We start from the raw sequence: 288,358 nt of genomic DNA on the forward strand, positions 1-288,358 counted from the left end.
CAAATGTCATTTTCTCATACATTCATTTTTAAGGCTATGTACACCTTTGGAGGCAATTTTATATACATATATATATATATATATATATATATATATATATACAGGTCCTTCTAAAAAAATTAGCATATTGTGATAAAGTTCATTATTTTCTGTAATGTACTGATAAACATTAGACTTTCATATATTTTAGATTTATTACACACCAACTGAAGTAGTTCAAGCCTTTTATTGTTTTAATATTGATGATTTTGGCATACAGCTCATGAAAACCCCAAATTCCTATCTCAAAAAATTAGCATATCATGAAAAGGTTCTCTAAACGAGCTATTAACCTAATCATCTGAATCAACTAATTAACTCTAAACACCTGCAAAAGATTCCTGAGGCTTTTAAAAACTCCCAGCCTGGTTCATTACTCAAAACCGCAATCATGGGTAAGACTGCCGACCTGACTGCTGTCCAGAAGGCCATCATTGACACCCTCAAGCAAGAGGGTAAGACACAGAAAGAAATTTCTGAACGAATAGGCTGTTCCCAGAGTGCTGTATCAAGGCACCTCAGTGGGAAGTCTGTGGGAAGGACAAAGTGTGGCAGAAAACACTGCACAACGAGAAGAGGTGACCGGACCCTGAGGAAGATTGTGGAGAAGGACCGATTGCAGACCTTGGGGGACCTGCGGAAGCAGTGGACTGAGTCTGGAGTAGAAACATCCAGAGCCACCGTGTACAGGCGTGTGCAGGAAATGGGCTTCAGGTGCCGCATTCCCCAGGTCAAGCCACTTTTGAACCAGAAACAGCGGCAGAAGTGCCTGACCTACAGAGAAGCAGCACTGGACTGTTGCATGTCATTCGGAAATCAAGGTGCCAGAGTCTGGAGGAAGACTGGGGAGAGGGAAATGCCAAAATGCCTGAAGTCCAGTGTCAAGTACCCACAGTCGGTGATGGTCTGGGGTGCCATGTCAGCTGCTGGTGTTGGTCCACTGTGTTTTATCAAGGGCAGGATCAATGCAGCTAGCTATCAGGAGATTTTGGAGCACTTCATGCTTCCATCTGCTGAAAAGCTTTATGGAGATGAAGATTTCATTTTTCAGCACGACCTGGCACCTGCTCACAGTGCCAAAACCACTGGTAAATGGTTTACTGACCATGGTATTACTGGGCTCAATTGGCCTGCCAACTCTCCTGACCTGAACCCCATAGAGAATCTGTGGGATATTGGGAAGAGAAAGTTGAGAGACGCAAGACCCAACACTCTGGATGAGCTTAAGGCCGCTATCGAAGCATCCTGGGCCTCCATAACACCTCAGCAGTGCCACAGGCTGATTGCCTCCATGCCACGCCGCATTGAAGCAGTCATTTCTGCAAAAGGATTCCCGACCAAGTATTGAGTGCATAGCTGAACATAATTATTTGAAGGTTGACTTTTTTTGTATTAAAAACACTTTTCTTTTATTGGTCGGATGAAATATGCTAATTTTTTGAGATAGGAAATTTGGGTTTTCATGAGCTGTATGCCAAAATCATCAATATTAAAACAATAAAAGGCTTGAACTACTTCAGTTGGTGTGTAATGAATCTAAAATATATGAAAGTCTAATGTTTATCAGTACATTACAGAAAATAATGAACTTTATCACAATATGCTAATTTTTTGAGAAGGACCTGTATATATATATATATATTGCATTGTACTTATTTTGAGCTAAAAATCATATTTTCAATGGGTCTTTATAAAAAATATGGAATCCTTTTTTGTGTAGAGAGCTGAGATGCTCTAGTGGATTTTTTTGTCTTTTCCGTCATCTGAGAAGCAGACAGACTCCTTATCCCTGCTCTCTAAGCACTCATCAAAGCTGATTCCTTAGCTTACTGATTAAATACGTGATTATGACCTCTCAGTAGTTTTAGAGATAAGGGTTATTAGATGAAAGTGAAAGTACTAGTCACACAGCTAGAAAAACTGTTAACCATTTGTGACAGAACGGCTCAATATTTTTAATAAGGGCCACTGGAAAGTATGATTTTTTTGCCAAAAATAAGTAAAATGCAATCATAGACAAAAATTGCCACCAAAGGTGTACATAGCCTTTACTGGTATAACGTAGTAAAAGCAGAGTTCTTCTTTCTGCTACAGGCGTTTTGATTTGGCACTGTAGGTTTATCAGTTCATGGCTGTCGTCTGTGAACATTTTGCTACATTTGCTAGAATATTTTGTGTATTTCTTGTTTTTATTGATTTATAACTTTATTATTATTTGTAAACACCTAGGAGGTCTTTGGGTGATATATCTGCCACATGGGGATATTTTCCTTTTCTTCACCTGATGATCATGTCATTTATGACCTGATAGTTCAGAGAAATATAGTAAGTGGCATCTATTAAAGGGGTTGTTCCATTATGACAACATATTCCCCTTACCACAGTTGACTTTTGGAAAGTAGAAAAAAAAAATTGGCTCGGTCCCTAAGGGGTTAAAGGGTTATTCCCATCTGGGACATTTATGGAATGGTGATAGGATACATTTCTGGTAGGTGTGGGTTCCAACTGTGGGAACTTCTCCTATTTCAAGAACGGGGCCCTGGAGTGAATGGAGAGCAGAGGCTTGGATATTTTTGAATGTCCCATAGCGGTGCATGGAAAGGTGGCCGAATATGGGTTGTGTGCTGTCCGTTCACTCCAGTGCCCCATGGAATAAGAAAACACTATATACACTACTACACTTTTTTGCATTTTTGTGGCTTCTTTTTTCCAAAATGCAGAATGTTCATTGTATGTTGTATTGCTAAGGCTTGAACGGTCACGTGTTGGCCTGATAATATCACTGCAACCATGTACAAAAGCCTGAAAGGGAAAACCAGTCTAATCGTTGAGTAATGTTAATTATTGTTGGCTTTTCTTAAAGTTGCCTTTTTCTGTTGTAACCAGATAATCACCCCAAAGCCTCCTGCACACGACCGTATGCATTTTGCAGCCTGCAAATTGCAAATCTTCAAAATACGGATACTGTCCATGTTGCATTCACATTTTTAGCGGATCCATTGACTTCATTGGGTCTGTGGTCCGTATTTTGTGGACAAATACAGGACATGTTCTATCCTTTTTGCGGGACGGACATACAGATGCGGAAAGATCACCGGTTAGTGATGAGCGAATCTGGTTCTGCCTGCTTGTAATATATCTATGCATGCGCCGCTACTCACAGTAATGGCATATGCACGAGAATAATGCAGTCTACCATTAAAGGCAGCCATCTTTACACAGCCGCATCGGAGGCAATACATTTTAATGCATATACGGATATAGGGATAATAACGAATTTCAGTTTGTCCACAGCAGGATGAACTAGATTTGCCCATCATGAACACAGATCATCCATGTGCTTTCTGCATCCGTATGTCCATTCAGCGAAAAAGATAGAATATGTCCGCAAAATGTGCATCAAGGACCAATTGAAGTCAATGGGTCTGCAAAATAAAAATGCCTACGGCACACTGACCTCATCTGTATTTTGAGGATCTGCGGTTTGTGGACTGCAAAACGGACATGGTCGTGTCCATGAGGCCTTAAGCTGCTTCACAGATTTTGGCCACCCACTGTACAGGGAACTAGATAAAAGCTGCGCTGCAGTTCCCTGTACAGCAGGGAACACCATTTCATTCTGATCCGCGGAGGGTCATAGAGGACAGGCATCCACTAATCATAATGGTGATATTCCAAGGTTTTAAAGAGGTTTTCTCAGATTTTTATACTGATGACCTATCCCTCTGGATAGGACCAGGTCATCAGTATCTGACTGGTGAGGAGACACCCGGCGATCAGCTGTTTGAGAAGGCAGCGTGGCTCCTGTAAGTGCTGTGACCTACTCTCTGCTTTCCCTAGGCCAGTGAGACACGTTCATCAATCACGTGGCCTAAGAGCATCTCAGCACAATTTGAGGGAATAGGGCTGAGCTGCAATGCCAAGCACCGCCACTATACTATGTGCGGCGCTGTGCTTGGTGAGCTGTGAGAGCATTCACAGGAGAGCGGTTACCTTCTCAAAAGAGCTGATCGGAGCAGGTCCCGGGTGTCGAACCCCCACCAATCGATGACTTATCAAGAGGATAGGTCATCAGTAGAAAAAAAATCTCAGAAAACCCTTTAAAAAGATAGAAATATCCCTTCAAATGCAGTACTCTTACCTGGGGGTGAGGCCCACGTTTTTGCCAGCTCTGTGTTTTCCTTGTGATTGACAGTATCTCACATAATGCGAGCTCAGACCACATCTGGTGCGTACCTCCTCCTGGTCTGCTCCCTGACATGTCACGTCTGGTAGGAGTAATGCGTCTTACAGATTATTATAAAGAAGAAAAAGCCTTATGGCTAAAATTTGAAGGTTCATACTGCACACTGTAACAAATCTGTATAGTTACAATGCAGGGTTACAGAACTCAATAAAGAAAACGAAATATACAATTAGTCAAATGATAGTTTCACATTTTCCCACTCACTATAGAGATATTTTTCCTTTTGTGTTTTAGGGTAGCCGTGAAGATGCTTAGAGACTTAGAAGACATCTACTAAGCTATCATATTAAGATTTGTATTATATGATATATATTAAAATGGTGACCATAACTATAGAGGCGATTATATAGTCAAAACGTACCAGTCCATCACTGCGAATCTTTAGTTTAGCTCAAGAAAGAAGGGGGATGAGTAAAGGCTCAGTCCGGGAAACATGGCCCCAGTGTCGGCCACATCTCCCAGACCGACTGCAGCTCCCCTGACCCAAACTGGTTGTATCATAGGTATTTATGATACAGTTACTGATGGTACTGCGCTCACATAATGGTTTGAGTACACTGTAAGAGTCCAGCAGTCAGATAGGAACTGACAGTCAGTTCGGGTCAGGAGAGACGCGGTCATCCTGGAGATGCAGCCGACACATGGACCATGTACGATGATGTGAATCAGCCCTAACTCCTGAGGAAACAAGAGAAATCGATGCAGAGGGAGTACTGTGTACAGTTCTGGGCTCCTGTGAACAAGGCAGACATAGCAGAGCTGGAGAAGGTCCAGAGGAGGGCAACTAAAGTAATAACTGGAATGGGGCAACTACGGTACCCTGAAAGATGATCAAAATTAGGGTCATTTACTTTAGAAAAAAGACGACTGAGGGGAGATCTAATAACTATGTATAAATATATCATGGCTCAGTACAGAGATCTATCCCATCATCTATTTATTCCCAGGACGGTGACTGTGACGAGGGAACATCCTCTGCGTCTGGAGGAAAGAAGGTTTGTACACAAACATAGAAGAGGATTCTTTACGGTAAGAGCAGTGAGACTATGGAACTCTCTGCCTGAGGAGGTGGTGATGGTGAGTACAATAAAGGAATTCAAGAGGGGCCTGGATGTATTTCTGGAGCGTGATAATATTACAGGCTATAGCTACTAGAGAGGGGTTGTTGATCCAGGGAGTTAGGCCTATTGCACATGACCGTATGGCTTTTTCAGTGTTTTGCGGTCCGTTTTTCATGGATCCGTTGTTCCGTTTTTTGTTTCCGTTGTGTTTCCGTTTCTGTTCCATTTTTCCGTTCCGTTTTTCCGTATGGCATATACAGTATACAGTAATTACATAGATAAAATTGGGCTGGGCATAACATTTTCAATACATGGTTCAGGAAAAACCGGAACGGAAACGGAAGACATACGGATGCATTTCCGTATGTGCTCAGTTTTTTTTGCGGATCCATTGACTTGAATGGAGCCACGGACTGTGATTTGCGGGCAATAATAGGACATGTTCTATGTTAAAACGGAACGGAAAAACGGAAATACGGAAACGGAATGCATACGGAGTACATTCAGTTTTTTTTGCGGAACCATTGAAATGAATGGTTCCGTATACGGACCGTATACGGAACGCAAAAAACGGCCAGTAAACGGGGAAAAAAAACGGCCGTGTGCAATAGGCCTTATTCTGATTGCCTGATTGGAGTCGGGAAGGATTTTTTTATTCCCCTAAAGTGGGGGAAATTGGCTTCTACCTCACAGGTTTATTTTTTGCCTTCCTCTGGATCAACTTGCAGGATGACAGGCCGAACTGGATGGACAAATGTCTTTTTTCGGCCTTATATACTATGTTACTATGTTACTAGGTGACACTAGAAGCTGCTGGGCCTCAATGCAAAATCTGTAAGGCTACTTTCACACTAGCGTTCGTCGGTCCGCTCGTGAGCTCCGTTTGAAGGGGCTCACGAGCGGACCCGAACGCCTCCGTCCAGCCCTGATGCAGTCTGAATGGAGCGGATCCGCTCAGACTGCATCAGTCTGGCGGCGTTCAGCCTCCGCTCCGCTCGCCTCTGCACGGCCAGGCGGACAGCTGAACGCTGCTTGCAGCGTTCAGCTGTCCGCCTGGCCGTGCGGAGGCGAGCGGATCCGTTCAGACTTACAATGTAAGTCAATGGGAACGGATCCGCTTGAAGATGACACCATATGGCTCAATCTTCAAGCGGATCCGTCCCCCATTGACTTTACATTGAAGGTCTGAACGGATCCGCTCAGGCATCTTGCGCACTTAGAAATTTTTCTAAGTTATTAATGCAGACGGATCCGTACTGAACGGAGCCTCCGTGTGCATTAATATGATCGGATCCGTTCAGAACGGATCCGATCAAGCGCTAGTGTGAAAGTAGCCTAACTGGGCCTTCTACTTACCATAGTCCATGTAATGTACTGGTGCTTTCTCCTGTGATAAATAGAAGCTTTAATCCCCTTGAAGATTTCTTGTTTTCTATTCTGTATGAAGTCAGTAGGTGGCATCCAATTATCAAGCATGAATTTGTGGTGCACTATAGTTTTGTGCCGTAAAAAAAAATTTGCTTTAGCAAGTCTTTCTATATGAGCATTTCTCGAGAAATACTTCAGCTTGCTCTGTGTATTCCAATTAGAAGACTGCTCAACTGTGTGAAGCAGGAGCATAAAACTTTTTGTGTTAGGTCTGATAATTATATTCCCAATGAGCTAGCAGTGCCGGAACATATAAGGTCGCCATGATCTAGCTTGTTATAGTGCGATCCTGCAACTCTTATTAAAAAGAGTGCTGTATATAGTATATACCAAAGGCCTCATGCACACGGCTGTGTCGGTATTGCGGCCCGCGGGTCTGTGAACACAGGGCATGTGCTCACCGTATCACGGATGCAGACCCATTCACTTGATCTGGAGGTGCGGCGCGGAACGGAGGCACGGAACCCCACAGAAACACTACGGAGTACTTCCGTGGGGTTTCTCTTCACGCCTCCACAGCGCAAAAAATAGAACATGTTCTATTTTTTTGCAGTGCTTACGGATCACAGACCCATTCAAGTTGAATGGGTCTGGATCCGTCTGTGGATTCCGCACGGATGGTGCCTGTGCATTGGGGACATCAAATTGCGGACCAAAGAGGAATTGTTAACGGTTTTGCAGTGTTTCTTTTTTTCAGTTTTCCTAAGAATTCCCAAGACATTGGCGCAGATTTTGATGTGTAACATTTCATTTTCCAACAATTTTTGGGGGGGCTGGTCAGTCTTAGGCTACCTTCACATCTGCGGTGCCAGCAGGCAATCGGAGGATCGCCCGGACACAAACAGCAGCATGCAGCTGTTTGTGTCCGGTGGGTTCTCCGCTTGTCAGTCGGATGTGAACGGAATGTATTTATATGTAATTATACTGTAAATATACTTATATATAATGGGGCCGGCGGACATTCCGCTTGCATCCGGCAGCGCCGGATCCGGTTCATTCCGGCAGGCTGTTCTCTGAAGGAACAGCCTGCGGGGAATGAAGTACGTAGACGTGGACAAAATTGTTGGTACCCTTTGGTCAATGAAAGAAAAAGTCACAATGGTCACAGAAATAACTTTAATCTGACAAAAGTAATAATAAATTAAAATTCTATAAATGTTAACCAATGAAAGTCAGACATTGTTTTTCAACCATGCTTCAACAGAATTATGTAAAAAAATAAACTCATGAAACAGGCATGGACAAAAATGATGGTACCCCTAGAAAACACAGAACATAATGTGACCAAAGGGACATGTTAATTCAAGGTGTGTCCACTAATTAGCATCACAGGTGTCTACAACCTTGTAATCAGCCATTGGGCCTATATATATGGCTCCAGGTAATCACTGTGTTGTTTGGTGATATGGTGTGTACCACACTCGACATGGACCAGAGGAAGCAAAGGAAAGAGCTGTCTCAAGAGATCAGAAAGAAAATTATAGACAAGCATGTTAAAGGTAAAGGCTATAAGACCATCTCCAAGCAACTAGATGTTCCTGTGAGTACAGTTGCACATATTATTCATAAGTTTAAGATCCATGGGACTGTAGCCAACCTCCCTGGACGTGGCCGCAGGAGGAAAATTGATGACAAATCTAAGAGACGGATAATCCGAATGGTAACAAAAGAGCCTAGAAAGACTTCTAAAGAGATTCAAGGTGAACTTCATGCTCAAGGAACATCAGTGTCAGATCGCACCATCCGTCGTTGTTTGAGCCAAAGTGGACTACATGGGAGACGACCAAGGAGGACACCATTGTTGAAAACGAATCATAAAAAAGCAAGACTGGAATATGCCAAACTACATGTTGACAAGCCACAAAGCTTCTGGGAGAATGTCCTGTGGACAGATGAGACAAAAATCGAAGTTTTTGCCAAGGCACATCAGCTGTATGTTCACAGACGAAAAAATGAAGCATATCAAGAAAAGAACACTGTCCCTACTGTGAAACATGGAGGAGGCTCTGTTATGTTCTGGGGCTGCTTTGCTGCGTCTGGCACAGGGTGTCTTGAATCTGTGCAGGGTACAATGAAATCTCAAGACTATCAAGGAATTCTAGAGAGAAATGTACTAGCCAGTGTCAGAAAGCTTGGTCTCAGTCGCAGGTCATGGGTCTTGCAACAGGACAATGACCCAAAACACACCGCTAAAAACACCCAAGAATGGCTAAGAGGAAAAAATTGGACTATTCTAAAGTGGCCTTCTATGAGCCCTGACCTCAATCCTATTGAGCATCTTTGGAAGGAGCTGAAACATGCAGTCTGGAAAAGGCACCCTTCAAACCGGACACAACTGGAGCAGTTTGCTCATGAGGAGTGGGCCAAAATACCTGCTGAGAGGTGCAGATGTCTCATTGACAGTTACAGGAAGCGTTTGATTGCAGTGATTGCCTCAAAAGGTTGCGCAACAAAATATTAAGTTAGGGGTACCATCATTTTTGTCCATGCCTGTTTCATGAGTTTATTTTTTTACATAATTCTGTTGAAGCATGGTTGAAAAACAATGTCTGACTTTCATTGGTTAACATTTATAGAATTTTAATTTATTATTACTTTTGTCAGATTAAAGTTATTTCTGTGACCATTGTGACTTTTTCTTTCATTGACCAAAGGGTACCAACAATTTTGTCCACGTCTGTAGATGCAGTGGCGTAACTAAAGGCTCATGGGTCATGGTGCAAGAGTTCAACTTGGGCCACCTTTCCCTCAGATATTTGTGGCAAGTTAACCCCAAGCCTGTTTGGGCCTTAAAGGGAACCTGTCACCGGGATTTTGGGTATAGAGCTGAGGACATGGGTTGCTAGATGGCCGCTAGCACATCCGCAATACCCAGTCCCCATAGCTCTGTGTGCTTTTATTGTGTAAAAAAAACGATTTGATACATATGCAAATTAACCTGAGATGAGTCCTGTAAGTGAGATGTGTCCTGTATGTGACTCATCTCAGGTTAATTTGCATATGTATCAAATCGTTTTTTTTACACAATAAAAGCACACAGAGCTATGGGGACTGGGTATTGCGGATGTGCTAGCGGCCATCTAGCAACCCATGTCCTCAGCTCTATACCCAAAATCCCGGTGACAGGTTCCCTTTAATGACCAAGCCAAATTTTGGAAATCTGACATGTGTCATTTTAGCTTAGAATAATTTTGTAACAGTTTTGCACATCAAAGTAATTCTGACATTGTTTTCTCGTCACATATTGTACTTTACTTAGGTGGTAAGAGCAGTGGTGAGTGGCGGCGGCCGGCTTTCAGTCTGCGCATGCGCCGGGCCGCCATCTTTCTTGAGGGTAAGAGGGGGTGGGGGGTGAGGATCGGGACCCAGCTTAGGGCCAGAAGCGCTGGGGGCCCCAATCATTGCACCAGAGACTTTCTCCTTCCTCTCTTACATGAGAGGAGGGAGAAAGTTTAGTTTGGGCAGCTCCGCTGCCGGCATTTTCTGTGATTGCAGTGATAAAGTGTATCACGGCGATCACATGATCAGAGACCGCTTGTCACGGTCTCTGATCACTGCCCCAAGCCCTCAGCTACCTCTGGTAGCTGCAGGCACGGAGCTACAGGGCTTGATTTTATCGCTAACTTGGGCTGAAGTGTCGCCGTAAAAAGGCGGCGCTCCAGCCCAGGGCCCCTTAGTGACCGCTGTAGAAACACGTAATCGTGGTCACTAAGGGGTTAAAGGTAAGCACATAGCCTTTGTGCTGCCTGAGGCAAAAATTGAAACGGCACCCCCACCTGCCATGCCTAACCCCTTCCCACCAGGCGTAACTTGACCAGCATGCACTTTCTATAATACTGGTGTCTTCTTATGTTATGTGGCACAAGGGCCTTTGGGCCTCCTCAGTCGCTTGGGCCCGGTAGCCTTAATAAATCCCTGTAAGCTCCCTGTAATAGGTCCTCTTTAAAGGGAGTCTGTCAGCTGTTCTATAGGTGACAGGGGAAGCAGTAGAAACATACCTGGGGTGGTGGCCATTACTCATAGCATACAGGATGGGCTGGGGAAGTGTTCAGTGTCGGGGAAGTGGGGGAACTATGCATGAATGGAACACCTCTGTGGCATTTTCGATTGCAGTGCCAGGGGGATTAAAAGTTGGATTTCTTGATCATGCAGTTTGCATGACCATCACCCTAGTCATGCTTACAATGCTCACATCATCTCCTATATAATGTTTTCAGCCGTTTTGAAGGATTGTTTGAGACGTCCCCTATAAACAGTCCTAGAGTGCCCCATGGGGTGATGTGAGTGGCTACAATGTCACCTGTGGCCTCCTCTGTTATCTCTGAAGATCCATTATAAAAAGAACCCTCAGTAGCTAATGCAGGTTGTCACCAATAAGGCATAGTGATTGGATCGGGCATAGCATAACTACAAAGATGCTAAAATAATAATCATAACATAGGCCCACCGAGCCTTGCAGGTAGAGTACGGTAGAATTTGGGAATATGCTGGAACACTTTCAAACCTATCAGCATCCTGTACATGAATAAAAAATTCATATCATATTGATCCCCCGCCGCTTTAATTCTGCTGCTACATCAGATGTGGTCCCATACCGTTCTCTACCTCCTGCTGCAGTCATGACATCCCAACATAGGGATATTTGACCGCTGTAGCCAAGCACCCGTGTAGTGGCTTACCTAAAAACTAAGTATTATTGGCCTATGGTGCTTAAAGGGCTTCTGTCACCCCACTAAAGTAATATTTTTTTTTGGGCTAGTTACATTCCTTATAGCGCGATATATGAGAATATAATGTTGTCACTTACTTTTATTCGGCCGTTTCTTGAGAAAACGAAGTTTTATAATATGCAAATCCGGTCTCTACCAGCAAGTAGGGCGTCTACTTGCTGGTAGCCGCCGCAGAAAACCGCCCCCTCGTCGTGTTGATTGACAGGGCCAGCCGTGATCTCCTCCTCCAGCCGGCCCTGTCAGTATTTCAAAAATCGCGCGCCTCTGTCCATTCGGCGCAGGCGCTCTGATATGAGGAGGCTCGTCTCCTCAGAACTCCCTCAGTGCGCCTGCGCCGATGACATCACCGAAAGAGAAGACGTCATTGGCGCAGGTGCACTGAGGGAGTTCTGAGGAGACGAGCCTCCTCATCTCAGAGCGCCTGTGCCGAATGAACAGACGCCCTACTTGCTGGTAGAGACCGGATTTGCATATTATAAAACTTAGTTTTCTCAAGAAACGGCCGAATGAAAGTAAGTGACAACATTATATTCTCATATATCACACTATAAGGAATGTAACTAGCCCAAAAAAAAATAATGACTTTAGTGGGGTGACAGAAGCCCTTTAATATTAAATGGGTTCTGGTCTGACTTCTGGGGCCCCTAACCATCAGCTGTTAGAAGGGACCATGGTACTTGGACGAGTGCTGCAGCATAGGATCAAAGCATAGTATAGTGGCTGGACCATTGCAGAACAATACCGTTCACTAAAATGGGACTGAGCTGCAGAAAGGCCATGTGACCAATAGATTGGATGTCACAAGATGAAAAAGAGGTCTCAGCACTCAACTGGGAGACGTACCCCCACCGGATAGGTCAACCATATTTAAGTCGTTGGCAACCCCTCTTAATGAACACAGCTTTAGGCTACTTTCACACTTGCGGCAGAGTGATCCGTCGTCGGAACTGCCTGCCGGATCCTGATCAGTATTAAAAATGCCTGATCAGTCAGAAAAATGCATTGAAATGCCGGATCCGTCTTTCCGGTGTCATCCGGCAAAACGGATCCGGCATTAAATTTTTTCACCTTTTTTTTTCGGTCTGCGCAAGGACAGATCCGGCATTCCGGTACTTTGAATGCCGGATCCGGCACTAATACATTCCTATGAAAAAAATGCCGGATCAAGTCTTCAGTTTTTTTGCCGGAGATAAAACCGTGGCATGCTACGGCTTTATCTTTTGCCTGATCAGTCAAAATGACTGAACTGAAGACATCCTGATGCAAACTGAACAGATTACTCTCCATTCAGAATGCATGGGGATATGCCTGATCAGTTCTTTTCCGGCATTGAGCCCTTTTGACGGAATTCAGTGCCGGAAAAGAAAAACGCTAGTGTGAAAGTACCCTTGATCAGATTTATTGTTTTCTTCAAGACTTCAACCACTTCAGAACAAACCTATTATGGAACTTACAGATATTTTGATACAAATTTCGATACAAATTTGTCACATAAAGCCATTTTAAATTTCTGATCGTGTAGCTGTAGGAGAGCTAGTCTGTATGGGATGGGTAATATTTTTGAAAGGCATTATTTTTGTGTACCTTTAACTTTCTATTAATTAAATTCTACCGTTTTTTACATTTACACCAATACCAGATAAAAAGCATTTCTCACAGGAAAAGAATATATCTGCAATTGCCACATTCAGAGAGCAATAACATTTTTTTCTGTCAATGTAGCCCTATGAGGGTTTCTTTTTTTTTTTTTTGCATAACTAGTTATATTTTTCAATGGTACCAATCTGCGGTATGCATAAGTCAATGATTAGCTTTTAGTCATTTTTTGAGGAGTTAATGAATGAATAAGAATGAATCCATTAACTCCATTAACTAAAAATGAATCAGATTATTTTACAGCATGTACTGATCAGTACAAACAACATTTTGACTTTAATACATGTCATGAGTAGGGGTGAGCGAACTTCTGTCTTCAAGTTCGACGTACAAGGTTTGGGTTCGGTTTATCTAAGAATTCGGTTATGGATTCCGCTACCACGGACCATACGTTTTATGGTCCATGGTAGTGGAATCCATAACTGAATTCTTAGATAACCCGAACCCAAACCTTGTACGCCGAACTTCAAAAAAGAAGTTCGCTCAACACTAGTCATGAGCAAAAATTGGAGGGCAGCCATGCGTAGCTCATGAAGGAAGTCACGTGTTGTCAGCTGGCTTGGTGGGTATATAAGGTGTGCGATAGGCTGTCTGCACACATATCCCTCGTTGCTAAAGAGATGATTATGGGCTTTCAGGCAAAGGGTGGCAGTAATTCTGAAACTGTGCAGGTTGGGAACTGTTCATGTGCTGCTGTCAGCTCACTGCCAAAATGAACCAGGGGCTACCAGATGTGTGTCTAAAGCAACAGTTCAGCATATGGGTCTCCGAACCAGATGAATTGTCACTGCGCCTTTGCTAACGAAGAAGCATCAGCAGAAAAGGCTTCAATTTTTGCGGCAGTATCAGAATTGGACCTCTGCTGATTGCAAGAATTATCAGAGGACAAACACCCTGCAACCATTGCTGGAAGAACACAAGCTGGTGGTGGCAGCGTTATGGTCTGGGAAATATTTCTGTGGCATTTTCTGGGCCCACTCACTGTGGAAGGCACTCTCACCCACCCATAATAATGTGACTCGACTGTGTATTTATATATTTAATTAATTGTATGGAATATATTTTTGGTACACTATGAGCCGTGACTGTATGATTTTCGGATCACTTCAGTAACACACTGCAGTGTATCAGCAAATACAGATGGCAGTCACAGCCAATGAGATAATAAAGGGAACCCCTCCCTCTTTCCGTAATCACTGTGTTACAGATGACCCCCGCATGGAGGGTGCAGGCACAGCTCACAATACAACTTTAAATGTTTCCTTGTGGTTGATGTTTTTTGGGGTGGGCAAAGTTGGGGGGTACTGTAGCTATCAGTGTAATGGGGTCATTGTGGATCACAGCATGGAGTCACAGTGTGGTATATGTTCTTATTCTATGGTGTGTGCTATTTTGAGTCTTTGGTCAAAATACTATAAACACAACCTTGAATGAGAAAAAAAAAATACTATAAACACATCAACAAATGACAGTTTAGCGCTCCGCTTACACTATTGGTACTTTTGGCATCATTTTGGTCAAAATAGCGCAATATGCACTGCTTTTTTTTTGCCATTGAAAATACCTGAACCCGAAGGAGTTAAATGATTTGCCTGGGCTTTACTAACTCTTTCCTCAGGATAGGCCATCACTAGCTGAATGGCGTCTGACACCCTGCGCCCCTGCTGATCAGCTGTTTGGTGTAGCTCCATTGCTGGAGGTTGGTGCTGGAATTAAACAGCTGCATCAACCTTGAAGTGGCCAGTACTCATCACTGCCTCGCTCTTCCCATTGAAGTCAATAGAAGCAGTATTGCAGTGACAGCACAATCCACTACAAGGTTGACGGAGCAGCTGATCAGTGGGGGTCAGATCCTCGCTTATCAGCTAGTGATGGCCTATCCTGAGGAGAAGTCATCACTTAGTAAAGCACAGTCAACCTCATTAAAGGGCACCTGTACCTAGGAAACTGACTGACCTGTTACATGTGCGCTTGACAACTGAAGGCGTCTGTGTTGTCCTATGTTCATATGTGCCCGCATTGCTGAGGAAAATGAAGTTTTAATATATGGAATTGAGCATCTAGGAGCAATTGGCTCAGCTCTCTCTACAACTGCTGCACCCTCTGGACTTTGATTGACAGGGCCAGGTATGATAATGTTTATGTAACACCCAGCTAGGGGGCATTACCCCTCTATTTACCCCCCCCCCCCTTATCCTTAATGGTGCACATGGTATTATCTTGTGTATGTATCCCTAGGTCCTGCACAATGTATAAATGTATTTATGTTTTGGTAATAGTTTGACATGTAATGTGCCTGGTTCACCAGCAGATGGTGGCATTTCTGGCAGAGCTGTGTTAGAGAGAATGGAAACCTTCTTCCATTCTATTCCCCTCTCTAGAGAGGGAGGAGTTAGTGGAAGGTCAGTGTAGCCAGGCTCGGACTGGCCCACAGGGGTACAGGGGAATCCCCCGGTGGGCCCCTGAGCAAGGTGGGCCCCTAGTCTCCCACCCCCTGCACAAGTGGCACATAACACTGTAGAGTTACTGCACTACATACATATATTCAATGTACAGGACCTCCACCAGCCTATGTTCATATAAAAAGCTTGTTAGATTATTTATTATATTTGAATGAATCCGTATGGTGGGCCCCCAAAATAAATTTTACTGGTGGGCCCTAAGCACCCCAGTCCGACACTGAGTGTAGCCTTCCCCTCCAAGGGGAGAGGGTGGAGTCGACCCCCTGCAAGAGGGAGGTTGTGCAGGAGGGAGCTCGTCCCTTCTGGGAGAGCCCTGCCTAAGCCAGCAGAGTCTTGTCTGCTCTGCTGGGCCCCGAGGCCTAAGCTGAGTGCCTCCAAAGTCAGGAAGCAAGATTCCCTGAATAAAGACAGATAAAGATATACAGAAAGATAAACAAAGACTCAGACTACAGAAGGCTAAAGCTTCGTTCACATCACCGTTCAGCCTTTCCGTTCTCCTGCTCCGTTTAGGGGCAGGAGAATGGAAAGGACGGATAGGGCACATAACTGACGCCAAACTGAGTCAAACGGAGCCTGAGGACCCCATAGACTATAATGGGGTCCGTTATGTTTCCGCTCAGAAGATGATTTTTAAGCGGAGACAAAAGTTGTGCGCGCAGGACTTTTGTCTCCACTTAAAAATCATCTTCTGAGCGGAAACATAACGGACTCCATTATAGTCTGTGGGGTCCTAAGAGCTCCGTTTGACTCAGTTTGGCGTCAGTTATATGCTTATCCGTCCTTTCCGTTCTCCTGCCCCTAAACGGAGCAGGAGAACGGAAAGGCTGAGCGGTGAGGTGAACGAAGCCTAAGTTGCAGCCTAAAACAGAAAGCAGAAAGGAAAAAGTTTTTGTTACATTTAATCCTGCTAGCACAGCAGAGCTGAAAGAGTGACAGACGTAGCAGAGCTGAATGTGTATGCCTGCCAAAAAAGTTAAACCAAAATCTGCTGATGACCATGAGAAAGCTTGAAGATAGTTTCTGATGCCAGTTTATTCAAGTAAATGTACTGTTCAACATTATATATCAAGTCTGTACTCAATTGTTTCCATCATCCCCTTCATCAACTACCCTTTTTCTGCAGTGAACGACCACGCCTGGGGTTCCAGTATATCCAGTGTGGGGATTTGCTCTGGTAGACAGGATAAGCAGACGCAGTATAGAGGCAAAGAGTTTGTAACTCAAAAACATCAGTGTTTTATTCACACTTAGGCCTCATGCACACGACCGTTGTGTGCATCCGTGGCCGTTGTGCCGTTTTCCGTTTTTTTTCGCGGACCCATTGACTTTCAATGGGTCCGTGGAAAAATCGGAAAATGCACCGTTTTGCAGCCGAGGCCGTGATCCGTGTATCCTGTCCGTCAAAAAAATAAGACCTGTCCTATTTTTTTGACGGACAACGGTTCACGGACCCATTCAAGTCAATGGGTCCGTGAAAGAACACGGATGCACACAAGATTGGCATCCGTGTCCGTGATCCGTGGCCGTAGGTTGCTTTCATACAGACGGATCCGAAGATCCGTCTGCATAAAAGCTTTTTCTGATCTAAGTTTTCACTTCGTGAAAACTCATTTCCGACAGTATAGTCTAACACAGAAGCGTTCCCATGGTGATGGGGACGCTTCTAGTTAGAATACACTGCAAACTTTGTACAAGACTGCCCCCTGCTGCCTGGCAGCACCCGATCTCTTACAGGGGGATATGATAGCACAATTAACCCCTTCAGGTGCGGCACCTAAAGGGGTTAATTGTACTATCATATTCCCCTGTAAGAGATCAGGGCTGCCAGGCAGCAGGGGGCAGACCCCCCCCTCCCCAGTTTGAATATCGTTGGTGGCACAGTGTGCGCCCACCATCGCCCCCCCCTCCCTCCCTCTATTGTAATAAATCGTTGGTGGCACAGTGTGCCCCCACCATCGCCCCCCCTCCCTCCCTCTATTGTATTAAATCGTTGGTGGCACAGTGTGCCAACCACCATCGCCCCCCCCTCCCTCCCTCTATTGTATTAAATCGTTGGTTCACAGTGTGCCAACCACCATCGCCCCCCCCTCCCTCTATAGCAGTAACATTGGTGGCAGTGTGCGGTCTCCCATTCCCCCCCCCCCCCATCATTGGTGGCAGCGGAGTTCCGATCGGAGTCCTAGTTTAATCGCTGGGGCTCCGATCGGTAACCATGGCAACCAGGAAGCTACTGCAGCCCTGGTTGCCATGGTTACTTAGCAATAGTACAACAGTAGAAGATTCATACTTACCTGCTTGCTGCTGCGATGTCTGTGAACGGCCGGGAGCTCCTCCTACTGGTAAGTGACAGTTCTTTAGCAATGCGCCGCACAGACCTTTCACTTACCAGTAGGAGGAGCTCCCGGCCGGACACAGACATCGCAGCAGCAAGCAGGTAAGTATGAATCTTCTACTGTTGTACTATTGCTAAGTAACCATGGCAACCAGGGCTGCAGTAGCTTCCTGGTTGCCATGGTTACCGATCGGAGCCCCAGCGATTAAACTGGGACTCCGATCGGAACTCCGCTGCCACCAATGAGGGGGGGGGGGGAATGGGAGACCGCACACTGCCACCAATGTTACTGCTATAGAGGGAGGGGGGGCGATGGTGGTTGGCACACTGTGCCACCAACGATTTAATACAATAGAGGGAGGGGGGGGGCGATGGTGGGCGCACACTGTGCCACCAACGATTTATTACAATAGAGGGAGGGGGGGCGATGGTGGGCGCACACTGTGCCACCAACGATATTCAAACTGGGGAGGGGTGGCTGCCCCCTGCTGCCTGGCAGCCCTGATCTCTTACAGGGGAATATGATAGTACAATTAACCCCTTTAGGTGCCGCACCTGAAGGGGTTAATTGTGCTATCATATCCCCCTGTAAGAGATCAGGTGCTGCCAGGCAGCAGGGGGCAGTCTTGTACAAAGTTTGTAGTGTATTCTAACCTGAAGCGTCCCCATCACCATGGGAACGCCTCTGTGTTAGAATATACGGTCGGATCTGAGGTTCACGAAGTAGCTCATATCCGACAGTATATTCTAACATAGAGGCGTTCCCATGGTGATGGGGACGCTTCAAGTTAAAATATACCATCGTATTGGAGAAAACTCCAATCCGATGGTATAAAAGAACTCCAGACTTTACATTGAAAGTCAATGGGGACGGATCCGTTTGAAATGGCACCATATTGTGTCAACATCAAACGGATCCGTCCCCATTGACTTGCATTGTAATTCAGGACGGATCCGTTTGGCTCCGCACGGCCAGGCGGACACCAAAACGACTTTTTTTTCATGTCCGTGGATCCTCCAAAAATCAAGGAAGACCCACGGACGAAAAAACGGTCACGGATCACGGACCCACGGACCCCGTTTTTGCGGACCGTGAAAAAAAACTGTCGTGTGCATGAGGCCTTATGGCAACAAAACAGTACAACAGTCTATTTGCAGTTTTGGTGTTCGTTCACACCTAGACTGTTCATACAGCAAAAGAGTCACCTGTTATCCTAGGTGTTAGTTCACACCTGATCGGCATTGCTCAGGACAGAGCAGACCTCCCAAACTCAGGCCTCCAGCCTAGCACACGGCTCAGATCCCATTCCAGCGATTGCCAGAGCTCCTCTGTCAGAGAGAGAGGTAATTACCACCAGTTGATACTGCTGGCTGTTTTTTTTTAATATAGGCCAGTCAAGACACGGCCTGGAACGTTGGGAGTAGTCACCCACCCAGCACTTTGACTACTCCCAGTAAGAGCCGTCCCGGATCAGCTATTACAGCTATACTAAATAGCAAGGTGTCAAACAGAAACTGCTGCTGACACATGAAAACTGCCTCTTACTCCACCGAGGCCAGGAACACATACCTTCCGTCAAAGACGGTCCCTTGTGCCTTCCTACACCAGGTAGTTGCACCGTGACAAGTGCAACAGTCACAACACCACCAAGAGACATTAGGCCACCCTTACAGCACTCTGGCATTTCTATCCTGGATACCACCATACCTACTATATGGGGGGACCCTGTCCCTCGTTGCTGAAATGCAACTGGCGTCACGACAAACACATTTTTCGCTTCTTAAAGGGACCCCTGGCGCAAACGCCGCGCCTTATTGCATTTACACTACCTGGTCCTGTCAATCAAAGTGTAGCAGTGGCAGAAAGAGCAGAGCCTCTAGGTGTAACAGTAACACCCCAGTTGCTCCTAGAGGCTCATTTGCATACAGTAAAACTTCATTTTGATCAGCGATGCGGGCACATATGAACATGGGACCAACATAGATGCCTTCAGCTGCATAGTGCACATGTAGCAGGCCAGCCAGATTCACAGACAGATGCTGACAGATGCCCTTTAACAGGGTCCGTCGTTATTCTTTGTGATCTATTAGCAAACTGATCTGTCCTAGCTCCGTCATGTACTATGCTGCACACTGCACTGAGAAGGAGTCTACATCTCCAACATACAAAAAAAACTACATTACCCAGCATGCACAGCCGGCAGATAGTTCACAATAGTCTCCCTGTCCATATATTATTCAGTGTCCTTCCAGTGCTCTTATGTGTTATATATGGGCATTGTCATGAGGGCAGAGCTGTCACTTCTAGGACGACGGCACCATCAGATGTCACTCATACAGTATACCGGTGGTCTCCAACCTGTTGAAGCCCTGCTGATGTGGAAGTACAACTCCCAGCATAACTAATCACTGCTGATGTACAGGTTAGAGACTACTGCACTACATGATAAATCTCTTCTCTTCAGTGCCTATTCCTCATAAGATCATGATTTATTGTATATTTCGATTTTGTGATGCTTTTATAAAGTCTGTTGTCTTTCTTTCTAGAAGTGGAGCCCGTGTGATGTAGGACCGTAAAACAGAATCCTATGTAATGCGGCTGGAATTGTATTCGTAGTCAGCGGAGGATAAAAAACGAGCAGGCTTTCAGGAGACATTGTAAGCTGTTTTTAAAGCCCTGTTCAATAAAAAAGATGAAAAGGTGCTTGCCGATGAAAGTGGAAATAACTCAGAAGAGAACTGACGTCTCATTTATAACCGTTCTAACCACAATAAGCGAGTGGAAGCCTTGCATAGAGTACGAGCCTCGTGCCCTACATTTCTAACAGGCTACCAGGATGATGTGTTTTGGCAATGTGTGATTTATTTTTTTAACAACAATTAACCACTTAAGGACCACAGGTTTATACCCCCCTAGTGACCAGGCCCTACAAATCGGCACTTCACAACTTTAACGGTTTATTGCTCAGTCATGCAACTTGGCACCCAAATGAATTTTACCTCCTTTTCTTCTAACAAATACAGCTTTCTTTTGGTGGTATTTGATTGCTGTTGAGATTTTTAGTTTTTCCGATATTAACCAAAATAGGCTGCAATTTTCTAAAAAAAAGTGTATTTTTAACTTTTTCTGGTAAAATTGTTCAAATATAATTACATTTCTATACAAGTTTGTGTCAGAATTTATTGTGCTACATGTCTTTGATAAAAAAAAATCCAATAAGTGTATATTTATTGGTTTGCGCAAAAGTCATAGCGTTTACAAACTATGGTACAAAAATGTGAATTTCCGCATTTTGAAGCAGCTCTGACTTTCTGAGCACCTGTCATGTTTCTTGAGGTGCTAGAATGCCAGGATAGTATAAATACCCCCCAAATTACCACATTTTAGATAGAAGACACCCCAAAGTATTCGAGAGGGGGCATGGTGAGTTCATGTATGATTTAATTTTTTTTCACAAGTTAGCGGAAAATGACACTTTCTGAGGAAAAAAAAAATATATAAAGTTTCCATTTCTGCTAACTTCTGGCAAAAAAAATAAAAATCTCCCATGGACTCACTATGCCCCTCAGTGAATACCTTGGGGTGTCTACTTTCTGAAATGGGGTCATTTGTGGGGTGTGTTTACTGTTCTGGCATTTTGGGCGGGGATAAATTGTGAGCAACCCTGTAAAGCCTAAAGGTACTCGTTGGACTTTCGGCCCCTTTACACACCTAGGCTGCAAAAAAGTGTCACACATCTGGTATCGCCGTACTCAGAAGAATTAGGGCAATGTGTTTTGGGGTGTATTTTTACATATACCCATGCTGCGTGAGAGAAATATCTCTGTAAATTTACACCTTTGTATAATTTTTTTTAAAAAGTTGTCATTTACAGAGATATTTCTCACACACAGTATGGGTATATGTAAAAATACACTCCAAAACACATTCCCCAACTTCTCCTGAGTACGGCAATACCACATGTGTGACACTTTTTTGCAGCCTAGGTGCGCAAAGGGGCCCAAATTCCAATGAGTACCTTTAGGATTTCACAGGGCATTTTTACGCATTTGGATTCCAAACTACTTCTCACGCTTTAGGGCCCCTAAAATGCCAGGGCAGTATAAAAACCCCACAAGTGACCCCATTTTGGAAAGAAGACATCCCAAGGTATTCAGTGAGGGGCATGGTGAGTTCATAGAAGTTTTTTTGGGCACAAGTTAGCAGAAAATTATTTTTATTTTATTTTTTTCTTACAAAGTCTCATATTCCACTAACTTGTGACAAATAAAATAAAATTTTACATGAACTCGCGATGCCCCTCACGAAATACCTTGGGGTGTCTTCTTTCCAAAATGGGGTCACTTGTGGGGCATTTATACTGCCCTGGAATTTTAGGGGCTCTAAAGCGTGAGAAGAAGTCTGGAATCCAAATGTCTAAAAATGCCCTCCTAAAAGGAATTTGGCCCCTCTGCGCACCTAGGCTGCAAAAGAGTGTCACACATGTGGTATCGGCGTACTCAGGAGAAGTAGGGCAATGTGTTTTGGGGTGTCTTTTCAGACATACCCATCCTGTGTGTGAAAAATATCTCTGTAAATGACAACTTTTTCCATTGTTTTATACAAAGTTGTCAATTTACAGAGATATTTCTCTCACCCAGCATGGGTATATGTAAAAATACACCCCAAAACTCATTGCCCTACTTCTTCTGAATACGGCGATACCACATGTGTGACACTTTTTTGCAGCCAAGATGCACAAAGGGGCCCAAATTCCAATGAGTAACTTTAGGATTTCACATGGCATTTTTACGCATTTGGATTCCGTGAGGGGTATGGTGAGTTCATGTAAGATTTTATTTTTTGGCACAAGTTAGTGGAATATGAGACCTTGTAAGAAAAAAAAAAAAATTCCGCTAACTTGTGGCAAAAAGTAGCTAACTAACTGGCCGTGATAAGGGACCCTTAGGCCCCATTCACACGTCCGCAATTCTGTTCCACATTTTGCGGAACGGAATTGCGGACCCATTCATTTCTATGGGGACAGACTTTGTCCCGCTTGGATCCAGAATTGCGGATCTGCACTTCCGGGTCCGCACTTCCGTTCTGCATAAATATAGAACATGTCCTATTCTTGTCCGCAATTGCGGACAAGAAAAGGCATTTTCTATATAGTTCTGGCAATGTGCGGATCCGCAAAATGCAAAAAGCACATTGCCGGTGTCCGTGTTTTGTGGATCCGCAAAACACATACGGACGTCTGAATGGAGCCTTACAGGGGGGTGATCAATGACAGGGGGGTGATCAGTGAGTCTATATGGGGTGATTAGGGGTTAATAAGTGACAGGGGGGTGTAGTGTAGTGTGGTGATTGGTGCTACTTACAGAGCTGCCTGTGTCCTCTGGTGGTCGATCCAAGCAAAAGGGACCACCAGAGGACCAGGTAGCAGGTATATTAGACACTGTTAACAAAACAGTGTCTGATATACCTTTCTGATGCGATTATTTTAACATCTACAGCCTGCCAGCGAATGATCATCGCTGGCAGGCTGTAGTATAACTTCCGAGCAGCGCGCTGCGCATGCGCGTTCGCAGGAAATCTCGGGTCTCACGAGATGATGCCTTTTGGCGTTAGTGTGACGGCAAGCGGTTAAAAATACTTTAATAAAAATTTACTGGTCATAAATTCTACAGTTTGTCAAAGATATATATATATATATAGGTATATAACAGAAAGTAAAGCTTCTGAAATTGCATATATCGTCTGTCACCTTCACATTCAGTTGTCAATATCCGTTGTTTTGCTGCATTAGAGGAGCAGAACAAATAAAATAACGGAAGTTCCGGATCTAGCACATACAGGACATCCAGAAAGTCTTCAGATCCTTTCATTTTTTCACACTTTGTTATGTTGCAGCCTTGTACTAAAGTAAAATAAATCAGGTTTTCCCCATCAATACGCCTTCAAAAAATGAAAACTGATTTTTTTTTACTAAAAAGGAAAAACAAAAATTTTGCATGGAAGTATTCAGACCCTTTTCTATGACGCTTGAAATGTAGCTTTGTCTCTTGATCATCTTTGAGATGTTTCTCCACCTTGATTGGAGTCCACCTCTGGTAAATTCATTTGAGTGGACATGTTTTGGAAAGAGACACCCCTGTTAATATAAGGTCTTACAGCTGACAATGCTTATCAGAGAAAAAAACAAACCATAAGGCCCCTATCACACAGGCAAATTTTCCGCGCGGGTGCAATGCGTGAGGTGAACTCATTGCACCCGCACTGAATCCGGACCCATTCACTTCTATGGGGCTGTGCACATGAGTGGTGATTTTCACGCATCACTTGTGCGTTGCGTGAAAATCGCAGTAAGCTCTATATTGTGCGTTTTTCACGCAACGCAGACCCCATAGCAGTGAATGGGGCTGCGTGAAAATTGCAAGCAAGTGCGGATTCGGTGTGATTTTCAAGCACGGTTGCTAGGATGAAAGTCTATTCACTGTATTATTTTCCTTTATAACATGGTTATAAGGGAAAATAATAGCATTTTCTAATACAGAATGCTTAATAGAAGGTCAATTGAGTGTTAAAAAAATAAATAAAAATTAACTCACCTCCTCCAATTGATCGCATAGCTGCCGGACTCCTGTCCTTTCTTCAGGACCTGTCAAAGGACCTGTGGTGATGTCACTGTGCTCATCACATGATTCATGACATGATCCATCACCACAGGTCCTTTGACAGGTCCTGAAGAAAGAACAGGAGTCCGGCAGCTACGCAATCAATTGGAGGAGGTGAGTTAATTAAAAAAAAAAAAATTTTAACACTCAATTGACCTTCTATTAAGCATTCTGTAGTAAGAATGCTATAATTTCCCTTATAACCATGTTATAAGGGAAAATAATACAATTTACAGAATACTGAACCCAAACCCGAACTTCTGGGAAGAATTCCGGGTCCGTGTCTGGGTACCAAACATGCCGATTTTTCTCACTCGTGTGCAAAACGCATTAAATCGCACATGTTCCCGCAACGCCCGTGTGAAACCAGCCTAAGGCCTCATGCACACGGTCGTTGTGCAGCTGTTCTGTGCATTAGGGACCGCAATTTGTGGTCCCCAGTGCACGGGCAACTTCTGTGCGGCGTCCGGGACAGATCGAGACCCATTCAACTCAATTCATCGAGACCCATTCAACTGATCCGTCCTCACCTTTTTGTGGTGCGGAGACACGGACAGAAACACTACGGAAGCGCTCCATAGTGCTTCCATGCCTCCGTTCCGCACCGCAGCTCCGGATTGCAGACCCATTCAAGTGAATGGGTCTGCATCCGTGATGCGGGGAGCACACGGCCGGTGCCCGCATATTGCGGGCCGCAATATGGCCACGGCTGTGTGCATGAGGCCTAAGGAGGAAAGAACTGCCTTTAGAGCCCAGAGACATGATTGTATGGAGGCACAGATCTGGAGACGGGTACAAAAAATGTCTGCTGCACTGAAAGTTCCCAAGAACACAGTGACCTAACAAGTCTGGAACCACCAGGACTCTTTCTAGAGTCTAAGAAACTGGGGGAGACCTTGGTAAGAGGGGTGACCAAGAAGCCAATGGTCACTCTGCCTGTGCACTAAAGAACGTACGTGCAGACTGGAGAAACTTCCAGGTCAACAATCACTGGAGCGCTACACCCATCTGGGCTTTATGGCTGAGTGGTCAGAAAGAAGCCTTTCTCCAGTAAACATACGAAAGTTTAAAATAAAGCATATAAAGGACTCTCAGACTGTGAGAAACAAGATTCTCTGGTCCGATGAAACCAAGATTGAACTTTTGTGCCTAAATTCTCAAACCACCGGGACACAGGGCTGACACGTTGACCTAGGTATGTAGCTATGTGCCAGAGTGGATCTGTCTGTTCAGTTTGTAACGATAACTGTCATGATGGTGAACAGGAGGCCTGGCACAATCATCGCAGTGCCAGAGCAGAGGGGTATTTTAGAAAAAAAATAAGTGCTGGCTTCTGTAGGGGCCGCCCTATCTGGTAAGCATACCAGTTTGTAACCCATAATCCCATGAAAGGTCCTCTTTAAGGCTTGTCCTTCTTGGTGCTGCAATCTCAAATGTGCGGAGTACATACCTCCCAACCTTTGAAAATTCGCAAAGAGGGACAATATGTGTGACACCGTTCTTTTCATTTCCGGCCACGCCTCTAACTCCGCCCAAAGCATTATAACTGACAACTGCAGCAGCTGGGGATCGGTTAGGTGAGTAAGAGTACCTTTATTTTTTTACAGCATGTGGAGCCCCTGGGACTTTTTATTTTTTCTTGCGCTTTAATATGCCTTTAAATATTAGCATATATCAGGTAAATCATTGAATTATAGATGTTGTAAGGTCCAACTTGCACCAAATAATGACAGGAGCCCGGACTATAAGGAGGGGTCATGGGATTCTAGGCATACAGCTGGTTTTAATGTTTTGGTTGTTGGATGGAAAATTCTGAGAAAGGGTCAAGTAGGTGTCATCACTGGGCAAGCTAGGAAGGGTCGGTGACAGGCAGGGATTGGGTCAAAGGTGTTACCGGGTCTGGGCAGAATCTGCCCAGGACGGTAACTGTCTTCTTATTGGAGCATTGTGCTGTCCAATGGCTGCTGGGTCGGGATGCAATTCTTCTCCTGGCCCAGCAACATTGTTTTGATTGGCTTAGAAGTAAGAAACATGCGATGTGGTATATTATAAATTGGAGTGCATTTGGGGGGGATTTGCCTTACCTGAATGGAAATCTCCGGCGCACACCCGCCTCCCCTTTTCGGATTTAATTATTTGTCACTGCCTTTTTTGTTAAATTGCTGAGTGATAAGTGAATTTTCAGGTAGCTCGAGTTTATGGCTGAGCTTATATACCTGTCATCTATTATCTTTATGGTTATTATGGTTATTTATTCCCTTATATTGATTTTATATCAAATTTTTTATATCAAATTTTGAAGTTGGTGATATTTACAGTTAACTAGTAAAGGCCGTGGCCAAATATTCTCCACTTAAAATGGCGTCTGTGCTCTTTATTCATTCGAGTATAAGGTTTAACGTGTTGTGACTCAGGGCACTTTCACACTAACATTTTTCTTTTCCGGCATAGAGTTCCGTCACAGGGGCTCAATATCGTCACAGGGGCTCAATACCGGAAAAGAACTGATCAGGCATATCCCCATGCACTCTGAATGGAGAATCCATCGTTTTGACTGATCAGGCAAAAGATAAAACTGTAGCATGCTACGGTTTTATCTCCGGCGAAAAAAACTGAAGAGTTGCCTGAATGCCGGATCCGGCATTTTTCCCCTAATAGGAATGTATTAGTGCCAGATCCGGCATTCAGAATACCGGAATGCTGGATCCGTCCTTCTGGGCTGCGCATGCGCAGACGGGTTACAATGTGAAATGACAAGCGGAGAGACGGATCCGTTTTTGCAATGCATTTGTGAGACGGATCCGTATCCGGATCAGTCGCACAAATGCTTTCAGTCACATCAAAATCGGCGGATCCGGCGGGCAGTTCCGATGATGGAACTGCCCGCCGGATCACACTGCCGCAAGTGTGAAAGTAGCCTTATACTCCCAGGAAGGTCTGGTCTTATATACAGGTAGAAACCATACAGACACTATAGTAAGGAGCCATTTAGTACATTTATTATACATTCATTCCCCAGGTCAAAAAGAGGGACATTTAAGGATCAAAGAGGGACTGTCCCCAGGGGTGCGCCACCAATGAGGCCCCCCGCCTGAGGCGGCACCAGGTAGGGGCAAGACGAGGGCAGTAGAAGGGCCATGGGCAGTGAGCGCTTTCATTGTGGCAAAGGGGTTAGGTTAAGAAATTGGCGCTGTTTCATTTTTGGCCTCAGACAGCAGAAAGGCTAAGTGCACCCAAAAGAGAGACACTCGGGAGGCACCGGAGTGTATCTGGGCCTATAAGACACCCATTGCCCTGTCCATAAGTCCACCTATGGGGCACAGAAGCGCAGTGTGGTAAGTGTGCAGTCCCCAGTGACAGCCTGCAGTGCCCGTCACCCGCCAGGCTCCTCCCATGTAACCATCCACAAGCTGGGCGGAGGAGGAGGCAGACACGGGCAGGACCCAAACACTGGCTGGGTGTCCTGGGAAGACGGGGGCCGCCGACCGCAGCACCGGCCATCACCGGGCGGCGCAGGGATACTCGGTGCTGTGCGGGGCGGGGAGAGCTCCGGCCGCAGCAGCCAATGAGCGCCACGTCTCCGGCTGTGACATATGCAGCAGGCAGAGTAGCAGATAAAGATGGCAATGTCTCTGATCCAGGCATGCCGCAGCCTGGCGCTCTCCACCTGGCTCATCTCCTACTGCTTCGTGCATCTGCTCTGCATGGACTTCACGGTGGCGGAGAAGGAGGAGTGGTACACGGCCTTCGTCAACATCACCTACCAGGACCCGGCCAACGGCACCAACCGGACGGAGAAGAGCGAGTGCGGGAGGTACGGGGAGCACTCCCTCAAGCTGGACGCCTGGGGCTTGGCGGTGATGCCCTCCCCGCAGGACAGGCTGGCCTGTGACCCGGCCGCTAAGTTCCCGGTGCCAGCCCACGCCGGGAGATGGGTGGCCCTGATCCCTGTGGGCAACTGCACGTGTAGGGATAAGATCCGACATGCCGCCCTGCACAACGCCTCGGCCGTGCTCATCTACAACGTGGGATTCGGGAATGACACCATCACCATGTCCCATCCAGGTCAGTGCTGCCAGTCATCAACACTGCCCACATGGCACTGAGGGTGCTGCTGCCAGGGATGCCTTGTGTGCCAGGCTGCTCCATGTTATGTGTACTACAGGTGACTGCCCACTGCTTCTTCATGTGTACCAGGGGCACCATGTTATGTGTACTACAGGTGACTTAATGTGTGCCAGGGGGCACCATGTTACTGTGTGCTACAGGTGACTTAATGTGTGCCAGGGGGTACCATGTTATGCGTACTACAGGTGACTGCACTCTGCTTCTTCATGTGTACCAGGGGGCACCATGTTACTGTGTACGACAGGTGACTTCATGTGTACCAGGGGGCACCATGTTACTGTGTACTACAGGTGACTGCACACTGCTTCTTCATGTGTACCAGGGGCACCATGTTATGTGTACTACAGGTGACTTAATGTGTGCCAGGGGGCACCATGTTACTGTGTGCTACAGGTGACTTAATGTGTGCCAGGGGGTACCATGTTATGCGTACTACAGGTGACTGCACTCTGCTTCTTCATGTGTACCAGGGGGCACCATGTTACTGTGTACGACAGGTGACTTCATGTGTACCAGGGGGCACCATGTTACTGTGTACTACAGGTGACTGCACACTGCTTCTTCATGTGTACCAGGGGGCACCATGTTATGTGTACTACAGGTGACTTAATGTGTGCCAGGGGGCACTATGTTGTGTGTACTACAGGTGACTTAATGTGTGCCAGGGGGCACTATGTTGTATGTACTACAGGTGACTTAATGTGTGCCAGGGGGTACCATGTTATGCGTACTACAGGTGACTGCACTCTGCTTCTTCATGTGTACCAGGGGGCACCATGTTACTGTGTACTACAGGTGACTGCACACTGCTTCTTCATGTGTACCAGAGGGCACCATGTTACTGTGTACTACAGGTGACTGCACACTGCTTCTTCATGTGTACCAGGGGGCACCATGTTACTGTGTACTACAGGTGACTTAATGTGTACCAGGGGGCACCATGTTGTGTGTACTACAGGTGACTTAATGTGTGCCAGGGGGCACCATGTTACTTTGTACTACAGGTGACTGCCCACTGCTTCTTCATGTGTACCAGGGGGCACCATGTTATGCGTACTACAGGTGACTGCACACTGCTTCTTCATGTGTACCAGGGGGCACCATGTTACTGTGTACGACAGGTGACTTCATGTGTACCAGGGGGCACCATGTTACTGTGTACTACAGGTGACTGCACACTGCTTCTTCATGTGTACCAGGGGGTACCATGTTACTGTGTACGACAGGTGACTTCATGTGTACCAGGGGGCACCATGTTATGTGTACCACAGGTGACTGTACACTGCTTCTTCATGTGTACCAGGGGTCACCATGTTATGTGTACTACAGGTGACTTCATGTGTACCAGGGGGCACCATGTTATGTGTACGACAGGTGACTGTACACTGCTTCTTCATGTGTACCAGGGGTCACCATGTTATGTGTACTACAGGTGACTTAATGTGTGCCAGGGGGCACCATGTTACTTTGTACTACAGGTGACTGCCCACTGCTTCTTCATGTGTACCAGGGGGCACCATGTTATGCGTACTACAGGTGACTGCACACTGCTTCTTCATGTGTACCAGGGGGTACCATGTTACTGTGTACGACAGGTGACTTCATGTGTACCAGGGGGCACCATGTTACTGTGTACTACAGGTGACTGCACACTGCTTCTTCATGTGTACCAGGGGGTACCATGTTACTGTGTACGACAGGTGACTTCATGTGTACCAGGGGGCACCATGTTATGTGTACCACAGGTGACTGTACACTGCTTCTTCATGTGTACCAGGGGTCACCATGTTATGTGTACTACAGGTGACTTAATGTGTGCCAGGGGGCACCATGTTATGTGTACTACAGGTGACTGCACACGGCTTCTTCATGTGTACCAGGGGGCACCATGTTATGTGTACTACAGGTGACTTCATATGTACCTGGGGGCACCATGTTACTGTGTACTACAGGTGACTGCACTCTGCTTCTTCATGTGTTTCAGGGGGCATCATGTTACTGTGTACTACAGGTGACTGCACTCTGCTTCTTCATGTGTTTCAGGGGGCACCATGTTATGTGTACTACAGGTGACTGCACACTGCTTCTTCATGTGTTCCAGGGGGCACCATGTTACTGTGTACTACAGGTGACTGCACTCTGCTTCTTCATGTGTTCCAGGGGGCATCATTTTACTGTGTACTACAGGTGACTGCCCACTGCTTCTTCATGTGTACCAGGGGGCACCATGTTATTGTATACTACAGGTGACTGCACTTTGCTTCTTCATGTGTTCCAGGGGGCATCATTTTACTGTGTACTACAGGTGACTGCCCACTTCTTCTTCATGTGTACCAGGGGGAACCATGTTATTGTGTACTACAGGTGACTGCCCACTGCTTCTTCATGTGTACCAGGGGGCACCATGTTATTGTATACTACAGGTGACTGCACTTTGCTTCTTCATGTGTTCCAGGGGGCATCATTTTACTGTGTACTACAGGTGACTGCCCACTTCTTCTTCATGTGTACCAGGGGGAACCATGTTATTGTGTACTACAGGTGACTGCACACTGCTTCTTCATGTGTACCAGGGGGCACCATGTTATGTGTACTACAGGTGACTTCATGTGTACCAGGGGGCACCATGTTATGTGTACGACAGGTGACTGTACACTGCTTCTTCATGTGTACCAGGGGTCACCATGTTATGTGTACTACAGGTGACTTCATGTGTACCAGGGGGCACCATGTTATGTGTACGACAGGTGACTGTACACTGCTTCTTCATGTGTACCAGGGGTCACCATGTTATGTGTACTACAGGTGACTTAATGTGTGCCAGGGGGCACCATGTTACTTTGTACTACAGGTGACTGCCCACTGCTTCTTCATGTGTACCAGGGGGCACCATGTTATGCGTACTACAGGTGACTGCACACTGCTTCTTCATGTGTACCAGGGGGTACCATGTTACTGTGTACGACAGGTGACTTCATGTGTACCAGGGGGCACCATGTTACTGTGTACTACAGGTGACTGCACACTGCTTCTTCATGTGTACCAGGGGGTACCATGTTACTGTGTACGACAGGTGACTTCATGTGTACCAGGGGGCACCATGTTATGTGTACCACAGGTGACTGTACACTGCTTCTTCATGTGTACCAGGGGTCACCATGTTATGTGTACTACAGGTGACTTAATGTGTACCAGGGGGCACCATGTTATTGTGTACTACAGATGACTTCATATGTACCTGGGGGCACCATGTTACTGTGTACTACAGGTGACTTAATGTGTGCCAGGGGGCACCATGTTATGTGTACTACAGGTGACTGCACACGGCTTCTTCATGTGTACCAGGGGGCACCATGTTATGTGTACTACAGGTCACTTCATATGTACCTGGGGGCACCATGTTATGTGTACTACAGGTGACTTCATGTGTACCAGGGGGCACTATGTTACTGCGTACTACAGGTGACTGCACACTGCTTCTTCATGTGTTTCAGGGGGCACCATGTTATACTATAGGTGACTGCCCACTGCTTCTTCATGTGTACCAGGGGCATCATGTTATTGTATACTACAGGTGACTGCACACTGCTTCTTCATGTGTTCCAGGGGGCACCATGTTACTGTGTACTACAGGTGACTGCACTCTGCTTCTTCATGTGTTCCAGGGGACATCATTTTACTGTGTACTACAGGTGACTGCCCACTGCTTCTTCATGTGTACCAGGGGGCACCATGTTATTGTATACTACAGGTGACTGCACTTTGCTTCTTCATGTGTTCCAGGGGGCATCATTTTACTGTGTACTACAGGTGACTGCCCACTTCTTCTTCATGTGTACCAGGGGGCACCATGTTACTGTGTACTACAGGTGACTGCCCACTGCTTCTTCATGTGTACCAGGGGGAACCATGTTATTGTGTACTACAGGTGACTGCACACTGCTTCTTCATGTGTACCAGGGGGCACCATGTTATGTGTACTACAGGTGACTTCATGTGTACCAGGGGGCACCATGTTATGTGTACGACAGGTGACTGTACACTGCTTCTTCATGTGTACCAGGGGGCACCATGTTATGTGTACTACAGGTGACTGCACACTGCTTTTTCATGTGTACCAGGGGGCACCATGTTATTGTGTACTACAGGTGACTGCACACTGCTTCTTCATGTGTACCAGGGGGCACCATGTTATTGTGTACTACAGGTTAGGGATCGACCGATATTGATTTTTTAGGGCCGATACCGATACCGATAATTTGTGAACTTTCAGGCCGATAGCCGATAATTTATACCGATATTCTGGGAATTTTCATTTTTAAAAAAAAATAAAAATTCCCACAAATCTGCTGAAAATTAATGTTTATTGTTAATGTGTATTTTTTTTTGTAAATCTTTCTTTTTCATTTATATTTAATATTTTGGTGTTTTTATTATTTTTTTTTGTAACTTTTTTTTTTAAACTAACTTTTAGCCCCCTTAGGGACTAGAACCCTTGTCCTATTCACCCTGATAGAGATCTATCAGGGTGAATAGGAGCTCACACTGTCCCTGCTGCTGTGTGCTCTGTGCACACAGCAGCATGGAGCTTATCATGGCAGCCAGGGCTTCAATAGCGTCCTGGCTGCCATGGTAACCGATCGGAACCCCAGCATTACACTGCTGGGGCTCCGATCGGAGGAGCAGGGGAGAGGGGATCCTGTGGGGGGGGGGGGGGGGGGGCGCACTGCGACTGGGGTGGGGGGGAGGGGGGGCGCACCACTGCTTAATACTGGGGGGGAGGGGGGGCGCACTGCGCCACCAATGTCTGATACTGGGGGGGGAGGGGGGGCGCACTGCGCCACCAATGTCTGATACTGGGGGGCTTGGGGGGGCGCACTGCGCCACCAATGAAGCTTAATCTCTAATTTATTAATATACAGGAGGCAGGAGCTGGCTGCAGGATCACATAGCCGGCTCCCGACCTCTATGAGCTGTAGCTGCGATCCGCGGCATCTGAGGAGTTAACTACCGCAGATCGCAGCTACAGCTCATAGAGGCCGGGAGCCGGCTATGTGATTCTGCAGCTCCCGCCTCCTGTATATGAATGAATGATAGATTAATCTTCATTGGTGGAGCAGTGGCCATAGCTCCTCCCCTCCTCCTGTCCCCTGTACTTTTATTGGCGGCAGCGGCAGGAGCAGCACAGGGGGAGGAGACACTGCTCCTTCTCCCCTGTGCTGCTAAGGGGAACACGGAGAGCGCTGACAGCAGCGCGATCTGTGTTCCCCATACACTATCGGAATATCGGCAAAATAAATGCCGATACCGATAGTGTTCAAAATCCTGAATATCGGCCGATAATATCGGTAAATCCGATAATCGGTCGATCCCTACTACAGGTGACTGCACACTGCTTCTTCATGTGTACCAGGGGCATCATGTTATGTGTACTACAGGTGACTGCACACTGCTTCTTCATGTGTACCAGGGGGCACCATGTTATACTATAGGTGACTGCCCACTGCTTCTTCATGTGTACCAGGGGCATCATGTTATTGTATACTACAGGTGAATCATGACATTACACTACTTCTTCATGTGTGCCAGGGGCATTGTGTTACTGTACACTAAGGGGGTGTCAAGACACCTCTATTCTTCATGTGTGCCATGGGCATCGTGTTATTATTAGTGTTGAGCGAATCGAAGTCCACAATAAATTTTGATTCACTGTGAAGGCAAATTTACTCGTGCTTTGTGGTAGTGAATCCATTTTACTTGAAATAGTGTAAAAAAATAAAATAAAAAATTATACTTACCGCCATCTTGCATGAAGATCTCGCACAAAATCCCATGCGTGGTGACATATGATGTCACCATGCCAGTCGACATGATGCCATAGCCCCAGAACTTCAAGCCAGATGGTGGCGGCCGGCCCATCGCGAGCAAATGGAGGTATGATTTATTTTATTTTTTTAATTTGACACTCTATTACTACCAGATGCTGCGATCATCTATGAACGCGGCATCTGAGGGGTACAATGACGAGGAGCGGCGCAATCACCGCTCCTCATCGTTGCACCCACTACTTACAAAGAAATGCGCTACATGATGAAATCATTCTTCACAAAGCAAATTTTTTTGTAAAAGTCGGCGAAGCAGCCGAATTGCATTTTGGAATACTTTGCTCATCTATTTATTATATACTAAGGGGGAGTCAGGATGCCACTCTATTTTTTCATGTCTACCGCAGGATTTCACATTACGGTATACCACCGATGACTGAGGACACCACACTACTTAAAGGGGTTATCTCATGACTAATGTAAAAATGAAAATCAGACATCATATAGTACATGACAACCTCCTTCCAACAAAACTAGAACCAGCCCTGTACCTCCCATGGATCCAGAGATCTCCCCATTCATTGCTCTGCTAGATCTATATCAAGCTGGCAGCTCAAGGGGAGTGTCTTTTCTGCTGCAGATCAGGGGGCGTGTCCATGCTCTGCCTATCACAGCTCAGGAGGCAGTTGAAGGATGAAACTGAGCATGTGCGGCCTTCTCAGTGAGCAGGACAAAGAAATAAGAAAAGAAAAAAACAGCAGGTGGCGCTATATAGATACACTTTATTAAATTACATGCAGTTACAAAAGTACTCAGATGCAGGTGCTGGTTCGAAAACTGTAGAATATTTTTTTTTGTGGGACAACCCCTTCAATGTCTACCAGGGGGCATCGTGTTATTGTATACTACAAGTGAATCATGACTCTACCAGTACTTCTTCATCTGTACTAGGGGCAATATATTAATGTATACTAAAGGTTAAAACATGAATAGGTATACAGTCATGCAGGTATGCACATAAAATAACAAATGTAAATATAATTTTGTATACATATGAAAGTATCGCCAATAATCACATTGTAAGAAAATGGGTAGGTTCACCCATCAAAACATGAGTATAGCCTGTTATGTTAGAAATAAAAAATATGTTGAAAAAAAATATTGTATGTTAAAAATGGGTCACACTTGGAAGAAAGTTTCAACCATGAAATATACAACCAAATCACAAATGTAATAATAATAATACATCAGTACGGGTCCATTCGCACATCCGCAATTCTATTCCGCATTTTGCAGAGCGAAATTGAGGACCCATTCATTTTGGATTCGGAAATGCGGACCCACACCTCCGGGTCCTGATTTCTGTTCCCGACTGCACATTGCTGGTGTCCGTGTTTTGCGGATCCCGTGTGAATGGACCCTAATACAGTAAACCACCTATGGACTATATCTGTTTACTCAGAAGCTATGCATGCAAGTTTGAGCAGGGCTGACAATATATGTATAAATACAAATAATACATAGCTCACAAACCTCCCCAATATCAGTATGACTTCCAGTAGTCAATATTACTAAGTATGCAAAGACAGGAGATATAGCTCACTGATGCCCCCTTCAGTTATATAAAAGTATCATAACAGCATCATTGCTGCTCAATCCCTCACAGGTAAAACTCTGGGATGCTGCTACCCCAGCCCGCATTTCGGTGACTCCCAGATGAAGGTATTGGCTGGTATAGTCTATGGGTGGTTTACTGTTACTGCTGTAGCATTATTATGCTTATTGTGATTTGGGTATGTATCTTGAGGTTGCTGCTTTCAAGTGTCTCATTTTTAACCCATTGATGCAATTTGGACGTAACTGTAGGTCCAAATTAGGGATCGACCGATATTGATTTTTTAGGGCCGATACCGATAATTTGTGAACTTTCAGGCCGATAGCCGATAATTTATACCGATATTCTGGGAATTTTCTTTTTGTAAATTGTTTGGTTTTGTAAAAAAAATTTTCATTGATACTTAAAGGGAACCTGTCACTGGGATTTTGTGTATAAAGCTGAGGACATGGGTTGCTAGATGGCCGCTAGCACATCCGCAATACCCAGTCCCCATAGCTCTGTGTGCTTTTATTGCTTTAACCCCTTAAGGACACATGACGTATCGGTACGGCATGTTTCCCGAGTCCTTAAGGACACATGACGTACCGGTACGTCATGTGTTGTTCCGATCACTGCCGTGCGGCCGGCTGTGATCGGAACAAGGTGCCTGCTCAAATCATTGAGCAGGCACCTCGGCTAAATGCGCGGGGGGGTCCCGTGACCCCCCCATGTCCGCGATCGCAACAAACCGCAGGTCAATTCAGACCTGCGGTTTGTTGCGCTTTCTGCAGTTTCTGATCGCTGCGGTCCCTGACCGCGGCGATCAGAAACTTTAGTGTGGCGAAAATATATATTTGTCACCCCCCCTGCACCTCTGAATGATTTTAGCCCGGTGGGAGGTGCAGGGGGGGTGTTGCGGGCGGTGGGGGCGGTGCGGGAGGCGGGCGGTGCGGCAGGCGGGATCGCGATCCCCCGCCCGCCTCCTATTGCGTAATCGTTGGTGTACAGTGGGTATACCAGGGTGCCAGCACATTGCTGGCACCCTGGTATAAACGGCTGACATCGGTGATGCGATGTCAGCCGTTTAACCCTTTCCATTCAGCGGTCCGTACGGACCGCTGTATGGAAAAAGTTAACAGTAAGAGGGAGCTCCCTCCCTCTCCGATCGGGGGGCTGCAGTGCCTTTGCAGCCCCCCGATGGAGAGGGAGAGAGCCCCCAGACAGCCCCCCCAGAGCCCCGTCCTTACCCTTCCCCGTCTGCGCAGTTCTGACCATAACTGAGCAGACGGGGAAGGTTCCCATGGCAACAGGACGCCTCTCAGGCGTCCTGCTGTCCATGGTGCTGAACAGATCTGTGCTGAAAGCATAGATCTGTTCAGTGTAAGTAAAATATAGTACAGTGCAATATATATTGTACTGTACTGTATTATACAGACATCAGACCCACTGGATCTTCAAGAACCAAGTGGGTCTGGGTCAAAAAAAAAAGTGAAAAAAAGGTAAAAATCAAAAAACACATTTATCACTGATTAAAAATTAAAAAAATTAAATTCCCTACACATGTTTGGTATCGCCGCGTCCGTAACGACCTGATCTATAAAACGGTCATGTTACTTTACCCGAACGGTGAACGCCATAAAAATAAAAAATAAAAAACTATGATGAAATTGAAATTTTGTCCACCTTACTTCCCAAAAAAAGGTAATAAAAGTGATCAAAAAAGTCGCATGTACGCCAAAATTGTAACAATCAAACCGTCATCTCATCCCGCAAAAAATGAGACCCTACTTAAGATAATCGCCCAAAAACTGAAAAAACTATGGCTCTTAGACTATGGAAACACTAAAACATCATTTTTTTTGTTTCAAAAATGAAATCATTGTGTAAAACTTACATAAATAAAAAAAAAGTATACATATTAGGTATCGCCGCGTCCGTATCGACCGGCTCTATAAAAATATCACATGACCTAACCCCTCAGGTGACCACCGTAAAAAAATAAAAATAAAAACGGTGTAAAAAAAGCCATTTTTTGTCATCTTACGTCACAAAAAGTGTAATAGCAAGCGATCAAAAAGTCATATGCACCCCAAAATAGTGCCAATCAAACCGTCATCTCATCCCGCAAAAAATGAGACCCTACTTAAGATAATCACCCAAAAACTGAAAAAACAATGGCTCTTAGACTATGGAGACACTAAAACATTTTTTTTGTTTTAAAAATGAAATCATTGTGTAAAACGTACATAAATAAAAAAAATTGTATACATATTAGGTATCGCCGCGTCCGTGACAACCTGCTCTATAAAATTACCACATGATCTAACCTGTCAGATGAATGTTGTAAATAAAAAAATAAAAAACGCTGCCAAAAAAGCTATTTCTTGTTACCTTGCCGCACAAAAAGTGTAATATAGAGCAACCAAAAATCATATGTACCCTAAGGCTACTTTCACACTAGCGTTCGGGCGGATCCGTTCTGAACGGATCCGCCCATAATAATGCAGACGGAGGCTCCGTTCAGAACGGATCCGTCTGCATTATATTAGCTAAAAAAAGCTAAGTGTGAAAATAGCCTGGGACGGATCCGTCCAGACTTTCAATGTAAAGTCAATGGGGGACGGATCCGCTTGAAGATTGAGCCACATTGTGGCATCTTCAAACGGATCCGTCCCCATTGACTTACATTGTAAGTCTGGACGGATCCGCACGCCTCCGCACGGCCAGGCGGACACCCGAACGCTGCAAGCAGCGTTCAGCTGTCCGCCTGTCCGTGCGGAGGCGAGCGGAGCGGAGGCTGAACGCCGCCAGACTGATGCAGTCTGAGCGGATCCGCCTCCATTCAGACTGCATCAGGGCTGGACGGCTGCGTTCGGGTCCGCTCGTGAGCTCCTTCAAACGGAGCTCACGAACGGAAACCCGAACGCTAGTGTGAAAGCAGCCTAAACTAGTACCAACAAAACTGCCACCCTATCCCGTAGTTTCTAAAATGGGGTCACTTTTTTGGAGTTTCTACTCTAGGGGTGCATCAGGGGGGCTTCAAATGGGACATGGTGTAAAAAAAAACAGTCCAGCAAAACCTGCCTTCCAAAAACCGTATGGCATTCCTTTCCTTCTGCGCCCTGCCGTGTGCCCGTACAGTGGTTTACGACCACATATGGGGTGTTTCTGTAAACTACAGAATCAGGGCCATAAATAATGAGTTTTGTTTGGCTGTTAACCCTTGCTTTGTAACTGGAAAAAAAAAATTAAAATGGAAAATCTGCCAAAAAAGTGAAATTTTGAAATTGTATCTCTATTTTCCATTAAATCTTGTGCAACACCTAAAGGGTTAACAAAGTTTGTAAAATCCGTTTTGAATACCTTGATGGGTGTAGTTTCTTAGATGGGGTCACTTTTATGGAGTTTATAATCTGGGGGTGCATCAGGGGGGCTTCAAATGGGACTTGGTGTCAAAAAACCGGTCCATAAAAATCAGCCCTCCAAAAAACAAACGGCGCACCTTTCCCTCTACGCCCCGCTGTGTGGCCGTACAGTAGTTTACGGCCACATATGGGGTGTTTCTGTAAACAGCAGAGTCAGGGCAATAAAGATACAGTCTTGTTTGGCTGTTAATCCTTGCTTTGTTAGTGCAAAAAATGGGTTAAAATGGAAAATTAGGCAAAAAAATGAAATTCTCAAATTTCCTCCCCATTTGCCAATAACTCTTGTGCAACACCTAAAGGGTTAACAACGTATTCAAAATCAGTTTTGAATACCTTGAGGGGTGTAGTTTCTTAGATGGGGTCCTTTTTGGGTGGTTTCTATTATGTAAGCCTCGCAAAGTGACTTGAGACCTGAACTGGTCCCTAAAAATTGAGTTTTTGTAAATTTCTGAAAAATTTCAAGATTTGCTTCTAAACTTCTAAGCCTTATAACATCCCCAAAAAATAAAATATCATTCCCAAAATAATTCAAACATGAAGTAGACATATGGGGAATGTAAAGTCATCCAAATTTTTGGGGGTATTACTATGTATTACAGAAGTAGAGAAACTGGAACTTTGAAATTTGCTAATTTTTCCAAATTTTTGTTAAATTTGGTATTTTTTGGTGCAAAAAAAATAATTTTTTTGACTTCATTTTACCAGTGTCATGAAGTACAATATGTGACGAAAAAACAATCTCAGAATGGCCTGGATAAGTCAAAGCGTTTTAAAGTTATCAGCACTTAAAGTGACTCTGGTCAGATTTGCAAAAAATGGCCTGGTCCTTAAGGTGAAATAGGGCTGTGTCCTTAAGGGGTTAAAAAAAGGATTTCATACATATGCAAATTAACCTGAGATGAGTCCTGTATGTGAGATGAGTCAGGGACAGGACTCATCTCAGGTTAATTTGCATATGTATCAAATCGTTTTTTTTCCACAATAAAAGCACACAGAGCTATGGGGACTGTATATTACGGATGTGCTAGCGGCCATCTAGCAACCCATGTCCTCAGCTCTATACACAAAATCCTGGTGACAGGTTCCCTTTAATATTTTGGTTATTTATTTTTTTAAGTTTTTGTTTTGTTTGTTTTTTCTAACTTTTAGCCCCCTTAGGGACTAGAACCCCTGTCCTATTCACCCTGATAGATCTCCATCAGGGTGAATAGGAGCTCACACGGTCCCTGCTGCTTTGTGCTTTGTGCACACAGCAGCATGGAGCTTACTATGACAGCCAGGGCTTCAATAGCGTCCTGGCTGCCATGGTAACCGATCGGAGCCCCAGGATTACACTGCTGGGGCTCCGATCGGAGGAGCAGGGGAGAGGGGATCATGTGGCCACTGCCACCAATGATTAATACTGGAGGGGGGGGGGCTTGGGTGGGGGGGCGCACTGCGCCACCAATGTTTTTAATGTGGGGGGCGCACTGCGCCACCAATGATTAATGCTTGGGGGGGGGGGGGCCACTGCGCCACCAATGACGTTAAATCACTAATTTTATCATATACAGGAGGCAGGAGCTGCAGAATGACATAGCCGGCTATGTGATCCTGCAGCTCCCGCCTCCTGTTCAATTTGAATGAATGAGAGATTCCTCTTCATTGGTGCCGCAGTGGCCACAGCCCCTCCCCTTCTCTTGTCAAAGTCAAAATCCTCAATATCGGCCGATAATATCGGTAAAACCGATAATCGGTCGATCCCTAGTCCAAATTGTAAGCGACTTACTGCATTTGGACGTACAGTCACGTCCAAACTGCTTACCGGGGCTGTGACACTATAAAGTGTCACAGCCCCGGAGTCACCTCTCTCCCCGAGAACAGAGACACCAGGGAATATCTGTCATATCTGTTCATTTATAAGTCATTAAAAAATGCAAAAAATAAAATCTACACATAAATGGTATCGCCGCATCCGTAATGACCTGATCTATAGAAGTATCATGTTAGTAACTCCGTGCGGTGAATGCCGGAAATAAATAATGTAAACACAATGAAGGAATTGCTGTTTTTGTCCCTCACCTCTACAAAAATATAAATAACAAGTGATCAAAAAGTCATATGTACCCCAAAATGATACCAATAAAAACTACAGCCCGTCCCGCAAAAAACAAGCCCTCACACAGCTACATTGGTGAAAAAATAAAAATGTCATGGCCCCTAAAATCAATTACATGTTAGAAAATCCTGATGTCGTTCCTTCCCTTCTGAATGCTGCCGTCTCCCCAAACAGCGGTTTACGACCACATATATAGTGTTGCCGTATTCAGGAAAGAATGCATAACAAATTGTGGGGTGCATTTTCTCCTGTTACCCCTTGTGAAAATAAAAAAATGGGGCTAAAGCAACATTATGTTGGAAATAAAAGTTAATTTTTCATTTTTACAGCCATTGTTGGGTCAAAGCATTCACTTCACTCATAGATTTATTCTTTGAGGGGTGTAGTTTCCAAAATGTCACTTTTTGGGGTTTTCTTTCCAGGGGTACCTCAGGGTCTCTTCAAATGTCACATGGTGCCTGAAAAATATTCCAGCAAAATCTGCCCTCTGTTAACAATATGGTGCTCCTTTCCTTCTGCGCCCTGCTGTCTGCCCATACAGCAGTTTACGATCACATATGGGGTGTTTCTGTAAATAGCTGCATCAGGGTAATAAACGGGGTGGATTTGATTTAAATCAAACTGATTTAAAACATGATTTAAATCACTAGTCAGTAAGGCTTGATTTAAATCATAGTTTTCTACATAAAGACTAATTCTTGTTGGTATAACTTATAATATGCAAGTAGATGAAGATTTTTAGAATAACAACTTTTCATATTAGTTTGATTAGGTTGATTCTGTATTCATAGGTTTGTAGAAGTTAAGATTAAGGTATTTTCTCAACTCTGTTCATGTTATAACATTTTTGCTGTGAAGAAGAGGCATGTGATCTCTGCTGAGTCAAATTCAGTTTTGAGAACTGCAAAAGTAAACCAAGCATCTGTGATAATATCTTGTAGGCAGAGAAACTGCCCAATAATCTTACAAAAACCTCTGGAAGAGCATGACATTGTGAATGGATTAATGGAATTTATTTTTCAAAAAAATTAAACATTATTCTACATAATTAAAAAAACTAATCTTTATTTCATGATGGAATAACCTTTGGATGGTAATATATTTTCCTCAAAAAGCATTTTATATAAAAAAAATCTGATTTAAATAAAAAAATCAAATTTTTTTTTTTTTAAATGATTTTTATCCACCTTGGTAATAAATATTGAGGTTTGTTTGGCTGTTAACCCTTGCTGTGTTACAGGAAAAATTTATTAAAATAGAAAATCTGCACAAATTTTTTCCCCCCTCCATTTTGCTTTAATTCTTGGTGGAATACCTAAAGGGTTAACACAGTTTTAAAAATCAGTTTTGAATAAATTAAGGGGTTTAGTTTCTAAAATTAGGTCATTTATGAGTGGTTTCTACTATGTAAGCCCCAAAAAGTGACTTCATAACTGAACTGGTCCTTAAAAAAAGTGGGTTTTGGCAATTTTCTTAAAAAATATAAAATTTGCTTCTAAGCCTTCTAACTTCCTAAAAAAATAAAATGGCATTTATAAAATGATGCCAATATAAAGTAGACATATGGGGAATGTAAAGTAATAACCATTTTATGAACTATCACTATCCGTCTTAAAAGCAGAGAAATCCAAATTTTGAAAATAGCAAATTTTTCTGAATTTTCTATAAATTTTGAATTTTTTTTATGCATAAAGGTAAAATGTATCAACTAAAATTCACCACTAACATAAAGTATGATGTGTCACGAGAAAACAGTCTCAGAATGGCTTGGATTAGTAAATGCGTTCCAAAGTTATTACCAAATAAACTGACACGTGTCCGATTTGAAAAATGGGGCTCTGGCATTTGGTCCAAACTGTCTGTCGCTTGAAGGGGTTAATATACAGTTTTATATGTTTTTATGTGTCAATAAAGTGAATTACTGATTACTAACATAACCGGTGGTGCTGGGCGATTAATAGGATCAATTTGTCTTTTTAGTTTCTGATATTTTTTTGAAAATCATCATATCAAATCTTTTCTTCTGGAGCGGTGTATCATCGTAGACTGTGTAGTTGTATCAGTCCTGGTGCAGGCGGCATGGACGCTGAAGAGGCCAGGCACAAGTCAGATGGGGGAAAAAAACAACTCCTTGCCTTCCAGCACCTTTTGAACTGCACAACTTTATTGACACGGCACATGGAGTACATCATTGCTATGGCTGACCTGGTCCAAGAGCAGTGTTCAGTTCCCACCTGCAAGTGGACAGAGCAGAACCTCTACAGCAGCCATCGGAGCAGCATCTGGAAGTAGCGCTGGCACCAGCAACCTGCTGACATAATGAGGCTGTACAGGGTCCGCCTGTGGACGCCATGGTGCAGTACAGGGTCTGCCTGCTGACATAATGAGGCTGTACAGGGTCCGCCTGTGGACGCCATGGTGCAGTACAGGGTCTGCCTGCCGACACAATGGTGCAGCACAGGGTCCGCCTGTGGACGCCATGGTGCAGTACAGGGTCTGCCTGCCGACACAATGGTGCAGCACAGGGTCCGCCTGTGGACGCCATGGTGCAGCACAGGGTCCGCCTGTGGACGCCATGGTGCAGCACAGGGTCCGCCTGTGGACGCCATGGTGCAGCACAGGGTCCGCCTGTGGACGCCATGGTGCAGCACAGGGTCCGCCTGTGGACACGACGGTGCAGCACAGGGTCCGCCTGTGGACACGACGGTGCAGCACAGGGTCCGCCTGTGGACACGACGGTGCAGCACAGGGTCCGCCTGTGGACACGACGGTGCAGCACAGGGTCCGCCTGTGGACACGACGGTGCAGCACAGGGTCCGCCTGTGGACACGACGGTGCAGTACAGGGTCCCCCTGCCGACACGACGGTGCAGTACAGGGTCCCCCTGCCGACACGACGGTGCAGTACAGGGTCCCCCTGCGGACGTCACGGTGCAGTACAGGGTCCGCCTGTAGACACGAGGGTGCAGTATAGGCTGTAAAGTTGCCTAAAACATATAACTATATTATATAAAGAAAATAGTCACTTTTATTTGTGTTTTTGGCATATCTTTTAGTTAATTTAGCAAGAAAAAATAATAATTATAATAATTATCCATAAAGTTGAAAGCTTTTGGGTTATGCCATAATCGCCCAGCCCTAATAACAGGCTGCAGTGACTCATTTGTTGATGTGATGTATACTACTGGTTACTTAGGACACCAAACTTCCCAGAAGAAGCAGGACTGCCAAACTGGAGTTTGGTAGGACCAGCCACATGTTGATGGCGTCTGCTGTGTTGTCTTCCAGTGATGGTCTATATGCCTCTGGTATTAGTAGGTTTCCGAGCAGTCAGCCACATTTCAAAGGCTTCCATCTGCATGTAAAAGGTATTGTGTACATGAAAATCCAGGGAAAAATATAGAATAGTCATTTTTATTTATTCGGTTACCTTTTGTAGACTACAGGTGCCCTTCAGGACTACAGAACGATGTTGAAGGACAGCCGAGAATCTTATGGATGTAAATAGACTAGGCCTCGTTGATTAATACAGCCTCTGCTAAATGTTATGGTTGCCCAGAGCAACTAATAGGAGAGCATGCTTCATTTTTTTAGTGCAGTTTATAAAATGAAAGCTGAGCTATCCTTGGTTATCAAGGGGTTGTCAAGTTCTGATATAGGACCACGACCATGGAGACTGTGCTGTGCTCAGGATCCATAGAGAAGTTCTTACATGGAGACGTAGATGTGTAATCCTAGTCCTTGCATGCATTGTATGTACACAGGGAACCTGACAGCCACTTTAGGTGCCCTCACAGAGAGCCTGTGGACATAATCTGCTATTGTGGCGTTTTCTGAGAACGTTCTGTGTGAAGCTGGCTGTGTCCGCAGGAGAAGAGTCAGGCACTGCCAACAAAGAGTCCTGCTTGTTCATGAGCTCCTGCTTCCCCATTGTCACAGCGGGTGCTCGCACAATAAATAATTCATGTCACTGCTTATCTGTAAAGACACTAATGGATGGGTATTCCTCCTTGGTGGAGGGTTTTTATTGATGTCCTCGTTTGGCTTGATTACTTTTTGAAGAGGGCCCTTCGATGTAGGAGAGCTTGGAGAGTGTATAGCGGAATATGCTGTCCTGGTACCTTTATAGATGAAATGCTTCTTACTGAGCATTTTTTATGTAAAAAAAAAATGTGTTAGACCTTTATCGGTCTATTAGTGCTTAGCATGGTGCGTATTAGTGGGACCAGGACATCCTAATCATTCAGATGCAGATGTTTGCTGATATTGTATTATTTGATGTCATTTTTACAATAGAGTTGGCAGATAGCTTTTTGTGGGTAGGCAATAGCACTAGCTGAGATTTAGGAGCTGGTTTGTCGGCCCCCACACTGAGGTCAGGGATAGAAGTTGGAATTCCCAAGGGATCATCAGTCATAGTCTCTGACCTTGTAGGTCAGGGATTAATATAGATTGTTTGTACAGTGTTTCTGTGTGACAGTTTTTTATTGAGTCGAGTCTAAAAAGCAGCTTTTTTCGAAGACCTGTTTACACTGGCCAAGTTTGCTAGTGATTAGTGGGAAGGAAGCATTCCTTCCCGGCAAGCACCTGCTTATCAGTGCTGGAGATTTACATGCTTCGATCTCCTCCACAGTATGGGGAGGCGCGATCTCTAATGCCATTGCTCGTTTCCATGCAGACTCGTTGTTTCACGGCAGCAGATCGTGTTTACACAGCACCATCTACTGTTGGCAAGCACCTTTTTTTGTGACCACGTGAAAGATCTATCATTGAATAATCGGCGGCACTTTTACACTGCCAGATAACCACTAAAGAGCGTTCCTATGAACCCTTGTTAGTGATGATCAGAATCGATCCGTTTAAACTGGTCCTTAAAGGGGTTGTCTGGGTTCAGAGCTGAACCCGGACATACCTCCATTTTCACCCCGGCAGCCCCCCTGACAGGAGCATCGGATCAGTTCATGCTCCGATGCTGTCCTTTGCCCTGCGCTAGATCGCGCAGGGCAAGGGCACTTTTGTTTACAATACCACACTGCCGGGCAGAGGCTTCCATGCGGCAGTGTGTTTGGTGACGTCACCGGCTCTGATGGGCGTTCTTTTACTGGCTAGGGCAGCGCTAAAGCCCGCCCATCAGTGCCGTTGACGTCACTGGGATTTCTGGTAGCCCCATGGAGAGCCTGGTTTGTCACCGGAACTCTTGAAAATGCCTTTGCCCTGCGCAATTTAGTGCAGGGCAAAAGAGAGCATCGGAACACGAACTGCTCGGATGCTCAAGTCAGGGGGGCTGCCTGGGTGAAAATGGAGGGATGTCCGGGTCCAGCTCTGAACTCGGACAACCCCTTTAAGCGTGACCATACACATTAGATAAAAGTAGGTTGATGGTTGAACAATCATCTGGGGAGCGCTCATTTCACAGACACGGCCATACGTATTTTAGTCTATATTGGCCATCAGTGATGGTCAGTTTGCAGTGTTCGCCAGCGAACACATGCGGGCTGCCATCTTTAGTAAGGTAGACTTACCCGTCCGGCGATGCACAGGTAAGCCCATACCTGTGCCTGTGCCGCAAGCCGGTCTGAAATCAAATGCGGTCACCGGAAGCAGGCAGTTCTGAGAACAGCCGCCAGGGGCCTTCATCAGGCTGTTCTCGGAACTGCCTGCTCCTGGTGACCGCATTTGATTTGAGACCGGCTTGCGGCACAGGCAAAGGTAAGGGCTTACCTGTGCATCGCCGGACGGGTGAGTCTACCTTACTAAAGATGGCAGCCCGCATGTGTTCGCTGGCGAACACTGTGAACTGACCATCACTGTTGGCCATTACAGTGTTCAGACTGACTATACATGTTCAATGAAACTGGGCAATGGACGAAAGATCTTTTCTTTCTTTCTCTCTTTTCAGACGATGATGGTCTGTCATTGGTCGGCTAAAATCCTTCTTTCTTCAATTTCACCTGGTGAATGATCCTTTTGGTTGAAATCGTCTAATGTACGTGGTTACCTTGCAGACAGATACATCAATACTATGAAGGACCATAAACCTTTTGTACAAAATTCTGCTAATCTGAATATACATCAGGGCTTCTTGGTGCAGTAGCGACATGAGATACAGTTGTGGTTTTGAAGGGAGAATTACGCTTTACGGGTTTGTTCAGACATGGCAGATATGGTGTGGATTTCTCTGCCTTTTAATTACAGTTGGGTAATCCGCAGCGTATCACAAGTACCAGTAAAGTGGATAAGATCTGATGAAATCTCATTTGCATGCCGCAGAACAATAATCTGCTGCGGGCGTTCATCCTTGGTGTAGATTTTGTAATCCTCGCCTTGTCTATGTTGTGGGTTTCCAGTGGAACAAAAATTATGACAGGCATTCCATTGCAGAAAATGAGCCTCTTGTGACCGTACCCTATTCACATGGCCAGTCTGATAATGGATGCCATGACTGAATAATGTCAGACTGTGCAACTGGTAACACCCTGCTGGACCTTCATTGCAAACTGCTAGCAGTACATTCAAGTCATAAAAATAGATGCCCCAGAATAGTTATTTCGAGGGGTTGCAAGTATGTGCTACAGCAGGTCACAAGTCCCCTTTAATACAGGTCCCCCTGTATGTTGTTGGTCTTCTTTGTCTCGGTTGAGCTTTGTTTTGCTCTCTTCACTTCAAATGGGAGAATACATCATCAAAAAATGCTACTGTGGTTTTTAAGAGGCTTTCGGTCTTATACAACAGTGTGATCTTGCAGCTTTTTATCAGCAGTTAAGCCCCAGCCCAGTGCTTGGTGAGAATGTGCTATAAAGGTCCCACTGTTACTGATTTCCAGTCCGTTATCGCCTCAATCTTCTGATTTCTGCGCGGTGTCTCTGTCAGCCTTTATCTGATTCTTCTCCACTTGCTGTATGTCTAGAACTGCACAGTAAATCATTAATACTCTGGTACTCAGGTATCACTTTTCAGGTGTCGTCTAAACTCTGGTTACAAGAGCCACAATCTGCAGAAGTTCATTCCTGCCTTTCAGTATGTCTGCGACTGAATACAACTAAAGCTGGCCATACTTGGCAGATCTACATTGGCCGAGGCTGCTGAAACTGGTGGGTCTGTCCGAACATCTAACGTATAGCCTATATAACAACCCAGTGAAGCCACACAGAATTGCATAATACCTACATAATATAGTGTATAGCAGAATTCTAAATTACAGACAACTATCTCATTAGCAAAAAAGATCTCTTTATTAGATACAGATAGATAAAAAAACATATACAATGGAGTCCCCACCATTTCAGTGGGACTGAGAAAGTGAAAGAGGGACAACTGGAATGAGACTAAATGTATAAAGTATATAAGGTGAGCACAAGAAAAATATCCTCCTACTAATGACACATACATTACATAATAAAGTGCTTGAGAGAGGAGAGAAACAGGTAGTTGGATCTCTACTACCGGTTGCACATGTATAAATATAAAAGTGCATCAATCATTATAAAGTCACACACAGGTATAATATGATGCTAAACCTGTGGCAGTGAAATCACGAGGCAATCTTATAGAAGAGAACCAAAAAACCTAAAACAGGCTTACCAATACATGAACAAAGTGTAATCACGCCTCTCATATGAATAATAAAGAGTTTAAAGGGATTCTGTCACCAAGTTTTGGGCTATAGAGCTGCGGACATGCACGGCTAGATTGCCGCTAGCATGTCCGCAATATATCTGTCCTATAGGGCTGTGTGGTTTTAATTTCTTTAAAAAAGGATTTTATAGATATGTAAATGAGTCTTGTATGTGTCCAAGAGGCTGTACTAACCTTCCTGGTGCCCAGCCACGCCCGCCTGTGAAGGAGCCCTGCACCGCCTATGTCCTCCGAATCTCCTCCTTTCATCAACTATAGATTGCCGTAATCTCGCGATGCACGAGCTCGCACATGCGCAGTGCCGTTATAGTGTTCCTTCCCTGTGCTGGCATCAGCCTCAGGGAAAGAACTGCGCATGCGCGAGCGCGAGATTACGGCAATCTATAGTTGATGAAAGGAGGAGATTCGGAGGACATAGGCAGTGCAGGGCTCCTTCACAGGCGGGCGTGGCTGGGCTCCAGGAAGGTTAGTACAGCCCCTTGGACACATACAAGACTAATTTACATATCTATAAAACCACAGAGCCCTATAGGACAGATATATTGCGGATATGCTAGCGGCGATCTAGCCGTGCATGTCCGCAGCTCTATAGCCCAAAACTTGGTGACAGAATCCCTTTAAGCAAGAGAAAGTGGAGGTAAACGGATCTCCACTGCAGGCTGCTCATATATGAATATAAAAAGCTCATAACACATGTGCAGTAAAGTATATTAGACTTGTAATAGTAAAATCATAAGGCAGCCATATAGGGGAAAGCCAGAAAGACCTCAAACAAGCTCAGCAGTACATGAACAGAGTATAATCGCATCTCCCATACCAGTGTCCCTCACCCAACCAACGCGTTTTGCTGAATGGCCTCGTCAGGGGAAGTGAGGGACAGTGGGGTGGTTGCTTTATATATACACACAATCTGTATTCAAGTGAAATCACCTACATGGCGTCCACATTGTTTCCCTACATGAAGCGCGCTTGCATCCCCAAGGCTACTCCCATCTCACCTCACATGATCATCAATACCGACCCTCATTGGCGCTAATAATCTCGCACCTAGGATCGCGTTGTTTCCTATGTAGTAAATGCCAGGCACCAATATGGCCGATAATGCGATGACATCACGGTCACATGAAGAAACCACATGACAGCGGAAAATAATTAGATAACCTGCGATCGTGGGATCGAGAGGGGAGTAAGGTATATTATAGCAGAAAAGTCTACCAAGTGAATAATAGAAATAAAGAGCGCTTTTTATATATTTACTAGAAATATCTAGATCCGGGTATATGTCCATGCAGGTGAAACCACAGAACTAAAGAATAAGGCCAGGTTCACACATAAGGGTACCCGATAAGCGCTGTTTACAAGCGTGCTTATTGGGCGTTTACCAACGTGCGAGTGAAACAAGCAAACGCCCATTGTCGCGCGTTCCCGCTAGATCTATGTGCCGGAATGCGCGACAATGAGCCCCAAAGAAGCTCCTGTACTTCTTGGGGCGTCGGGCGATCGTACGCGCTGTAAAACGCTCAGGTGAGAACCATGCCCATAGGGAATCATTGGTTCTTGCCTGTTGAGCGTTTTACAGCACGTAGGAACGCGCTGTAAAACGCTCAGGTGTAAACCCAGCCTTAGGTGTACGGAACACTACAGATATCACAGGAAATAAAAATATATATGGATCCAAACCCATTACAAAATATCATATAGCTATAATATGGGAACAAATACATATTAATAATTTTCTTTATCGCCAGGTGTAGTACCTACAGTGAGGTCCATAAATATTGGGACAGACACAATTGTAAAATTTTTGGCTCTATACACCACCACAATGGATCTGAAATGAAACGAACAAGATGTGCTCTAACTGCAGACTGTCAGCTTTAATTTGAGGGTATTTACATCCAAATCAGGTGAACGGTGTAGGAATTACAACAGTTTGCATATGGGCCTCCCACGTGTTACGGAACCAACAGTAATGGGATAAATGGCTTCTCAGCTGTTCCATGGCCAGGTGGTGGATGACCAAAGAATTATTTCCCTGGTGACGAAAACACCCTTCACAACAGTTGGCCAGATCAAGAACACTCTCCAGGAGGTAGGTGTATGTGTGTCAAAGTCAACAATCAAGAGGAGACTTCACCAGAGTGAATACAGAGGGTTCACCACAAGATGTAAACCATTGGTGAGCCTCAAAAACAGAAAGGCCAGATTAGAGTTTGCCCAACGACATCTAAAAAAGCCTTCACAGTTCTGGAACAACATCCTATGGACAGATGAGACCAAGATCAACTTGTACCAGAGTGATGGGAAGGGAAGAGTATGGAGAAGGAAAGGAACTGCTCAGGATCCTAAGCATACCACCTCATCAGTGAAGCATGGTGGTGGTAGTGTCATGGTGTGGGCATGTATGGCTGCCAATGGAACTGGTTCTCTTGTATTTATTGATAAGAGTTTCGGGCAATATTATCTTCTTATATTCAGCCAAATGCTTCAGAACTCATAGGCCGGCACTTCACAGTGCAGATGGACAATGACCCAAAGCATACTGCAAAGGCAACCAAAGAGGTTTTTTTTAAGGGAAAGAAGTGGAATGTTATGCAATGGCCAAGTCAATCACCTGACCTGAATCCGATTGCGCATGCATTTCACTTGCTGAAGACAAAACTGAAGGGAAAATGCCCCAAGAACAAGCAGGAACTGAAGACAGTTGCAGTAGAGGCCTGGCAGAGCATCACCAGGGATGAAACCCAGCATCTGGTGATGTCTATGCGTTCCAGACTTCAGGCTGTAATTGACTGCAAAGGATTTGCAACCAAGTATTAAAAAGTGAAAGTTTGATTTATGATTATTATTCTGTCCCATTACTTTTGGTCCCTTAACACGTGGGAGGCACATATGCAAACTGTTGTAATTCCTGCACCGTTCACGTGATTTGGATGTAAATACCCTTAAATTAAAGCTGACAGTCTGCAGTGAAAGCACATCTTGTTAGTTTCATTTCAAATCCATTGTGGTGATGTATAGAGCCAAAAATTATAGAATTGTGTCGATGTCCCAATATTTATGGACCCGACTGTACCCCTAGAAAATAAATTATGTTTAAAAAATAACCCCATATGTACAAAATACCCCCCTATATATAAAAGAGAACAGGGGTACAAATTATAAATATACACGTGAATAACATTTAATCACATTAATATAAAAAATATAAATATATGTGGATTTACAAATTAGTTTTCTATTTAGCCCAATTTATCGAACCACATACATTTTACCAGAAGACGGAACAGCGAATAATGTGGACTCTCTAGGGTTTAGCTATATGTACCATCATTGGGACATATCGCCAGGTATAATTGTAGTGATAATGTTTGGAATACCGTACAATACCTTGGGGGCTCCCTCAGTTCCCTACTTATATAAACATATATTCAAATTGGACTCCTGTATGAATAATATAAACTGACCCATTATGAATTGGATACATATATATATATATAATTTTTTTTAACTATCTGTGTATGAATTTAATTTATTAATTAATTATGGCGTATTCACTGATACCTATGCATGAAAAATATAAACTATTTGATCCACTATGAATTATACCTGCATAGGCATCTAATTAAGTAATCAATTATGTTATATGTGTTGATATTTCACATTGTTCTATTTATATGGTAGGTTTAAAAAAAAAAAAAATTGGCACTTTCACTTTTGCACTTTCACTGTGTGGCACCTTGCACTTCACGTGAGCTGTGCATGATTCTGCACGCATTTGTTTGTGTGCGGCGGATTCATGCACGACCTTGTTTTTATAGGTTTGCAAATATTTTTTTTCTTCACATTCAATTTTATTTTTTGTTATGGCAATGTTGTGCACAATGGTGACGCATGTACTACCTGTCTGGATGCATGCGGTACCATATGCGCACATAATATTTCATCGTATAGATATGACACATGATTTGGAGTCGATGTATGATTTTTTTTTTATAACATTATTCACATAATTATAAGCATTAGATACTTTCTACACAATGTGCATTTATCTACAGGGTGTTTAGTTAATATTCTTTGCACTTTTTGTATATTATTATATATATTTATATTAGTGTGATTAAATGTTATTCACGTGTATATTTATAATTTTTACCCCGTTCTTTCTCTTATATATAGGGGGTATTTTGTACATATGGGGTTATTTTTTATAAACATGATTTATTTGCAGGGATAGGTACTACACCTGGTGATAAAGAAAATGATTAATATGTATTTGTTCCCATATTATAGCTATATGATATACTGTAATGGGTTTGGATCCATAGACGTCTTTTTGCGGTGATATCTGTAGTGTTCCGTACACCTAATTCTGTAGTTCTGTGGTTTCACCTGCATGGACATGTACCCGGATCTAGATATTTCTAGTAAATATATAAAAAGCGCTCTTTATTTCTATTATTCACTTGGTAGACTTTTCTGCTATAATATACCTTACTCCCCTCTCGATCCCACGATCGCAGGTTATCTAATTATTTTCCGCTGTCATGTGATTTTCTCATGTGACTGCGACGTCATCGCATTATCGGCCATATTGGTGCCTGGCATTTACTGCATAGGAAACAACGCGATCCTAGGTGCGAGATTATTAGCGCCAATGAAGGTCGGTATTGATGATCATGTGAGGTGAGATGGGAGTAGCCTTGGGGATGCAAGCGCTTCATGTAGGGAAACCATGTGGACGCCATGCAGGTGATTTCACTTGACTACAGATTGTGTGTGTGTGTGTGTGTGTGTGTATATATAAAGCAACCACCCCACTGTCCCTCACTTCCCCTGACGAAGCCATTCGGCGAAACGCGTTGGGTAGGTGAGGGACACTGGTATGTGATTATACTCTGTTCATGTATTGGTGAGCTTGTTTGAGGTCTTTCTGGCTCTCCCCTATATGGCTGCCTTATGATTTTACTATTACAAGTCTAATATACTTTACTGCACATGTGTTGCCAGTTTTTATATTCATATATGAGCAGCCTGCAGTGGAGATCCGTTTACCTCCACTTTCTCTTGCTTAAGCACTTTATTATTCATATGAGAGGTGTGATTACACTTTGTACATGTATTGGTAAGCCTGTTTTAGGTTTTTTGGTTCTCTTCTATATGGTTGCCCCGTGATTTCACTGCCACAGGTTTAGCATCATATTATACCTGGGTGTGACTTTATAATGATTGATGCACTTTTATATTTATACATGTGCAACCGGTAGTAGAGATCCAACTGCCTGTTTCTCTCCTCTCTCAAGCACTTTATTATGTAATGTATGTGTCATTAGTAGGAGGATATTTTTCTTGTGCTCACCTTATATACGTTATGCATTTAGTCTCGTTCCAGTTGTCCCTCTTTCACTTTCTCAGTCCCACTGAAATGGTGGGGTCTCCTTTTGTATATGTTTTTGTTTTTTTACATGTTTTTTTTATATATCTGTATCTAATAAAGAAATCTTTTTTGCTAATGAGATAGTTGTCTGTAATTTATAATTCGGCTATATACTATATCTATGTAGGTATTTCGAACATCTAATGTGTATAGTGACCTCCCATCTCTCCCACTGACAGCTGATATCTGGGGAGATATGGCTTGGTCACGTTGAATTTCAACTGCCCGATCCTTTTGTTCTCAGGAGTTGGAGGTATCTGGCAGCAGATTTTTCACCTCTCCCCTATCACTAGATATACATGCTTTGCTAAGCAGCCAAATGTATCTGAGGATCAAAAATGGCTGACAAAATACTCTAATCTGGAATAATTACTGTCCTTTAAAGCAGCACTGTCACCAGGATCAACCCTATTAAACCAGACATGCTGATTAAAACAATATATTTGTTTTGTCTGTATGATAAGTAACTGCAGAGAAATGTGTGTTTTTATTCATATGCAGATGAGAAGTTTGAGCACCAGGAGGCGGGGCTGAATTGTTTGAGCACTGCTCTGTAACACCCCCTGTGCTCTGCACACTCCCCCTTGCCTTGATTGATAGGGCTAGACATGCTGAGGGCAGAGCTGTGTCCTAGAATCTACATATCATATACACTATGTACTATAGCTTCACCACACTGAGATCTGCTCAGTAGGCTAATATACATATTACCGTGTTATTCACAGGCACAATATATGATTTTAAAGGCACCACTAATATGTGTTAGCTTATAAGTAGGGTTGAACGAAGCAAAACTTTGTTTGAATGCTGTACGGAGACCCATCTCTGCACAGCATTCAAATGAATGGGCTTCAAGTTGAATAATCGAAGTCCGAAGTTATTCAACAAAGTCTCGTGAGACTTTGGACATAACAAATTTCACCTCTGCGAAGCCCATTTATTTGAATGCTGTGCGGAGACGGGTCTCTGTACAGCACTCAAACAAAGTTTTGAACGAAGCATCTTCGGATCTATGATCCAAAGCGTACTTCGCTCAACCCTACTTATAAGTATAGAAAAAACATGCAACTCTATGTGGTAATGCTATAGCTTTGTGGTAAATGTATGGTTTTGCATGTAGCGATCCCAGGTTTGAATCCTGGGAGAAACTTACATAAACAAACAATTTATTATATATATATATATATATATATATATATATTTTTTTTTTTCATTTAACCCATAAAAGGCTATAGTATAATATACAGGGTGGCCCGCGAAAAAGTAGCCCGCCTCCACTTTATCCATATCAAACTGCCTAATAGTAAATCTGTCTTAGTTTTCCATAGCAACCAATCAGAGCTCAGCTTTCATGTTTTCAGAGCCCTGTAGGAACTGAAAACTGAGCTCTGGGCAACTAAGACTGATTTACTATTAGACAGTTTGATTTGGAGATACTTTTTCATGGGTAATCCTGTATTATTATATAATGGAAATAGTGTTTTTTTTTTTTTTTTTTTTTTTGTTTCCTGGTTTTATTACTGGTTTATTCACAGGTACAATATAGAAACATAGAATGTGTCGGCAGATAAGAACCATTTGGCCCATCTAGTCTGCCCAATATCCTAAATACTATGGATAGCCCCTGGCCCTATCTTATATGAAGGATGGCCGTATGCCATCTATATGATTATAAAGAAACTAGCACCATTTATTAGATTTTTAAGCCTAATACATTATTCTCAATATGATAAGGATTTAGATTTTTATTATGGGTTTAATGTGGAAGGAAAAAATGTCTGAAGAAAAAAACCTGGAAGTCTCTCCCAGGATTCATACCTGGGATCTCTACATGCAAAACCATACACTTAACACATTATAAGCATACCACATAAAGAAGTATGTTTTTCCATGCTTATAATCTAACACACATTACTGGTGTCTTTCTAATCATACATTGTGCCTGTGAATAAAGCAGTAATATGTATGTTAACATTCTGAGCAGTTCTCACTGTGGTGAAGCTCTAGTACAGGGATCTGCAACCTTCAGCACTCCAGCTGTTGTGAAACTATAATTCCCAGCATGCTCCATTCATTTGTATGAGAGTTCTTAGAAGTGCAGAACAAGTATGCATACTGGGAGTTGTAGTTTCACAACAGCTGGAGTGCCGGAGGTTGCCTACCCCTGCTATACTACATAGATACACATATATGGACAGGACTAGACATGCCCTCAGCATGTCTAGTCCTGTCCATCAAGGGGGAGAGGGTGTGTGCAGAGCACAGGGGGTGTTACAGAGCAGTGCTCAGACCATTCAGCCCCGCCTCCTGGTGCTCAAACTTCTCGTTTGCATATGCATAAAAACACAGAAATGCAGCAGTTTATCATACAGATAAAAGAAAGGCATAGTTTTAATCAGCATGCTGAGCCCTATCAGACAGTATGTATGGTTTAATAGGGATGATCCTGGTGACAAAGCCTCTTTAACCACCTCCCGACCGCTGTACGCACATATGCGTCCGGGAGGTGGTTGCTTTACCTCTCCTGGACGCATATACGCGTCATCTCGCGAGACGCGAGATTTCCTGTGAACGCGCGCACACAGGCGCGCGCGCTCACAGGAACGGAAGGTAAGCGAGTGGATCTCCAGCCTGCCAGCGAGCGATCGCCGCTGGCAGGCTGGAGATCTGATTTTTTTTAACCCCTAACAGGTATATTAGACGCTGTTTTGATAACAGCGTCTAATATACCTGCTACCTGGTCCTCTGGTGGTCCCTTTTGTTTGGATCGACCACCAGAGGACACAGGCAGCTCTGTAAAGTACCACAAAACACTACACTACACTACACTACACCCCCCCGTCACTTATTAACCCTTTATGAACCACTGATCACCCCTGATCACCCCATATAGACTCCCTGATCACCCCCCTGTCATTGATCACCCCCCTGTCATTGATCACCCCCCTGTAAGGCTCCATTCAGAGGTCCGTATGATTTTTACGGATCCACTGATACATGGATCGGATCCGCAAAACACATGCGGACGTCTGAATGGAGCCTTACAGGGGGGTGATCAATGACAAGGGGGTGATCACGCATATAGACTTCCTGATCACTTCCCTGTCATTGATCACCCCCCTGTCATTGATCACACCCCTGTAAGGCTCCATTCAGAGGTCCGTATGATTTTTACGGATCCACTGATACATGGATCGGATCTGCAAAACACATGCGGACCTCTGAATGCAGCCTTACAGGGGGGTGATCAATGACAGAGGGGTGATCACCCATATAGACTCCCTGATCACCTCCGTCATAGATCACCCCCCTGTAAGGCTCCATTCAGACGTCCGTATGATTTTTGCGGATCCACTGATGCATGGATCGGATCCGCAAAACACATGCGGACGTCTGAATAGAGCCTTACAGGGGGGTGATCAATGACAAGGGGGTGATCACGCATATAGACTTCCTGATCACTTCCCTGTCATTGATCACCCCCTTGTCATTGATCACCCCCCTGTAAGGCTCCATTCAGAGGTCCGCATGTGTTTTGCGGATCCGATCCATGTATCAGTGGATCCGTAAAAAATCATACGGACGTCTGAATGGAGCCTTACAGGGGGGTGATCAGGGAGTCTATATGGGTGATCACCCCTCTGTCATTGATCACCCCCCCCGTAAGGCTCCATTCAGAGGTCCGCATGTGTTTTGCGGATCTGATCCATGTATCAGTGGATCCGTAAAAAATCATACGGACATCTGAATGGAGCATTACAGGGGGGTGATCACCCCATATAGACTCCCTGATCACCCCCCTGTCATTGATCACCCCCTGTCATTGATCACCCCCTGTAAGGCTCCATTCAGACATTTTTTTGGCCCAAGTTAGCAGAAATGTTTTGTTTGTTTTTGTTTTTTCTTACTAAGTCTCATATTCCACTAACTTGTGTCAAAAAATAAAATCTCACATGAACTCACCATACCCCTCACGGAATCCAAATGCGTAATTTTTTTTTAGACATTTACAGGTCCTTCTAAAAAAATTAGCATATTGTGATAAAGTTCATTATTTTCTGTAATGTACTGATAAACATTAGACTTTCATATATTTTAGATTCATTACACACAACTGAAGTAGTTCAAGCCTTTTATTGTTTTAATATTGATGATTTTGGCATACAGCTCATGAAAACCCAAAATTCCTATCTAAAAAAATTAGCATATTTCATCCGACCAATAAAAGAAAAGTGTTTTTAATACAAAAAAAGTCAACCTTCAAATAATTATGTTCAGTTATGCACTCAATACTTGGTCGGGAATCCTTTTGCAGAAATGACTGCTTCAATGCGGCGTGGCATGGAGGCAATCAGCCTGTGGCACTGCTGAGGTGTTATGGAGGCCCAGGATGCTTCGATAGCGGCCTTAAGCTCATCCAGAGTGTTGGGTCTTGCGTCTCTCAACTTTCTCTTCCCAATATCCCACAGATTCTCTATGGGGTTCAGGTCAGGAGAGTTGGCAGGGCAATTGAGCACAGTAATACCATGGTCAGTAAACCATTTACCAGTGGTTTTGGCACTGTGAGCAGGTGCCAGGTCGTGCTGAAAAATGAAATCTTCATCTCCATAAAGCTTTTCAGCAGATGGAAGCATGAAGTGCTCCAAAATCTCCTGATAGCTAGCTGCATTGATCCTGCCCTTGATAAAACACAGTGGACCAACACCAGCAGCTGACATGGCACCCCAGACCATCACTGACTGTGGGTACTTGACACTGGACTTCAGGCATTTTGGCATTTCCCTCTCCGCAGTCTTCCTCCAGACTCTGGCACCTTGATTTCCGAATGACATGCAAAATTTGCTTTCATCCGAAAAAAGTACTTTGGACCACTGAGCAACAGTCCAGTGCTGCTTCTCTGTAGCCCAGGTCAGGCGCTTCTGCCGCTGTTTCTGGTTCAAAAGTGGCTTGACCTGGGGAATGCGGCACCTGTAGCCCATTTCCTGCACACGCCTGTACACGGGGGCTCTGGATGTTTCTACTCCAGACTCAGTCCACTGCTTCCGCAGGTCCTCCGAGGTCTGGAATCGGTCCTTCTCCACAATCTTCCTCAGGGTCCAGTCACCTCTTCTCGTTGTGCAGTGTTTTCTGCCACACTTTTTCCTTCCCACAGACTTCCCACTGAGGTGCCTTGATACAGCACTCTGGGAACAGCCTATTCGTTCAGAAATTTCTTTCTGTGTCTTACCCTCTTGCTTGAGGGTGTCAATGATGGCCTTCTGGACAGCAGTCAGGTCGGCAGTCTTACCCATGATTGCGGTTTTGAGTAATGAACCAGGCTGGGAGTTTTTAAAAGCCTCAGGAATCTTTTGCAGGTGTTTAGAGTTAATTAGTTGATTCAGATGATTAGGTTAATAGCTCGTTTAGAGAACCTTTTCATGATATGCTAATTTTTTTAGATAGGAATTTTGGGTTTTCATGAGCTGTATGCCAAAATCATCAATATTAAAACAATAAAAGGCTTGAACTACTTCAGTTGGTGTGTAATGAATCTAAAATATATGAAAGTCTAATGTTTATCAGTACATTACAGAAAATAATGAACTTTATCACAATATGCTAATTTTTTGAGAAGGACCTGTATATTCCAGACTTCTTCTCACGCTTTAGGGCCCTAAAATGCCAGGGCAGTGTAAATACCCCACATGTGACCCCATTTCGGAAAGAAGACACCCCAAGGTATTTGCTGAGGGGCATATTGAGTCCATGAAAGATTGAAATTTTTGTCCCAAGTTAGCGGAAAGGGAGACTTTGTGAGAAAATACAAAAAAAAACAATTTCCGCTAACTTGTGCCAAAAAAAAATATTCTAGGAACTCGCCATGCCCCTCATGGAATATCTTGGGGTGTCTTCTTTCCAAAGTGGGGTATTTATACTGCCCTGGCATGTTAGGGGCCCGAAAGCGTGATAAGAAGTCTGGGATCCAAATGTCTAAAAATGCCCTCCTAAAAGAAATTTGGGCACCTTTGCGCATCTAGGCTGCAAAAAAGTGTCACACATGTGGTATCACCGTACTCAGGAGAAGTTGGGGAATGTGTTTTGGGGTGTCATTTTACATATACCCATGCTGGGTGAGAAAAATATCTTGGTCAAATGCCAACTTTGTATAAAAAAAATGGGAAAAGTTGTCTTTTGCCAAGATATTTCTCTCACCCAGCATGGGTATATGTAAAATGACACCCCAAAACACATTCCCCAACTTCTCCTGAGTATGCCAATACCAGATGTGTGACGCTTTTTTGCAGCCAAGGTGGGCAAAGGGGCACACATTCCAAAGAGCACCCTTAGGATTTCGCAGGCCATTTTTTACACATTTTGATTGCAAAGTACTTCTCACACATATGGGCCCCTAAATTGCCAGGGCAGTATAACTACGCCATGAGTGACCCCATTTTGGAAAGAAGACACCCCAAGGTATTCCGTGAGGGGCATGGCGAGTTCCTAGAATTTTTTATTTTTTGTCGCAAGTTAGTGGAATATGAGACTTTGTAAGGAAAAAAAAATAATAAAAAATCATCATTTTCCGCTAACTTGTGACAAAAAATTAAAGATTCTAGGAACTCGCAATGCCCTTCACGGAATACCTTGGGGTGTCTTCTTTCCAAAATGGGGTCACTTGTGGTGTAGTTATACTGCCCTGGCAATTTAGGGGCCCAAATGTGTGAGAAGTACTTTGCAATCAAAATGTGTAAAAAATGGCCTGCAAAATCCGAAAGGTGCACTTTGGAATATGTGCCCCTTTGCCCACCTTGGCTGCAAAAAAGTGCACACATCTGGTATCGCCGTACTCAGGAGAAGTTGGGGAATGTGTTTTGGGGTGTCAATTTAAAATATACCCATGCTGGGTGATAGAAATATCTTGGTCAAATGCCAACTTTGTATAAAAAAATTGGAAAAGTTGTCTTTTGCCAAGATATTTCTCTCACCCAGCATGGGTATATGTAAAATGACACCCCAAAACACATTCCCCAACTTCTCCTGAGTACGGCGATACCAGATGTGTGACACTTTTTTGCTGCCAAGGTGGGCAAAGGGGCACATATTCCAAAGTGCACCTTTCGGATTTTGCAGGCCATTTTTAACACATTTTGATTGCAAAGTACTTCTCACACATATGGGCCCCTAAATTGCCAGGGCAGTATAACTACGCCACAAGTGAGCCCATTTTGGAAAGAAGACACCCCAAGGTATTCCGTGAGGGGCATGGCGAGTTCCTAGAATTTTTTAATTTTTGTCGCAAGTTAGTGGAATATGAGACTTTGTAAGAAAAAAATAAAAATAAAAAATCATCATCATTTTCCGCTAACTTGTGACAAAAAATAAAAAGTTCTATGAACTCACTATGCCCATCAGCGAATACCTTAGGGTGTCTACTTTCCGAAATGGGGTCATTTGTGGCGTTTTTCTACTGTTTGGGCATTGTAGAACCTCAGGAATCATGACAGGTGCTCAGAAAGTCAGAGCGGCTTCAAAAAGCGGAAATTCACATTTTTGTACCATAGTTTGTAAACTCTATAACTTTTACCCAAATCATTTTTTTTTTTTGCCCAAACATTTTTTTTTTTATCAAAGACATGTAGAACTATAAATTTAGCGAAAAATTTATATATGGATGTCGTTTTTTTTGCAAAATTTTACAGCTGAAAGTGAAAAATGTCATTTTTTTGCAAGAAAATCGTTACATTTTGATTAATAACAAAAAATGTAAAAATGTCAGCAGCAATAAAATACCACCAAATGAAAGCTCTATTAGTGAGAAGAAAAGGAGGTAAAATTCATTTGGGTGGTAAGTTGCATGACCGAGCGATAAACGGTGAAAGTAGTGTAGTGCAGAAGTGTAAAAAGTGCTCTGGTCATGAAGGGGGTTTCAGCTAGCGGGGCTGAAGTGGTTAACCACTCATCATGAGACAATAGGGCAAATTTACAAATCCTGTTTAAAATGTAGACAGTGTGAACACAGGCAGTCTTTTAATTGAGTGCTGGAGTTTTGTCTGTCTTCTTTAAGAAACTTTTGGTTTCTCCTGTGCAGACCCAGTAGCTCCACGTCACAACCAGGGAGAAGGTGAGCAGTTTTTTCACCCTGGCTGTGATGCGGTCTTCTGCAACTAGACGGCATCTCATCCGAGAAGGAGACGCCCATTGAGAAAATCCAAATATCTCCTCCTCCCTGTACCGATGGTTTAAATTAATATAGCCGTGGGGGGGGGGGGGGGGGGCACAGCGGCTAAAATGAGGGGTATTTTAAGGGGGGAAAAAGTGTTTGCATGCATTTCTAGGGGCGCACTACCAGTTTGTAACACATAATGTGTATGGGAGCCTTAATTTGTCTAATTTAAATGGGAATACAAAATCTACCATATATAGGACATAATTGCCAACAGTCTTGAATTTGCAGGGACTGTCCCTAATTTTCAGAGATTGACCTTGAAAATTCTGTCTGTCCTGGGCCAATGAATAGCCGGGACATTTTGTGGGTGGAGGCACCTATAACAAACCTGTCTTAGGCTACTTTCACACTAGCGTTCTGCTGTCCGCTCGTGAGCTCCGTTTGAAGGAGCTCACGAGCGGAGCAGAACGCTTCCGTCCAGCCCTGATGCAGTCTGAATGGATGCGGATCCGCTCAGACTGCATCAGTCTGGCGGCGTTCAGCCTCCGCTCCGCTCGCCTCCGCACGGCCAGGCGGACAGCTGAACGCTGCTTGCAGCGTTCAGCTGTCCGCCTGGCCGTGCGGAGGCGTGCGGATCCGTCCAGACTTACAATGTAAGTCAATGGGAACGGATCCGCTTGAAGATGACACCATATGGCTCAATCTTCAAGCGGATCCGTCCCCCATTGACTTTACATTGAAAGTCTGAACGGATCCGCTCAGGCTACTTGCGCACTTAGAAATTTTTCTAAGTTATTAATGCAGACGGATCCGTACTGAACGGAGCCTCCGTCTGCATTAATATGATCGGATCCGTTCAGAACGGATCCGATCAAGCGCAAGTGTGAAAGTAGCCTTATTGAGTACTGGTATAGATGAACACAGTAGACAAAAGGATTTTGTAGTTACTGAAAAGTAAGCTGCCTTTCATGTAGGCCCATGCTATGTGTAAGCGGCCTCTGTGGTGTCATTCGCAGAATTTTCTGTGTTATTAGGGAATAATAAAAGGGGACAGAAGCTGTTTCCGCTCTTTGTAGTGCTAGTTTAGTTAACTGAAACAACAGGGAAGCCATAACGTGGTATAAATAAGAATACTAGTGACCCAAGAAAACTACTGCGTAATGCTTCCTCTGAAGCCGTCCACTTGTTCTCCATTATTTGATGACATGTTGTATGATAATGTTCAATATCTTAAGATCCTTTTCTTTAGCTAGGCTCAGTATGGGATTTTTGCTCATTGTTAGAATATCTGAGAGAAATAAATCTCAGGCAGAAACTTTCAGAAAGTGTCAAGAAATGTAAAGAAATTTGTCGTATTATTACCTACCATGGATCTATCTGAAGAGACCAGATGTATACTAATATTAGCAAAATAGGGATAGGGGACCAAGGTGGAAAATCGAGTGAGGGCCCTCCTGCTCAAGTTTAGGAGAGTTTACCATTGGCCCCGTGTTAATTTTGCCCCTTCTTGTCTGTGCATACCCATTGCGCCAATTTGTCTTTCTTGTACATTTGTACAGTTGTCTATTGAAACACTACACAGGTTTTGGTCAACCTCCCGTCTATCCACAAATATCGAACTCTGATTTACATTCATGCAGATTTCCATAATATATAGTAGTCCTATTTTTCAAAAGATGTAGATGTGAGAACTTCTCACTGCTCAGAGAACCCCTTAAGGGGGATTTAGACAAACCAATAATTGTTTAACTTATCGGTGAACGACCTTTTCTGTGAACACTCGTTCCCGATAAAGTGCCTATCTAAATGTGCCGCCAAGCACCCGGTGAACGAGCAAGACACTTGTTCATTGGGTGATCCTGTTGTTCATGCATCGTTTCTGGGCAGCAGATCGTGTGGTCTAAACAGCGATCTGCTGCCCAGAAACAATGATTCTGTTGGAGATGAACGATGGCAATAGTGATCCCTCGTCCTCATACTGTGAAGGAGATCGCTGCATGTAAATGCCGCACTCTTCACTAAATGAGCCACTGACTGTCATGAAGGCTTCCTTCCCAACAAACGGCCGCTCCATTGGCCCGTCTACATTCGCCTTTAGTCATGCCAGAATAAATAGGGCCATTATTACTCACTGTGGCTTATCTCTTGTGGGAACAATGGATTGACCATGTTGATATCCAATATGTCCAATATTTCCACCGCATCTGCTGTTGTGGAGAGTTGGGAGACCCCATACATGTTAGGTAGCTCATCCTGACTTTATTGTATATAGGCAAGTTTAGGCTTCTCAGTTTAGTCATGGTAGCCTTCCTTTATTGGTGGGCCTTTAGTTAGGATCAATAAAAGCTGAGTCTTTGCCAACTCTTGGAGTCAAATCTTCAATTTTTATTTCATTAATGCAATGAAACATGCAGTGCCTAAGTGCTCTTAATTATTGATTTAAAGGGATTATCCGAGACATGAATACTGATAAACTATCCACAGAATAGGTTATCAATGTCTTATTGGCAAGGGTCCGACTCCTGTCATTCCACTGATCCTTTAGGAAGGAGTTTTGGCACTCGGGCAAGCACTTCAGCCTCTTCCTCGACCAGTGGCTTTACCGCTATCAGTCACATCGCCTTTCCGAAGCTCAGTCCCATTCATGTGAACGGTATTGAGCAGCAATAAGCTTTGACAATCACTTATTGTGAACCTGCCTGTAATGATAGGGAGATAACTGTAGTAAAGTGATCTGTACAGACCAAGATGTGGCCAGTGTGAAAACTGCAGGATTTATGGTTTTGTTTAGCTATAAATATTGACTTGGAAAATAAAAATAACATCATTGAATGTGTTTAACATGAATACATGATTTAAACAATAGGTAATTTTCTGATGACCTTTTAAGTCCTGGGCATCAAGTATGTACACCCGACTCATCAGATCAAATAGATCTTTTTAATAATGTATGCAGGTTGTATTGTAATATCTGATGACAAAAAAGGTTTTTGTTACTGAGGCCCCTTTCAGACGAGCGAGTGTCACGCTCCGGGCTCGCGTTGCAGAACCCCTCCTGACCTCCTAGCACTGCCTGGGTCGCATAGCATTATATTGATTCATGATGCTATATAACCCTTAGAGGTCTGGAATGTACTGGATAATACTGTCCTAATGCTGTAAGGGTTACATAGCATCATAAATCAATATAATGCTATGCGACCCCGGCAGTGCTGGAAGTTCAGGCCGGGAGCTGCACTGGGAGGCTGCAGTCTGACACCCGCTCGTCTGAAAGGGGCCTAAAGGGGGGTTCTGGGGAGATATAAAAAAATTAAAAAAAAAGGGGGCTAGCACCTCTTAAAGATGAGAAAGAAGCTTTACTCACCTCTACCAATCCCTGCCACGGCCATTGTGACGCCACTACAGTCCTCACTGCTCAGCACTTTCTGTCCCCTCTTGACACGCCAGAAAGACTAGGAAAGGCTCGCCCAGCCTGGAGCAGCAGAGGAGGATTGATGGGGTGAAAACGTTTCTTTCTGATTTTTGCAAGTTGTAGCCAGAAGCAAAAAATAAATAAAATTCTCCCTTTGACACCCTTTTCAAATGTTCCTTTATGTGATCCTTTACTTTTAACCAAAGAGTATTGATCTGGTGGTTAAAACTCCTGTCAGGATAAACATATACTTAAATTACCCACAATGCCATTGTTATTTCTACTTTATTAAATTATGCGGCGGTATCCATCCTAGACAGACATCAGCTTGATTGCATTATTACTGATTTCTCTCCAACTGGTCAAATTAGACGAATGTCTCAAACTCGCCTAAACTCATTATGCTCACCGAAAAAAATACTAATTTCATGTAGGGAAAGGCTATTGTCATCTAAAGCGGAGGCGTCCATGATGATTTACTACATTTCAGCTTCAGTTCCAGCTTTTGGTAGAAAGTAGACCACATGCTGAGCCTTAATGTACTTGGATATCACGTTAATCCTGATGAACCTTTTTTTCAAATTGGGTACAGAAGTGATCATCCAAGCATGCCATGAAAAACCGGATTACATGCAGATAATGGCAGGAATCAGAACAGCTCTTTACACTAGTGCTATACTAAAGTTTATAATGGACTTCTAAGAGCTGTGCGGTGTCCATCTTCAAACACATAGAAACAAATCCTGACAGACGTCGTTGACTTAGTGCCGCTGGATTCAGCTGGGGTTCCGTTTTTTTTGTTTTACAGTAAGCATAGTGCTTTTTACTGTGATATTCTAAGTCCTAGCAGAAAACCTGACTGAAAGAACACAATGCAAAAGCTTTGCCGTCAGCAGCAGGTTATGGCTGTAGTATACACCTAGATTCTGCTCCAACAGCCAGGATCAGAGCAAGCTCCACTCCCAGCCATTTACATCATAGGCATCTCAGTGATTACCTGAATAAAGAAATAGTGATCCCTCTGTCATCCCCTGGATGCTGATGTTTTACTGTGCCAGCTAGGAACATATAAAGCATAATACATTGCAATACTTTGGTATTGCGGTGTGTTATAGAAGTGATTGCAGGATCAGCTGGCACTAAAAAAAGCAAAAAATAAAACATTATTTAAAAAAAGTGGTCCAGATGAAAAAATGTACTCCCTCTCTCTGCGCTGTGATTGGTCAGCGCTGCTGTCAGGGGGAAGGACAGACACTGGCGTCTCCTCCTCCTTGCTCTGAATGTTGAAATTACCGGGGGCCACAGCGGGCGAACGGAGCGGCGCCCAGGACTAATAGTAAGTGCACTTAGATCCCTGGGCGCCGCTCTATGTAGCCTGCTACTAATAAGTTAATATTTGTACCCATGAAAGGTCCTCTTTAACTCCTGTCGGCAGCGGTATAACAGACCCGGCACCCGGCCTCAATAACAGGGCATGCGATCTGTGGCACCTGAGGGGTTAATTACCGCAGATCGCATGCCCCGTTATTGAGGCCGGGTGCCGGGTCTGTGATACCGCTGCCTATACTCGCGGCGGTACAGTCGCAAATGGCGACAAGACTTTTTAGTCTTGTCGCCATCGGCAAATTTTAAGGCGCATTGGCGACCGTTTTGGTCGCCATCTGGAGCCCTGAGGCCCCACTGTCCAAGTGCATATTGAAAGGGCACATGCCACTTTATAAAAAGGGGGCATGGTCTGCAAAAACGGTGGAAAAAAAAATCCAACAACACATTATTCACTCTGTACTTGCACAAAAGTACAGTGTGGTTATTATCCCAAAGAAACTCTTTTCTAAAGGGGCTCTCCGGGGGAATTCGAAAAACAGTTCTTTCTAATGCCCTGGGGAAGGAAGATCATTACATGAGTACCTACCCGTCCCTCGCTCTGTTGCTCCCGCCATCCCCGCTGCGCTCCCACAGGCTGTGCGCTCTTCCACCCAGGTCCCGACCGGGTTTGTGCATGTCTTTTCCTGGTCAGCTGCATATTAGTAAATGAAGTGTACACATCAGGTGGAAGAGCTGTGGCCTGTGGGATGACGGGAGCAGTGGAGCGAGAGACGGGTTGACCTAATGATATTCCTTCCACGGGCATTAGAAAGTTTGTTTTTCTAAACATATGATTTCTAGCTTTAGTGTTCCTTTAATTCTTTTGTAATTGTCACATGCACAGTCATCTTACCTGCCATGTAATGAGGTGAAGTACTACTGCTCACTATTGTTATTTTTTAAGTTTTTCCATTTGCTAATAACTATGTGCACACTATTATTTTCCCTTATAACATGGTTATAAGGGAAAATAATAGCATTCTTAATACAGAATGCAAAGTAAATTAGGGATGGAGGGGTTAAAAAAATAAAAATAAAGTGAACTTACCTGCTCCATAGCTGCCGGTCTCTGTTCTATCTTCAGGACCTGGCAAAAGACCTGTGGTGACGTCACTACAGGTCCTTCTAAAACAATTAGCATATTGTGATAAAGTTCATTATTTTCTGTAATGTACTGATAAACATTAGACTTTCATATATTTTAGATTCATTACACACCAACTGAAGTAGTTCAAGCCTTTTGTTGTTTTAATATTGATGATTTTGGCATACAGCTCATGAAAACCCAAAATTCCTATCCCAAAAAATTAGCATATCATGAAAAGGTTCTCTAAACTAGCTATTAACCTAATCATCTGAATGAACTAATTAACTCTAAACACCTGCAAAAGATTCCTGAGGCTTTTAAAAACTCCCAGCCTGGTTCATTACTCAAAACCGCAATCATGGGTAAGGCTACTTTCACACTAGCGTTCGATCGGATCCGTTCTGAACGGATCCGATCATATTAATGCAGACGGAGGCTCCGTTCAGTACGGATCCGTCTGCATTAATAACTTAGAAAAAATTCTAAGTGTGAAAGTAGCCTGAGCGGATCCGTTCAGACTTTCAATGTAAAGTCAATGGGGGACGGATCCGCTTGAAGATTGAGCCATATGGTGACATCTTCAAGCGTATCCGTTCCCATTGACTTACATTGTAAGTCTGAACGGATCCGCTCGCCTCCGCACGGCCAGGCGGACAGCTGAACGCTGCAAGCAGCGTTCAGCTGTCCGCCTGTCCGTGCGGAGGCGAGCGGAGCGGAGGCGAGCGGAGGCTGAACGCCGCCAGACTGATGCAGTCTGAGCGGATCCGCTCCATTCAGACTGCATCAGGGCTGGACGGAGGCGTTCGGGTCCGCTCGTGAGCTCCTTCAAACGGAGCTCACGAACGGACCTATGAACGCTAGTGTGAAAGTAGCCTTAGACTGCCGACCTGACTGCTGTCCAGAAGGCCATCATTGACACCCTCAAGCAAGAGGGTAAGACACAGAAAGAAATTTTTGAACGAATAGGCTGTTCCCAGAGTGCTGTATCAAGGCACCTCAGTGGGAAGTCTGTGGGAAGGAAAAAGTGTGGCAGAAAACGCTGCACAACGAGAAGAGGTGACCGGACCCTGAGGAAGATTGTGGAGAAGGACCGATTCCAGACCTTGGGGGACCTGCGGAAGCAGTGGACTGAGTCTGGAGTAGAAACATCCAGAGCCACCGTGTACAGGCGTGTGCAGGAAATGGGCTACAGGTGCCGCATTCCCCAGGTCAAGCCACTTTTGAACCAGAAACAGAAGCGCCTGACCTGGGCTACAGAGAAGCAGCACTGGACTGTTGCTCAGTGGTCCAAAGTACTTTTTTCGGATGAAAGCAAATTTTGCATCTCATTCGGAAATCAAAGTGCCAGAGTCTGGAGGAAGACTGCGGAGAGGGAAATGCCAAAATGCCTGAAGTCCAGTGTCAAGTACCCACAGTCAGTGATGGTCTGGGATGCCATGTCAGCTGCTGGTGTTGGTCCACTGTGTTTTATCAAGGGCAGGGTCAATGCAGCTAGCTATCAGGAGATTTTGGAGCACTTCATGCTTCCATCTGCTGAAAAGCTTTATGGAGATGAAGATTTCATTTTTTAGCACAACCTGGCACCTGCTCACAGTGCCAAAACCGCTGGTAAATGGTTTACTGACCATGGTATTACTGTGCTCAATTGGCCTGCCAACTCTCCTGACCTGAACCCCATAGAGAATCTGTGGGATATTGGGAAGGAGAAAGTTGAGAGACGCAAGACCCAACACTCTGGATGAGCTTAAGGCCGCTATCGAAGCATCCTGGGCCTCCATAACACCTCAGCAGTGCCACAGGCTGATTGCCTCCATGCCACGCCGCATTGAAGCAGTCATTTCTGCAAAAGGATTCCCGACCAAGTATTGAGTGCATAACTGAACATAATTATTTGAAGGTTGACATTTTTTTTGTATTAAAAACACTTTTTTTTATTGGTCGGATGAAATATGCTAATTTTTTTAGATAGGAAATTTGGGTTTTCATGAGCTGTATGCCAAAATCATCAATATTAAAACAATAAAAGGCTTGAACTACTTCAGTTGTGTGTAATGAATCTAAAATATATGAAAGTCTAATGGATTTATTAGTTTGATTTCCGCTATAAGTTTGCAAATTATTTTTTTATCTTTGACAGAAACCGTATTTTTTATATGTCTGATGGGATAATATTATTTTGTTCATACACGGTAGTCTTTAAGGAACTGGAGCTCGAATTTCTTCTATGTAGTTTCTTGTGGGATAGAATGACAAAGGTTGTCTCAAAGATAACACGCTCCACCGCTATGGGAATAGTACCGAAGTATAAGTTTTCCTTTTACATGCACACAATTATTTCTTACACTTCCTATGAGATTTCTGGTTGAATTTTAATTCATCAAGGACTGGCCTATTTTTGGCCTTCACGTTCAAGTGTTTTTTGTTTTTTCTCTCCATTTTTTCTTTCACATTCCACAAGCTCTAACATATTTTTTTTTTCCATACCCTGTGAACTTTCAGGCCGATAGCCGATAATTTTATACTGTGCATTTTCATTTTTGAAGAAAATAATAAAAATCCTACACAAATCTGCTGTTTAAATGAACATGTTTTATAATATAAATCGAATGCAAACAATTATGCCCCGAGCTTTATTATAACTACCATTGCCTGCTTGCTTATTATCATTTAGTATAGTTGCTTTATTAATTTATAATTTACATTTATAATATACTAGTGCCAAATGCCAATTTCCACCAACACCACCACCCCTCCCCGACCTCAGTGACGGAGTGAGTAACTACTCCAATAAACAACATAGTATTAGATTAAAGAAAATAAAATTTACCTTTTTAGTAGACCAGAAGAAAAGGTGGCAATTTGGCAAACCAAGCGGTCCAACTGGGCTGGCACACAAGCGGCAGAGCAGACTTGGACGGCACATGGCACTGCAGCCACTCCTCCAGACAGCACTACTTCAGCTCCTCTCCAGAAGTCCCGCGATTCGTGCGCACATGTTGGGCGCATTATCGGCAAGGTTAGATACCGATAACTTGGAAAATCATGAATATCGGCCGATAACATTGTTAAATCCGATAATCGGTGGATCCCTACTTTGGATCATAGATCCGAAGTTGATTCGTTTAAAAACTTCAACGTTAATTCTGATTTCATACAGCATTAAAATGTATTGGCTCAGTGGAGCAAAACTTTGTCTTGCTCCAAGTCGTGTGAGACTTCGGTGAATTGCTACTGTATTTACTGTATATCTGCGGCTATGGTACTGGCTGGTACCTTGGTACTAAAGCCCAGTTTGGATTCCTATTTTAAATTATTTTTCAATACGCAGATATGAATACAGTAGGAATTAACCAAAGTATTGTGCGACTTCGGACGAGACAAAGTTTTGGCTTCACAGAGCCAATACATTTTAATGCTGTACAGAAACAGCATTAAAGGGGTTCTGCACTTTCATTTAACTGATGATCTATCCAGAAGATAGATCATCAGCTTCTGATCGGATGTATTTTAGAAAATTGCAGAAAGAGGAAACCTTTAGGAAACAAGTGTCAGTCCACATGAAGTTACAAAGTAGGGCTCAGAGTGCTGAGGCACATAGTGAATAAAAGTTGGCACTAACTGATTCAACAACTGCAGAGTCCCAAACCTCCTCTGGGGAACTGAACAAAAACTATGGGTTTCCATGGCCAAGCAGGTCCATGCAAGCCTTACATCACCAAGAACAATGCCAAGCATTGGATGGTGTGGTATAAAGAACGGCTCTACTGGACTCGGGAGCAGTGTAAATGTGTTTTTTTGGAGTGACAAATCAGGCTTCTCTGTCAGTCTGATGAATAAGTCTAACCTAAGTCAATACCAGGAGAATGTTACCTGCCTGACTGCATTGTGCCAACTGTGAAGAGGAGTGCTAATGCTAGAAGGCTGTTTTTCAGGGGTTGGTCTAGGCCAGTGATGGGCAAAGTGTTGCTCTCCAGCTGTTGCAGAACTACGACTCCCAGCATGCAAAGACTGCCTACAGCCATCATCCTACAGCAAGGCATGGTGGGTGTAGGAGTTTTGCAACAGCTGGAGAGCCACACTTTGCCCATCACTGGTCTAGGCTTCTTAGTTCTAGTAAAGTCTTAAAGTTTCAGCATACCACGACATTTTGCATGCTTCCAATTTTGTGGTAACAGTTTGGAGAAGGCCCTTTTCTGTTCCAGTACCACTGTGCCACAATGCACAAAGCAAGGTCCATAAAGGCATAGTAGGGTGAGTTTGGTGTGGAAGAAGCTCACTGGTCTGGACATAGACCTGACCTCAACCCTATCAAACACGCTTTTCTGGATGAATGGGAAAAAATTCCCACAGATCCACTTCAAAATCTTGTAGAAAGCCCTCCCAGAAGAGTGGAAACTGTTATAACCACACAAGAAGGGGGTTACAACTCTATGTCAATGCCTATGGATTTAGAATGGTCTGTCCTAAAAGCTCCTGTAGGTGTAAGTGCCCAAATACTTTTTGGAGTATAGTGTATAATTACCTGAAAGCTCCTATCACTAAGAATTTCCTAAAGGGTCAGACCTTTTAAGTCTTAACTTACGATATACAGAATTTGGTTCATATGTTATGAATGACTTTTGGAAGAACAACTCCTTTATCTGGCCATGTATTCAGCCATATGCGGTTTATATTATTGTCCCAGTAATGTTATCTGGTAGATTGACATATCGGATTTAACACTTATGAACTCATTCCATGACAGATGGTAAAAAGCATAGCAAATTACCAACAGATACATTATATGCATTGAAATAAAACTCTACAAGGAAAAGCAATCACTTAATAAATAATAAGTGAACAATTACATCCATCACATCCCAATCCAAAATTTTCTTAGATGGGCACACAATCTGTAATGGCGATGGTCCATGCCCACCACATCTCTCCTCCCGGTGGACATGGCCACAGCTCTGCTCACCTGCTCTGTCACATTGTCCCCTTTAGGCAGGTGCCTGAGCAATAGATATTAGTACGCTAGTGTAGTGTGCTGTAGCTTTTTTACCTGTTCCCTTTACTAACTTCTACCTGACTTCTGGTTTTGACATAGTGACCCTGAATTTCCCGCCCTGACCTTTAACTATTTATCGGATTGCACAAACCCTCCTGCCCTGACCTTGGCCTGTTCCCGATTATGTTTTTTCATGATCCTTTTGTGTTCTGCTTTGGAGTCTCTTGACGCCCATGAGTCAGCAGTCACTTAAAAAATGACTACTACAAGAGGTAACAACCTGGTGGTCCAGATCCCTGGACCACCAGGTTGTTACCTCTGCGCCGATGACATCACCGAAATAGAAGACGTCATCGGCGCAGGCGCACTGAGGGAGTTCTGAGGAGACGAGCCTCCTCATCTCAGAGCGCCTGCGCCGAATCAACAGAGGCGCGCGATTTTTGAAATGCCGACAGGGCTGGCCGGAGGAGGAGATCCCGGCTGGCCCTGTCAATCAACACGACGAGGGGGCGGATTTCTGCAGCAGCTAGCAGCAAGTAGCCGCCCTACTTGCTGTTAGAGACCGAATTTACATATGATAAAACTTCGTTTTTTGCAGAAACTGCTGGATCAAAGTAAGTAACACAATTATATTGTCATATATCGCAATATACCTAATTTCACTAGCCCAAAAAAAAAAAACACTTTAGTGGGGTGACAGAAGCCCTTTAAATATTACTTTATTATAAATATATTCCCAAATACCTTTCATTAGTTATAATGGCTCGTTTTGTCTGAGGAGCAATCATCATTTGAAATAAAATGGCCGCCATCCTATTAGTCCACACAAAACCTGTCCTAATCACACAGCAGGACAAGTAACTTCACAACACTGAGGTAAAGAGCTGCCTCATCCTCCACTCTGCTCTACTTGTCAGGGATTATGATCCTGAATAGAGATGATAAGATCTTCAGTTGAATCTCTGTAGGAATGGAGTTCATGGGGAGAGATTCCCACAGAGATTCAGCTAAATTTCATATCAGCTGTATTCAGGATCATAATACATTACAATCAGAGCAGAGAGGAGAATGAGGCAGCTCTTTACCTCAGTGTTGTGACGTAACTTGTCCTGCTGTGTGATAAGCCATTTTATCTCTTCTAATGACTGCTCCCCAGACAAAATGAGCCATTATAAGTAATGGAAGGTATTTGGGAACATATTTATAATAAAGTAATATTTAAGTATTTTCATTCTTAATTCCTGGAGAACCTCTTTAATTAGATTTATTGGATCCTGTTATATTTAGAGTGTGTATTTTACCCTTTGCTCTTTTACAAGGGCATTTGTCATGTGAGTGAATGGCCTAACTTAATGGATCTTTTGTGGAATCCCAAATATCATTATGTTCCTTTATGAATGGCGGTATTCTCCTGTGACTGCCCTTTATACATGTGATAAAGGGAATTTTGCTTATTGGATTGTAGACTAATTGTAGATTTATGTCTATCTCCGTTTTCCATCCCTTCTATTCTATTCCTAGATTGTTGCCCTTGTTTCCCAAATAACCCGATTATTCTGTGTATTATTACACCTCTTCCAGTCCTTCATATACTCCAGGAGTAACACACAACCCTCGCAGATACTTATAGTTTACTGATAACATAGAGATGACAAAGCAATGGACATTATACATAGAGATACAGATAACACAATACATAGAGGACACCACCACACACAGCCCCCTCCGTTCCTGTGCACCCTGGATGCTAAGCAAATGCGGCTAATAATGAGTATGTATATACAGTATATCCAGAGTCCAGTTTTTTTTAGGATGTATCCGTGGAAAAAAATGGGTGGTTCTAGTCTATTAGGATAAGTGGTAGATAAAGTGATGGTAAAAATTAAGACATAAAAATATATAAAAATGAATGGTGAAAAACCCTATAATTTTTAGAATGGAAAAAGTTGGAAAAATAGATGAAATGTAGTATTGGTGCTATTGACCATGTATTAAGTATTTTGTGGTGGACTCCTGTGGATAATATATCCTTTCCCAGTAGTTTGTGATCTGTCTGTGTCCCTTTATAAATGGGTGGGTATATAGGGTTGCGCTAAAAAAGAAGAAAGTGTTGCACAGTCCTGTAAAATATAGTCATGTACAATATGGTCCCTTATGGGACTTTTGCTTGTGAATATATAAGTTGCGCTGAAAAGGGAAGAATAGCACTATCCTGTACAGTGTATCATGTACAATATGGTCCCAAGTAGAACTTTAGCTTGTGGAGAAAAACAACAACCTGTGGGGGAATTGGTGTTCTGAACCTCGGTACGGCGTCCCGTACTGTCTTAGGTTCAGAAATCACTTACCCACCATGCGGTGATGTCCTCCTTCAATGCTCCAACCTGATGTTGCTTGCGCCTCTGTTCTCCGTCTGTCGGCGTCCCACGTGGTATCCGAGCCTCTGTTTGGTTGGAGCATTGAAGGAGGACATCACTGCGTGGTGGGTGAGTGATTTCTGAACCTAAGACAGTACGGGGCGCCGTACCGAGGTTCAGAACACCAATTCCCCCACAGGTTGTTGTTTTTCTCCACAAGCTAAAGTTCCACTTGGGACCATATTGTACATGATACACTGTACAGGATAGTGCTATTCTTTTTTTTTTTCAGCGCAACCTTATATATTCACAAGCAAAAGTCCCATAAGGGACCATATTGTACATGACTATATTTTACAGGACTGTGCAACACTTTCTTCTTTTTTAGCGCAACCCTATATACCCACCCATTTATGGCGTTTTGGCTTTCTGTTTGTGAGAACCGTTCAGGGCTCTCACAAGCGGTCCAAAACGGATCAGTTATGCCCTAATGCATTTTGAATGGAAAATGATCCGCTCAGAATGCATCAGTTTTCCTCCGTTCCATCTCCATTCCACTTTGGAGGCAGACACCAAAACACTGCTCGCAGCGTTTTGGTGTCCGTCTGACCAAACTGAGCAAAACGGATCCGTTCTGACACGCAATGTAAGTCAATAGGGACGGATCCGTTTTCTATGACAATAGAAAACGGATCCGTCCTTCATTGACTTTCAATGGTGTTGAAGACTGATCAGTCTTGGCTATGTTACAGATAATACAAACAGATCAGTTCTGAATCGATACAGACGGTTGTATTATCTGAACGGATCTGTCTGTGCAGATCCATGATGGATCCTCACCTAACGCGAGTGTGAAAGTAGCCTAAGCCAGAGTTTTACAGTTACTGTCCGGCACTCAACAGCACTGCGAGTCTCTAACTTTGGTGGCAGCATACACAGCCACAATGTCAGTTTCACTGATTAGCCACTGAGCACAGTCCTTTCAGCGTGTCCATATTACAATGGCTGCTGTCTTAAGACCAGAATCACAGGAAGACACTGTGCACCCTACTCCTCCTCCTTCCTCTTCCAGACCATCCCTCTCCTTCTTAAATGACAGTGGCAGGCGAGATGACTGTGTAGGAACTAGGCTCTGACAAGAAGGAGAGGGAGAGGCTGGTAGAGGAAACAAGAGGAGCAAGGGTACATAACTGTAAAGTAGCTTGAGTGCACCCTAGGTGCACTTACCTGCTTATTTGCTTATGAATTAAAAGTACTTTTTCTCAAGAATAAAGCAACAGGTTGTTAAGTGAAAATTGTTGCATTCATCTGAGCACTGGACTCGGCTTTCTCTAGAACAGGGCTGGCCAACCTGCGGCTCTCCAGCTGTTGTAAAACTACAATTCCCACCATGCCCTGCTGTAGGCTGACAGTTGTAGACAGTCGGGGCATGCTGGGAGTTGTAGTTTTGCAACAGCTGGAGAGCCGCAGGTTGGCCATCCCTGCTCTAGAACTTTCATAGAAATTGATGGAATGGCCACGTGCATGTGCGACTGGCCACTCCATTTCAGGGGGGCTGCAGGGGTACAGGGACCCCCCATTCTTGTGATTGGTAGTGGTACCAGTGGTAGGACTCCCACTGATCTAATATTTATCCTTTATCCTGTGGATAGGGAATAACTTCAAAAAAACGGAATAGAACAGTGATCTGATGAGGTTCCTCCCATCCTTTGTGGAGAAGAAGCACCTGTATGAACCTACAGTAGGTGCAGGCTACAGCGTTTATGACTAATGCCTGTAACTGATGTACTTTAGATGAAATCTAATTATTTGAGAAAAGAAAGTCTGCTAGATACTGAACGTATTTGCTATGTATCAGATGTCGATCAAAGAATTGTAGGATCAGAAGTCGAGCTGTGACTCATGTATGAGCTGATGTGTAAGAAAAAGAGTACAGATTGAAAGCTGAATGTATGAAATGAAGACACAGATGCCATCACTGGAACAGAAGATATCTGCTCCGTCAAAAGTGTCTTTTAAGTGGTTCTCTCAATGCAAAGCTCATGGAAATAGCCGTTCTTGTAGAGGCTTTTCAGGTTCAGATCAAGTAATTACATTATTTGACATGCTTCAGAAGTTTGGCCAGTGGTCAACCATACAGAACAAACTAGAGAAGAGAGACTTCCCAAGGAGAAGACTCATCCAGGAGACAGGTCTATACGATAAGCTTTTTATACTGGGCATCAAGAATATGCTACCGAAATCTGTGATGTAAAAGGAGTTGTACCAGTGGGGTCTAACTGATGGAAGTCGGACCCCCTGTCAATCACAGGTCCTGTGTCTCCCCATATGAATGAACATTGAGCATGGGCCCCTCTGCTCTATTTATGTCCATGAGACTGATGAAGATAAGCCAAGTACAGTGCTAGTAAGTCTACAGGCTATAGAGATGAATGGAGCTCTATTCATAAGGGGGGCACCAACCACAAGTGCAGAGGTTCTGTGTCTCACCCAGGGCCGGCGTTAAGTGGGGGGGGGGGGTCTAAGGTGGAAGCGAGCGGGCGGACAGCTGCACTTTAAACGGCAGTTTCTCGACCAGCTAATTAACCATGCAGGAGCGCGGTAGCCCAGACTCGGGAGCTCCTCCTGTCTTTTTAGCCGGCCTCTGCGCTGCTATACTGTGAGGTGGTACAGGGCGCATGGTACTTGTAAAGTGTAGGGGGCGCTGTCTGCTTACCAGCTCTCTTGAGCTTCATTTCTTCTTTCCTGCTCTCTGTCATTGATGCTGCATTGCTGATGGTGAGCACTTAACAGGCCTCCCCCTGGGCAATTCCAACATGGCACAAGCTCTCAGGGGTCATAGAACAGGGGACCCGCTGCTTCTGCAGTATAAAGCGGAGGAATTCTGGCACACCTCCCCCACACTGCACCACAGTCTGGTATCTGCAGCACTTGTCTGAGTTCTCCCAGACCTGCATAACAGCAAAGTTTTATGTCCAAAGACTCACATCCCCAAGTAGGTGTATATGTACTGCACAAGTGTACAGTATGTGTAACTGTATATATGCTGTGTGTAGGTGTGCCCATCTATCTGCCTGCCAGTCTGTATTTATCTATCCATCATATATCTGTCTACCGTATTTTTCGCTTTATAAGACGCGTCTTATAAAGCAAATATGCCAAAATCATGGTGGCCAGCTGGCAGCGGCGAGCTGTAGCACATGGCGGGCAGCAGGGACAGTAAGGCATGCTGTAGTGCGGGGCGGGCGACAGGGACGGTGAGGCATGCCGTAGTGCAGGTTGGGCGGCATTGACAGCGAGGCATGCTATAGTGCGGGAGTCAGGGACAGCGAGGCATGCTATAGTGCGGGAGGCAGGGACAGCGAGGCATGCTATAGTGCGGGAGGCAGGGACAGCGAGGCATGCTATAGTGCGGGAGGCAGGGACAGCGAGGCATGCTATAGTGCGGGAGGCAGGGACAGTGAGGCATGCTGTAGTGCGGGGCGGACGGCAGGGACAGTGAGGCATGCTATAGTGCGGGAGGCAGGGACAGTGAGGCATGCTGTAGTGCGGGGCGGACGGCAGGGACAGTGAGGCATGCTGTAGTGCGGGGCGGACGGCAGGGACAGTGAGGCATACTGTAGCGCAGGACGGGGCCGGCAGTAGCAGTGAGGTATGCTGTAGTGCGGGGCAGGTGTCAGGGACAGCCAGACATGCAGTAGTGTGGGGTGGGCAGCTGGGACAGTGAGGCATGCCGTAGTGCAGGGCGGGAGGCAGGGACAGTGAGGTATCCTGTAGTGTAGCGCAGGGCGGGATGGGCAGTAGCAGTGAGGTATGCTGTAGTGCGGGGCAGGCGGCAGGGACAGCCAGACATACAGTAGTGCGGGGTGGGCGGTAGGGACAGTGAGGTATGCTGTAGTGTATTCTTTTTTTTTCGGTGGATACATAGAAATGATCACATTTGGATACCATTAAATTAAGCCATTTCTGTTAATCCAAAGGTGATTGAGTGAAACTGTAAGTGATCCCCACTATACCATATGCCTAAAGCTTCTCCATACAGATTACTTACAGCTTTAAAGAACTTTCCCACAATAAGCGCTGGCACAGGGGTGGTTGGAGTTATGGAAGGCTGAGCAGCTCCCGTGGCAGTGGATGGCAGCTGCACAGACAGTGTGGCACAGCAAGCTACTCTGTAGAGCTGCCAGATCCCTGCTGGATTTTCTGCGATTCCTGGGTCATTTCAGTGGATGCCCTGTTACACTTCTATACTGGGTCCTACACCTATCGCATGATCAAGTGCCACCTATTGCATGGTAGCTAAACTCTGAAATGTATCTTTTATTTAACTAGGTCCCTGAAAACGGTTGCAGATGGGCGCACCGCTTGGTATCCAGTAATGACAGGTTATTCTCTATAGTTAGTGACCGGGAACTCAATTTTGAACATACACAAAAGTGTAACATTAGACCGTGTTGTAATGAGGAGAATGTAAACTCTGATGTGTGATGTATCATCAGATAATGCAATGTTTTGCAGACTCTCATACATTTTTTTAAAGTAAATTTTAAGGCTGGGGCCACATGACTACGTGTGTTGAGCATCCACATTACTCCTGATGAATGACATCCACATCTCGGCCACACAAAATTTTATCAGTTAAAAAATTTCAGCCCAGCACTATGTGCAGGTAGTATCTGCCATGTGGACTCTACATTATTTACACATGAATTCAGTTCACAGATCTCAGTTCAGCTGCTGGTTATTGCAGTTCTCTGGGATCCTTGGCTTTCCACCTGATTATATTGTTTATTTTACTTAGCCCAATATCCACACAGGTCTCTCTTTCATGGATTCAGTTCAGTTGGCATATTGTCCATTCATACTGCGAAGATTTGTTACCCGTTGCTGTTTTCCAGCTCTTGCTGTGAGTTATTATCTCACAGATTGCTAACTTTTTCCATGCATGGGATCTGCACACCCTGCATTTTCAAAGGATTGCCTATGGTCTTTACTGCCCATTGTGGCGATGTGAACAGTAAAATGCATGGGGAAGTCCCGGAAGGAGGGTATATCTCTCCCAGGTTCCTCAACTGGCTGAGGTGGGTGAAATCCAGAATGACGCTGGCTTCAGTAAATATTTTAGCTGGAGCTATTTCCTTTACTTATGCAGGGCTGGATTTGATTGGGATTGGGATGGTAGGTTTGTAGTGGGACCTCCCAATCCACCCCCATTCCAGGGCAGATTTTTCCCTTGCAGGAAGGGATCCCCAGATGAAGCCTGCTCTAATCAGGCTGGGATCAAACCCCTCCTAGAATGTCAGTCAGAGATAGAGTGTGATCCTAGAGCAGAGACCTGTGGAGGATCTGAGTGGTCTCAACCGGGAAGGCTGAGAGGCCACAGGGCTGTGTGATAGCCTGAAGTTTGGGGGAACCAGCGACGCCTGCTGGAGCGAGGGTTGCACAGCCAGAGTCCAGAGGACTACTGGGCCACACTCGCCCAGAATGGTACTGCACTTGTTACAGCCTGGAGGCTGCGGGACTGTTAAGCCTCATTCACACGTCAGTATTTTTCCATCAGTGATTGTGAGCCAAAACCAGGATTGGAGCCTCCACAGACATAAGGTATAATGGAGAGATCTGCTCCTGTTCTGAGTTTAGAGCCGCACCTGGTTTTGGCTCAAAATCACTGATGGAAATCACTGACCGAACACGTGTGAATGAGACTTTAGGCTGAGAAAGCCGCATGTGATTAACGTGTGTGAACGGTGCTTTAGGTGAGTCAGGGATATGATTCTGTTTAGGTACAGCCCAGACAGGCAAGGTGTTTATTTTGGATTTGTTTGTTTGTTTTGCTGACGCGCCACAATAAAGCACAGTTTGGGCCCCTAAATCCTGGTGTCCTGAAGAAGTATGTGGTTACGACCTGCTGAAAGAAAGGCGTTCCCTTACACATGTAATAAATCGGTTTTGTCAGAATCGCATACCCTGCACCCGGCCTCCTGTATCTGTATTAGACGCTATGTTTCATTGGTGGCGGAGTGCACCCGCCCCTCCTCCGCCCCTCTCTCCTCATTGGCAGTGGCCGCACAGAGGGAAGAAGAGAGTGACTCCTCCCCTGTGCTGCTGAGGGAACATGGTGCGCTCTGACAGCAGCGCTCTCCATGTTCTCTGCTACTGGGCTGCGCAGTAGCGCAGCCTAGTATCGATAAAAGGCAAATCCCGGTACCGAACCGATACCGGGACAAAAGTATTGATTTGCTATCAATATTTTGATACCCGGAACAACCCTAGATAGGACATGTGCTACTTTTTGCGGTGCACAACACGGTGACCATACAGTTGTGTGAATTAACCCTTAGAAAAAATTGTTTGGCCATTAAAGGGGTTGTCCCACGAAAAATATTCTACAGCTTTCAAACCAGCACCTGGATCTGAATACGTTTGTAATTGCATGTACAGTAAATTTTGCATAGCTCCCGAGTTATTCAATAAAATGTATCTGTATAGCGCTATATGCACTGGGGTAAGGTGTCCTTCTTTATACAGAAAGTGTTTCCTGGATAATTGGGGCATCTCAGATTCGTGAAGCCTACTAATGCAGTGTGCTCAGAGGAATAGAGTGAGATCCTTACTCTTACATTATCCGAAATAAAGCTGGTATTGTTAAGCACATTTATGGCATCTGCAAAGGGCAGAAGGTAGACACCTGACTTAAGAAAACACAGTCTTTGATTAAAAAAACGCACCAAGGAGTTCTTGGAATCAAATGAAACTTTCTATTTCTAAATGTAATGATGAGATATAGAAATGATTATAATATTAGAGGAAAAAGATATGGAAAACCGCGCAGACGAATGAAGTCTCTAGTACCCTGTTGGGCCACCTCTAGCCTGGATACAAGATGAGATATGGCGGGGCATGGAGGCATAAAGGTCCCATATGGTATCCTGAAGAACATTTACCCACAGATGTTGCAGCTGGGCCTGTTGACCCTGCACACTCATGGGTTGCCAAAGCTGGTGTCCCGGCTGGTTCCATAAATCTGGCGACCCGGCAGGCCAAGATGGTGTTGCAATCTAGCAGAGACATTTAGACCTTGCTGTGTATGAGGAAGAATAACCCTGAAAAGAGGCAACACACGTGGTGGCAGTATGTTCTGCACATATCACAGAGCTGTTAGTGTCACTCATATAACTATTAGGGTGACTGACTGTTAGGGATGACCAATTGTTCTATGTGATGGCTCCCCAGATCAGCACACCAGCAGTACTGTATGTTGCTCCACAGAAAACGTAGGATTAAAGCATCCACTACGAGGCCTCCATACTTGAATTTGACCAAACAGAACCTGGGTTCATCGATGAAGAGATGATATGGTTCCAGTCCATAGAAGTTCAGGTTTCTGTGTTCACTCTGTGTGCGTGCCCCCACATAACCACTGTTCCCTAGACCTATCAGCTAGGTCAGAAAGGCCTAGATGCCCGACAATTAGTTGAAACGACTAGGGTTGTCACGATACAAAAATTTTGGTTTGATTTCAATACCATAAAAAAGTATTGGAATACTCGATACCATTCGATACCACGCGAAAAAAATAAAACACAAAAAAAGTTCTGCATTTTATGAAACGTCCGGCCCATAATATAACAGCCCTATTTTTGGGGGGACAAGGTGACTAAAAAATGGCGAATCGCTGTTACGGCGTTCACCGCGTAAGAGATATATTTTTTAAAATTATTTAATAGTTTGCACTTTTTCAGGCGTGGTGATATGTAATATGTTTATTTTTTTATTGTTTTATATATTTAAATGTAAAATCAGAAGAGGGGGCGATTTAAACTTTTAATATTTTGGTGTTTTTTTTTAACTTTTTTATTTAATAACTATTAGCCCTCTTAGGGGACCCTTGTCCTATTCACCCTAATAGAGCTCTATTAGGATGCATAGGACTTTACACTCTCCCTGCTGCCCTGTGCATAGTACGCACAGCAGCAAGGAGGCTACCATGACATTTTGACCGATCTGCGCATGCGCATACCGGAACGACGGATCTGGCATTCTGGTATTCTGAATGCCGGATCCGGCGCTAATACATTCCTATGGGAAAAAATGCCGGATACCACGTTCAGGCAAGTCTTCAGATTTTTTCGCCGGAGAGAAAACCGTAGCATGCTGCGGTTTTCTCTTTTGCCTGATCAGTAAAAGTGACTGAACTGAAGACATCCTGAACGGATTACTCTCCATTCAGAATGCATGGGGATAAAACTGATCAGTTCTTTTCCTGTATAGAGCCCCTGTGACGGAACTCTATGCCGGAAAAGAAAAACGCAAGTGTGAAAGTACCCTAATTCAGTGGCAATACAAAGTTTTTAATTACAGCTATTCAGATAGAAGTGCTGTTGAAAAATATAGAAATGTTTCATTGGACAACTCCCTTTTAATAAATGTTGACTTTTTTATTTATTTTTTAATTGTGAAAAAAAGCCATCATTAGGCTGAAAACATACACACAGTTATTTTATGATGGTTGTGTGCACTTTTGTGGATGCCTAAAATCGGATGTAGTATGTTACAGAAAATGCTTCCTCTGGTGAAAAAATGCCAGGGCCAATGTGTGCTGGGTTTCCACATTATGCAGTCTGAGTGGAAAATTGCATGACTGTACGTGCAGGGGGAGAACGGCGTGGCATATTGCGGCTGCTGCGTGGTAACCCAGCCTTAAAGTTTTAATTTGCAATGAATGAAATAGACAGTATGTTCAGAAGCTTACCAGTGTGTGAAATAATCCATAGACATTCAGTCTGAGCGTGTTACGTCCCCCTAATGCTTTATATTTATGCATGGATGCTGATCCGTATCTGGGTATATTAACATTTGAAGCGCTCTTTAATTAGCCAGATAGATGTGATATAACGTAAGGTAAGAACTATTGTCTGTAGAACTTGTCCAAAGCCCCTATTACACAAATAGATAATTGCTAAGATGATCGCTATAGCAATCATCTGTCAGTGTAAGGCCTCATGCACACGACAGTTTTTTTTCACGGTCCGAAAAAACGGGGTCCGTGATCCGTGACCGTTTTTTCGTCCGTGGGTCTTCCTTGATTTTTGGAGGATCCACGGACATGAAAAAAAAGTCGTTTTGGCGTCCGCCTGGCCGTGCGGAGCCAAACGGATCCGTCCTGAATTACAATGAAAGTCAATGGGGACGGATCCGTTTGAAAATTGAGCCACAGTGTGTCATCTTCAAACGGATCCGTCCCCATTGACTTACATTATAAGTCTGGACGGATCCGCTTGCCTCCGCACGGCCAGGCGGACACCCGAACATAACTTGAAGCGTCCCCATCACCATGGGAACGCCTCTACGTTAGAATATACTGTCGGATATGAGCTACTTCGTGAAACTCATTTCCGACAGTATATTCTAACACAGAGGCGTTCCCATGGTGATGGGGACGCTTCAGGTTAGAATACACTGCAAACTTGGTACAAGACTGCCCCCTGCTGCCTGGCAGCACCTGATCTCTTACAGGGGGATATGATAGCACAATTAACCTCTTCAGGTGCGACACCTAAAGGGGTTAATTGTACTATCATATTCTCCTGTAAGAGATCAGGGCTGCCAGGCAGCAGGGGGCAGACCCCTCCCTCCCCAGTTTGAATATCGTTGGTGGCACAGTGTGTGCCCATCGCCCCCCCCTTCCTCCCTCTATAGTTAAAAATCGTTGGTGGCACAGTGTGTGCCCATGGCCCCCCCCTTCCTCCCTCTATATTTAAAAATCGTTGGTGGCACAGTGTGTGCCCATCGCCCCCCTCCATCTTCCCCCCCCCCCCCCCATCATTGGTGGCAGCGGAGTTCCGATCGGAGTCCCAGTTTAATCGCTGGGGCTCCGATCGGTAACCATGGCAACCAGGAAGCTACTGCATCCCTGGTTGCCATGGTTACTTAGCAATAGTACAATTGTAGAAGATTCATACTTACCTGCCTGCTGCTGCGATGTCTGTGACCGGCCGGGAGCTCCACCTACTGGTAAGTGAAAGGTCTGTGCGGTGCATTGCTAAAGAACTGTCACTTACCAGTAGGAGGAGCTCCCGGCCGGTCACAGACATCGCAGCAGCAAGCAGGTAAGTATGAATCTTCTACTATTGTACTATTGCTAAGTAACCATGACAACCAGGGCTGCAGTAGCTTCCTGGTTGCCATGGTTACCGATCAGAGCCCCAGCGATTAAACTGGGACTCCGATCGGAACTCCGCTGCCACCAATGATGGGGGGGGGGCACAACGGCCACGGATGCACACAACGGTCGTGTGCATGAGGCCTAAGGCCTAGTTCACACGAACGTTTTTTTTGCGAGTGTACGGGCCGTTTTTTTGTGTTCCGTATACGGTCCGTATATGGAACTATTCATTTCAATGGTTCCGCAAGAAAAACGGAATGTGTTCCGTATGCATTCTGTTTCCGTATTTCCGTTTTTTCTGTTCCGTTGAAAGATAGAGCTTGTCCTATATTTGGCCATAAATCGCGGGTCGTGGCTCCATTCAAGTCAATGGGTCCGCAAAAAAAACGGAACACATACGGAAATGCATCCGTATGTCTTCCATATCTGTTCCGTTTTTTCTGAGCCATCTATTGAAAATGTTATGCCCAGCCCAATTTTTTCTATGTAATTACTGTATTCTGTACATGGCATACGGAAAAACGGAACGAAAAAAACGGAAACACAACGGAAACAAAAAACTGAAAAACGGACCGCAAAACACTGAAAAAGCCATACGGTCGTGTGAACTAGGCCTAACGATGAAAGAGCAAAAATCCCTGTTTGCTGGTGGCAGATTGTGACATGTAATAGGCGTCAATGATAAGTATAGGGATGAGCGATGGCATTAACGATCGCTCATCTTTATATTGAGTAGGAGATCGCTGCATGTAACAGCAGTGGTCTCCTCCGCTAGCGAGCAGACGATTGATGGGAGAAAACGTGTCCTCCTGGCTGATCTGTCAGTGTAATAGTACCTTAACCCTTCAGATATGTCTTTGTTCAGAAATTCTGCATGCATTTCATTATATTACCCCTATCAGGTCTTACCAGAAAATGTACAACTGGATGTCATGTGTCAGTGTAAAATTAAAGAAGTGTTTTCTTAAAGGGCCATTTGTTAAAGGGCATCTGTCAGCAGATCTGTACCTATGACACTGACTGACCTCTTACATGTGCGCTTGGCAGCTGAAGGCGTCTGTGCTGGTCCCATGTTCATATGTGTCCGCATTGCTGAGAAAAATGGGGGTTTATTATATGCAAACGAGCCTCTAGGAGCAATGGAGGCGTTGCTGTTACTCCTAGAGGCTTTACTCTCTCTGCAGCTGTCACGCAGAGGGTGCGGCAGTTGCAGAGATTGCCGATCCTCTAGGAGTAATGGCAATGCCTTGATTGCTCCTTTCTCAGCAATGCAGGCACATATGAACATGGGACCAACACAGATGTCTCCAGCTGCAAAGTGCACATGTAACAGGTCAGCCAGTGTCATAGGTACAGATCTGCTGACGGATGCCCTTTAACCAAATGGCAAATATGCTGAAGAAAAAACTTCTGGATGGCATGCGCTGGTACCTGATTCTTGTAGGCTGTGGATGCTGCACCTATACGAATAGATGTCCTGAGATCGTAGCTGGGTCGCCACCCAAACTGGCAACTAAGGAGCGTATGTGAGACATGAACTGGTGAGAAGCGAGCGGTGCCACCCCGAATGGCAATAGTGGACTATCTGGCCTGAACCTGCAGCTGATGAAGAACTCTGACAGGGCACCATCGATGAGACATAGGGAACTAGTACATTGGGACTGGGGGACCTGTCTGCGAGGTCTTGGATGTCCTCAGCAGCAGCACGTAACCCTCGGGACCCTGGACCAACTGGCTGACTGTGAGAAACTTGCTACTATCCCCAGGCCTCAAGAAACCATAGAAGGCTAAATAAACAGCGGATTTAAGCACCAGGCTGGGCAAAACCCGAAAGGTTCCTATCCAGAATGTCAGATAGGTTACGAAAAGCAGTCCAGTAACAGCTTGTCTGTGTACTTGGCCTCCTGGTCCACATCTGCTCAAACCCCTCAATGTAGTTTTGACAGCATGCACAGAGAACGCCGATGCCCGTTCAGGATGACTGACAGAGGAAATGCTGCACCCCCGACAAGTAGGACTTCACCGTGTTGTGGGACAGCTTGAGCTCCGAGTGGCAGTAGCCAATGAAGGCAAGGATGTATTCAACAAAACTGGACTCCCTTTGAGGGCATATTCCCTAAAACCTGCAAATGCCCTCCACCCAGTGCGATACGCCCTAGTTGTATACGGCGAAAGGGGCTTGGCTAGTAAGGAGTGGGCCGTCTCTAGGTGACCATTTAAACCAGTATTAGTGACTCGTGAAGGGGGACGGTAGCGCCCACAACATTCACCTATGACGTGACCTGCGAAAAGGGAGAAATTAGTCCTCGATAAAGCATCAGCTGCCACATTTTGAGAACCTGGCACATGCGTACTACTAACACAAAAATGATGTCGCAAGGAGAGTTGAACTAGACGTCTCAAGAGACATATGACATAAGATGACTTAGACAACCCATTGGTTAAGATATCTACCACCGCAGCGTTGTCGGTTACAAACAAAACAGTGCGATTTACCCAGCTGCTGCCCCAAACACGGGCGGCCACCACAATGGGGTACAGCTCGAAAAGTGCTGAGGAAACCTGGGATTTGTCTCACCTCAGCAGGCCACTCGCCTGCGACCAAGTGGGTGCCAAAATAGCAGCAAAACCTGAGCTAGCAGGTCTCTTGGGGGAGACCGGGACACCTAACTGGGAAAACAGCTCAACAATCTCCCCAGCCCTAAGGGGGCTGACCCTGGCCTCTAGATAAGCAGGAAGTAATGAATAACAAATTCAGAGCGTACCTTATATTCTAAAACCCAATGGAGGCCTGAGCCAACTGATCAAAGAGCCACGGGCTGCTCCTAGAACAGAAAGTGAGTTTGGTGGAAAAGTAGTATCGGACCTTCCACTTATCAATAGAAGAATACCTTATGCCCACTTCCTCCCTCCCCGGAGACCTAGTACTCACCTGTATGGACTAATTAATCCCCCGTGCCTAAATGACCCTCTTGGCAACCTTGTGTGCAGCCGGCAGAAGGAAGCTAGCCACCGGCTATGACCTGCTCCCCCTGAACGGCCTGCTTCTCTCATCCCTGATCCCTGCCTCACTAACGGCACGGCGGCCCGTGCCAGACTTTACGGAAGATAAGAAGCGGGGCCACGGTGTCCCCTGTGTCCCTACATGATAACCGCGTGGGGAGCCGCGCAGCTCCCTGGCAGAGTGCACCAGTGCGGGGGAACCCCCATCAGCCAGGGGCCGACCCACCGCCGGCTGGAGACCCGTACCGCGCGGGGAGCCGCGCAACTCCCTGGCACCATGAACCGGGCCAGAGGAGCCCTTCATACACCGTGGCCCCCGCCCCCCGCCCCCCATCAGCAAAATTTGTGTGCCGCGTGGGGAGCTCATACTGCTCCCTGGCAGAGTGCACCAGTGCGGGGGTGACCCCCATCAGCCAGGGGCCGACCCACCGCCGGCTGGTCACTTCTGCCGCGTGGGGAGCAGTGCAGCTCCCTGGCATTATGAACCGGGGCAGGGGGAGCCCTACTTCCATCAGGGGCTCAGCCCCCCACCGGTTTTGAAGTCGATGCCGCGTGGGGAGCCACGAAGCTCCCTGGCAGAGTGCGGGGGTGCCCCCCCATCAGCCGGGGGCCGACCCACCGCCAGCTGGTCACTCCTGCCGCGTGAGGAGCAGCGCAGCTCCCTGGCATTGTGAACCCTGGCATTTTGAAGTCGATGCCGCGTGGGGAGCCACGAAGCTCCCTGGCAGTGTGCACCAGTGCGGGGGTGCCCCTCATCAGCCAGGGGCCGACCCACCGCCGGCTGGTCACTCCTGCCGCTTGGGGAGCCGCGCAGCTCCCTGGCATTATGAACCCTGGCATTTTGAAGTCGATGCCGCGTGGGGAGCCACGAAGCTCCCTGGCAGAGTGCACCAGTGCGGGGGAGCCCCCATCACTCAGGCGCCGACCCACCGCCGTCTGGACACCCGTACCGCGTGGGGAGCCGCGCAACTCCCTGGCATTGGGGGAGCCCCCCCCTCACCTAGGGGAACGAGCCCCCCGCCGGCCGGACTCTAACACTGTGCGCTGCAGAGAAGCAGCTTCTCACCCTCACCGACGTCAGGATATCCAGGTATGCTGAACTCCTCTCACTGGGAAGCCAGGTGTGGCTCATCAAATGCTGTAACGACGTACAGAGTGAGAGGGACGCTGGCTGTTGAAGTAGGCAGCCATGCCCCTCCCACAAATACAGGCCAATAAATCGGCCTTACACTTGTACAGTTCAGCAAGGGACCCAGTTCACACCATGAAAAACCCTCCGAGTCCCTAATCCTTCACAAATCCCTAAGCGCTGTGGGGGACATTTATCAAAGCTAGTGCAAAGGAGAAGTGGAGTAGTGGCCCATAACAATCAGATCCCACCTCTCATTGTCCAGAGAGAATATGTATGCTGATTTGTTGCAATGGGCAATTGCTCCATTTTTCCTTTGCATTAGTTTTGTTCTTGTTTCACCCATCAAACACATGTGTTTCTGTAGTATGATGGTCACTCCAGTTGGCACTTGGCATCCTTGGTAGTGTGTAAGGCTACTTTCACACTAGCGTTGTTTTAATCCGGCGTTCAATTCCGACACTGGAACTGCCCGCCGGATCCGGAAAAACATGTGAAAACGGATTACATTTGAATCCTGATCAGGCTTTCGATCACAATGGAAAAATGCATTGGAAAAAACGGATCCGCCATTTATGGACTTTAACTTTTTTTTCACATTTTTCGGGTTTAACTTGCAAAAGCCGGATCCGTTTTGACTGAACACACGGGGCTGGATCCGGCGTTAATGCAAGTCAATGGGAAAAAAGCCTGATCAGGCGTTCAGTCAAAGTGTTCAGGATTTTTGGCCGGAGGTAAAAATACTGCATGCTACATTTTTCTGAAAAGCCTGATCAGTCAAAAAGACTGAACAGAAGACATCCTGATGCATCCTGAAGGACTGACTCTCCATTCAGAATGCATTAGGATAAAACTGATCAGTTCTTTTCCGGATTTGAGCCCCTAGGACGGAACTCAGCGCCGGAAAAGAAAAACGCTAGTGTGAAAGTACCCTAACTTGTAGTGGATAATGCAACCAAGGACAGAAAATGTGTGCAAGGCTTCACACTTCAGTCCTTCCAGACCTTTTTACTTCACAATTCTAGCAATAAGGACACCATTTGGATAGGTTTCAGAGGCCTGGGGGCTGGTTGTAGGACTGGCATTGCAGATGGCACTTTTGCTAAATTGGATTTGCAGACTTGCCTGTGTAGCGTGACTGCCCTGTTCCATATTCACACAGCACAGTTGTCATACAACAGTAGTAAAGTTTGGCTCAATCCGTAGCCTCCATATTTGGGGGGGTGAATACTTTTGCAAGGCACTGTATCAATCGCATAGCATGATGGGTGAGACCAGACTAAATAGAGGAGTTGGAATGACCACTTAAGCTACACCTGAGACAAGAGGTGTGGTCATAACCAGCAACAACACAGAAACAAGTGAACCAAAGAGGCTGGCAGATCACATCACGTGCAGCCAGTCTCTTAGATCTTCTGACCACTGTCTCGGAAGAGACCGTGACAAGAGGTGATATCATTACAAGCAGAATTAGAATGACATATAAGCAGATAACTGCAGTAAAGTGATCTGTACAGACCATTAAGTGGCGCCTACTATTGAGTTTATTGCAAGAAAATTTAGACTAGTACATCCATAGTCACTGGTGCACATCCATAAAGCTAGCATGCAGACAGCAAACAAAAACAGGTATGGCAGCACAACATCACACATGCAAACAATAAAACTAAGGATTAGGGATTATTCTGGATTACTGTGGTACTATACCTACTATTCAAGAAAATGGAAGCTCTTTGCGCATATTTGTGATCAACCGTGTGTCAGGTCCATCTACTATCGTCAAGGTGGCTTCTGTGGCTACTGCATATGGGTACCTAACACTAACAGAACTGCCTCTCCTGGTCCTAACCTAAACCTACAATGTTCAGGGCTTTGTAGGAACCAGCTACATATATACTCTGTTCAGAAGCCCTGGACAGATGGGAGTGCTCGAGGGGGCTACCCTCCAAACATACTGCAAGAAAATTTAGACTAGCACATCAGAAGTCGCAGGTACACATCCATAAAGCTAGCATGCAGGCAGCAAACAAAAAAACGTATTGGGATTAGTGGCCAGTGCGAAAACTGCAGGATTTTATGTTTTTGGTTTAAATATAGATATTGACATGGAAAATTCAAAATATCATCAAAAATTCTTTGAAAACATGTTAAACATAAAAACGTGATTTAATAGGTCGTTTTCTGCTGACACGTTCCCTTTATTACAATTCCAGAGATCATCACTCCCATTCTACTGCTTGTGTTTTGTCTGTGGACATTGCTTGGAGTAATATGTCATATGTCGCTGATATGGCATATGTTTCACTAGTGGGTATGTAAATGTTTGCAGAACTGGCGTGATAATGGGGGCAGTTGTTCATTGGTCTTGCTGTCCATAATCTCTCATCTCTCCAGTCTGAAATTGTGGTTTTCAAGGAATAATACATTGAATTCACCTATGCCAGGCATGGCCAACCTCCTGGTCTCCAGCTGTTGTAAAACTACAACTCCCACCATGCCCTGCTGGAGGCTGATAGCTGTAGACTGTCCAGGCATGATGGGAGTTGTAGTTTTGCAACAGCTGGAGAGCCTGAGGTTGGCCATCCCTGACCTATGCAGTAAATGGAGATAACATCCCATAAATCTGTTCCTCAACCAATCAGTATTAAACCCACTCCTGTTTGAGTTTCGCTTGTTGAGGCCTCGGGTGAAGGCCTCTCTGTCCTATGGTCAAGGATTTATCAACACGCCATGTGGAGTGGAGTTTCGCCTTTGGACATCAGGTGGGAGGCTGATCGCTGTAGTTGATCGTACGCTGCCAGTAAATGCAGGAATAATATCCCAGTATAATCCCATAGACACCGTAAAAAGTTTATCACCCAGTGGTTGAGTAACTGAGGCTTGGGGGCCTTTTGCTTCTTATACCGCATCAATCCTTGTACATCTACTCATTTTGAGACCATTTTACGGCACTTTTAGTTACTGATAAGAAAAATCCAGCACTGCATCTCGATAAAACGATTCTCTATATTAGTCTGTTCTTTACTGGGAGTGACCAATAAAGAATCGTTTTTATCGAGACGCGGTGCTGTATTTTTAATACCAGTATTGGACCTTTTCCGGAGCGGCTTCTCTGTGCACCGTCAAATTTCCCCGGGATTTGGACCTTGTAAAGTGGTTCAGTGGTGAGCCGTACGATTTTCCCTTATCTTTGTTCACCTTCGGTTACTGCCGCATTTGGAACGTAATGTTGCCACAGGGACAATTGCTAACACCAAAAGGAAACATCTGGGTGCTGGTGACACAGAGTGATCCGTTTTTTATCATGCAGTGTCCCAAATCACTATCTCCTACTAGGAGAAGTGAACGGTATGAAAGATGAGTTTACATGGCTGTTCCAAATCCAGCACTGTAAAGTGAGTAACGCAAGCCAGCGCTGATCGCCTCCGATAAGCAGTAATGAGATGAGCTAAAGTGTTCTGCGATTTCTTATTCACTTACACCTTGTTTTTTACTACTTGAAAATACCTTTAGGAAACGGCAGGAGCTTTGTTTTATGTCGCTCTGCAGTGTCCCTGCACTAAAGGCAGCCCGCGCTGCGCCACAGTGCGTTTCCTTACCTGCGGCTAGCTCCTGTGCAGTTCTGATGTGAGGAGACAAGCAGGATAGATACAGAAGGGATGATTCTTAGTCGTGCTGGCGTATTGGGGACTGCTGGAAACAGCTGGCCTGTCATTAGACACATGCTTTTATCAGGGCCTGGCATGGATAGGTAAAACGTACTTATGTAACGGAAGCTGATGCATCTGAGGGAACCGTAAAAAGAGAAAAAGCGATAAGTAATACTAATGTGTCATAAAGCCGAGATAAGCAGGCTCCTTCCTTCGTTTGCTGACTGAAGCTCTAGGTCTGGGACTTTCATCAGTATGCCCCACAAGCCCGTCTACTGGTGGCGCACTGGTTTTCACAGGAGACTGGTCAGTCACGTAGCACAGAGCAAGGAAGCAGTAGTCATTAGGGAAGCTGAAGGCTGGCCCTACGAATAAGTACAATGTGAATGTTATTCAGTCTGACAGGAAGGAGTTTAGGTGAGATCTTAAAGGGCTTCTCCCATCAGAAATACTGTTATGTAGCTGACTGATATCAGCGATGCGCCCATGTCAGCACTACATAACAGTGTGCTGTTTACATTTCTCCCTGCAGCCGTTCTGCTAAAATAAGCACTTTTATAATATGCTAATGAGCCTCTAGGGTCTATGTGGGCGTAGGTTCAGCAGCTAGAGGCTCCGTCTACTCACCCTTTATCCCGCCCAGGTCCTCTGTTCTGCCCGGCCCGCTCCTCTTGATTGATGTCCAAGTTCCGTGCATCGCTGACAAAATCACTTCTGTATTCGGCGCAGGCGCAGTGAGTGAATGATGTTCTCCTGGTGCCGGGTTTCTCACTGCGCCTGCGCCGACTATGTCACAGTGAGGATAGCCGTCACCAGGAGAGCGGCCTTCATTCACTGCGCCTGCGCCGAATACAGAAGTGAACGGCGCAGGCGCGGGATTTCGTCAGCGTTGCATGGAACTTGGACATCAATCAAGAGCAGCGGGGCGGGCAGAACGGAGGACCTGGGCGGGATAAAGGGTGAGTAGACGGAGCCTCTAGGTGCTGATTCTATGCCCACATAGCACCTAGAGGCTCATTAGCATATTATAAAAGTGCTTATTTTAGCAGAACGGCTGCAGGGAGAAATGTAAACAGCACACTGTTATGTACTGCTGACATTAGCACATCGCTATAGACAGTCAGCTACATAACAGTATTTCTGATGGTAGAAACCCTTTAACAAGCTCTGCCTCTGATGCCACCAGATGTAAGGCAGCTATCCTGTAAGTCAATGCTCAATCATTTTAAGCAGGCCTTGAGACATGACTTATAATAATGAAGTCAGCACCTCATCTGCAGACAGCTGTTTGGGTGAAAGGCCTAGGTCAGGGGAATGCAACCCGCTATCCTATAAGTCAATGCTCAACATCTTAAAAAGTCTTAACTACCTTACATCTGGTATCATTAGAGGCAGCGCTTATTAAAAGCTCATTTGCAAACACTCTTCCCAAAAGTCCAGGAGTGCTGCCTGGCCTATAAGACTCCTCACGTTGTTTAGGCACTGTCTATAAAGAGAGGCTGTATTCCCCAAATCCTGACCTAGGCCTTTCACCCAAACAGCTATCTGCTGATGCGATGCTGCCTTAAAGGGGTCGTCTCACTTTGGCAAATAGCATTTATTATATAGGAGAACTTAATACAAGGCACTTACTAATGTAATGTGATTGTCCATATTGCTTCCTTTGCTGGCTGGATTCATTTTTCCATCACATTATACACTGCTCGTTCTCATGGTTACGACCACCCTGCAATCCATCAGTGATAGCCGTGCTTGCACACTGTAGGAAAAAGCACCAGCCTCTCTGGTGGCCGGGACCATGGAAGTGCACATAGGCTGGCGCTTTTTCCTATAGTGTGCAAGCACGACCACTGCTGCTGGATTAGAGGGTGGTCATAACCATGGAAACGAGCAGTGTATAATGTGATGGGAAAATGAATCCAGCCAGCAAAGGAAGCAATTTGGATAACAATACATTAGTAAATGAATTGTATTAAAGGGCTTCTGTCAGCCCACTAAACCCTTTTTTTTTCCCCGGTTAATATTAATCCCTACACTGCAAGCTCCCTGTACATATGCTAAATATTCATTTTCGTTCAGTAGATATTGTTAAAAATCAAGTTTTATAATATGTAAATTACCTTGCTACCAGCAAGTAGGGCGGCTACTTGCTGGTAGCAGCCGCATCCTCCTCTCATCATGACGCCCCCTCCGCCGTTTGATTGACAGGGCCAGGGAACGGGTTCGTTCTCTGCTGGCCGTGTTCTAATTCAAAATATCGCGCCTGCGCCGTACCTTTCTTTAATCGGTGCAGGCGCACTGAGAGGCGGCCTCTCTCCCCGCTCCATCCTCAATGCGCCTGCGCCGGGTGTGGATGTGACGTCATCGGCGCAGGCGCACTGAGAGGCGGCCGCTCCATCCTCAATGCGCCTGCGCCGATGACGTCACATCTACACCCGGCGCAGGCGCATTGAGGATGGAGAGGCCGCCTCTCAGTGCGCCTGCACCGATTAAAGAAAGGTACGGCGCAGGCGCGATATTTTGAATTCGAACAGGGCCAGCAGAGAACGAACCCGTTCCCTGGCCCTGTCAATCAAACGGCGGAGGGGGCGTCATGATGAGAGGAGGACGCGGCTGCTACCAGCAAGTAGCCGCCCTACTTGCTGGTAGCAAGGTAATTTACATATTATAAAACTTGATTTTTAACAATATCTACTGAACGAAAATGAATATTTAGCATATGTACAGGGAGCTTGCAGTGTAGGGATTAATATTAACGGGGGGAAAAAAAAGGGTTTAGTGGGCTGACAGAAGCCCTTTAACTTCCTCTATATACAGTAATAAATGACATTTGCTAAAGTGAGATAACCCCTTTAATTATTATCCAAGTCATGTGTCAAGGCCTGCTTAAAGGGTTGAGCACTGACTTACAGGATAGCTGCCTTACATCTGGTGGCATCAGAGGCAGAGCTGGTTAGGAGCTCATTTGCACACCGTCTTCCCAAAATTCCAGAAGAGCGTCGCCTTTAAGACTCCATAAGGTGCTCTCCATAAGGAGATAGTGTATCCCCCCCCAAAAGGAAGGAATTTATAAATTATCTTTTAGCGTATATTAAAAATGTGAAAGCCCTTTTTTTTTTAAATGTTTCTGTGCCTAGATCTGATCTCTTGAAGTTGAAGGCTGATGGCTTGAGTCTGTACTACTGAGACACGCGCACGTCCGCAAGTATTTTGCGGTCCGCAAAACACGGACACCGGCCATGTGTGTTCCGCATTTTGGCTGCGGACAACAACAGGACATGTTCTATTTTTTTGCGGGGCCGTGGAACTGGAAGTGCGGGTGCGGACAGCACACTGTGTGCTATCTGCATTTTTTGCAGCCCCATTGAAAATGAAGTGGGTCCGCACCCGGATGCAGACCCATTTTGCGGACGTGTGAATGGACCCTAACTCTTACTTACATATACACAGTTTGATTTAAACTGTATGCTAGATGGGTAATCATTCATCCCCCATAATCTTTACATTATGTCAGTCGCACACCCACTGTTTACACGGGGAGATATTACTGCCAGCCAGCAAACATTTTTACGGTCAGATCAGTCGGCAAATGAACATTTTCACGTTTGTTATTGGTGGGGTGTTTACACAGACAAATGTTCATTGCCAACCATTGGCCCGTGTAATAGGCTGCTTGGTGCGGATTCAGATCACCCACCACATCAAGGTTCCACATACACCACCTAGACACACATATTTGCCATGCAGTTTTTAGCCGCATTCAGAAAACGGCATATTTTTATTTATTTTTTAAATCCCATCTGGCTGATGCACGGGAGACCTGGTACATGTGAAATATCAGTTTCCCAACCAGGGCGTCTCCGAGTCCAGCCAGAGGTTTTGCACTGACTCCATTGCCTCTAACCTTTATTAATTGCAGCATTTGACTACTTTTTCCAAGTCTCCACTAATAGGGTACACAGGCACTTTAATCTTTGCTTAGGTAGGTACTGCAAAACTCAGCATGTGCAAATCCCATGCCCAGGTTGATGCAACCTTCGGTGCACAGCTGCCACGGTCACATGTCGACATTACGTCACCGCCATGTAAAAAGAGCCCAGCAAGGAGTACTGCAAAAGCGGTGCAGGATCTGCCAGGTAAGTACTTTATTGCCGGCTGATCCAAAGGGTTGTCTGGTTTTCTCCACTACCCAGACAACCCCTTTAAGTATCTAGTGAATACAATTCTGTCCAATAAACCTGGGAAAGTGTTCTGTGTAGCGTGGCAGGCGGTGGGCAGGGTGGGTGGTGCTCCAAGCAGAGTACTTTTGATGAGCTCAGGCCGACAGTTTGCCTACCGCACAGCTCATCAGCTGTGTGTTAGACCACAGACTGACATGTCCCAGTTTGCACGCTCTCAGACAGCAGTTGGGGACAAATATTTGCAGTATGCTGCGAGGCAATAGTCTGATTTCCAATATTGCATTCTTCTCAGCATTTCAAATTGCAGGTCTGCCTGACAAGGCAACTGGTAGAGCACCAGCTGTTGCCGTACTGCGGCTGTCTGCTGAAGGCTAGGGCTGGCGGGGTAGCGGGCGGTAGCTAGCATTCCAGTTGCCCCCCTGGGTTGTTACTCACTTTTCTCAGACTCTTCAATGGAAAATTGGTCTATTTATGGAGATGTAAAGAGGCTAGTGAATCTGTCATATTGGCATATATTATGGCTGGCATGTCGCTTCTCAGTTTTCACAGAACCAGCTTGTATGTTTAATTGGTTTTCAAAAAACAAACAAACACACAAATGATGCAACGTTGGGCATTACCCTGTAAAACACGTACGACCTTATGGGGTTTGCTAGGAGCATTGCACCCCTGTAGACATACAAATGCTACATCACTGTGCAAACCAAATAAAGTACAATAATGCCATAGTAATAGAAAATATTCTGGTGCTAATGCTACGCTTATTTTGTAAAATTGAGATTCTTGGCAAATACATTTTGTACAAAATTATTTGGGTCTGTCTGCCAAACGTCAAGATGATCTCTGTAAGACGGGAACCTAAAACTAAATGCTACCTGTTATGTGCCATAACGGCCACCATAAAATTCAGGGAGTGCAGGTTCCACATGCATGCTGGGTCCACTCTGCTTTTTATAATTTTTGTACCAAAATGACCTCCATTAGGTGCCGCACCTGAGGGGTTAACTGCCGCGGATTGCAGCGCCCGGTCATAAAGGCCTGGTGCTGGCTATGTGATTCTGCCACCGGCACCCGCCTCTTGTATTTGTATTAATGGGTTACCATTGGTGGCGCAGTGGCCACAGTCCCTCCTCTCCTCCTCCCGTCTCTCTTCTTATTGGCAGCAGCGTCACAGGGGGAGGGAGAGAGTGACTCCTTCTCCCCTGTTCTGCTGAGGAGAACATGGAGCACGCTGAGAGCAGCGCGCCATGTTCTCTGATACTAGGCTGTGCAGTAGTGCTACTGCACAGCCTAGTGTCGGTGAATGTCAAATTCCAGTATCGAATAGATACCGTTACAAAAGTATCGATTGGGAATCGATAATTCGATACCTGGTGCAACCCTAATTGGCTGTATGTTTGGATTTCTGGTAAATTTAAACTATTAACACAGCATTCATTTTTTCCACACCTATCTGAAACTTTGGCACAGCACTGTATATAATAATGAAGCTGCGGCCAGACGTCCATCCAGAACCTCCATGGATTCCGGTACAGATGAACAGATAAAGGGGGGAAAAAGTGGACTGTGCCCAGCACTGACGAAGTGGGAGGTCAAGGCACGTACTCTTCTGTACTCTTCTACAAGGCATCGCGTTTTGGGACCCAACTGGTCCCTTCCTCAGGCAATGCCATAATGTGTAATTGCCTGAGGAATTTACAGGCTTTTCACTTTATGTACAGGAGAGAATTGTGCCTGGAAATTTGCTACCAATGCAGATTTTGCTTGTAAACCCACCTACACATTCATGGAAACAGTAGCGCATTCATCCTACTAGTGTCTTAGGATGTTCAGTATGGCTTACAGATGGCTGAGGCCTGCTGTGAGGCTCTCAACAAGTTCCACAATACTCTGACGTTGACCCCATAGAGCTTCTAAAGACATTTAGAACGGCTCAGAGGAGACCCTGGTGACACACAGAGGTTCTTATATTTATTTTTTGAGAACATCATCTTTCCCTGTAATAAGATAGTATATGATAATTATATTATAATACTAGCAGAAGGACTCGGCTTCGCACATGTATATTTCATTTAATGTTTTTGTGTGTCGTTAAAAGATATTGACAGTATCCACTATAACAGTGACATCTACAGTACCCCCCCCCCCTTAACAGTGACCTCCACAGTGCCCTCCCCTTTAACATTGACCTCCACAGCGGCCTGCCCCTTTATCAGCGACCTCTACAGTACCCCATCTCCTTAACAGTGATTTACACAATAAAACGCCCTCTGAACAGTGACCTCCACAGAACTCCGTTCCCTTAAAATGTGACCTCCATAATACAGCGCCCCCTTAACAGTGACCTCCACAGCATTCTCTCCCCTTAACAGTGACCTCCATAGCGGCCGCCTTTTTATTAGTGACCTCCACAGTACCCCCTCTCCTTAAAGGGATTCTGTCACCTGGATATTAGTGACAGAGCTTTTAACATAATCACATCAGTCTGCTCATTTTGTATTAAAATATACTAGAATTACTACCCTAAGTGTTGTCTTTTGTCTAGAAAATCACTTTTATTAATATGGTAATTACCTGAGTAAGGAGCCCAAGGGGCTGTCCCTCCGGCCGTTGGAGCCCAGACGCGCCCCTTTTCCTGGAGCCCAGCATCGCCCCACTGCTAATTTATTCAGTCCTCATTGCCGGCTGGCGCATGTGCAATGCGTCCTGTGAGGCCGATTCCAGATGCTGACTGCGTCACAGTCGCAGCATGTCACATGTCGCAGTGCAACACCATAGACATCAATGCCGCACGACACATGTAGCAGTGTAATTGTGCCCTATGCGTCGTGCGACTTATTGTCGTCGTATAGCCCTAGCCTAAAGCTGACCTGTAGCAGTGAAGAAAAATGGCTGAGTTGTTATGGAAACCTGGAGTAAAACTGTGTGTATGTGGAGACTAAAGGCCTGCAAGCTTCTATTGGCTGATGAGGCTCATGTGACCGTGTGTATGGCAGTTGGGATTTGAAGAGAAAGACTTGCAGGCTTGTATTGGCTAATGCAGGTCATTTTTTGGGAATATCTCAGGAACGGTATGTCCTAGAGAGCGGAGACCCCAACAAGATTTCTTTCCAGGTAGCAAGGGATGTGTATACCAAGTTTCGTTGAAATTGATGGTTGCGTTTTTGAGTGATGGCGGGATATACATACACACATATATATATATATATATATATATATGTCCTTCTTTATATACTGTATATAGATGATATATATTAAACACAACTGTTGTCCAGGTTGTAACAAAGATACGGCGAAATTCTAGAGATCCGAGAAGGAGGCCATCAGGGGATACTCCATGTTCTGTTCTGCACGGAAACCTTATGTCTAGCTATTGACAGCGCTTTGGTAATAAATAATTGGTTGTCTGTAACACATGACCACTGGACTGTAAATGGTGTTATGTGTAGTGTAGGAGGAAGGTCATTTTTTGAGGGCCAAAATTTGGCAGTATGGTGTCAGCAGTAAAAGTCCTCATAAGGGTCATCACAATGAACTTTTTTTTAAAGGGCATCTGTCAGTCATCCATATTGCTTGGTCGGGCCGACCCTGCTGTTTTTACATTTAGTACAAATAAGTGCTTTTAAAAATATGCAAAAAATGCACTGAGAGCAGACTCTAAAAACTCTGTGCACCCGTAGCTCCTCCGGTCTGCTTGCCTAGACACCCCCTCCACCTGGATGCCTTGCCCTGTCAAGTGGAGGGGGAGTGTCCAGAGGAGCGAAGGTGCACAGAGTTGCTAGAACCCACCCTCGGTGCACGTAAACTCTAATTTGCATATTTTAAAAACACTGATTTTTTCCTAAACGCAGTAGGCGCGTTTTTAATCGGCGAGTCGACATACTGGTCCAGTCTCGACACACACACCAAGAAATACCCGTTCAGACCATTTCTTGCCAGTTCCTGTGAATCGAGACTGGACCAGGAAGCAGAGACCAGCGGGGACCCAGTACGTGTAGGAAGGGCAGCGGCAGGGAATCAGTAATGTGAGTAATGCTTCTTTTATTTTTAAAACCATTCTGCCCCTTTAAAAAAAAAAAATAATTGAAAATCCCACCAAAACAACCCATTTCTAATATAAAAATAGGGAAATCTCATCAGCTGGTGCTCCCAGCTTGAAGTGATGTGTAAATGCTGGGGTGGAGGAAGCAAGCAAACATATACTTTGCTGCAGATTGCACAGTCACCGCTGTGTCATTTTTAATCCTTTTGTCTGTGCCCTGAAATCATAGAAATCTGCAGCAGATTTCTTTCCTCTGACATCTTACCTCCTGCAGTTGTATTGTAAGAGAAAGTGCCCACTGTGTGCTCTGAGATTGAACGGGAAGAAGCTGTTTACGTCTTTACTAATGTTTTTAAGGAGCTTTTGTAATCCTGCAGAGCAAACAAAAAGGGTTTGTCATGTTAACATGGGATTAATGGAAATGGCTGTAAAGAGGACCTGTCACCACCTGCCTATTTTTACCAACACTGTGTCGTGCCATTCCTCTGTTATTCCTGCTTGAAGTTTATGAATGAATTGCTAGCAGTCTGCAGTAAGGGCCCAACTGGGTTGTTACCAGTTAGGGGGGGTTCTGCTCAGTTAGGCACTATCCAATCAGTGCTGCCATTGTCAGACTGTGCAGGAACACCCCCCCCCCCCCCCCTAACTGCCCTTATTGCAGACTGCTGGCAATTAAATCAAAAACTTTAGTAGGAATGGCACAATATCATAAGAATAGATCCTCCAGAATTGTTATTACACGGGTTATGCAAGCAGTGGCGATGACCTATCATTGGGCCTGCCCCTTGGTGCACCAAAGATGTCATTTACACATTATTGAAAAGTTTTGTTTCTTAGGGACAGCACAGCAGAGAAAAATAAAGGAGCTGTCATTTTACACAGCAGGAGCTCAACCCTAACAGGCATAATTAAACTGGTTTGATGAGAATGCTCCTGCTCACAGGTGATCTTTAACCCCTTACTGCATAGTCATGTACATGTACATGATCAGCATTCATGGGATGTATGGTCCACGCTCACGTGCTGAGCTCAGTCCATACTTGGCGGGTGCCGGCTGTATAATACAGCAGGCACCCGCCGGTAGTGACAGGGATCGGCGATGGTGCCTATCCCAGTCATTTAACGTCTCTGATGGCACTGTTAATAGCAGCTATAGCATCTGTGGGGTTAGACAAAGGGAAGGGGCTCCCTCTGATTGGAACCCAACAGTGAAATTGCAGGTCTCTGATCAATTGGCATGATAGCCCTGGTCATGCTGAAGGTTCCCAGGCTTGTCATGGCTAACTGCCTGAGAAGCCACTTTCAGAATCCCATAAACTGCTTGTTTGTGTGTATATGAAAAATTTAAAAAGTTGTAGCTTTTGGAAGATAGAAAGAAAAAAAAAGAAAAAATGCAAAAATAAACATTGGTCTGGTCCTTAAGAGGTTAATAGTTTTGATTCTGTTTCCCTCTTTAAAGTGAATGAGTACCCCAGTATAAGGGCTATCTGCAAATGGTTTATACTGTTATGTAGTCTTATGTACACCCAGCATGACCTAGTATGATTGGCAGGGACAGAATAAACCACCCCTGTTCCTCCCCTCTTGGTAGGAATGGGCTGATCCTACTTCCTGATTAGGGGGAGTGTAGTCCAGCTCTAGTGTGTGGGGAGAGAAGAAGCAAGTTCATGTGCTCCTTCTCTTTAGGCCTCAGGATCCAGAAATTAACTGATCTCTATGAAAGTTACTGCATCTGCTACAGCAAAAAAGAGAGAAAGGAAGAAGAACCTAGAATCTGCATGGCCAAGCAACGTAACCTGTGACTACAGGACTTTGCTGCTTGTGAGGGATTACAGTTAAGACACCTGTTACACTTAATCACGTCCAGACGCGCCTCTAAAGACTACCGCTATAATTGCCAGATTACAATCGCTAGCCAGAGAGTCTAGCAAGATGGCATACTAAGAGTGCCATTATTTGCAAATGTGTCAACCTTCAAAACCGGGGAGAGGATTTGCACAGATTGTTGGTAAATCTGCTACAACTCCTATTTTGCACTCAAGTAAAAAAAGAGACGTTTATTTTTGTACCTCTGGCCGGGTTTTCTGACTCCTACCACACCATACACTGGCCATTACACTACTACACCACCTGGCAGGCACCTATACAACCACCAACATCAAAAACACCCCAAACTACCCACAACTACAGTGCCCTGAGGGAAGAAAAGGTGCACCCTCCTCTCACTGCACTCTTCTGAGGGAAAGCACACATATTACAGTCAGAGCCACTACCACTCACATCCTCCGCTCCAGCTCCTCACAGGCTGTCTGCAAATCCTTTGGGTATTCAGAAGTATAACTCCCACTGAAAGCCCAGCAGAGAGCTAAAAAGTGGTGGAGAGAACGTGCCCTAAGACCTAGTTCTACCACAGCATGAGAAGAGGTCCACAGGTATATGCCAAAAAACACACACTCCTAGGACTATCACATGACGGCTATGTAACAGTCACGTGACCCGGACATCCATAGGAACAAGCCTGTGATTAGTCATTTGGCGTCAGAAATCTTCTAACACCTTATTAATGGGAAAATCAGGCTACAAGGCCTGGAGAGCAGTGTAGGTGACACATCTTCTTACGTCTTCACACTTACCAATTTAGAAAGGGAAGGTGCAAATTGAAGTTTAATAGAATTTGTAGTGATTTATCAGTGTTCTCTGGATTCATCTCACACATTGTGGGTTAATTCTTTTATTAGACAGGAATTGTAAGGACACGGTTCGGAGGAGATTGCAGAATAAAATGCATTTTCGTGCATATGGTAGACATTGCAGTGAGTCCACACTGACCCAGATATCCATCCCAACCATTTAGGTATTTACAGGACCGATCTTGTGCGGGGGGCCATAGGTACAGAAACCACCAAGAGAGCTGTGCCTCTCTATTTCTGTAACTCCCAAGGAAGTCAATTGGAGCTATGAAAATAGCATAGAAAATCCGCCTGTCTGTCTTCCGTAACACTGGCCACTACATAAGGCTACATGCACACGACCGTTGTGTGTTTTGCGGTCCGCAAATTGCGGATCCACAACACACGGTTGGCGTCTGTGTGTGTTCCGCAATTTGCAAAACGCCACGGAGAGCCATCGATATAACTGCCTGTTATTGTCCGCAAAACGGACAAGAACAGGACAGGTTATATTTTTTTTTGTGGGGCCACGGAACGGAGCAACGGATGCAGACAGCACACGGAGTGCTGTCCGCATCTTTTGTGGCCCCATTGAAGCGAATGGGTCCGCATCCGAGCCACAAAAACTGCGGCTCGGATGCGGACCAAAACAACGGCCGTGTGCATGAGGCCTAAGACCGTGGTTCCAATCTCAGTTACGAGTGACTGGTGAGACGGGAATACCTCCCCAAGTTATTAAACATTCAGTTTAGTTGTTTCTTAGTTACATTTGTATTAGGAAAGAAGGGCTGTCAGGTTAGGGAGGACCTGTTGCCTCTCCTGACACGTCTGTTTTAGTAACTGCTGGCATTCCTCATGTAATAACTCTGGAGCATGTTTTCGTATAACTCTATGTTGTTCTGTCCCCTTTTATTCCTACTAGAAGTTTATGGTGGAATTGCCAGTAGTCTGCAATAAAGGTCCAACTGGGTGTTACCATTTTGGAGTGTGTGCCTGTACAATCCGACACTGTCCAATCAGTGCTGTCATTGTTAGACTGTGCAGGCAAACACCCCCAACTGGTAACACCCGGCTGGATACTTGTAACGGGCTGTGGATGTGGACCCACTGTGCTAATTAACCAGTTTGACTTTGGGCTAAACCTAAGGGCATTGTCCTGGTGGTTCCCTGGTATTCACCTTTTAACACCTGTACAGGGATGTGGACTTCACTGCAGGGAACCAACCAGGCAGCTACCTCTTGGAATAGTTCTGTTGTAGTTGACAGCTGACCCATGGGGGTCAGACACTACTGCGAAGCACCAATGAGTCTAAACACAGTCCAAGGTTAGGGTCAGACTGAGTACGTGCATATTCCAGATAGCATTTCCCAGGTCAGGGCAGACTGAGTACCTGCATAGTCCACGTAGCAGTTACAAGGTTGGGGCAGGGAGCAGAATCAGTAAACAGACTGGGTATGGTACATGGGTAGTAAGACAAGAGATTATACCAGGGGTCAGCAACCTTCGGCACTCCAGCTGTTGTGAAACTACAATTCCCAGCATGCAAGTATGTATGCTGGGAGTTGTAGTCCCTCCTCCCCTGGTTAAAAAGGAGGGCTGATCAATGCCTAAATCAGCAGCTGGACAGGGCGCAAGGGGGAAGCATTAACTCTTGCAGTGCTGCATGGTAGTTCACCGAGTGCTGGTTCCAAAACACACAGGGAGGGGAGAGGCGCCCCAGCCTGCTCGGGACAGTAGGCAGTGGCAGGCATGGACCACCGACATGACGACAATATTTATTTGAATGCTGACATTCATTCATGCATTTCTAGTAGGAATATGAGAGGATTGGCACAACATAGAGCCATGAGAACAGTTGCTCTAGAATTGCTATTGCACGTTAAATAATTAATGCGTAAGTATACATCCCCTTCAAGCTCGTCATTGAAACATTGGGGAAGATTTATCAAAACTGGTGTAAACTGTAAACCTTCCCATACATGTGAGATTAGGTGTTAGCGGACCGCTGCCGTACCGCAGATCTCCCAACGTCACCGTCAGCCCAGGGCGCATGGTTAAGAGAGAGGGGATAAGCCTGACAGTCGCTAACCTGACCTTGTTACAGAGGGTTGGCTTGCTGAAATTCAACATGCCCAGTATTCTCCTATCGCATCGTCACCTTTGGTGAATTGGAAGGCCTTTATACATATCAGATGGTTGACCAATCCCACCGGAACTGGAGAATTTGGACTATTGTTATCTAGTGTGTAAGTGGATGGTGAAAAAAGATATTGCTAGTAGATGATTTTAAAACCTTGTAAGGCTCCTTATTTGGTTTGTGAACGGCCCTGTTCATTTTACCTGTTTATTTGACATGGCAAATAATTGCCTTTTGTTTTTCTAATGCTTTTGTTTTCTCTCTGGCAGGCATTGAAGATATAGTAGCAATAATGATCCCGGAGCCTAAAGGGAAGGAAATCGCAAGCTTAATAGAGAAGAACTTTAATGTCACGATTTACATTACAATTGGGACGCGGAACTTACAGAAATTTGTCAGCCGCACATCAGTGGTGTTTGTTTCCATCTCCTTCATTGTCCTGATGATCATCTCTCTTGCCTGGCTAGTATTCTACTACATCCAAAGGTTCAGATACGCCAATGCCAGAGACAGAAATCAGGTGAGTAACATTTTCTTAGGGTATCCTACTCATGGTGACCTGTGCAGGTACATCTTATGTAGTGGTATCAAGAGATTGACCCATTTTCAAAACAGGGTCAGGGGAATAGCTCGGGTGACTGCTGGGACATGTGCCAGGGGGGTCTCCAGGCCACGTTGCATTGCCAGTTCTGGGTCCTGTTTTCCAGGTAAATATGAACTTTGCTACAAGTTGGAACAGGTTGTCCTCTTTGGACAACTCCTTTCTGTTAGATGGGTTAACTTGGTGAATGTTATTGGCTAGTCAAGCGGACATTTATGCAGTGGCATCCATGTAAGACATTTTGCTAAAATTTATGTAGTAAGGGGGTTGTGCAGCAAAAAGGTTAGAGGGGTGTTAAATAACAGATTGAGAAGTTCTCACCTTACCGATCTCCTGCCTATTACCTGCCAAAACTCCCCGGATCCCCCCCCCCCACCTATCTCTCCGTCCTCATCTCCAAAGATGTCATTTAAAAAAGAACACGTGACCACTGCAGCCAGTCACTGAGGTCATTACTGCAGCCAGTGATTGACAAGTCTCTGATGAAACACCATCATTGGAGGCAAGAGCAGTGGACCCGGGAAATGGCAGTAAGGCAAGTATTACTCAGTTTATTTTATACTTTTCTAATTTCTAAGCTTTAGGTGTCACCACCAGACATCTGAGAAGCTCTGACAGACGTCCTTCAGAACCTCCTCCTTGAGGTTCCTTTTGTTTTGCTTTCATTTTCTCATCTCATTAGCCTCTCTCAGCTGTCATGTAGTTGCACTGATTGCATCCCTTTAAATCCCTCCCCATACTGCATCACTTTGCGGTTTATATAACTTCCTGGAGTGTGTGCATGCTGATGCTACTACTGAGTCTTCAGTTTTGTTCGTTCATTTGTGTTTTCCTGTTTGCTGGATCCCAGGTGACACTGACTCCCTCCGTATCAAGTGTAGGGAGCCGGTGGTCGTGTCCCCTCACTATTATAGGGTGTTCAGGTGTTATACAGTCGAGGTACGAGGATATGCGATCATCTACCATTGGGATTTTTGCATAGGCTGAGCAGTTAGGGAGAGAGCCAGGTCTGATTCAGGGCTCTCCCTTTTGTTCCTTAGTTTTGGATCCAGTCAGTCGGATCTTCATTTTGTGTCTTCTAGTTTTCTGTACACCTTCCGTGACATTAGGTCACACATTTCAAGAGACTTGACTACCTATTTAAAGGGTTATTACAGGATTTCTTCCCCCCCCCCCCCCCCCTTTGAAGGAAAGCATACCTGTTCCCCGCTGCTTAGTCATGGCTCCCTGGGTACCCTTCTGTCTTCAATGCTCTTGGATCCCACATATAAACTTCTGGCATGGACTTTTCACAGTGGTGATATGCCCACCCAAACAGTGGGGAGCAAGTACATATGCTTCCCTTCACAGGTCTGGCAAGGAGGAAGGTGGAAATCGTGGAATAATACTGGAGCTCAGTGATGCGCATGGTGTCTGGAGTACTCATATGCATGAGATGCATTCTCCCCTACTACTGATGGGCAGTTTTCTCCCTATACACAGTATGTCAATCATCCTTGGGAGGGCTAAGGAAGCCTTAGCTCATGAATGCTCGGACTCCAGCTCTCTCTGGAGCTTTTCGCTAGTGATTTTAAAAGATTTTTTTCGAGACTTTTATACTGATGAACTGTCCTTTGGATAGGTCATCAGTATCTGTTCAGTGGAGGTCCAACACCGGGGAACCCCACTGATCAGCTGTTTGAGAATGCACAGACGCTCTCACGGCTTAGTCCAGGCCACGTGACTTCCCTTTCATCGGTCACATGGCCTAGCCGCAGCTCAGCCCCATTGAAGCGCAGCCGATATACAATGTACAGCGCTGTGCTTGGTGAGAAGGTCATGGCCCCAGTTATGGGATCCCCACTGATCAGATACTGATGACCTATTCAGAGAATTGCAATAAACAAATGTAGGAGCAGCACCATCACGGTCCTTATTGATGTATTCTTATACAGGGAGTGCAGAATTATTAGGCAAATGAGTATTTTGACCACATCATCCTCTTTATGCATGTTGTCTTACTCCAAGCTGTATAGGCTCGAAAGCCTACTACCAATTAAGCATATTAGGTGATGTGCATCTCTGTAATGAGAAGGGGTGTGGTCTAATGACATCAACACCCTATATCAGGTGTGCATAATTATTAGGCAACTTCCTTTCCTTTGGCAAAATGGGTCAAAAGAAGGACTTGACAGGCTCAGAAAAGTCAAAAATAGTGAGATATCTTGCAGAGGGATGCAGCACTCTTAAAATTGCAAAGCTTCTGAAGCGTGATCATCGAACAATCAAGCGTTTCATTCAAAATAGTCAACAGGGTCGCAAGAAGCGTGTGGAAAAACCAAGGCGCAAAATAACTGCCCATGAACTGAGAAAAGTCAAGCGTGCAGCTGCCAAGATGCCACTTGCCACCAGTTTGGCCATATTTCAGAGCTGCAACATCACTGGAGTGCCCAAAAGCACAAGGTGTGCAATACTCAGAGACATGGCCAAGGTAAGAAAGGCTGAAAGACGACCACCACTGAACAAGACACACAAGCTGAAACGTCAAGACTGGGCCAAGAAATATCTCAAGACTGATTTTTCTAAGGTTTTATGGACTGATGAAATGAGAGTCTTGATGGGTCAGATGGATGGGCCCGTGGCTGGATTGGTAAAGGGCAGAGAGCTCCAGTCCGACTCAGACGCCAGCAAGGTGGAGGTGGAGTACTGGTTTGGGCTGGTATCATCAAAGATGAGCTTGTGGGGCCTTTTCGGGTTGAGGATGGAGTCAAGCTCAACTCCCAGTCCTACTGCCAGTTTCTGGAAGACACCTTCTTCAAGCAGTGGTACAGGAAGAAGTCTGCATCCTTCAAGAAAAACATGATTTTCATGCAGGACAATGCTCCATCACACGCGTCCAAGTACTCCACAGCGTGGCTAGCAAGAAAGGGTATAAAAGAAGAAAATCTAATGACATGGCCTCCTTGTTCACCTGATCTGAACCCCATTGAGAACCTGTGGTCCATCATCAAATGTGAGATTTACAAGGAGGGAAAACAGTACACCTCTCTGAACAGTGTCTGGGAGGCTGTGGTTGCTGCTGCACGCAATGTTGATGGTGAACAGATCAAAACACTGACAGAATCCATGGATGGCAGGCTTTTGAGTGTCCTTGCAAAGAAAGGTGGCTATATTGGTCACTGATTTGTTTTTGTTTTGTTTTTGAATGTCAGAAATGTATATTTGTGAATGTTGAGATGTTATATTGGTTTCACTGCTAAAAATAAATAATTGAAATGGGTATATATTTGTTTTTTGTTAAGTTGCCTAATAATTATGCACAGTAATAGTCACCTGCACACACAGATATCCCCCTAAAATAGCTAAAACTAAAAACAAACTAAAAACTACTTCCAAAAATATTCAGCTTTGATATTAATGAGTTTTTTGGGTTCATTGAGAACATGGTTGTTGTTCAATAATAAAATTAATCCTCAGAAATACAACTTGCCTAATAATTCTGCACTCCCTGTAGATGCAACAGCCTCACCAATGGCCCTGGATCCAACGGCCGGAACATATAGATGAGTGCAAACGGTATCAGCAGCATCTCACATCATCGACTTTTATTAGGACTTCAAAGCAACAATACACACAGCAGCAACGTTTCGGCTAATATACAGCCTTTGTCAAGCCTGTTCACATTGTATTACATCCACATATTTATGGTAAAAACAAGTGCGCCCCCCCCATCCAAATTATCCAATTACAGGTACTGGTATAATCCGACCAATGAATATACACCTTTTTTCCAGCCCCTCTTTAGCCTAATATGCATCCATGTCTCACCTGAATGCCCGCCAATCACATACCAGCCAAACCGATCGTCACGTGACGTCCGACTTCGCTGAGCAATATGTGTAGAACATAACATCAATTAAACCGTTCGGCGTCCCTCACTACTGTGTGCGCATGTACGCACAGCTGTCCAATCAACTACGTCATAGTCTGTTACCTCCGATGCGTCCGTGGGTCCACCTCCCAGCATCATATCGCTCCGTCCTCTGCTGTCGACGTCATCGGGCCGCGACAGGCGCTCCCGGCTACATCATCACAGCGACAACGCGCAACCATCTGACCTCACAGAGGGCGCCATCAGAGGCATCCAGGTGTCTACAAATGCCACATAAACTCCAATCAGCCACCTATGTATATATACCCCAAAGTTGTAGCGATCCACACTATATAATATAGATTGAGGGACATAAACGCCAAACTACCAAAATAATTATTCCACATAATCCAGCAATGTCAGACCCATGAGTGCGATCAGGGCACGACATTTATGTCCCAATATCAAGAGGCACTATATATATTCATTTATATATAACCTAACATATGCCTTAATTCTGTACCGCCAAAAGGACGTGCGAGCATAATCCTCTGCTCCGCCGTCCCAGCAAGACAGAATTACCATACACCCCCCCATCAGATAATCATGGATGGGGGAAAAAAGGCCACTGTATGTAAAAACAATATACAAAATTGTACCCCCACAAAGACATTGCACAACAGCATCTCAATCAATGGTGGAAACCTTGAACTCCGTGTTTAATCCATAGGGTTGAAGTGACTTCAAAATATGTATCCATTTGAGTTATTTTTTCCTCAGAATCTTATTTTTGTTACCCTCCCCCTTCTAAGATATCCTACACTATCTATTGTCCACACTCAATAAAGTGCTTTTCAGAGAATTTTTCATCAGTATAAGGGTCCATTCACACGTCCGTGTGTGTTTTGTGGATCCGCAAAACACTGACATCGGCGATGTGCGGTCCGCATTTTGCGGACCGCACATCGCCCTTATTCTCATAGAAAATGCCTTTTCTTGCCCGCAATTTTTTTCGGAATCGGAACTGCGGACCAGGATGTGCGGACACGCAATTCCGGATCCGGGCAGCACATCGTGCTGCCACATAGAAATGAATGGGTCCGCAATTCCATTCCGCAAAATGCGGAACGAAATTGCGGAAGTGTGAATGGACCCTAAAAGTCTCAGAAGACCCCTTTAAGAAAGCTACAGCACAGAAATAGCAGGTGACCGTTTATGCTGCCCTCAGATAGGGCATTATAAAGCTGGTGACCGATTCCCTTTTAGAGGACGTATTCATCATTGGAGTCCATTCTTATGTAGCATGCTCTGCTATACCCTTCTTTCCATGGACAGCTGTAAAGTTAAACTTTCAACCAGATGTGGATTCTGCCATAAAATCTCCCCCCCCCAGGTATCACGTTGAAAACATTGCGGCCAGCGTCATTAAACAGTGGGAAGAAAACATTTTTCCTGTACCTTTAAAACTGAAATAGTTGTAGTAATGTCTGTAGGAGGTTAGGCACAAGGGCCCTGTGTTCTGTTGACGTGGAGGTACAAGGCTCGGTCTATGAGGGGCTGTTTTTAATCGCACACAGCTTTGAGGCTTCGTAAATTTAGTACCGTATGTTCGGCAGCGAAACCTCAATCTTAACACATTGACTCTTTCACTGAGGAAGAAAATATTTGTGCTGTTTGGAAGGAGGAGATGTTTATGGAGTGCCAACAGGAATTAATATTCGGACATCAGGAAAAAAAATATTTTGCAAATATATCAGAAAATATGGCTATGAAAATCTTATATTAAATAATTATTTTTGTTAAGGTGTTTCCCTAAAAATGGGGTGTGACCAAGAAAATATTGAGACGTATGTCACGTCCTATTTCCTGCTACACAAGCCAACCTGTCATGTCTCTTTCTTCTTTAGTTCAATTGCTACAATTTTAGGAAATGTTTGATCCCAGGTAATATGTTTCTAAATCCCAGCGCTCTTGATACTGTGGAGCTGCATCTTCACAGTCGTCAGAAACTTTGGTGACATCAGAACTGGGATTTCTCGGTGTCTCTGGTCATGAAAATGATGCAGTCAACACAGAACAATTGGAAATGAGAGGAAGTGTAAAGGGGACCTGTCACCATGAAGATGCAACGTAAGCTTCAGGCAGCATGTTATAGAGCAGGAGGAGCTGAGCAGATAAAGATTCAGTAGAACTTGGATTTCATTCATTTAAATTCCCAGGCTTTGGTGCTATCAGTGATGACAGTCTTCCATATATGACTCTGTATACAGAGAGAGCTGCCAATCACTGATAGGACCGTCTCCGTGAATCAAAATCTCAGAAAGTTTTACTGACTCTTTTCCCATAAAACGAGTTAATAGAAGGGGTCCCCTATTTAGAGTCATCATGTCTTAGCCGGAGTGGAGAAGGCTAAGAAAGAGCATCTCTCAATCTAGAGGACCTGTCGGGTCCTGTGTAATGCTTTAACCCATTCGCTACCAGCGCCATAGCTGTACGGTGCTGCGAATTAGGAACAAAATACCAGTGCAGTACTGCTATGGCGCGGTGTTCACCCGGTCCCTGAGCAAAAATCGCTCGGTGACCGGGTTACGATGGCTGCTCAGGACAGCAGGCAGCCATCTTCTCTAGGGGTACAAGGATGTTTTTCCGCCCTCCTGCAACATTGATTTCTGCAGACCGGCCAATCGCAGCTCGGGATGATTTTTCATTCATCCAGGAAGCTGCAGGGGGGTGGAATAGGGTTTGTACAGGGGTGACTGGTGCTGAACTTGTCAGCACCTGTCCCCCTGGGTCAGTGTTTGGTGTCCCCTGCCAGCGACGCTATTGGCTGGAACAATGCACAGGAAAGGGCTGACTGCATGCAGACAGGTTCTGTGCCTCTCTGTGCTGCTGGTTGGCTTGCTGGGACTTGTGGTGCGCCACCACTGCGACTTCAACTGTTCCTGTAAAGAAGAAGAACATCTGCTGTAGTGATTTTTTTTTTTCCATTTGCAGCAGTTCTAGATCCCATAACCACCCTCCGTCCCCCCTCCCTCTGTCCTTCTTTTTTTTACGGACTCCATTTGGTCCGTGCATTTTTTTGGTTTGTTTGTTTTTTTATTCTTTTTTTACAATGTTCCAGCTCTGCACAACTTTTTCTGCATGCGAGCTGTGACCGCCAAGTGCTGTTCAGTGCATTCCTGCCTGATCAGCACCTGGGGATTATTTTTTTACGCTTTTTTTTTTTTCTTTCAACTCTGGCCTTTTATTGTGCGCAGTCTAAGGCACACCTGTGCAATATTCATGCTGTCTAATCAGCACCTTGATATGCCACACCTGTGAGGTGGGATGGATTATCTTGGCAAAGGAGAAGTGCTCACTAACACAGATTTAGACAGATTTGTGAACAATATTTGAGAGTAATGGGTCTTTTGTGTATGTAGAAAATGTTTCAGATCTTTGAGTTCAGCTCATGCAAAACCGAAAGCGTTGCGTTTATATTTTTGTTCAGTGTATATAGATATAAGTAAAATGTTCAGCCAGTGTTCACTTTTTAACCACTGTAGTGAATTTTTATACTACAGTTTTTGCACGCATGCACGATCTGTGTGCGTGCTGCAGAGCACCGATAACTAGTGTGCTCATTTACATCTGCACATTTTTATTTTTTATTTTTTTCTGTGAAAAAAGACTTGCAGTTAGTGTTATTAGATATATATATATATATATATATATATATCTCTAATAACACTATCTCAATTTCAGTTAGTGTCAGTTTAGGATTTTGCATGAACGCACCATCTGCGTGCGTGCATTTTGCAACCACTGAGCACCCATCAGTAGTGTCCATTACTGATCGCATCTGCTCAGTTTTCAGCGCTTTTTTTTATGTTTTTTGTGCAGAAGAGACTTTTTTTTTTGTGAAGAAAATAAATTCTTATTTTTTTTGCTAGTTTTTGTTCTTTTTTTCTCCTAAATGTATTACAAGCCCCTTCACATGTGAAAGCACCTCATACATACCCCACACTAAATAAAGTTTTACACATTTCACACATTACACCCCAATAAAATAAAAATGGCCCGTCTGTCCCAACGAGTTTACTCAGCTGAAGAGGCATACGCATATCTTTCGCATACGGAGTCGGCCAGTGAGGGAGAAGAGGATGTCACTTCCCTCTACTGTGATGAGGGACCCTCTAGAAGGCGCCCCAGAGTAGCAGCGGAGACAGCTCCCCAGAGTAGCCCCATATGGACCCCACCCCCTGACGATTATCAGCCCCAAATTCCTGAGTTTGTGGGCAGCTCAGGAATTCAGATAGATTGTGCAGGCTTCACTGAAATTGATTTTTTTTTAAATCTTTTTCTCTGAAGATTTAATACATTTGATGGTAACCCAAACAAATTTATACGCCCAGCAATTTATTTCCCAGAACCCCACATTGCCCTATGCTAGACCCCTAAGTTGGACCCCAGTAAATGCAGCAGAGAAGATGACCTTTTGGGGGCTCTTGCTGCATATGGGCGTTGTTTAAAAACCAAAGATTACTCAGTATTGGAGTGTGGATGTCTTGTACCACACTCCAATTTACAGTAGTGCGATGGCCTGTAATCGATTCCAAGCAATCCTAAAATTTTTGCATTACAACGATAATGCACAGTACCCACCCCAGAATGACCCCGCATTTGACCGTCTGTACAGAATAAGGCCCATCCTTGACCACTTCAACACAAAGTTTTCAGAGGTGTACACTCCAGAAAAAAATGTCTGCGTAGACGAATCCCTTTTCAAAGGGAGTATAAGATTCCGCCAGTACCTACCCAGCAAGCGGTCAGTTTATGACAAAAAAATGTATAAAATCTGTGAGAGTAGCTCTGGGTACTCTTGCAAGTTCCGGGTTTACAAAGGGGAGGGACACCCGGATTGAACCCCCAGAATGTATAGGGGTGTGTTCCAAAAGGGGGATAAGGAAAGACACCATTCACCATTGCGAAGCCTGCCCTGAAAAACCTGGCCTGTGCATCAAGGATGGTTTCAGAATCTATCACTCATCCATGGAATAATTTCATCCTTGATGTACCCTGTAATTTTACTATCTTATAACTGATTTTGTCCACAGAGCTTGCATATCCACTTTTCACCAACCACTACATATTAATTCCTGTAATACACCTTTTTGGTCAAAAGTGCCCTTTCAAACCCTTAAAATGTTCGTATGGGGGTGCTCTTTTCAAAATGGGGTCACTTCTTGGGGTTTTTAATTTCTGGGGACCTCAAGACTTTTTTAACATGCAACATGGCACCTAAAATCCATGTCTGTTTTATTCAGGCCTGAACAATCCATATTTTGCAGTTTGCCTCTAGAGCCCTGCTGTGTGCCCATACAGCAGGTTACAAGCACATATGGGGCGTTTCCTGAATGGGGAGAAAATAGGGAACATATACTGGGGTGCATTTTCTCCTTTAACCCCTTGTGAAAGTGAAAAATTGGGGTCTGCTAGTAATTTTTCATTTTTGCAAATGTGTGCTTTGAAATGCTTTCTACCACTTAAAATGTTCGTACGGGGGTGCTCTTTCCAAAATGGGTCACTTCTTGAGGTTTTTCATTTCTGGGGACCTCAGGAATTTATTGAATGCGACATGGTACCTAAAATAAATGTCTGCCAATTCAGGTCAGCAAAATCCATATTTAGCTGTTTGACTCTAGAGCCCTGCTGTGCGCCCATACATCATCTTTTTAGCACATATGGGGTGTTAGTGTATTCGAGGGGAAATGGGGAACAAAATGTGGGGTGCATTTTGTCCTGTTACCCCTTGTGAAAGTGAAAAATGTGGGTGTAAAGCAACTTTTCTGGAAAAAATTGAATTTTTTTTATTTTCACAGCCAAGCGTTTCCTAATTCTGTGAAACGCCTGATGGGTGCTCACTACACACCTTCAAATATTCCTTGAGGGGTGTAGTTTTCAGAATGGGGTCACTTTGTGGGGGTTTGCACTGTAGGGCCACCTCAGGGTGTCTTCACATGCGACATAGCTCCCAATTCTTAATTATCACAGCCAAGCGTTTCCTAATTCTGTGAAACGCCTAATGGGTCAAAGTGCTCACTACACACCTTGAAATATCCCTTGAGGGGTGTCGTTTTTAGAATGGGGTCACTTTTCTGGGGGTTTCCACTGTAGGGCCACCTCTTCATATGCAACATAGCTCCCAATTACCATCCAGCTAAATCCGCTCTCCAAAAGCCATATGGTGCTCCTTCTACTCTGAAGCATGTTGTGCGCTCATACATCAGTTTTTGCGCACACATGGGGTGTTTCTGTAAACTCCAGATTCAGCGTAATAGATTTGGGGTTTTGGTTGGCTGTTAACTCTTGATGTGTTGCAGAAAAATAGATTAAAATGTAAAATTTCATTCCCATTTTCATTTTGGGGCACCTAAAGGGTTAACAAAGTTTGTAAAATCAGTTTTGAATAGCTTGAGGGGTGTAGTTTCTAAAATGGGGTGATTTATGGGTGGTTTCTAATATGTAAGCCCCCACAACTGAACTGGTCCTGAAAAAATTGGGGTTTTGAAATATTCTTAAAAATTTTAAGATTTGCTTCTAAACTTCTAAGCCTTCTAACGTCCCAAAAAAATAAAATACAATTTTCAAAATGATCCAAACATGAAGTAGACATATGGGGAATGTAAAGTAATAGCTATATTTGGAGTTATTACTATCTATTATAAAAGTAGAGAAATAGAAATTTGGAAATTTGCTAATTTGTCTCCTTGTGGCCCCCATACAGTATAATGTCTCCTGCTGGCTGCCCCATACAGTATAATGTCTCCTGCTGGCTTCCCCATACAGTATAATGTCTCCTGCTGGCTGCCCCATACAGTATAATGTCTCCTTGTGGCCCCCATACAGTATACTGTCTCCTTGTGGCTGCCTCCATACAGTATAACGTCTTCTTGTAGCTGCTCCCATACAGTATAACGTCTCCTTGTGGCCCCCATACAGTATAGTGTCTCCTTGTGGCTGCCTCCATACAGTATAACGTCTCCTTGTGGCTGGCCCCATACAGTATAACGTCTCCTTGTGGCTGCCCCCATACAGTATAACGTCTCCTTGTGGCTGCCTCCATACAGTATAACGTCTCCTTGTGGCTGGCCCCCATACAGTATAATGTCTCCTTGTGGCTGCCCCCCATACAGTATAGCGTCTCCTTGTGGCTGCCCCCCATACAGTATAACGTCTCCTTGTGGCTGCCTCCATACAGTATAACGTCTCCTTGTGGCTGGCCCCATACAGTATAACGTCTCCTTGTGGCTGCCCCCATACAGTATAACGTCTCCTTATGGCTGCCCCCATACAGTATAACGTCTCCTTGTGGCTGCCCCATACAGTATAACGTCTCCTTGTGGTTGCCCCCATACAGTATAACGTCTCCTTGTGGCTGCCCCATACAGTATAACGTCTCCTTGTGGCTGCCCCCATACAGTATAACGTCTCCTTGTGGCTGCCCTCATACAGTATAACGTCCCCTTGTGGCCCCCATACAGTATAACGTCTCCTTGTGGCTGCCCCCATACAGTATAACGTCCTCTTGTGGCCCCCCATACAGTATAACGTCCCCTTGTGGCTGCCCCCATACAGTATAACGTCTCCTTGTGGCTGCCCCATACAGTATAACGTCTCCTTGTGGCTGCCCCATACAGTATAACGTCCCCTTGTGGCCCCCATACAGTATAACGTCTCCTTGTGGCTGCCCCCATACAGTATAACGTCCTCTTGTGGCCCCCCATACAGTATAACGTCCCCTTGTGGCTGCCCCCATACAGTATAACGTCTCCTTGTGTTTTTTTCTTTTAAACAGGTACTTATCGCGATATATATCGTTATCTGATTTAGGGGACTGTTGAAGATTAGGCGTCTGATTAAAATATTTTTTTTCTTATTCTTCTCCTCTAAAATCTAGGTGCGTCTTATAGAGTGAAAAATACTGTAAGTTCTTAGCTTGGTCACTTTCAGTATGGTGCCCTTACAGCTCTCACAGGGGTGGGCTTCAAGCTTTCCCAAACCCCTGAATGAATAAATCTGCATGTAAGGCCCCCCATTTTGCTGCCTAACCATATTTTCAATTCAAGTCTCTTTAGGGAAGCACGTTGGTTACAGCTGTAATAGGGAATACATGGGTTATCAGCTAGCTTTACCAAAAGTAAAGGTAATTAGGAAATGACAATTTTAAGAGTTTATGGATTTTTTTAAAAATGTATTTTAGTGAAACCTCTCTTTAGTGCTATTATTCTGATATTATACATAACGGTTTTACATATTGGTGATATTACGGCAGTACATTATCACTGCAGCGGTGATATATTAGGATATTCCCAGTTTCCCCGGTCTTTCTCGACCACCCACTTTTCTTGGCAGTCTGTAGCAGGGCTTGTTCAGCAAGCTCCTTATTACTACATGCGTGCCTCTGTGTGGCCCCTTGTGGCTCCATTATTAAAGTCTGTTTTCTCACACTGTCCTTTGACCCGTATGACAGGAATCCAGACACTTGCAGGCTACCCAATAATTCCTGTGCTCTCAAGGGAAGCCTGTCAATGGAATCAGTTTTCTTGGCTAACTACTTACTTTCAAGCAGAAGTGCTAGAATTTCATATCTTTACCGGGAACAGCCATATTTAGTTGCATATCATGTATTTGTGACTTTGTGAGCTTTCAAACCAGCCAGTACTTGGCAGAAGTACACAAGTTGGCAGGCTACATGTGATTGTGTTAGTGATGGTTGAGCAGTTGACATCTATTCTTTACATGATCTACAGTACAGACCAAAAGCTTTGGACACACCTTCTCATTCAAGGAGTTTTCTTTATTTTCATGTACTATGAAAATTGTAGATTCACACTGAAGGCATCAAAACTATGAATTAACACATGTGGAATTATATACATAACAAAAAAGTGTGAAACAACTGAAAATATGTCATATTCTAGGTTCTTCAAAGTAGCCACCTTTTGCTTTGATACAGAGCCATTCATTTCAGTGGGTCCACCCAAAAAATGGAATGTACTCTGTATGCATTCTGTTTCCGTATTTCCGTTTTTCCGTTCCGCAACATTTTGAGTCAGGTCCTATTATTGTCCGCAAATCACGTTCAGTGGCTCCATTCAAGTCAATGGGTCCGTATAAAAAACGGAATGCATACGAAACACATGTCCGTATGGCATCCGTTTTTTGCAGATCCATGCTGTAGAAATGCTATCCCCAGCCCATTTTGCTACGTGTGTTTGGTGTTTGCAATGATTACAAAGTTCCTGTTTTTGCGGAAAAATGGAACTGAAACACAACGGATCCGAAAAACGGATCCGTAAAAAATGGACCGCAAAACCATACGGTCGTGTGAACGAGCCCTGAGGGCTCGTTTACACAAACGTTTTTTGTGTTTCGTATACGGGCCGTTTTTTTTTTAGTTCCGTAGACGGAACTATTCATTTCAATGGTTCCGCAAAAAAAAAATGGAATGTACTCCATTTCCGTTTTTCCGTTCCATTCAAAGATAGAACATGTCCTATTATTGCCCGGAAATCATGTTCTGTTGCTCCATTTAAGTCAGTGGGTCTGCAAAAAAAACTGAACACATACAGAATGTACTCCGTATGTCTTCCGTATCCGTTTTTGCGGAACCATGTATTGAAAATTTTATGCCCAGCCCAATTTTTTCTATGTAATTACTGTATACTGTATATGCCATACGGAAAAACGGAATGGAACCATAAACACTACTGAAACAAAAAACGAATCTGTTAAAAACAGCCCACAAAACACTGAAAAAGCCATACGATCGTATGAACAAGCCCTAAATGACATAATATCTTTAATCTCTGGGTTAGTATGATTACAGCGATTAGGGATCGACCGATTATCGGTTTTACTGATATTATCGGCCGATATTCAGGATTAGATGGAAATATGAGTCCAGCCATCAATGGAAGCAATATGGACAATCACAATACATTAGTAAGTGCCTCGTATTAACTTCCTCTACATAATAAATGCTATTTGCTGAAACGAGACAGCCCCTTTAAGTAGTCATCAGCAGCGGGTATCAACTGTAAGATACAGCTGACACCCCGCTTCAGTGGCCTAGATCAGTTCTAGCGCAGGACCTGGCTATTAAACCCCTTACATGCTGTGGTCCATAGCGGCTGCAGCATCTAAGGGGTTTACAGAGGGTGGGGGCTCAATCTATCCCTAGTCAGGCCACCACGACAGGATTGCAGGGTCTTACAAAGGTCTCTGGCCCTGCCATGTTCAGGAGCCAGACAAGTAGATGGCTATTGCAGTAAGTTGTACCAGCGATCAGATTCATGTTCCAATCCCGTGGGACAAAAAGTGGAAAAAATAAATAAATACAAACTTAAAAAAGAAAATATTTTGCACTAAAACTACATATTATTAAAATGCATGAAAATTATTCCTTGAAAAGCATGGTTTCCAAAATAGGGCATTTTGGGGTGTATCTTTAGCACCTCAAGTCCTCTGCAAACCTGAAATGGTGCCTAAAAACTTCCTTAAAAATGGAGACCCAAAATCCACAAGATGCTTCTTCAATTCCTGAGGCCAGTATTTAGGTCAAATTAGCACGCTAGGGCCACGTATGGGATAGTTAAAAAAAACTGCTAAAGCAAGGTAATACATTTGGCGTTTTATAATTCTGTATTGCAGGGAAAAAAATGGATTCAAATAAAAAATCTTCAAAAACTGAAGTTGAAATTGAAATTTTTTAATTTCACCTCCATTTCGCATTATTCCCGTGCAACACCTAAAGGGTTAACTAACTTCCTAAATGCTTTTTTGAATATGGATCTGATATTGATGAGCTATCCTGAGGATAGGTCATCAATATAAAAAAAAGTGCTGTAAATCTCCCTCAAGGTGTGAACACGGCTTGTAAGAGAACGTTCACACTTGCGGCAGAGGATTCGGCAATCCTGACGCAAACGGATGGCATTTGACAAATGCATTGAAATACCGGATCCGTCTCTCCGGTGTCATCCGGAAAAACGGATCCGGTATTTATTTATTTTTGCATATTTAAAGGTCTGCGCATGTACAGACCGGAAAACTGGATTTGTTTTGCCTGAACACTTAAGGGGGTTCTGCTTTTTGTTTTAACTGATGATCTATCCTCTGGATAGATCAGCTTCTGATCGGCGGGGGTCCGACACCCCACGCCGATCAGCTGTTTGAGAAGGCAGCGGCGCGGCCTTCTCACTGTTTACCGCCGGCCCAGTAACGTCACAACTAGTATCATCTAGTGTGGGCGGGTCTAAGCTCCATTCAAGTGAACAGAGATTAGCCCCGCCCACGCTAGTTGATACTAGTCGTGACGTCACTGGGCAGGCGGTAGAAGTGAGAAGGCCGCGGCGCTACTGGAGCGCCGCTGCCTTCTCAAACAGCTGATGGGCGGGTTTCCTGGTGTCGGACCCCCGCCAATCAGATGCTGATGATCTATCCAGAGTATAGATCATCAGTTAAAACAAAGTGCAGAACCCCTTTAATGCCGGATCCGGCAATAATACATTTCAATAGAAATGAATGCCTTTTCGGCCGGAGATAAAACTGCAGCATGCTGCGGTATTTTCTCCGGCCCAAAAATGTAAGTGGGACTGAACTGATGCATCCTGAACGGATCGCTCTCCATTCAGAATGCATTAGGATAAAACTGATCAGTTTTTTTCCGGTATTGAGCCCCTGTGACGAAACTTAAAGGGGTTGTCCGGGTTCAGAGCTGAACCTGGACATACCCTTATTTTCACCCCGGCAGCATCCCTGAGCCTAGCATCGGAGCATCTCATGCTCCGATGCGCTCCTGTGCCCTGCGCTAAATCGCTCAGGGCACGGGCTCTTTTGTTTTCAATAACACACTGCCGGGCGGTAACTTCCGCCCGGCAGTGTGTTCGGTGACGTCACCGGCTCTGAGGGGTGGGCTTTAGCTCTGCCCTAGCCATTTTACTGGCTAGGGCAGAGCTAAATCCCGCCCTTCAGTGCCGGTGATGTCACCGGGGTTCCTGTCAGCCCCATGGAGAGCCCGGTACGTCACCGGAACTCCTAAAAATGCCTTTGCCCTGCGCGATTTAGCGCAGGGCAAAGGAGAGCATCGGGGCATGAACTGCTCCGATGCTCATGTCAGGGGGGCTGCCGAGGTGAAAATGGAGGGATGTCCGGGTTCAGCTCTGAACCCAGACAACCCCTTTAACACCGGAAAAGAAAAATGCTAGTGTGAAAGTACCCTAAGTACACACGTCTGAACATGTCCTCCTGTGATGTTTCTTACATTAATGAGTTCTCTGTAGACATGGGGACGACCTGTCATACGTTAGGTTGGGCTGACGGGCCTGTATATATAACCACTTTTACCATACAGCAGAGGGTTTATGTTCTGGAACAACTGTATCATTTGTTAGAAGGTTATTGCTTTAGATTACCCATCTTTCTAGAAACTATTTTTGTCCTTGCCTCCCTTACTGCTTGCCGTGCTTGTGCTGCTTCCTGCTGCTCGTCGCCTTGCCCACTTTCCGAAAGCTCTCAGCTACAGTGTTCACACCCACAGATGGCTGTTCATGCTTCTCTTTCTGCCCTTAGGGAGTTGTTTTTTCACACATTTGGTTTCAGAATTAGATTTTAATGTACTCCGAAAAATGATTTTGATATTTTTAGGTCATTGCAACTTTTATGCATGCTTCTCGTGATGTAGACTGTTGTTAGTATGCAATTCAAAAGACGGGGGCACATCCAGATAACGTGAGAGTGCCGGCTCGCGGTATATAATGCACAATATAGAAAGGGGGGAGAAAAAGAATACCGAAACAGGAGGCGCACATCTAAAATATATATTATATTTATTTAGGAAAACAGACGTGTCGTGTCTGTTTTCCTAAATAAATTTGATATATTTTAGATGTGCGGCTCCTGTTTCGGTATTCTTTTTCTCCCCCCTGACTGTTGTTAGTATGGTACTATGTAGAAAGGGGATGTTCTACTTATGGAGTCTTTCTGCTGGTGGTATTCATGTAAAAGGCTTTAAAGGGACACTGACAGGGCCAATAAGCATATTGAGGTATATATATGGCAGTACAGGTCTTATAATGGGTATTACAATCATATAAGTATCCCCCCTGTCCACATTATACATACAGTAAACTTAAGTTTTATAACCTGCTCCAACGGTCTTCAATCTGCCCAAGGGGCGGCGTTTCACCTCTCTTGCGCCCAGCCAGCCTCCCCAACTGCCGATTTGAAGCGCCACCCAGCTCATGAATATTCAGTTTGCTGGGCGGCTTCTGCGGTCCCCGCTCTGAAGCGCTGCGCTTAACAGTGTCCGGCGCATGCGCCGGATCTTGTGAAGTCCGGTACAGTAAGCGCCGCCCAGCTCATCAATATTCACTTCGCTGGGCGGCGCTTACTGTCCCCGACTTCGCAAGATCCGGCGCATGCGCAGGGCACTGTTAAGCGCAGCGCTTCAGAGCGGGGACCGCAGAAGCCGCCCAGCAAACTGAATATTCATGAGCTGGGTGGCGCTTCAAATCGGCAGTTGGGGAGGCTGGCTGGGCGCAAGAGAGGTGAAACGCCGCCCCTTGGGCAGATTGAAGACCGTTGGAGCAGGTTATAAAACTTAAGTTTACTGTATGTATAATGTGGACAGGGGGGATACTTATATGATTGTAATACCCATTATAAGACCTGTACTGCCATATATATACCTCAATATGCTTATTGGCCCTGTCAGTGTCCCTTTAAGGCTTATATACACAGCAGAGCCCTACTTAGCCTCTGTGGCTCTCTTAGTACACAGTATTTACAGAGAAAGAAAAATCACATTAAAAATTGGTTTTATAAAATTTGACTGGAAGCCATGCAAAAGTGAAAAAAATAAACGTACTTACCTATCCCGCTGCTTCAATCCCTGCCAATCTGATCCCTGCTGGACATGTATTGATGACATCATGTTTACCAGTACTGTGATTGCTGCAGTCATTGGCTTCAGCAGTCACATGTACATAAAAGAATGGAACATGACTACTGAGGACAGTGATTGGCTGCAGCGCTCACAGGAATGATGAACAGCATGTGACCGTTGCAAGCCCAGGGGATTGGAGCAGTAACGTGAGTCATGTTAGGCGATTGTGTGTGTGTATATGCATATATATATATATATATATATATATATATATGGAGTGCAGAATTATTAGGCAAATGAGTATTTTGACCACATCATCCTCTTTATGCATGTTGTCTTACTCCAAGCTGTATAGGCTCGAAAGCCTACTACCAATTAAGCATATTAGGTGATGTGCATCTCTGTAATGAGAAGGGGTGTGGTCTAATGACATCAACACCCTATATCAGGTGTGCATAATTATTAGGCAACTTCCTTTCCTTTGGCAAAATGGGTCAAAAGAAGGACTTGACAGGCTCAGAAAAGTCAAAAATAGTGAGATATCTTGCAGAGGGATGCAGCACTCTTAAAATTGCAAAGCTTCTGAAGCGTGATCATCGAACAATCAAGCGTTTCATTCAAAATAGTCAACAGGGTCGCAAGAAGCGTGTGGAAAAACCAAGGCGCAAAATAACTGCCCATGAACTGAGAAAAGTCAAGCGTGCAGCTGCCAAGATGCCACTTGCCACCAGTTTGGCCATATTTCAGAGCTGCAACATCACTGGAGTGCCCAAAAGCACAAGGTGTGCAATACTCAGAGACATGGCCAAGGTAAGAAAGGCTGAAAGACGACCACCACTGAACAAGACACACAAGCTGAAACGTCAAGACTGGGCCAAGAAATATCTCAGGACTGATTTTTCTAAGGTTTTATGGACTGATGAAATGAGAGCGAGTCTTGATGGGCCAGATGCATGGGCCCGTGGCTGGATTGGTAAAGGGCAGAGAGCTCCAGTCCGACTCAGACGCCAGCAAGGTGGAGGTGGAGTACTGGTTTGGGCTGGTATCATCAAAGATGAGCTTGTGGGGCCTTTTCGGGTTGAGGATGGAGTCAAGCTCAACTCCCAGTCCTACTGCCAGTTTCTGGAAGACACCTTCTTCAAGCAGTGGTACAGGAAGAAGTCTGCATCCTTCAAGAAAAACATGATTTTCATGCAGGACAATGCTCCATCACACGCGTCCAAGTACTTCACAGCGTGGCTGGCAAGAAAGGGTATAAAAGAAGAAAATCTAATGACATGGCCTCCTTGTTCACCTGATCTGAACCCCATTGAGAACCTGTGGTCCATCATCAAATGTGAGATTTACAAGGAGGGAAAACAGTACACCTCTCTGAACAGTGTCTGGGAGGCTGTGGTTGCTGCTGCACGCAATGTTGATGGTGAACAGATCAAAACACTGACAGAATCCATGGATGGCAGGCTTTTGAGTGTCCTTGCAAAGAAAGGTGGCTATATTGGTCACTGATTTGTTTTTGTTTTGTTTTTGAATGTCAGAAATGTATATTTGTGAATGTTGAGATGTTATATTGGTTTCACTGGTAAAAATAAATAATTGAAATGGGTATATATTTGTTTTTTGTTAAGTTGCCTAATAATTATGCACAGTAATAGTCACCTGCACACACAGATATCCCCCTAAAATAGCTAAAACTAAAAACAAACTAAAAAATACTTCCAAAAATATTCAGCTTTAATATTAATGAGTTTTTTGGGTTCATTGAGAACATGGTTGTTGTTCAATAATAAAATTAATCCTCAGAAATACAACTTGCCTAATAATTCTGCACTCCCTGTATGTATATATATATATATATATATATATATATTACATTTTCTAGGCTTCTGAAGTTCTGATGCTTATCACGTTTAAGAATCTGTACCCCAATACATCGCTGTGTGTGGGAATACGTATTCCCCTGTGGCCACACTAAGCGATGTACAGGCCGGAGCATCATTGCTCCTACCCATACCAGCGCTGCTCTGTTAAAGCCTGGCATACATGGATTAATAGTAGAGATGAGCGGCATAGGCAATATTCGTTTTCGCGATGTTTCGCAAATTTTTCACATAATATTCGCAATAAATTTGCGAATTCTAGAAATTGCGATCTCCAGTCATTATTTTCGCGATTGTGCAAATCGGCACTAATGATGCACATATTTTTTGCGCAATACATGCAACTTCACAGTTTATCAGGTCTGAGTAGATATTACTGATTGGTGCACTAAGTATTGTTGTGACATCACAGCGCTATGTCTGTAGCATGTATGGACAGCAGAGAAACAGTAATTCCTATCAGCTACACTATATCACTATCTAACCTACACTGACTATCTCCCACTAACTATCTGTATTACGGTATATATATATGAGCTAACTATCTAATATAATTGGATAAAGAATAGGATCCAGATGAAAGTAAAGAGCGCAGCACTGTCACTGCTCTCTCTCTCTCTCTCTCTCTCTCTCTCAGAACTGCAAAACACAGCAGAAAATAGCTTATATAGTAAGGGGTAGGCAACTTTCCTATTGGTTTCTAGGGATGTCGCTAAGCTCTGACAAAGATATTGCAGCCTTCTCATTGACCCACAAGCAAGAAGCAGTAGTACTAATGGAAAAAAAAACTAGAATATTCACGATTACGAATATATAGCACTATATTCTAGATTTTCAAAGTGCCAATATTCGCAATAGAAATATGCGATTAGAATATTTGCGATCAACACTAATTAATAGGCACAGGCAGGACAGCGATGTGTTATGTGAGCTCCTGCCCTGTGCCCGCTCTGCTGAACTCTGCCCATAGCCTTCTTATCACATCGGTGCAGGCTATTAGCAAAGTAGAGCGGAGGGAGACCTCGTTCTCCTGCTTATACACGCTCTGCCAAAGCCCGATAGAGCCCATGTATGCCAGGTTTTAGTGGGGCAGCAGTGCTTCAGCCTGAACAGCACTCAGTGCCGACCATGGGAAATCCGTGTATCAGAGAACAGATTCTAAAATGTGAAATTCACCTGAACTTCAGGTGCCTATTTAAAAAAATAAGTGTATTACAACAAATATTTTTAGCACATTTAGAATAGGATTTAATAAAGTTTAGTTTTAGTAATTTAGATACATTTTTTAAAGGGAATTTGTCACCTCTAGTAAGCACCATGAGTAGAACTGCTAAGACTGACTATGGATTGTTAATGAATCCGCTGTGCCGCCACGGTAATACATTGACAGGACTCATGAGCTGCATGCACACTATGTGGAGAACCTACTCATGAGTCCTCTCAAATTATTAGAGTGGAGCTTTGTGGCAGCACAGTGGGAGACCAGGTGAGGGTTGGCGTATCAACATATTAATTAGCTACCTAAAGGTCAGTGTCTGCAGTAATACTCAAGTAGTAGTGCAGTTAGTAGTCCTTAAAGGGCATCTGTCAGTCAGACATCACTAACCTGATCAATCACTGTTTTTGGTAGAAATTATATTTCTCATGGCAAATAAGTTACTAGCAGGTGTAGTAGAGTAATAGAAACCCAACAGACCCAACAGTCATGCCATGCATGCTGCTGATTCTGTGTAATTGAATCACTAATTGAAAGGGGCATGTTCAAAATAATAGCAGTGTGGAGTTCAATGAATGGGGTCATTTATTCTTTGAAAAACAGGTGGCAATTATTGCCCTTATTTAAGAAAGGAAGGCAGAAAATGTTGTACATGCTGGTTATAGTGCATTTCTCTCTGAAATTCTGAGGAAAATTGGTTGTTCCAGACATTGTTCAGAAGAACAGTGCGCCTTGATTAAAAAGTTAGTTGGAGAGGGGAAAACATACAGTATAATGAAGTGCAGAAAATGATAGGCTGCTCAGCTAAAATGATCGCAAATACTTTAAAATGGCAACCAAAACCTGAAAGACGTGGAAGAAAGCGAAAAACTACCATTCTAATGGATAGAAGAATAGCCAAAATGTCAAGGACTCAGCCAACAATTAGCTCCAGGAAGATCAAAGAAGGTCTAAAGTTACCTGTGAGTACTGTTACAGTTAGAAGACACATATGTGAAGCCAAGCTATCTGCAAGAAGCCCCCGCAAAGTCCCACTGCTAAAAAAAAGACATGTGCTGAAGAGGTGACAATTTGCCAAAGAGCACATTGACTGGCCTAAAGAGACATTTTGTGGACTGATGAAAGTAAGATTGTTCTTTTTGCGTCTAGTGACAGTTTGTCAGATGACCCCAAAACACTGAATTCAAGCCACAGTACACTGACAGTGGCGCAAGCATCATGATATGGGGATTTTTCTCATACTACGGTGTTGGGCCTATTTATCGCATACCAGGGATCATGGATCAGTTTGAATACCTCAGAATACTTGAAGAGGTCATGCTCCCTTATGCTGAAGAGGAAATGCCTTTGAAATGGGTGTTCCAACAAGACAACGACCCCAAACACACCAGTAAACGTGCAACATCTTGGTCCCAGACCAACAAGATTGACGTTGTGGAGTGGTCAGCCCAATCCCCGGATCTTAATCCAATAGAAAACTTGTGAGGTGACATCAAAAATGCAGTTTCTGAGGCAAAACCAAGAAATAGAGAAGAACTGTGAAATGTAGTCCAATCATCCTGGGCTGGAATACCTGTTCACAGGGGCCAGACGTTGGTTGACTCCGAGCAACACAGATGTACAGCAGTTCTCAGAAACAGTGGTTATACAACTAAATATTAGTTAATGGATTCAAAGGAAAGCACAAAACATTTTTCAGTTTATATAGTAAATGTTTGAGTTTGTAAAGAAGAATACAAACTGCAATTTTTTTAACAGTCTAATATTCACTTTTCTTAATTTTTTTTTAGAGGAACAACACAAATTTGATATATTTTTCTTCATGTTTTGATTTGAATATAATGTGTAGTGTTCCCAATGCATTTGTGTGTATGGAAATAAAAGCTATTAGAAGGATTTTGAGTTTGAATTCACTTTTTTAAACACACTGCTATTATTTTGGCAGCTGAAGGCATCTGTGTTCGTCCTATGTTTATATATGTTCGCATTCCTGAGAAAAATTTAATTTTAATATATGCAAATGAGCCTCTAGTAGCAACAGGGGCGTTGCCGTTACACATAGAGGCTCTGCTCTTCTCTGCAAATGTCGCATCCTCTCCACTTTGACTTTAGGAGAAGTCAGGGCCAGGAGTGGTGACGTTTTACTGCCCAGCCATGTCAATAAAAGTGCAGAGGGCATAGAGTTGCAGAGAGAGCTGAGCCTCTAGGAGTAATGTCAACGCCCCCATTGCTCCTAGAGGCTTATTTGCATATACTAAAGCTTCAGTTTTCCTAGCAATGCAGGCACCTATGAACATGGGACCAAGAAAGATGCCTTCAGCTGCTAAGTGCACATGTAACAGGTCAGCCAGTTTCATAGCTACAAATCTGCTGACAGATACCCTTTATCTGCCGACATACCTATAGCCCCCCTGACAAGAGCATGCTCCGATGCTCTCCTTTGCCCTACTCTGAATCACGCAGGGCAAAGGCATTTTCAGGAGATCTGGTGACGTACTGGGCTCTCCTTAGGGCTGCCAGGCAGAGGCTTCCACCCAGCAGTGAGCCCGGAGGAGTCTGCGAGTCCCACTCAAGACTGGCTGATATGGCCCAGGCCTCGCAGGTGCACCTAAATGTGGCCTGTGAATGGAAAACAGGCACATTTAAATAGGCGTTTTCCATCCACAGGCCACATTTAGGTGCACCTGCGAGGCCTGGGCCATATCAGCCAGTCTTGAGTGGGACTCGTAGACTGCTCCCATTGCAAGCATGGCTACATGCTGGAGGTAACTGGTGAGTTGTCTGTGAGTCGGACCTCGCGCTCCTGTAATTCGCCCACTGGCCCCTGGTATTGCCCATATGGTAGAGGTAGGTGAGTGTTAGGTCTCGAGCTACTTGAGAAACTTTGGCGTGGTACTCGGGCTCAGACATGTCCTCCACAGTAGGATATGTTGTCTAATCTCTCAATTTTACATCAGTATGAGGGTTTAGTAAGACCGCAGAGTGCACCTGTCTTTGCAAATGTTATTCATAGGTATAAAAATTAAACACAATTAAAAATCATATCATTAATTAGGGAGAGAATTAATTAAGGTCAAACTCGACCTCGGAGACAGGGTAAACATTATAATGAGGAACCACATGATCAGCAGTCCGTATATAATATTCTCCTTATGAATGGAAGCACGTCAGCTATTAGAGAAGATACATCCATTATGGGGCCTACATACTTTCAGTGGAAAGTGGCTGTTGGCACATTGCAAATAGGATTTACATTAGATGGTGCCCAATGTGGTACCTTCTGTTGGTGCCCCTTCCCCATATTTGATTACATATAATCACACAAAATAGCACCAAGTACCATGCAGAGTAAAATACTGTATGGCCAAATAACAGTGGCTAAATAATGCTTCCATATAGGTGACTAAATAGCAATGCTATATTATAACATTACCACCATACACTGAAAAAACAATATACTGTAATAGACTGTCTGGACATCACAGTGGCTCATATGGGGTGATAAATTTGGTGCAGGCACTCTTGTCTGCTTTAACTTTTGGTTGGCTTGGTTTGAGGCCAGATTTCATGGCAGAATTGTGGTGTTGTTAGGCCACATCCCTTTCCTGTGAAGCGGCTCAACTTTTACAATTAGCCATGTCCCATGAGGGAGAAGGCAAAGATAATTTCTCTAAACCTAGATGCCCCAAAATGCACCACATTTTGGCTCAACTTACTCCAGAATAAAGTGCACTAACATTATTAAAGGGATTCTGTCACCAAGTTTTGGGGCTATAGAGCTGCGGACATGCACGGCTAGATCGCCGCTAGCATGTCCGCAATATATCTGTCCTATAGGGCTGTGTGGTTTTAATTTCTTTAAAAAAGGATTTTATAGATATGTAAATGAGTCTTGTATGTGTCCAAGGGGCTGTACGAACCTTCCAGGTGCCCAGCCACGCCCGCCTGTGAAGGAGCCCTGCACCGCCTATGTCCTCCGAATCTCCTCCTTTCATCAACTATAGATTGCCGTAATCTCGCGATGCGCAGTTCTTTCCCTGAGGCGAATGCCAGCACAGGGAAGGAACACTATAACGGCACTGCGCATGCGCAAGCTCGCGCATCGCGAGATTACGGCAATCTATAGTTGATGAAAGGAAGAGATTTCGAGGACATAGGCAGTGCAGGGCTCCTTAGTACAGCCCCTTGGACACATACAAGACTCATTTACATATCTAAAAAAAAAACTTTTTTAAAGAAATTAAAAGCACACAGCCCTATAGGACAGATATATTGCGGACATGCTAGCGGCGATCTAGCCGTGCATGTCCGCAGCTCTATAGCCCAAAACTTGGTGACAGAATCCCTTTAAAGAATAGGGGATAACTATTAGATCAGTGGGGGTCCTACTCATGGGACCTCCACCGATCACAAGAACGGGGGACTCGTACCCCCTGTAGCCCCCCTGAAATGAATGGAGTGCCAGTTAAACTCTGATATGAATGGAGCAACCACGTGCATGACACTCTTCATTTCAGGGCGGCTGCAGGGGATATGGGCCTCCGTTCTCATGATCGGTGGGGGTCCCAGCGGTAGGACCCCTACCGATCTAATAGTTATCCCCTATCCTGTGGATAGGGGATAACTTGAAACAGCTAGAATACTCCTTTAATTGTTGGCCAGTGTCTTACAAAGAAAATACCACTGTACAGTACTCAAGTATTACCAAGCTACAGTGGTTTTGAAAGTTTGAGGCATTAGAAACACAGGCATGTTTATTCCAACATATTATTTCTAAGTTTATTTTTATTGTCAGTACTCTTGCTTTATGCAGTTTGTAGTGCCTATTTTACAATAATCCTGGAATCTTGCAGTTGTTACTCTGGACACTAAGCCCAATAATAAGCTGACACTTCCTCCTTTGTAGAGAGCACTTCTCAGCAGGATTAGATTGAAAGATGACATCTATACATATATAGTGCTGCAGATAATTATTCATACCCCTGGCAAATTTTGACTTAAAGTTACTTTTATTCAACCAGCAAGTAATTTTTTGACGGGAAATGACATAGGTGTCTCCCAAAAGATAATAAGACGATGTACAAGAATCATTATTGTGGGAAAAAAATCATTTCTCAGCTTTTATTTACATTTGAGCAAAAAGTGTCCAGTCCAAAATTATTCATACCCTTCTCAATAAGGCCTCATGCACACGACCGTTTGACTTTCAATGGGTCCTGTGGAAAAATCGGAAAATGCTCCGTTTGGCATCCGCGTCCGTGATCCGTGTTTCCAGTTCGTGAAAAAAATAGGACCTGTCCTATTTTTTTCACGGACAACGGTTCACGGACCCATTTAAGTCAATGGGTCCGTGAAAAATCACGGCTGCACACAAGATTGTCATCCGCGTCCGTGATCCGTGTCCGTTTTTTCCTATGATTTCAAAGGCAAACTTGACTTAGATTTTTTTTTTCATTTTTCATGTCTGTGGATCCTCCAAAAATCAAGGAAGACCCACGGAAGAAAAAACAAACACGGAACAACGGAAACCGTTTTTGCGGACCACAAAAAAAAACGTCCGTGTGCATGAGGCCTAATCAATAGAAAAGCCTTTATTGGCTATTACAGCAATCAAACACTTCCTATAATTGCAGACCAGCTTTTTGCATGTCTCCACAGGTATTTTTGTCCATTCTTCTTTAGCAATGATCTCCACATCTTTCAGGTTGGAGGGTCTTCTTGCCATCACCCTGATCTTTAGCTCCCTCCACAGATTCTCAATTGGATTCAAGTCTGGACTCCAAAACATTAATGTTGTTGTCTGCTAACCATTTCTTCACCACTTTTGCTGTGTGTTTTGGGTCATTGTTATGCTGATGCCCAAGGCCAAGTTTCTCTGCAGACTGCCTGATGTTGTCATTGAGAATCTTCATGTATTGCTCTTTTTTCATGGTGCCGTTTACTGTTATTAGGTTCCCTGGTCTGTTGGCTGAAAAACACCTCCAAAGCATTAGGTTCCCACCACCATGTTTGACAGTGGGGATGGTGTTCTTTGGGTTGAAGGCTTCTCCTTTTTTACACCAAATGAAGGAAACATCATTGTGACCAAACAATTCAATTTTTGTTTCATCTGACCATAACACAGAAGACCAGAAGTATTCTTCTTTGTCCAGATGAGCTTTTGCAAAGGCCAACCGAGCTTTTGTGTGCCTTATCTGGAGAAGTGGCATCCTCCTTGGTCTGCATCCGTGGAACCCAGCAGTGTGCAGTGTCCGTTGGATTGTCTGCCTTGAGACATTGCCACCAGCAGAGCCCCGATTCACCAGGATGGCCTTGGTGGTGATCCATGGATTCTTTTCACCTCTCTAACTATCCTCCTGGCCAGCACAGGTGTCACTTTTGGCTTCCGACCACGTCCTCTGAGATTTTCCACAGTGCGGAACATCTTGAAAAGCTGAGAAAATGTTTTTTTTTCCACAATAATGCCTCTTGTACATCGTCTTATTATCTTTTGGGAGACACCTATGTCATTTCCCGTCAAAAAATTACTTGCTGGTTCAATAAAAGTAACTTTTAAGTCAAAATTTGCCAGGGGTATGAATAATTATGGGAAGCACTGTAAATAACACAGAAACCACCATAACTTTTAGGTAATGTCACAGCTCACCTCCTCACCCTCTCTCCACAATGACCACTTCACATATCACATGCCTAGAATAGAAGCCAATGACTCATCTACAGGTTCCTATGGTCCATATGGGTGTTGTAAGGAAGAAATATCTCTGAATGCTGAATATCTCAGTAGCTTAGGCAAGATGGCTGGCCCTTTAAATACTGTACAGAAAATAGAATAAAAAATCTACCATCAGGAAATAAAAAATGTTTTTAAATGCATCATGCATGAACAAGAGCAACCTTTGGGCTTTTTGCCTGGTCTTATTCTTGAAGGGTTTTCATGCTGAGGACTATTAATAAGACTGTCTTGATTACTTTGCGTCACCACTGGAAAGATCCAACATCTGAACACAATGTTCCCAGTCTTGTCTTTTAGCACCTTAATGCATTGGCTGTTTTAGAAATATGTCTACAGATGAGGAAGAGGCCTGCTGTTTGCCATTATTCTAAGGCCATTGCACATAATGGACTGGCTATTCTTCTGGTTTCTCATTATGTGGAACACTCTGTGGTCTTCCCTAATTGTAAACCTCATTGTATCTGGAGGTAAAGAACACCTCACGTTTCCTGTCCTGAAGAGATAAAGCGCTGAAACACGTGACTGGATATCGCATTGTGTTTGCCCGGTTGCAGACATTTACAGTAGGACTTATACTGTTCCCTTTCATATGAATTCTAGGCTTGTACCAGTAGTAATGTCTCCTTCAACTGTGCCATTGTCTCTCTTCCTTGTACAGACTCGTGATTTCAGAAGGAAAGTGGACATATGATTTGTAGAGAGAGGCTGTGATTTTCACTATGATCTATAACAGGGATGCCCAACCTACGGCACTTCAGCTGTTGCAAAACTGCAACTCCCAGCATGCCCGAACAGCCTACAGATATAAGGTATGTTGGGAGTTGTAGTTTTGCAACAGCTGGAGGGCCACAGGTTGGGCATCCCTGATCTACAATGTTGGATCCATTTCTCTTCAGTGGGAAATAAATGCATGTATTCTTGATGATGATTCTGCATTTTCCATGTTAAATGTATTATTCACCCTTTTTACTATCATATTTCATATAACACAGGCAGATGTATTATCGCTGGCTAGTTTTGCATCTGTGGCAGATAACTCCTGCAAAATGTCCCAGTAGAGAACAGCCTGTCAGAGTTCTCCAGATCCAGCATTGCTGGATACTACCGCCTTCCCTCCGTACCCCATTCACTATAATGAGGCCCGGCAGAGATCCAGCCGCTGGTCGGCAAATGTGGTGAGAATCTGTCAGAGAAAAACTGCTGCACGCTGCGCGTGTGAAAGTAGAATCTACTGGAGGAACACAAACCATCAGGAGAGCATGGGATTACCAACATCCAGTGAGTTTCTCTCACCTGAAGTTGGCTGGGTTTTGGCTTGCGGTTAGTTGACCCAGATATGGATCCATCTTGACAGCTGTAGTAGAAGTACCTGTCCCTAACCTTCCCTGGTGACATGGAGACATTGGTGGGGCTATTTATATATATTCAGGCCAGTTAGGAATAAAATGGGTTCAGGAGCCAGGTTACAGCCTTAGGGCTCTTTAACACGTCCTTGTCCGTGATGACATCTGTGGCCGGATGGTCAGTAGTATGTCTGTAAAGAATCCGTGTTTAGTCTGTGTGTCTGTTTTTTGCCCTACGTGTGTCATATATATTCCATTTACACTGCCAGGATGAAAATTAGTTGCCAGATGATCTCCTACCAATGGTCTATGAAAATCACTCTTAGACTGTAATGTGTGTGAGGGATCCGTAATCTCAATCAAAATAGGGCATGTTTCAGTGGTGTCACCACAGTCCATGCAAAACGAATGATGTGTGAATAGACACATTAAAGTCAATGGGCACATGTGCTGTCTGTGGAGAACATGGACTGCATATGTCTGTGATTCACTGACGTGTGAATGTGTCCTTAGTATGAACACCTGATCGTCGTTACCTGCTGTAACATGCTACCAGTCGCCTGAAAAAAGAGAAAATGCTAGTTTGGCATTAAAACGCTTGTTTAATGGCAGCACATCATCCAGTGTAAGCATGCAAAAGCAAACTGAACAAACAATCCTAAAAGCATACTTTACAAATGTTCATACTAATATGTATAGAAATGCCAGTAATGTGTGTGTGTGTGTGTATATATATATATATATATATATATATATATGGTCTGACAATAAAGTTTGTGAACTCCCCACCGCGGGCTTGTCAGCCGGGGCAGCACTGTACAGAAACTCAAGTATGGTTTCATAACCTTATCATATCAGCGTTTTACAGCTGTGTTTTTTCAGACCCACAACAATCTCATTCTGATTGGCAACTAGTAATGTCTCTGCGTGTTTCTGTATCCCGTCGCAAGAATATCAGAGCCTGAATTAGAGCAGCAGTGGTAACATTTCTTGTTTAACTTGGAAAGAGTGGAAAAGAGATCAGAGAGACCTTGTTGCAAGGTTTGAAGAAAACAGCAGTTTACAAATGGATTTAACATTAAGGGAACATTAAGTGGATTAAGGGCATAGAAAGTGAAGCGAGATCAGGATGGCCAATTACAAGCAGAACTGACGGAAAACATTAGGAAACTGTGTGTGAAAATCGACTGGTGACTGTCAAGAGCGTAGCAGAGCAAGTGAACATCGACCGAGAAACAGCAAGGACAATAACTGAAAATCTTGGCACGAGGAAGGTGTGTGTAAAAATGTTCTCCAATGAACACAATGAAAAGGAGTGTTGAAATCGACCAAGACCTTTTGAAGAGGCAAGATGACATTTTGGGCCATTTCATTACAGGTGATGAAACATGGGTCTACCAATAAGACCCTGAAACAAAGAAGCAAAGTGCACAATGAAAGACTCCTCCTGATTCTCCCTGACCCCAAAAGTTCCTCCAGTTCAAATCAAAAGTCAAAACAATGTGGGTATCTTTCTTAGACATCAGAGGGATTGTTCGCTATGAATTTGTACCAGCTGGACAGATGGTCAACCAAGTGCACTATTTGGAAGTGCTAAAAAGCCTGCGTAAAAAAGTAAGACGGAAACAATCTGAACCAAACTGGTGGCCATTGCACCAAGACAACGCATCTGCTCACATGGCACTATCGGTGAGGGAGGTTTTTAGCTAGTAAACTAATAACTGTTTTGGAACCTTCTCCCTATGCACCAGATCGAACCCCCAATGACTTTATGTTCCCAAAGATTACGAAAATATTAAAAGGAAGGCGTTTTTATGGTACCAGGGCGCAGCTACCCAAGGGGACTACTTTGAAGGCAGCCACAAATTCAACAATGAGCTATGGATCACTTTTACCATGATGATTATGTGAACATTATTGTCAGACCTAGTGTGTGTGTATATATGTGTATATATAACATAAGGTGTACGGGATTACATAGCATTAACACAGCTCACATAATGTGTCATTGAACTGTCAACTTAAGTCATTAGGTTTGTCCATTTCACTTGCATCCAGTTACTGTCTTAGCAGAGGTCACCTGCAAAAATGAAGGAAATGGTGAGATAGTGGGTGTTGCATCAGACACGAGTTCCTTCTGATTTTCCCTTGTACAAGATTTGGATGGTGTACTACATTATGTTTCTTATCAGAAGTATCAATACAACCTTGTACATATGTGTTTTTTTTTTTTTTTTTCAGAGGCGGCTTGGGGATGCTGCGAAAAAAGCCATCAGCAAAATGCAAGTCAGAACCATCAAAAAAGGAGATAAGGTAATAATATTTTTTACTCTTATTAATATAGCTACACTAATAATTAAAGGGGTTGTACACCCCTTTTATATAAATGGTCTATCCTCAGCATAGACCATCAATATGTGTTTGGAGGGGTCTAACACCCTACACCCAGAGTAGCTTTGGTGTCCATTGTGTAGTGGACAGAGTGGTTACTGCAGCGCTGTTCCCCAGACGTTGTCAGGCCTACTGATGTTCTTTTCTGAGGATAGGCTATCCATGTAAAAGGAGTGGACAACCCCTTTAAGTTGCATCAAGATTTCTTCCAGCCAACATGACAGTTTCACACTAGCACTAGGGATTCCAGCAGGGAAACGCTTGCCGGATCTCTCTGCATTCTGGCGTTGAATGTCTCCTTCTGGCCCCATTAAAGAGGCTGTGTCATTTCAGACAATGTAGCAAAAAATCCCAGCGGACGCTCTTTGTCTTCAAAACATCTCTTTCTTTATTACATCAATGCAGATACATATTGAGGACGCGTATCGGCCCGTCCAGCTTCATCAGCTCATACAATGGGGGGAAACTGCTAGGATATGACCCCATTGTCTGATAGGTACGGGTCCCACTTCTGGGACCCGCACCTATCTCGTAAACAGATCCTTCAAAGTCAAGGCGGCCGCATGCGCGGCCGCCCTCTGTTTATTTCTATAGGGCTGCCGAAAATAGCCGAGCACTGGTTTGGCTATTCCCATAGAAATGAATGGGAGCGCACAAGGCTGCAGCAGTGACATAGAGGTATATGGCACATGACTGCTCAGTGATCATAATTATTTTTTTACTGTCATGGGACAAATTTTCCATTAACTCAGAGAACAAGTTACAAAGTTTATTATTATACATATACGTTTTAGGCTGAGTTCACACTTCAGTTATTTCCATCAGTTATTTTGGAGCCAAAACCAGGTGCGGGTCAGAAACACAGAACAGACGCAGATCTTTCCATTATACCTTATCTCTGAGTAGGCTTCACTACTGGTGAACCCCGCCTTATACTTACCATCCTGGACCCCCTCCATTCCAGCACCACTGCAGCCATGAAGTAATGGTTTATCCGCAGGGATGACATGCTGTATAGTAGGGTTGTCACAATACCAACATTTTTATTCAATTTCGATACCATAAAAAAGTATTGCGATACTCGATACCATGTGGGGGAAAAAAACCGCACCAAACAAGCCGTGTGCATTTCGCATTTTATGGAACATTTGGCCCATAATAGAACAGTCCAATCCTATTTTGTGGGGGGACAAGGTGACTAAAAAATGTCGAATTGCTCTGTTTTTATTTTTTTCTGTTACCGCGTTCACCACATAAGAGATATTTTTTAATATTTTAATAGTTTGGACTTTTTGGGGCGTGGCAATACCTAATATTTTTTTTATTGTTTATATATTTTATATGTAAAATTGGGAAAGGGGGTAATTTAAACTTTTAATATTTTGGTGTTTTGTTTAAATTTTTTATTTATTTTTTACTTTTTATTTAATAACTATTAGCCCCCTTAGGGGCTAGAACCCTTATCACATTTACCCTGTTAGAGCTCTATCAGGGTAAATAGGACCTCACACTGTCCCTGCTGCTCTGTGCATAGTGCACACAGCAGCAGGGAGCTTACCATGGCAGCCAGGGCATTCAGTAGCCTCCTGGATGCCATGGCTCAGATCGGAAGCTGCCAAAGTGATACAAGATGGGGTTAATGTGAGGCACAGGTCCGACCGTTCCTAGTGATAACCCCCATGTGCCTCAAAATAACCCTATCAAGTATCCATATCCTTGCCTAATGGGCAACATGGGGTTAGTGCATGAGCTACACAGTCTTATGAATTTTGGCTTCCAATCCATGTGCCTCATATTAATAAGTGGCCTATATTCTGTAACTCATAATAACCCCATGTTGCCCATTATGTGAGATGGGACTTTGTGGGTCACTTAGTATTAATGTGAGGCACATGGGGTCCAGTCCAAAAGCATGTGCCCAGCCTGTCATTAAAAAATAAATGACCCCCGCCCCCGTCATGTTTAAAACATGACAGTGGCAAGATTGGGGTTACTTAGTCACATTAACCCCAATCTTACTGGCTGCCTGATGCATATGTTTTTTGACTGCCTTTATTTTGAGGCAGGCTACTCACTCTTGCACTGTGTGGGGGTGGGGTACCTGCTATGCTCAATGCACCAATGCACACTGACTCCGGGGCTGGGGACCAGACACTCAGGAGGAGGCTGCTGCTGCCGCTGTTCGCCGAGCTCACTAGCTCAGACGGTGCAGCAGTTTATTCCCTTCGCCTGTCCCTCCTCCTGCTTTAATTCCATTGGTGGCAGTGGTGCGGGCAGCTTCAGCGCCCCGCTCTTTTCACTGGTTTAAGTGGCGGCCGCGTCATAGGAGGGAGTGTGTCTCCTTCTCCACTGTCTGGCCGGAGAGAACATAGCGCGGGCAGAGTGTGGCACAGGCCATGTTCTCTTATAAGAGGAGATACTAGTATCGCAATAACGCAAATCCCGGTACCGAATCGATACTGGCACAATTTCGATACTCGATGCAACCCTACTGTATAGTGCACTAGATCACTGCAGCCGTTTAGTGGCAAGAGACCACTAAGGCCAGTGATAGGCGGCAGCGGCCATGTGCACTATCCAGCATGTCATGCCTACAGTCAGAACAACAAAGCCCAGCATGGAGGACAGCACTGGAATGTAGGGGGTTCAGGAAGGGAAGTATTTTTTTTTAGCATTTTAACACTCCCTGCAAATTAAAGGAAAAAAAAACTTCTCAGACAACCTCTTTGATATTAACATTTTCTCTGTCCCTCTTTATCCTTAAAAGCGTTTGTCCCATAAATTGCACATGTATCATAATGAACTAAGTTTTTAATAGAAATTATTATTTTCTGGCTAAAGACGCACCAGATCTGGAGGTTCCGTACACATGGACATCAGTATATGACCATATGACCATGCACCCATAGACTTTAGCCTTTAGAAGAAAAAGTAAAAAAGGTCATGTGCCTGTCTTTAATTTAGTAAGATGTTTTTTTTTTCTTTTGAACAAAGCATCCTACAATATCCCACCACAAAGTGATTACAAAATATAATAATTGTAAGATCAGGAACACATACTTGGGCTCAGTGATTTCCATCAATGATTGTGACCCACAATCATCCAAAGATATAAGATATCTTGGAAGATTTGTCCCTGTTCTGTGTTTTGACTAATGTTTTTTGTAAGATGACTATATGGCATTTAGTAATATAGCCTTTGTTGAAATTCTTCTCCATTTTCTATATTTTATAAGGTATGCCCCATTGTTTACACAGTCTATTGTGCTGTCCACACGGAGGTCCTGTCCATAAGATGGCCACTGATGGAGGGTCATGTGACCAGGAAAATCACCTCCTTGGATGTCTCCTCCATTCAAACAGCAGTGTGTTTGAATGGAGATTTTCCTGGTCACAAGACCCTCCATCAGTGGCCATCTTATGGACAGGACCTCTGTGTGGACAGCACAAAAGACTGTGTGAACAAAGGGACATAGCTTATAAAATATGGTAAATGGAGCAGAATTTCAAGAAAGACTAAATTAGAAAATTCCATATAAATATCTCACAAACACATTGGTCAACAGTAACCAGAAAGTGGTGATGTTATTTTTAATTTTCCCTGTCACTATATTTAAAAAACAAACAAACAAAAAACATAAAATCCTGCAGTTTTTGCACTGGCCACTAAGTCTAATAATAGGCGTCACTTCTTGGTCTGTACAGATCACTTTACTGCAGTTACCTGCTTATCTGTACACAGAGGTGACATCAATACGCGCAGGATTAGAATGACAGATAACACAGGATCCACCATTCACAATAGTACAGTACCTACTCCCTCCTGAGCTCTGCACAGGTCACACAGCATGCCTAGAAATCTCTCCCTTAGAGGTCAGTGCGGTCCACTTCAGAACAGTGTTTGTGGACCATCGGGCTCCCATAAAGCAATTATCTTAAAGCCTTCTAAATGCTGTTAAGAACAGCTCAGAAAGGATGACCCCATCATTATTTTCAGGGGGGAGAAAACCTACAATCAGAAAATAAAAACTGATTAGAAAAAGAGGATATGTGTTACTAGCTAGTATACAAAAAATGTTCCGTTAAAAAATGGGCTCGTTGATCTCAATGGGGTCTGCCTGGTCATCAGAACGGCCAACATAGGACATCTCTTATTTTTTGATGGTCGCTATTCGCTGACCATTAAAAAGACGGACATGTGAATAGCCTCATTGACAGCAGTGGTTCTGTGACGGCTGTTTTCCACTGTGAATGTACTCTAAAGCAAGAGTAAAGTCACCAATGTATGATATACAGGTGAAACTTGAAAAATGAGAATATCGTGCAAAAGTTCATTTATTTCAGTAATGCAACTTAAAATTAGAATTTTGTGAAAAGGTTCAATATTCTAGGCTCAAAGTGTCACACTCTAGTCAGCTAATTAATCCATACCCCCTGAGCAAAGGGTACCTCAAAATTGTGACTTTGGGGTTTCATAAGCTGTAAGCCATAATCATCCAAATTATAACAAATAAAGTCTTGAAATATCTCACTTTGCCTGTAATGAGTCTCTCATATGTTAGTTTCACCTTTTAAGTTGCATTACTGAAATAAATGAACTTTGCGTGATATTCTAATTTTTCGAGTTTCACCTGTATACCCAGAAATAGGCCGAAAAACACAATTCTCATTCTCAGTAATAATTTATTAACAACTAGAGACAAATTATACTGTATAGTCCCTATTACAACTTTCACAGGGATTGGCACCCTGAGTGACAAATCAGCCTTGTCGTGAAGTAATGCAGTAAGATTCCGTTAATCTGGTATTATGGAGACCTGGCAGAGGCTGGATTGTTAAATGATCTGAATGATATCATGGTCATGTAAAAAAAATTGATTAAAGGGGGTTGTCTCATCATGGACAATGGGGGCATATTGCTATATTGAGAATGGAGCCCCGCAAGTGAAGATGGGTGCACTGCGCATGCGCAGCCACCCTCCATTCATTTTCTATGGGGCCGGCGAAAATATTTTCGTCGGCCCCATAGAAATGAATGGGAGCGGGGTACGCGCATGCTCGGTACACTCCTATTCACTTCTATGGGGAGTCGGCTTGGTGGTGGCCGGACTGAAGTCCTCCAGCCACCTCATTGCGGGGCTCCGTTCTCAAAATAGGTGCAGGTCCCAGCGGTGAGACCCACACCTAGTAAGACAATGGCGGCATATCCTAGCAATATGCCCCCATTGTCCATGATGAGACAACGCCTTTAAGCTCATCTTACTAGACCTCCCGCCCCCCTGCTGCTGCTGTGGCGGAGTTCATCGGACCGGCTCTTCGCCTTCTTTGGTAGTCCCAACAGCCTTGCAGCACTCAGAGCAGCAGTGGGCCAGCTCCACCATTGCCACATTGCACGTTCTACACAGAGCCTTCACCTCTCTGTGCACACATTGGGACTGAGAGGTATCTGACTTGAAGTAGTGAGGAGGGACCTGCAGCAGCAAGATAAGAAGTGGACCAGCTCTTCAATCTCCTTGGCAGATCGTCTGTCTTGCGGCACTGAGAGCAACAGCAGGCCAGCTCCACCATTGCCACGTGGTATGACCTGCACAATGTGTCTTCGTCTTTCCCTGCACATATCGGAACTGAGGCGCCTTTGAACCCCAGCTATGGGTGCATTCGCTACTGTGTGAGTGGGGATATTAGGCCACCAACTGATTGCCACCCTTCTTCACCCCCTGTACCTTACAGGTAAACCACGTGGTACTGCTCCTCTGTCGTCTGCTTCTCTGTTCTGAGACCTCTCACCACTGTCAGATCCTCTACCTTTACAATTTTAATGATTCTTGGTGTGCAAGTCATTAAGACTGATTATTTGTATATATAATAATGTAAATCTAAATTTTTTGTGATAGCGCTACTTTGTACAGCGAAGCATATCCGTTTTTTTCAATATATGCCATCTACTACCACAGATAAATTTGTGGGTAAAGACAACCCTTCAGCTTCTAACAAAGCGAACCATACTCAAATCCACAGCCAAAACTTGCCATCCCCATCAAGAGAGAATCTTGACACTGACATAGATAACTCACAGGCCACCGCTGAAGCCATCTCAGATCTTCTAATTCCAACCATAAATCTTAGTCTCGCAAGTCACTGATCATGGGACTAGACTAACTGATGCAGACCGAAGAATCTCTGACATCGGGTAATCTTGGACTCTTCGGGTAAAATTTAAGTGGAACGGGCACACAGGATAGACGCAAGTCGTGGAGATGAGATAGCCAGGCCTAGTCCAGTTATCTTCAGAGTGCTCCATTTTCAAGATACACCTAAGCTGAAGATCATGGCTACTTTTTCGACAATCTTCACTCCTTCTCTATGAGAACTCTAAGGCCTGTATTACACAGAAAGATTATCTGACAGATTTACTAACCAATCATTGGTCAGATGGCCTATTACACACACAGATCTTTTGTTATACACACCAACTATTGGTCTGATTGGGCAGATATTATTTAGATAAATCTGTTGGTGTAATATGGGCCTTAGTAATTTCTGTTCCAGGACTTTTCCGCCACAGTTGCTGCAAAACGCAGAGCCTTGAACCCAGTCTGCAGAGTCTTGTTAGACAGAAACATTCAATTCAGTCTTCAATACGCATCTAAATTACACTTCACTTTGGATAGCAAGACCTGGATGTTCAACAGCCCCCTGGATCACATTTGCCCTGTTGGTCAAGCTTCTTCTGCTAGAACTGTGTTATCACTAACTCATATATTGAGCTTCAGTTCGTTTTACTTATGAGTTTTACAAATTCTTTTTTGTTTAATACTGTTTCTGCAATAGTACTACCCTTATGTTGTTCATTTAGAGGGTATTTGTTGCTATTTATTGGGGAGAGGGATCTCTGTGTGTATCTTACTGAGGGAGCTATTGATTGTTTGGGAACAATACCTACTCACTGAGATGGGTTGAGGTCCCTATTACAGCTGATGTCCATGTCTTTCTTTCACCCCAAATAGGCATTGGTAAATGCCTACTTCCGAGTGTACGAGTACATCCATGATATCCGCCCTGAAGTGGTGTACATGGATTGTTAATGGGTTGAACTCTCCGATAAGATATAGACAAATTTTGACTTAAACCCACATGTTAGTCTTTTGCAAGAGACACGTTGGGTTAAACACAACACCCTCTTTTCCATAGTAAAAAGTTTGATGTGCATCAAGGCTTCTTTTTCTCAAAAGGCCAGAGGAGTTGCTGTCCTATTCAGTTTACAAGTCCAGCATAATATTATTGTAGTCTTAGAAGACCCAGTGAGCATGTACCTCATGATTAAAGCCATTATTGAGGGTACTGCCCTTTGTTTAATTAATGTCTATGCACCTAATGTGTCGATTCTTAACTTTTTTTTACCTCTTTTTTTTTAAGCTATTTCTAGTTTGAAGGTTTCCAATATTGTAATGGGAAGAGATTTTAGAGAGCTTTATGATTTGCTGTTAGACAGGTCGGGTCCCCAGCTTCTGAGCGCTCCATGTAGTCGTAATCTAATTCAGTATAGCTTATGGATCCAGATTTATGGATCATCTGGATCTTATAGATCAGTGGACATAGCACCATCTGGTTATTCACAACTGTACATGTTATTTACATGCCCATAGTTTACACCTTTGGATTGATTATTGGTTGACATCGCCTTCTTTATTACCCTTTTTGTCCTACTCTGGGATACTACACTGAACAAAAATATAAACGCAACGCTTTCGGTTTTGCTCTCATTTTGCATGAGCTGAACTCAAAGATCTGAAACATTTTCTACATACACAAAAGACCAATTACTCTCAAATATTGTTCACAAATCTGTCTAAATCTGTGTTAGTGAGCACTTCTCCTTTGCCGAGATGATCCACCCCACCTCACAGGTGTGGCATATCAAGGTGCTGATCAGACAGCAGGAATATTGAACAGGTGTGCACAATAAAAGGCCACTCTGAAATATGCACCGTTTTGCCTTACTGGGGGGGCAGTCAGTATCTGGTGTGGCCACCATTTGCCTCACGCAGTGCAACACATCTCTTCCGCATAGAGTTGATCATGTTGTTGATTATGGCCTGTGAAATGTTGGTCCACTCAACACTCAAATTCAATAGCTGTGCGAAGTTGCAGAATATTGGCAGGAACTGGAACACGCTGTCGATCCAGAGCATCCCAAACATGCTCAATGGGTGAGATGTCCGGTGAGTATGCTGGCCGTGCAAGAACTGGGATGTTTTCAGCTTCCAGGAATTGTGTACAGAGCCTTGCAATATGGGCCCGTGCATTATCATGCTGCAACATGAGGTGATGGTCGTGGATGAATGGCACAACAATGGGCCTTAGGATCTCATCACGGTATCTTTGTGCATTCAAAATGCCATCAATAAAATACACCTATGTTCGTTGTCCATAACATACGCCTGCCCATACCATAACCTTACCGCCACCATGGGCCAGTCAATCCACAACGTTGACGTCAGCAAACCGCTCACCAACACAACTCCACACACACTGTGTGCCTGTCACTACCGGCCCTGTGAGAGATCTGAGGAGATTATATAGACTTGCTGTATGTAAGTCTATCTGACAGGTTCTTGGTGTTTCCTTTCAGTTTGTTGTTGTGGGCGGGATCCCACCTCTCCACAGGTCGGGCTTGTTTGCTGGTTGATATTTCCTACTGAAGTTCCTGCTGGTTGTTTGTGGATCCCTTGTTCCTCACTCTTCCCAAGCTAAGTTCCGCTTTTGCTTTGTGTTGTTTGTGTCAGTCTAGGTCTCAGGGAGACGCTGGCCCCTTAACCGTGGAAGGTACCAGCAGTCTCATTCCCCATTCCCTAATCTAGGGTTTGCTACAGTATTAGCAGGGTCTAGATACGTGTGTATGTGTTCGTCCACCATCAGGGCTTGCACATAATGTCAAGAGTCAGGGAGAGACTCAGGGATTGCTAGGAGGTAACCATCTCTCCCTCACTAGCTTCTAGGCCTAGACTGTTATCCTATGCCGTCTATCTGGTATACCTGTTATCCACATTACCCTGTGACAGTGCCGTCTGCCCTGAACAGTGAAAACTGGGACTCATCCGTGAAACAGAACGCCTCTTCAACATGCCAGACGCCATTGAATGTGAGCATTTGCCCACTCAAGTCGGTTATGACGACGAACTGCAGTCAGGTCTAGACCCCAATGAGGACGATGAGCTTCCCTGAGACCCGTTTCTGACAGTTTGTGCAGAAATTCTTTGGTTATGCAAACCGATTGTTGCTGCAGCTGTCCGGGTGGCTGATCTCAGACAACCATGGAGGTGAACATGCTGGATGTGGAGATCCTGGGCTGGTGTGGTCTGCGGTTGTGAGGCCGGATGGATGTACTGCCAAATTCTCTGAAACGCCTTTGAAGACGGCTTATGGTAGAGAAATGAACATTCATTGCACAGGCAACAGCTTTGGTAGACATTCCTGCAGTCAGCATGCCAATTGCACGCTCCCTCAAACGTTGCGACATCTGTGGCATTGTGCTGGGTGATCAAACTGCACATTTCAGAGTGGTCTTTTATTGTGGTCAGTTTAAGGCACACCTATGCAATATTCATGCTGTCTAATCAGCACCTTGATATGCCACACCTGTGAGGTGGGATGGATTATCTCGGCAAAGGAGAAGTGCTCACTAACACAGATTTAGACAGATTTGTGAATAATATTTGAGAGTAATGGGTCTTTTGTGTATGTAGAAAATGTTTCAGATCTTTGAGTTCAGCTCATGCAAAATGGGAGCAAAACCAAAAGTGTTGCGTTTTATATATTTTTTTCAGTGTAGATATTCATATCTCAGATCATGCACCCGTAGTTTTTGAAACAGTCCTTCGCAACCCAATTCCATTTTCTAAACGGTTATGTTTTCTGTCTTATCCCTTTCGCTCTGAGGATTTAAAATCCATTTTAACCGGGTTCTGGGAAACATACAACACAGATAATGGGTCTCATTTAAAGGATATTAACCCTTTTTAGTCCTCCACCAAAACCATTATATGTGGCTGGTTCATCTCCTATATTGCCAATAAATGGGAACATAATGTTAGAATCCAGCCATTCCACACAAAGAGCCCTTTCTCGGGCATATCGGCAGTTTAAACCGTGTAAGCGTATATAGTTGCTAAAGTAGCAGCGGATGCGTTGGCCCGTGAAAAAGCTCTTGCTAATTTAGACTATCAAATACATAGATATTTTTAGTGGGTTAATCTGCTGGGGCAGATTACTAGCCTCAATTACTTGGCCATTTAAATCTTCAATTAGGGTGTCCAAGCTGAAGTCTTCCTTTGGGTAATTCATTACGAATCCAGAAGATATTAGTGAGGAGTTTGGGAAATTCTTTGCATCTCTTTATGAGGTGGTGGCAGATATGTCCAAAGGCACCTCTTTTATGAACCAAGACTACATGCCCGAGCTAACTGATGAACACAGAGTACTTTTGGGGTACATGCACACGTTCAGGATTCATGTGCGGAGCATCCGCACTGAAATCCGCAGGTGTTCGCAGGCAAATCTGTGCGGTCAATCCGCATCAATTGGTGCGGATTTTCCGCTTGCGGATTTTACTAAGTGAATGAAGAAAATCCGGTCAGGAAAAATAAAATAAATTGACATGCTGCGGATTTTAAAATCTGCACCGCAGGTCAAAATCCATATCAAATTCTCATAGAATAAAATGTACATGACCTACAGTGCGGATTTTCCGCACGCAATCCTGATCATGTGCATTTAGCCTTGAACTCCCCCATTAGCCAAGATGAAGGGACTCAAACCATTAAATCACTTAAACTTTGTAAGCTATGAATATTATTGGTTGCTGAGCATGTCTATAGGACCACATTTATGTACATTATTTAATCACATTATCTCCTCTAAGAGTATTCCGGACGGTTTTAGCGATGCATGTATAACTGTACTCCCAAAACCGGGTAAAGACCACTCGTTTGTCGGATCTTACCGGCCTATATCACTACTCTAATTTTAAGATATTCACAAAAATTGTACAAACCAGATTCCCAAAAAGTTGGGACACTATACAAATCGTAAATAAAAACTGAATGCAATGATGTGGAGGTGCCAACTTCTAATATTTTATTCAGAATAGAACATAAATCACGGAAACAAATCCCCAAAAAGTTGGGACAAGGCCATTTCCACCACTGTGTGGCATCTCCCCTTCTTCTTACAACACTTAACAGACGTCTGGGGACCGAGGAGACCAGTTTCTCAAGTTTAGAAATAGGAATGCTCTCCCATTCTTGTCTAATACAGGCCTCTAACTGTTCAATCGTTTTGGGCCTTCTTTGTTGCACCTTCCTCTTTATGATGTGCCAAATGTTCTCTATAGGTGAAAGATCTGAACTGCAGACTGGCCATTTCAGTACCCGGATCCTTCTCCTACGCAGCCATGATGTTGTGATTGATGCAGAATGTGGTCTGGCATTATCTTGTTGAAAAATGCAGGGTCTTCCCTGAAAGAGATGACGTCTGGATGGGAGCATATGTTGTTCTAGAACCTGAATATATTTTTCTTCATTGATGGTGCCTTTCCAGACATGCAAGCTGCCCATGCCACACGCACTCATGCAACCCCATACCATCAGAGATGCAGACTTCTGAACTGAGCGTTGATAACAACTTGGGTTGTCCTTGTCCTCTTTGGTCCGGATGACATGGCGTCCCAGATTTCCAAAAAGAACTTCGAATCGTGACTCGTCTGACCACAGAACAGTCTTCCATTTTGCCACACTCCATTTTAAATGATCCCTGGCCCAGTGAAAACGCCTGAGCTTGTGGATCTTGCTTAGAAATGGCCTCTTCTTTGCACTGTAGAGTTTCAGATGGCAACGGCGGATGGCACGGTGGATTGTGTTCACTGACAATGGTTTCTGGAAGTATTCCTGAGCCCATTCTGTGATTTCCTTTACAGTAGCATTCCTGTTTGTGGTGCAGTGTCGTTTAAGGGCCCGGGGATCACGGGCATCCAGTATGATTTTACGGCCTTGACACTTACGCACAGATATTGTTCCAGATTCTATGAATCTTCGGATGATGTTATGCACAGTTGATGATGATAGATGCAAAGTCTTTGCAATTTTTCGCTGGTTAACACCTTTCTGATATTGCTCCACTATCTTTCTGCGCCACATTGTGGGAATTGGTGATCCTCTACCCATCTTGGCTTCTGAGAGACACTGCCACTCTGAGAAGCTCTTTTTATACCCAATCATGTTGCCAATTGACCTAATTAGTGTTAATTGGTCTTCCAGCTCTTCGTTATGCTCAAATCTACTTTTTCCAGCCTCTTATTGCTACTTGTCCCAACTTTTTTGGGATTTGTTGACACCGTGAAAATTTGAATCAACCTATTTTTTCTTTTAAAATGATACATTTACTCGGATTAAATGTTTGATCTGTCATCTACGTTCTATTACAAATACAATATTGACATTTGCCATCTCCACATCATTGCATTCAGTTTTTATTCACAATTTGTTTAGTGTCCCAACTTTTTTGGAATCCGGTTTGTAGCTAGTAGATCACAAACTATACTCCCAGACATTATTTGCCCATCTCAGACAGGATTTATACATGGGAAATCGATTACATACAATGTACGGACAGCTCTTGGGGCCATTTCTTATTGCAGAACCCGGAAACAAACTAGGAACGATGCTGTTCAAATGATATACTAGCATCCCTGGTGTATGATTTGGGTAAGTAACTTCTCTTCCTTCTTTTCTGTCAATAGGGGAACACAACAGGCATGCCCCCTATCCCCTTTACTATTCAACATAGCTCTTGACCTGTCACTTAGAACCTTACAGGCGTTGTCATCCTTTTGGGGTATTTAAAGGGACACTGACAGGCAAATTCAGCATATTGTGTTATATATCTGACATTACAGGTCTTATACAGTCTATTAAAAGCATGTAAGTATCCCCCCTGTCCACCTTCTAAATACCAAAATATAAAGTTTTATAACTTGCCTGTCTCCTCACCAATCTGCCCAAGGGGCGGCGTTTCATCTGAAAATGCGCCCAGCCAGCTGCTCCCAACTGCCGTTCTGTAGCCCCGCCCAGCTCATCAATATTCACTTCGCTGGGCGGGGCTACAACTCTCCCCAGTCACGATCCTGCGTATGGTTGATAGAATCCTCTTGGCAGCGTCCGTCTAATCCTCTGCGCCTGCGCCCCGCCGTGGTTAGATCGCGCCTGCTGTACACACCCTGCCTGCGTTCCCAGAGGCAGCTGCAGCCTCTGCCTCATGCGCATGCCCCAGGCACTGTTCAAAGCAGCGCTTCAGAGCGCTGCTCACTCACATCTCCAAAGGGGTTAATGATAGTGCGGAGAGTTGTAGCCCCGCCCAGTGAAGTGAATATTGATGAGCTGGGCGGGGCTACAGAACGCAGTTGGGAGCAGCTGGCTGGGCGCATTTTCAGATGAAACGCCGCCCCTTGGGCAGATTGGTGAGGAGACAGGCAAGTTATAAAACTTTATATTTCGGTATTTAGAAGGTGGACAGGGGGGATACTTACATGCTTTTAATAGACTGTATAAGACCTGTAATGTCAGATATATAACACAATATGCTGAATTTGCCTGTCAGTGTCCCTTTAAGTTGGCTCGGTTAAAAGGAAAATGCTGGCTTTTGCCGGCGATATTTTGCTCTTCATTTCTAATCTGAAACAAGGCATCCCTGACATTATGTCTATTATTGATAGCTTTGGTTTCTTTTCAAGGTTAATTTAAATAAATCTGAAACTTTACCGATCTTCCGCACAGCTAGGAAGTATTCGAGTAACTCTTTTCAGTGGCAGACAGAATCCCTTACCTACTTAGGAGTCATATTACCAGCTAACCCTGACCTGTCCCTTCTTTATAAATTAAATCTCTGGCCAATTATGTTGTCCCTTATAAATTTGTGGCAACAATTACTCAATCTTTCTCTGGACGTTAAAAAGAGTGCATTCACTAAATTACTGTATAAACTTAAGACAATGCCCTTATTACTTCATATGTCTGATGTTTAATTTCTCAAAAAGGCCTTTCGGAGGTTTATTTAGGGTGGTGTTTGGCGCAGAAGTTTCTTTTCGTTACAGCAACCCCAGGAAATAGAAGGCTTAAAACTCCCTGATATCTCCTTGTAGAGCATAGCTGACAAATTTAAATACACCCCTGACTGGTTATATGGACAATCACATTTTGCTAACACGGCTGTGTAGGGACATATTTTGCAGCATTTCTCCCTTGAGGTCCTACTCCATTTATCTGATGTAGAATTCCCTCCTGAACTATGAGAACATCCTGTTCTCTGAGCCACTGTCCAATCTTGGGGGAGAGCCAAGAGACTACATGTACAGTGCCTTGAAAAAGTATTCATACACCTTTCCACATTTTTTTCACTTTACACTCACAAACTTAAATGTATTTTTTATTTTATGTGATAGAGCAACACAAAGTAGCAAGTATGTGTGAAGTGAAAAGACTATGATACACGTTTTTCAACATTTTTAATAACTAAAAATCGGAAAAGTGTGTTGTGCATTTGTATTCAGCCCCCTGTACTCTGATATCCCTAAATACAATCGATTGTGATCAATTGCCTTCAGAAGTCACCTAATTACCGTATTTTTCACTCTATAAGATGCACTGGCCCATAAGACGCACCTAGGTTTTAGAGGAGGACAATAAGAAAAACTATATTATACTTATCTTTTTGGTTTATTTTTTTCTTTATACCATAATTTGGTTTATTTGCGTCTTTTGTTTTATTGTGATTTATTAAAGGCTACGTTTTAAGGGTGTTAATCTGTGACTAGTGTTTTCTTTATTTGCCACCTTTGATATATTATACCCACAGACGGATCCTTGTCTGAACTGTGAAATCCCTTGTTATATGTAACTACTTGTTTTATCTGTCTTAGTTATCTGCTTTTCTTAAATCTTCATTTTCTCTTATCTTGGATGACATTTTGGGGCTTTGGAACCGATTACTCACCTTACAATGGTTTCAACATACAATGGTCGTCCTGGAACCAATTAATATTGTAACTTGAGGGACCACTGTATATATATCCCAAGCTCTCAACATCTCACATAGTACTGTTCAATCCATCATTTAAAAATGGAAGGAATATGGCACAGCTGCAAACCTACCAAGACATGGGCGTAAACCAAAACTCACAGCCCAGGCAAGGAGAGCACTAATTAAACTAGGTCACTCAAGATGAGCTGCAGAGATCCACAGCTCAGGTGGGAGAATCTGTCCACAGGACAACTATTAGTCATGTACTCCACAAATCTGGCCTTTATGGAAGAGTGGCAAAAAGAAAGCCATTTTTGAAAGCAAGCCATAGGAAGTCCAGTTTGCCGTTTGCCACAAGCCATGTAGGGGACAAACACGTGGAAGAAGCTGCTCTGGTCATATGGGGCCAAAGTTGAACTTTTTGACCTAAATGCAAAAAGTGTGGCGGAAAATTAACACTGCACGTCACTCTGTACACATCATCCCCACCGTAAAACATGGTGATGGCAGTATCCTGCTGTGGGGATGCTTTTCTTCAACAGGGACAAGAAAGCTGGTCAGAGTTGATGGGAAGATGAATGGAGCTAAATACATCCTGGAAGAAAACCTGTTAGAGGCTGCAAAAGACTGGAGACTGGGGCGGAGGTTCACCTTCCAACAGGACAACGACCCTAAGCATACAGTCAGATCTACAATGGAATGGTTTGGATCAGGGGTGCACAGCCAGATCAGCTGTGTTTCTGCCCGGAGAGCTGCCCGCACTGAATTACATCTCCTGCATCCTAGCAGGAGCAGGTTAGGTCTCCGGCTGTCAGTGACAGCACGAGACCCGAGGAGAAGGCAAAAGCAGTTTATCAGCACTTCCGCATTCTCCTCAGATCGGCGAGCTCTATGCAGTTTGCACCCGGCGATCATCTGCAGGGTACATATAACATTGTATTCTCATTGACCCCTAACTGGGCAATTTTTTACATATTATCGGACTCTCACCTTACCTTGCTTAGAAATGTAAAATTTTGTATCATTGGATCCTCCCCATCTTACCGTCTCTCTTTAATACTAAGATGTTTTTGTTTAAAATGGACTGCCTTACTCTTACAGATTCAGGGTGCATTCACACGACCATAAGTATTTGGATTCACAACGTGATGCAGTGTGCCCACAGCCGGTATCCGCGGTTTGCGGACTTCAAAACACGGTCGTGTGAATGCCCCCAAAAAAGATTAACAAAATGTTTATTTTAAACATGGTCTCTTTTTATTGGCACTCTCTCTCACAGGAAATCAATACAAGGTTGATTTCCAACTTTGAACATCATGGTCCTCCATGGACATACACCTATTTTGTTGTCTAAAAGGTAATGACTTTTTTATGGCTACTCAGTGAGAAAGATGTGCACGGGGTGGGGTGGGATGGGTGGTTGTCTGAATCTGTTCTCTGCTTGTTACCAGACTTTATTTAAACTGATATTGTGATATTGTAATATATGTTATACTGTGTTTGTACAGTAGAAAAATAATAAATGAATAAATATAATAAAGAAATCCAAAATGTATATATACATATATGTCCTACTGTGTTACCTCTGCTCAGTCTTTTGTCCTCTAACGTCTGTTTCCTACTTTAGGACTGTAAAAAAACATAGGTCTAAAATGAATGTTGTTACTAAAGGTATTCATGCAGCAGATTTGTTGTAGAAGTTTCAGCAATTATTCCATTCATCTGAGTTAGCCCTCATGCACACGACCGTATTTTGTTTCCGCGTCCGTTCCGTTTTTTTGCGGATAGGATGCAGACCCATTCATTTCAATGGGTCCGCAAAAAATGCGGACAGCACACCGTGTGCTGTCCGCATCAGTATGTCCGTTCCGTTGCTCTGCAAAAAAAATAGTGCATGTCCTATTTTTTTTCTAGTTTGCGGACAAGGATAGACATTATTACAATGGATCCGCAAAAAAAAAACGGATCCGCAAAAAAAAAAAAACGGATGCCATACGGAACGTCATCCGTTTTTTTTTTGCAGATCCGCAAAGCACATACGGTCGTGTGCATGTAGCCTAGGGATTGTAACACTTCCATTCACATGTATAGAAGTGACTTTCAATTGCAGAAATTTCTGCTGCAAATCTACCGCTTGTGAATATAGCCTAAATGTGACCAGATACATTCAGTAGCTGTCAGACGAGCACTTGTTCAGCTGTTCCTCCCGATCTCCCCATGAACATGCATGCTTGGTTCAGCTGCCAATTATGCTTCCAGTTCATCCAACAGCTATCACCCCGCATACACATGCACGCCCGGTTAAGCCATGTGTGCATGTGTTCTCAATAAGGGAAGAGGTGAATAAAATCTGACAGACACCATTGTTGGTAGTTTATCTTCTGTAAGAACAAAAGGATAAGACCTAATTCAACATGCCCCATCCTTTCATCTTTTGTCAGGGGAGAGTCAGCACACTCGCATGCACATTCGGCCAACCCTGACGAAATTCATGGGTTCGTCTCAGACTTCCTAATCATAACTTAGATTCCCTTTTAACATTGATTAGTGTTGAGCGAAGCATTCGAAGCAGAATTCGGTCCGAAGTTTAGAAAAACTTTGATTTGCAATAAAGCCTGATTTATAGCGATTCATGACTAATGAATTCGGAACAAATCGAATTTCTTGGTGAACTTCGGTCAAATTGACTTTTTCAAAATTTCGCTCATTACTTACGTGGATATCTTTGTTCTGAGAATAAGAATAGCAGAAAGCAAAAGATACATGGTAAGAGGTTGATTATAACAGACATTGTAGTGATAATTCTTATGTATATACAGTACAGACCAAAAGTTTTGACACACCTTGGACACACCTTGGTCTTCCTTTCCTGGGGCGGTCCGCATGTGAGCCAGTTTCTTTGTAGTGCTTGATGGTTTTTGTGACTGCACTTGGGGACACTTTCAAAGTTTTCCCAATTTTTCGGACTGACTGACCTTCATTTCTTAAAGTAATGATGACCACTGGTTTTTCTTTACTTAGCTGCTTTTTTCTTGCCATAATACAAATTCTAACAGTCTATTCAGTAGGACTATCAGCTGTGTATCCACCTGACTTCTCCACAACGCAACTGATGGTCCCAACTCCATTTATACGGAAAGAAATCCCACTTATTAAACCTGACAGGGCACACCTGTGAAGTGAAGACCATTTCAGATGACTACCTCTTGAAGCTCATCAAGAGAATGCCAATAGTGTGCAAAGCAGTAATCCAAGCAAAAGGTGGCTACTTTGAAGAACCTAGAATATGACATATTTTCAGTTGTTTCACACTTTTTTGTTATGTATATAATTCCACATGTGTTAATTCATAGTTTTGATGCCTTCAGTGTGAATCTACAATTTTCATAGTCATGAAAATAAAGAAAACTCTTTGAATTAGAAGGTATGTCCAAACTTTTGGTCTGTACTATATATATATATATATATATAGGGCACTAGCATATTCCAGCATTACTTGTCCTGGTTGTATCTTTTTATGAATTTACTGAAAGACAGGCGTTCTTTCACTTCTCCATATGGATAAGCCGGAATGAACAGCTCATTTAACAAACACTTCTAATTGTTGCTGTCTTTGTTACAGGAGACGGAGCCAGATTTTGATAACTGCGCTGTGTGTATTGAAGGATATAAACCTAATGATGTTGTCCGAATCTTGCCGTGCCGGTGAGTTGATACATTGCTGGCACGGCTTATATCAGCATGTGCGCTGGAAAGCATGCCAAACTCTAAAACAGATTTTACGAGTTGAAACAGTTGAGATTATGTAAATAATAAAATGAGGTTGCAGTTTTTTTTTTTATAAGTGTAGACTGACTGAACTGCATGTCAGTTATCAGTTAAATGAAAATTGAGAAAAAAAAACTAACATTAATTATTTTATTTTATTTTTTTGCGGATTTTGATTTTAGTGAGACCGTTGTGATCTTGTGTTCTTTTTCTGTACAAAATGTTTTTGGATTTACATGTTTAGTAAAACCTGTTATACACACCTGCCAGTTTCACTCCACTTTCACAGCTGTTTTGGCACTACGCATCTCTGCAAACAAAGGTGTTTTAATGTGCGTTGGCAAAATGTTTAGTTCACAAACTGAGCAAAGGAGTAACTTAACATTTTTGGTGAAGTTGGACAAGAAGGCAAGTGAATCAGATGTTAACTGAGGCTTAACAGGAAAAATCACATGTGTTCGATGACCTGCCAGGACAGGCAAAATCTGATGAAAATGTAAAAAAATAATAATAATAATTATATATCTAAGGCCAGGGTCAGAGTTTGAGCTTAAAGTGGCCCTAAACAAAAACTAAAAGTGGCCACATGTTGTAGGTGGGTCTAAATTTGCAGGAGGTTACCCTTCCCAGCAGAGCTAAATACCACAGTGCGGCACAAAATGCTGCCTAAGCAGAAACTAATGCCACTGTGCAGCACAAAGCACTGCCCCAACAGCACCACCTAGTACAAAATACCCCAGAAGCTGCCCCTCTGTGATGGTCAGCTCCAGCTGCCACATTCTGTCCTCCTTCACTTTTTTTTAAATTAAGATATGGAGGAGGAGGCTGAGTAGATGAGACTTGGCCACAGAACAGAGCTGGCACTTCAGCATACTTCCTCATCTTTTATTGCGACCAAACATACAGGTTAATACAGCATTAGATACCTACTACATACATTGCCATATCTTTTCAGTTCGGCTCAGACCTTCATGAAAATGTATTTCTATATATATCCTCTCTCCAGAGTTTGCCACACAGACATCTTGGGTTCCTCATATTTACATCATCTACCCCAACTTCACAACACAAACTTCCCATCTTGGTTCCCCAACAGCATCATCCTGCTGTCACACCCAGTACTGTGCCCCCCAATACCTCCATATACTATACTGCTGAAAAAATAGTGCCTTACAAATAGTCCCCCTGAAAATACCAGTACCATTCGAAAATAATAGAGTCAATCAACTGTTCTAGTGCTCACTTCTTGTGCCCCCAGTAGTATTAATGCCCCCTATAGTGGCCCAAGTAGTAATATGCCTACCCAGAGTGTCTCAATAGAAGTCAAGCTCCCCTGTAGTGCCTCCAGTAGTAAAAGGCCTCTATAGTGTTCCCAGTAATATTAATACCTTCTGCAGTGCCCAAGTACTAATAATGTCCCCTACAGTGCCCGAGTACTAATAATGTACCCTACAGTGCCCCCAGTAATAATAATGCCCCCTATAGTGACCTCAGTAGTAATAATGTTGCCCTCTATAGTGCTTCCAGTAATAATAACGCCCCAAGTTGTATGTTCCCCCAAAGTAGGTAGATAGGTTCTTCCTACCTCACTTCCGTTCCATGCTGAGTCTGAGGTGCAGGGTACATGTCTCTTCTGCTCTGAACCCCAAGATGTCTGCATCCCAACACAGTGAATGCAATGCCTTCATTATACTGTTGATACATTATCTCATAGGCTTCAGGTCTTCTGATTTGTGAGGGTGAAGGGCAAGGCAGAGAGCCATTGGCCTGAGGATGGCTATACAGTTAAGCTCAGAAGAGCCTCCCATGGTTCACCTCCCAGACCTTGCCGGCTGGGTACATGAGGGCCTGATGCTCCCAGCGTTAATTAATGCTGGGAGTGTCTGGTCCTTATGTACCTAGCTGGTGGCCTTAAGGAGGGTGGTGGTAACTTGGCTGCCTCTTTGACATCTGCCCTCTTGGAAGTTTCCCGGTAAAGTCTATGGCAAGTGTGTCTCTGTCTAAGGCCAAAATCACAGCACTGTGTTGTTCTGTCAGTAGAAATGCTGGGAAAATCTCCCCAAAGACTTTAATTTGTCAGTATATGCTAAAGAGATCTCCTCTAGACTTTAATACAATTGAGTAGTTTGCAGTACAGGGTGGTATGCTTTTTATTCATGGTAATCTATGGCAGATGTATGTAACTGCATAGTCATTTAAAGCTAAAAATACACAGGGAAGGAGCCTGGCCTTGTGTGCTTGTGCTCTCAACATAAGACGCTGCCAGGAACCTCTGTTGGCTGCTTATTGGACCCTGAGAACAAAATGTTAGGCATGTCAAAGTCCAGCAGCACAGTGCTTCTTGTCCCTGACATCTGCCTTCACGGGAAAGTCAGAACACCACCATATACATTGGTTGGCGGGTGCCACCAAAATGGCGGCTTAATTAATCTAATTTATATAGCCAGCTGACGTCATCAAGTTCTCTCTTGTTAAAAATTAAATTAAGTTGTTTCTGAGTTATACTGGTCTCTCCCTAAAATATCAACATGGATTGACTGCCTCAACTTGCCATGAATTGGCCTAATCCTAGGGGTAGAAAACTGCTGGCATAGTTACCCGTTGACTGCACCGCTGACTAGGAGATCGAATATTTTTAGCCTATCATGCACGCTCTTCGATTCATTAGGGCCGGGCTGGCCAGTTGTAAAACTGCAACTCCCACCATGCCCTGCTGTAGGCTGATAGCTGTAGGCAGGCTGGGCATACTGGGAGTTGTAGTTTTGCAACAGATGGCCACAGGTTGGCCATCCCTGCATTAGAACTTCATTCAGAATCCAAGGGAAATCCAGTTTTTTTATTATTGCTATGATCAGAGCTTCTAAACTAAAATTTAAGGAAGCCCTATGAGGGGAATATTACAGAGACAGTGTTACTATATGCTGCTTCTCCTGCACTCATATAAAACACCTACACCTCTGTAATATGCTCATCTGTATTCCATTCACATTGCATCCATATTTAAAGGGGCTGTACTACGTATTCCTGTTCCTCCACATCAGACAGCTCTTCAGTATTACAGATCCGTAATAAGGATGCAATACTGACTACGTATGGATATGATTGTGGACGCACTGCTGATTCTGCATACAGAGGCCCAGGCTGATGGGAATCTAGTTATTGGCCATACACAATAGTCTAAAGGGATCAAAATGGATGATTGTAACCAAAAAGATCGTTTTTCGGTTTGAATATTATGACCGACTATCATTGTCTGTAAACATGTCTGCCACGTTTGAATTTTTCGCTTACCATTTGTATGAAAGATCTTTCGTTTTTTGAAAGAACATTCCCAGAAAGATCTTTCGTCCATCACCCATTTCCATTGAACATGTATGAACAGATATGACGGTGAATATGGACTAAAATGTCTATGACCCATGTCTGTCAGATGATTGTTTGTTCAACTGCTGTTCAATCATCAACCAACTTCTATCCAATGTGTATAATCAGCTTTAGCAATATTGGACAACCCAAAGGAAGGAATACACTGCCATGTTTGTACCGTGTTATGCCGCATTCACACGTCAGTGTTTCGGTCAGTGATTTCAATCAGTTATTCTGAACCAGGTGTGGGTCTACACACAGAACAGGTGCAGATCTTTCCCTTATACCTGTGGAGGCTACAATACTGGTTTTGGCTCACAATCACTGATGGAAATCACTGACTGAACACTGACATGTGAATGAGGCTTTATCCTGTGAAGTCAATTGACATCAAACGACACAAGTCCGACACCCAGGACCCCACCAAGCTGTCTTAGCGCTGCGGCCCTCTCTCTGCTCACCGAGAACAGCGCTGTATATTGTATAGTGGCTGTGCTTGGTATTGCAGCTCAGCTCCATTCACTTCAATAAGGCTGAGCTGCGCCTAGGCCACGTGACCAATGAACGTCACGTCAGACCAGAGGGTAGGTCATCAGTATAAAAGTCTGAGAAAACCCCTTTAATGTACAGTGGGATGATAGCAGGATCCTATTGTAATTAATACCGACTTGCCCCTGAGTGCAATGTTAATAAATCCGGTAAGTAACGGATAGATGCAGGCGCATGGGGAAGGTGCTGCGGTTTACAATGTCCCCACACCCAGACTGTAAATGTGTCTGTTGCTGGATACACGGAGTCTGGTTTTCATTTCCAAGCTATGCGGGGTCGGCTTAGCAGGGAAGTAGCTGAATGAATTATGTGTTTGTCTGTATCCACTCCTCGCTATAAATACTGCCAGCATTTCAGGCCTTCCTTCTGTATCCCAGCAAATGAATGAGGCCTAAAAGTGATTTTTGTTTCAGTGCAAAATGCTATGAAAATATGAGTTACATAAAAAACGAAAAGCATAAAGACCTCTCTGTGGCTCAACAAAACTGGAGAGCGGACGCTGGTTAGAATTAATATCAAGACGAACATCTTAATCATTTCTTGCAAAAGGAAAATGCATTTAGATAATGGAATATTATTTGAATAGTAAATGGCTACACATTTTTACTCCAGAATATTATTGCAAGGTTTTAAAATGACTCCTAAAGACTCTTAAAACAGGGCTGTGGAGACAAATGTGCTTAGTAATCAATGTACAGCCGCTGGCTTCTAGCCAGTATTTGGGTATATGCACACAGCGCGTATTACCTGCGGATTTTCATGCCTTAAAGGGACACTGACAGGCCCAATAAGCATATTTAGGTATGTATATGACTGCACAGGTCTTCTAATGTGTAATAAAAACATATAAGTAATACCCCCTGTCCACCTTATAAATACAGTAAACTGATGTTTTATAACCTGATAGAATCGTCTTCTTTCTGCCCAAGGGGCAGCGTTTCAGCTCCACTTGCGCCCAGCCAGCCTTGCCCCAACTGCCGTTTTGAAGCGCCGCCCAGCTCATCAATATTCATTTCGCTGGGCGGCTTCAGATATGTTTGAGAGCAGCGCACGGAAGCTCTGCTCAGAAGAGTGCCCGGCGCAGGCGCAGAACGCAGAGGCTGAAGCGGCCTCAAAGAAGCAGAGGGGACGCAGGCGCAATGCGATCCCAGCCAGTGAGGGTGCCGGGCGCATGCGCTGAAGCTGAAATGGAGTCCGATGCCCATAGCTTTCTATTGGGCATGCGCCGGATCTCGGAAGGTCGGGGACAGCAGAAGCCGCCCAGCGAAGTGAATATTGATGAGCTGGGCGGCGCTTCAAAACGGCAGTTGGGGCGAGGCTGGCTGGGTGCAAGTGAACTGAAACGCCGCCCCTTGGGCAGAAAGAAGACGATTCTATCAGGTTATAAAACATTAGTTTACTGTATTTATAAGGTGGACAGGGGGTATGCTTATATGCTTTTATTACACATTAGAAGACCTGTGCAGTCAAATATATAGCTAAATATGCTTATTGGGCCTGTCAGTGTCCCTTTAAGTCTACAGGGTAATATAGTACTAGCTAAGGCCTCATGCACACGACCGTTGTGTGGTTTGCGGTCCGCAAATTGCGGATTCGCAAAACACAGATGACGTCCGTGTGCGTTCCGCAATTTGCGGAACGGCTAATATAACTGCCTATTCTTGTCTACAAAACGGACAAGAATAAGACAGGTTATATATTTTTTATTTTTTTGCGGAGCAACGGATGCGGACAGCACATGGAGTGCTATCCGCATCTTTTGCGACCCCATTGAAGTGAATGGGTCCGAGACGCAAAATTTGCGGACCAAAACCACGGTCGTGTGCATTAGGCCTAAGTAGATTAATTCCCCATTAATCTGATGAATCGCTGTTTTTGGTAGAACTGATATTTCTACACAGCAAATAATTTACTGTAAGTTTAGTAGAGTAATAGAAAAAAAAAGACTCAATAATTAGGGCATGCATGAGAAATTGAATCATTAAGGGAAAGGGGCTTGTTCAAAATGATAGCAGGGAGGAGTTAGGCCCCTTTCACACAAGTGAGTTTTCTGTGCGGATGCAGATCGTGAATCCTCACCCAATTATTGCAATGGGTCTGTGCACATTTTTCACGTATCAGTTCTGTGTTGCGTGAGAATCGCAGCATCTTCTATATTCTGCGTTTTTCATACAGCCCCAACCCCATAGAAGTGAATAGGGCTTCAGTGAAAAACGCATTGCATCCGGATGTAACCTGGATGCAGTCCGGGTGCAATGCGTTTTTTACTGATGGTTGCTAGATGTTGTTTGTAAATGTTCAAATGTTCATTTTTTTTTTCACGCGCTTGAAAAACGCATCAAAGCTTATTGCACCCACACAGAAAAAACTAGAAACACTGAACGCAAATGCAGACAAAACTGACTGAACTTGCTTGTGAAATGGTGTGAGTTTCACTGAACGCATCCTAACAAATCGCATCCTAAGGCCTTTAAGAGGCCTTAAAGAGAACCTGTCAGCAGGGGTGTAGCTATAGGGGGTGCAGAGGTAGCAGTCGCTACCGGGCCCAGGAGCCTGAAGGGGTCCAAAGACACTTGTGCCGCATAAGTAGACACACAAAGCACTAATGGAAGGGGGGCCCAAGCTGAACTCTTGCACCGGGGCCCATGAGCCTTTAGTTACGCCCCTGCCTGTCAGGTTCCCTTTAATGTCAGTGCTATACCAGAGAGCTGGAAAATCCTAGAGGCAGGCCTGAGGCCTACACTAGGTCTCTGCCTGCCTGCACGGACATCTACATGCTGATGGGATAGAGGGAATCCGCTCTCTCTGTACCCGCTTACATGCCGAGGGGGCCATTGCCCGTGGCTTGTAAGAGGTTAACAGGGAAGCTTGCACCATTTTGCAATCAAATTCAGTCAGTTTTGTCTGCGATTGCGTTCAGTTTTTTTCTGCACGGGTGCAATGTGTTTTGATGCGTTTTTCACACGTGTGATAAAAAACTGAAGGTTTACAAACAACATCTTCCGGATGCAATGCGTTTTTCACTGAAGCCCTATTTAATTCCATGGGGCCAGGTCTGCGTAAAAAAAACGCAGAATATAGAACATGCTGCGTTTTTCATGCAACGCAGAACTGGTGCGTGAAACGCAGAACTGGTGTGTGAAAGAAAACACTCATGTACACAGACACATCGAAATGAATGGGTCAGGATTCAGTGTGGGTGCTATGCGTTCACGTCACGCATTCTTGTGTGAAAGAGGCCTTATAGTTAGTCACTAAGGGGTTAATGTCATCAGAGGAAAATAACCCATATCATCCAAATAAGATTAAAGCCCCATGCACATGACTATTTTCAGTCCGCATTTTTTGTGGATCAGATGTGGACTCATTTCAATGGGGCTGCAAAAGACAGCACACTGTATGCAGACAAGCATAAGACATTTCTACAGGAGTTAAAATAATAAAAATCTGGCATGCACGCTGCCGGATCCGCGGTTTGCAAAACACATAGTCATGTGGATTGAGGTCTCAAAAGCAGGATGATAAAGAGCTTACGATTTTCTTTTCCCTCTGTCTGTCGGCAATTTAGACTAGAGCCAACTGCAATTATTTCACACACGTATTCTTCTCCTTAAGGGCTCATGCACACGACCATTGTTGGCCGGCGCCCATATTGCTGACCACAAACAGCAGATTGTCGGGAACAAGTGTTCGCAGGAATGTTCGTTCCCGATAATCTACACGATTATCAGGCAGTGTAAATCCGCCGTAAATCCTTTAGAACACAAGATTAAGAACGTTTAAGGCTACTTTCACATTAGCGGCAGCCTTCTCCGGCGGGTGAACAGCCTGCGGGATCTGTGCTGCTGACACTAGTGCACCGTGCCATTGGAGGTCCAGCGGCAGAACAGCAAACGTGCAGAGAGGCAGTCAGAATAAAACTACGACACCACACAATTGCGAAGTCCAGGTGCAGATCTTGTCTTATAAGAGGAAGAGAGGAAAGGAAATAAGTATAAAAGAAACATTCTAAACAATTCAGTTAGATAGTAGGGCTCTCACAAAAGCAGACTTACAGCTCCGGCACTCTGGCCAGTCTCAATACTGTCTCCTACTTCAGACATGTTTGCAGGATGACGCACATTGGTTACTTTATTATTTTGATTGGGCATATTAAAAATGATGGCTAAAGGGGTGGTGACTAGACCCCCAATGTGCAACTAATAAAATTGTCTCTAAGGGGGTTGTCCGGGTGAGAATCCTTTAGGGCTCTTTCACACAAGCATATCCCATGCGGGTAATCCGCTGCGTGAAAGAGAGCCAAGCCCCGTTCCGGACAGCAGAGACACAGAGCATTAACATGATTGATAATGCTCTGTACCTCTCTGTGATCTTTTTACTACAAAATCACCTTGAGATAAAGTTGTCGCTGTGATTTTGTAGTAAAAAGGTCACAAAGAGGCAAGGAGCATTATCAATCATGTTAATCCTCTGTGTCCGGAGCGGAGCTTCGCTTTCTTTCACACAACGGATCACCTGCACGGGATCCGCTCGTGTCAAAGTGCCCTTAACCAGCAAAGTGTTTGGCTGTTTGATTCTTGGGTCAACCACATCCCCTGGCATGAGGGGAACTTATTAACCAATTTGAATCCCACGTGGCAAACAAGTGAAGTCCCCTTATTTGGGACTTTTAACACATTTTAGTGTCGCTGTAATTTATGACACCAGTAAGGCGCTAAAATGCACTTTAGTCACATGAACTGTGCCCCAACTAAATATACTTGGGACATTAATTCTAAATCTACAAATTAAAAAGATTTTCAGAAGGGTTTTTCCAATTTTAATGTGACCGTTAAAGGGAATCTGTCATCAACGTTATGCTAACCTCACTGAGGGCAGCATAAGTTAGTGACAGAAATGCTGATTTCAGCGATGTGTCACTCATGAGCTAAAAATAAGTGGTTACCGAGAACCAGTATCGTAATCATTGCAGCCTGGGCCTGAAAAAAGAGTCAAATCTACCTGAGAAGACTCCTGGTTATTCATAATCTTCTGCTCTTCTCACCCACCTGCTGATGGTTGGCAGTTCTCTCCTAGAGAGAAAGGGAGAAAACTAGGTAGAAGACTGTCTGTCATCAGCAGGTGGGCAGGAATTCATGAATAACCAGGACTCTTCTCAGGTGGCCGTGACTCTTTTCCAGTCCCAGTCTGCAATGATTCTGATGTTGTTTCTCGGCAACCACTTACTTTTAACTTATAAATGACAGATCGCTGAAATCAACTCGTCTGTCTCTACTTTATTCTGCCGTTAGTATGGACAGCATAAGGTTGATGACAGGTTCCCTTTAAATTTTGGCCCTTATTTAAGGTAGGATGGTGGTAAATGTTGCACATGTTGGTTATGGTGCATTTCCTTCTGAAATACTGTGGAAAATGGGTCGTTCCAGACATTGTTCTGATGAAAAACATACATTTTTTTAAGAGTTGATTAGAGCGGAAAAAACATCTATAGAAGTGCAGCAAATTATAGCTGCTCAGCAAAATTTTTATCAAGCTGGCATCTCGAGGGGAGTGTCCTTTCTCAGGGGGCTGGTCTTTCATCTGCATCTCTCTCCCTATCATAGATCAGGAGGCAGTTGAAAGATGAAACTGAGCATGTGCAGCTTTCTCAGTAAGGGCTCATTCATACGACCGTGTGGTCGTGGTGCCCAGATTGTGGACTGCAAATAGCAGTCCGCAATGCACGGCCATCAGCCATGTGAACTCTGTGCTGCGGGTGCAGACCCATTTACTTGAATGGGTCTGCGATCCGCAAGATACGGCAAAAGACAGGACATGTGGAGCGGAGGCACTGATCGAAAGCCTATGGAAACACTTGGAAGAATTTCCATGGGATTTCGGGTCTGTGCCTCCGCACCTCAAAACATAGGACATGTCCTATCTTTTGCTGTATTTTGCAGATCGCGGACCCATTCAAGTCAATGGGTCTGCATCTGCAGCATGGAGTTCACATGGCTGGTGCCCGTGCATTGCGGACCGCTATTTGCTTAAACAGCCGATATTCTGGCCAGTTTAATACCGGTATCCATGTTAGGGCCAATTGCCCGGAATTTAGATCACCATAATATGAAACCAAAGTTGTCTGAACCTTGCCCTTGCTATGACCTGCACATACTGGGTTAATTAAGGGCATTTCAAACTGGTCACTTCCTCGGAGGGCAGTTTGGATGTATGTGCATGTTATAGTGCTACTCCCTATACTATAGCAGATATGTACTATGTAATCTTGTCGGGCTCCACTAAACTCGCCCCTCCCTGCGTCTGATGGCAGTATGTTACTGTTAATACCTCTATAGTGTGACATCCTTGTCTAATGAAAGCCATCCAGCAGGTTACATGCACCCCCTCATGGAGTGGAGACCTTACGAGGAAGCTGCTTGGAATTTTGGCAGTGCTTTTTTTAAGTTGTGGAAGTTAAGCCGGTACATGGAAGTTAGCGCTGGAAACTGAGAATTTGCTCAGCTGCTTCCTGTCCAAGGAAGCCCCACATTGCGTATAAATGAAAAACAGACGTCTCCAAGGGCAGCTCGTAGTAACTAGCAGCAGACACATTTACAGTGTGGGGGTGGTGATACTGTATGACGTAAGTTCCTTCTCTACAGACGTGGGATACGGTTGTTGGATGCCGTCTCTGCAGTACAATTAGTGGTTTTCTAGAAAGACGAAGACGAACAGGGTTATTGTTTGGATAAGAGGGAATGGTCACAGCGTTGTACATATGTACCAGTCACGCTGTAAAAATAATTATTTTTCAGAAAAGAAGTTGTGATGTCTGATGGTTTCATAAATAATTTCTATAGATAGGCAGCATTTACACTAGACATATGTATGGTGGCATATTAAAAGCAAAATGCAGCTGCGTACTCCACTTTTTCTGCTTAAACAAAATGCAAATTCATCAAAAATCTGTAGAGTCAAGTCTTTGTATTCTGCATTGCCTGCACACATACTGGGAAACTGGGTGGAGGAGGGGTCCTATGCAAAGTTTGTTCTATGGAGACGTATGCCCCTGGGCAAATGTTTAATATTAGTAAATGGGGTCTATAAGGAAGTAAGGCTGTAGTTTTGTCCATTGTAAACTTCTGACAACACTAGGTAGGGGTTGGGGAGAGAAGTACAAACATAGCTTTTGTGAAGTGTTTATTAACAGTAGTTGGGTGAATATGAACGTTTATTCTGGTAGATTCTGCTCCTGCTAGTGTCTAGGGTGGAGCTCTCTCTAGTGTCTGCATTGAGCCCACGCCCCCCCCCCCCCCCGCCCCCGCCCACTGGTGGCTGTAATGGTCCCTTGGTTGGATGCTAAAGCCACCACTCAGCAGAGGGGTTTTGAAGCTGCACAGTGAAGCACTGACTCCAGAGCACTTACAAGAGCAGGATATGGCAGAATAAACATTAATGTTCACACTATTCCTAATAATAAAACCTCCACAATAGGTTTGCTTGTACTGCTTTCCCAGACCCTACTTAGTGCTGTCAGTAGTTTAGCATGGTCAAAACTGCTGACGGACTCCCTTTAATAATCCTTGTTCACAAATTACTAATCCTTACCATATACTTTAGATAAAAAATACAATTAAAAAAAGACTTGTACACCATTTTCAGTACAGGGAGTTCCAAAAAACCTGACTCTGTGAACCACGCCTTTATGATTCGTTTTTTTAAAGACTACGTACACACTTCATTTTGTTAATTTAACTGCATGTATTTGTGCTGAAAACAGTTTTGTAAAAATGTTGGACCTTTTGGCTTTTTCAGCCAAGGTCTGTTACGGGTCGGGTCATATAGACTTAGTAGTATGATTTTCTACTATTGAAATAATTTTTTATTACGATTCTGTGAATTCCCTTATCTGTTTAAAGGCAGCTTACCTGAGTATATCAGCACCATATGCAATTTGCATCCCATATTCCTTTGCAAACATACTTCTAAAGAGCAGCATCGATCACTATCCGACTCTCATTTGTGACACCACCAGGAATCCATCAGGTGACAGAATTCTTACAGAGAAGATCAAATAAAGTTTGACTTGAAGCTAGAGCAATCAGGCCAAACACGCAATATCAAGATGTATTATCAGAGATGTGTATTCGAAAGAAACATACTAAAGGGCTTGTGCAAGAATGGGGCCGGACCTGTAAAGGGAAGATTACATACCCGCTTCCTGGCGCAGGCTCCCCACTCCTTCTCCTCCAGGCCTGTGATGATTTGCAAGGGCTCCCTCGCTGAAAACATCTGGTTTGACATCTCCGTAGCCAATGGCCGAAGCAGTGACCAGCTACTCTTACAGCTTTACAAATGGTTACATGACACAGGGGGATCCAGTCTGCAGTAATGTCTAACCGGATGTTTACCGGGAAGGAACCTAGCAGAGCATTGCAGGCTGGGAAGCAGATAAGTAATCTTTCCTTTACAGGTCCAGCCAAGTAGATGGGTTTGCCAACTAGCACCCACCACCCCACCCCCATTCTTGTATAACCCCTTTAAAGTGATACAGGCATATAATAGCAGATATTAGTCACTGTTTTTGCAGTTCATTAGGCAACCATAAGGAGAAAGGAACCACAGTGGCTATAGGATGGTCACATACAAGCTGACCATCTAATGTGTATTGTTGGGCCTTGCAATTCACATCTGCCAATTTGGTAAATAAGGATTGCGCTGTTGGATTTCATCAGGGAGATAGGTGTTATCTTCCAGCAACTTTCCTCCCTTTTCCCCATTCAGAACATATGCAAGCTTGGCCAAATGGACATGTTTATGGCAAAGATAGCTGACCGCCGAATGGACTTTCAGCTGATGGGCTTCTCATGTGTATGCTCAGCCATATTCTCTTACATTCTGCTCACAAGGGGTCGGACTATGTGGTCAGTGACCTACTGTACCTACTGTGGGGATTCGCTCTGGTGGTTAGGACTAGCGGATGCAGTATAGAGGCACAGTACACAGTTCTTGAATCAAACAGCGGTGTTTATTCACACATTGGTGTATAACAAAATGCAGATAAGGTGTATCACAAAACGCAGATGGCTTGGTGTTTGTTCACACACAAGGAAAGTCCCTAAACAATAAAAAGTCACCCTTTCCCCTTGGTGTTAATTCACACCCTGTTAGCAGTTCAGCCTCATCAAGTCCACAGGCGGTCCGAGTCCTCCAGCCCGACTCAAACCACAAATCCCAGCACAGGCCTCAGTTCACAGCACACAGACTATTGAGCTCCACAGTCAGAGGGAGGTAAATCCACCACACCTGGCAGTGCTGGCTGGTTTTTATGCCTGGAACATGGGGAGTAGTCACCCACCCAGCACTTTGACTACTCCCAGTAAGAGCCATCCCGGATCAGCCATAACAGCCATGCTAACTCTCAAGGTGTCAATTAGCAATAGCTGCTGCTGACATAAAATACCAGCTCTTACTTCACCTTCCATACCTTCCATTCACGATGATTCCAGGTACCTTACACTAGTTACCCTATGCAGAAAAGTTGTGAGTGTCCTATGATCATGGTGAAAAGCGTAAGGAATCTCTTCCAGTTTCACACTCTCCATGTGCTGCCTGTCTATAAGATATAAGTACTTTCTACCTTAGTGGTTTTATATTTTATCTCTTCTCCTTTACAGACATCTGTTCCATAAGTCCTGTGTGGACCCCTGGTTATTAGATCACCGCACGTGTCCAATGTGTAAAATGAACATTCTCAAGGCTCTGGGTATACCAGTAAGTACACAGGACGTTTGATTTGCATGGCAAAATGTGTGTATGTCCTTTGTAAATCATTTCTCTAGATGTGCATGAAAACTTCAGCTACACTTGTAAGCACGTAACCGGTAAATGTAACCCACCTCCTGACATAACCTTACAGTATGTAAAGGAGACCGGGCAGTGCAATCCGTGCGGCACAGCGAAGCTAATAAGACATCTCCATTGTATAACACAACTCGTTTAGCCCAAGGCCTAAGCATGTGATTGATCACTGGGTGGTGATCAAATATGTAATAGTTTCATAACCAACATTTGGAGAGAGAGACTATGTTATACAGCTCCGCACCAGAGGCTAGTGACAGTCACCTGTTTGCTTTATATGTACATCTTTATGAGTAGTAAATCAACTGCTTGCCTGAAGACCTCTACATATATATATATATATATATATATATATATTGATGTCACGCCCCTGATGAGACTGGGAAATGTAATCTCTCCTCCATATAGTATGTGTTGACCTTAAAAAAAGTTAAGTATCTCTATAGGAATAAGTTGAATAATAATGAAAAATGTCTGTATGTTTCCGGTGTCCCTCTGTTCCCCGTGGCAGAATAGTTTTTATATTGTAGCAGTCTCTAGGTGTTGGCCTGGTGAGAAACAATTCATTGACAAAATGATCCATTACTGCAGAGTCTACCATTGCACCTCCCAAGGAAAGAGTCATTAAAGCTCATCACTTCCCCATGATGCCATCACAGGGTGCAGATGGGTTGCTATGAAATCCAAAACTAAAAGAAAACGGGAAAAAAAAAAAACAATGGCAAAATTGGTGTTTTGTTATTTAACATCTCAAAAAACGGAATAAAATCATCTCAAAAAGTTGTCTGTACCTCAAAATGGTACCAATGAAACTAACTCATCCTGTGCAGGGCTCTCAGAATATAGGTGCCACTAAAGCCAAATATTCTTTCAAAGTATATTTATTGTGGAAAGTTAGTCAAATCTGGGTTGTCACTTAATGAATTTAGCATTAGGTCTCATTCACACAGCCATCTCCGTTTTGCAGTCCACAAATCGCAGATCCTCAAACGCGGATACCAGCGTTTCGCACATCCCTCCCTGTGTAAACAAAATGTCTATTCTTGTCTGCAAAAATACTTTTTTATGGAAAGGTGGAAGGGACATATTTGAAATGAATGGGTCCCCATCCAACCCGCAAAAAAATGTAGACTAGATGCAGATCACAAATATGGTCGTGTGCATGAGACCTTATGCAAAATACTGATAGGATAGCATAACTGGATTGCAATATTATACAATAATCTAAAATATACATTTTATCTAATTTTAAACAATTTTGTCATGTTTTTCCAAACAGCCAAATGCAGATTGCTTAGATGACATCACTCCAGATTTTGATGGCTCAGTAGGACCACCAACTAATCAAATTACAGGAGCCAGTGATGTGACCGTGAACGAGAGTTCAGTAGGAGTAGACCCCGCTGTCCGTACTGTAGGTGTTTTACAGATCATCCAAAATGCGGATGTACTTCCACAGGTTGGAGAGGTCAGCTATACTGCAAGCAGTGAGTATTCTTTTCTAACATGGGAATAACAAGGGCAAAAGCTTTATTAATAAGGTTCCTTGGAAGATTTATGATATCTGACCTTGTAAGATGGCAGATGCTGTATTTTATTCTTATCTGGAAACCAGGTCATATTGAATGCATGCTTTTTTCAGTGAAGATCACATACTGTATTTATAAGACTTAACGGGTTCATTTATCGATCTGGTGTAAAGTACAACTGGTTTAGTTGCCCGTAGCAACCTATCAGATTCCACCTTTTATTTTCCAAAGGAGCTGTGAAAAATGAAAGGTGGAATCTGATTGGTTGCTATGGGCAACTAAGCCAGTTCTACTTTACACCAGTTTGATAAATCTCCCCCGCTGTGCTCCTGTTGGGCAAGTTCTTGAAGGAGTAGCAAACAGTATTAACATCTGCTAATATCATGTGACTCACATGTGGATTTGCTGCCGTTTTGCTGCGGGATTCACACTGTGCACCTACGGTGGAAATCCGCAGCATAAACTGGCGTGCTGTGGATCTAAAATCTGCTCCACAGATCAATTTATTCTTTAAATGTTTTTCAGCAGTGTATGGGTGAGATTTACTAATACCACTCTGCTGGTCCTGTTATACATTGCGGATTTACCACACGCAATTCCGCAGTAAATATCATGTGGATGTAACCTAAAGGTCTCTGCAGGTGCTCAGAACTGAAGTTATGTGAAATAAAGTAGTAGTCATGGGGGCCAACCGTTTTACCAACTTCTTGATTCTTTAGTACTATGCCACTAAACTCCATCTGTACGGTATATCTTCACTATATAGTAGCTCGAATATTGATCAGATATAGATGTAAATGCAGATGATAAAATGTGGATGCTGCATAGGTTCCTATAGTGCATCCTGCAGAGTTGGAAATCCTGGACTATGTATTGAAATACGCACCTTGGCCCAGCTACATTGACTAACATTTGCTCCAGACCCATATTTAATTTATTTTGATGATTTTATTGATAGTGGAAGATTTAAATCCAGCAGCCATGATTTTGTTTGCAGATTTTCTGCATACCACATTGTGAAATTGATAGTGTTGGTGGGATTTAGAATCATTCAGACTCAGTGGTCAAGAGGAAGACATCAATGGCCACTGCCAATGAGCATAACGAGCAGCTGCACACTTCACTTACCATATACAAGATAGCCACGGAGATTGCAAAGTAAATTCATCATGTATTGAAAAATTTGTGACTATGATAATACATGTAAAATATTTTCTTTTTTTTTTTCTTTTTACCTGTCACCTGGTGGCACACTATTTTAAACACACCATTAGTGGAGCGTTTACTTCCTTACCAGGCCAATGATTCAGCAATGGGCCTGTCTAATACATGTATTTGACACAGGACACCTTAGACCTTTCTTTTGTGCAGTTAGATCAGAGATCCCCAACGATCGGCCACAGACTAGTACCAGGCTACGAATCATTTGGTACCGGGACGCGGGGGGAGCTGGACTTGAATAGCGGGGACAGGAACCATTGGCTCCTCTGCCCTGTCGTTCAGTCTTACAGGCCTATGAAGCAGTGGCACAGTTTGGGATGGCAGCGATGATATCATTGCGACCTCCTGCACAGGTCACAGGTGTTACGATTTTTTGTTTGTTTGTGTGGATGCCACTGGGGCACTTAACGGTATATGAAATCTATGTGTTATCTCCATATTTAGAAATAACACTGAAGAAAAATAAAGTTGTCTGAATGAGGCCTAACACTGTGAAGCAAGAGACTGTACAAGTAGTTACCATATTTTCCCGACTATAAGACACACTTTTTTAGCTAGAAAAAATCTTGGTCTTATAGTCCGCAGACACTCCACATTTCATACCCAGTCGTGACAAAATGATCAACGTCCGTGCACATCAGCTGACATAACTTCATTGTCATTCCTTCCTTACTAACATATTCCCCGATTTTGATCAACTTCTATCTCCTCTGCCACTCCAATGTGTTTATGGCTTATTCATCATCATGGCAGCTCAGCAGTATATCAGAGACTGAGAGCTTGCTAGGGTTGAAGTGCGCCAGGTTTGCTTAGGCAACCATGACTCTTACAGCGGAGAGCGCTCACTATCTGAGATCTGCTCTCTTATGTAGTTTTAGTTTACAGTCCCCTCTGTAAATGTGGGCATCACATCAAACAGCAATATGAGTTTTTCTCATTTTCTAGGCAGCTTTTCCTCATTTTGGGTTATACACTAGGCAGCTTTTTATTCTTATTCTTTTTGTTTTCCCTGTTTTTCTTCTTTTTTACTTTTATAGCCATGATTTCAATTTTATGTTATTTGTATTAATTATCCACCCATGAAATGTTTTATTACTTTGTACTTTCTTGAACAAGCTCAGTAACCCCTGACCTGTGACCTTGGGAGCAAGGGGTGGCAGCATGATGTTTGTATTTGTGTATGTATAGTGCATGTTTTATAACTGTTGTGTTTGCCTGATGAAGGGATCCTCTACTTAACTAAACCAGAGAAGGTTGAATAAGTAGAAAGTATTTTTTGTAATATGGGTCGCGTCTTATAGTCCAGAAAATACTATATATCTCTGGTTTCATAAGAGACAAGCAGCTCTTTTGTGCCCTTATAGATCCTCAGTCATGGATTGGCTGATTCACTGTCCAAGCCATTTGTTGAGCTGGAGGTCAGGAAGTGGAGACGTGAGCGGAGCAGCAGCTGAACAGCAGCAGCGGGGGATCGGTGACGTGAGTATCACGTTGGCGAGTGAAGGAAACTCCCCACCGAACACTGATGGGAAACGGGATGAGAAACTAGGCCTAGACACCAAGGAAAGGGAGCAGGGCACCTCCTACTGCCACCCTAATCCTAGCCCTGACTCCTAACTGTATGAGCGGACCCAGATGGTAGGAGGGCTCATACACAGGAACCTCGGTCCTGAGTCGCCCGGATCCCTGGAAATAATGTCAGGAACTAGAGACGACCTGTTCATCCAAGATACGGATGAACAGGAGTTTCCCACCAGCCTAGATGCAAGGAAAGTGAAAGCAACTGGATCAAGGGCACCGGGATCCATGGTTACTTACCTGCCGCGGCTGCTGGAAGGAACACCAGCAGTCCACACCACCACAACTGGAAACCATGAATATGTACTGGAACCAAAACAGGACACAGTACAAACACAGAATCCAGCACACCAGTAACTGCCTGGACCCCCATGCGGACAGGATGCATGGCGGCTCCAGGCAGAGCTGCTCACTGACTTGTTATTCCCCCTCCGGGAAACCCGGGAGCCCTCTCACTGAAGGCACAGACAGACAGGGGAGTGTCTAGCATCCGTGCAGGACCGTACACACCAAAACAGACCAGACATGGAACAACAACTAGACATACAACACAAACCCTGAACATAACCCACACCGCACATAGAATAGGGAAGGTAGGGTAGAAGACAGAGGAGACATTGATGTCCCACAAGGTGACCATCGAGGACTGGGCAGATGGAATACCCAGGACAGGAACATAGCTCCAGCACCAACAAAGGCTGGAAGACAACTAACCCTAGACTACCAGCCACAGGCTAAATAGCTCCAAGTGACCACACCCAGCCAGGAACTTAACCCCACATGCGCAGTGGCGTCTCGAGCTTTCAAATTTTGGGGGGGCACACTGGGGGCCAGGACAAAAGTAGGGGGGGCAGCTATAACAACGATACATTTACACAAGTACACTTAGAAATGCTGCGATACTTTACCCAATACCTAAAACCGCAACAGGGAAGAAAAGTCCAGCTGTCTGTGGATGACACTGCTATGGGGGGGATCTGTGGATGCCACATACCGTGCAATGTATAGCATCTTATGCTATATGTGTCATCCACAGATCCACCCCATGACAGTGTCATCCCCATTTCCCCCTCCATAACAGTGTCATCCACAGATCCCCCTCCCTATAACAGTGTCATCCACAGATCCCCCTCCCCGCCACTCACAGGAGTGTACATTTGACATTTCTAAACCGTAATCCATATCCTGCAGTAACTTTAACTTTAAATCAGGATTAAGCGGCCGCTCATCTCTACTAGTACCTTAACCTTACACCACTCGGCTAGCTTCGGTAACAGGGCCAGGCTACAGCCTACAGGTACTGCCTGTTAGTTCTTATCGAGCGAGTGCTCATTTCTGCAGGTCAGAGGATACGGATTACAGCTTAGAAGAAATGTACACTCCTGTGAGCGGTCCAGTGGCGGATCAGAGCCTGGTCTCGGGAGGGGCACTTCCAGATTATTTTCTGTCCACCGCCACAGAACAAGGGTGCTTATAGAACAGACTGCACAGTGTACCGGTATACTATATATTGTGGGGCACAGCGTGGCGGTATACTGTATATTGTGGGGCACAGTGTAGGCTATATGTGTATAACAAACATATTTGACATGAAGACTTAGTTACTTGGCTTGGCCCTTGGGGGTCTCGGACGCCACTTCCACACTTTGGCCGGGGGCTCGGCGGAGCTGATGTGTTTTATCCTAATGAGAAAGATTTCATAATAAGGATTTGGAGAAGAGGCAGAGGGATAGCAAAGCAGGGAGAGGCTGGTGCTGCTACTAGGGGTCATACCATGTGGGAGTAATAAAGCCCACCATAATGCCCCCCGGTAGTAATAATTCTCCTTATAATGTGACAATGCAAAAAATACCCCCTTATGCCCCCAGTTGAGCTAATGTCCCCCCATATGTTCCCCCCATCATGTGCCAGTATTAGGTCCCCCCATCATGTGCCAGTATTAGGTCCCCCCATCATGTGCCAGTATTAAGGCCCCCCATCATGTGCCAGTATTAAGGCCCCCCCATCATGTGCCATTATTAAGTAAGTACCCCCCTTCATGTGCCATTATTAAGTAAGTCCCCCCCCAATGTGCCATCATTAAGTAAGTCCCCCCCAATGTGCCATTATTAAGTAAGCCCCCCCATCATGTGCCATTATTAGGTAAGTCCCCCCCCCCCCCCCCCAAGTATCACTATTGTAAAAAAAAAAAAAAATAAAAATTATACTTACCTCAGTGTCAGCGATGCGATGCAGGCCTCTTCTGGCCTCTTCTGGCCTGTGTCCCACGCTGTATGGCTCAGGCGGCGCGATGACGTCATCGCGCGCCTGCGCCGGCCTCTGATAGGCTGCTGGTCTAGTGCCTGCAGCCTATCAGAGCAAGGGGAAGGGACACGCCTCTCCCTCCCCTGCACCGCCGCTTAGTGATGGGAAGTTCGGATCTTTTAGGTGAATCGGTTCATTTGAATCAGCTCATTCAAATGAACCAATTCATGAATCGGATATTCGGTTCACTTGGCGAGTCAGACTGCTGAGCTGACTCGCAAGTGAACCGAAGACTCTAGGTGCCGGTGCGCATGCGCAGATGCTTGATACATTCGATTCACTCACTACTTGCTGCGCTGCTGACTCAGTGCAGTCGGCTCGTCTTCTTCAGCTCTCTCTGAACTCTGATTACTAGTATTGAGTGATTTATTATAGTAAAGGGAAGCTGAGGCTGACGCCGGACAGAAGGAGTCAGGAGTCAGACAGGAGTCAGAAGCTGTCACTGTGGTGTGCAATGTGAATTGTTGTCTGTTGTGCATTGTTACCCACAGTGACAACAGTCTGACACTGACAGTACAATCCATAAAGGTGATGTGAACCCACCCTTAGGCCCCTTTCACACTTGCGTTGTCCGGATCCGGCATAGAGTTCCGTCATCGGGGCTCTATGCCGGAAGAATCCTGATCAGGATTATACCCATGCATTCTGAATGGAGAGAAATCCGTTCAGGATGCATCAGGATGTCTTCCGTTCCGGAACGGAACGTTTTTTGGCTGGAGAAAATACCGCAGCATGCAGTACTTTTTGCTCCGGCCAAAAATCCTGAACACTTGCCGCAAGGCCGGATCCGGAATTAATGCCCATTGAAAGGCATTGATCCGGATCCGGCCTTAAGCTAAACGTCGTTTCGGCGCATTGCCGGATACGACGTTTAGCTTTTTCTCAATGGTTACCATGGATGCCGGGACGCTAAAGTCCTGGCAGCCATGGTAAAGTGCAGTGGGGAGCGGAGGAGCGGCATACTTACCGTCCGTGCGGCTCCCGGGGCGCTCCAGAGTGACGTCAGGGCGCCCCAGGCGCATGGATGACGTGATCGCATGTACACATCATCCATGCGCATGGGGCACTCTGATGTCATTCTGGAGCGCCCCGGGAGCCGCACGGGCGGTAAGTATACTGCTCCCCCGCTCCTCACTACTACTATGGCAACCGGGACTTTAATAGCGTCCTGGCTGCCATAGTAACACTGAACGCATTTTGAAGACGGATCCGTCTTCAAATGCTTTCAGTACACTTGCGTTTTTCCGGATCCGGCGCATTTTAGTTGGGGGGGCGCATTTTAGTTGGGGGGGCACATGGGGGGGCCCAGCATGATGTTGGGGGGGCCGTGGCCCCCTCTGGCCCCCCCCTGGCGACGCCACTGCACATGCGCCAGACAGAGAAGGAACCAGGAGAAAGGAGTAAAGCACGGACATGCTGTATTAACAACACGTTGCCCCAGGCAACTAGCATGCACGGCTAACTTGTCACGGCGTACAACAATGAGACCATGACACAGCCGTGACAGTGAGTGATGATTGTTATATTAACACACTCTGACTCCATATATACTGTAGTTAAAATTATCCTCACTTACATGTCAAAATGTGTTGTAAAAGGTGTATAATGGTGGAAAATATGTTACAATAGAGAAAGCAACCTGGAGGAGCAGATTGAAGGGCAGGTTATAGAGCTAGAAGGGCAGCGATGTACTAATAATTGATAATTGAGAATATTTTATTTAAAGGTCTTTTATATTTTCTTAACCAGATATGTCATGTGGATTAAAACGAATAAAAGAAGAACTAAAAATAACTGTAAATGGCAACAGCCTGTGACATTTGGTGGAGTGGGCGTTAGAAAGATGATAAGATCTGTTTTATGGTGTACAATGCAAGGGAGAAGGCAGAATTTTTCAGCAGTGATAACACCATGAGGATGGAAGACCTCTGAGCTGAAGCATCAAAGCATTTCCTGGATTATGAAATGTTTTCAGTCATTTCCAAAAGTCACTATAGGCCGCGTCTGCTTCTCACATGGTTTTATATGTCCCTTGGCCCTGGATGCTGATGAAAAAGAGGACCCAGCTCTTATCTTTCCCTGAGAACACAACCCAAACACCCGCTTATCTGCTTATGCAGTGGATTGTTATGGAGCAGTCATGGGACTACTTAACTCTTTTCTGACAGGAAGTTTCCAGTTTTTTAGGTTAATTTAAGTTTAAAGGGAATCTGACATCAGATCCATCCTATTAAAGCCAGTTTAGTGATATGTAAATTAGTCCCTGTGTGCAACAAGGGTGTAGTTGTTGCAACGACAATGCCTTTATTGCACACAGGGACTAGTTTACACATGACAAAAAATGGTCTTGTTTTCTCTGCAATAAAGCCACGGAACGACATGGGAGCAAGAACATTAGATTCAGCTGACAAGGGCTCATCGGGCACAAGCTGGTTTTAATAGGATGGATTTGATCATAGACTCCTTTTAACCTAAAATTTCAAAACCTCTTCAGCTTATATACCGGTAACTGGCATCTAAATGCAGAGTTTACCAGCCTCTTCATACAGCTGACCCCTATCCTGAGGACAGACCATTAATATCACAATCTCTGACAAACCCCTTTAATGCAATTGAGCTGAGATTCATAAAGTATAAACTGCTAGTGGTGCTTGGTCAATGATCACACAACCAGGTGGTGCAACCTTTATTTTGGGTTCTGCAGCAGGATATATGTTAAGGTAGGGTCACATTAATACTGGATGGCATCACCCCTTGCTGAGATACAGACTTCTACTCTGGCATGGTAATGGTCGTACAGGTGCTGGATGACCTTCTGTGGTATGTCATTCCAAGCTCTATCAACTTGGAACCATAGTTCAACCAAGGTGGTTGTTGGCTGCTGTGCATGGGAGATCATTTGCTCCATCCACTGTTTGATATTGATGGCTGCATGCGAGTTTGCCTCCAAATTTAAAGAGCATGGAATGACACAATAAAGGGTTCACTACCTTGGATGTTTGGTCATATAAACTTTAGTTCATAGTTTCTTGAGTACATATCATTTTCTCAGAATCCTTAGTTTTTGCCATGCTGGCATCTTCTAGAAACACAACCATTCTTGTCTACGGGTTGACTTTAGTATTGTAGCTAAGCACCGTTCAATTAAATACAGAAAAAATCTGATTAGCCACTAACACACCATGGGTTTCCGGCTATGGGAATCCATGCTGTCATCCATATAGTCGTGGATGATTTTCGCACAGATGTCAAGAAGGGGATATGTCCCATTTTGGTGCGGACACCACTGGAAATTGCAATGGGTGTCTTCCAATAAATTAATCCCATTGAATATCAGAATCCTGAGGGCCCAGTGGAAAAATCAATCATTTGAACATACCTTAAGAGGATCTGAAATCTATGAGAATCCATGCTGTCATCCATAATGCCTTGGATCATTGCCACCACTGGAAACTGGTAGCTTCTCATAGATTAATCCCAATGAATGGCAGAATCCTGATGGTCCATTGGAAAATTCCATCATGTGAACATGGCTAAAGAAGATATTTAAAGGAGTTATCAGTTTTTTGTAACAGTGATGACCTACCCTCAGGTTAACCATGCTGTTTTGTGAATAAATCACCACCTGATTTTCCACACTGGCGAGTGCTGCAGATATTTAGCATTTTCCTACCCTCAGGATAGGTTATCAATATCAGATTGGCTGGGGTACTACTCCCGGCACCCCCGCAGATCAGCTGTTTGAAGAGAAGGCACGGCCTTCTCTGCCCTTTTTACCTGCTCGCTGCTGCATTTGCATTGGTGAGCAGGTGTAATTTGCGAGTATGGCGTCCCGATTCACTTCTGTAGGCCGGCTGTCTGTTCAAGTGAATACTACAAGCGTCCCATAGAAGTGAATGACAAAGGGACTATATGGAAAAATGTAAAAGCAGCTTATAACAGAGGGCACAAAGTGTTCGTCCCATAACCCTGATCTCTATGATTGCCACTGCAGCAGCAAACTCTTCAGTTATACAGAATACTGCAGCAGTTACATAAGGGACTAGATATCAGATCTTCTGGACACAAAGTAGAATATAATATGCATGATGTAGATGCATCCTATGTCATGGGCAAGGTTTGGGTTTTTCACTTTTTGAAACATCTGTGTTGTCTAAGGGCTCCTTCACACTTGCGGCAGGACGGATCCGGCAGGCTGGTCTCCCTGTCGGATCCGTCCTTCCACTGTTTCACCGAGCTGCCGTACCACCGCTCCGTCCCCATTGACTATAATGGGGACGGGGGCTGAGCTCCGGAGGTGCACGGCGAAAGCCGCCGGACTAAAAAGTCCTGCATGTCCGACTTTTTAGTCCGGCGGCTTTCGCCGTGCTGCGCCGGAGCTAAGCCCCCGTCCCCATTATAGTCAATGGGGACGGAGCGGTGGTCCGGCGAAACAGCGGAAGGACGGATCCGACAGGGAGACCAGCCTGCCGGATCCGTCCTGCCGCAAGTGTGAAGGAGCCCTAACTTGGTTGAACTCATATGCAGAATATTCAAGAGATGTGGGACCTGTACCTATCTCTAGAACAGGGCCCCCAAAGTGAACAAGAGCACACCGCACTGGTGCCGTCCGCTCTCCATTCATACCTGTGGAACTTGTAAAAATAGCCGAGCGCACTCTCTCGACCACCGATCCATTCACTTGTGTGAGGAAACTGGAAACACCCGAACCACCCATAGAAATGAATGGAGGGTGGCCTCCGTGCACTGTGCGCTTTGGTTGTCTTTGGGGGCTCCGTTGTAGAAACAGGTGCAGTAGTTCCGGTGCCTGAAATTGGTACCAGAACTACAGCTCCATCAGTTGTGTGTAGTTACTGAAGTGAATGGGAGCCGTGCTGCAGTAACAGAGCAGCTGGTGTGGGGTGTCAGATCCTCACCCATCAGATACTCATGACCTGTCCTGATTTTCTAAAACTTGATAAAGACTGTTGGTAGTTGAAATGTTGTGCCCTTTTTGGTGAACAAACCTGCATAATTAGAAGACCCTGAGTGCTGTGGAATTCTTCACTTGATATTTTCTAAATCTTGAGATGTGTTGCAGAAACTTGTGCGACTGAAAATCTGTTCCATACATCCGAAAGGTTTTGCTTCTCCATGGATTTCTTTATGCTCCATTCAGATGACTGGGACAGTCACAGATATTTCACAACAAATCTGCTGTGTGTGAATATACCCTAAAGACATTTTCCGATGACTAAAAATACTAGGAATGTGCCTCAAATGTCTAAAAATAACAACATTTAATACATATATTATTTTAACTCCAGGTCGCTCCTACTGCCGGGCCTCTTCCCCGCAGTGACACACTGACATCACTGCAGTGTGCTGTGCAAATAAATATGTGACAAGTCTGTGCACTGCTGAATTAAACAAGATGACGTGGGTCGCATGGCGCAAGAGGACCTGTCACCACAGAAGGCAGTACAATCTGCAGGCAGCATATTATAGAGCAGGAGGAGCTGAGCACATAGATATTTGGTCTTGTGGGAAAAGATTTAGTACAGGGGAGGTGTTATCAGTGATTGATAGCATTCTCTGTATAAGACCTCATGCCCTCGACCATGTCCCTATTGAGTTCCACAAACTAGAGATCCACAAAATAACTTCCATGTGCAAGCCATGTTTCTCTCACTCCCATCACTAGAAATGACTGTTCTTGTCCGCAAAGCAAGCACGAATAAGACTTGATCTATAACTTGCGGAAGGGACGTATGGCTGCAGACAGCACAAGTGTCACATCCATGGGATGTCTGGTTTTAGTTTTTTTGCAGAACCATAGAAATAAATGGGTCCATGTGAAATCTGCAAAAAAATGTGGATGGGTCACAGATGCAAAAATATGGTCGTGTGCGAGGCCTAAGTGAGTATGCATAGATAGCTGTCAGTGTCCGATAACACCTCCCCTGTGTACTGAGAGCTGTACGTGGGGTGGTCTTAAGTTAGAAAAGGCAGAGATTTAAATGTATAAATGACAGGTTTTACTAAATGTTTTCCAATAAAGCTACGTGGGAACTTCTCATTGGTGAAAATACATAGTTGATGCAAATTTTCATTTTCCTTTGTGTAATATTGTTACATTGTAACACAGAAATAGCCTTATCATTTGTTTCTTCTGTCCACTATGGTAAAAAAAAAAAAATCGGGCATTTGCTAATTGTTGTAAATTGCCCTTAAAGGGACTCTGCCGTCAGTGACCTCCCTATCCAACTGTTTGCGTAGACACATAGCTGTGGTTGACCAGATTACAACGCTGGTTTTCTTTTGTTGATCTGAGGCTTTGTTCCCGAGTTTTTCTTAATATGCAAATTACAAATTTTGTGCAATGAGGGTGTCACTGTTGCTCCACTCATTTCTGTGACCACCCCTGCCTCACTGCTTTGATTGACAGGGCCAGTCTAGCCAGACATGGAAACTACACAGTGGGGGAGATTTATTATCTCCCTTGTGCCAGAAAAGTGGCTTTAACAAGTTCCAAGCTATGTATTTGTGACCTTTTAAATGCCTCTTTTACACCGTTCTTGACACTTTTCCAAAAAGGGTTGTGGCAAGGTCCGGTAAGGGGTGCGGGTAACACCCGAGACAAATTTATCTTCATTTACAGCAGTTTTCGTGCGCAAATGAAGCCAGAAATCTATGCCTCTCAGAGCTGCCGTAGTTTACTGACTGCCAGAGGATGCTCCAAATTTATGACCTCTGGTAGCTCACAAAATGCTGGTCTTGATAAATCTCCCACCATCATATTCATGATCTATCCTAAGAATATGTCACCACTAAGTAAGCCCAGGAAAACACGTTTAAGCCTAATTCACACGAACGTAAGCCGCCCGTTCTGCGGACCACAAATTGCAGTCCGCAATGCACAGGCATCAGCCGTGTGAATCCCGTCTGGCGGCTCAGACCCATTGATTTGAACGTGTCCGTGATCCACAATATACGGCAAAAGATAGGACATGTCCAAGAGCCCACAGAAGCTCTATCAAGTGTTTCCGAGGGCTTCCGATCCGTGCCTCCGTTCTGTATCTTGTGGATTGTGGACCTATTCAAGTCAGTGGGTCCGCATCCGTGATACGGAATTCACACAGATGGCTTACAGTTGTGTGAAAGCCAAGTTCACACAATGGATTTCAAAAAAATGCTTTTCAAATTGGCGTAGAATCCAAATGCAGATCAACAACTAAAAACGTGCGGGCACATGAGTGTAACAACGTGTTCTTTTCCCACTTCCCATTAATTTCAATCAGAGATTCAGAGCGGATTCCATGCCAAGATAGGGCATGGTGGTTCTTTTTTGCACGTGGAAAAAAATCATGTGCTGCTTCCTATTGAATTGAATGGGCGGCTGTTTGGAGACGTTTTTTGGAGCTGGTTCCACATGGGAAACACGCCAGAATCAGCACCAAAAAACTCCATGAACTCGCCCTAAGAAGCTATTTCAGGCTCTTGAATGGCTGGCTATAGCTTTATAATGGCATTAGCTAGAGAAGCCCACCATTGTCTGCTAACACAATTACTGCATTATCTCACATATGTCCGATTCTGATAAATTCCAGATTATTTGACATGCATGTTTGTGATATTACATACAGTATCTTCTGTCTGTGTGGGGAATTTTACTATTGACTTGGCCAAAATAGCCAATTTGCGGGATGCAGGGTTTCAGACCCAAGCTGATCAGATATTGAGGATAGGCCTTCATTAGTAATATCATAGACAACCCCTTTAAGGGATCATCTGACTTTTACCCAATGTAATACAGGCATTTTTATTAACTTGAGGGAAGAGACCTCTCATGAGCTTTTTTTTATTGGCCAGTTATATTTAGTGCAGATCTTCCAGATCATGGAAGCCCAACCTGCGGCCCTCCAGCTGTTCCAAAACTACAACTCCCAGCATGCCTTGACCGCCTACAGCTATTTGGGCATGCTGGAAGTTGTAGTTTTGCAACAGTTGGAGGGCCGCAGGTTGAGCATCCCTGTTTTAAATGGTCATTGATTCCATTTCAGCACAGTTATGCTAAATAGGTACTTGTTCTTTCCATCTGACTCCTACACGCACATCTGTCCTGCATCTGTCTCCAGTCTCATCTCTGGTTTCTCGGTGGCCTATGAATTAGAGTTTCCAAGAATATGTTAAAGGGGTTGGCCAGTTTATATTACTAGCTGCACATGTCCTGGTAACAGATGCATGTACCTAGTAATAAGCGTTATTAAACTGTCGGCACTGATGTCTGATAGTTTAATATGAATTATTCATATTTACACGCAGTTCCCCTGACCTGCGCTGGGAACATGGCTCTTATGGAGAGTTCTGTCCATCAGCGGCTTCCATCAGACAAAGGAACTTAAGTTTTTCTTAAGTTTTTTATTTATTAAACCTCTAATCACTGCAGGTCCAACTACTAGGTGTTGAGCCAATATACCCCTGTTAAAATGGAGAGATGGTCCTGCATGCTCGCTACTGCTCCACTATGTCCCCATCGGATTGATAGAGATAGCCAAGTACAGTACCCAAGTCATCATGTCCTATGTTTTGCAGTGTGGAGGCACGTACCCGAAAGCCCATGGAAGGGTTTAGGAGTGTTTCTATGGGCTTCCCATTTGTGCCTCTGCACCGCAAAAGATAGGACATGTCCTGTCTGTTTCCGTATCTTGCAGAACGCGGGCCCATTTTATTGGCAGGGCCCCCTCAACAGTATTATACAATGACATTATACACAGTGACACTGTAGGAAATGGACAGAGTGGCTGCCGTGCCTCGTCTGAGAGTGGGGGTTGCAAAGAAGTTGCGTTCAGAAATTTTCTGTGGGGCCCGGTCGTTTCTAGTTACGCCAGTGCTTTATATTCTTGCTGTGGCAAAGTTATACCGCATGGCACGTGTTTTTAGTCATGAAGAAGCTAATACGATTGGAAAAAGACGCAAGTCCATCAAGTTCTACCAAGGGATGGGTGGGGATGTGAATTTTAGGAAAGGAGAGTGAGACCCAGACTTCTACACAATTAATGTTATTTATTTGAAGAATTCCCTTTGTATAATGAAGTATATATTTGTAGAATATTATCTGTAAAGCACCTTGTATGACATACACGTGTAGCCCTGACACTGACGATGGCATTTCCTAATGTGCTTATTAGTTCAGTACGATACATGAGTTCCTCCCCTGTGTAAGCACTCTTCCCTTAGAGATTATCAGCATGCGTACTGTGCAGTCAGCCCCTGAGGAGCAGGCCTCACCAAGGTAACTGCTAACCCTTTGCTTTCTCGTATGAACACTTCAGAGTCTACGGATGTAGTATAGGTCAGATTGTAATTCAGGACAATTCACTGTAATATCACTTAGTGCTATTTGTGATTTTTTTTTTTAACGTGTTCCATGATAAAAAAAAAAACTGCTTAAAGGTATTGTCCAGATAATTCAAAGAGTGCCCAAAGGCATTGGGAATTGTGATAAGGTAATAAGAGAAAGTATACATCCGCTTCCAGTGCCTTCGCTCTGGTTCCCACCTGTCATGATTTGTTTACCTGACTGCACTGGTGATATGCCGGTATATCCCACGTGACCTCTGTACCCATTCACTTGCCTCGGTGGCACAGGAATGACAGAGATCCCGCGCCATACTCTTACGTTGCTGCATTGCATGGACACTGTCAGTTTACCCTCACCATAAGCAGTGGCAGCATAGCTGCAATAACTAGCTAGGCACTTGCCACCACTGCCGAGATGGGATATAACTCCATTCCTTGCAGTTTAACCCCTTAGATACTGCCCAAACATGATTGTGGCATCCTTAATGTTTTACAAGTAAAGGAGACTTCCTATGCGAGTCTATGCCTTCCCCCCTAATGAATGGCTGAGTTGAGAATAACCTTTTAAAGGGGTTGTCCCACTTGCCCAATGAGACCTGTGGAGAAAAGGATTTGTACTTGCTGCCCGTTGTGATGGTCTGACTCCTTTGGTTCTCCATGCTCCAGTTCCTTGCTTGTCAATGTCTAGAGTGGACAATGGTCATGTGTGTTTCACAGTAGCTGATGACTGCAGTAGTAACGTGTCCCCCCCAAGAGGCACATGACCCAGTGATTTGCCACTTGTGGGCACCTCTGCACTGCAGCCAGTCATTGGTTGCAGCAGCACACATTACCCCCTCTCCAAAGATTGACAAGCAGGGAACCAGAGTGCTTTCAACTGAAGGAGCTAGAACTCAGTGGTAGGAGCAGGTAAGAATTCTTTCCTCCACAGGTCCACTACATTCTGCTCAGTTTCTGAACATTACAGAAATGTTCTATATTGAACCACACCAAGATTGCACCTTTTACTTTTATTCTATAAAACAGAATTTAGTTAATACTGATACACTGACCCTACTCCAGGTATTCGTATTATTCTCAGCTAACTATAATGTTTCCTTCTTGTAGGTGAGCAGGAGCCAGCAATCAGCAGTGACTCTGATATATCTCTCATCATGGCAGTAGATGTTGGACTTTCAGATGTGGATCTTTCCACGGACCAGGACTGTGAGGAGGTGAAGTCATGAGCAGGTCTGTTGCTGAGTTCCATAGGAAAGATATAGAGAAGGGGTAAAGCAGTCGGCTCTCCCGGAGTTTGGACTATTCCAATAAGTAAAAACCACTCACCATCACCATAAGTCTCCAGTGCACTCCATTATGGGATGATCACGAAAAAAAAAGCAATAGCGCCAGATGCCTGCTGTTTCAGCACAGATCCTTACCCCGCAGGATTTTAAGCTGTGTTGACGTGGGAGCAGTGGCCTCCACATTTACTCACCCGTGCAAGACATCAGTCTTCAGGCTTCCCTGATGTGGACGGTAGACGTGGACCTAAATTGAAATCGATGATGCTGTTTTTAAGAAGCGATAGATACTTCACAATCCCACCTTTGTCATTTACCCAGTTTTAAACAATTTATTGTATCACCAATATCCTAGTCACGAAAGAAAATGTATGTCGGCGTCTCCGCCAAAGAGATTGGGATGGTCATGAATGAATGCCCTGCTCTTATCTGAAGGAAGCTATGACTGCCGGATGGGCACCCTTCCCAGAAGCACTTGAGAAGAAAATGTTTTTTGAGGGCCTGTGCCAGTTGCATGTGATCTGGCATTTGTCATGAACTGCATAAAGAATGTTAGGTACTAAAGTTACAATCTGTTGCTCGGAGTCATTAACGAGGCTCAGTGTGTGAATTAAGGCACACATTATGTTTTTGCACCATCAGTTTTAGATCCATATTTTAAGAATGTTGTTCAGAGTGTTTGACACTGTGCAGATAATTTTTATTTTATTTTTAAAATCCCCACTTATTTATTGTGGGGGAACCAGTCCTTTTGACTCTTAATGGAAATGTATGCAGTATTGTGCTTACACTACAGAGTGGCATATGTTTTTTCAAGAATAAATATATATTTTTTCAAAACAGAATATAACTATTAGTGGGTGAATAAAAAAAAAAAAACAAGGGTAATTAGGTGCTCTGATGTTGTGTAAGGTATCATACTGGCTCATGACATTCCATTATACTATGACCTATGACTTGATGACCCGAGACGCAAAGTATTTTTCCTGAGAATTGAATGTATTGGCATTAGCTACAATGAATTCTGTTTTATATTCTGGAAGCAAGGTTTTTATTTATCTAATAAAAAAATATAGTCACAGTTAGTTAAAAGTAGCTGATATTTCGTAATATGGACATTGGTAGCTGTAATATAATAAGTAATACAAATTGAAAGCCAAAAATTATGATATTGTAAAGCTGTTTAAGAAAAAAGATGGACATTTCAAAAGTTAATACATCAGGTGGTAAGGGTATTTGGTTGGCACATGGATGGAGAATATCTTAGGAATAATACCGTTTCACTTGTGCATCTGACGTTTGCGGTATATTAATTTACAGCAGACCTTGTTGTACAAGCTGTGCAGCTTAATTGACACATTGAAAATAGGGGCTTATCCCCTTAAGGACCATCCAATCTATTTTGTCGCTGTTCTAGAGAGGCTTCTGTGAACTCTCCTGCCGTATGATTGAACTGTAACTAACAGCTCTGGTTCTTAGAGCAGCCGATGGCTCTACAGCCAGGATCGGAGGTAGCTCCAGCCCAGCAGTAGCATGAACAGAGGGGATTTCCCCTGCTGATTGGGTCCCAGAGATCTGATCGGAGGCTGAGTAAGCCTTTTGCAGTCAACCCCTGAGGACCCAGAAAGGACCGCAGGAGTGTATGCTTAATAATTCTGTCATACAGCCAGACCGCATAATGTATTAGCATACAGCGGTATGATAATACATTATTATAAGTATAAAATCATTTTGTAAGAGAGTAGTTACTCAATGTAATTAATAAAAAATGTAGCTCGCAAAAAAATAAACTATTATTTTCATAAAATACATTTTATTGAGCATACTTTAAAAGCCAAAAAAGATACACTTATTAGGTATCCACACAACTGAAATAACAACCAAACTCATTTAACAGGTGATTCCATGTGAAAAATGTACAGTGTAAACGATAAAGTAAAAAAGCAATGTCAAAAATTGGTTTTCTATACTTGCAAGTTGCAACGCCCCAAAAATTATATAAATTATGAATTTATTTATTTGTACCCTCAAACACCACTAAAAGTGCAATTTGTGTAGCATAAAACTAAGCATTATAGAGCCATATCGATTTAAAAAAAACTGAAAAAATTAGCTGCCCATTAAGGGGTTAAGCTGCTGAAGTTGAGGAGTGCTCTACAAGTTAATGGCAGTGTTAAAGGGGTTTTCCAAGATTTCTTCAAAACTGCCAGAAAGCAGGGACTGTATGTAATAAAGGAAAAATCCTCACTCACCTTTTAAGTGTCTGATACAACCGTTCATGAAGCGGTCACGTATACAGCGAATGACATAACTGATGCAGGCCTGGCGGGGATCAGAGTGGTGGGGACCAGAATGGCGGCATTGGAGAGCCGAGACATTTAAAAGGTGAGTGAGTGTTTTGTTTTTTGTCATATTGGCCCCTGCACTCTAGCAATTTTTTTAAAAAATCTTGGAAAACCTATTAAAGACCTGTTGGTGTGTTACTGTGGGAACAGGGAATATTAGACACTAGTTCAGCCCCACTTTTTACAAGTTACATGTCTTAATTGTTTCTTGCCATGTACGGTATTCTATTCCACATTAGTACTCAGTCCTTACTAACCAGTCAACAAGATATTATTGTTTAAGGGGCAGTATGAGGGTAATAATAAAAAAAAAGGGTCTGCTTTGTCCCCCAGAAGTGACTCTACTCTTGTCCATGTGCTCTGCCTAATATTGCATCTCAGCCCCATTGAAGTGACGGGGACAGACACAGCCCCTGTTTATGGCCTAAAAGCTGATCCTTTATCTAGTCTCTTAAAATTGATTCAAGCATAATTTTTGAAAATGAAGCAACCAGGATATGACCTTAATAAGCAAAGGAAAAAAATTACTTGGCCTAAACAATACCATATTATATGACTTCTCTAAGCCACTCATTGTAGTTTAGAGATGAAGTTGTGATAGTGTATATCATTTAACTGTAATTCAAATGCTAATAGAAGATCATGGTAGTCATAATTTGTCTTCTATATAGATGTCCTATATGTTATATAAAACAGTACTGCAAGCTTAAATACCTTTACTATATACAACTTCCACAACCACAGAATTTCTTTACCCTAATACATATTAGCTGATCTTAGCTTCAAAGCCGCAATGGTTGAGCATGACATGACAATTCACCTATGAAAAATTAGTAGAGCCTCTGCTTCTCATTATGAGGTTTTTGCTGTTCAAGGAACTCTCAATTAAAAGTGCTTATTCAGCCATTAATTTTTTAAAGGCTCCTTATGATGTAAGATATTAAAATAAGTCACGCATCTCACCAGTCCTCACCATTTCCATTACAGCACTTCACATGCCTCTGCCGATGTCTGCTTCCTGTTCCCACCCAGTACACAGGAAATGACCACTCAGCCAATCACTGACTGTAACGTTGACCTTCCATTTCCTGTGTGTCAAGAGGGACCAGGAAGAAGAGACTGGCAGGGGACCTTGAAGCGTTGGGATGGGAACGGGGGGCATTGATAAGATGCATATGGCTTATTTTAAACATTTTCATCATGAGGAGCCTTTAAAAAAATAATTGGGCAGACAAACCCCTTTTTAATGAGTCTGCATAACTTTTTTTCAGAACAGATGTTAATCAAACAACTTTGAGGAGCACTTGTACTTCACCAGCATTTCAAGAAAAAGATTGACCTTTTATAAGAGTTGGGCTCTTCATATAGGCCAATAAGATATTGCGATTTTCAAAACAGAAAACCCATAGACCTATGCTGGCTTATGTCCTCGAAGCTTAGACAATGAATAAACCTCATCTTATCACTTCATGTTATGTGTCATGGGTGGTACTTTGTGATGTGAAAAATCATTACCAGTGATGTTTTACGTATATAGACAGCAGGATCATTGGTGTAGGTAGTTATGGACACCAGGAGAAGAACATTCAGAAAGGAAGATTTGAGTTGGAAATGTACAGTGGTTTCACGGTATTATTATTACATTAGAGGAGTTATGCGTTACAATATTTATGATCCTAGCGTGGAACCTGATTTTGACCATGATCCAGTTCTTATTTTAAGGCTTCTAACCAACAGTAATTTTTTAGGAGCCAACATCTTCATGTAAAGGAGATCTGAGCCACATACAATTTAAAAACTACAATGTGGCTAATTGCAGTAATTCTCTGCAAATAACTCTACATATTCACATTCTACATATTTATAATTTTTATTATGTCCACTCTTTAACATATCATGCCCTCAAACCTAACCAATGCCCTATTGTGAATAGTACATTAAAGTGGGTTTCCGGGAGTACAAAATTTGACCTGTTATGAGGATAGGTCGTGAATATCAGACCGGTGGGGTCCAACTCCAAACACCCCCATTAATCAGCTGTTTGAAGAGGTCACACCACTTCCGTCACCGATGTGGCCTCTTCCTAGGTCAGTGATGTCACATTCATTAGTCATATGGCCTGGGCTGCAATGCCAAGCTCAGCCGATGTACAGTTTACGGTACTGTGCTTGGCAAACTCACCAGAGTGCTACAGCCTCTTACAACAGCTGATAGGTGGCTTTGTTGAGTGTTGGACCAAAACCAATCTGGATAGGTTGTCAATCTTGTACTCCCGGAAAACCCCTTTAACTGATGTCCATGGTCTAAGCTAATTATAAAATTTGTGAACAACAACATTGCTTATAATTTTTATTTCCAACATTGCAACCCTACATTGTCACATCTCAGAGCAGAATTATATGCAATACTACCTACACAGTGATGGAAGATAACTATTGGTAGAATTAACAGGAGGTATACTCAACACTATACAAATGAGCAAGAACTTCATTGATCGAAATTACAATGAGGTGTCCGGGCCTGCCTGTCAGAACCACAATGGTTGTAAATTTCTCTCACCTCCTTTAAGGTGTGGTGATTTCATTGATATTTTCTGCTGGAAGCCTTGCATGAGATATCAGGAGAAGCAGAACACAACTCAAGGTAATGCTTCAAGGCATGTTGACCCTGTAAAATAGTAATGTATGCATAGATTGTATTGTGTGCATTAGTCTATAGCGCAGTAAAAGAAAAAGGTTTCTCCTGGATTCAGATGATTACCTTAGTAGATCAAGTTGTGTTGTCATTTAATTCCTTGAAAATTACCAATCCCTTGGATTTTGTAGACATGACATCACATGACTTTTTCCCCTTGTAAATTACTCATTTATCACCCTAGTTGTATATATTAAATCACAGTGAAAGCCCCACCTCTTATCCTTGCCTGCTCAGTGCAGCTATAGTCAGTATAATTATATAAAAGGCCCCTTTGCCTGTCCTAACCAGAATATTATTAATTACCTACATCAAAAAGACTTGAAAATACTATAATTATTTTTTTGTTAAAACAAAGCCTGTTACAAACAGTATAGCAATGTAATAATAAAGTGACATATAAGGATTTTCTCTTCTGCTGAATTTGTAGATCAGTTTAGAAGGAATCCATCAGAACAGATTACAGTATTTTATTATTATTTTATATATAAATCAAGTTCCAAAATCATAGCTTTAAAGAGGACCTTTCATGGTTTTATATTAATTGAGATAAATACCTTTACTTGCAGGGTACCCCCCACTGATGCTGCCATCCTGCCTGATTTTTTTTTAAATATCGCTCCTACGCCCTGCTGTGCCCCCTGTAGTATTCCCGCTCAGTATGTTAACACTGAGCATCGGTACAGGGAGGAGGAGACGCCAGGATTTCTCAATGGGTGTCTCCTTCTCTCTGGCTGTGCCGCGATCCAATCACAGCAGAGAACGTCACAGCCAGGAAGAGGGAGAAGCCCATTGAGAAACCCTGGCGTCTCCTCCTCCCTGTACCGATGCTCAGTGTTAACATACTGAGCGGGAATACTACAGGGGGCACAGCGGGGCGTAGGAGCGATATTTAAAAAAATCAGGCAGGATGGCAGCATTAGCAGGGGGTACCCTGCAAGTAAAGGTATTTATCTCAATTAATATAAAACCATGAAAGGTCCTCTTTAAGTTTTGGACATAGAAGCCTATTTTATGAAGCACCTCGAGGCTTTTCAATTAACACATTACACAATACACTTACTGTACATCATAGATATATATTACTAAGATTTTTTTTTCCCCCTGTATACTATTTGGGGACACACACAGCAGTTTATGTGGATTTTCTGTGCAGATTTTAGTACAGATTTCCCTGTGCATGCAAAAACAAATGTGCAAAGAGTAAAATCTGCAGTAAACATCTGCTCACACAATTGACTGGGAACTTCAAAATCCGTTCCACAGGTGAATTTATGTGCAAATCTCCGTACCAGATAGAAGAGATTTAGAAAATTTAATTTATTGAACTGGTCCTATATTTATGCTGCCGATTTTCAGCATAAAAAATAATTCTGATACGCACCGTGTACATGTGGCCTTTAAGTGCTTTAGAATTTAGTATATTTTTCTTATATAACATTCTTCTATATGTGACGAAAATTATGACACAGCTTAAAACATCTTTTTTTGGATTCCATAAAGATTGCCTGCTATAAATACCCGCTTTCTTTCTTTGTAGATCCTCTCTCAACCTAAATGTAGGAGCAATGAAGGGACATAGGGAGTCCATGTTTTTGAATGTTGAAATGTAAATCCAGCTTTCTATCAACAGACAAAAGTATGGAAAATATCCTAATGACTACCAGACCTGTAGTTATAATGACTCCTTCCCCCATCCAGAACATCATGATCACGTGAAGTAAACTGGCGGGGCAGGGATGGAGGAATTTACATTACAAAGATTTCTTTATATTTTTTAATTAACCTACCTCATATGATCCATGTCAACGCCATTTGCTTTCTGTTAATGAAGACATCAGATAATCTAGGTGCAGTTACAAGGATCCCTTATGGTCTAACAAAGTTTGAAAATTATGCAGCTCATGTGCTATGACCTTTAACTTAAAGGGAACCTGTCACCTGCAAAACGCATATTAAACCGACCACAGTACCTTACAGGATCCCCCAGTGTGTTGCTAATTATGTTTTTCTTTCCTCTTTGTGTTTCTTCATACTTGTTAAAAACGCAGTTTTAATGTCGGTTGGCGCTGTCTTCGAGTAAAGCTAAGCCCGCCCCTTACCCTTCCTCTCTACAATTAGATGGACGTGATGCCGTGATCGCGCTCTTCTAGCACATGCGCGGTACGCTGCCTGTTACAGCGTGATGGCTGGGCGCGCGCGCGATCGAACTGTCTGGCACATTCGCAGTCAGCAAAATGCAGGCGGGTGAGTGAGGATAGCGCTGTAACAGGCAGCCTACCGAGCATGCGCTAGCAGAGCACAGCAGCATGTCCATCTAATTGTAGAGAGGAGGGGTAAGGGGCGGCCTTCGCTTTACTTGAAGCAAGGAGGCCGCTGCCCCCTTGACTTCAAGCCTGACTTGGAGAGAGCGCCAACCAACAATAAAACAGCATTTTCAACAAGTATGAAGAAACACAAATAGGAAAGAAAAACATGATTAGCAACAAACTGGGGGATACTGTAAGGTACTGTGGTTGATTTAATATGCGTTTTGCAGGTGACAGGTTCCCTTTAAATGTATGATACTTAAGGGGTCATTCTGTAATACGTTATAATTACTGAACTGTTGTTAAAGGGTATAATCACCTCAATGATCCCCCTGCCACTCTCGTTCTGACAGTTCCTAGGAACCCTTTCGATCTCTCCATCCTGGTCCCTGTCGACAATCATTCACTGAGGCATGTCACCGCCTTTCAAGTCCAGTGTTGGATGCCAGTACAAACTTGTACTGGGGATCCCTAAGTGGTACAAGTACATTGTTGGGCACCAAGCTTATTCCCAACTATGCCATTTTGTTTATGGTGTTTTGGATGTTGATAACTATAATCTTAAGATGGTAATACGCCTTAGATAGATATTGGCTAAACACTTATTGGACTGACAGCTATTCTTTCTGACAACCCATTCACATACACACTCCGCTCTGCAGAGAATGCATGTGCTTGTAATGAATAGGCAACTTTCAGACACCTCTGGTGGCGACTTATCTACTGTGAGAACAAAGAATCGGCATACTGAAATCCAACACGCCCAACTGTTCTCTCTTCCAACATCAGACATCAGGAGAGAGTCAGTACTTGCACCATAGGTGTATGGGCACTTTTATATATGTAAGTAAAGTTAGGCAGCATAAGAATATACTTAAAGCAGGTATATTCTTTGGCTGCCATTTTCCACTGGTATGTTAACGGCTCATGTGATTAGGGAATTTTAATTTGCCCTGCAGCTCAGCACATTTATATAACATGATGACATCACTGCCATGCAATGGACAGACTAAATGAATTTAATAATTCATAGATCTTCGCCATTTACATAATTCTGTGGGTGATATTTAATTTGTATTCCCATTTCAATAAAAATGAGCCATACACAAGGGACAGTCGCCATGGCCCAGAGGCAAGTTTAGTCACTTGCCAAAAATGCACAAAAAATAAAGAAATATTCCTCTTAATGTATTTTTTTTAATGTAGATATTGTAATTCATAGTGCACATAGAGAACCATATAAAAGACAGTCACTCAGTGTATATTCTTTGATCTTACATGAGAACCTTGGGGGTCTGTACTCGCTGGGATTTCATTCCCGTTCTCACTGGTGCTTCACTGCTTTAAAGGTTTTTTTCACTGCTTTTAGTTTCTTAGTGATTAGTGATCAGTTAGTGAAGTGTTCACATTACATCAAAAATTCATTTTACTTTTAGTATAGATCGTGTACAAATGTAAATATTTGAAGCCTAATAACTAGTACCACACACAGTCACCAGAAGATACTTGTAGGAACTAAAAATGAATTGTTTCTGTTAAAATTAAATCTGTTAAATTTTACCCAAAACTGCCTTTAATAAATTGAAATTGACGTATTTATAGCCGACTTCAAGTATAGAAAACCTACAAAAACATGTTGAGCAGCAATTATTAGAATCATTCCATCAAAGCGATAGAACCACAGTAGACAAGTGGTCAAGTATTCATAGTCCCGATGCTCGGACTCCCATGGTCACTAGAACAGGGATCACAAGCCCTTCTTAGCGATGAGGATCTTGGATGGAGCGGTGGTCGTGCATGTGCCCTGCCATTCCATTCAGTTTCTGTAGACCAGATGGAAACCTCAAAGTCCTAGAACAGGGAGGCCCCAACGATCAGACGTTGATAACATTCATCTCTACTTTGGCTAGGCGATAAATGTTCATTGTGATACAATCACTGTAAGAGAGGTCTAATATAGCTGCGGTTTTCTGGATGACTGTGCCGTCTGTTTCTTCTTAGTATCAGACCCCAGCCTTATACATACATCCATATTGCGGCTCCATTTTGTACCAAACCCTAATAGGGCATCCCTAGCAGCGCATGAGGTATTTACTGTACCTCTATATGCCTCCAATTTGCTAGTTCTTTTATAAAATATCTGTGACCCCCGCACATTTATGTATTGTACTCCTGATATACAACACAATCGTTTCACACCTAAGATACTTGTTTGTGTGGTTCATAAATAGCACTAGGCCAAAGACATGCTAAAGTCAATGCATTCTGTCATGTTATAATATATGTATACATTGTTAATATAAATGCGCACGGTCGGTTTCCTATCAGTCCGGTAGAGCCTTCATTCATATTTATTGAAATGTCTTTAAGACAAATCTGAAGCTAAAGTATCTTATGGTAAAATTTACTGGAGTTTGGCATATTTATTTTTTGCCACAGAAAATGACATCATGTTTAATAGACTGGATTGTCATACATTTATTTCATTGTCAGATATTCTCCAACCACTGCATGGGATATGTATAGCCAGACAGGGTTAAAGAAGCTAGTATTGTGGTTATAGTGAATTGCAATGATTGCTTCAATGCAGGAATTATATTTATGTGATGAGTCGGTTGCACTTTCCATCTGCCCAACAAATGGCTTTTATATGTTTTTTCCTGCTACAAACAATAGATCGAATGGTGATTATTTTTCTATGAAAATAATTTCTTTTTAGATCCTGTTTAGGCTTTGTTCACATATGTGATCTGAACTCCGGCAACCTGATCCGGTAGAGGAACAGACTGCAGGAGCTTACCATATCCAGCATAGCGGGAGCCTATAGGGATCCGGGCGCTTTCCAGTATAAATGCCAGCTTTTGGTCTGACAAAAAAGTCCTGCATGCACAACTTTTTGTCCAGCCAAAAAGTCGGATCCCACTGTAGTCAGTAGGGATCAATAGGGATCCAGTGGTGCGCAGCCCTAACTCCGGCAGTCCGTTCCTCTGCTGGATTGGGCTGCCAGAGTTCACATTGTATATGAAACGTAGGCTTAGGAGTTCTGCAACTTTCTAATATACATTGTATTTACAGGAAGTTGGTCAACAGTATTATGCTGCCCTATGTATCTAGTAACATAAGACCCTGGGCAAAACACTGGGTCACTTACTTGTATTATTCCAGTCATTTTGCTAAAATCGGTATTAAGTAGCTACAGTATACCAGGGTGTGCTCATATTCATGAGCTTCTAGTATTCCATGTCTACCCCTTTCTATAGCAATCACTGGCAACAGGTGGGGAGAACCTTGGGCTATAGAATTTAGAGGACTCCGATGCTCGTGCCCTGTACTGAATGGACTCCAGTCCTCTGCTCGCACAAGAAGGCTGTTTTGCTCAGGGTATCTGTAACACAGATAGGGCAGCATAAAAAAGGATTTCTTTTTGTGTCCTCATCATTTTTAGGATCTCTGCTTGTAGATAGAATCCTTCATTATTTAAAGGTGTTGTCCGGGTTCAGAGTTGAACCCGGACATCCCTCCATTTTCACCCAGGCAGCCCCCCTGACCAGTGGCGTCGCCAGGGGGGGGCCAGAGGGGGCCACGGCCCCCCCAACATCATGCTGGGCCCCCCCATGTGCCCCCCCAACTAAAATGCGCCCCCCCAACTAAAATGCGCCGGATCCGGAAAAACGCAAGTGTACTGAAAGCATTTGAAGACGGATCCGTCTTCAAAATGCGTTCAGTGTTACTATGGCAGCCAGGACGCTATTAAAGTCCCGGTTGCCATAGTAGTAGTGAGGAGCGGGGGAGCAGTATACTTACCGCCCGTGCGGCTCCCGGGGCGCTCCAGAATGACATCAGAGTGCCCCATGCGCATGGATGATGTGTACATGCGATCACGTCATCCATGCGCCTGGGGCGCCCTGACGTCACTCTGGAGCGCCCCGGGAGCCGCACGGACGGTAAGTATGCCGCTCCTCCGCTCCCCACTGCACTTTACCATGGCTGCCAGGACTTTAGCGTCCCGGCATCCATGGTAACCATTGAGAAAAAGCTAAACGTCGTATCCGGCAATGCGCCGAAACGACGTTTAGCTTAAGGCCGGATCCGGATCAATGCCTTTCAATGGGCATTAATTCCGGATCCGGCCTTGCGGCAAGTGTTCAGGATTTTTGGCCGGAGCAAAAAGTACTGCATGCTGCGGTATTTTCTCCAGCCAAAAAACGTTCCGTTCCGGAACGGAAGACATCCTGATGCATCCTGAACGGATTTCTCTCCATTCAGAATGCATGGGTATAATCCTGATCAGGATTCTTCCGGCATAGAGCCCCGATGACGGAACTCTATGCCGGATCCGGACAACGCAAGTGTGAAAGGGGCCTAAGGGTGGGTTCACATCACCTTTATGGATTGTACTGTCAGTGTCAGACTGTTGTCACTGTGGGTAACAATGCACAACAGACAACAATTCACATTGCACACCACAGTGACAGCTTCTGACTCCTGTCTGACTCCTGACTCCTTCTGTCCGGCGTCAGCCTCAGCTTCCCTTTACTATAATAAATCACTCAATACTAGTAATCAGAGTTCAGAGAGAGCTGAAGAAGACGAGCCGACTGCACTGAGTCAGCAGCGCAGCAAGTAGTGAGTGAATCGAATGTATCAAGCATCTGCGCATGCGCACCGGCACCTAGAGTCTTCGGTTCACTTGCGAGTCAGCTCAGCAGTCTGACTCGCCAAGTGAACCGAATATCCGATTCATGAATTGGTTCATTTGAATGAGCTGATTCAAATGAACCGATTCACCTAAAAGATCCGAACTTCCCATCACTAAGCGGCGGTGCAGGGGAGGGAGAGGCGTGTCCCTTCCCCTTGCTCTGATAGGCTGCAGGCACTAGACCAGCAGCCTATCAGAGGCCGGCGCAGGCGCGCGATGACGTCATCGCGCCGCCTGAGCCATACAGCGTGGGACACAGGCCAGAAGAGGCCAGAAGAGGCCTGCATCGCATCGCTGACACTGAGGTAAGTATAATTTTTTTTTTTTTTTTTTTTTACAATAGTGATACTTGGGGGGGGGGGGGGACTTACCTAATAATGGCACATGATGGGGGGGCTTACTTAATAATGGCACATTGGGGGGGACTTACTTAATGATGGCACATTGGGGGGGGACTTACTTAATAATGGCACATGAAGGGGGGTACTTACTTAATAATGGCACATGATGGGGGGGCCTTAATACTGGCACATGATGGGGGGCCTTAATACTGGCACATGATGGGGGGGACCTAATACTGGCACATGATGGGGGGACCTAATACTGGCACATGATGGGGGGACATTAGCTCAACTGGGGGCATAAGGGGGTATTTTTTGCATTGTCACATTATAAGGAGAATTATTACTACCGGGGGGCATTATGGTGGGCTTTATTACTCCCACATGGTATGACCCCTAGTAGCAGCACCAGCCTCTCCCTGCTTTGCTATCCCTCTGCCTCTTCTCCAAATCCTTATTATGAAATCTTTCTCATTAGGATAAAACACATCAGCTCCGCCGAGCCCCCGGCCAAAGTGTGGAAGTGGCGTCCGAGACCCCCAAGGGCCAAGCCAAGTAACTAAGTCTTCATGTCAAATATGTTTGTTATACACATATAGCCTACACTGTGCCCCACAATATACAGTATACCGCCACGCTGTGCCCCACAATATATAGTATACCGGTACACTGTGCAGTCTGTTCTATAAGCACCCTTGTTCTGTGGCGGTGGACAGAAAATAATCTGGAAGTGCCCCTCCCGAGACCAGGCTCTGATCCGCCACTGGACCGCTCACAGGAGTGTACATTTCTTCTAAGCTGTAATCCGTATCCTCTGACCTGCAGAAATGAGCACTCGCTCGATAAGAACTAACAGGCAGTACCTGTAGGCTGTAGCCTGGCCCTGTTACCGAAGCTAGCCGAGTGGTGTAAGGTTAAGGTACTAGTAGAGATGAGCGGCCGCTTAATCCTGATTTAAAGTTAAAGTTACTGCAGGATATGGATTACGGTTTAGAAATGTCAAATGTACACTCCTGTGAGTGGCGGGGAGGGGGATCTGTGGATGACACTGTTATAGGGAGGGGGATCTGTGGATGACACTGTTATGGAGGGGGAAATGGGGATGACACTGTCATGGGGTGGATCTGTGGATGACACATATAGCATAAGATGCTATACATTGCACGGTATGTGGCATCCACAGATCCCCCCCATAGCAGTGTCATCCACAGACAGCTGGACTTTTCTTCCCTGTTGCGGTTTTAGGTATTGGGTAAAGTATCGCAGCATTTCTAAGTGTACTTGTGTAAATGTATCGTTGTTATAGCTGCCCCCCCTACTTTTGTCCTGGCCCCCAGTGTGCCCCCCCAAAATTTGAAAGCTCGAGACGCCACTGCCCCTGACATGAGCATCGGAGCAGTTCATCATCACTGTTACTGATGGGCAGGATTTAGCTCTGCCCTAGCTAGTAAAACGGCTAGGGCAGAGCTAAAGCCCATGCCTCAGAGCCGGTGACGTCACCGAACACACTGCCGGGCGGAAATTTCCGCCCGGCAGTGTGTTATTGAAAACAAAAGAGGCTGTGCCTTGCGCGATTTAGCTCCGATGCTAGCCTCAGGGGGGCTGTTTGGGTGAAAATAGGGGTATGTCCACAACCACTTTAAATCCAGAGACTGATAACCCTGATCATATCCTGCTCACTCAGTTGCAGGGCTCTTTAAGAGCACCAGACCTTCTATTGAGGGAGTTGAAATAGAAGTTGTTAGAAAGTTGCAGAATTTGTAATTAAGCACTGATTAAACTTTGTTTAGAAATGCAGAGAACTCCTTTAACAAAAATTCTGTTTCGCAGAGAAAATCATTCAGTCCACAGTGAGAAATGTGCCACTTAATCGGTTAACACTTTCATTTGCACCAGTGTTTTCGTCAGCACACTACTACGGAAGAGTGGATGTTTCCTATGCATTTCACTTTCTTCTGCTTACTGATCAAGCTAGTCATTGTATATGTAATTTTTATACTCACAAAACTGTACATTCCAGCCTTCTCTGTAGAAAAAAAAGATTATTTCCTCTTTGTTTAGAATTTTCCTGAAGAATAAAAATCGGACTATAACCTTTAGGCCTCTTGCACACAAACGTTGTGCATCCATTCCATGCATCGGGGACCACAATTTGCGGCCGGGACGGATCGAGACCCATTCAACTTGAATAGGTCCGTGATCCGTCCGCACCGCAAAAAATAGAACAAGAGTAGTACTTCCGTTCCGCATCTCCGTGATTGCGGACCCATTCATGTGAATGGGTCTGCATCCGTGATGCAGAGTGCACACGGGCCGGTGCCGTTGTGACTCAGTGAGAGGTTTGGTCTGGGAAAACAGGTATTTTCCTCCCTGCATGTGCTGCTGGGCTGATTTACAGCCAGGTGAGGTCAAATACCGGACCGGATTTTAAATGCCGTTCCTGGTTTTGGCAGCACCTGGCTGTCCTTAAATAGGCAGCTGGGCTCAGAAGCCAGTTCTCTGTGTTGGGTTCTGGGAGCCTTGTGTCTGGATGAAGGCTTTCTACCTGTTTGGCGTGAAAACAAGTTGGTGCTGCCATCAGCAAGGACTCTGAGGCAGAATTGCCGCATGGTGTAAATTACCACCAACACCGCAAGGTGACTTTTTGTTTGAATACGACTGTTTTGTCACTTGCCTAAAGTGTGAATAAAACACAGTTTGATCCCAAAAACTTGTTGTTGCCTCTATACTGCGTCCGCTAATCCTGTCTACCAGAGCGAGTCCCCACACCGTGTATTGCGCACCCGCCATATGCGGGCCGCAATACAGTCACGGGCACCAACATTCGTGTGCAAGAGGCCTAAAAGGGAGAATGTCAGTGATTTTGACCATGCAATACTGCCGACAGCGCTAGGTAGGGTCTGGGGGGAGTAAGGAAAACATACCGTACCTTTTGCAGAATGTAAAAGCAAAGTTCTCAGCTCACCTCCTCAAACGGCACCCCCTGTGTAATGCAGAGCTGCACAGAAACTCTAGGCCGACTCCCAGATGCAGTGAATCCAATATTTGCACAGGCAAAATATCCAGCAGCCGTCAGTAGTCTTAATAATTATTTTGCTACTACTGACGGCTGATGGCTATTTTGCCTGTGCAAATATTGGATACTCACCAACTCTTCTCTGTTCTGAGTGACACTTGTAGAGGTCTCCTGGTTGGATGCTACTGTAGTCAAATTTGAAGCATTTCAATGCAGAGAACAAGTCCCTGTGAAGCTCCACCGCTGGGGCGCCTGAAGGAGCAGAATAAAAATTCTTATTCACACTACTAAACAAGCTCCACAAAAGCTAAGGTTTCCTGCTCTCCTCAGGCCCTATATAGCGCTATCAGCTGCTTTGCAGGATCAAAATGCTGACATGCTTCTTTTATCCGTATTACCAGCCAACACCAATGAAATGTGAACCGCTGACCGAGAGAGATTAACATTTTTTTCTACATTAACTTATTGTGCATTTCACCCAAAAGCTGAAATCGCACATGCCGTTTGTTTTTGAAGCAGTTTTTTGAGCCAAGCTCAGAAGTAGATACCAAAAAGAGGAGATCACATCATTCTTTTCTTTACATTTTCCCGCCTTTGGAATCTACTTCTTTGTTAAGCTCCAAAACTACATGTTATTCCATCCATTGAAAGCAGTTTTTTTGTATTCTTTGCTTTTTAAGTTGTATATTATTTCAGATTTAGATATAGTGTCTAGTATCTAAACTCCAAAACATGCTGCATGCAGGTATTAATATTTACATTATATTATTTTTATTATATTTTTTTTTTAGATCAGAGCTCTGGTTTATGGAGTAGACATTTTTTCTAAGAAAAGTCTAAATTTTGTATAATGTTGCAGAAATTAGATTGGCGTTTCCTGTTTTTTACATATGTTTCCAACATATCCCTTGATGCACTTTATATCTCATAAAACATGGGAAGCTGAGACATACATTTATATTGTTTTTAAAGGGATTACACGATTTCAGTGACTCATTTCTTTTGTGTTTCAATCTATTCTGCCATAAAGACATGGATCAGGGTTTGTCTACTGTAGATGAAAGCAGACCAGACTACATCTTTTTATAGCATCGGTAAAGTAGACTAGAGATAATCTATTACATTAACGTCTTTCAATCTATATTTTTCAAATTTGTCTTTCAAGAACTCAAAAATGGAATGAGCTCCTCAAAGTGGACCTTCCAGCTACACACAGTTATGATCGACTCATGTAGTTTACATAAGTCTGTAATCAACTCACTAGGAGCCTGAACCATGAATATATATGACCTATATGTAGCTTTAGTCAGGCTGTGCCTCACTGATGATGAACTCCTGGTACCTGGCAATCTGTTTCTCATGAAAGAAGCCTCCTATGTGTGTATGTGACAAGACCACATTGAGAAGTATCCATAGTCTGGCCTGTCTTCAGAAACCGCAGATTAAGGTTGATAGCTCTTCCTATAGGTTATTAGTCTGAAACAGGTAAAATGACATCATTTTATGGCTGGAATTTAGAAAAACCTTAGCAAAATGACATGGCTACAGAATTTTTCTGTAGAGAATATAATGTAAATATGTGCAACTGCGTTACTATGTATTAGTAAAATACTGCAACCATAAGTAAATTTTATTGCAAGTTTTATAATAAAAATAAAATGATGAAATCTAACCTTGAGTGGTTGTGTTTTCTTTATCCTATTTTGTTTTAGTTTTTTAATGGAGGATCAGCTATTTGATTGCCAATTGTGTATCTTCATATCGGATGCATGTGGCACTCTACTACTTGTTTGAGGTCTGCACTTTTTTCAGACAGTGTTGTTCATCTAGTGCTCTCCTGGATCAAACATTTTGACACAGACATACATTTTTTTTTCAAAATGTGACCCATGATGCAAAAATTGCATGAAGACATCTACTAGTGTAAAGTGCTGGTTGGCATTTTCACAATGTGTCAGGTGTCTGATGTTCCCCCCTATGGCAGGTTGGCCATAGACCTTACAGTGAAATTTAATGGTGGGCCAATGCCCCAGGGGCCTCTCAAGCCCTCTTTTCTGCCACAGGCCAGGTAGATAATGAGCTCTCCACAGTAATTAGCGCTGTAAGAATAAAAAAAATCATGTATCCCATCCATATCTCAATCGGAGACAACTGGAGGAGGATAGAAAATGGCAGCTATTGATGGCCACAACAGAAGGACAACTTTTGGGATAATATATTGTGCTGTACTATGGTATTTGGTTCTGCTGGGGCAGTATTTTGCACTAGGGTGTTGCCCTGCCTTCTGTCAGTTTGCAACCCCCTACAACATGGGGCCACTTTCAGTTTTTTTTTCCAGGGCCACTTTAAGTTCCCAGTCCGCCCCTGGCCCCCTACATGGGTATCAATAGGGTCAATAGGATGATTTTATTGTATAGTGTTATATGTCCAGAAACCTCTATAAGTAAAGGGTTAAATGGTCACTAACCTTTAGAGTGCTAGTGAGACCACATCTGGAATACTGTGTCCAGTTCTGGAAATCCCACGTACAAAAAGACAGATAAAATGAAATGGGTGCTTAGATGGGACTACAAAAATTGTGGAGGGTCTTAAGGATACAACATTCCAGAAGAGACTTAAAGAACTTAGGGGGTCATTTACTAATCTGAAATGCACCTAAATTAGGCATATTTCATTTGTGCCGCCATCTGCGGATTTTCCCCGCTCACGCCAGATCTAAACTTGTGAGTGGGGAAGGGGAGGGGCCATTAGGCCTGTCTCATTCATCATTTGTTTTAGGAGTAGAAAATCTAAATGTAAGAGTAACATTTAGAACTGGCGCTAGATGCGCCTAAGTTATGGAAGGGCCTGCGCAACTTCATAACTTCAGCTGATGCACTTCCATGCTATGGTGCTTAATTAAGACCGGCGTCTAAAACGCCGGTCTTAATAAATGTGCCCCTTAATCTGCATAGTCTTAGGGAAAGGGGGAACATGATCGAAACCTTTAAATATGTTGAAGGTTTAAGTATTCTCAATAAGAAGCTAAACACAAGAACAAGGGGGCACAATCTGAAATTAGCTGGGGTAAGATCAGGAGCAATGTTAGGAAGTATTATTTTACTGAAAGAGTGGCTGGAGCTTGGAACAAACTTCCAACAGAGGTGGTTGGGAAATCTACAGTAAGGCCTCTTGCCTTATAGGGCATGTTCTATCTTTGAACGGAACGGAAACTGAAGGCATAAGAAGTACCTTCAGTTTTTTTGCGGATCCATTGACATAAATGGTTCCGTATACGAAACGCAAAAACAGAACGTAAGCGGAGTCCAGACTAGATGGACCAGGTGATCTTTTCCTGCCGTCAGTCTTCTATGTAACCTTTCATCAGACTTTGCAGAATTCAATAGAAACTGTGAATCTGTGTATTATATCTCATTAGAGAAAGATGCTTCTTTCCCCCTTTTAGCAACTCATCCACCCTCCCCTCTCCATAGACTTTTGCGGCAGCTGTAAGCGGATCTTTTAATGAGCTGACAGTCCGTCTTGGTCTCCCAAGATGGATTTACCAGAAAAAGTTTAGGAGGGGGAGAAAAAAAACAGCTGATATGTGGAGAAAGAGGTATTTTTCTCTGATGAAATATAATACAATGGTTCTTATATTTACCTGTAGTGTTATTACGATGTCTGTTCATGTGGGCTGGTTGCCGGATACTGGTGTTGTTGTGTATCTAGGGCCATGTGTTGGTGTGGCAGTGCATATTTGCCTCTTTGTTAGGCCCCATGCACACGGCCGTGTTTCACAGCCGTGTGCGGGCCGTGGAACCGCGGCCTGGATCCCTCCTGAGAGCAGGAGCGCACGGCGTCACTGGTTGCTATGACGCCGTGCGCTCCCTGCTGCCGGCACAGTACAGTAATACACTGGTATAGATCATACCAGTGTATTACTTTACTGTGCCGGCAGCAGGGAGCGCACGGCGTCATAGCAACCAGTGACGCCGTGCGCTCCTGCTCTCAGGAGGGATCCAGGCCGCGGTTCCACGGCCCGCACACGGCTGTGAAACACGGCCGTGTGCATGGGGCCTTAGGCATACTGGCCGCGGATATTTTGTGGCGTGAACATGACCGTTGGTATGTCTCCTCTCTGTTCTGTTCAGCAAGGCAGGGGTTAATTGCTCTTGCTTGCTGAGCGTTCTGTTCCATGTAGAAGTGAATCCCTCTTTCTGTTTGTGTGTACCTCTGGGTTCTTTGGTTTAACGAGTTCAGCTATATGTTCTGTCTGTGTATCCCACCCCTTGGCTGAGCAACATAAATAGTTCTCAGCAACTGTTCCTGTATCCGTTTGTTATCGTGTTCTCTGTCCAGTCCTCGCCAGTCTGTCTGTCTGATCAGTGCCCGTTGTCATGTCTGACCTTACCTGCTGTCAGGGCCGGTTCTAGGTGAAATGGGGCCCTGGGGCGAAAAACAATAAGGGCCCCCCCATGACACTTGATGACTTTTACAGACGAAACTGTATATTTTGGGGCACAGTGTAGCGGTATACTGTATATTGTGTGGCACAGTGTAGCGGTATACTGTATATTGTGTGGCACAGTGGAGGCTATATGTGTATAACATAAACATATTTCATATGAAAATTTACAGTTACTTGGCCCTTGGGGATCTCGGACGCCACTTCACCACTTTGGCCGGGGGCTCGGTGGAGCTGATGTTGTGCTTTATCCTAATGAGAAAGATTTCATAATAAGAATTTGGAGAAGGGGCAGAGGGATAGCAGAGCAGGGAGAGGCTGGTGCTGCTACTAGGGGGTCATACCATGGGGGAGTAATAACGCCCACCATAATGCCCCCCCCAGTAGAAATAATTCTCCTTATAATGTGTCAGTGCAAAAAATACCCCCTTGTAATGCCCCCAGTTGAGCTAATGTCCCCATAGTGCCTCCATAATGTGCCAGTATAAAATACCCCTATATAGTGACCCCAGTAAATGCCCCCATAGTGATCCTCTCCTCCCTAGTGCCCCCCATAATGTACCAGTATAAAATGCCCGATATATAGTGCGCCAGTAGATGCCCTCAGTGTCTCCCATAATTTGTAAGCATAAAATACCCCTTCTCAGTGCCCCGTAGTAGTCCTCTCCCCCCTTCCCCATAGTACCCACCACAATGTGTCCCAGTATAAAATGCCCCTATACAGAGCCCCATATAAATAACCGTTCTTTGTGGCCTCAGTAGATGCCCCTATAGTGCCACCAATAATGTGCCAGTAAGAAGTGCCCCCATAGATGTCCCCCAATAATGTGCCAGTAAAATATGCCCTCATAGATGCCCCCAATCATGTGCCAGTAGCCTGAGCCCCCCATCAACATGTGCCAGTAGCCATAGGCGCCCCCCCATCATGTGCCAGTAGCCATAGGGCCCCCCTATCATGTGCCAGTAGCCATAGAGCACCCCTATCATGTGCCAGTAGCCAAAGAGCACCCCTATCATGTTTCACTAGCCATAGGGCCGCCCTATCATGTGCCACTAGCCATAGGGCCGCCCTATCATGTGCCACTAGCCATAGGGCCCCCCTATCATGTGCCACTAGCCATAGGGGCCCCCTATCATGTGCCACTAGCCTGAGCCCCCCATCAAGATGTGCCAGTAGCCATAGGCGGCCCCCCCTATCATGTGCCACTAGCCATAGGGCCCCCCCATCATGTGCCACTAGCCATAGGGCCCCCCCTATCATGTGCCACTAGCCATAGGGCCCCCCCATCATGTGCCACTAGCCATAGGGCCCCCCTATCATGTGCCACTAGCTATAGGGTCCCCTATCATGTGCCACTAGCCATAGGGGCCCCCCCCCCTATCATTTGCCAGTAGCCACCAGTATTGTACAGAAAAAAAAAAAACACTTATACTTACCACCTTGGCAGCGATGCGATGCAGGCCTCTTCCGTTTCGGCCTGTGTCCCGGGCTGTGTACGGCTCAGGGTTCAGGCGGCGCGATGACGTCATCGCGCTGCCTGCGCCGGCCTCTGATAGGCTGCCGGCCTAGTGCCGGCAGCCTATCAGGGGATGGGAAAGGGACACACCTCTCCCTCCCCTGCCGCACAGCCATCTGTATCACTGTCTTGATTACAGCGATACAGATGGCTGGAGATGAGCGCTTCCACTATGGAAGCGCTCACCTCCGGGTGACACTGTCCTGCCTGCCTAAAGTTAGTTGCGGGGGGGCCCCTAAGGACTCGGGGGCCCGGGGGCAATTGCCCCCCTTGCCTCTATGGAAGCGCCGACCCTGCCTGCTGTGGTCTGTCTGTGTTACCTGCCCTTGTTCCAGTCTGTCTGTTGTGGTGTTCCAGAGTCCTATGTTCTAGTCTTGGTTTCTGTTCAGACTGTGCATTTCCTGATCCTGCCTGTGTGCACATCCCTGTATAGGGGGTTAGAGGGTGAATCCCCGGGAGGCGCCAGAATAATGCCCTTAGGGTTTTGACCAAAATCAAACCACTTACTTGGCACAGTGGTTCCATTAAATGACTGATCTGTCTTCATCTGTAATAAGTGGATCCGTAACAACTATTTATTTATGCAAAGTCTGTTGAAAGGTTAGTGACCATTTAAATATGGCCAAACGAGATAATAAAAATGAAAAAGGGCACAGATCCACATTCTTAAAATTTAGATTTATGATAATTGTGCAAGATAGTTGTTTTATGCAGTTTTTTTAAATCATAACTAGGGCAACTGATGATCAAATGGGTTATACGAATACAATAGTACAAAGATGTAAGGGAAAGACTAAAATGGAACACAAAGTCAGGAGTACTGACAAATCGGAAGGGAAGTACTAGTGGCCGCATACTAAGACAAAATGGTGAAATGCTTTTAAAACAAGAGAAAATGTTGTTTTATGGGAAATTAAAGTATTAACTAAAAAGACATGGAAGGAAGACTGACAAGTCCTCTCTAACCCCTTAGTGACCAGCCATACGCCATTTTCCGGCAGTCATTAAGGGGCACTGGAGAGCGGGGGCTCAGCTCTTATATGAAGCTGATACGGGGCTGTTTAACCCCTTACATGCTGCATTATTGTGATGTTACTTCTAATTTTCTATGTCAATATTTAGATTTAAACAAAAACCATAAAATCCTGCAGTTTTCACACTGGCCACTAAGTCTAATAATAGGCGCCACTTCTTGTTCTATACAGATCACTTTACTGAGGTTATCTGCTTATCTGTCATTCTAATATTGCCTGTAATGATATCATCTCTGTGTATAGATAAGACAGGATCCACCATTCACAATAGGTGAGTGTCAGAGCGCATCTATTCTTCCCTTGTACAATGACCTCACAGAGCATGCCTAGAAAACTCTCCCATAGAAGTCAATGAGATCCCCTCCTGACCATTGTGTCTATGGCCCATGGGGCTGCCATAAAGCAAATTCCTAATGCTTTTCAAATGCTGCTAAGAACAGCCTCGGCAAAATGGCCTCCCCCTTAATCATATTCAGGAAACAGAATAAAAAAATCTACAATCAGAAAATAAAAAGAGAGAGTGAGAAATAGGATATGTGTTGCTATCTGGTTTTAACTGGCAGAAAAAAACTTTTGTGATACATTTCCTTTAAAGCACACTGGGGGTAATTTACTATAGCTGTACACAAATTTTGTCACAAGCACTGGTTTGTGACAAAATATGCAATTTTTAAGTTTTTCCAAAAAGCGGGCGGGAAGAGGCAGGCTGTGGGTGGGAATTTTGTGTACCAACTTATTTAACAATAGAACGCTAGACACAGCAGCAAAATGGAGCAGCGGACCTGGAAAAAAAAATGTGCCCCATCTCATCTAGTAAACATCAGCTACAGCGCCAAATCATATGAAAGGCCCTCTTTAAAGGTGTTTTCCCATCTGAAACAATGGGTGCATACCTCTACGAGAACAGAGCGGGGAAAGTGGTGGCTGGAGGACCCCGAGTTTCCCCGGGTCCACCAATCGCTCCCCTGTAGTAGTGAATGGGAGTGCACAGTGCTTGCACAACCACCGCTCCCATTGATTTCTATGGGACCGATGGAAATAGCCAAGCCAGTGCTCGACTATTTTCGGCGGCCCTATAGAAATTCATGGGGGGCGGCTGCGTGTGAGCAGTGCGCCCCCCTACAACTTTGCAGGCCCCATTCTCGGTGTAGGCCACCATCTTCCCTGCTCCATTCTCGGTGTAGGTGCGGGTCCCAGATGTGGACCCGCACCTATCAGACAATTGGGGCATATCCTAGCGATATGCCCCCATTGTCTAAAATGGGCAAACCCCTTCAAAGTTCTTGTCCACAAAACAAAGTTCTTGTCCACAAACAGCAAAAAATGCAAGAAATGTTTGAAGTTTGAAGTGTGTGCCTCCTAATGAATTGGTTGAATATTCCCTCAAGGAGGAATTTTACTAAGACTGGCATGCTTTTTCAGAATTTCCTGTGAATTGACAGAATGCATTTGTGTTTCGATCAGTAATGCATTATGGCTGTAGTTATAAACCCCTTATATATCATACTTCCTGTCAACTGTATTAACCTGAGAGCGGAATCTCCAAAACAGGGGAATACATGCTGGTTACTATGTAAACTATACACACAACACAGCTGTCACTGGTGCTGCAGTCGTTCTGGGAACATACATTCCCAAGAATCTATGAAGTGTAATCTCAAGCCACCATGCTTGACATCAATATAAGAGCATAAACAAGACAATTAGTGAACATGAAAAGGATTTTCCATAACAAACAAATAACAGTTGTATCTGCGCCTATTTTTAAGGGAGCCTGTCACCATGAAAATATACAAAAGTGCGATCTGCAGGCAGCATGCTATAGAGCCGGAGGAGCTGCAGCTGAGCAGATTGATACCTAGTTACATGGGAAATAATTTAGCAAAATATTTATTTAAAGTGAACCTGTCATCAACTTTATGCTGCCCATACTAACGGCGGAATAAAGCAGCCTAATAAAGGTGATTTGATTTCAGCGGTCTGTCATTCATAAGTTAAAAATAAGTGGTTGCCGAGAACCAACATAGCAATCATTGCAGACTGGGCCTGGAAAAGTGTCCTGGTTATTCATGAATTCCTGCTCTCCTTGCTGATGACTGACAGTCTTCTACCGAGTTTTCCCCCTTTCTCTCTAGGAGAGAACTGCCAATCATCAGCAGGTGGGCGGGAGAGCAGGAGATTATGAATAACCATGACTCTTCTCAAGTAGATTTGACTCTTTTCAAGGCCTGTGCTGCAATAATTATGATGCTGGTTCTTGGCAACCACTTACTTTTACCTCATGAGTGACACACCGCTGAAATCAGCACTTCTGTCACTAATTTATTCTGCCCTCAGTTAGGTCAGCAAAAAAAATTGGTAACAGGTCCCCTTTAAAGTATACCTCTAGTTATAAAACAACTTTCCATAAATGAATAGTGCAGGTGAATATAAGAAACTTTGTAATATGTCATTTTAAATACAAAAGGATTCTATCTTGTTTTATTAGGCTGCTTTGCTTTTCCTGCTTTTAACTTTGACGTAACTTTGCAGGAGGCTGCTGGATGAGAAACACACAAACTGCAGTTCCTTAGCTACACTGAGTACTTTTGACTATGGTAATATAAGGCTCTACCACTGTACAGAGTGAGGTAATAAATCACTCACTAGCTGGTAGCAGCCTCTTGTATCCTCCTCTCTGTACTAGAGATAAGAGGCTGAGTGAAGGGAATAAGGAAGAAAGCACCATGACAAGCCCAGGAGGAAGAATAATTATTTAATTAGATATATTACAAAGTTTACTATAATCACCTTTGCTAGTTATTACTGGAAAAATGTTTATTACTGGAGGTGCAATTTAAAACCCTGCTGTTTCTGAGCTCTGTTGTATAAATAGACCATCTTATCAGTGATTGGCAGCAGTGTGTATGCAAAGATAGCTGTCAGTCGCTAATAAGACTGCTCAGATTACTACTTAGATCAGAATTAGCAGAGATTTAAATGAATACAATACAGATTATACTGAATCTTTTCCTGTAATGTAGAGTACAGGGCTCTGTTCACACCATGTTTGATACATTGTCCTATAGGTTTCTGTATGGCATGTTTATCTGGTACTGGTTTTACATACGAGTGTAACCTGCTGAATTTCTTGGCACAACTAAAACATATACACTGCAAGTGTTTGGCATACCTTTGTATATAAGAAAATCATTTCCTCTACTCGACTGGAGCCTAAGACACATGGCATATGAACTGTTAGTCTTCTGCACCTAGGCTGTGTTTAAACTGGTGTCTTGATTCCTTTTGTGGCGAAACCAACCTTGCCACTAGGTTTTGGAGGGGCCTGGTTGCCAGCTTCTTGCCCCAGAATTATGCCCCAGGATTATGGCCCGTACTAACTTTGAAGGAGAAGACAGACTGGCCGCACAGCTTAAATCTGTGGAACTGTTTTGGACAAAAAAGCCATGAGTACAGCCAGGCCCAAGAGACTTTTACAACTAATTTGTGCTATGTTGGGATGTTAAATGTCTATGTGTATTGTAAAGGGTGGGACATTGTATACGTTGAGTAGTGAGGTCTGTTCCATTGTCTCTCTGTTTGTATTGGCGATTGCCCTCTGTCCTGAGAGATGTCACCACCAGACATCTGAGAAGCTCTGTCAGACGTTCTTCAGAACCTCCTGCTTGAGGTTCCTTTTGTTTTGCTTTCGTTTTCTCATCTCGTTAGCCTCTCTCAGCTGTCATGTAGTTGCACTGATTGCATCCCTTTAAATCCCTTCCCATACTGCATCACTTTGCGGTTTATACAACTTCCTGGAGTGTGTGCATGCTGGATGCTACTACTGAGTCTTCTACAGATAAGTTTTGTTCATTCATTTGTGTTTTCCTGTTTGCTGGATCCCAGGTGACCCTGACTCCCTCTGTATCAAGTGTAGGGAGCTGGTGGTCGTGTCCCCTCACTATTATAGGGTGTTCAGGTGTCATACAGTCGAGGAACGAGGATATGCAATCATCTACCATAGAGATTTTTGCATAGGCTGAGCAGTAAGGGAGAGAGCCAGGTCTGTTACAGGGCTTACCATCTGGTTCCTTAGTTTTGGATCCAGTCAGTCGGATCTTCATTTTGTGTCTTCTAGTTTCTGTACACCTTCCATGACAAGAGATAATTGAATTACAACTCGGTTTTCTCCAGGACAGAGGACATTGTGTATTCTCCTGCCTGTTATGATTATGTTAACCATGGTGTACCATGATTATATCACAGGCAGAGGGGAGGATTTTATGTGGGTTGTAGCCTTTGTATTATTGGTAATTGTATTTTGTTGATTGCGTCTCAGACAATGCCAGTGTGTTAGTTAATTGCGTCTCAGACAATGCCAGTATGTTAGTTAATTGCGTCAAAGACAATGCTCATTGTATTTTGTTGATTGCGTTACAGACAGAGGGAAGGGGGTTTTGTGTACAATTGCTGGGAAGGTTTCAATACTGTAAATGCATGTGATTGGCTAAAATAAAAAAACTGTCACAGTCTTCTACACGGGCCCCAGGGGGAGTGTCCCTTGCTAGGAGAACGGCATAAAAGGCTGAAAAATAACCCATTAAAGAGTTCCTGTTTTACATTCAACATAGAGCCTCGTCTCATGTGTGTGGGGATTGCTATACGCTGAAGATTTGCTATACACCACTGGCTATAACTACTAGCTCTTGTAAGAGCTGTTCCTGGCTCCTGTGGTGGTTTTGGTGTAGAGTGAAGTCCTCGGGAAGCACTGGGAGCATCCATCAACGGAGGTACCCGGTCGGGGTGCTAGGAGATCCGTTACACCTTTCTATCATATTTCGGTTGCCCCTGATGGGCATATAATGATGCACCTTTCTGCCTGGTATATGTCATGGTCATGCCTCTGGTTGGGGGCAGACCCACTGTACTGATATTGATCTTTATTTAAGGTTTGATGGGAACAGCTTAAAGGATTTTACATGTTTCATCTTAAAGTATCCCTCACATGTTTTTGGCCTGTGCACAAGAAATCCCCAATAGCAATGAATGCTGGCAGAAGATATTCCAAAGTGTGGTGTCAAAACTGAAAGAAATGTGGTCGTACAAATCCAAGGTCAGGGCTGGTAGAGTTCATACCGTATGATACTGAGGATACCAATCAGCCTATGGCTGAGCATCAGCAGACCTGCCTGTCCATATTACTCATGGCATGCACACTTCTACTGAGGACCCAGTGGCGGTAGGTCAAGGAGAAGGATTACCCAAAGCAGCACCCCTTTAGAATAGAAAAGGCAGACGCCTCACAGATCCGTTATAAGTTAATGGGTTCTGTTAAAAAAGGTTACAAAAGATGTCATATATGTTAATCCAGTAACCTTTGATCTCAGGGTAACTAGACCTATATGTCTATCTAATCACCAAAATGGCTGGAACAATTCAATACTATTTTGTCTGTTACTAAAAAAAAATTGGATGTAAACCAATTTGGCTGATACTATAGCTGTCACAGGATTTATAACCTCCTAGATTGTCCTGAATGACTTTACTTAGCAGAGTATGGATAACTATGTAACTAGGCAAATTTGCAGTTTGAGGCACAAATAAATATTGAGGACAATTGCTGTACAGTGGAGCATTCACACATGCTGACAGAGCAGGCAATGATCGGGGAGTAACCATTCCATCCCAATAATTGCCCGACCTGACAGAGCCCTTTAAACCTGCATTATGTACACAATTTTATCAGTTTTCATAAAATTATTAAAATAAAAACTGTTGGAATTTAGTAAAACTATGAGAACAAATGATAAGCTTACTAATTCTTAATATACTACGGTATATTAAATGGCTTCAATATTTCATTTTGCCTGTAGAAAGACTCATAATAACCAGAATGACAAATCATCATTTGAGCATGTAAATTAAAAATATATTTGGTGAAGTTCATTTTTTCTATAAATAATATATCCACCGGACAGTAGTACTTGAATGTTTCTAGTCTAAGAATGTTACCTGGTCCTTGCTCTAGCTTCATCTATAATACTATGGGGCTCATTTATTAAGACCAGCGTTTTAGACACCGGTCTTAATAAAGCCCTGTTATGCAGAGGTTCTGCCGGCATACATTCATAATTCCTCTGGGTAGCCATCTTGCATGCTTCTGGCATATGTAAAAAAAAACTGTGAACTCTCATCTTCCTGAAGCCTGGGTCACCTATGATATAGATGGACACTTTTATTACCACTGCTCTGTGAGGCCGGCTATAAAAGGTCATAAAGGCTATACCAGGCCCAGCTCATCCTGTCCTATAAGATAAAGATCAGCTCGCTGTCAAGCCTGGCTGGAGCGTGACGTCATTAATTTCCAGGTCTGGTTTGAGGAGAGCTAATAAGGTGCCGACCGGCGTTTTAGACACCGGTCTTAATAAAGCCCTGTTATGCAGAGGTGCCGACCTGCGTTTTAGACATCGGTCTTAATAAAGCCCTGCACTGGCCGTGGATCCACTGCAGTTATGTAGAGCTGCCGGCATTTTCATAACTTCGGGGGATCTGTCCTTTGTCCGCTCTGTCTCCTAATAGATTAGGGTGAGACAGGTACAGCTTTGAAGACAGTGGGATCGCTCTTGTCAGGGCAGTTATTCCGCTCCCTAGGCAGGAATCAGTTTTTTAGGGATGAATTAGGGAAGGTCACATTTTGATCCTTTTAAAGCTTGCAAAAGTTTTTATTCTTTTTTTTCAGTCCTAGGAGGAGACTTTAAAAGTGTGATCCACCGATCACTGATACAATACATATGATCAAGTGAGCAGAGTGAGGCCACTGACATACTGGGTCTGGAGCTTAAAGCTCTTTCTATATACACTGGCTCTGCTCTTTTTACTGCCCTAGGCTTAAAAAAAACACCTTATATTAGAATCTTAAAAAAAAAAAATTGTTTTGTTTGTTTTTTTGTCCTCAGATTAATTAGTGGCCTGCACCTCCAAAGCATCAAGAAAACATTTAATCTTATACAGTAATAAGCCTGTGACATTTTATAACAGGTCAGATTTTTTTTATTACCAGTTTAGCTGCTTAGGATGTTCTACGAAACAACACTGATCCATTGTTGGTCGGATACTACAGGTACCTGAATGACCCCATTGACCCTAGGTTCACATGGCCATGTAAATTCAGTTTTTCTGTTTCAGCATGGGGAAAGAATAGAGGAATTGCCATATCCAGCATATGCCGGACACCGCTGGTGCCTGTCGAATCCCATTCACTATAATGAGGTCCACTGAGTTTCCAGCATACTGCCAGTACTCCTGCCAGAAACCCAGCGGATCTCATTATAGTAAATGGAATCCTCCGGGCCACAGAGGTGTCCGGCGTATGCTGGGTATGACAATTCTGGTATTCTTTTCCTGAACCAGAACAGAACACCAGAATGTAAATGGTGAGGTGAACCTAGCCTTATGAGATTAAAAAAATAATAATAATTATGGATGGGCAATTCTTATTCAGAAATGAATAGATCTCACATGTATACATTTAGTTGCCTTGTTTAAGCCAAATACTCAAGCACTGCATGTAGTTAGGTTATTTTTTTTCCCAAATTCAGATTGTATGAGAATGAATATTCAAGTGTTGTCTCGTGCTTTCACAGGTCTGACGAATACTCCTCAAAATAACATCTTCTAACAAGTACTTGTCATTTTGCATTCTCATCACTGGATTTGGCTGCTGTATTAAAGTCAGGAAGGGCAATCTAAATATACCTCCGCTCCTACAGACACCGGAGACTAACCCCTGGGTCGGTGCTCAAACACGGGAATGCAGGAATAGAATTGAAAGTAAATCAGTTATGATACCAACTAATTATCATTCCTAGCGTATATCTGGGCATTAAACCAGCCTGCAGAACTAGGATATCTTATTACAATCCCTAGCCAATTACTGGGCTACAATGCTCAGCACACATGAATTAGCACAGAATATAATATACAGTGCTATAAAATGTTGCAAAGTCCATTGGACCATTTCACTTTTTATTGTATTCCAACGCTGAATCACCGTGGTTTTAATTAGGCTTTTGACACTAATGAATGAAAAAGTGAAATTAAAATTCAAAGCTCAAACAAATCTTTCCAAAATGATCGACATTTATTAAAGGTATTACACACTAAATAATTTATTAAGTCTGTGTTTGTAGGTCTCCAATTAACTTTACACATACCAATGCTATCATTTTCCCTATTATTTCCAAAGTTCTAAAAGTTCTATCACGTTGCATTCAAAGCGTACTGTACGTGAACTGCTATTTTCAAGCCCAGCTACACATTTGCAATTAGATTTGGACTTAGCTACTTAAGGACATGAAGATTGTAGTAGTTATGGGGTCATTGGTATTGTTTTGCAGTTTTCTTTCATAATTGCCTCCTCAATTTCATTGTATTTTTCTGCTTGCACTCTACTATGACACACCACCCATGATGCAAGGCGGCTTGTATGGTGTGGATGAGGAGATTTTACTAGTCTGCTAAGGCGAGACACCACAGAGGTGAAAAACTGCTTTGCACACTGTGCAGGTGCCGTTCTTAGGTCCTTCAGCTAAGTGAATGGGAGCTGAGCTGCAGCAAAACCTCCAACACCCTTGGTGTTGGAGGTTTTGAGGTGCAAGGCAGGGTCCCAGTTTGTGACGCCAACACTTTGTAGTGTAGTAGTAGTGCAGAAAGCAACATGAAGCAGTTGTGCAGCAGAACAGATCTTTACTGAAGAATTCAAATGCACACAGATCAGGCAGTTATTAGCATGCAATGACTGGCAGTTGGTACACAAAATGTACATTCCACAGATTGTACAGGTTTTACGGCTGCAGAGAAGTGTCCTTGATAGGTTGGCTCTGAGTCTGAGGCATTGTATGTTGAGTCTAGTTTCAACTTACGATGGGTCAGAAAAGACCACTGTATGCTGAAAATATTGTATCCTAAGGCCATTGTATCTTGAGGAACCACTGTACATTTTTAACCCTTTGCTTTGCACTTTGCAGTGTTCCGCTACTCTGGAGCGGGACGTTACATATCTGCCATAGAGTTTTTATTAGGTCTGTTGGTGGCCTTCCATGCTAGTATCATCCAAACAGTCATTTGGGATTTGAGGACAGCCTGCTTTAGACAGATTTACAGCTGTCACCTGTTATATTTTATAGGAATCTGTCACCAGCGATCTCCCTGTCTAACTGTTTGCATAGATACATAGCTGCGGTTCACAAAATTAAAAACTGTTTTTCTTTTGTTGATCCCAGGCTCCATTCCTGAGTTATGTTAATTTATCTTAATATGCAAATTAGGCCTTTGGTGCAATGAGGGAGTCACTATTGCTCTTGTCACACCTAAGCAGCGCTCTTATTTGTGATCAGCCCCCCCCCCCCCAGCCCCCCCCAACTGCTTTACCACTGCTTGGGCTTGTCAAACAAAGCAGCCAGGAAAGGGCTGATCATAGAAAGTAGTACAGCTTCGGTGCAACTTGGTGCAATGGTTTAGTCTCATTTGTGTATTAGGGAAAAGTGTAACTCGGGAACAGAACCTCGGATCAACAAAAGAAATACAGTGTTTTATTCAGGTGAACCACAGCTATGTGTCTATGCAAATAGTTGGATAAGGAGACCGCTGGTGACATATTGCCTTTAAAAGGAACCTTTCAAATTGTGCATGCAGCCATACTGTGGCCATTTCTGGCCAGCATGGTATAGAGCAGAAGAATCTGAGGAGATTGATATACAGTTTTATGGAAAACTATTGAGTATAGCTTGTATCTTATTCATTTAAATCCCTACTCTTTCTATGCTTTGGCACCCAGTGGGTGGCCCTATTCGGTGACTGACAGCTATCTCTAGGGGTATTAGGAGGACATGCTTGATGGAAGGAGAGTACCCCTGTCTAATGTAGAAGAAAGTACAATGAAAATCAGGTATACTGTATTCTGACAATTATTATTCACATTAGATCACAGGAATTAAATAAAATATCTTGTGAGAGAAACAAATATGTAGGTTCCACAAGATATGAATACAGGTTTTAGAAGATGTGGATGCTTCAGTCCTTCCTGGACCTCAGTGTAAGTGTTGTTGTAGGGGTAAAGAGAGAAAATTAATAACAAGCAGAAATCGGTGAGACGTAATCTGAGTAACAAGGCAATTTCTAAATGAAGGTGACTATATACATCTACTATATACAGGGAGTGCAGAATTATTAGGCAAGTTGTATTTTTGAGGATTAATTTTATTATTGAACAACAACCATGTTCTCAATGAACCCAAAAAACTCATTAATATCAAAGCTGAATATTTTTGGAAGTAGTTTTTAGTTTGTTTTTAGTTTTAGCTATTTTAGGGGGATATCTGTGTGTGCAGGTGACTATTACTGTACATAATTATTAGGCAACTTAACAAAAAACAAATATATACCCATTTCAATTTTTTATTTTTACCAGTGAAACCAATATAACATCTCAACATTCACAAATATACATTTCTGACATTCAAAAACAAAACAAAAACAAATCAGTGACCAATATAGCCACCTTTCTTTGCAAGGACACTCAAAAGCCTGCAATCCATGGATTCTGTCAGTGTTTTGATCTGTTCACCATCAACATTGCGTGCAGCAGCAACCACAGCCTCCCAGACACTGTTCAGAGAGGTGTACTGTTTTCCCTCCTTGTAAATCTCACATTTGATGATGGACCACAGGTTCTCAATGGGGTTCAGATCAGGTGAACAAGGAGGCCATGTCATTAGATTTTCTTCTTTTATACCCTTTCTTGCCAGCCACGTTGTGGAGTACTTGGACGCGTGTGATGGAGCATTGTCCTGCATGAAAATCATGTTTTTGTTACCTTGCAGACTTCTTCCTGTACCACTGCTTGAAGAAGGTGTCTTCCAGAAACTGGCAGTAGGACTGGGAGTTGAGCTTGACTCCATCCTCAACCCAAAAAGGCCCCACAAGCTAATCTTTGATGATACCAGCCCAAACCAGTACTCCACCTCCACCTTGCTGGCATCTGAGTCGGACTGGAGCTCTCTGCCCTTTACCAATCCAGCCATCTGGCCCATCAAGACTCACTCTCATTTCATCAGTCCATAAAACCTTAGAAAAATCAGTCTTGAGATATTTCTTGGCCCAGTATTGACTTTTTAGCTTGTGTGTCTTGTTCAGTGGTGGTCGTCTTTCAGCCTTTCTTACCTTGGCCATGTGTCTGAGTATTGCACACCTTGTGCTTTTGGGCACTCCAGTGATGTTGCAGCTCTGAAATATGGTCAAACTGGTGGCAAGTGGCATCTTGGCAGCTGCATGCTTGACTTTTCTCAGTTCATGGGCAGTTATTTTGCGCCTTGGTTTTTCCACACGCTTCTTGCGACCCTGTTGACTATTTTGAATGAAACGCTTGATTGTTCGATGATCACGCTTCAGAAGCTTTGCCATTTTAAGAGTGCTGCATCCCTCTGCAAGATATCTCACTATTTTTGACTTTTCTGAGCCTGTCAAGTCCTTCTTTTGACCCATTTTGCCAAAGGAAAGGAAGTTGCCTAATAATTATGCACACCTGATATAGGGTGTTGATGTCATTAGACCACACCCCTTCTCATTACAGAGATGCACATCACCTAATATGCTTAATTGGTAGTAGGCTTTCGAGCCTATACAGCTTGGAGTAAGACAACATGCATAAAGAGGATGATGTGGTCAAAATACTCATTTGCCTAATAATTCTGCACGTAGTGTATAATATGGGTAAAGGCTTCATCTAGGACAGTGGTGGCGAACCTATGGCACGGGTGACAAAGGTGGCACTCAGAGCCCTCTCTGTGGGCACCCGCACACTGGAAAAAGTCTATGGTGTACCAATATCCCTTAGACTTTTCCTGCCATTTATCAGCGCAGGGCGCACTATGTACGGCACAGGCAGGGCACTGAATGTAGGCAGGATATTATAGCTAAATGATAACGTACATGGACGATAGAATATATTGGAATGTAGTATTCAGGTTAAATTGCTGTGTTGGCACTCTGCGATAAATAAGTGGGTTTTGGGTTGCAGTTTGGGCACTCGGTCTGTAAAAGGCTCGCCATCACTGATCTAGGAGAATGATATAAATATTACATCAAAAGAGTATATTACAAATATAGACACAGGAAGATACTGTTGCTTATATGCATATAGAGGTACTAACAGTTGGACAATATCTGTAACAGGATTCAATAAAGTTACTCAAAGGAATATGGTTGCACAGTGATAGGATGGGTATATAAGAATATTAAAAGAAGAGTCAAGTTGGCATACTTTGAAGGACTGAGCTGTGTCCCACCAGTATAATGCTAGCATTGTTTACTGGTATCATGTGAGTATAGAGAAGTGCAAGCATCTGATGTCAAGCAGGAAAGGTTGCATTATAAAAATGACTTGGTGGTTAACCACCAGAAAGATGGTGGGCTCTGAGCGAGTATTGGAAAGCTAGTGCTGAGCACATGTGTGTCATGGTCTTACCTTCTTGCTGTTCTCCTTCGTTTGACATGTGCTGGCGGCCATCTTGGTTTCTGGGTTTCTTGTAGCCTCCCACCCGGCGGCTTCTCCTTCCCACTGGGAGGAGCTGGATGCCTAGCTCATATATATAGGAGGTCTGTGGCTTCAGTTCCTTGCCTGGTCCTCCTGTGTTCACATGCTTCTAAGACTGCTGCTGCTTCTGGTTCCTGATCCTGGCTTCGTCTGACTACCCTTCTGGTTCCGGATCCTGGCTTCGTCTGACTACCCTGCTGGTTCCTGATCCTGGCTTCGTCTGACTACCCTGCTGGTTCCTGATCCAGGCTTCGTCTGACTACCCTGCTGGTTCCTGATCCAGGCTTCGTCTGATTACCCTCCTGGTTCCTGACCTCTGGCCTCGCAAGACCCTGCTTCGGTTTAGCCATCCGTTTGGACTTTTGCCTTACAGCTTGATTTTCAATAAAGCCTTCTTATTTCCACTTATCTCTTGTTGTACGTCTGGTTCATGGTTCCTTGACATTAGGACCAGGCCATGAATTCTGACGGTACAGGGCCATCCTCGCTACCTACGCTGGTTGCCAGACTTGATCAGCAGGATCACCTGTTGGGTCGGTTCGCTGTGGCTTTGCAAACCCTGCTTGAACGCACGGCTCATTTAGCTTCCGTTGCCGATGGGTCGGTTGTCGCTCCTGGGCCCGCTCCTACTGCCGCTCCGGTTGTTGCGCCAGAGTCTACCCCGACACCTGTTGCTGCGCCTGCGGTGTTTCGGGGTATGACCGGTTCTACCCCCCTTCCACAGCGCTTTGGGGGAGAGCCAACTCAGTGCCGAGGTTTCCTTAACCAGGTGGGCATTTATTTCGAGTTGCTGCCACATGCCTTTCCTACTGAGAGATCAAAGGTGGGCTTCTTGATCTCGCTGCTCTCGGACAAGGCCTTGGCCTGGGCCAGCCCTTTATGGGAGAACAACAATCCGGTGGTTGCCGAGTTTTCCGGTTTTGTTGCTTCTCTTCGGAAGGTATTCGACCAGTGGAGCTCGAGTCTCTTATTTCTTTCCTGATTTTGATTGACACCAGACTCAGGGAGAGACCTTCCTTTAAGGAGAGCCTGCGGAGGTCTTCTAACAGATTGGCGCCTACGTTTGCTGTCCCACCCGTGCCTCCCTCTCCTCCCACGCCTCCTGGGGATGACTTGTCTGGGGGTGAACCCATGCAGCTGGGGTTTGCTCGCCTGTCCGAGGGGGAGAGGGCACTCCGGAGACGCGAGGGCCGATGCATGTACTGTGGTCTCGGTGGGCATTTTCGGTTGGCATGCCCGAACCGTCCGGGAAACGCTCGCACCTGAGATCCTGTCGGGGGCAGATCTTGGGTGGAGTCTCCTCGTCCCCGGTTTCCCGTGTTGACAAACCACTGATTACTGTTGTCCTCTCCTGGGTCGGGGGCTCGGTGACGACTCAGGCGTTGGTGGACTCTGGTGCTGGTGGTTTGTTCATTGATAGTGTGTTCGCTGCCGCCAATTCCATTCCTCTGCAGCCTCGAGGTTCCCCACTGGCTCTTGAGGCGATAGACGGCAGACCCCTTCTGCCGCCACACGTGACTCATGAGACCCTTCCAGTGGGGATGGCCATTGGTGCCGTCCACAGAGAGTCGGTCTGTCTCCAGGTTATTTCGTCTCCACACTACTCGGTGGTCTTGGGGTACCCCTGGCTCCAGAAGCATAATCCGACTTTCGATTGGAGGTCGGCCGAGATCCTCTCGTGGTCACCGCAGTGTGGGGCTAGTTGCATCCATGGGTCTGTCAAGTTGCTGTGTACTTCCTCGGACTCTCTGTTGCCTCCTGAATACGAGGAGTACCGGGATGTATTCGATAAGGTGCGTGCGGTTGCCCTACCTCCGCACCGCCCATACGATTGTGCCATAGAGTTACAATCTGGTGCCGTTCCTCCTCGTGGCAAAGTCTATCCACTGTCGGTGGCGGAGAATGAGGCCATGGAGGAGTACGTGAGGGAGGCACTTTCACGCGGACACATTCGCAAATCCTCGTCCCCGGCAGGGGCTGGATTTTTCTTTGTGAAAAAGAAGGGCGGTGAGTTGAGGCCTTGCATCGATTACAGGGGTCTCAATCGCATCACGATCAAGAACGGTTACCCGATACCCTTGATTTCCGAGCTGTTCGATCGCCTCAAAGGGGCCACGGTCTTTACCAAACTCGACCTGAGGGCGGCATATAACCTGGTAAGGATCAAGGCGGGCGATGAGTGGAAGACCGCGTTTAACACCAGGACCGGTCATTATGAATCCTTGGTTATGCCCTTTGGGTTGTGCAATGCGCCCGCAGTCTTCCAGGAATTCATCAACGATGTTTTCCGTGACCTGTTGCAGCAGTGTGTGGTGGTCTATTTGGATGACATCTTGGTATATTCTGAATCCATGGAGGCCCACATTCTGGATGTCAGACGAGTGTTGCAACGGTTACGAGAGAACAAGCTGTTCGGTAAGCTTGAGAAATGCGAATTTCACCGATCCCAGGTAACCTTCTTAGGTTACATCATTTCCGCTGAGGGGTTCTCCATGGATCCTGAGAAGGTTTCGGCTGTCTTACAGTGGCCCCAGCCCAGTGGTCTTCGTGCCCTGCAGCGCTTTTTGGGCTTCGCCAATTATTATCGGAAGTTCATCAGGGACTTTTCCATGCTAGCCAAGCCTCTCACGGATCTGACCAGGAAGGGCAGTAATCCCCAGGTCTGGCCGCTCGAGGCCATCCGAGCTTTTGAGGCTCTAAAGTCCGCCTTTGTGTCGGCTCCGATTCTGTCGCATCCCAACCCTGGGTTGCCTTTTGTCCTCGAGGTGGACGCGTCTGAGACGGGAGTAGGCGCCCTTCTGTCTCAGCGTAGAACACCAGAGGGTCCTCTGCTTCCTTGTGGGTTTTACTCCCGGAAACTGTCTTCCGCGGAGTGCAACTATCAGATTGGTGACAGGGAGTTATTGGCCATCGTGCAGGCCCTTAAAGAATGGAGGCACTTGGTGGTTCCGGTTCTCATCCTGACGGACCACAAGAATCTGACCTACCTCTCTGAGGCCAAGAGATTGACACCACGTCAGGCCAGATGGGCTCTGTTCTTGTCACGTTTTAATTACGTGGTCTCCTACCTACCCGGTTCCAAGAACATCAGAGCGGATGCCTTATCACGGCAGTACTCCGAGCTGTCCGGGGAGGAGTCGATTCCGACTTCGGTCATACCTCCGAATCAGATCCTGGCCGCCATTCGCACCAGCCTGACCTCTCCCCTGGATGAGCAGATTTTGGTGGCTCAATCTGGTGCTCCCTCTGGGAGACCCAACGGCAGATGTTTTGTGCCTGAGGAGTTGCGCACTCGGTTGTTGCGAACCTACCATAACTCCAAGGCCGCGGGGCATCCTGGAAAGAATCAGCTGTCCTGGGCTGTTTCACGTCTGTTCTGGTGGCCTTCTCTACGTTCCGACATCGCCGCATATGTAGCGGCATGCTCCGTTTGTGCCCAGAGTAAGTCCCCTCGGCACCGTCCGTTGGGCCTTTTGCAACCCATAGCCACCGGGGAGCGTCCATGGTCACACTTGGGGATGGATTTCATTGTGGACCTCCCTGCATCCCGAGGCCATACGGTCATTCTCATGATTGTGGATCGGTTTTCCAAAATGTGCCACTGTGTTCCTCTCAAGAAGTTACCCTCTGCACAAGAGTTGGCCACGATTTTTGCCAGGGAGGTCTTCTGGTTGCACGGTTTGCCCAAGGAGATTGTGTCGGATCGGGGGAGTCAGTTTGTGTCCAGGTTCTGGCGCTCCTTTTGCTCCCAGTTGGGGATTCATCTCTCCTTCTCCTCGGCCTACCACCCTCAGTCCAATGGGGCCGCAGAACGATCCAATCAGGCCTTGGAGCAATTCCTTCGTTGCTATGTCTCCGATCACCAAGACAATTGGGTTGACCTCCTGCCTTGGGCTGAGTTTGCCAGGAACACGGCAGTGAACTCTTCCTCTGGGACGTCTCCCTTCATGGCCAATTATGGGTTCCAACCTGCCGTGTTACCGGAGGTATTCTCTCCCCAGGATATTCCGGCTGTGGAGGATCACCTTTCCGTCCTACGTGCTTCTTGGGTACAGATCCAGAGGTCCCTTGAGGTCTCTGCGCAGCGCCAGAGACTCCAGGCTGATCGCAGACGAGCGCCCGCTCCTTCCTACCAGGTCGGAGACCACGTATGGTTGTCCACCCGCAACCTCAACCTTCGAGTGCCCACTCCCAAGCTGGCGCCTCGCTTTGTTGGTCCCTTCCGAGTGCTTCGCAGGGTAAACCCGGTAGCCTATGCCCTTGCGCTTCCTCCTGGCATGCGGATCTCCAACGTGTTTCATGTCTCCCTGTTGAAGCCACTGGTGTGTAATCGTTTCACTTCCTCGGTTCCTCGGCCTCGTCCGGTCCAAGTGGGCAATCGTGAGGAGTATGAGGTGAGCAATATCCTGGACTCACGCCTGGTCCGCGGTCGGGTGCAGTTTTTGGTCCATTGGCGTGGTTATGGTCCAGAGGAGCGTTCCTGGGTTCCCTCCGCAGATGTCCATGCTCCTGCCTTGCTCCGAGCCTTCCACGCACGCTTCCCTCAGAAACCGTTCTTTACTCCGCGGAGGAGGGGCCCTTGAGGGGGAGGTACTGTCATGGTCTTACCTTCTTGCTGTTCTCCTTCGTTTGACATGTGCTGGCGGCCATCTTGGTTTCTGGGTTTCTTGTAGCCTCCCACCCGGCGGCTTCTCCTTCCCACTGGGAGGAGCTGGATGCCTAGCTCATATATATAGGAGGTCTGTGGCTTCAGTTCCTTGCCTGGTCCTCCTGTGTTCACATGCTTCTAAGACTGCTGCTGCTTCTGGTTCCTGATCCTGACTACCCTTCTGGTTCCTGATCCTGGCTTCGTCTGACTACCCTGCTGGTTCCTGATCCTGGCTTCGTCTGACTACCCTGCTGGTTCCTGATCCAGGCTTCGTCTGACTACCCTGCTGGTCCTGATCCAGGCTTCGTCTGATTACCCTCCTGGTTCCTGACCTCTGGCCTCGCAAGACCCTGCTTCGGTTTAGCCATCCGTTTGGACTTTTGCCTTACAGCTTGATTTTCAATAAAGCCTTCTTATTTCCACTTATCTCTTGTTGTACGTCTGGTTCATGGTTCCTTGACAATGTGCTGTGACCCTGAGTGACGAAAAGTGATGGAGAGGACATTCGTATGGGGACCATAAGAGCCATAAGAGTAGCAGAGAACAAGGGACTGTCTAATGGGGGGGCAGGACCTGAGTAATTAGGAAAAAGCACGTAAAAAATTATGAATTGGAGAAGAAACCAAAGAATGTGAGAGAGATGATATACAGGTTCAGGAAGGATCAGATATGTTAAGAATGAAATAGTGTTAACAGAGTCAGTGTTATGGAAGCGGATCCAATCAAAAGGTCAGGACTGGAATCACAGGGTCAGTCCTCATGCACACGACCGTATGTATTTTGCGGTCCACAAAAAATACGGATGACGTCCGTGTGCATTCCGTATTTTGCGGAGCGAAACAGCTTTTCCATAATAAAACAGTACTATCCTTGTCCGTAATGCAGACAATAATAGGACATGTTCTATTTTTTGGCGGAACGGAAATACAGACATACAGAAACGGAATGCACACGGAGTACCTTCCGTTTTTTTTGCGGACCCATTGAAATGAATGGTTCCGTATATGGTCCACAAAAAAAAAAACAACGGAACAGACACGGAAAAAAAATATGTTTGTGTGCATGAGGCCTCAAAATGAGAAATGAGAGCTGGGAATATATCCTATAGACTCACTAGAGCAATCACTTTTCCTCATAGAAAATCATTGTTCCTCGGCAGCTGATCCCTGTTGACACAGCGCGATCTGCTGCCCAGAAACAATGATTTTTGGTGTCGGCAGAGCGACACAATCACCTGATAAATGAGTGTCCGTTTTTAATCGGCTGATTGATGCAACTTTTACACAGGCCAATTATTGGGAACGAGCATTTATACAAGCATTCATCCCCGATAGTCTGGTCCATTATTAGTATGTGTAAAATAAGGACTGGCTATAACATTGTGAAGAACAAAACAAAAACTATGTAACTAATTCTAAAAAGAAGATTGCATACAACATATACAGAAGATGTAGAACATCCAGGGTTGTAGCTCAGGCTTTATTTCACCCCTTAAAGGGAACCTGTCACCAAAAAAACGGATATTAAGCTGTTAATAGTACCTTATAGTGCTGCAGAGTAGTTTCCTAATGCACTTTTTTGATAGTTTAGCCGCATCTAGCCTCCTGGAGAAATCAATGTTTTATTCAGCCGCTGCCCCGTGCTTCTAGTCAGGTTTGAAGTCAAGGGGGCAGCGGCCTAGGCGTCTTGAATGCTGCTCTCCCCGCCTCCCGCCGCCTTTATTGACACGCCGGATCTCAGTGCCGGGACCGCGCTCCCAGCCCGCATGCGCAGTAAAGGGCTGCTATAGCGCGATCCCGGCTCCGGCTCGTACACTCAGCCGGCAGCAGTTTCGCTACTGCGCATGCGCCCGGCATCTTCTGTAACTGCACTAGTATGTAAGGCTGGCGGGTGCATGCGCAGTAGAAACTGAAGCCGGCTGAATGTACGGCCAGCCTATCCCCGTCCACACCGTCACCACTTTTTTTAAAACCTGGCATGAGCGGGGAGAAGTCGCAGATTTCGGCGCAACTAACCGTTGTGCCGCCATCTGCGCCTGAAATACGCCTAATTTAGGTGTATTTAGAGCTTAAAGCTCTGTTACATGTATCTATCTTTTATACCTTCTAGTGACCCCTCCTAAAAGGTCTCCAGTGTGCAGTACGCATGTTCCGAGTTAACCACTCATCTGGCACAGAACAATAGGGCTTTGTACCGGCTCACTAGCTAACATTAACAAGAATTATACCAGCACACTACGTTAAAAGGTAATAATAAAGGGAAAGAAGGGAAACAAAGGGAAGGAAAAAGAATAACCTTGCAACACAGGTTCACAATCACTGATGGAAATATCGAACATTGACCAAACACTGATGTGTGAATCAGGCCTAACTCAGTTTGCCTCCTCAAACCCCAACCCACACACACAGTGAAGTGACAACTTTTTTCTTTTAATAAAAATTTTTTGATAGTGCCACTGTGCCAAATACCACAACAATGCCACCAACCAATACACAGTACACAATTCCACACACACACTGTACTGTATGTCATTCATGTGACCTGCACATATTGTATATTTTCACACACATCTGACACCTTTATATTTACATTCACATACTTCACTGGTGCCTTCTGTCATGCAGCCAGCCTGGTTAGGAGCTTAGGGCCACCACATGGAGTGGAGGAGGAGAGCTTCTAGAGGAGGTGGTTCTCCTGGATTCTTCCCGACTTCCCAACTGTGTCTGCACACTGCACTGCCCCTCTCGGTCCTTATGGCCGATTCTGCTGGCTGTATTATTTTACAGTCTGCAGAAGCTCCGATGTTCTGAGCAGTAAAGGTTGTGGGAGGAATGCAGAGTCCAGCAAGAGACAAGTTTAAACTGTGTACTTCTACAGTCCTGGTTACATACCTGCAGGGCTCTCTTAACACTGGCAGAGGAGAGGGAGAGTAGAAAAACACTGCAGAGGGGGCCTGAGTCTGCTGCTCATGATGCATATACTATATGCTGTGTCTATTGATCAGGCTCACATAGTTGGCCTACTCCACAGACTCCCACAATTACCAGGGACAGGTTGTGGTCAGCATGCAGGAGCCCACTGGGCTGTTTGTAAGAGGAGTAGGTGTCACAGTGAACTGTGTCATGTACCTGTAACCTTGTATATGTGCCGTACGCAGCCCTGCAGGGTATTGCGATGGTGAGGTCACGGTTACTTAGGCAAACGCTCTGGGTTACTTGCTGTGATTGGCCAGTGCAGCATGTGACCCAGCCTCTATATAAGCTGGAGTCACGTAGCGCTGAACGTCACATCAGCTCCTATTAACGCAGGGAAAGGATGCTGCTGCTGTGAGGGACAGAGTAGGAAAGATTCTCTATTCCGAATTCAGAACAGTGCTTGTTGAACTTAGCAATCTCCAGTGATTTTCTTTTGTGGGTGCAGTGCACCATTATTTTTACCCTGCCCTGAGCCCAGTGACAAAGAAAAATCCATTCACTGGTGTCAGCGGCCATTTTATTTTTGCCAATCCACTAAATATTGTACCTTTTTCAGCATATTACAGTGTGACAGAAAGGCCGTAGATAACCAGTTCTATTTTCTTAGTAAAATTACTTATTGTTTTGCCAAAATTTTGGCATTTATCAGCATATTACAGTGTGACAGAAAGGCCATAGATACTCCAGTTCAATTTTCTTAGTAAAATTACAGCTTTTTTTGCCAAAATACTCAAATTTGGCTTTTTTCTGACTTTTTTTATGGTGAAATAGAAGCTTTACATTCCACTCTTATATTCTGTTAGTAACAAAAACTATCCTAAATTTGCGGAGAATAAGGAGAGCATCAAATAAGGCAGTGTTTCCCAACCAGTGTGCCTCCAGCTGTTGCAAAACTACAACTCCCAGCATGCCTGGACAGCATTTGGCTGTGCGGGCATGCTGGGAGTTGTAGTTTTGTAACAGCTGGAGGCACACTGGTTGGGAAACACTGAAATAAGGGACGTGGCCCCGGTCGTGGTGCTGCTGGTGGAGCTCCTGTTGCAGGGAGAGGACGTGGTCAATCTGTGCCAGCTACATGCACAAGTGAAACACCTTTCTCAGGTGCGAGTAGGCGACAGAACCTTCAGCGTTATTTGGTCGGGCCTAATGCGGCTCTACGAATGGTGAAGCCAGAACAAGTACAGGCGATAGTAGATTGGGTTGCTGACAGTGCCTCCAGTTCCTTTACATTGTCTCCCACCAAGTCTCCTGCTGAAAGATCAGAGTTGGCACCTGCAGCCGATGTCCATCAGTCTTAAACCTCATCCCCTTGCAAATTAGCCAAGCAGTCTGAGCCCCAAGTCCTGCAGCAGTCTATGCTGCTTTTTGATGACTCTGCTAGCAGGGTTTCCCAGGGCCATCCACATAGCCCTGCCCAGAAGTGGAAGAGATTGAGGGCACCGATGCCCAACCACTTATGTTTTCAGATGAGTACATGGGAGGACCACCGCAGAACGTCTCGGATGATGACGAAACACAGGTGCCAACTGCTGTGGCTTTCGAAAATGTGCAGACCGACAAGGAGGGCAGGGTGAAGACTGGGTGGAAGATGATGTGGAGGACGATGAGGTCCTCGACCTCACATGGAATCAAGGTCATGCGAGTGAGCAAGGGACCAAGCACACCAAAGCCAGCTCCAAGGAGTTCCCTGGCGTGGCAGTTCTTCAGATAATGTGCTGACGACAAGACACGAGTGGTTTGCATGCTGTGCAATCAGAGCCTGAAGCGAGGCATAAACGTTCTCAACCTGAGCACAACCTGCATGACCAGGCATCTAAGTGCAAAGCACGAGCTGCAGTGGAGTAGACACCTCAAAAACCAAGAAAGGTCTCTGGCTCCTCCTGCTTCCTCTTCTGCTGCAGTCTCTGCCTCTTCATCCACCTCTGAAGTGATAGTGGCACCTGCAACCCCGCAAACATAGGATCTGCCAGCAACACCACCAAGCATCTCCACAATGTCCCACGGAAGCGTTCAGCTCTCCATCTCCCAAACACTCGAGCGGAAGAGGAAGTACCCCCCTACCCACCCACGATCCCTGGCCCTGAATGCCAGCATTTCAAAATTACTGTCCTTTGAAATGCCGTCATTCCGTCTGGTGGAGACGGAGAGTTTTAACACCTTATGGCGGTGGCTGTCCCACAGTACGTCGTGCCCAGCCGCCACTACTTTTCCAGACGTGCCATACCTTCCCTGCACAACCAAGTGGGGGACAAAATCAGGTGTGCACTACGCAACACCATCTGTGGCAAGGTCCACCTAATTACGGATACGTGGACCAGTAAGCGCGGTCAGGGACATTATATCTCCATAACAGCACTCTGGGTAAATGCAGTGACGGCTGGGGCTGAGGTGGATAGCAGTTTGGGGAGTGTCCTTCCACCACCGAGGATTGCAGGGCGCTCCAGGTTGCCTCCTGTTGCTTCTTCATCCTCTACCGCCTCCTCATCCGGCAGCGTAACACCTTCACCACCAACTTTAGCACAGCCAGGAGTAAACGACAGAAGGCAGTTTTAAAACGTATCTGTTTGGGGGACAAACCCCACACTGCGCAGGAGCTGTGAACTGGCCTTGAACAACAGACCGATGAGTGGTTGGTGCCAGTAAGCCTCAAGCCCGGCCTAGTGGTGTGCGATAATGGGCCAAATTTCGTACCAGCTCTGGGACTAGCCGATTTGACGCACATCTCTTGCCTGGCGCATGTGCTGAATTTGGTGGTGCAGAGGTTCCTTAAAAATGACCCCGATATGTCAGAGCAGCTGCATAAAGTGCGGGCCGTCTGTGTGCACTTTCGGCATTTTCACCCTGCTGCTGCTCGCCTGACAGCGCTGCTGCATAACTTCAGCCTTCCCACTCACTGGTTCATATGCGATGTGCCCACAAGGTGGAACGCCATCTTGCACATGCTGGCCAGACTGTGAGAGCAGCAGCAGGTGATAGTGGAGTTTCAGCTGCAGCACACACGGGTGAGTCGCTCTGCGGAACTGCACCACTTCACCACCAATGACTGGGCCTCCATGTTTAGAGTACTCCACCAACATGGCCAGTACCGATAACACCATTCTCAGCATTACTATCCCACTTCTATGCCTCCTTGAAAAAACGCTTCTGGCGATGATGGAAGAGGATGTGGCACAGGAAGAGGAGGAGGAAGAGGGATCATTTCATAGGGTTTCAGGCCAGTCATTCACAAGTGGCTCCGAGGGTGGGTTCCTGCACCCACAAACGCCAGATACACAATTGTCCAGCCAGGGCACAGTTCTGGAGGATGAGGAGGTGGAGGATGAGGAGGAGGAGGAACCGTGTTCACAGCAGGGTGGCACCCAAACCAGCTCATGGCAGTCACTGGTGTGTGGCTGGGTGGATACAGAGGACACAAACGATACACCTCCCACAGAGGACAGCTTTTCGTTGCCTCTGGGCAGCCTGGCACACATAAGCTATTACATGCTGCAGTGTCTCTGCAACGACCGCCGAGTTGCCCACATTCTAACTTGTGCTGATTACTGGGTGGCCATGCTGCTGGATCCCCGTTACAAGGACAATGTACCGTCCTTAATTCCGTCACTGGAGCGTGATCGTAAGATGCTCGAGTACAAGCGCACGCTGGTAGACGCGCTGCTGGTGGCATTCCCATCTGACAGCGGGGGCACAGTGGAAGCACAAGGCGAAGGCAGAGGAGGAGGAAGAGCTTGCCAACGCAGTTGGGGCACCACCAACACCTCAAAAGGCATGGTTAGCATGGCCGAAATGTGAAAAAGCTTTGTCAGCACGCCACAACAACCAGCACCACCAGCTGATATGGAACATCTTAGCAGGAGCCAGTATTTCAGCAACATGGTGGAGCAGTATGTGTGTACACGCCTTCACGTACTGAATGACGGGTCTGCCCCCTTTAACTTCTGGGTCTCCAATTGGGCACATGGCCTGAGCTTGCCCTTTACGCCTTGGAGGTGCTGACCTGACCTGCAGCCAGTGTATTGTCTGAACATGTGTTTAGCACGACTGGACGGGATTATCACAGGTTGTATTTCCCAATGTTTTGGGGTGTACCCTAATTTAAAAAATATATATAATACATTTAAAACCAAAAAAGCAGTGTAGGCCTCCTCCTCCACCGCCTCTTCCACCTACACATACACTGCCTCCTCAACCTCCTACTCCATATGGACCTCGTCCTCCTAGATCAAGATTATAATTTTTACGTATTTTGTTATTTTAACTAATTTCCCTATCCACATTTGTTTGCAGAGCACTTGCCATGCTCTTAACCACATTTTGCTGGCATTTGCAACCCTCTAGCCCTTTCCATGACATTTTTAGAGCTATTTTAGTGCTCAAAAGTTCAGGTCCCCATTGACTTCAAGTCAAACCCAAACATCCAGGTGTCCACTCAACTATAGTTCCACACTATATTGGAGTGCTCCTGGGCCAGTGGCACTTTTACTATAACTAAAGCTCGCACTCCACTACAGCACTCCATGAAGTCACTGCTTTGAGCTACAGGCACTGCTATGGGCCAAAGTATGGCAATTCTGCCATAGTTTTATGGGTTTTGATTTTATGTGTTCCCTGACACCACATTTTTATCACTGGCAAAGCAGCACTCGTGATGATTGATCTGTGATCTTTGTGATCTGAATTATCTGCAAAGAGCAGGCACTTGGCAGCTATGGTTCCCACTCAGCTCTTGAGCCGGTGCCAGCTTTAAAGACCTATCATTGGCTGTACATGTAAAATGAATGTCATGAAGGGTTTAAAAGAATACTAACACAAAAAATTTACAAAACACAACTCAGAACTTCCATCATTCATTACCTGTATTCCCTTGGTTCTGTTTTATCTCATTTTCCAATTAAAAATCAGAAATGTATCAAGAAATCTTTACTGTGTGACCCAGAAGCTCAACCATGTTTCTTCTCCTCCTCATCATTACTGTTCTGTGACTGGCTGTAAGAAGTAGCTGGAGCAGAAGCCTCCCTACCATGTCCTGCCTGCCGTAGTGATAGGTAGATTATAAAGTCTTAGCCCAATCGTTAAGCCCCATCCAAAATTTGGCACCAACCGAAGATGGAAGACAGTAGTAATACCTTTTGTTCTCTGAAGGTATTCTACAAGACTGATTGTGTCAGGATCACGCAGATAATGCTGCAAACAGTTGGAGCACTTCTTGTTTGCTTTTAGCATTCATTTTTAGGTCTATTGTTCCTAGGGTCTAAGATTTGGTCATTGTGAATATCTCATGAAAATCACAAATGTTAGCTGGAATAATCTTACATGGATTTATCAGGGCCATGGGCACTACTACCATATTTTACTGGCCATGTACACGTAAAAGGATTTTCCGAGACTTTTTTACTGATGACTTATCCTCTGGATAGATTATTCGTTTTTAATCTGTGGGTGTTCAACACCAGGGACCCCTGCCGATCAGCTCTTTGAGAAGACATTAGCACTCCCAGTAGCTCCACCACCTTCTCTCAGCTCACATGCACAGTGCCGTCCATTTGATAGCAGCTGTGCTTGGTATTATTCACTTCAATGAGGCTGAGCTGCTCCTAGGCCACGTGACTGATAAAAGTGACATCACATGGCCTAGACAAAGCTGTGTGAAGGCTGCAGTGCTACTGTGAGTGCCAGTACCTTCTCGAACAGCTGTGGGCTCCTGGGCTTCGGACCCCTACGATCAGGTACTAATAATTTATCCAGTAGAAAAGTCTTGAAAAACCCCTTTAAGGATCAGTTCAGATAAAGTTAACAGAATGAGACGTGACACATAATTTCAGTTCCAAGCTTCTAAACTGTCTTAAACATTCATATGAAATTTATATGAATATAATCACCATGACGAGTCTAATAAAGTAAAAATAACTCTGTAATAAATTATTTATGTCAGTGCTATACAAATGTAATTATATGTTCAGGGAGGGAACGTGTGAAGAAAAGGAACACTCCTATTTGATCGCCAAGAACAGAATAATGGTAACCTTTTGTCATAGTCTTCATATTATAAAATATATGCATGCACTGCCCCCTTGTGGCAATTTAAATTTTATTAGCGCTATTATCTATTAGTGCTAAATGAAAGCCCCAACCAAAACAAGATGAAGGAACAATGAATTATGTTAGGCATGAAATAATATGCGTGTATAGCTAGCTTTATTTTACTTTACTATCAAACCAAACTGAATTTATTGACACACCCTGATGTCATCATGAACAAAGTAAAAATAACTCTGTAGCAAAGTATTTATGTCAGTACTATATTAAATGTTCAGGGAGGGAACGTGTTAAGAAAAGGAACACTCCTATTTGATTGCCAAGAACAGTAATAATGATCCTACAGTCTTCATAGTATAAAATATGTTCATGTACTGCCCCCTTGTGGCCATTTAAATTTTATTAGCGCTTGTATCTATTAGAGCTAAATGAAAGCCCCAACCAAAACCATATGAAGGAACACTGAATTACTTTAGGCATGTAATAATATGCATGTATAGCAGGTTTTATTTTCCTTTATTATCAAACTAAACAGAATTTATTGTCAAACCCTGTTGTCATCATAAATGGCACCATATTTAATCAAGGAACTAAGAGGGTCATTTATTATCCTGAAATATTCTTATATTAGGCGTACTTGAGGCTGAGGCGGTGGTGCAACGGTTATTTGCGCAGCTATGTGCGACTTCGCTCCGCTCACGCCAAGTCTAAAATTGTGGGGCGTGGCATGGGAGGGAAAGGAGGCAGGCCCATCTCATTTACCATTTACAAAATGGTCTAAATCAACTACTGCTGACAGGATGACGCAGGGAAGGCAGGGCACGAACCTCATGAATACAGGGAATGTATGTCATTTTAAGTAGATTTTCACAGGTTTGGCTACATTCACATGACTGTATTTTTGGCAGATCACTCATGGACCTATTCATTTTTATGGGGCCGCAAAAAATGCAGACAGCACACGGACGTGATCCATGCAGCCGTTCTGCAAATTATAGAACATATCCTATTATTGTCAATTTTGCGTAAAAGAATAGGCATTTCTTTAATAGGGCCCACAGATTAGTCGGTATCCGCAAAACGGATATGGCTGTGTGAATGCAGCCTTATAAGGGCTGTCTGCTTTTTTATATTGATGACCTATCCTGAGTATAAGTCATCAATATCAGATCGGCAGTGGCCACAGTTGTGATGGAGAGCAGGTAAACAGTGAAGAGAAGGCAGCGCTGATCGTGGGGGTTCGGGAGTCAGACCACCTCCGATCTGATATTGATGACCTACGGATGTAGTAGAGTTAACACACATGCTTTATGAGACGTGTTATCTAAACTAAATGCATTAGGCAAACACCTTCAATTGCTTTTCAATGGCTTTTGTTTCAAGATAACTCGATGAGTTAAGAAATTTGAGTTAAGAGTTTGTGTGTTAACCCTGCTACATCTGTATACTGTCATCAATATAAAAACATGGAGGCTTTCTCTCATGCAACATATTCTATCGCAACTAAACGCAGGGCATACAATGCATTTTTCATGCAGGATTTTCCTATTCAAGTCAATGGCTCAATGAAAAAAAGCAGAAGGATATATTCGCACAGTTAAAATTCACAGCAGACAAATCATTTGCAGATCAGTAGAAGAATTAGTAGCTGACAACAGGTAGTTTTGGTGGCAGATTTGTAATTTGGTTGAATTTTTACAGAAGTTTTTGAGTTTTTTCAAGTGTTTTAGAAGAGTTTTTCTATTGAGGTGTCTGCCTCCACATTGACGTTTATAGAATCCACCATTAGTGTTTTGAGCGAACCCGAACGGTAAAGTTCGGGTCCGTACCGAACTTTGCGAGTTTGGGTACCCGGCACCGAACTTTGCCGGAAAAGTTCGGGTTCAGTGTTCGGGCATTTAATAAAGCTTTTGAAAGGGTGCAGGGCAGCCAATCAACAAGCTTTCAAGCTGTGGGCACTTAGAAGCCATCACAGCCATGCCTAGTAATGGCATGGCTGTGATTGGTCAGTGCATCATGTGACCCAGCCTCTATACAAGCTGGATCACGTGTAGCACCGCCCATCAGCTCTGAGTAGTGCAGGGACAGGAAGCAGGCAGCTGAAGCGAGACAGAGTGTTAGGAACCTGGCTATTTGTTTTGTGGGTGACCTATAATGATTTTATGTGGGTGCAATACACCAGCTTTGCACCCCTGACACAAAAATATAACAGTTAATCCGTCTGTTAGTTCGATAGGTGATATATACCCATTTTTGGTTTGAGATACACGTGCACTGCACATGTGACAGGGAAATGAATATAGTTAATCCATCTGTTAGTTCAGTCGGTGGCCTCAAAGAATGAGGAGAGCATCAAATAAGGCATGTGTCCCTGGTCGTGGTGCTGCTGGTGCTGGTGGAGCTCCTGTTGCAGGGAGAGGACGTGGTCGATCTGTGCCAGCTAGATGCCCCAAATCAAACACCTTTCTCAGGTGCACGTAGGCGACAGGACGTTCAGCGTCATTTTGTAGGCCAGAATACCAGTGTATGAATGGTGAGGCCAGAACAAGTAGAGGCGGTAGTAGATTGGATGGCTGACAGTGCCTCCAGTTCCTTCACATTGTCTCCCACCCGGTCCCCTGTTAAAACCACAGAGTTGGCACCTGCAGCCCATGGGCATCTGTCTTTCACCTCACCCCTTGCAAATCAGCCAAGCAGTTTGAGCCCCAAGTCATGCAGCAGTCTCTTATGCTTTTTGATGACTCTGCTGGCGGTGTTTCAATGGGCCATCCACCTAGGCCTGCCCCAAAAGTTGAAGAAATTGAGTGCACTGATGGCCAACCACTTATGTTTCAGGATGTGGACATGGGAGGACCACCACAGCACGTCTCTGATGATGATGACGAAACACAGGTGCCAACTGCTGCGACTTTCTGCCGTGTGCATACCAGCCATGAGGGCAGGGTTAAAGAGTGGGTGGAAGATGATGTGGAGGATGATTAAGTCCTAAACCCCACATGAAATCAAGGTCATGCGAGTGACATGTGCAGTTCGGAGGAAGAGGTGGTGGTCACACACCGCCAGCCGCACAGCAAAAGAGGGAGCAGGGTGCAAAAGCAGAGTGGTCGTCCCCTATCCAGTATGACTGCTACTTCCCACCACACCCAGGGACTGAGCACACCTAAGCCAGCTCCAAGGAATTCCCTGGCATGGCAGTTCTTCAATGTGCTGACGACAAGATGCGAGTGGTTTGCACTCTGTGCAATCAAAGCCTGACGCGAAGCATAAATGTTCTAAACCTGAGCACCACCTGCATGATCAGGCATCTAAATGCAAAGCACAAGCTGCAGTGGAGTACACACCTGAAAAACCACAAAATATCTCATGCTCCTCTTGCTCCCTCTTCTGCTGTGGTCTCGGCCTCTTCCTCCCTCTCTGGAGTGGCAGTGGCACCTGCCACCCCACAAACAGAGGATGTGGCAGCAACACCACCACTTCCACCACCGTCACCCAGCATGTCCACACTGCCCCATGGAAGCGTTCAGCTGTTCATCCCCCAAACACTGGAGAGAAAGAGGAAGTACCCCCCTACCCATCCGCGATCCCTGGCCCTGAATGACAGCAGTTCAAAATTCCTGTCCTTTGAAATTCCGTCATTCCATCTGATGGCGAGCCATCCCTACCCTGCACAACCAAGTGGCGGACAAAAATCAAGTGTGCACTGCGCAACGCCATTGTCACGCTTCGGGGTGGGAGGTAGACCCCGCACCGAGCATAAGAGGGAAGGGGGGGGAGAACAGGGAATCAGGCCTCAGAACTAGGGAAGGAAGATGGACACCTCCTAGTAGAATCCAAACAAAAATCCTGACTGACTACCAGTATGAACAGACCACAGAGGTAGGTGTGTTCATACGCACGATTACCTAGAGTCCTATCTAGCCCTATAGGACAATGGTACTAAAGGCAGGGACGAGACTACCTGTTCCTCCAAAAATGAAGGACGAACAGGAGTCTCCTTCAGGCCTAATACAAACAATAGGGAAATGCAACACACAGAACCCAAAACAAAATACAATAAGGGAAAGGAAAGACTTAACTTCAAAGGGGCTATGGAAGCACCAGGAACTCCATCAAGATCCACACACCAGCTATCCACAAATGAAACTGAAGCAATAAACCGCACAGCATTGTGGAAGAAGCAACAATAAATAAGGAACGTTAGATGACCACATTAGCAACACCTGAGGCAAGGGGTGTGGCCATTACCATAAACAACACAGACGCATATTGATCCACAAGGAAATCCTGTCAGATAAAACCACGTGTTGCCAGTCTCACCGATCTCCTGTCACCTGTCGCAGGAACGCCCGTGACAGCCATCTGTGGCAAGGTCCACATAACTACCAATATGTGGACCAGTAAGCACGGGCAGGGACGTTATATCTCCCTAATTGCACACTGGGTAAATGCAGTGGCGGCTGCGCCTGAGGCGGATAGCAGTTTGGCGCTACCGAGGATTGCACCTACCGCCGCTTTCGGCCTTCTCACCCTGCTGCTGCTCGCCTTTCTGCGCTGCAGCGTAACTTTGGCCTTCCCGCTCACTGCCTCATATGCTGGAGAGACTGTACAAGCAACAGCAGCAGGCAATAGTGGAGTTTCAGCTGCAACACGCACGGGTGAGTCGCTCTGCAGAACAGCGCCACTTCATCACCAATGAGTGGGCCTCCATGCGGGACATGTGTACCGTGTTGTGCTGTTTCAAGTACTCCACCAACATGGCCAGTGCCGATGACGCAGTCCATACATATAACCAGCTCAGTATACAGTTCTAATCACTATATTAACAGTAAGAACATTATATAACTGTTTTAAATACCTATTTTGTCCTCTCTGCTTCTGTAAAACACAGCTCTTAGTGGAGTGAATGTCTGTTCAGCTTCTCTCTCTGGTGAATAAAAAATTTAAGGAAGTTCCCACACAGGATGTGTGTGAGGCTGGCTGTGATTGGCCAAGACTCCTGCTGTGTGTGAGGCTGGCTGTTATTGGCCAAGACTCCTGCTGTGTGTGAGGCTGGCTGTGATTGGTCTAGACTCCTGCCCAGCAACAACAGTTTACCTCTTTGCTTTCTGTTGTTTCTGTTGTGTCATTGAGCTTACCTCACATCCATATAATAAATCTTAAAGGCATATATTATCTTTTCTGCTGCTGTGAACAGTTACGTAACATCCAAACATGAAGTCACTGTGTTTAGAGGTGACCGTGAAACGAATATATCTTAACCAGTGAATTGTCACTGTATATAACTCTACCCTTGTCTTTAACACACAAACATAGGAACTGTATTAAGGTTATTGACCGGTCTAGCTGTATAAACATATAAGCTATATTAGCAAACTAGGACAGGTCTTAGCTGGCCAGCTACACTCCCACCAAAATTACCTATAATTCTATGTTCTTAGTGGTAGGACTCAGTGGTGTACCGCCAATAGAGGCATGGTATGCCACTGCTATGGGTCCGTGGCACTGGGGGGCCCGAAGCGCTCGGAAGGCCCCGCCCCCTGCAACTGCGCTCACTGCAGGCTCAGAGGCAGTCTGCCCACTTATAATTGGCTCCCAGCGCCGCCGATAATACACGCCCCCCCCCCCTCTGTCTGACTTCTCATTGACTGGACAGCATTAGCAGTGTGCAAAGATCCTGCTGCTGCCCGCCCGCCAGCCTCGCCAGTGCCACCCAAAACCGTCATCTCACAGTCAGTCCGGACCTGTGCCACTGCCAGCCCATCCACACAGTAGGACTGCCCCAGCCACTATCTTTACAACCGGGATCATTAATGAAAAGAATGTCTGTACTAATAACAGTCTCTCTTAGCACTGGCGTAACTAGAAATGACTGGACAGTGGGCCCCCCAGCAAATTTTTGAATGGCCCCCCCCCCCAGCTGTTTGGCACCTCTGACCTGCAGAGACACTTGACTTCTTCCCTAATACAGTTCAAATTCCAATTATCGTCCAAAAGACAAGTCATGGAAATATATGTATACTGTAGTATGATATTTTGACAGTAAAGATAAGAATAAAGGTCTTCTGGTTAGTACAGTATACTTTCTATATTTCCATGACTTGTCTATTGGACGATAATTGGACTGTATTAGGGAAGTCAAGTGTCTCTGCTGGTCAGAGGTGCCGGACAGCTGGGAGGGGGGCAATTCAAAAATTTCCTGTGGGGCCCGTTGAAAAATATCCTGTGGGGCCCAGTCATTTCTAATTACGCTAGTGCTAATAGAGACTGTATAAAACGTTCCAGTTCCAGAACTTCATGTATGGGACTTTCTGAGGGCAGCAGCAAGCAGAGTTCCTGTGGGGGTGGGCGGTACTGTAGGCTCATAGAGGACTCAGGACAGTGCCCCCCCCCCTCCCCCCCCCCCCCCATGAACTCTGCTTGCTGTTAAGGGGAACCTGTCACCTCAAAAACACAAATAAAACCGCCAGCATTAGTCGTCCCCAGTCTGTTCATAATTGGAGATGAGCAAATTTAATATTTTAAAATTCGTTCACGCTTCGTTTGGTGGTAAAAGATGAATTGCATTATGGATTCCGTTACCACGGACCATAATGCAATTCCATGACGGAATGCATAACTGAATGCCTTTATAGGCAGCTTTATAGGCATTCCATTATTCATTCTGTCATAATAGAAGACTAGGGCCTGCATAACGGATCCGTCTAGTTTGCGTTATGCTGGAGTCCTCAGTAGGTCATGTATACATTTCTTTATTGGCAAATGGGGGGGGGTGGCAGGGGAGGAGCCAGGGCAGGAGGTGGGATGGGCCAAGGTAGTGAGTGGGGTTAGGGGGCCCAATTCAAATTCTTGCTATGGAGCCCAATGATTTCTATGTACGCCCCTGGTAGGACTTGAACATGAATTTGAGGAATTTTCCTTCAGGTTCTGAACTTCCAAGTGTCTTTTATCACTCAAGTAGAACAACTAACTTCTGTATAGGACATTCCAACTTGAGTGGAGTAGTGAGACGTTTTCCTTTTTGTCAAGTTTTGAGTCTCCTATTTGTAACAACACTCTTCCTACTAGTTTGTCTTCATCCTTTTGAACTTCTAGAACTTTGGCCAATTTCCATTGACTTCTAGGTAAATCTTCTTCTTTAACTTACACTATGTCACTAACTTGGACATTTCTTCTGGGTGTTTGCCATTTACTTCTTAGCATAAGACTGGCGAACTGCTCTTTTCTCCATCTATTCTAAAACTGTTCTGATAGATATTGAACTCTTCGCCATCTCTTTTTAGCATATAAATCCTTTTTGGTGAACTTGCCAGGTGGTGGCTGTATGTAATCAGACTTAAGGTGTAGTAGATGGTTGGGAGTTAAAGGGTCCAAACTTGTTGGATTGTTGATGTTATCAACTGTAAGTGGATGACTGTTAACAATAGACATTACTTCATAGAATAGGGTCCTAAGTGAAGCATCATCTATTCTCCCAGCATTCTTTTTCAACACTGAACTTAACACATTTCTTACAGTTCTGATTTGTCTTATCCAAAGTCCTCCTCTATGGCTTGCATGCAGGGTCGGTGCAAGGATTTTTGCCGCCCTAGGCAAACAGACGATCTGCTCATATCATGTTCCTCCCCTTTCTCAGCATTTAAATTAAAAGAACTTCTATGTTTCCCTTAGGGTTAATCAAGCTTCTTGTAGCTGTCTCCCTGACAGCCGCTAGAGGTGCTTCCACGATTCTCACAGTGAAAATTACAGTGGGAAGACGCCGAACAAAGTTTTGAATGCGTGCGCATGCGCATTCGCAGCTGAGAGGAGGATCGGGGAGAAGAGTTCCCAGTGCCGGCACTGGAGAAAGGTAAGTGGCTGAAGGGGTTTTAACCCCTTCAGCTTAGTGGGAGGGGGACACGAGGGTGCCCTACTCCTAACAACTATATAGTGACAGGAAAAGGAGTTTGTTTTCCTGGCACCAGGGCCGTCTTTACCAAGGGGCAAAAGGGGCAGCTGCCCTGGGCCCAGTTGCTCCTGGGGGGCCCAAGGCAGCTGCCTCTTGAGCCCTGCTAGCCACTGCCCCGGGTGTCAGGCTGTCAGCTACACAGTCCAGGCATCGTACTGTTAGAGCTGTGAATGTGATCTAGGACCTTAGATGACATCATCACCATGTGACCAGTAACCTAGCAATATTACTGGTCACATGGCTATGAGGTCATCACAGGTCCTACCAGGAGTGTTGCAGGAGAAGTTTGACTTAACTGTGGAGCTTTTTATGTGAAGATTACATCAGAAAAAGGTGACAGGGGCTGTTATGCTAATATACTGTAAACTACTGTATAGTGGGGTGCTGTATACTGTGTGGGGCCTGTATACTGTGTGGGGCCTGTATACTGTGGGGAGCCTGTATAGTGTGGGGGGGGCTGTATAGTGTGGGGGGGCCTGTATAGTGTGGGGGGCCTGTATAGTGTGGGGGGGGGGCTGTATAGTGTGGGGGGCCTGTATAGTGTGGGTGCTGTATATTGTGGAGTGCTATACTGCTGTACTGTATACTGTGGGGGCTGTATAGTGTGAAGTGCTATACTGCTGTACTGTATAGTATGGGGGGCTGTATAGTGTGGGGGGCTGTATCGTGTATAGTTTGGGGTGCTGTATACGGTGAGGTGCTATACTGCTCTACTGTATACTGTGAGGTGCTGTATACTGTGGGCTGCTATACTGCTCTACTATATACTGTGGGATACTGTATAGTGTGGGGTGCTATACTGCATACTGTGGGTTGCTGTATACTATAGGGTGCTATGCTGCATACTGTGGGGTGCTGGGGTGCACTGTAACACAAGGGTGAGCCGAGCCCTGGTCTCCTTCCTGAGCCGCTGGAGTCTTCAGAACTGGAAGTATTTACAGTCATTCACTGTACTCTACCAGGTGTGTGAATTTTTTGTGTGTGTGTTGTGGTGGAGGGCGTAATTGCTTGCTAAGGTGTGGGAAGGCGGGATCCAGGGGGCCCAAGTAAATTTTTGCCCAGGGTCCAATCAATATTAAAGACGGCCCTGCCTGGCACTATAGTTCTCTTTTACCACCAGTACTGCACAGTGCCTGTTCTCTGCAGGAACAGGCTATAGACACCAGTACCACTACATCAAACTGTAGTGGTTCTGGGACTATAGTGTCCTTTTAGGCTCTATTTACACGTCCGCAATTTCGTTCTGCATTTTGCGGAACGGAATTGCGGACCCATTCATTCCTATGGGGCAGCACGATGTGCACTTCCGGGTCCGCACTTCCGGTCCGCAATTGCGGACAAGAACAGGCATATTCTATTAGTGCCGTCAATGTGTGGTCTGCAAAATGTGGACCGCACATTGCCGCTTTTTGTGTTTTGCGGATCCGCGGCTCCATGTATCTACAAAACACGTGGCGGACCTTTCGTGGTACCAAGGTTTCGGGACAATCGCAACCTATCACAGGTAGGTATGCGATCTCGATCTAGAGGTATATTGTCTTTTGTATAAGCTGAAGGTAGATCTAATGTTAAGTTTAAATGAAGTCCTCTAACTCTCAGTCCTTTGACCCTTTGACTGTTCACTAATGTGTCTCTCCCCGTCATTGTGGCGAGTTTGAGCGTCACTGGCTCTGTAGCCACTTGTAATTTCTTGCAGATTTCTTGATCAATGAAGGTGACGTCACTCTGGGCATCCAGTAGCACATAGGCGTATACCTTCTTGTTCCTCCTTTTAAGATTTGAAATGCAAACTGGTACAACCATTGATGTGCCGTTGCTTTCTCCTTCCATCACTCTACAAGAGAATACCGATACTTTCTTTCCTTTCTCAGTATCTTTAGGTATTGAGGATTTATCTTTCTTTGGACGTTCTTCATGTAGTGGTGTAGGATGGCGTCTTTTGCAAATGCTGCATGTGGCCTTTTTCTTACACTCTTTAGTAACATGGCCTTTTCTTAGACAACTGAAACACAGTTGGTTATCCAGTGCAAACCTTTTCTTTTTACCTGGGGACTTCTCCTTCAATTCACTTGAGTATGGAGTGGTTCTCTCCACAGAATATACACTTGAAGGTAGTCTGAAGATTTGTCGGTTCTGTCTCTCTAATGATCCCAGTAGTGACTTTGAACTTGCTCTCGTAGGTATCTGGACCTTTAGCTGCTGCTTTGGTTGCAAAGCTAGTTTCTATTGAACGTCATATCTCTCTTGCAGGCCTTTCTTCTAAGGATTTTAAGACGTAAGATGATGTTACTGGATTACATGCTATCCATGCTTCCTTATTGATGAACTCAGAGAACTCTCTAAAACTTGGGAAGTTCTTGCCTAGATCTAACTGTTCAGTCACATAGCGATTCCATCTATAAGCCACTTCTTCAGGTAGCTTGGCTAGCATCCTGTGGTTTTCTAGATAGTCGTTCAGCACTTCTAGACCTTGAACATGTGGGATGGCATTGCTGCATGCTTGCAGGAAGTCACCATACTCTTGGGGTCTGAAGTGTTCTTTAGGACCTATTTTAGGTCAGTTATTCAATTTCTCTCTAAAAGCTCTTTGTACTAAGAAAGGATGATCATATCTTTCATTTAATTTTTCCCAAGCTTGCTTGTAGGCTTCTTTGTCTTTTCTATAGAAGTTACCTTTAAGAACTTCCTTGGCTTCTCCACCAACATATCTCTGAAGGTAGAATAACTTGCCGACTGGACTGAAGCAATGATGCTCAATGATCATTTCAAAACTTGCCTTCCACTCTATGAACTTTAGTACATCTCCTGAAAATACAGTAGGTTCCGCAACTGGAAGTCTAGCTAGGACTGTTCTCTGTGGTCTTGCTGGGACAATGGTTGTAACATTCTCCTGAGCATTGCCGTGGCATCTAGGAATTGAATCATCTGGTTCTATTTTCTCACTTAGTTCTGAATTAGGCGAGTCCCTTTCTTCTTCTTTTCCGGTAGATATAGAGGGTAAATCCCCACACCTTTTTCCTAATACTGGACTAGGCCTCTCTTTGACTTTCTGAGCAGGGATGGAAGGATAATGACTTATTTCTTTACTACATGCTGGAGATTTCCTTTCATTCTCTTGGGCGTATGAAGGAAAATGGGAGTCTTTTTCTTCACTTAGTACAGATTTGAACCTATGACTACTCTGACTCTTATTCTTCTCATGTACTTTGAGTCTGGCTTCTATGATCTTCACTTCTTTCTGCCTTTCCAGACTTTTCATCTGTTAGCACTGTGCTTCCATTTCAGCATACATTTGATGGTGCTGTGCCTCCATTTCATCTTTCATCTGATGGCGTTGTGCATCCATTTAAGCTTCTATTTGATGGCGCTGTGCTTCCATTTGTCAGCGCTGTGCCTCAATGGCAGCTTCTATTTCAATTTCTGCTCTCTTGACAGCAAGTTGTTTAGCTGATTCCTTTCTTTTGGCTGAAGTATTTGAGGACTCTGATATATGGGTGGCACTTCTGCTAGTGAAGGAAGTCACACTTGAGATTGTGGTTCCCCCTAAGGACCTAGCATAGTCTCTTATAAAAAGCTCATTCATTCTACTTCTTGCTTCATAATAATTAGCTGCAGATGAAAGTTCTCTCATGAGCTTTACCAAATATTTAGTGACTGCAGTACATGTGTCCATGTTCCTTACAATATCCTGGGAAGGTGTCGTAAATGACCGCAGGTTGACATATGCTGCCATAAGCTCCGATTCAGATTCTTCTACCATCTCTACCATATCACTCAAGTTCCTTTTTATACTTTCTTGCTTTAGCTTTCTACAAATGTCTTTAATGTATTATTTCCACCTATCATACATCCGGCAAACTTTTTCTCTTTTAATGCTGCTTCTTGCTCTAAATTTTCCGTCATCTTTGAGGTCGGTTTTCTGGCAGGTGATGAACGTCTTAGTTCGTCTGTTTGGGCTATATTTGTTTGAGGCAAGACTAATTCTGCAACAGACTCTTCTACCTCAGACAGGTTCCCTTGCTCTTCAACTTCTACTCTATCTTTGTATCCTCTAATACTAGGCTCAGACATTTTATTTTCAATTGTATCACAATCAATACAAATAATAAGATGCCTTTCACTTTAAATGCAATACTGACAAATGAAGAAATAAATGACTTTAACTTTTAATACTTTAGAGTCCTTTGTTTTACTTTATTTCTAAACACGAAAATGTCACTTTATACCAAAACCTATGTGCAATGATAAGTAATAAGGAAAGCTCTGACCTTATTCTGAAGAGCAGGAACAAATGTCTGTCTTAAAGGAGACGTGTCTTTTCTTGATGATGCTCTGCGATGACTTGCGATACTCTGTGATGACTTGCGATGCTCTGCGATGACTTGCGATGCTCTGCGATGACTTGCGATGCTCTGCGATGACTTGCGATGTTCTGTGATGACTTGCAATGCTCTGTGATGACTTGCGATGCGCTGTTGCAGGCTATGGGTCTAGTGGCGGGAAACTGGCTGGCTGCAGTACGTGGTCTTTTGGTGGATAGCGGTGTGGGCACTCTAGCTGTGGACTTTGGCCTCCCACCATACGCCTTTTTCTCTCTCTAGGGATCGCAGGAGGGTTGGAGCTCTTTCTCTAACTATTTTGCCTTTGCCATTCTGCCACTTTAAGAGTCGGCTGCAGTTTGACTAATGCACACGTTCTATGGCCTCTATGGTAGCTCCGCTGAGGTGTATTTGTTTGCTCACTCATGGAACAGTTGCTGCGCCGCGGTATATGCTGGCGCTCTGCTGCTCTTAGTGCTTCTCAACTTGCACAGTAAAGAGCGCATATCACTTTGCCCTCTGAGGGTAATAGTTTCACTGTGGCAGGCGCAGCACTATGAAGTGCCTTTTCGCTGTAGCATTAAAATAATTTTTATATCTGTGACTTTTAGTCTAACCAGACTGTCTATTACTCCGTTCTATGGAAACAGTAGGTTTAAAGAGCACACCAAATGCTTGAAAAAACTTCTTTATTAACGTCAAATTTTCTTCATATGTAACACTGCCGCCTCCGCAGCAGATAGTCCATGTACATTACACGTGTTGAAAAGATATCACAAAATGGCCGTATGCATAAGATGGTGGTTCAACTGTTCAAGCTTGTCATTCAACATTCAGAGAGGTATAGCTGAGGTCTAACTAATAGTTCACTTGCTGAATTTGGTCGCAATTTGCAATATGCATTTTGCAGATTGGTTGACTATGATCTGGTATGGTTGTATGCAATTTGAATTGCAATATGCAATTTGAATGGTTGAAATTGTTTGTATGATATTTGCAGTTTGCAATTCAAAACTTTGTATGGTGAAACTGTAAGTAAACATACATATGACCAGTTCAAAATACAGTTATAATCACTATATTAACAGTAGGAACATTATATAACTGTTATAAATACCTATTTTGACCTCTCTGCTTCCATAAAACACAGCTCTTAGTGGAGTGAATGTCTGTTCAGCTTCTCTCTCTGGTGAATAATAATTTCTAGCAGCTCCTGCTAGGGAATATCCCACACAGGCTGTGTGTGAGGCTGGCTGTGATTGCCCAAGACTCCTTCTGTGTGTGAGGCTGTCTACGATTGGTCTAGACTCCTGCCCAGCAACAACAGTTTAACTATGCTTTCTGTTGTTTCTGCTGTGTCATTGAGCTTACCTCACATCCATATAATGAACCTTAAAGGCATATTATCCTTTCTGCTTCTGTAAGTAAAAACACTGTTCAATGTTACTACAAAGTTTAGATTCCATTTATTCTACTCATCCACCATCCAAGTTCAACTACCCCTTTTGCGCTGTTTCGGACCACATCACATCTGGGATCCACGGATATCCAGGTAGGAACACTGTGACACGTGTACATAACTTCTACAGAGACTGTAGGCCACCCTGCACCACTTTGGCAATCCTACCTCTGGGTACCAACATTACCATCTACAAATTGAGCCTTGAGCTTCCGCTGCTTAACTGCAGCTGGCATCACGTTTACTTGCTCTATAAGAGGGACATATTTCGTAGAAAACTCCTAAGGGGCAAAGGGTTCCCCAGACGCTGCAACCAGTGGGCTCGTTGAATTTACACTGAAGTCAATGGATAACTGTTCATGTTCTGAAAGTGGATTCAGAGGTGGAAAATGACCATTTCCACTGCAGAATCAAAGGCATATTAATCCAGTGTGAACATACCGTCAGGACTGTCCATTTTTCACTGACGATGGCTAGGAGGTTCTGTAAGTTATGCCTGTGAAAAACTCATGAAAACGAATGAATGGAAAAAAAAATACCTCAACAGAATTGCAGAAAACACTGCAGCACAACTGAGGGCAAAACATCAGACAGAACTTGTGAGTTTAACACCTTAAGGACACAGCTTAGTTTGGTCTCTAAATAGGTTCTCCAGGGCGTAGAAAATTGATGCCCTATCCTCAGGATGATTTTTTTCAGTAAGATTATTTACATTGTTGAACAATGAGCAAGTAAAATGCCCTACATTGCCACTAGCTGGCAGTATATTGTATCAGCTATTGTCTACTGGAAGAATATCAATCTATTGTACATTGAGAAACATGATAGAGGCCTGAAAGTCAAGTTCTATAAATCACCTTCATAGAGTAAAGGATAGTCCATTTATATGAGATCAGTAGTGATCTAACTCTCTTCACTCCTGCTGACCAGATGTTTGTAGGGTTTGAAAGAAGCCCTTACCAAAGTTGTATGGAGGCCACTGTGCTCTTGGGAACTTTCAGTGCAGCAGAAATTTTTTGTATCCTTCTCCAGATCTCTGCCTCCACACAGTCCTGTCTCTGAACTCTACAAGCAGTTCTTTCCTCTTCATAAGATATTTTACACTGTATTTGGTAACAGCAAAGTATTTTAAAGAGCATCTGTCAGCAAATTTGTATCTATGAAACTGGCTGACCTGTTACATGTGCGCTTGGCAGCTGAAGCATCTGTGTTGGTCCCATGTTCATATGTGCCTGCATTGCTGGGAACAATTATATTTTAATATATGCAAATGAGCCATTGCCATTGCAGAGACACCTGAGCCCATTGCTCCTAGAGGCTAATTTGCATATATTAAAATTTTTCTCAGCAATGTGAGCACATATGAACATGGGACCAACACAGGAGCCTTCAGCTGCCAAGCGCACATGTAACAGGTCTGCTGACAGATGCCCTTTAACCCCTTCCCAACCACCCAACGTAAATTTACATCAGCGGTTGGGCATTTAAAAATGACTCCTGCTCGCCAAACAGCAGGCACCCAGGACTAAGATATGCAATTGACAAGAACAGGCTTTAGCTCCCCCCCCCCCCCCCCCCCCCGGGAGGATCGGAGTTGCCGGATGCAGTGTGCGTCAGCCTCTGTCTTCAGGAGTGGTACAGGCCTGCCGCACACTATTTCCTAGGGGCTTCATAGGAACCTAGGGCACATTTCTAAAACGCTGGTCTTAATAAGGCCCCGCACTGGCGGTGGTGCTTGCTTCTACATAACTTCGGCAGATCCACTGCTGCTTCTAAATGTAAGACAGCTTCCTAGCAGGAGTAGAAAAAGGTAAATGAGAGGGGCCTGCCAGGCCTGTCCCCTTCCCCACCCATTTTCCTGGCATAAGATGGGAAAAAGTCGAGGATTTCAGCACAAAAGGACCTTTTCACTGCAATCTGCGCCAGAAATATGCCTAAGGGTACTTTCACACTTGCGGCAGAGAAATCCAGCAGGCAGTTCCGTCGCCGGAACTGCCTGCCAGATCTGTTAAAACGTATGCTAACTGATGGCATTTGTAAGACTGATCAGGATCCTGATCCGTCTTACAAATACATTGAAATGCTGGATCCGTCTTTCCGATGTCATCCAGAAAAACAGATCCAGCATTTATTTTTTTCACATTTTTTTCGGTCTGCGCATTGACATCTCCGGCATTGCGGTATTTTGAATGCCGGATCCAGCACTAATACATTCCTATGGAAAAAATGCAGGAACCGGCATTCAGGCAAGTGTTTTTTTGTCCGGAGATAAAACCATAGCATGCTGTGGTTTTATCTCTGTCCTGATCAGTCAAAAAGACTGAACTGAAGACATCCGGAACGGATTGCTCTCCATTCAGAATGTATGGGCATAAAACTGATCAATTCTTTTCTGGTATAGAGCCCCTAGGACAGAACTCTATGCCGGAAAAGAAAAACGCTAGTGTGAAAGTACTCTAATATAGGCATATTTCTGTTTCATAAATAAGCCCTATAGTATAATTGTAATTGACTCCAATGCTAATGCATTGGTGTCTATTGGAGAAGCAATCTAACGATTGCTTGTTCTATTTCCCTATGAGAACTATTGAAAAGTGTTAAAAATATGTTTTTTTAAAATATTTTTCAAAATAAAGAAAATAATTCAAATCACCCCCTTTTCTCAAAATAAAAATACATAAATTAAAAAACACCATGAGAATCGACGCATGCAAAAACGCCCATAATATTAAAACATAAAAAGATATATCTGATACGGCAAAGCGGCCAATTCGAAGTTTTTTGGTCTTTTCACCTCCCTCAAAAAATTGAATAAAAAGTGATCAAAAAGTCATACACACCCCATGGTATCCATGAAAAGCACTGATCTTCCTGCAAAAAATTAGCCCTCAAACAGCTCCGTACACATAAAAATAAAAAAGTTTAGGGGTCATATTATGGTACTGCAAAAGAAAAATAGTTTTTTTTCCCCAAAGTGTTTACATTTTTTTCAGTATTAAAACGCATGAAAAACTATACATGTAAGGTATCGTTGTGATTGTAATGACCCGGAGATTAAAAGTAACAGGTCAGTGCATAGGAAACAATATTTTAAAAACCCATAAAACTGTGGCAGAATGGTGTTTCTTTTACAATTCCACCCTATTTGGATTTTTTTTTCTCGCTTTCCACCACATTGTATGCAACTGTAAATGGTGCCATTAGAAAGTACATTTTGTCTCACAAAAAACAACCCCTCATATGGCTATGTGAATGAAAAAATAAAAAAAAGTTATGGCTCCGCTTGATGTAAAAAAATGAAAATGGAAAAACTGAGAATCATATGGTCTTGAAAGGGTTAAGATGGTAGATTTTTTATATTGGTTGACTTCAGCCATCAGTGGTAGTAAAAGGCAGAAGTTTATATCTCCTGTCTGTACTACATTCTGCAGGTATATTTCAGATTTGCATGCTGTTTTTTGATCCTATGCCCCAGTCCAACCTTCAAATCACAAGCTGCCTCCTCTATAAATAGTCTGGAGAAATGTCAGCTGAATCAGCCAGGACCTGAGTAATAAAAGCCTCTATGTATTTGCACAGCAGCAAACACTGGAGACTCTTGTTCTCCGTCACTGTAATTTATGTCAAAGTCAAGACGCTGACACTTATTTACTCACTGTAGACACCAGGGGAGAGTTATCAAATCTGGTGTAAATGGAAACTGGCTTAGTTGCCCATAGCAACCAATCAAATTCATCCTTTTATTTTCCAAAGGAGCACTGCAAAATGAAATCTGATTTGTTGCTATTGGTAACTAAGCCAGTTTTCAGTTAAACCAGTTTTGACAATTCTCCCCCTTTTGTCAGGCTTTTATCTCATATACTATGGGGGAGATTTATCAAAACTGATGTAAAAGAAAACTGGCTTACTTGCCCATAGCAACCAATCAGATTCTATCTTTCATTTTTGAGAGCTCGTTTGGAGAATGAAAGATGGAATCTGATTGGTTGTGATTGGTAACTAAGACCGTTTTCCCCTACAGCAGTTTTGATAAGTCCTCTTTCAGACGAGCGTCCAGGATTTGCTCCGGATGTGTCGCGTGTGCATTGCAGGAAACCCGCGCGAGTGCGCACACAATTTCAGTCAGTTTTGACTGCGATTGCGTTGTTCAGTTTTTATCGCACGGGTGCAATGCGTTTTGCAAGCGCGTGATAAAAAAACTGAATGTGATACCCAGACCCGAACCCGGACTTACATAGTTACATAGTTAATACGGTTGAAAAAATACATACGTCCGACAAGTTCGACCAAGGAATAAGTGGGGACACGAGTCCCAGAAGGAAGTGAGACTCAGATTTCTACACGTTTTCATAAGCATTAATGTTTTTTACTTTTAAGAATTCGCCTAAATCCTTTTTGAAACTGTCCACTGTTCCTGCTGTGACCACGTCCTGAGGAAGTCCATTCCACAGATTCACATTTCCCACAGTAAAGAAACTTTGACGCTTCTGGAGACTGAACTTTTTCTTCTCCAGTTGGAGGCAGTGCCCCCTTGTCTTTTTAAGCACATTTTACATGGAACAGCTTTTCGCTGTATTTTTTGTATGGCCCATTTATATACTTGTATAGGTTAAGGGGCTTCTGTCACCCCACTAAACTCATATTATTATTTTTTTGGTACTTATAATCCCTATCCTGCGATATATCTATACATTATGTTATTAATCATTTTCGTTCTGTAGATATGTAAAAAAAACTTACTTTTATAATATGCTAATTACCTGTCTACCAGCAAGTAGGGCGGCTACTTGCTGGTAGCCGCCGCAAAAAACCGCCCCCTCCTCCTGTTGATTGACAGGGCCAGCTGCGATCTCCTCCTCCGGCTGGCCCTGTCAGCATTTCAAAAATCGCGCGCCTGTGTTGATTCGGCGCAGGCGCTCCGAGATAAGGAGGCGAGCCTCCTCAGCACTCCCTCAGTGTTCCTGCGCCGATGACGTCTTCTCTTTCGGTGACGTCATCGGCGCAGGTGTACTGAGGGAGTGCTGAGGATGCGAGCCTCCTTATCTCAGAGCGCCTGCGCCGAATCAACACAGGCGCGCAATTTTTGAAATGCTGACAGGGCCAGCCGAGGGGGAGATCCACGGGAGGAGGGGGCGTTTGAGGGGGCGTTTTTTTGCGGCTGCTACCAGCAAGTAGCCGCCCTACTTGCTGGTAGACAGGTAATTAGCATATTATAAAAGTACGTTTTTTTTACATATCTACAGAACGAAAATGATTAATAACATAATATATAGCTATATCGCAGGATAGGGATTATAAGTACCCCCCCAAAAAAAAAGAGTTTAGTGGGGTGACAGAAGCCCTTTAATCATGTCCCCCCTTAGATGTCTCTTCTGAAGAATAAATAAATTCAATTCTTTTAATTTTTCTTCATAACCAAGACCCTCCATGCCCCTTATCATTTTAGTCGCTCTCCTCTGTACTTTTTCCAGCTGCAGTGCATCCTTTCTATGTACTGGTGCCCAGAACTGGACTGCATGTTCTAGATGAGGCCGCACCAACACTTTGTAAAGTGGTAGTATTACATCCCTGCCCCGCGAGTGCATGCCTCGTTTAATGCATGACAATGTCCTGCTGGCCTTAGAAGCAGCTGATTGACATTGTATGCTGTAATTTACTCTACCATCCACAAGGACACCCAAATCCTTCTCTATAAGTGACTCTCCCAGTGCTACATCCCCTAGGTCCGGACATATGAAGCACGGCGATTATTACTACCAAGATGCATAACTTTACATTTGTCCACATTGAACCTCATTTGCCAAGCTGATGCCCAATCACTCAGAGTGTTCATGTCAGCTTGAGTGTTCAAGTAAGTCAGAAGTCAACTTCTTCAGTTCGGGTTTGGGTTAGGTGTTCTGTAGATTTTATTATTTTCCCTTATAACATAATAGCATTCTTAATCCAGAATGCTTACTAAAATGTCAATTGAGGGGTTAAAAAAAAACAACAAAAAAAACTTACCTTATCCGCTTGATCGCGCAACCGGCATAGTCTTCTTTCAGGACCTGCAAAAGGAACTTTGATGACGCAACCCACGTGATGAGCTCGGTGACGTCTGCGCAGGTCCTGCTGAATAAAGATTGAAGATCCTTCCATCTTCATTCAGCAGGACCTGCGCTGACGTCACCACGTGGTGGGCGCCATTACGTCATCAAAGATCCTTTTTTCAGTATTATCAGTGTCGAACTGGGGTACCTAGGGACCACCAGTAAAATTTATTTTGGGGGCCCACCGTACGGATATATTCAAATATAATAAATAATCTAACAAGTTTTTTTATATGAACATAAGCTGGTTGAGGTGCTGTACATTGAATATATGTATGTAGTGTACTAAATATAATGTGTTATGTGCCACTTGTGCAGGGGGTGGGAGACTAGGGGCCCACCTTGCTCAGGGGCCCACCGGGGGATTCCCCTGTACCCCTGTGGGCTAGTCCGAGCCTTGGTATTATGATGCTGCAGCTTTATCAGCCATGTATGGCCTACGGAGGTAGCAGGGTTAACACACATGCTTTATGAAGACATGTTATCTAAACTAAATGCAACTTGTTTCAAGATAATGTGATGAGTTAAGAAATTTGAGTTAAGAGTTTGTGTGTTCTGTAGCTCAGGTCTGAAACAGGAAAACAGGAAATGCTGGTTAACCTGAATGATGATGTTTGTGTATCTTTCTGCATATTTTCCACCTGTTTTCTTAATCTATGCACCATTAGTACAGGAACTTGGAAAGTGTTATCTCTTTCCAGATGTGTCCTATTATTACATATTTGCTACTCTGAATGATTTCTGATTTATAAGCAGAATTTTGTCACTTGTCCAAGACCATAGGAGACCATCGTTTCTTAAACTTATCTTTCATCCCATTACTAAAGCTAGAAAGTTCCTCAAACTGGCATATTTGATCTACCTTTGTCGTCCAGTCCCCAATAGCAGGGGTAGTTGACTCAACCATGACTATTAAGGCTTTCACTGCCGCTATTAAGTGCGTGGCAAGGTTTGAGCATGAAGGGGAATAAGCTGTGGTTGATTTAGCCAGTACTATCACTGATAGAGATATTTTGAAGGTGGGCGAGCAGACTTCATGTAGAACTCCCACATGTTCTCCGCACCTCCAACACCTATTGGAGGTTCAGAGTTTATATGCAAAAAGCCTCTCTGGGGTTTTATACCATCTTGTAAGGAGTTTGGAAAGGTTTTCTTGTAATCTAACACAAGTAGAAAAATGATGGGTATTCTGAAGAATAGCTTGGACCTCAGAGTCTGTAAGACAAATATCAAGCTCTCTCACCCAGGACATAATAAATGCTGGTCCAGAGAAAGAAGAAAGAGTGAGTAAAAAGGTTTTCATTTTTCCAGATGATCTGGGAGACTTAACCGTAGTGAGAAGGAGTTTTTCAAACGTGGTCAATTGCCTTTTAATGGAATAGGATGAGAAAAAGGAGTCTGCTAAAGCCTTGACGTGTTGATGATGCAAAAAGATGAATTGCATGGGTGGGAAATGTTGGAGGACAGATCACATAAACTAATGCAATCTATCCAATAGGTCCACATGTAGAGAGTCTGAGTTGTCAAGGAGAAACAGGTAGCAGGCTAGCAGGGAGGAACAGAGATCGAGCGGGTGATAACTCAGATTTAAGAGAGTGCCAAACTGCACAAGTACCCTTAAGTAAGGGGTGGCTTTAAACATCTTGGGGACAGGGAGCTAGAGAGTTCTGAGAAATTACGTCCCCAGACACTGCTTCATGACGGAGAAGACTTCACATTGCTTGCTAGGGTTGAGTAGTTCTAGCCATATGTGATGGATAGCTTTGTAATATGAAGTTACATCAGGCAACAAATACTTTCTATGGCTTGTATTGAGCGTTTAACTGAAATAAGTTGTAATGTCCAAAATATGTCTCTTCTGCTTTAAGAGGTCACCAGTGTTAATCTATGACAATATCACTAATGTGCCGTGCTCCATACTCAATGGGCTTGTTTTATCATCCTAAAAGCTAAGTATTCATCTGGGTATAGATTGTTTGTTGCAATCTCCCACCTCAAAATTTCATTCTCCTGCAGTCAGCAAAGGTCACTGCCCCTTCTTCACCTGCTGCATTGTCTACTAGAAGATTCATGATATCATGTCAGTAACTCCAGCCACACCAAACACAAAGCTGGACAATTTACATGCAGGAGATTTTGGGATCACTTGCATTTCAATGGAAAAAAAAAAAAATCGGCATGACGTAGAGATGACTGGAAGCCTCTATTACTATCTCCCACTGTAGAAGTTTTAAGAGACTGGAATAAATTGCCTATTTCCTAAAATGACACAGATTTTCTCAAATGTCTCTGTTGTGAAGGTGCTGTTCCTCTTTCTTAAAGAATTCCAGTTCCTCTTTCCCTGCAAACCACACGTACATCTCTGATCAGTGTCTCTGTATGCTAACTTCCCTTATGTGCAGTTGAAGCGGGAGGGAACCGAGTGTGGTGTAGGTCATGAAAAGTCGCAAGTTACAGACACGATTTATGTGCACATGGTAGTCAGTGGCTATACAGTAGAATGGCGGTATGTCAGTGCGGCCCAAGTAGGATATACACAGACTTCTCCAAAAGGATGCACAGTTTTTAAATGCTACTTAATAAGTATAAAAAAAAGAGTGCATGGCACAGATGGCAGAATAGGCAGTGATGGCTCTCTTTCCAACAGTCCTCATATCCCTCCTTATACAGGGGTCCCTTTTAGTCATCCTGCACAACCTCTCCCCAGGCCTGCTTTATCGCCTGGCCCTCATCCAACATTTTCCACAGGGAGGCTACCTGGCAACTCCACCTGCTATACAGACTGCAGTCTGTTTCTACTCCAACCATACATTCTTCACCAGGCTGATCTGAGGTGGTTCTGTGGTGAGGTCATCCATCTACAATATCACATAAAATCTGACAGTGTTTGACTTACTTATTATCCAAGTCATGCTTAAGAGGTCGAACATTGACTTATGGGCAAGGCCAGCGTTAGGGGGAGGGGCAAACTGGGCAATTGCCTAGGGCCCCCTTTCCGAAAGGGGCCCCCTGCTGTTTCTCTAACATGCTGCAGCAGTCTGCTGCTGTACACCCCGCACAGTCTAGAGTTGCCATCCGTATGGGAATGACCTGGACAGTCCGGGTTTGTAATACTGTGCCTGGGTACTGTTGTGGAAATTTTATTATGCGGACATTTTATCTTAGGATGTGTGTGTTTTTATAGATTGTCATCTGTCTCCCTGTGTCCGATTTAACCGAAGAACGCTCTAGCAGAGGGTACTTGGGTTGAATCGGGACCAGTGGTAAAACAGTCATGTATGAAAACCTTCTCATGGGCTTGGAGACGTGTTCTCAGTGTGTAGGGGGGCGTTTGCCAGTTTGTGAGCACTATGTGCAATGCACTGGGCTTCTTCACTTCAAATGTCTATACACATTAGAGAAGTGAAGTCTGCATAACGAGAAATACATATTATACCTCTGCTGCGGCTTCGCTATCCCTTTCTGGATACATATCTGCCTTGTCGGTATACTCGTACCGTATACTGACAATAGCCATAGCAATGTCTCACAGATGGTCTCAAACCTATAAGAACCAGTAGAATGATCTTCACTAGATACTGGTCACTTTGAGCAGTATTGAATGGGATCCAACTGCCACAGACTGGAATAAAGACGTTCTGTGTGGGCAGAGCTAACATAGCCCCGCCACCCATCCTTTGCCTGCACTTGCTCCAGGCTGCAAGGCCCAAACCAGATTGGGATGACTGGGTCTACTACTGCATCCGATCCCAAGGCTCTGACCTCAGCTGCTGGACTGCAGGAGCTCCCAGGACCCTGTCTCATCATAGAACCAGGCATGTTAACTCTCCAGCTGGTAAGTCCATGGAGTAAAACACATGCAGCAGTGTCTGTGGAGGAGGTGGGTGCAGGGCTGCTGTGCCCCTCCTCTGTGAGCTCCCTGTGCCCCCCCTCTGTGAGCTCCCTGTGCCCCCCTCTGTGAGCTCCCTGTGCCCCCCCTCTGTGAGCTCCCTGTGCCCCCCCTCTGTGAGCTCCCTGTGCCCCCCCTCTGTGAGCTCCCTGTGCCCCCCTCTGTGAGCTCCCTGTGCCCCCCCTCTGTGAGCTCCCTGTGCCCCCCTCTGTGAGCTCCCTGTGCCCCTCCTCTGTGAGCTCCCTGTGCCCCCCTCTGTGAGCTCCCTGTGCCCCCCTCTGTGAGCTCCCTGTGCCCCCCTTCTGTGAGCTCCCTGTGCCCCCCCTTCTGTGAGCTCCCTGTGCCCCCCCTTCTGTGAGCTCCCTGTGCCCCCCCTTCTGTGAGCTCCCTGTGCCCCCCCTTCTGTGAGCTCCCTGTGCCCCCCCTTCTGTGAGCTCCCTGTGCCCCCCCTTCTGTGAGCTCCCTGTGCCCCCCCTTCTGTGAGCTCCCTGTGCCCCCCCTCTGTGAGCTCCCTGTACCCCCCCTCTGTGAGCTCCCTTTGCCCCCATCTGTCCACTGTGTGCGCTCCCTGTGCCCACTGTGTGGGCTCCCTATGTGCCCTGTGCTCCCGATGTGCGCCCCATGTGTGTGCTGTCTGTGTTCCCTATATAAGCTCCCTGTGCCCCCACTGTGCGAGGTGTGTGTGCTCCCTGTGCCCGCTGTGTCCCCTATGTGAGCTCTGTGTCCCCTGTGCTCACGGTGTGTGCTCCATGTGCTTGCTGTCTGTGTTTCCTATGTAAGCTTCCTGTGCCCCCTATATGAGCTCCTTGTGTCCTGTGCACTCCGTGTGACTCCAGTATGAGCTAGGTCGGCAGCACTTTTAGGACACCACTAAATGATGATGTGGCCGTGCTGCGTTCAACTATCACATGGCTGTCTGGGTCATAGAGGGCTCTAGTTAAACTAATGAAGACGGCATTGTTTAGGTGGTCTGCATTGTTAATGAGGGGGGGCCTATAGATTAAGAATCTGAGTCCAAATTAGCAGTGTCTTTTTTTTAGTACTTGGGGGGAGCAGACCAGTACTGCTAATAAAGGAATCTGTAAAGCTTTGTCACACATTGTGGCTGTATCACAGCCGGATCCCCCATACGTGTGTCATCCACAGATCCCTCATACGCGTGTCATCCACAGAAACCCATAATATTGTGTCGTCCACAGATCCCCCATAACAGTGTGTCATCCACGGATCCCCCATAACAGTGTGTCATCCACGGATCCCCATAAGGGTCCATTGACACATCCGTAGTGTATTGCAGATTCACAAATTGCAGATCCGCAATACACCTGACCGGCACAAGAATAGGACATGTTCTATTTTTTTCCGGAGCCGCAGACTGGAAGATCGGGGGCGTGCTCCGTAAATGCGGATGCGAAGAGCATACAATTCCGTCCCCATAGAGAATGAATAGGTCCGCACCCGTTCTGAAATTTGTGAATAGACCCTAAAAGTGTGTCATCCACAGGTCCCCATAACAGTGTGTCATCCACAGATCCCCCATAACGGTGTGTCATCCACAGATCCCCCATAACAATGTGCATGTCCAGCACTAGCTCCATTTACTGCTATGGAATTTCAAAAAAATAGCAGAGCCAGTGATCAGCTATCATCAGAACACTCATAGCATAATGGAGTATGACCATGCATGCACATTGTGCTCTCCCTTCACTTCAGGGGCTTGGTTGGGACAACCCCTTTTTCAGCTTGTGGTTTTATAAACTGCACCATGGAAACAAAAGTGCCCTGGCCATTCTTGATGCTGGTTCCATGTCCATACAGTAGATATAAAAAGTCTACACACCCCTGTTAAAATGTCAGGTTTCTGTGATGTAAAAAAAATGAGACAAATATAAATCATTTCAGAACTTTTTCCACCTTTAATGTGACCTATAAACTGTACCACTCAATTGAAAAACAAACAAAGTGAAATCTTTTAGGTGGAGGGAAGAAAACTAAAATAATATGGTTGCATATATGGGGATGTAGCTGTGTTCAGAATTAAGCAATCACATTCAAAATCATGTTAAATAGGAGTCAGCATACACCTGCCATCATTTAAAGTGCCTCTGATTAACCCCAAATAAAGTTCAGCTGCTCTAGTTGGTCTTTCCTGAACTTTTCTTAGTCGCATCCCACAGCAAAAGCCATAGTCCACAGAGAGCTTCCAAAGCATCATAGGGAATCTCATTGTTAACAGGTATCAGTCAGGAGAAGGGTACAAAAGAATTTACAAGGCATTAGATATACCATGGAACACAGTGAAGACAGTCATTATCAAGTGGAGAAAATATGGCACCACAGTGACATTACCAAGAACTGGACGTCCCTCCAAAATTGATGAAAAGACAAGAAGAAAACTGGTCTGGGAGGCTACCAAGAAGCCTACAGCAACATTAAAGGAGCTGCAGGAATATCTGGCAAGTACTGGCTGTGTGGTACATGTGACAACAATCTCCAGTATTCTTCATATGTCTGGGCTATGGGGTAGAGTGGCAAGACGAAAGCCTTTTCTTACGAAGAAAAACATCCAAGCCAGGCTACATTTTGCAAAAACACATCTGAAGTCTCCGAAAAGCATGTGGGAAAAGGTGTTATGGTCTGATGAAACCAAGGTTGAACTTTTTGGCCATAATTCCAAAAGATATGTTTGGCACAAAAACAACGCTGCACATCACCAAAAGAACACCATACCCACAGTTACCAAGGTGGTGGCAGCATCATGCCAAGGGGCTGTTTTTCTTTAGCTAGAACTGGGGCTTTAGTTAAGCTAGAGGGAATTATGAACAGTTCCAAATACCAGTCAATATTGGCACAAAACCTTCAGGCTTCTGCTAGAAAGCTGAACATGAAGAGGAAATTTGGAGTGTTTTTGCAAAGAAGAGTGGGCAAATCTTGCCAAGTCAAAATGTGCCATGCTGATACCCAAAAAGAATGTGTGCTGTAATAAAATCAAAAGGTCCTTCAACAAAGTTTTAGTTTAAGGGTATGCACACTTATGCAACCATATTATTTTAGTCTTATATTTTTTGTTCCCTCTACATAGAAGATTTCAGTTTGTTTTTCAATTGAGTTGTACAGTTTATAGGTCACATTAAGGCTCCATTCCCACGTCCGCAATTTCGTTCTGCATTTTGCGGAATGGAATTGCGGACCCATTCATTTATATGGGGCAGCACGATGTGCTGCTCGGATCCGGAATTGCGGACCCACACTTCCGGGGTCCGCAATTCCGATCCCGAAAAATATAGAATATGTCCTATTCTTGTCAGCAATTGCGGACAAGAATAGGTATTTTCTATTAGGTTCCGGCAAGTGCGGTCCGGATGTGTGAATGGACCCTAAAAGGTGGAAAAAGTTCTGAAATTATTTATCTTTGTCTCATTTTTTTACATCACAGAAACCTGACATTTTAAGACCTCTTTTACACGACCGTATGTCTTTTTCAGTGTTTTGAGGTCCGTTTTTCATGGATCCCTTGTTCCGTTTTTGTTTTACGTTGTGTTTCAATTTCTTTTCCGTTTTGTTTTCCTGTATGGCATATACAGTATACAGTAATTACATATAAAAAATTGGGCTGGGCATAACATTTTGAATAGATGGTTCCGCAAAAATGGAACAGATACGGAAGACATACGGATGCATTTCCGTATGTGTTCCGTTTTTTTTGCGGACCCATTGACTTGAATAGAGCCACGAAACATGATTTGCAGGCAATAATAGGACATGTTTTATCTTTCAACGGAACGGAAATACGGAAACGGAATGCATACGGAGTACATTCCGTTTTATTTGCGGAACCATTGAAATGAATAGTTCCGTATACGGAACACAAAAAACGGCCGATATGCGGAACGCAAAAAACGTTAGTGTGAGCTAGGCCTTAACAGGGGTGTGTAGACTTTTTATATCCACTGTAATTCCACGTCAAAACTGCATCAAAAAGTGTGTTATAAAATGCATACAAATAAAACACATAAAAAAAAAACTGATGCAGATTTTTTTAAGCACAGAAAATACTCTGTGTGAACATACCCAAATAGGCAGCAGGATCAACAGCTTACAGTGGAAAGGCTAAATAGAGAGAATGTGGCATTCTACAATCAGCTGCTGTGTTTGCAACTGCTGTCCATGCCTGCAAAATCCTGAAAGACTACTGGTCCAATATTTCAGGACTTTGGGCCCCACTTTCAATTTTGCCCAGGGCCACACTTTGTCTAAAACCGGCCCTGCTTATGGAATAGCTGCCTTACATCTGATGGCATCAAAGGCAGAGCTAGTTAAGATCTCATTTGCATACTCTCTTCCTAAAACTCCAGAGGACCGTTGCCTGGCCTATCTAACTCCTCATACCGTTTAGGTGTTCTCCATAAGGGGATATAGTATCCCCCCAATGTTATCCAATAATTGCATAAAATACATTGAGTACCCTCCGCATACTTATCATGACTGCATATGTAATTCAACCATAAGGTCACAAATGAATCTCAATAACAGTAACTTAACCTAATCAAAAGTAGTACTTCGTTAGAAAGAGTATCGGTCGGTCGGTCCTTGTCCAAAGTTGGACACAATGGAATATGTATTACTTGGCGCTTCACCTTCTTTGCTGGACTGCCAACCTCACAGATTACAAGGGCAAGTATAGATGAATGTCCCAGTTGCATCATGGTAACTTATTGATTGACTGGTGGCCAATGGTCCTTTTGGCGGCAAACCACCACATGTTGCTGATGGAACACCCACGACCACCTTTCACACCAAGGAAAGTTAAAACCAAAGCTAAGAACATTTAGCTCTTTCCATTGTGAGGGTTATAAGCCCTTATTATTGTGTATGCTTTTGTCATTTTGTGGTTATTGCTGTGAGTAATAGAATCCACCACAACAACAAACTATATAGACAACTAATATCACATCTACAGTAAAGGGACCTTCCTAAACTTTTCACTTTGATGTTTATCTAACCTCAAAAACATTTTTATAGATTATCTCTGTCTTCCTGTTTGTGAGAGGTAGGAGTGTATGCATTAATCTAGAATACTGGGTGTAGGTAGTGGAACAATCACCTAGAAAATGTTAGTTTTTACAAAACAAAAATGATTTGGCAAACTATGAATATCAATGTAAAAAGGCTTTTTATAAGAGCTTGTTCACACGACCGTGTGAAGCCCGCGCCCGTGCTGTGGACCGCAAATTGCGGTCCACAATGTACGGGCACCGCCCAGCCACATGGGGATCATAGACCCATTCACTTGTTCTATCTTTTTGCAGTGCGGAGGCACAGAACGGAACCCCAGAAAACACTCAGTAGTGTTCCGTTCCGTGCTTCCGTTCTACATCTCCGGATTTGCAGACCCATTGAAGTGCATCCGTGATGCGGAATGCAGACGGAACGGTGCCCGTGTATTGCGGATCCACAAATGCGGTCCACAATATGTCAACGGTCAGCACACGTTCGTGTGAACTAGCCCTAAGGGTACATTCACACGATCGTGCGTAATCCTTTTTGTTTTGCGGTCTGCGGAACCATGTGTCTGCATTTTGCGGACAAATGACTTCCGTTTGTGTTCCGTATGTCTTCCGTTTTTTAAGGTCCGCAAAAAATGGAAGGAAAAAACAAGAGAGAAAAAAAAATGAATTATTAAGGGTCCATTCACACGTCCGTGAATGTGTCCGCACCCGTTCGGCAATTCTGCGGAACGTGTGCGGACCCATTCATTCTCTTCCGGTCCGCGGCTCCAGAAAAAATGGCGGACAAAAATAGGCAGTTCTATGGGGGTGCCGGCCGGGTGTATTGCGGATCCGCAATACCTTCCCCATTTAGTCTGTCATCTTTGCTCCACAGCTCTGAGCTGCAGAGCAGGAGGCGAGACTCGAAAAGATGACATATTCTTCTTAGACTAGTTTCACACTAGCGGCAGGGGAGTCTTGTCCCCAATACACGTGTGCCCCCGGACAGCTGCTCCATCCCCATTGACTATAATGGAGTTCCGGCTGCCTCTCGCCGTGCCACCGCCGGAACTCCGCCACCGCCCCTATTATAGTCAATGGGGAAGGCCAGGCAGTCCAGGGGCACACGTGAACTAGCAGCAGGACGGATCTGACAGGCTGTTTACCCGCCGGAACAGCCTGCCGGACTCCCCTGCCGCTAATGTGAAAGTAGCCTTACATCACACTCTTTGAACCTCCTGAGGTCTACTGTATGTCCATAGTGTATGCGAAGAACAGGTCCATTCTTCACTTTGCCTTCTGTGCTTTTGAGGTTGAGCACCATGTTGATGCTTTATAAAAGCTATATACACCTTTGGAGGCATTTTGTATTAATGCGTTTTACCAAATTTGGGGCTAAATTTTTTTTTTTTCATTTAGTCTTTGTTAAAAACGACTTACAGCTTTCAGTTTCAGTGCATTTGCAGATAGTGATGGACAAACATTGGCCGGGACGGTTCAAATGTTCGCGAACCGTGTGTTCGCAGCGGGCCCCATAGACTTGAATGGCAGGCGAACCTGAAAAACCTTCAGGTCATATTTGCAGCCACCAAATAATTACAAGAAGTGCACAAATAGTCCCACAACATGGACAGTGACATACCAGATGTATTATTCGAATTTGCGATCTCCATTCATAATTTTTTTCAATATCGGCAATATAATATTCGTGTATGCACATGCGCAAAATAGGCACGGTCTACTACAGCAACTATAGAAAGTATATTATTGGTATATCACACCCATGTTTCAATCAGTTGTTTGGGGGCGCAACTGGTATATCACACCAGTAGAAATTATTTGTTCCAATTGAGTTTGGCACTCTGTGTAGCTGCGGTAATGCATCAAAACCGCAAACCAATGCTGCACTACCTAAATGCACTATATAAAAAGTATATTATTGGTATATAACACCCCTGCTTCAATACATTTTTTGGGGGGGGGCAACTGGTAAATCACACCAGTAGAAATTATTTGTTCCAATAGCGTTTTGTACTCTGTGTGGCTGCAGTATCGCAGCAGAACCGCAACACAATGCTGCACAATACAATTGCACTATAATATACTTTCTATGTTAGAAAGTATAAGTATATCACACCCCTCAGTATGTCACACCTATCGATAGCACACCTATACCAGTCCTTAAAACTGTGGCCCTATTAGCTAGCGTTTTGTGTCCCTAACAGCCTGTCCCTGCTCCACACATCAACCTCTCCCTACACTGGCAAAACACTGAATGTAAAATGGCGGCCAGCTATTTTTTTTTTTTAGAGGGTGGGGGTATGTCCATGTGCTGAAACGTCTCAATTGGCTGTCCTTTACCACCTGATGGATGTTTCATGTGTCAAAGTTCTTCACAATGTAAAAGAATATGGAGGGCGTGAATATCGCCATATGTTTACCCGTTCAGCGAATTGCGAATGAGCAAAGTTCGTTGAGAAGCAACCACCAGGCGAACCGCAAGGCCATCTCTATTTGCAGACTAGCAGGCTTCTTCACACTGAATCCTGCAGGGAGCTATTCTGATGGATCGATCTGTAGCCCTTATCTGTCAATTCCTTACTGCTCATAAACTCCAATTATAGCTAAATTATTTTCAGTTTGCCGAGAATTTATTATAGAGTGTTTATGAGCTGTCAATGGTTCAGAGATAAGGGCTGCAGATCCAGTCGACAGAGCAGTTCTGTGATCGATTCAGTGAGTTTAATTGTTAGGCTGAGTTCACACTTCAGTTATTTGGTCAGTGATTTCCATCAGTGTTTTGAGCCAAAACCAGATGCGGGTCAAAAACACAGAACAGGAGCAGATCTTTCCATTATACCTTATCTCTGAGTAGGCTTTACTACTGGTTTTCACTCACAATAACTGATGGAAATAACTGACCAAATACACTGAAACTGAAAGCTGTAGAAGAAAAACTGAAAGACCAAATGAAAAATGATCTTAGCCCAAAATGAGTACAGTAATAAAAAAATAATAAAAAAAAAGCTTCCAAGAGGTATCCATAGCCTTTAAAATTAGAATTAAAATTAGGAACTCTGCCAACTATGGATTTATGAAGCCCTCATTAGATCTTACTAATATATGCGTATTCACAACCCTGCAAGACTACATGTTGTTTTCTGTGGCATGCTCCATCAGACTCCATATGTATAGAGGTGTTGTCCCCAAGAAGAAGAAATGCTTCGTACACCCAGGGGCATTGCGAGGGGAGGGGCAGATGGGGCACGCACCCGCCCAGCAGTTCCTTTCGTTCCTGGGCAGTTTGTTTCCATAGTGAAGCAGGAAGCCGTCTGCTCCCTGCTTTACTGTTCTGTTGATCTCTGGCGCTCCCCCCTCAGGCCACACATCATACTGTTGGCTTTTTTGGGAGGAGCGCTAAAAGCCTGGAAATTAGCTTCCTGCAAAGCCAGCAGTGCTGATGTGTGTGTGTTAGTGTGTTGTCAGGTCAGGGAAGCAGGTAAGTATTTCTATTGTTTTTTCTTTCATTGAGCTGGAGAGGGCACTGGGGCCACAAGAAGGACATAACTACTATGAGGGGGCACAAATACGGGCTTAACTACAGTGAGGGGGCACAAAAGCGGGCATAACTACAGTGAGGAGGCACAAAAGCGGGCATAACTATAGTGAGGGGGTACAAAAGTGGGCATCACTACAGTGAGGGGACAAAAAAGCGGGCATAACTATAGTGAAGGAGCACAAAAGTGGGCATAACTACTGTGTGTGGGCCACAGCGATGGGCATAACTACTGTGAGGGGCACAAAGGTGGGCATAATCACACTGAAGGGCCACAAGGTGGACATAACTACTGTGAAGGGGCACAAAAGCGGGCATAACTAATGTGAAGGGACATCCTTAGAGAGCTGCTGAGATTAGTGCATCCCCCCCCCCTCCTCCCTTTTGTGTCTTTGTTCTTGTCGTTAGTCTTGTCTTGTTATTCAGTGGTCCTATAATGGACTAATTAAAGACCGACACAGTTTATTTTTCTTCTGTGCACTTTATTGTCATATTAATGATTGACATTCCTCTTTCTGTTGTGGAATATTACTGAATGTTATTACTGCCTAGGTTTCTGTGAATTTAGTGCTTCATATGTTATGCCTCATACTTTGTACTAATGTGCATAGATCTGTTGCGGATATGCATAACTAATGTGAAGGGGCCATAATGCATCACACCGACGCCAGTGACACCCTGGATGCGGTAGGACAAGTTGGTTCTTTACTTTATTGCAAGGTGTATTGGTACCGCCGTGTACTCTATGATTGATTTTATTAGGTAAGTGGGACTGGGTGAGTGTAGTTATGCATTGGGCAGAGTTAGAGGAGTGGCTTAGTGTAATAGAAAAACGTGCTGTGCGTGCCGCTTAGCTGCCCCCTCTTTATGTAAATCTGAATCCTGGTCCCGTGTGCAGGAATGCCTAGCTACGTACCCTTCTGCATACATCTAGTACCTAATGAAGAGAGTACATCATATGACGGCCTTGGAGCTCTAGTGGATAAAAAACAAAAAAACAAACAAACATGATGAAAATGCAATGTTTGTAAAAGCACAAACCTAAAAGAAAGGTAGAGGTTACAATAAGTCAAAAAGTTAACAGACCCACTTCTGATCAGAATCTGAGAAGCACATTTTTCAATAAAAAATGCATATTAAATAGACCTGATTCGGGGGGCGTGGTCTGCCGGGCATGGAGCGAGGACGCACGATGCATGAGCTCCCCTGCCATCCTGACAAAATCCTGCAATTTTCTGGCTTTTAAAACACACTGTATTAGCTGAGTGGGGCATTACAGAGTCATCCGGTGTGATATTCCGGGCGTTTGGTGGTGTCCCTGAGGCTCCAGTGATCTGTGTGGAGGAAGACTGCTCTTTACCTGGTACGGAGGGCAGCCATCTTGGAAAGGAAGACGACGGCTGACAAGCGCAGTTGTTGGCGCAGACACAAAGGAGATCTGACGTCCTGCTGGCGGGAGCTGTTTAGGAGCCTGGCCGCTTCGGTGGCCGCATGTTGTGTACGCTTCTGCTGCGCAGCTGGAGGATCGCCTGTGGAGGAAGATATCTCTCCCCCTGCGCCACCTCTCAGCACGTGGCGATATACAAGTATGGGTAAAGAAAATAATCCCTGAAGAGATAGAAGGGCGAGGGGGCTCTACACGGTTGCCTCTGGAGGGGGGTGAAGTAAGGGGCCTGGAGCCCAGTCAGTATTTTGGGCATTCCCACTGTGACATAGGCTGAGAGGCCGCAACAAACGTCTGCCTGTAAAGGCAATCTGTATTAAGGGGAACTCGCAATTGTCCTACAAATAAGGATAAAGGACTGTATTGTTGCCCATACCCCCTCCTTTAGAGTGACCATCACCAGTGACTGTTGCAGCTTAAAGAATCACAGATTACACCCCCTCCCCTATAACTGCAAACATCAAAAGCCATTTATCAATCTCACTTATGGGCCGCAAAACAGTGTCATCTGCGAGCTCTACACCAGCAAAAGAAGTGGTAGATAATATGAGCCAGACTGAGATGGATTTGAACCAGAGTGCCGATGCGTGTCAGGCAGCTCTAACAACAAAGATCGATCACTTACAGAGTGACATTAATTGTCTACGACATGATATGGATAAAATGAGAGACCGCACTAAAGAGGTGGAGCGCCGCCTGGGTGATGTGGAGGACTCTGCAAATACCACGTCTGAAACAACCAGAAACCTGCAACAACACGTGAAAGTTTTGCTTGCCAGAATAGAGGATGCGGAAAGCCGCAATAGAAGAAACGTCAGAATCCTGGGGTTACCCGAAAGGGTGGAAGATTCCGCTCCAGAGACGTATGCTGAGCAATTGATTCGCACTATACTGTGCCCTATTGAGCTGTCATCCAGTTTTGTGGTGGAGAGGGCCCACAGGATTCCTACAAGACCATTACCATCAGGAGCTGCTCCCAGACCTTTCATAATGAAAATATTAAATTACATAGATCGGGATGCTATTCTGGCGGCTGCCAGACAAAGGAAGGACATTCAAATTGAAAATTCTACCCTGATTTTACAGGAGAGGTCCAGAAACAACGGCGACAGTTTTCAAATGTCAGGGTACGTCTTCGGGAGCTGGGAATCAAGTACGCAATGATATACCCATCCAAACTGAGAATCCGAGAGGGTGACAGAGCCAGATTTTTCCAGACTCCGGAGGAAGCGGCTGACTGGATTGATCGACAACGTCCGAGATGAAGAGAAGGACTATGAGATCGCCTAGAACTGCTTCAAGTGTCCTACTCTCCTAATTGGGTTCTGATCATATCAATCTGGACTTGTGGACCACCTCAGTTGCTGCTTGATAGATATGAGTCTTCACACAGATAGCAGAATAGTTTAGTAATGCTATGATGTATTTTTTCTGACAGGGGTTAATCTCAGGTCAGAGCTATATTTTTTGTTTTGAATAGTTTTAAGGGACTTAGGTCTTATACTATGTCTTAGTATATTTGGGCAGGCTGTGTTTTCCTTAGTTTACACTAAAAGGTTTTTTAAGTTAAGGGTATAGAAGCTTAGACGAGTTGGGGATGCCTGGGCAAAGTGGGGGCATTGTGGGATGTTCTACCTTAGTTGTAGGTTGGCATGTGTGTGTGTGTGTGTGAGAGAGAATGGGGCAGTGACGCTGAAGGATCTGGAGGAGAATGGGCTATATCTCTTGAGCAACAGTGGCTGTATGTAAGTTAATTTCCTGGAATGTCTGGGGGCTGAATGATAAAGTTAAGAGCGCTACTGTTTAATTACATTAAGAAGTATAACCCAGATGTTTCTATTTTCCAGGAAACGCATCTTCGGGGTCAAAAGTGTTGGCGGTTAAAAGACCGTGGGTGGGATACGTTTATCATGCGACCTACTCCAACTATGCTAGAGTAGCATCCATACTGGTCAGTAAGACAATTCTGCTTCAGCTGATGTCCGTGCACATTGATCCGGCAGGGAAGTATGTATTGCTACAGGCTATAATTAGAGGATGTGAAGTCTTAATAGTAGGTATCTATGTTCCCCCACCGTTTGAGAGGGAGGTGGTTGACCGAATCATGGCTAGAGCAGTTGTTCTTCCGGCGGTTCCATTGTTTATATTGGGAGATTTTAATGCCACGCTAGATAGCAATCTTGATAGACTTAGGCCTTTTCCCAGGCATAACCCCGCTCTATTATATTGGGCACAAGCGCATCATTTGACGGAGATATGGAGGGATTTGCACCCTAATACAAAGCAATACTCATGTCACTCGGCCTCTGTCAACTCCTTGTCCTGTATTGATTTGGCCTTTACAAACCCAGAGGGGATTATGTGGGTGAAGGCTGCAGATTATTTGCCGAGGGGTATCTCAGATCATGCCCCCTTGCAGATAATCCTTACATTACCGAGCGGCAGGCCGCGCCCTACTTGGCGGTTGAATCCGAAGTGGTTGGACGTTCTTCCAGTGGGAGTGGCGTGTAGGGAAGCTATCTCAGCATATTGGGAAGTTAATGAGGGCCCCCTCCAATCCACTGGTGGTTTAGGATGCAAGTAAGGCAGTCTTAAGAGGTGTACTAATAGTGGCGATAGCAACACATAGGACGGAACTGCTCTCCTCACAGGTGAAATTAGAGGAAAAGTTAGATCTTGCAGAAAGAGCATACATAGATTACCCCACTCCAGAGCATCAATCGCTTTGGGTTTTAGCTCAAAGGCAGTATACTTTATATTTGACAGAATTCACACAGAATTCAGAAGCAGAACATCTTTGCAGAGGGGGACAGGAACGGGAGAACTCTGGCGTATCTGGCTAAAACAGAAATTCCACAAACAGAAGTATCAGCTATCAGGGATAGTCAGGGTATGCTCTTTACTGCACCAGAAGAGATATGTGACCAGTTTGCTAGTTATTACTCCTCCTTATATTCCTCTAAAACTACTAAATCTGCTGAGGAAATAGTGCTTTTTTGGATACTATCCCTGTGACTGAGCTAGCGCATTCAGAGAAGCAATTATTAGATGGCCCCATAGTCCCACAGGAAATCCAGCATGCAATATTATCCATGGCAAAAGGGAAGACTCCTGGTCCGGATGGTTTCCCTGTGGAGTGGTACAATTTTCAGATTGAAGAAGTGAGTCAGAGGCTCAGTAAACTATCAATGTATGCTCTGGAGGGTGGGGCCTTGCCGGCATCGTTCCATGAAGCTACCATAGTGGTTATACACAAAGCGGGGAAGCCTCCGGATCAGTGTGGCTCATATAGGCCCAAATCGTTGATAAATTCAGACGCTAAGCTTTTGGCTAAAGTGCTGGCTAGCAGATTATAGTCAGTCATTTCATCTGTAGTAGGCATAGATCAATCCGGTTTCATGCCCGGGAAAACTACAGATGCCTGAGACGCCTCTTTACAAACTTACAAATCACACGTGACAATGCAGGCAGCAGAGCGATTGCCTCATTAGATAATGAGAAGGCGTTCGATTCGGTGGAATGGGGGTTTATGTGGGAAGTCGTAAAGAAAATGGGGGTCCCCAAAAATTTCCTTCAGTCGTTGCATCTACTATATTTACAACCGATGGCTATGGTAAGAGTTAATGGATATTTGTCAAAGTCGTTTGCGCTGAACAGAGGCACCAGACAGGGGTGTCCTCTGTCACCCCTTCTGTTTGCTTTAATAATAGAACCGCTATCGATGTATATAGCAGGCAGTAATAGAATACAAGGTTGCAGGTATTTCCGAAAAGATCTCACTTTATGCGGATGATATGCTGATATAGTTGGCAGATGTAGGTCAGTCCCTGAAAGCCTTACTAGAGATAGTGTACCTGTATGGAACATTTTCAGGATTACGGATCAATTGGTCCAAATCGGCATTATATTTGGTTGATGATTTTCCCCCTCAGAGTGTTTCATCCAGGTCATCACTTCAGGTGGTGAATAACTTCACATACCTGGGGATAGTCATACATAAAGATGTCACCCAATTTGTGGCTTTGAATATAAACCCGGTAGTTAAATACATCTCACATAAACTGAAAGCTTGGGAGGAGTTACCACTGTCTCTAATAGGGCGCATCAATATATTTAAAATTATCCTTCTCCCTAAGTTGCTATACATATATAGAACAACCCCCTTAACTCTGCTGAAATCTCATTTTCAGACCATAGATCGCTTACCAACGCCCTTTTTATGGAATAAATCCATTCCCCGCATAGCTAGGGATACTTTGAAAGCTACTAATGAGAGAGGTGGCCTGGCACTTCCGGATATGTACCTATACTACATTGCAACAGAATTAAACTATGCGGCCATCAGTGGTATTAGAGGCGGCTCTCATGGGATCATATGAAGCTCTGATAAACTTAGTGTACAGAGCAGGGAAATACCCGGTGAAGCATCTTACTACACTAATGGTGGGGGTGGTTATGTCCCTGATGGACATAAAAGGGGGGTTAATGGAGAGGGCCTGAATCTCCCCAACCCTTCTGGCTGACATTAAAGCTACCAGCAAAACTAGCTTAAGGGAAAGCACTTTAACTGAGCAAGAGGCTAGAGGTTCAAAGGGATGTCTGGTAAGGGCGTTTAGCACTAAGTTAAGGTCCCAGGGAGGAAATCTAGGGCCTGTTACTGGCGTAATCCTATCTACTGCCTTAAAAATCCTAATAACCCAAGGGTCCATGGCTAAACTCCTTCTCCCTAAGACCGATAAAGCTGACACCTGCACTTTTAGTGTACTTTTTGACCCGAGGGACAATCCCCTCTGAAAAAAATCCAACACCTGAACTACTGAAAAATCTAACGGCCAGGAAACCCCTTCTGCGCCTATAAAGGACAGAAACTTTCTCCATACTCGCACATAAATAATATTCGTCACCTCCTTCCTACTTTTCATCAAAGTGGAAATGACCTCCTTAGAGAATCCCTGACTAGCTAAAAATGACCTCTCAAATTCCATGCCGAAAGATGTAGAGACTCTACTTCCGGGTGGAACACTGGACCCTGAGATAATAGGTCTGGAATTCCTGGCAGGATCCACGGATCCGAAACTGACAGGGAAACAGGGAAAACCACGCCCTCTTCGGCCAGAAGGGGGCTATCAGAATTACCCTTGCCCCTTCGTACCTGATCTTCCTTATTACTAGCGGAATCAACTGAAGCGGGGGAAAGGCAGAACCTAGCGGAAAGTCCCATCTCTGGAGGAAGGCGTCCACCCCAGATGGGCACTCCTCTGGACTGAGGGAGAAAAAATTCTGTACCTTTCTGTTCTCTCTTGTGGCGAACATGTCTACTGAAGGCAAACCCCATAATCTTACTATCTGGGAGAAAATCTCTGGATTCAGAGACCACTCTCCCTGACGTAATTTGTGGCGACTCAGGAAGTCCGCTCGAGAATTCTCGACCCCTCTGATATGAATGGCCGAGAGATGAAGCACTCTCCCTTCTATCTCCTCGAAAATCCATCTCGTCTCCTTCAGTAAAGAATCTGACCTGGTTCCTCCCTGACGATTGAGATATGAGACCACTGTCCGATTGTCGGACATCACTCTCACATGTCTGTTCTGGATCATAGGAAGAACTGCTCTCAAGGCCAGCAAAACAGCCCTCAGCTCCTTTCGATTTGACGAAAACAGTCTCTGACCCTGGGACCACTCTCCCTGAAAGATCTGATCCTCCACGTGAGCCCCCCAACCCCAGTCTAGGGATGAAAGAGTCATGTCTGATAATTTTATAACTGACTCCAGGGATGTCCCTGCCCGTCTTGTGGCAGTCAAGATCTCTCCCTGTAACTGGCGGGAATGTCGTTGTGCCCACTGGACCGCTGGCATGCAGGAAGTTAGAACTCCTAACAGGGACATAGCTTTCCTTATAAACAGGGTCTGTCCTGACTGAACCCTCTGAACTACTCCCTGAACCCCAGGCTACCTTCTCCTCTGTGAGGAAAGTTCTTTCCAGCCTGGAATTTAAAACCAGACCCAGAAAAACATGTCTCGTTGACGGCTCCAACCTGGACTTTTGGATATTCAACAGCCACCCCAGAGACTGAAGAACCTCCATAACCCGATTCAGAGACCTGGCACATTCCTCCTGAGACTGGGCCACCACCAGAAAGTCGTCCAGGTAAGGTAAAAACGTGATGTTCTCCGTTCTGATGAAGGAAGCCATCTCCGCCACTACCTTGGTAAAGATCCGAGGTGCCATGGAGAGGCCAAAGGGAAGAGCCTGGAACTGATAGTGAAGAAGACCCACCTCGGTTCTTACAGCCACCCGGAGGAATCTCTGGTGATCTGGATGAATCGGAATATGATGGTAAGCATCTTTTAAATTCAGAACCGCCATATGACAGCCTGGAGACAAAAGATATAACGCTGACCTGATGGTTTCCATCTTGAATTTTCTGGCTTTCAGGAATTTGTTCAGATATCTGAGGTTTATTATAGTCCGGTACGACCCATCTGGTTTCTTCACTAAAAACAGGGTGGAATAGAAACCCTTCCCTAGCTCTGACTCTGGGACAGGAATTAACACCTTTTTGTTTATCAGTTTTTTTATTTCTTGCAGCATGATGAGAGAAAACCTTGAAATCACAAATCTTTCTGCGGGGCAACTCAAGAACTCCAATCTTAAAGGGGTATTCCCATCTTGCAAAATCAGCCAGAGTTGCAGTTACTTCACAAATCACTTCCTGTCTTTCAGTTTCTAAGGCTGGGCGGGCTTAGGCAGCTAGAGGGAAGCCTGTCCACGCCTCCTTATGACATCACACTGAGAGCTGAGTCCTACGTGCTCGTTCATGTGAAAAGTATGACTCACCAGTTTGGCTGGCACCAGGAAGTGTCTGTGAAGCTCATCTCTCCTGCTGTGGACTCAGATCAGTCCGTGGAGCAATGGTCAGTGATTTTATTGACTACCATTTAGGCTACTTTCACACTAGCGTTCGGGTTTCCGTTCGTGAGCTCCGTTTGAAGGAGCTCACGAGCGGACCCGAACGCAGCCGTCCAGCCCTGATGCAGTCTGAATGGAGGCGGATCCGCTCAGACTGCATCAGTCTGGCGGCGTTCAGCCTCCGCTCCGCTCGCCTCCGCACGGACAGGCGGACAGCTGAACGCTGCTTGCAGCGTTCGGGTGTCCGCCTGGCCGTTCGGAGGCGTGCGGATCCGTGCGGATCCGTCCAGACTTTCAATGTAAGTCAATGGGGACGGATCCGTTTGAAGATGCCACAATGTGGCTCAATCTTCAAGCGGATCCGTCCCCCATTGACTTTACATTGAAAGTCTGGACGGATCCGTCCCAGGCTATTTTCACACTTAGCTTTTTTTTGCTAATATAATGCAGACGGATCCGTTCTGAACGGAGCCTCCGTCTGCATTATTATGAGCGGATCCGTTCAGAACGGATCCGCCCGAACGCTAGTGTGAAAGTAGCCTTAGATGACCTGAATACTAACTACACATAAAAGTTTTCATATCTATTCCAAACCCTATCTGTGCAGCAGAAACTGTAATTTACTGCAGCCCAAATGCATGTCTGCTAGTATCCATATGATTCGTTTTTTTGTCTCCTATAAAAAAAAAAATCACTGAACAGCACAGATGCAGATTTGTTACCATTAGAGCTGTACTACATTAGAGTAATAACGTGCATATTCAACTCAGCCACATATCAGTGTATTACCCTATCTCTCCACCATTCTTTATATGCCATATATTGATAATCCCCACCTCACCAATCACTAAGAATGTACCAGCGCATACCTAGCTCTGCTACATATCCTTGTTATGTCAGTCCTACACCTGTAATATCTCTCCACCATTCTTTATATGACCTATATTGATAATCCCCACCTCACCAATCACTGAGAATATACCAGCGCATACCTAGCTCTGCTACATAACCATTTTATGTCAGTCCTACACCTGTAATATCTCTCCACCATTCTTTATATGCCATATATTGATAATCCCCACCTCACCAATCACTGAGAATGTACCAGCGCATACCTAGCTCTGCTACATATCCCTGTTATGTCAGTCCTACACCTGTAATATCTCTCCACCATTCTTTATATGACATATATTGATAATCCCCACCTCACCAATCACTGAGAATGTACCAGCGCATACCTAGCTCTGCTACATATCCTTGTTATGTCAGTCCTACACCTGTAATATCTCTCCACCATTCTTTATATGCCATATATTGATAATCCCCACCTCACCAATCACTGAGAATGTACCAGCGCATACCTAGCTCTGCTACATAACCATTTTATGTCAGTCCTACACCTGTAATATCTCTCCACCATTCTTTATATGCCATATATTGATAATCCCCACCTCACCAATCACTGAGAATGTACCAGCGCATACCTAGCTCTGCTACATATCCCTGTTATGTCAGTCCTACACCTGTAATATCTCTCCACCATTCTTTATATGACATATATTGATAATCCCCACCTCACCAATCACTGAGAATGTACCAGCGCATACCTAGCTCTGCTACATATCCTTGTTATGTCAGTCCTACACCTGTAATATCTCTCCACCATTCTTTATATGCCATATATTGATAATCCCCACCTCACCAATCACTGAGAATGTACCAGCGCATACCTAGCTCTGCTACATAACCATTTTATGTCAGTCCTACACCTGTAATATCTCTCCACCATTCTTTATATGCCATATATTGATAATCCCCACCTCACCAATCACTGAGAATGTACCAGCGCATACCTAGCTCTGCTACATATCCCTGTTATGTCAGTCCTACACCTGTAATATCTCTCCACCATTCTTTATATGCCATATATTGATAATCCCCACCTCACCAATCACTGAGAATGTACCAGCGCATACCTAGCTCTGCTACATATCCCTGTTATGTCAGTCCTACACCTGTAATATCTCTCCACCATTCTTTATATGACATATATTGATAATCCCCACCTCACCAATCACTGAGAATGTACCAGCGCATACCTAGCTCTGCTACATATCCTTGTTATGTCAGTCCTACACCTGTAATATCTCTCCACCATTCTTTATATGCCATATATTGATAATCCCCACCTCACCAATCACTGAGAATGTACCAGCGCATACCTAGCTCTGCTACATATCCCTGTTATGTCAGTCCTACACCTGTAATATCTCTCCACCATTCTTTATATGCCATATATTGATAATCCCCACCTCACCAATCACTGAGAATGTACCAGCGCATACCTAGCTCTGCTACATAACCATTTTATGTCAGTCCTACACCTGTAATATCTCTCCACCATTCTTTATATGCCATATATTGATAATCCCCACCTCACCAATCACTGAGAATGTACCAGCGCATACCTAGCTCTGCTACATAAACATTTTATGTCAGTCCTACACCTGTAATATCTCTCCACCATTCTTTATATGACATATATTGATAATCCCCACCTCACCAATCACTGAGAATGTACCAGCGCATACCTAGCTCTGCTACATATCCTTGTTATGTCAGTCCTACACCTGTAATATCTCTCCACCATTCTTTATATGACATATATTGATAATCCCCACCTCACCAATCACTGAGAATGTACCATCGCATACGTAGCTCTGCTACATATCGTTTTAACGTTGAAAATAGTCTGCAATTTAGATAAATGCATATTTTTTATTTTTTGTTTTTTACAGTTGTCTACGAGTTCCAGCATATCGTCAGTTTACAACCTGGATCTATAGATTTCTAGGCAAACATGCATGGATACCAATTCCCTCATGTGTAACAAAAAAATTAGAGAGCCTTTTCCTGACCATGAATGACAATATACCGGTTTCCAATACTATTCGGATGTTTCCATGTTTTTTGCTAATTTAGATTTACAATATTTAGTATTTTTTGCTAAACAAAATATAATATTTTGTTATTTTCATTTATCCAATTTTTTTTATATAAATATTATTTATTAAATTGCAATTGTTGTATTATATTCATTTTTTAATATAACATTTAAAATAAATATTTAAAAAGTTTTTTTACTATGAAAGGTTTTAATAATTTTATGTATTGCAATTTATTTTATTTACTAAATTTATAATACAGAATTCCAGTGGGTTTCACCTTGAACAACTAGAAAAATTGTATAAAAATTCAGCAAGATATTTGAACAATTTTTTTTTAATAACAAAAACTAATTAACATTTGCAACATGTACATGTAAAACGATGTTATAATTACAAGAAACGAAAAAATTTAATACAACATTTACAAGAAGGATAACCATAATATGCATTAGTAAAGTAAATGTAAATAAAACAATATAATAACAAAATTTTGTAGTATCATTGTAGAAAATTTATTTTTTAAAGAGATGTCTTCGCACCAGATCTTCTTTAGGTGGCCTTTCAACTGGTGCTATGTTTCGGGGTAAACTGGGCAAGGCAGATTCCCATGTGGATTCAAATTTTCCCTCAGCAAGTTCAATAATTCTAATGAATATTGGCTTCAAAAATTCTTGAGACCGTGGTTCGTACAGTAACTTGACCACCCAGGCTTTGCGTGCTTTACTGTACTCAAATCTATATTTTTTAGCTTGTTCCTGACCCTCTGCATCAGTCCTTTCTTGGAAAACTGCCTGTACTCTGCCAACATTTGTATTGTGTTCCAAAACAGCGAGTGTTGTACGAGCTACCATGGCATCGAAATAAAAATGCACCCGTTTAGGTCGGTACTTTAGTACGCAGGAGTGGAAAACCTCTAAATCTCCTGTATGACAAAAAAAACAAAGGTGTTCAATGTCCTTTATAAGTTTTTGACTTTCAACAATACTTTTCAGCTTTTCATATGCGGCAGAGTGATCAAGGAGCCACTTTTTATCTTGTATTTCTGTGTTATGATGGCACCGTGAGTATTCATCTTCTGTTTCCCATTCGTGTATATTTAAAACATGTTTTAGAACGGACTTCCATCTTATCACTAATTTTGTAGGGTTGCCATCACAATTTCTAGCGCACCACCATAGATGGTTTTTTATGGATGATATCCACGGTGAGAGGGCAGAACAATTTTGGGTTTTTGAAGCAGTTAGAATTTTTTGGCCAACTGACTTTGCCAGATGCCAAACATCAAATTGATGGATTATCCGTGGATATTCATCTTTTATTAGTTTCCGTATTGAAACATGGCGATCGGTTGCCACTATTCTAACATTTATATTTTTTTCTATAATTCGGTCTATTGTTTCTTTAAAAGCATTTTTTTCTAGGCTAACTGAAGATGCCGGAGGAATTATTTGTACAACACTAAAGTCGACTATTTTTCCTTGGTCCGTCTCCATCATTGTATATATACAATATTTAGCTGAAAATCCAGGGCTGTCAGATTGACCGTCACCCGCCAAGCATACAGGTGATCTTCCTAGTGCAGAGACAATTTTTGCACGTTCTTGTTGCCATTCTTCGTGTATGCTTGGAAAAATGTATTTTGGCTGGTAACGGTAATGGGTTGAACGAGATATCATAAAAATATTTATTATATCAAAAAACATTTTTATTTTGAGGAAGTGATTCCCACTAAGCACTATTGCACTAGACAAGAGTAGGTTGCCGGTCTTCTAGGAATGTAGATAAATCTTCGTCTTCCTCTTCATCAGATTCCATAATTACCCCAGGCGATAAATCAGGTTCTTCTTCTATAGCATAATTTTCTTCTTCCAATAAATTTATACTTGTAAGTTGAATTGTATGACAATCTCTAATGTTTGTTTTCTTCAAAGGTGACAGTTCGTTTATTTCTAATCTGCTGCACAGTTTGGCAGCGCTCAATGGTGTTGAATAAAATAAACTTTGTGACATCTCAATGTCTTCACTGAATTGTATATTATCATAGTCAGAATGCTTGGATGGTTCAATTTCTTCTTCTAACAGGTCTATTTGGCCATTATCTGAACCTTCATCTTCGTTCAGCTGTCCTTTGCCACTTGCGAGTGATGTTTTTTCACAGGTTTTTCCTTTTTTATTTTTTTTGCCAGAAAAAGATCCTTTAGCTCTTTTTAGGGTACTTTCACACTTGCGTTTTTCTTTTCCGGCATAGAGTTCCGTTACAGGGGCTCTATACCGGAAAATAACTGATCAGGCATATCCCCATGCATTCTGAATGGAGAGTAATCCGTTCAGTTTGCATCAGGATGTCTTAAGTTCAGTCGTTTTGACTGATCAGGCAAAAGAGAAAACCGTAGCATGCTACGGTTTTATCTCCGGCGAAAAAAACTGAAGACTTGCCTGAATGCCGGATCCGGCATTTTTTTCCTCAGGAATTTCAGACCTTTAAAAATGAAAAAAAAAAAAAAAAAACGGATCCGTTTTGCCTGATGACACCGGAAAAACGGATCCGGTATTGCAATGCATTTTTCTGACTGATCAGGCATTTTTCTGACTGATCAGGATCCTGATCAGTCTGAAAAATGCCTGATCAGTCAGAAAAAATGACATCCGTTTGCATACAGTTTGCCTGATCAGGCAGTCAGTTCAGGCAACGGAACTGCCTGCCGGAATCAAGCAACGCAAGTGTGAAAGTACCCTTACACGGTCCTTCAATAGACAACATTGTGTTCCTCGTTGACGATATCTTATTTTTTTGGTCTGGATACCAATATTGACTTTTGAAACATAACTCGTATCAAGGACAAATGTCTTATGATCCTTAGACCAATATAAGTCTGTATTTGTTGACTGATCAACCATGGTTGGCAAGCTATAATTAGGAAGTAAAACATTGGTGTCTGTAACAGTTGCAGTAATTGGCAGGTGAAGTTGGATCGTGCTTCCCAGGAGATTAATTTCACCGTGTAGAACGACATTCCCACTTGAACCAACCGGATGTGACACAACTTGTGTGTTTGGATGTTCTGATACCCTTCTTCTTTTTTGTTTTCTTTTGACACATGGGGTAGCTGCTATTGTTGGCAATGTTCCATCGGAACTTTTAGTTTCTCCAACGAGTTCTCCGGAAACATCTCCTAACGGAGTAGCGGAGCGCGATTCTGAACTATCCAATGATTCCGAAGTTGTCTGACTTTCCGTCTCAGTAGTTGCATCCGATGAATCCAGGGTGCTGCTAATTTTTGGTGGGAAAATGGTGGGCACAGCATCACGACGTAATTTTTTACGCAATCCTCCTTCCTCATATGAAAAATAGTCAAAGTGCTTTGAGCACAATCGATAATTATCATTTTTTTTTTGTGTTTCCAAGATTTTTTCAAGCCATTCGTCCACGTTTGGAAAATGGTCAGGAGCCTGCTCAAGCCATTTCCGGACTATTCTGGGATCTTTTGGAAACACATGCATTATGATATTTTTATCTTTGTTTTTCCAGGTGTGGGTACATCCCTTTATAATGCACGAGGGCATGTTGGAAATTCCAAATTTAGTGATCTGTAAAGGTTGATAAAATAGGCTTCATTAGAGATATATCAAATTCAAAATACCACAAACAATAAAAAAATAAAAAATTTGTGATCGAAATTAGCTTTTTCTCATAGTAGATCATAATTGTGGTTTGCAGACCGATAGATCCGCTTATCAATCATAGAGGTGGTAAAAGTTGTTAAATTTGAGGAACACCTCATCTACGTATACCAAAACTAAATACAAGTTGTTGGCCTCTACCAAACCAATCGAAACTACAACAATCAACAAATGGGGTTAGATAATTATTTATATATTGAATATAGTATTAAAATATATCATATATATATATATATATATATATATATATATATATATACATATATATATATATGTAAAATAAAACAAAACATGCTCTCTTACCGTTCAAATCAGTCAACAGGCGTACTATTTCCTGGAATAGATGTTACTAAATCGGATTTCCAGAGTCGAGATAATAACACGCTGTAATGCAAGCAGGAATCTCCAGAATCGTATACTGGAAAAAATAAATAAATAAATAAAAAATATATATATATATATATATATAAATTAAATTTAAAAAAATAAAAAATTTCAAGTGTCCTTTGCTTTGTCCCTATAAAATCCTTGTTGTACAACATATATATCTGTGAATCATATTCCATCCATTCCATAAAGGCCTCTCCATTCTCAAATAAATCCTTTCTGTCCACCATATATCCCAGTAACTAAAATTACATCCCATAATGGCCGTTCCTTTGTCCCTATAAATTCACATTATAGATTAGCTCCAAAGTTTGAACAACCCCCAGCCACCAGCACTGATGCAGATTTGTTTCCATTACAGCTGTACTCCAGTTGTGTATAAACCTTACACTATGTATCTTTATAGATGCATATACAGCTCAGCTACATGTGTCTTCTCCAGTCCCATAAGATCACTTTGGCTGAATGGCTTCCTATACAGCCCTGCTACATCTTTATTCTACTCCCCCACTAGCACTGTGTCTGAAAAGCTTCATATACAGCTCTGCTACATCTGTCCATTTATCTCTTCAACCAGCACGGTGTTCGATCAGCAGCATATTCGGCCATGCTACATCGTTTTCTCTATAACACCATCATTGATGCTGAGCCGCCACATATACAGCTCTGATACATCTGTCTATTCCCTTCCCCACTATAACTATGGCAGAAAATCAGTATATTATGCTCTGCCACAGCCCCCATCAGCCTCATATAGCCCCCATCAGCCTCATATAGCCCCCATCAGCCTCATATAGCCCCCATCAGCCTCATATAGCCCCCAGCCTCATATGCCCCCCATCAGCCTCATATAGCCCCCATCAGCCTCATACAGCCCCCATCAGCCTCATATAGCCCCATCAGCCTCATATAGCCCCCATCAGCCTCATATAGCCCCCATCAGCCTCATATAGCCCCCATCAGCCTCATATAGCCCCCATCAGCCTCATATAGCCCCCATCAGCCTCATATAGCCCCCATCAGCCTCATATAGCCCCCATCAGCCTCATACAGCCCCCCATCAGCCTCATACAGCCCCCCCATCAGCCTCATACAGTCCCCATCAGCCTCATATGCCCCCCATCAGCCTCATATAGCCCCCATCAGCCTCCTATAGCCCCCATCAGCCTCATATAGCCCCCAGCCTCATATGCCCCCCATCAGCCTCATATAGCCCCCATCAGCCTCATATAGCCCCCATCAGCCTCATATAGCCCCCATCAGCCTCATATAGCCCCCATCAGCCTCATATGCCCCCCATCAGCCTCATATAGCCCCCATCAGCCTCATACAGCCCCCATCAGCCTCATATGCCCCCCATCAGCCTCATACAGCCCCCATCAGCCTCATATAGCCCCCATCAGCCTCATATGCCCCCCATCAGCCTCATATAGCCCCCATCAGCCTCATATAGCCCCCATCAGCCTCATATGCCCCCCATCAGCCTCATATGCCCCCATCAGCCTCATATAGCCCCCATCAGCCTCATATAGCCCCCATCAGCCTCATATAGCCCCCATCAGCCTCATATAGCCCCCATCAGCCTCATATAGCCCCCATCAGCCTCATATAGCCCCCATCAGCCTCATATAGCCCCCATCAGCCTCATATAGCCCCCATCAGCCTCATATAGCCCCCATCAGCCTCATATGCCCCCATCAGCCTCATATAGCCCCCATCAGCCTCATATGCCCCCCATCAGCCTCATATAGCCCCCATCAGCCTCATATAGCCCCCATCAGCCTCATATAGCCCCCATCAGCCTCATATAGCCCCCATCAGCCTCATATGCCCCCATCAGCCTCATATAGCCCCCAGCCTCATATGCCCCCCATCAGCCTCATATAGCCCCCATCAGCCTCATATAGCCCCCATCAGCCTCATATGCCCCCCATCAGCCTCATATAGCCCCCATCAGCCTCATATAGCCCCCATCAGCCTCATATAGCCCCCATCAGCCTCATATAGCCCCCATCAGCCTCATATAGCCCCCAGCCTCATATAGCCCCCATCAGCCTCATATAGCCCCCATCAGCCTCATATGCCCCCCATCAGCCTCATATAGCCCCCAGCCTCATATGCCCCCCATCAGCCTCATATAGCCCCCATCAGCCTCATATAGCCCCCATCAGCCTCATATAGCCCCCATCAGCCTCATATAGCCCCCATCAGCCTCATATAGCCCCCATCAGCCTCATATATCCCCCATCAGCCTCATATATCCCCCATCAGCCTCATATAGCCCCATCAGCCTCATATAGCCCCCAGCCTCATATAGCCCCCAGCCTCATATAGCCCCCATCAGCCTCATATAGCCCCCATCAGCCTCATATAGCCCCCATCAGCCTCATATAGCCCCCATCAGCCTCATATGCCCCCATCAGCCTCATATGCCCCCATCAGCCTCATATAGCCCCCATCAGCCTCATATAGCCCCCATCAGCCTCATATAGCCCCCATCAGCCTCATATAGCCCCCATCAGCCTCATATAGCCCCCAGCCTCATATGCCCCCCATCAGCCTCATACAGCCCCCCATCAGCCTCATATAGCCCCCCATTAGCCTCATATAGCCCCCCCATTAGCCTCATATAGCCCCCCATTAGCCTCATTTAGCCTCATATAGCCCCCCATCATCATCCATCCGCCCCAAAAGTCAGTCCGTCTGCCCCCTCAAGTGCCTCCATCAGCCCCCAATCTCATATATAACATATACTTACCACGCTGTCTCTCCCACGCCGTCCGCTCTCTGAGTCCTCTCTCCCTTCCACAAACTAATCGGCCGCGCATGCGCAGATCGCGGCTAAAAGGAAAATAGATCTGCGCATGCGCGAACCGCCCGGCGACGTGCGCGTTCTTTATAATCAGTACAGCCGCCGCTAGATCACCAGGGAAGGAGTGCGCAAGCGCGGCCATTGGATGCGGCCGGCGAGCGGCGGCCGTATCCATGGGCAGCGCTTATAAACTAGGGATTTGGGATTTGGAATTTATAAAAGAAAAGTAGTTTTTTTTTAATTAGTTGTATTTAGTAAAAACTTTATTTGGGGGGGTGTAATTGAATGAGACATGATTATATAGATGGGAATACCCCTTTAAACCCTCCCGCAGAAGACCCATCAACCATTTCCCTGCCATCTTTTCCCAAGCAGGAAGAAAGAACTTTAATCTTCCTCCTACAGGGATTATGG

The 288,358-nt window shown here is 44.3% G+C and overlaps 2 protein-coding genes across 2 annotated transcripts; one reads left to right on the forward strand and one right to left on the reverse strand.

Moving 5' to 3' along the window:
* The first annotated feature begins 28,035 nt into the window (after window positions 1–28,035).
* On the forward strand, window positions 28,036–194,440 carry RNF150 (ring finger protein 150). The gene is made up of 7 exons (XM_044300698.1): window positions 28,036–28,679; window positions 107,362–107,612; window positions 138,884–138,955; window positions 157,728–157,810; window positions 171,445–171,541; window positions 172,908–173,115; window positions 188,710–194,440. The coding sequence occupies exons 1-7, from the start codon at window positions 28,235–28,237 to the stop codon at window positions 188,826–188,828; spliced, it is 1,275 nt and encodes a 424-aa protein (XP_044156633.1). The 5' UTR covers window positions 28,036–28,234; the 3' UTR covers window positions 188,829–194,440.
* Window positions 194,441–282,807: 88,367 nt separating this feature from the next.
* On the reverse strand, window positions 282,808–285,164 carry LOC122925770. The gene is made up of 3 exons (XM_044277120.1): window positions 285,049–285,164; window positions 283,804–284,652; window positions 282,808–283,185 (listed from the first exon to the last, which is right to left on the reverse strand). Exons 2-3 carry the CDS (start codon window positions 284,626–284,628, stop codon window positions 282,808–282,810), a joined length of 1,203 nt encoding a protein of 400 aa, XP_044133055.1. The 5' UTR covers window positions 284,629–284,652; window positions 285,049–285,164.
* Between the last annotated feature and the right edge of the window lie 3,194 nt (window positions 285,165–288,358).

Source organism: Bufo gargarizans, chromosome 1 (genome assembly GCF_014858855.1).
Source record: "Bufo gargarizans isolate SCDJY-AF-19 chromosome 1, ASM1485885v1, whole genome shotgun sequence".
NCBI classification, from domain to species: Eukaryota; Metazoa; Chordata; class Amphibia; order Anura; family Bufonidae; genus Bufo; species Bufo gargarizans.

Coding starts and splice junctions, on each gene's coding strand:
- RNF150 (XM_044300698.1), top strand. CDS start 28,235: ATGGCAATGTCTCTGATCCAGGCATGCCGCAGCCTGGCGCTCTCCACC. Junction 28,680..107,361: donor CATCACCATGTCCCATCCAG/GTCAGTGCTGCC, acceptor TCTCTCTGGCAG/GCATTGAAGATATAGTAGCA. Junction 173,116..188,709: donor GGTCAGCTATACTGCAAGCA/GTGAGTATTCTT, acceptor TCCTTCTTGTAG/GTGAGCAGGAGCCAGCAATC.
- LOC122925770 (XM_044277120.1), bottom strand. CDS start 284,628: ATGCCCTCGTGCATTATAAAGGGATGTACCCACACCTGGAAAAACAAA. Junction 283,186..283,803: donor GTTGTCTATTGAAGGACCGT/GTAAGGGTACTT, acceptor GGCAAAGGACAG/CTGAACGAAGATGAAGGTTC.